The sequence below is a fragment of the Hordeum vulgare genome, chromosome 6H (genome assembly GCF_904849725.1).
Source record: "Hordeum vulgare subsp. vulgare chromosome 6H, MorexV3_pseudomolecules_assembly, whole genome shotgun sequence".
In the NCBI taxonomy this organism is placed as follows: Eukaryota; Viridiplantae; Streptophyta; class Magnoliopsida; order Poales; family Poaceae; genus Hordeum; species Hordeum vulgare.
The window spans coordinates 307,803,933-308,092,290 of record NC_058523.1 but is presented as its reverse complement, the minus strand read 5'-3'; positions in this window follow the sequence as shown (position 1 = coordinate 308,092,290).

Genomic DNA, 288,358 nt, shown 5'->3' with positions numbered 1-288,358 from the left:
CTATAAAAATGGCTTCCCAAAACCACAATATTATTATATTAAAATTTACTTTACTATTTTATTTAAATGCCTTCATGTGAGGCCAGAAATGGTCTCTTATGAAGGAAAGTTATTTTTATTGCTTTCAAAATATTTGAGAAAATTTAGAGAAACCCAGTGGACATATATATTCCATATATAGGAGTTTCAACACATGGTCATGTTCAAAATATTGGGCAAAACCCTTTAAAACCCTTCCTGCCTATTTCAAGCTTTTGGAATATTTCTATAACAAATATTCTCCATAAATTCCTGTAAATTTTTAGCATGTCACATATTATATATGTGATGATCTTGCCAACTTTCATCTCAAACCAAGTTAATTTGTATCACTTAATTATTCTAAAACCATATGTGTCCAGATCCAAATTTAGGAGCTCTACATTGCCAAGTGTCTCCAATTGTGCTCAAATTTTGTGGACATGTTATGATACTCCAATAATGCATCCACACAAAGTGGTGCATCAAAGAGAATAGAAGAACTTGTCCCAAGCCCCTCAAAACCTTCTTTGTTGATTTCTGACTTTGGGAAACTTTACATTATATAGATTCTCCAATTGATCCCAAACTTTTTGGGCATGCTTTAATGCTCAAATATTGCCCCATACCAAATATTGGATTTGTGGGAATTGATGTGAATAGTTTTGTAAGAAGAAGGCAATTTCTGCCCATTTCATGGATTTTTCCAAGTCTACATTGGAAACCATCTCCACCATATCACAAATTTTGTGTCCAAGCTTATATCATCCATTATGTGATCCCGTTAAGTTTCATATCAATTGGAATCCATATTGTAGCTCTAACACCCATCAAACACCTTGTGTGCATTCACAAATTGTGCTGCTTTGGCCCCTTCGACTATCACCCTTGAGCTTAAATTTTTACCACAGCTCTCTATAGTTACCTTTTACCTCCGGTAGCTTTGCCATGGCCTCTGGTCTGGAGGGAGACTCCATGTAGCTACCTTTCATTTTCACCATGGCAACACCATTTTTATCACTCTTCCTATACTTCTGCTTAAGCCAAAGCCCCCACATTCTTCCAGGGCATATCTAGCATGCTAATGCATCATTTCAAACCAAGATATGGCATGCTCATGTGGGAAAAATGAGAAACACATTTGAAACTTGATTTCTGGCTGAATTGTATCTTTGTACAGCAATACTAGCTACCCTCCTGTGCTAGAGATCAAACTTTGCAGAACTGTAGTCCTTCCATGCCTAAGTCTTCTAGACATGGTTTCAACCCATCATCTCTCAATTAAGTACCCTCATTTCCCACCTTAAGTTTGTTGCTGCAAACTTAATTGCAGTCAAACCCCAGTCTAAACTGATCCAATTGAGTCCAAATTCTACCACTGTCGCATGACACACATGCCTTCCATGCTTGACACCTTGACCTAGCCAAGGGGTGTCCCAAGACACTAAGTGGGGTGGTGACCACCACCCTCGCATGCAAAACTGGTGTTGTGCACCTTAATCATGCCCTATAGCTTGAATCAAGCGGCCACAACTTGTCTCAGCATGCCATAGCTCCTGCTTTTGACCATTCCAACCATTTCCCAACACTGCCTAGACTCCAAACACCCTAGGGACGCGTGTACTCCCCCATGCAAGAGAGCACCTAGAGTTACCGAGATTCCCTCGGCTGCCCCCTCCGTTTTATCTTCTCCCTCAAATCCCCTCTTAGCCTCCCTGGCTCTCTCCCCCTCTGGTAGACCCCTAGGGACTTCACCTTGAGCTCCCCAGGCCCTCAAATCTCCCCTGGCCGAAGCCTTCCTCCGGCTCTCTCTCAGCTTCACAGCACCTAGGCCTCTCTCTCCTCCCTAGGCACTCCGGGGCCTTCCCTCATCTCCTTCAAGCCTTAGCGGCCCCATTCTCTCCCTGCAGTGTGGCGCGCTCACAGCCATGGCGACCCGACATGGTTCCCCCATGGCCACCCCAAGCCACGGCGGCCCGAGCTCCTCCCCATGGGGGCAAGAACCGGGCAGGGTGCTGCTGGAGCTGCTGGAACGAGGCACCGGCGCGAGCTTCTCCAGCCTCCGTGCCGCCCGTGCGTGCGAGCAGGAGGTTATGGAAGGACCCGACTAGCGGGTCCCCCTCTCAATGAAATGGCGTCCGGGCCTAGCCCCATAAGTGGAGGCGGCTTCCTCTAGGTGCGGCTCCCCGTAGAGGAAGCATACTCTATGGAGTACGTTTTTGGCGAGGTTGTTCCTTGGCTAGCCCGAGCCAATGGGCCGGCACAAGCTCTATCCAGCACCCAGGGCGACTATAGCCCTTTGGTGTAGTCTTATCCTTTTTATTTATCAGAAACTTCACAAATCCCTAAACAATTTATGCTAGCTCCAAATAAGATGATTCAAGTTTCTGTAGAATTCTAAAATCCAGATCTATCCAAATAGGTGCACTACACATTTTTTCAAATAATCTTTAAGTAGTCTTAATATTCAAATGCAGATTTGAATGATTCTAGCCCCCTTACAAAAATCCTAGAGGATTCAAATAAACTCCAATTGGAGTGATTATAGTTTCCAGAGACTTCTAATACCATGCTCTATTTTTGAAGAATTGGTCAACGTTTTTATCTGGCATATTTCTGTTGTATTAAAAAAATATCTTCCTTTTGCTATTTATCCAATATTAAAAAATCACTAGAATATTCATATCAACACCAAATCCAGTGAAACAACTTCCTAAATGTTTCTAAAATCATGGTATGTTCATTGAGTTCCTCCGCTCATTTTTAACAGAATGTTTTCTGTAGGCTTCTTAAAGGATCACCTATTCCTCCTTTCATTCATTCAAAAATCCCTAATGGTCCAAATCTCCTATAGAAAGCTTCAGGTATTTTTCTTATGACCAAAGAGGTCCAAGAAAAATAAAAATCATATTTATATAGTACTTTGTTTTTGCTTGTTGTTGGCTTACTGTGTTGTTTTCGACGATAGTTGATGGGTAGACGGAGTACTCGGAGTTGGACCGGAAGACCCCGAACGCCCCGGATACCTGGCTGATCAAGGCAAGCAGCCCTTTGACCATGTTTGAGCAAAATATTTATTGCATGCCAAGTAGAGCAATTATTCCCGTTGCATATGAGCATGAGTATTCGGTAAACCGTCGATATGGTGTTACCGATGGCTCCTCTGGAGCACTTGCATTGAGCATGACCTTACCATCTATGAAGCTCACGCTGATAATATGTTGACAAGTAGGCAGTAGTGTTACACATAGAAAGAGCATGTGCATGATGATGGTAACACAGAGTTCATATCAACGGTTTTACGAAAAGGCCGTCGGGTACCACTAATGCCAGAGGGTGATGATTAGTTAGCTAGCCACTTGTGAAGAAGTGGTGCACCGGGTAAACTTTTGTGTGAGTGGTTTCGGAAATGGGAATAGATTTATGATGTGTGAACCGTCCCAACCTTACATGTGCGACCACGTTACCCCTTGATGGGACGGGCCTTTCTTGATTACTTTGGTCGGTGTTAGCAAAGAGGCTACATTACTAGTGCCGGGAGTGATATGTGGTCACTCTCGTGACGGGGTTGTACGAGGTATGTCGACTATGCCGTTTTTACTTGTTCCGGTCGCACCATTGGTCCCCGTGTGGATGATATGGTCGAGAGTTGGTGCTCGTAAGACGTACATCATGTGGGATGGGTACCAATCGAGTGGAACTCTTTGTCTAGTATCGTCAGGAGAAAGCCAATGATCGGGTACTTACCTCAAGGATGTTATATACCGCGAGTAGTGGATGACACGGAAGTTTCCCGGATCTCGTGGGTACATCGTACAACCTCTACAGAGCGTCAAACTATTCGAATAGTCGTGTCCACGATCAAGGACAGTTGGGGTGGTGCTGCTTAAACTACGTCAGTCGTTTCCGCATAAACCAAGTGTGTGTGTATGTGTGTGTGTTCAAAGTATTATCTGAAAGAGTTGATATGACCAAGTTTGGTGACTTGGCATATCGTGTGAACCTGAAGTGTTTAGCCCTCAGCAGATATGTTGATATCTGTAACCTGTTCTTCCGAATACCATCTAGCATATGATGCATGTTCATTCAATGCAATTGATCATGTTTATTTACAATCAAAACTTGATTGCCGCAAAGGCTGCATATTACACATTATCGTACCAACTACATTATCCACATCATGGGATGTTTACGAGTACATTCAAAGTACTCATTGGCTTGCCACTAGTTATTTCATCAACCAGGTATGAGAGAACAGGAAATTGTGAAGAGCACCTTGGTGACGTTCCTGCGAGCTAGGACATGTCCCGGTCAGAATGCTTGTAGGTTAAGGCTGATGGCATGGGTTCACGCTTTCGACCAATATTCCCGCTATGGGTCAAGTTTGGTGTGCTAACCTTCAAGCACCTATATATGTAAGACTTGACCACAATGGTCAGTTATTGTATCAAACGGTTTGTATGGATGTAAGACTCTTTTTATTCAGTTTCTGTGTGTTCGGTGAGCATTGATCTCTAGGATCACTGAGCATGTTAATTCGGCGATCTCGACTTGTAAGTCGGGGTCCCCACAGGTGACACAAAGGGGTTGATTGGAAAACGAGAGGGTACATACCCAGGTCCGGCCCCTCCGATGGAGATAAAAGCCTACGTACTGCTTTATATCAGTATTCTTGGAAATCTCGATTACAAGGGTGTGGAATTGCTAACCTAGCTCTCGAGGGTTTTCTTACTTTACCTTTCTGACTTGAGGCCTCTCCTTTATATAGGTAGAGGCCCCAAGTTTACAATGGAGTTCGGGTCGAATAAACACCCATGACTTACTACAAATCTACCTTATATTTCTTCCCAAGTCAGTTAGGCTTCTGGAGTCTCTTGCCTTGTACATCTTTGAGCCGCCGCCTTGTGGTGATGGGCCGCTTGGTGGCTTGTCGACTAAGTCCTCCGACTCATGTTCTCATGTTGTCCTTGCAGCTTGACCGGCCCCCATAGGATGGGTTAAATCCTAGGGTTATATCCGTGACACAAGTCATAAGTGAAAACTTGCCAGAATTGGCAACGGCCAAATCTAGCCATGTCCAGATTTGGACATCTTCCTAAAATGGAAAGGAACCTAGATGACATAAAATTCAACAAAAAACATCACTAAGAAATACACAAAGGGGGGGTCCCACTGGCATTGACACTAGGGTCCCCCCTGGGACGACAAGTGGGGCCAGGACCCACCGTTAGTGGCCCAGCAAGGTGCAAACAACTGAAAGCATAATTGCTCTCTAGGGTGGTTTTGATAATTGATCACACCATATGTATCATTGGACTAATATGTTTCCAAGTATATTTCAGAAAAAGTTCAAAAGATGCTATGGCTTAAGGTTTATGTGGAGATGCCCCTGGATGCAAGAAAGGAATAATATTGGCTCAAATTTCAATCTAGAAGACACTTCTTATATTTGTGAGAAATCACTTTTGAGTCCATAGGAAAGACAATACTATTAAAAGGTGGTGAGGTAGTACAATGAACTGATTGCTCAAATGCTCAAAGTTAGCCACCAAAACACTCAGTCATATCTCCCACGTATCCGCTCTGTCAAGATCCACATACACAAATTCGTTGCCACCAACATTTCCATATAGGATCCACCGAGTTTCACCTCAGACAGAAACCCTAGCCATTTCCACCAAATCGGTGCAACCGAAACCAAGTCGGTGCTACCAAGTTCAGTGTGACCAGCATTCTGTTGCCAAGATACACATAATCGGAATTTTCGAGTTTGAGTGTCGGTGCTACCAAGTTCAGTGTGACCAGCATTCTGTTGCCAAGATACACATAATTGGAATTTTCGAGTTTGAGTATCGGTGCCACCGAGTTTGTCCATCTGACTATTAGTCACCTTTTCGGTGCCACCGAGATTCAAAAGTTCCCACCTTTGTGCTAATCGATACCACCGAGTTTTCAACTTCGGTGTCACCGAGTTTGCCCTTTTGTGTGTAACGGTTAGATTTTCACTGCTGCGTATATATACGCTTTCACCCACCTCTCATTCGTGAGAGAAGCACACGGAACACACACTTCATCGCCAGATCCATTTTCTAGAAGAGAACCACCTACTCATGTGTTGAGACCAGGATATTCCGATCCTATCATTTGAAACTTGAACTCTAGTCTCGCCAAACTCCTTTCCACCAAATCAAGCTCTCCAACCCATGCATATTATGTGAGAGAGTGATTTGTATTGAGGAGACTATATTTAGAAGCACAAGAGAAAGGAGTTCATTGATCTACCACATCTATTACCTTTTGGAGTGTGGTGCCTCCTAGATTGGTTACGTATCGCTTGGGAGCCTCCTACTTCGTGTTGTGGAGTTGAACCAAGATGTTTGTAAGGGAAAGGAGATCGCCGACTTTGTGAAGATCTACTGCTAGTAACACTACAGGAATCAGCTTCTTTGCCGTCTGCCATTACAGATGGGAAAGACAAAATCCCGGACGGCAAAGAAAAAATCACAGACGGCAAAGATTCTCACGGCCGGCAAAATTTCTGCGTCAGCCTACGACGACATAGGACCTTCTTTGCCGTCTGCCCCAACCCAAAGCGGACGGCAAAGCTCTTTGCCGTTAGCTTTCCTTAGGAGCAGTCGGCAAAGTGCTCAAGACGGCAGCCGACAGGCGTTGCCTCCGTTAGGGTTTAACGGAGGCTTTGCCGTCTGCCACCCCCTCCATCTTTGCCGTCTGCCTCCCACTACATGTTTGCCGTCTGCCTACTCCTCCCCCCCTCCATCTTTTCCGTCCGCCTCCCCCCCTCCATCTTTGCCGTCTGCCTCCCCCTCCATCTTTGTCGTCTGCCTACTCCTCCCTTCCCCCCTCCACTATTGGCCGTCTGCCTCTCCCCCCTCCACTCTTTGCGGTTTGCCCACCCTGGAGGCTGACGGCAAAGAGACTATATAGACACCCCAGGATGCACAGCTGGCTGCCATGTGGCACCTTTGCCATCTGCCACCTGATGGCACAAGTCTTTGCCATCAGCTGGCAGACGGCAAAGAGCCCATATAGTACCTGTTTTTTTTGTTTTATATTATTTCACATCACATATATATATATATATATATTTGACAGCACATTTATATAATTCACCACACATATATGATATATAGTTCACCACACATATACTTGCCAACACATATATATAATTCACCACACATATATGATATACATATAAATCAATGTACATCCCCATATATCCAAAGAACCAACATACAAATTATTGCACTGTTTATCCATATATACATATACATATAGTTCGACATTGTTCATCAACTCAAATGAAAACTAGATGATATACACATAAAGTTCATCCATCGACATTGTTCAACTCCATAAATTCAGCTTCCATGCATGTAGTATATCCAATCTGCAAAAATGTGAATAAGAAAGTCAGAAGAAGAACAAAATATGATGTTTTTCAGCTAATTATGTCATTTTTAGCGGAAAACAATGTAAGAATATAATATTCATGAGCTAACCAAGGTTCTTATGCCATTTTTAGCTTATTATGGTATTTTGGAGCTAAATGGGCTAATTATGTCATTGTTGGGGAAATTAAAGCAAGGATAATATGAAAGAGGAGGAGAAAGAGGAGGAGGAGGAGAAGCAGAAGAAATCAAGAAGAAGGTGGAGAAGGAGGAGAAGGAGGAGGAGGAGAAGGACTAGAGGGTCCGTAGCCTTCTCCTTCTCCTCCTCCTCCTCCTTCTCCTTCTTCTCTTCTTCTTCTTCTTCTTCTTCTTCTTTCTTTCATTTTGCCTATTTCTTCTCCTCTTGTTGGAGCTAAATTACCTAATTATGTATTTTTTGAGCTAAATGGCCTAATTATCCCATTTTAGAGGAAAACAAGCTAAGTATATAATATTCATGAGCTAAACAAGGTTCTTATACCATTGTGCGCTTATTATGGTATTTTGGATCCAAATGGGCTAATTATGTCATTGTTGGGTTAATTAAAGCAAGGATAATATGTAAGAGGAGAAGAAAGAGGAGGAGGAGGAGAAGAATAAGAAATCAAGAAGAAGGAGGATAAGGAGGAGAAGGACTAGAAGGTCCTTGGCCTTCTCCTCCTCCTCCTGCTCCTCCTCCTCCTTCTCCTTCTTCTCTTCTTCTTCTCCTTCTTCTTCTTTCTTTTCATTTTGCCTATTTCTTCTCCTCTTCTCCTCTTGTTGGAGCTAAATTACCTAATTATGTCTTTTTGAGCTAAATGGGCTAATTATCCCATTTTAGAGGAAAACAAGCTAAGTATATAATATTCATGAGCTAACCAAGGTTCTTATGCCATTTTGAGCTTATTATGTTATTTTGGAGCTAAATGGGCTAATTATGTCATTGTTGGGTTAATTAAACCAAGGATAATATGAAAGAGGAGAATAAAGAGGAGGAGGAGGAGAAGAAGAAGAAATCAAGAAGAAGGAGGTGAAGGAGGAGGAGGAGGAGGACTAGAAGGTCCTTGGCCTTCTTCTCCTCCGCCTCCTCCTTCTCCTTCTTCTCTTCTTCTTTTTCTTCTTCTTTCTTTTCATTTTGCCTATTTCTTCTCCTCTTCTCCTCTTGTTGGAGCTAAATTACCTAATTATGTCTTCTTGGAGCTAAATGGGTTAATTATCCCAATTTAGAGGAAAACAAGCAAAGTATATAATATTCATGAGCTAACCAAGGTTCTTATGCCATTTTGAGCTTATTATGGTATTTTGGAGCTAAATGGGCTAATTATGTCATTGTTGAGGAAATTAAAGCAAGGATAATATGAAAGAGGAGGAGAAAGAGGAGGAGGAGGAGAAGCAGAAGAAATCAAGTAGAAGGTGGAGAAGGAGGAGAAGGAGGAGGTGGAGAAGGACTAGAGGGTCCTTAGCCTTCTCCTTCTCCTCCTCCTCCTCCTCCTTCTCCTTCTTCTCTTCTTCTTCTTCTTATTCTTCTTCTTTCTTTATTTTGCCTATTTCTTCTCCTCTTGTTGGAGCTAAATTACCTAATTATGTCTTTTTTGAGCTAAATGGGCTAATTATCCCATTTTAGAGGAAAACAAGCTAAGTACATAATATTCATGAGCTAACCAAGGTTCTTATGCCATTTCGAGCTTATTATGGTATTTTGGTGCTAAATGGGCTAATTATGTCATTGTTGGTTTAATTAAAGAAAGGATTACATGGAAGAGGAGAAGAAAGATGAGAAGGAGCAGAAGAAGAAGAAATCAAGAAGAAGGAGGATAAGCAGGAGAAGGAGGAGGAGGAGAAGGACTAGAATGTCCTTGGCCTTCTCCTCCTCCTCCTGCTCCTGCTCCTCCTTCTCCTTCTTCTCTTCTTCTTCTCCTTCTTCTTCTTTCTTTTCATTTTGCCTATTTCTTCTCCTCTTCTCCTCTTGTTGGAGCAAAATTACATAATTATGTCTTTTTTGAGCTAAGTGGGCTAATTGTCCCATTTTAGTGAAAAACAAGCTAAGTATATAATATTCATGAGCTAACCAAGGTTCTTATGCCATTTTGAGCTTATTATGTTATTTTGGAGCTAAATGGGCTAATTATGTCATTGTTGCGTTAATTAAAGCAAGGATAATATGACACGGGAGAATAAAGAGGATGAGGAGGAGAAGAAAAAGAAATCAAGAAGAAGGAGGAGAAGGAGGAGAAGGAGGAGGAGGAGAAGGACTAGAAGGTCCTTGGCCTTCTCCTCCTCCTCCTCCTCCTCCTCCTTCTCCTCCTTCTCTTCTTCTTCTTCTTCTTCTTCTTTCTTTTCATTTTGCCTATTTCTTCTCCTCTTCTCCTCTTGTTGGAGCTAAATTACCAAATTATATGTTTTTTGAGCTAAATGGGCTAATTATCCAATTTTAGAGGAAAACAAGCTAAGTATATAATATTCATGAGCTAACCAAGGTTCTTATGCCATTTTGAGCTTATTATGTTATTTTGGAGCTAAATGGGCTAATTATGTCATTGTTGGGGAAATTAAAGCAAGGATAATATGAAAGAGGAGAAGAAAGAGGAGGAGGAGGAGAAGAAGAAGAAATCAAGAAGGAGGAGAAGGAGGAGACGGAGGAGGAGGAGAAGGACTAGATGGTCCTTGGCCTTCTCCTCCTCCTCCTTCTCTTCTTCTTCGTCTTCTTCTTCTTCTTTCTTTTCATTTTGCCTATTTCCTCTCCTCTTCTCCTCTTGTTGGAGCTAAATTACCTAATTATGTCTTTTTTGAGCTAAATGGGCTAATTATCCCATTTTAGAGTAAAAGAAGCTAAGTATATAATATTCATGAGCTAACCAAGGTTCTTATGCCATTCTGAGCTTAATATGGCATTTTGGAGCTAAATGGACTAATTATGTCATTGTTGGGTTAACTAAAGCAAGGATAATATGGAAGAGGAGAAGAAAGAGGAGGAGGAGGAGAAGAAGAAGAAATCAAGAAGAAGGAGGATAAGGAGGAGAAGGAGCAGGAGGAGGAGGAGAAGGTCTTGGGCTTCTCCTCCTCCTCGTGCTCCTCCTCCTCCTTCTCCTTCTTCTCTTCTTTTTCTCCTTCTTCTTCTTTCTTTTCATTTTGCCTATTTCTTCTCCTCTTCTCCTCTTGTTGGAGCTAAATTACCTAATTATGTCTTTTTTGAGCTAAATGGGCTAATTATCCCATTTTAGAGGAAAACAAGCTAAGTATATAATATTCATGAGCTAACCAAGGTTCTTATGCCATTTTGAGCTTATTATGTTATTTTGGAGCTAAATGGGCTAATTATGTCATTTTTGGGGAAATTAAAGCAAGGATAATATGAAAGAGGAGGAGGAGGAGAAGCAGAAGAAATCAAGAAGAAGGAGGAGAAGGAGGAGAAGGAGGAGGAGGAGAAGGACTAGAAGGTCCTTAGCCTTCTCCTTCTTCTCCTCCTCCTCCTCCTTCTCCTTCTTCTCTTCTTCTTCTTCTTCTTCTTCTTCTTCTTCTTCTTCTTTCTTTTCATTTTGCCTATTTATTCTCCTCTTCTCCTCTCATTGGAGCTAAATTTCCTAATTATGTCGTTTTTGAGCTAAATGGGCTAATTATCCGATTTTAGAGGAAAACAAGCTAAGTATATAATATTCATGAGCTAACCAAGGTTCTTATGCCATTTTGAGCTTATTATGGTATTTTGGAGCTAAATGGACTAATTATGTCATTGTTGGGTTAACTACAGCAAGGATAATATGGAAGAGGAGAAGAAAGAGGAGGAGGAGGAGAAGAAGAAGAAATCAAGAAGAAGGAGGATAAGGAGGAGAAGGAACAGGAGGAGGAGGAGAAGGTCTTGGCCTTCTCCTCCTCCTCGTGCTCCTCCTCCTCCTTCTCCTTCTTCTCTTCTTTTTCTCCTTCTTCTTCTTTCTTTTCATTTTGCCTATTTATTCTCCTCTTCTCCTCTTGTTGGAGCTAAATTACCTAATTATGTCTTTTTTGAGCTAAATGGGCTAATTATCCCATTTTAGAGGAAAACAAGCTAAGTATATAATATTCATGAGCTAACCAAGGGTCTTATGCCATTTTGAGCTTATTATGTTATTTTGGACCTAAATGGGCTAATTATGTCATTGTTGCGTTAATTAAAGCAAGGATAATATGAAAGACGAGAATGAAGAGGAGGAGCAGCAGAAGAAGAAGAAATCAAGAAGAAGGAGGAGAAGGAGGAGAAGGAGGAGGAGGAGAAGGACTAGAAGGTCCTTGGCCTTCTCCTCCTCCTTGTTTCTCCTTCTCTTCTTCTTCTTCTTCTTCTTCTTCTTTCTTTTCATTTTGCCTATTTCTTCTCGTCTTCTCCTCTTGTTGGAGCTAAATTACCTAATTATGTCTTTTTGGAGCTAAATGGGTTAATTATCCCAATTTAGAGGAAAACAAGCAAAGTATATAATATTCATGAGCTCACCAAGGTTCTTATGCCATTTTGAGCTTATTATGGTATTTTGGAGCTAAATGGGCTAATTATGTCATTGTTGGGGAAATTAAAGCAAGGATAATAGGAAAGAGGAGGAGAAAGAGGAGGAGGAGGAGAAGCAGAAGAAATCAACAAGAAGCAGGAGAAGGAGGAGAAGGAGGAGGACGAGAAGGACTAGAAGGTCCTTAGCCTTCTCCTTCTCCTCCTAATCCTCCTCCTTCTCCTTCTTCTCTTCTTCTTCTTCTTCTTCTTTCTTTTCATTTTGCCAATTTATTCTCCTCTTCTCCTCCCGTTGGAGCTAAATTACCTAATTATGTCTTTTTTGAGCTAAATGGGCTAATTATCCCATTTTAGAGGAAAACAAGCTAAGTACATAATATTCATGAGCTAACCAAGGTTCTTATGCCATTTCGAGCTTATTATGGTATTTTGGTGCTAAATGGGCTAATTATGTCATTGTTGGGTTAATTAAAGAAAGGATTATATGGAAGAGGAGAAGAAAGAGGAGAAGGAGCAGAAGAAGAAGAAATCAAGAAGAAGGAGGATAAGGAGGAGAAGGAGGAGGAGGAGAAGGACTAGAATGTCCTTGGCCTTCTCCTCCTCCTCCTGCTCCTGCTCCTCCTTCTCCTTCTTCTCTTCTTCTTCTCCTTCTTCTTCTTTCTTTTCATTTTGCCTATTTCTTATCCTCTTCTCCTCTTGTTGGAGCAAAATTACATAATTATGTCTTTTTTGAGCTAAGTGGGCTAATTGTCCCATTTTAGTGAAAAACAAGCTAAGTATATAATATTCATGAGCTAACCAAGGTTCTTATGCCATTTTGAGCTTATTATGTTATTTTGGAGCTAAATGGGCTAATTATGTCATTGTTGCGTTAATTAAAGCAAGGATAATATGACACGGGAGAATAAAGAGGAGGAGGAGGAGAAGAAAAAGAAATCAAGAAGAAGGAGGAGAAGGAGGAGAAGGAGGAGGAGGAGAAGGACTAGAAGGTCCTTGGCCTTCTCCTCCTCCTCCTCCTCCTCCTCCTCCTTCTCCTCCTTCTCTTCTTCTTCTTCTTCTTCTTCTTTCTTTTCATTTTGCCTATTTCTTCTCCTCTTCTCCTCTTGTTGGAGCTAAATTACCAAATTATATGTTTTTTGAGCTAAATGGGCTAATTATCCAATTTTAGAGGAAAACAAGCTAAGTATATAATATTCATGAGCTAACCAAGGTTCTTATGCCATTTTGAGCTTATTATGTTATTTTGGAGCTAAATGGGCTAATTATGTCATTGTTGGGGAAATTAAAGCAAGGATAATATGAAAGAGGAGAAGAAAGAGGAGGAGGAGGAGAAGAAGAAGAAATCAAGAAGGAGGAGAAGGAGGAGACGGAGGAGGAGGAGAAGGACTAGATGGTCCTTGGCCTTCTCCTCCTCCTCCTTCTCTTCTTCTTCTTCTTCTTCTTCTTCTTTCTTTTCATTTTGCCTATTTATTCTCCTCTTCTCCTCTCATTGGAGCTAAATTTCCTAATTATGTCTTTTTTGAGCTAAATGGGCTAATTATCCGATTTTAGAGGAAAACAAGCTAAGTATATAATATTCATGAGCTAACCAAGGTTCTTATGCCATTTTGAGCTTATTATGGTATTTTGGAGCTAAATGGACTAATTATGTCATTGTTGGGTTAACTAAAGCAAGGATAATATGGAAGAGGAGAAGAAAGAGGAGGAGGAGGAGAAGAAGAAGAAATCAAGAAGAAGGAGGATAAGGAGGAGAAGGAGCAGGAGGAGGAGGAGAAGGTCTTGGCCTTCTCCTCCTCCTCATGCTCCTCCTCCTCCTTCTCCTTCTTCTCTTCTTTTTCTCCTTCTTCTTCTTTCTTTTCATTTTGCCTATTTCTTCTCCTCTTCTCCTCTTGTTGGAGCTAAATTACCTAATTATGTCTTTTTTGAACTAAATGGGCTAATTATCCCATTTTAGAGGAAAACAAGCTAAGTATATAATATTCATGAGCTAACCAAGGTTCTTATGCCATTTTGAGCTTATTATGTTATTTTGGACCTAAATGGGCTAATTATGTCATTGTTGCGTTAATTAAAGCAAGGATAATATGAAAGACGATAATGAAGAATAGGAGGAGCGGAAGAAGAAGAAATCAAGAAGAAGGAAGAGAAGGAGGAGAAGGAGGAGGAGGAGAATGACTAGAAGGTCCTTGGCCTTCTCCTCCTTCTTGTCCTCCTTCTCTTCTTCTTCTTCTTTCTTTTCATTTTGCCTATTTCTTCTCCTCTTCTCCTCTTGTTGGAGCTAAATTACCTAATTATGTCTTTTTAGAGCTAAATGGGTTAATTATCCCAATTTAGAGGCAAACAAGCAAAGTATATAATATTCATGAGCTCACCAAGGTTCTTATGCCATTTTGAGCTTATTATGGTATTTTGGAGCTAAATGGGCTAATTATGTCATTGTTGGGGAAATTAAAGCAAGGATAATATGAAAGAGGAGGAGAAAGAGGAGGAGGAGGAGAAGCAGAAGAAATCAACAAGAAGCAGGAGAAGGAGGAGAAGGAGGAGGAGGAGAAGGACTAGAAGGTCCTTAGCCTTCTCCTTCTCCTCCTAATCCTCCTCCTTCTCCTTCTTCTCTTCTTCTTCTTCTTCTCCTTCTTTCTTTTCATTTTGTCTATTTCTTCTCCTCTTCTCCTCTCGTTGGAGCTAAATTACCTAATTATGTCTTTTTTTTGCTAAATGGGCTAATTATCCCATTTTAGAGGAAAACAAGCTAAATACATAATATTCATGAGCTAACCAAGGTTCTTATGCCATTTCGAGCTTATTATGGTATTTTGGAGCTAAATGGGCTAATTATGTCATTGTTGGGTTAATTAAAGAAAGGATAATATGGAAGAGGAGAAGAAAGAGGAGAACGAGCAGAAGAAGAAGAAATCAAGAAGAAGGAGGATAAGGAGGAGAAGGAGGAGGAGGAGAAGGACTAGAAGGTCCTTGGCCTTCTCCTTCTCCTCCTGCTCCTGCTCCTCCTTCTCCTTCTTCTCTTCTTCTTCTCCTTCTTCTTCTTTCTTTTCATTTTGCCTATTTCTTCTCCTCTTCTCCTCTTGTTGGAGCAAAATTACATAATTATGTCTTTTTTGAGCTAAGTGGGCTAATTGTCCCATTTTAGTGAAAAACAAGCTAAGTATATAATATTCATGAGCTAACCAAGGTTCTTATGCCATTTTGAGCATATTATGTTATTTTGGAGCTAAATGGGCTAATTATGTCATTGTTGGGGAAATTAAAGCAAGGATAATATGAAAGAGGAGAAGAAAGAGGAGGAGGAGGAGAAGAAGAAGAAATCAAGAAGGAGGAGAAGGAGGAGACGGAGGAGGAGGAGAAGGACTAGATGGTCCTTGGCCTTCTCCTCCTCCTCCTTCTCCTCCTCCTTCTCTTCTTCTTCGTCTTCTTCTTCTTCTTTCTTTTCATTTTGCCTATTTTCTATCCTCTTCTCCTCTTGTTGGAGCTAAATTACCTAATTATGTCTTTTTTGAGCTAAATGGGCTAATTATCCCATTTTAGAGGAAAACAAGCTAAGTATATAATATTCATGAGCTAACCAAGGTTCTTATGCCATTCTGAGCTTATTATGGTATTTTGGAGCTAAATGGGCTAATTATGTCATTGTTGGGGAAATTAAAGCAAGGATTATATGAAAGAGGAGGAGAAAGAGGAGGAGGAGGAGAAGCAGAAGAAATCAAGAAGAAGGAGGAGAAGGAGGAGAAGGAGGAGGAGGAGAAGGACTAGAAGGTCCTTAGCCTTCTCCTTCTTCTCCTCCTCCTCCTCCTTCTCCTTCTTCTCTTCTTCTTCTTCTTCTTCTTCTTCTTCTTCTTCTTTCTTTTCATTTTGCCTATTTATTCTCCTCTTCTCCTCTCATTGGAGCTAAATTTCCTAATTATGTCTTTTTTGAGCTAAATGGGCTAATTATCCGATTTTAGAGGAAAACAAGCTAAGTATATAATATTCATGAGCTAACCAAGGTTCTTATGCCATTTTGAGCTTATTATGGTATTTTGGAGCTAAATGGACTAATTATGTCATTGTTGGGTTAACTAAAGCAAGGATAATATGGAAGAGGAGAAGAAAGAGGAGGAGGAGGAGAAGAAGAAGAAATCAAGAAGAAGGAGGATAAGGAGGAGAAGGAGCAGGAGGAGGAGGAGAAGGTCTTGGCCTTCTCCTCCTCCTCGTGCTCCTCCTCCTCCTTCTCCTTCTTCTCTTCTTTTTCTCCTTCTTCTTCTTTCTTTTCATTTTGCCTATTTCTTCTCCTCTTCTCCTCTTGTTGGAGCTAAATTACCTAATTATGTCTTTTTTGAGCTAAATGGGCTAATTATCCCATTTTAGAGGAAAACAAGCTAAGTATACAATATTCATGAGCTAACCAAGGTTCTTATGCCATTTTGAGCTTATTATATTATTTTGGACCTAAATGGGCTAATTATGTCATTGTTGCATTAATTAAAGCAAGGATAATATGAAAGACGAGAATGAAGAGGAGGAGGAGCAGAAGAAGAAGAAATCAAGAAGAAGGAGGAGAAGGACGAGAAGGAGGAGGAGGAGAAGGACTAGAAGGTCCTTGGCCTTCTCCTCCTCCTTGTCCTCCTTCTCTTCTTCTTCTTCTTCTTCTTCTTTCTTTTCATTTTGCCTATTTCTTCTCCTCTTCTCCTCTTGTTGGAGCTAAATTACCTAATTATGTCTTTTTGGAGCTAAATGGGTTAATTATCCCAATTTAGAGGAAAACAAGCAAAGTATATAATATTCATGAGCTCACCAAGGTTCTTATGCCATTTTGAGCTTATTATGGTATTTTGGAGCTAAATGGGCTAATTATGTCATTGTTGGGGAAATTAAAGCAAGGATAATATGAAAGAGGAGGAGAAAGAGGAGGAGGAGGAGAAGCAGAAGAAATCAACAAGAAGCAGGAGAAGGAGGAGAAGGAGGAGGAGGAGAAGGACTAGAAGGTCCTTAGCCTTCTCCTTCTCCTCCTAATCCTCCTCCTTCTCCTTCTTCTCTTCTTCTTCTTCTTCTTCTTTCTTTTCATTTTGCCTATTTCTTCTCCTCTTCTCCTCTCGTTGGCGCTAAATTATCTAATTATGTCTTTTTTGAGCTAAATGGGCTAATTATCCCATTTTAGAGGAAAACAAGCTAAGTACATAATATTCATGAGCTAACCAAGGTTCTTATGCCATTTCGAGCTTATTATGGTATTTTGGAGCTAAATGGGCTAATTATGTCATTGTTGGGTTAAGTAAAGAAAGGATAATACGGAAGAGGAGAAGAAAGAGGAGAAGGAGCAGAAGAAGAAGAAATCAAGAAGAAGGAGGATAAGGAGGAGAAGGAGGAGGAGGAGAAGGACTAGAAGGTCCTTGGCCTTCTCCTCCTCCTCCTGCTCCTGTTCCTCCTTCTCCTTCTTCTCTTCTTCTTCTCCTTCTTCTTCTTTCTTTTCATTTTGCCTATTTCTTCTCCACTTCTCGTCTTGTTGGAGCAAAATTACATAATTATGTCTTTTTTGAGCTAAGTGGGCTAATTGTCCCATTTTAGTGGAAAACAAGCTAAGTATATAATATTCATGAGCTAACCAAGGTTCTTATGCCATTCTGAGCTTATTATGGCATTTTGGAGCTAAATGGACTAATTATGTCATTGTTGGGTTAACTAAAGCAAGGATAATATGGAAGAGGAGAAGAAAGAGGAGAACGAGCAGAAGAAGAAGAAATCAAGAAGAAGGAGGAGAAGGAGGAGAAGGAGGAGGAGGAGAAGGACTAGAAGGTCCTTGGCCTTCTCCTTCTCCTCCTGCTCCTGCTCCTCCTTCTCCTTCTTCTCTTCTTCTTCTCCTTCTTCTTCTTTCTTTTCATTTTGCCTATTTCTTCTCCTCTTCTCCTCTTGTTGGAGCAAAATTACATAATTATGTCTTTTTTGAGCTAATTGGGCTAATTGTCCCATTTTAGTGAAAAACAAGCTAAGTATATAATATTCATGAGCTAACCAAGGTTCTTATGCCATTTTGAGCATATTATGTTATTTTGGAGCTAAATGGGCTAATTATGTCATTGTTGGGGAAATCAAAGCAAGGATAATATGAAAGAGGAGAAGAAAGAGGAGGAGGAGGAGAAGAAGAAGAAATCAAGAAGGAGGAGAAGGAGGAGACGGAGGAGGAGGAGAAGGACTAGATGGTCCTTGGCCTTCTCCTCCTCCTCCTTCTCCTCCTCCTTCTCTTCTTCTTCGTCTTCTTCTTCTTCTTTCTTTTCATTTTGCCTATTTCCTATCCTCTTCTCCTCTTGTTGGAGCTAAATTACCTAATTATGTCTTTTTTGAGATAAATGGGCTAATTATCCCATTTTAGAGGAAAACAAGCTAAGTATATAATATTCATGAGCTAACCAAGGTTCTTATGCCATTTTGAGCTTATTATGGTATTTTGGAGCTAAATGGGCTAATTATGTCATTGTTGGGGAAATTAAAGCAAGGATAATATGAAAGAGGAGGAGAAAGAGGAGGAGGAGGAGAAGCAGAAGAAATCAAGAAGAAGGAGGAGAAGGACGAGAAGGACGAGGAGGAGAAGGACTAGAAGGTCCTTAGCCTTCTCCTTCTTCTCCTCCTCCTCCTCCTTCTCCTTCTTCTCTTCTTCTTCTTCTTCTTCTTCTTCTTCTTCTTCTTTCTTTTCATTTTGCCTATTTATTCTCCTCTTCTCCTCTCATTGGAGCTAAATTTCCTAATTATGTCTTTTTTGAGCTAAATGGGCTAATTATCCCATTTTAGAGGAAAACAAGCTAAATACATAATATTCATGAGCTAACCAAGGTTCTTATGCCATTTCGAGCTTATTATGGTATTTTGGAGCTAAATGGGCTAATTATGTCATTGTTGGGTTAATTAAATAAAGGATAATATGGAAGAGGAGAAGAAAGAGGAGAACGAGCAGAAGAAGAAGAAATCAAGAAGAAGGAGGATAAGGAGGAGAAGGAGGAGGAGGAGAAGGACTAGAAGGTCCTTGGTCTTCTCCTTCTCCTCCTGCTCCTGCTCCTCCTTCTCCTTCTTCTCTTCTTCTTCTCCTTCTTCTTCTTTCTTTTCATTTTGCCTATTTCTTCTCCTCTTCTCCTCTTGTTGTAGCAAAATTACATAATTATGTCTTTTTTGAGCTAAGTGGGCTAATTGTCCCATTTTAGTGAAAAACAAGCTAAGTATATAATATTCATGAGCTAACCAAGGTTCTTATGCCATTTTGAGCTTATTATGGTATTTTGGAGCTAAATGGACTAATTATGTCATTGTTGGGTTAACTAAAGCAAGGATAATATGGAAGAGGAGAACAAAGAGGAGGAGGAGGAGAAGAAGAAGAAATTAAGAAGAAGGAGGATAAGGAGGAGAAGGAGCAGGAGGAGGAGGAGAAGGTCTTGGCCTTCTCCTCCTCCTCGTGCTCCTCCTCCTCCTTCTCCTTCTTCTCTTCTTTTTCTCCTTCTTCTTCTTTCTTTTCATTTTGCCTATTTCTTCTCCTCTTCTCCTCTTGTTGGAGCTAAATTACCTAATTATGTCTTTTTTGAGCTAAATGGGCTAATTATCCCATTTTAGAGGAAAACAAGCTAAGTATACAATATTCATGAGCTAACCAAGGTTCTTATGCCATTTTGAGCTTATTATATTATTTTGGACCTAAATGGGCTAATTATGTCATTGTTGCATTAATTAAAGCAAGGATAATATGAAAGACGAGAATGAAGAGGAGGAGGAGCAGAAGAAGAAGAAATCAAGAAGAAGGAGGAGAAGGAGGAGAAGGAGGAGGAGGAGAAGGACTAGAAGGTCCTTGGCCTTCTCCTCCTCCTTGTCCTCCTTCTCTTCTTCTTCTTCTTCTTCTTCTTTCTTTTCATTTTGCCTATTTCTTCTCCTCTTCTCCTCTTGTTGGAGCTAAATTACCTAATTATGTCTTTTTGGAGCTAAATGGGTTAATTATCCCAATTTAGAGGAAAACAAGCAAAGTATATAATATTCATGAGCTCACCAAGGTTCTTATGCCATTTTGAGCTTATTATGGTATTTTGGAGCTAAATGGGCTAATTATGTCATTGTTGGGGAAATTAAAGCAAGGATAATATGAAAGAGGAGGAGAAAGAGGAGGAGGAGGAGAAGCAGAAGAAATCAACAAGAAGCAGGAGAAGGAGGAGAAGGAGGAGGAGGAGAAGGACTAGAAGGTCCTTAGCCTTCTCCTTCTCCTCCTAATCCTCCTCCTTCTCCTTCTTCTCTTCTTCTTCTTCTTCTTCTTTCTTTTCATTTTGCCTATTTCTTCTCCTCTTCTCCTCTCGTTGGCGCTAAATTATCTAATTATGTCTTTTTTGAGCTAAATGGGCTAATTATCCCATTTTAGAGGAAAACAAGCTAAGTACATAATATTCATGAGCTAACCAAGGTTCTTATGCCATTTCGAGCTTATTATGGTATTTTGGAGCTAAATGGGCTAATTATGTCATTGTTGGGTTAAGTAAAGAAAGGATAATATGGAAGAGGAGAAGAAAGAGGAGAAGGAGCAGAAGAAGAAGAAATCAAGAAGAAGGAGGATAAGGAGGAGAAGGAGGAGGAGGAGAAGGACTAGAAGGTCCTTGGCCTTCTCCTCCTCCTCCTGCTCCTGTTCCTCCTTCTCCTTCTTCTCTTCTTCTTCTCCTTCTTCTTCTTTCTTTTCATTTTGCCTATTTCTTCTCCACTTCTCGTCTTGTTGGAGCAAAATTACATAATTATGTCTTTTTTGAGCTAAGTGGGCTAATTGTCCCATTTTAGTGGAAAACAAGCTAAGTATATAATATTCATGAGCTAACCAAGGTTCTTATGCCATTCTGAGCTTATTATGGCATTTTGGAGCTAAATGGACTAATTATGTCATTGTTGGGTTAACTAAAGCAAGGATAATATGGAAGAGGAGAAGAAAGAGGAGAACGAGCAGAAGAAGAAGAAATCAAGAAGAAGGAGCAGAAGGAGGAGAAGGAGGAGGAGGAGAAGGACTAGAAGGTCCTTGGCCTTCTCCTTCTCCTCCTGCTCCTGCTCCTCCTTCTCCTTCTTCTCTTCTTCTTCTCCTTCTTCTTCTTTCTTTTCATTTTGCCTATTTCTTCTCCTCTTCTCCTCTTGTTGGAGCAAAATTACATAATTATGTCTTTTTTGAGCTAAGTGGGCTAATTGTCCCATTTTAGTGAAAAACAAGCTAAGTATATAATATTCATGAGCTAATCAAGGTTCTTATGCCATTTTGAGCATATTATGTTATTTTGGAGCTAAATGGGCTAATTATGTCATTGTTGGGGAAATTAAAGCAAGGATAATATGAAAGAGGAGAAGAAAGAGGAGGAGGAGGAGAAGAAGAAGAAATCAAGAAGGAGGAGAAGGAGGAGACGGAGGAGGAGGAGAAGGACTAGATGGTCCTTGGCCTTCTCCTCCTCCTCCTTCTCCTCCTCCTTCTCTTCTTCTTCGTCTTCTTCTTCTTCTTTCTTTTCATTTTGCCTATTTCCTATCCTCTTCTCCTCTTGTTGGAGCTAAATTACCTAATTATGTCTTTTTTGAGCTAAATGGGCTAATTATCCCATTTTAGAGGAAAACAAGCTAAGTATATAATATTCATGAGCTAACCAAGGTTCTTATGCCATTCTGAGCTTATTATGGTATTTTGGAGCTAAATGGGCTAATTATGTCATTGTTGGGGAAATTAAAGCAAGGATAATATGAAAGAGGAGGAGAAAGAGGAGGAGGAGGAGAAGCAGAAGAAATCAAGAAGAAGGAAGAGAAGGAGGAGAAGGAGGAGGAGGAGAAGGACTAGAAGGTCCTTAGCCTTCTCCTTCTTCTCCTCCTCCTCCTCCTTCTCCTTCTTCTCTTCTTCTTCTTCTTCTTCTTCTTCTTCTTCTTTCTTTTCATTTTGCCTATTTATTCTCCTCTTCTCCTCTCATTGGAGCTAAATTTCCTAATTATGTCTTTTTTGAGCTAAATGGGCTAATTATCCCATTTTAGAGGAAAACAAGCTAAGTATATAATATTCATGAGCTAACCAAGGTTCTTATGCCATTTTGAGCTTATTATGGTATTTTGGAGCTAAATGGACTAATTATGTCATTGTTGGGTTAACTAAAGCAAGGATAATATGGAAGAGGAGAAGAAAGAGGAGGAGGAGGAGAAGAAGAAGAAATCAAGAAGAAGGAGGATAAGGAGGAGAAGGAGCAGGAGGAGAAGGACTAGAAGGTCCTTGGCCTTCTCCTCCTTCTTGTGCTCCTTCTCTTCTTCTTTTTCTTCTTCTTCTTTCTTTTCATTTTGCCTGTTTCTTCTCCTCTTCTCCTCTTGTTGGAGCTAAATTACCTAATTATGTCTTTTTAGAGCTAAATGGGTTAATTATCCCAATTTAGAGGAAAACAAGCAAAGTATATAATATTCATGAGCTCACCAAGGTTCTTATGCCATTTTGAGCTTATTATGGTATTTTGGAGCTAAATGGGCTAATTATGTCATTGTTGGGGAAATTAAAGCAAGGATAATATGAAAGAGGAGCAGAAAGAGGAGGAGGAGGAGAAGCAGAAGAAATCAACAAGAAGCAGGAGAAGGAGGAGAAGGAGGAGGAGGAGAAGGACTAGAAGGTCCTTAGCCTTCTCCTTCTCCTCCTAATCCTCCTCCTTCTCCTTCTTCTCTTCTTCTTCTTCTTCTTCTTCTTTCTTTTCATTTTGCCTATTTCTTCTCCTCTTCTCCTCTCGTTGGAGCTAAATTACCTAATTATGTCTTTTTTGAGCTAAATGGGCTAATTATCCCATTTTAGAGGAAAACAAGCTAAATACATAATATTCATGAGCTAACCAAGGTTCTTATGCCATTTCGAGCTTATTATGGTATTTTGGAGCTAAATGGGCTAATTATGTCATTGTTGGGTTAATTAAAGAAAGGATAATATGGAAGAGGAGAAGAAAGAGGAGAACGAGCAGAAGAAGAAGAAATCAAGAAGAAGGAGGATAAGGAGAAGGAGGAGGAGGAGAAGGACTAGAAGGTCCTTGGCCTTCTCCTTCTCCTCCTGCTCCTGCTCCTCCTTCTCCTTCTTCTCTTCTTCTTCTCCTTCTTCTTCTTTCTTTTCATTTTGCCTATTTCTTCTCCTCTTCTCCTCTTGTTGGAGCAAAATTACATAATTATGTCTTTTTTGAGCTAAGTGGGCTAATTGTCCCATTTTAGTGAAAAACAAGCTAAGTATATAATATTCATGAGCTAACCAAGGTTCTTATGCCATTCTGAGCTTATTATCGTATTTTGGAGCTAAATGGGCTAATTATGTCATTGTTGGGGAAATTAAAGCAAGGATAATATGAAAGAGGAGAAGAAAGAGGAGGAGGAGTAGAAGAAGAAGAAATCAAGAAGGAGGAGAAGGAGGAGAAGGAGGAGGAGGAGAAGGACTAGATGGTCCTTGGCCTTCTCCTCCTCCTCCTTCTCTTCTTCTTCGTCTTCTTCTTCTTCTTTCTTTTCATTTTGCCTATTTCCTATCCTCTTCTCCTCTTTTTGGAGCTAAATTACCTAATTATGTCTTTTTTGAGCTAAATGGGCTAATTATCCCATTTTAGAGGAAAACAAGCTAAGTATATAATATTCATGAGCTAACCAAGGTTCTTATGCCATTCTGAGCTTATTATGGTATTTTGGAGCTAAATGGGCTAATTATGTCATTGTTGGGGAAATTAAAGCAAGGATAATATGAAAAAGGAGGAGAAAGAGGAGGAGGAGGAGAAGCAGAAGAAATCAAGAAGAAGGAGGAGAAGGAGGAGAAGGAGGAGGAGGAGAAGGACTAGAAGGTCCTTAGCCTTCTCCTTCTTCTCCTCCTCCTCCTCCTTCTCCTTCTTCTCTTCTTCTTCTTCTTCTTCTTCTTCTTTCTTTTCATTTTGCCTATTTATTCTCCTCTTCTCCTCTCATTGGAGCTAAATTTCCTAATTATGTCTTTTTTGAGCTAAATGGGCTAATTATCCGATTTTAGAGGAAAACAAGCTAAGTATATAATATTCATGAGCTAACCAAGGTTCTTATGCCATTTTGAGCTTATTATGGTATTTTGGAGCTAAATGGACTAATTATGTCATTGTTGGGTTAACTAAAGAAAGGATAATATGGAAGAGGAGAAGAAAGAGGAGGAGGAGGAGAAGAAGAAGAAATCAAGAAGAAGGAGGATAAGGAGGAGAAGGAGCAGGAGGAGAAGGAGAAGGTCTTGGCCTTCTCCTCCTCCTCATGCTCCTCCTCCTCCTTCTCCTTCTTCTCTTCTTTTTCTCCTTCTTCTTCTTTCTTTTCATTTTGCCTATTTCTTCTCCTCTTCTCCTCTTGTTGGAGCTAAATTACCTAATTATGTCTTTTTTGAGCTAAATGGGCTAATTATCCCATTTTAGAGGAAAACAAGCTAAGTATATAATATTCATGAGCTAACCAAGGTTCTTATGCAATTTTGAGCTTATTATATTATTTTGGACCTAAATGGGCTAATTATGTCATTGTTGCATTAATTAAAGCAAGGATAATATGAAAGACGAGAATGAAGAGGAGGAGGAGCAGAAGAAGAAGAAATCAAGAAGAAGGAGGAGAAGGAGGAGAAGGAGGAGGAGGAGAAGGACTAGAAGGTCCTTGGCCTTCTCCTCCTCCTTGTCCTCCTTCTCTTCTTCTTCTTCTTCTTCTTCTTTCTTTTCATTTTGCCTATTTCTTCTCCTCTTCTCCTCTTGTTGGAGCTAAATTACCTAATTATGTCTTTTTGGAGCTAAATGGGTTAATTATCCCAATTTAGAGGAAAACAAGCAAAGTATATAATATTCATGAGCTCACCAAGGTTCTTATGCCATTTTGAGCTTATTATGGTATTTTGGAGCTAAATGGGCCAATTATGTCATTGTTGGGGAAATTAAAGCAAGGATAATATGAAAGAGGAGGAGAAAGAGGAGGAGGAGGAGAAGCAGAAGAAATCAACAAGAAGCAGGAGAAGGAGGAGAAGGAGGAGGAGGAGAAGGACTAGAAGGTCCTTAGCCTTCTCCTTCTCCTCCTAATCCTCCTCCTTCTCCTTCTTCTCTTCTTCTTCTTCTTCTTCTTTCTTTTCATTTTGCCTATTTCTTCTCCTCTTCTCCTCTCGTTGGCGCTAAATTATCTAATTATGTCTTTTTTGAGCTAAATGGGCAAATTATCCCATTTTAGAGGAAAACAAGCTAAGTACATAATATTCATGAGCTAACCAAGCTTCTTATGCCATTTCGAGCTTATTATGGTATTTTGGAGCTAAATGGGCTAATTATGTCATTGTTGGGTTAAGTAAAGAAAGGATAATATGGAAGAGGAGAAGAAAGAGGAGAAGGAGCAGAAGAAGAAGAAATCAAGAAGAAGGAGGATAAGGAGGAGAAGGAGGAGGAGGAGAAGGACTAGAAGGTCCTTGGCCTTCTCCTCCTCCTCCTGCTCCTGCTCCTCCTTCTCCTTCTTCTCTTCTTCTTCTCCTTCTTCTTCTTTCTTTTCATTTTGCCTATTTCTTCTCCACTTCTCGTCTTGTTGGAGCAAAATTACATAATTATGTCTTTTTTGAGCTAAGTGGGCTAATTGTCCCATTTTAGTGGAAAACAAGCTAAGTATATAATATTCATGAGCTAACCAAGGTTCTTATGCCATTTTGAGCTTATTATGTTATTTTGGAGCTAAATGGGCTAATTATGTCATTGTTGCGTTAATTAAAGCAAGGATAATATGACACGGGAGAATAAAGAGGAGGAGGAGGACAAGAAAAAGAAATCAAGAATAAGGAGGAGAAGGAGGAGAAGGAGGAGGAGGAGAAGGACTAGAAGGTCCTTGGCCTTCTCCTCCTCCTCCTCCTCCTCCTCCTCCTCCTCCTTCTCCTCCTTCTCTTCTTCTTCTTCTTCTTCTTCTTTCTTTTCATTTTGCCTATTTCTTCTCTTCTTCTCCTCTTGTTGGAGCTAAATTACCAAATTATTTGTCTTTTGAGCTAAATGGGCTAATTATCCAATTTTAGAGGAAAACAAGCTAAGTATATAATATTCATGAGCTAACCAAGGTTCTTATGCCATTTTGAGCTTATTATCTTATTTTGGAGCTAAATGGGCTAATTATGTCATTGTTGGGGAAATTAAAGCAAGGATAATATGAAACAGGAGAAGAAAGAGGAGGAGGAGGAGAAGAAGAAGAAATCAAGAAGGAGGAGAAGGAGGAGGAGGAGAAGGACTAGATGGTCCTTGGCCTTCTCCTCCTCCTCCTTCTCTTCTTCTTCGTCTTCTTCTTCTTCTTTCTTTTCATTTTGCCTATTTCCTCTCCTCTTCTCCTCTTGTTGTAGCTAAATTACCTAATTATGTCTTTTTTGAGCTAAATGGGCTAATTATCCCATTTTAGAGGAAAACAAGCTAAGTATATAATATTCATGAGCTAACCAAGGTTCTTATGCCATTCTGAGCTTATTATAGTATTTTGGAGCTAAATAGGCTAATTATGTCATTCTTGGGGAAATTAAAGCAAGGATAATATGAAAGAGGAGGAGAAATAGGAGGAGGAGGAGAAGCAGAAGAAATCAAGAAGAAGGACGAGAAGGAGGAGAAGGAGGAGGAGGAGAAGGACTAGAAGGTCCTTAGCCTTCTCCTTCTCCTCCTCCTCCTCCTCCTTCTCCTTCTTCTCTTCTTCTTCTTCTTCCTCTTCTTCTTCTTTGTTTTCATTTTGCCTATTTATTCTCCTCTTCTCCTCTCGTTGGAGCTAAATTAACTAATTATGTCCTTTTCGAGCTAAATGGGCTAATTATCCGATTTTAGAGGAAAACAAGCTAAGTATATAATATTCATGAGCTAACCAAGGTTCTTATGCCATTTTGAGCTTATTATGGTATTTTGGAGCTAAATGGACTAATTATGTCATTGTTGGGTTAACTAAAGCAAGGATAATATGGAAGAGGAGAAGAAAGAGGAGGAGGAGGAGAAGAAGAAGAAATCAAGAAGAAGGAGGATAAGGAGGAGAAGGAGCAGGAGGAGGAGGAGAAGGTCTTGGCCTTCTCGTCCTCCTCCTGCTCCTCCTCCTCCTTCTCCTTCTTCTCTTCTTCTTCTCCTTCTTCTTCTTTCTTTTCATTTTGCCTATTTCTTCTCCTCTTCTCCTCTTGTTGGAGATAAATTACCTAATTATGTCTTTTTTGAGCTAAATGGGCTAATTATCCAATTTTAGAGGAAAACAAGCTAAGTATATAATATTCATGAGCTAACCAAGGTTCTTATGCCATTTTGAGCTTATGATGTTATTTTGGAGCTAAATGGGCTAATTATGTCATTGTTGGGGAAATTAAAGCAAGGATAATATGAAAGAGGAGAAGAAAGAGGAGGAGGAGGAGAAGAAAAAGAAATCAAGAAGGAGGAGAAGGAGGAGACAGAGGAGGAGGATAAGGACTAGAAGGTCCTTGGCCTTCTCCTCCTCCTCCTCCTTCTCCTCCTTCTTTTCTTCTTCGTCTTCTTCTTCTTCTTTCTTTTCATTTTGCCTATTTCTTCTCCTCTTCTCCTCTTGTTGGAGCTAAATTACCTAATTATGTCTTTTTTGCGCTAAATGGGCTAATTATTCCATTTTAGAGGAAAACAAGCTAAGTATATATTATTCATGAGCTAACCAAGGTTCTTATGCCAATTTCAGCTTATTATGGTATTTTTGAGCTAAATGGGATAATTATGTCATTGTTGGGGAAATTAAAGAAAGGATAATATTAAAGAGGAGAAGAAAGAGGAGGAGGAGGAGAAGAAGAAGAAATCAAGAAGAAGGAGGAGAAGGAGGAGGAGGAGGAGGAGGAGAAGGACTAGAAAGTCCTCGGCCTTCTCCTCCTCCTCCTGCTCCTCCTCCTTCTCCTCCTTCTCTTCTTCTTCTTCTTCTTCTTCTTTCTTTTCATTTTGCCTATTTATTCTCCTCTTCTCCTCTTGTTGTAGATAAATTACCTAATAATGTGTTTTTTGCGCTAAATGGGCTAATTATCCCATTTTAGAGGAAAATAAGCTAAGTATAAAATATTCATGAGCTAACCAAGGTTCTTATGCCATTTTGAGGTTATTATGGTATTTTGGAGCTAAATGGGCTGATTATGTCATTGTTGGGGAAATTAAAGCAAGTATAATATGAAAGAGGAGAAGAAAGAGGAGGAGGAGAAGAATAAGAAATCAAGAAGAAGGAGGAGAAGGAGGAGAAGGAGGAGGAGAAGGACCAGAAGGTCCTTGGCCTTCTCCTCCTCCTCCTCCTCCTCCTTCTCCTCCTTCTCTTCTTCTTCTTCTTCTTCATTCTTTTCATTTTGCCTATTTCTTCTCCTCTTCTCCTCTTGTTGGAGCTAAATTACCTAATTATGTCTTTTTTGAGCTAAATGGGCTAATTATCCCATTTTAGAGGAAAACAAGCTAAGTATATAATATTCATGAGCTAACCAAGGTTCCTATGCCATTTTGAGATTATTATGGTATTTTGGAGCTAAATGGGCAAATTATGTCATTGTTGGGGAAATTAAAGCAAGGATAGTATGAAAGAGGAGAAGAAAGAGGAGGAGGAGGAGAAGAATAAGAAATCAAGAAGGAGGAGGAGAAGGAGGAGGAGAAGGACTAGAGGTCTTTGGCCTTCTCCTCCTCCTCCCCTCCTCCTCCTCCTCCTTCTCTTCTTCTTCTTCTTCTTCTTATTTCTTTTCATTTTGCCTATTTATTCTCCTCTTCTCCTCTTGTTGGAGCTAAATTACCTAATTATGTCTTTTTTGAGATAAATGGGCTAATTATCCCATTTTAGAGGAAAACAAGCTAAGTATATAATATTCATGATCTAACCAAGGTTCTCATGCCATTTTGAGCTTATTATGGTATTTTGGAGCTAAATGGGCTAATTATGTCATTGTTGGGGAAATTAAAGTAAGGATAATATCAAAGAGGAGAAGAAAGAGGAGGAGGAGGAGAAGAAGAAGGAGGAGAAGGAGGAGGAGGAGAAGGACTAGAAGGTCCTTGGCCTTCTCCTCCTCCTCCTCCTCCTCCTCCTCCTTCTCCTTCTTCTCTTCTTCTTCTTCTTCTTCTTTCTTTTCATTTTGCCTATTTCTTCTCCTCTTCTCCTCTTGTTAGAGCTAAATTACCTAATTATGTCTTTTTTGAGCTAAATGGGCTAATTATCCCATTTTAGAGATAAACAAGTTAAGTATATAATATTCATGAGCTAACCAAGGTTCTTATGCCATTTTGAGCTTATTATGGTATTTTGGAGCTAAATGGGCTAATTATGTCATTGTTGGGGAAATTAAAGCAAGGATAATACGAAAGAGGAGAAGAAAGAGGAGGAGGAGGAGAAGAATAAGAAATCAAGAAGAAGGAGGAGAAGGAGGAGAAGGAGGAGGAGAAGGACTAGAAGGTCCTTGGCCTTCTCCTCCTCATCCTCCTCCTCCTCCTCCTTCTCCTCCTTCTCTTCTTCTTCTTCTTCCTCGTCTTCTTTCTTTTCATTTTGCCTATTTCTTCTCCTCTTCTCCTCTAGTTGGAGCTAAATTACCTAATTATGTCTTTTTGAGCTAAATGGGCTAATTATCCCATTTTAGATCAAAACAAGCTAAGTATATAATATTAATGAGCTAACCAAGGTTCTTATGCCATTTTGAGCTTATTATGGTATTTTGGAGCTAAATGGGCTAATTATGTCATTATTGGGGAAATTAAAGCAAGGATAATATGAAAGAGGAGAAGAAAGAGGAGGAGGAGGAGAAGAAGAAGAAATCAAGAAGAAGGAGGAGAAGGAGGAGGAGGAGAAGGACAAGAAGGTCCTTGGCCTTCTCCTCCTCCTCCTCCTCCTTCTCCTTCTTCTCTTCTTCTTCTTCTTCTTATTTCTTTTCATTTTGCCTATTTCTTCTCCTCTTCTCCTCTTGTTGGAGCTAAATTACCTAATTATGTCTTCTTTGAGCTAAAAGGGCTAATTATCCCATTTTAGAGGAAAACAAGCTAAGTATATAATATTCATGAGCTAACCAAGGTTCTTATGCAATTTTGAGATTATTATGGTATTGTGGAGCTAAATGGGCAAATTATGTCATTGTTGGGGAAATTAAAGCAAGGATAATATGAAAGAGGAGAAGAAAGAGGAGGAGGAGCAGAAGAATAAGAAATCAAGAAGGAGGAGGAGAAGGAGGAGGAGATGGACTAGAGGTCCTTGGCCTTCTCCTCCTGCTCCTCCTCCTCCTCCTCCTTCTCCTTCTTCTCTTCTTCTTCTTCTTCTTCTTTCTTTTCATTTTGCCTATTTCTTCTCCTCTTCTCCTCTTGTTAGAGCTAAATTACCTAATTATGTCTTTTTTGAGCTAAATGGGCTAATTATCCCATTTTAGAGGAAAACAAGTTAAGTATATAATATTCATGAGCTAACCAAGGTTCTTATGCCATTTTGAGCTTATTATGGTATTTTGGAGCTAAATGGGCTAATTATGTCATTGTTGGGGAAATTAAAGCAAGGATAATACGAAAGAGGAGAAGAAAGAGGAGGAGGAGGAGAAGAATAAGAAATCAAGAAGAAGGAGGAGAAGGAGGATAAGGAGGAGGAGAAGGACTAGAAGGTCCTTGGCCTTCTCCTCCTCATCCTCCTCCTCCTCCTCCTTCTCCTCCTTCTCTTCTTCTTCTTCTTCTTCGTCTTCTTTCTTTTCATTTTGCCTATTTCTTCTCCTCTTCTCCTCTAGTTGGAGCTAAATTACCTAATTATGTCTTTTTGAGCTAAATGGGCTAATTATCCCATTTTAGATGAAAACAAGCTAAGTATATAATATTAATGAGCTAACCAAGGTTCTTATGCCATTTTGAGCTTATTATGGTATTTTGGAGCTAAATGGGCTAATTATGTCATTATTGGGTAAATTAAAGCAAGGATAATACGAAAGAGGAGAAGAAATAGGAGGAGGAGGAGAAGAAGAAGAAATCAAGAAGAAGGAGGAGAAGGAGGAGGAGGAGAAGGACAAGAAGGTCCTTGGCCTTCTCCTCCTCCTCCTCCTCCTTCTCCTTCTTCTCTTCTTCTTCTTCTTCTTCTTTCTTTTCATTTTGCCTATTTCTTCTCCTCTTCTCCTCTTGTTGGAGCTAAATTACCTAATTATGTCTTCTTTGAGCTAAAAGGGCTAATTATCCCATATTAGAGGAAAACAAGCTAAGTATATAATATTCATGAGCTAACCAAGGTTCTTATGCAATTTTGAGATTATTATGGTATTTTGGAGCTAAATGGGCAAATTATGTCATTGTTGGGGAAATTAAAGCAAGGATAATATGAAAGAGGAGAAGAAAGAGGAGGAGGAGCAGAAGAATAAGAAATCAAGAAGGAGGAGGAGAAGGAGGAGAAGGAGGAGGTGAAGGACTAGAGGTCCTTGGCCTTCTCCTCCTGCTCCTCCTCCTCCTCCTCCTTCTCTTCTTCTTCTTGTTCTTCTTCTTTCTTTTCATTTTGCCAATTTATTCTCCTCTTCTCCTCTTGTTGGAGCTAAATTACCTAATTATGTCTTTTTTCAGATAAATGGGCTAATTATCCCATTTTAGAGGAAAACAAGCTAAGTATATAATATTAATGAGCTAACCAAGGTTCTGATGCCATTTTGAGCTTATTATGATATTTTGGAGCTAAATGGGCTAATTATGTTATTGTTGGGGAAATTAAAGGAAAGATAATATGAAAGAGGAGAAGAAAGAGGAGGAGGAGGAGAAGAAGAAGAAATCAAGAAGAAGGAGGAGAAGGAGGAGGAGGAGAAGGACTAGAAGGTGCTTGGCCTTCTCCTCCTCCTCCTCCTCCTCCTCCTTCTCCTTATTCTCTTATTCTTCTTCTTCTTCTTTATTTTCATTTTGCCTATTTCTTCTCCTCTTCTCCTATTGTTGGAGCTAAATTACCTAATTATGTCTTTTTCGAGCTAAATGGGCTAATTATCCCATTTTAGAGGAAAACAAGCTAAGTATTTAATATTAATGAGCTAACCAAGGTTCTTATGCCATTTTGAGGTTAGTATGGTATTTTGGAGCTAAATGGGATAATTATGTCATTGTTAGTTAAATTGAAGCAAGGATAATATGAAAGAGGAGAAGAAAGAGGAGGACGAGGATAACAAGAAGAAGTCAAGAAGGAGGAGAAGGAGGAGGATAAGGACTAGAAGGTCCTTGGCCTTCTCCTCCTCCTCCTCGTCCTCCTCCTCCTTCTCCTTCTCCTTCTCCTTCTTCTCTTCTTCTTCTTCTTCTTTCTTTCTTTTCATTTTGCCTATTTATTCTCCTCTTGTTGGAGCAAAATTACCTAATTATGTCTTTTTTGAGCTAAATGGGCTAATTATCCCATTTTAGAGGAAAACAAGCTAAGTATATAATATTAATGAGCTAACCAAGGTTCTTATGCCATTTTGAGCTTATTATGGTATTTTGGAGCTAAATGGGATAATTATGTCATTGTTGGGGAAATTAAAGCAAGGATAATATGAAAGAGGAGAAGAAAGAGGAGGAGGAGGAGAAGAATAAGAAATCAAGAAGGAGGAGAAGGAGGAGAAGGAGGAGGAGGAGAAGGACTAGAAGGTCCTTGGCCTTCTCCTCCTTCTCCTCCTCCTCCTCCTCCTCGTCCTTCTCCTCCTTCTCCTTCTTCTCATCTTCTTCTTCTTCTTCTTTCTTTTCATTTTGCCTATTTATTCTCCTCTTGTTGGAGCTAAATTACCTAATTATGTCTTCTTGGAACTAAATGGGCTAATTATCTCATTTTAGAGGAAAACAAGCTAAGTTTGGAGGAGAAACTTACCGTAGTGGTCATCAAGAAGGAGAAACACCACGGTTGCTCGCGCCGGCTTCGTTTGGAGACGGTTGCCCTGGAGAAGGGTCGTGCGATGCCGCTCGGGAGTTATTCTGCAGAAAAGATATTTTGCAATGTCTCAGTTAGCATGATGAAACTCAATTATTAATACTAGTTTATAATGAAACTCACCGTCCCAATCGAAGAGAAGACGGGCATCGGCGGAGGGTCTTGACCACTCTTCTCGCACAGATCCTGAAGAGTGGGTCGTATTAGTTAGTATTGAAACAGACATTACACACATGATTTGGCTAATGTGAAAAAAAACATACCACAAAAAGCTCGTACAGGCCCCGTTGACTCGCCTCATTCCGGGCCCTCTCCTCCTCAAGCAATCGTGCCGTGGTCTGGTCCCTCTCATCAAGAGCAGCCTGAAGAGCAGCCTGGCTTGCCAATCTCTCTTTCTCAAGAGCAGCCTAGTTTGCCGCTCTCTCTTTCTGAAGAGCAGCCTGAAACACCCTTCCTCGTTACCACATTAATGATCTATGGTGACACACATAATGAAATCGATGAAAGTGTTCTAAGTCCGTACAACTAACCTCGATGGCAAGTTCGACTGGCCGTGGACGATGCATTATCTCAAGACAGTTGCTCGACTAGCGCGCCTTGATCTCCGGAAGAGTGAGTGGACAATGAATTATGCCAACTCCAATGGCTATCGAGCCATGGGGCCTCCCGCCACCAGATATCATCAGCAGCTCTGGATCCAAAGGTTCCTGGCTAGGGTTAAAGTCATCCCCTTTCGTAGCCCTCCCCGCGTCCCTGTATGCCACGAGATTCTGGTGGGATGATATGCTGGTGAAGTTATTGGGATCAACCAGGTCAGACTCAGAGAATGCCTTCGCCTTCTTGTACAAGGCAGTATGGGCCATGCCATAAAGGTCGTACAAGTGTGGCATCTGAGTGTTATTGTGATGCGCCTAAAAGAGAGGAACAAAATATTAGCATCAAGAATGAATTGCATGAATCATGAAGCAAATCACATACCCAGTTTCGTCCAAACTGAATTAAGTTGGCGCTGCCTTGATGGTGTGGCACACCAACCATTTGGCTACGCCGATCCTTCGCATTCTCGTGGACGGCTCGCCAGCTGCCTGTGCACCACTCATCAACCAACGCCTCCCAACAATCCATCTTATCCGCACACCATCTCGGGGGCACCTGTAAGTTATTAGAAAGAATTTTCAGCGCTACGCCTATGAATGAAATCAAGAAAACTATGTAGAAGGACTTAAGAATAGGTAATTACCTTCATGTATTGCTCGTTCTTCAGAAACTTTCCACGGCGATCCTTCTTCTGCTTCTTAATACCACGCGTGGCGTAGTAATCTCGAATAGCCTGCGGCCGAGCCTCGTGGCACAAGTTCTGTAGTAACCGCCTACACTCGGCCTCGAGAACCCTGGCCGCCTCCTCCTCATATCCATCCTCACACCTATAGAAGGTGTGCAATCAAACGTGAAAACACCGACTAGTACAATAATTAGCTATATTATTAATTTTAGATTCTGTAGAAGGATAATTTACCCAAAAGCTCTTGATCACCATCTCGTCCCTCGTGTGGCACAAGACACCATCTATTATCTCCTCCGGTGGAGCCTGCGCAGCCTGGTAGTGCTCCCAGGTAAATCCTAGTGTAGGAACCTGACCCTCACCAGGCAACGTGACAAACCCCGGGAAATTTGTCCGGCAAAGCACACCAAGGACGGAGTTCGGCCTGCGGACTCCAAGAGGGTGAGCCCATCCCCTGCAGTATGATAAGGTCAACGCATTAGATATTTGAACAAACTTGAAGGCAAAAGCTAAAAAAAGGGTAAATGTACTTACCTATCTCCTTCAGGTTTAATGACCGGCCTCTGCTCGCGGGTAGCCGGGGCGACCGGGAGAAGTGTACTACCAAGCTTGTACACGGTGGCCCCGTCCACCTGCACATCGCCCTCACTATCCGTAAGCTCATCCCCGCCATCCCCGCCCCCTGAGCCACCCGGACCATCGGTCCAATCCAGCAACTCGGTACGATCCGGCCAGGTCTCATATCCGGGCCTCTCCATGTTGGGTGAAGCCTCCGGAACCGTAGTCTCCTCCGGCTGCTCCTGGGCCGAATGCACCTCGACCCGAGGCTGCTCCTCAACCGGAGTCTCATGGGACGAATCCCCGTTAACACGAGACTCCTGGACCGGAGTCCCCGTAGCCTCCTCCGCAAACGGGTCGACCATACTAGTCCTATGCTCGGGTGAATGAGCTGGTGGTGGTGGCGAGCATGGCTCAACAGTCCTCCTGGATCTTCCGCGGCCTCCACCTCTCCCTGTACCCTTCGCCTTCTTCCCTATCCGACCAGCACCTCTCCGAGTGGGCAATGCCGCCGACGAAGAAGAACCCACGGGTGGTGTCGATAGACTATCTGCCAAGGCTCTATGGAGGGAAAGGGGTGGAAGGGAGTTACCACCCCTCGTGGGGGGCGCCTGGGAAGAACCCGTCGAGCGTTGTGGACCAGCGCTGACAATCTTTCCACACCTGGTGACCTGCCATGATAAAGATTAAAATAAATTAGTACAACATAAAAAGAATTGAATAACTGACATGAATAATAATATGTACATGAATAATAAAGATTAAAATATATATAATTTAAGTTGTGAATCTTACAAACTAATAATCATCGTCAATAAATGCATCATCATCATCACTATCACGCATGTCTTCATGAATGACGTGCTCGTCGGGTTCAACGACGTGAAGTTGTGAAAGGCCTTCCTTTAATCGTTGAAGCATTGACAGGTCATCCGCATTAGTAACCTCTACGAGTTCCAGGTCTTCTGGTTCCGGCTCAGGGCTGGAGTCGGATTCATTGTCGCTGTCTACTTCCATGTTCTTGGGTGAAGCACGGCGGTTCTTGAAACATTTCTTGGAAAGACGTGTTTCTTGAAAGAATTCTCCATCATATGTGTCTGGTTTAATGTGAAGTTCATAATCCTGTTCATCTGGGAGAGGTGGTCTAACATGTGGCGGCACTTCATAAACAACATACCAACCTTCCAGATTCTTATCCGTTTGGCAGTCCCACGGTAGATAGAAAACTTGGGTCGCCTGTTGAGCCGTAATATAGACATCGGGAACATATATATGGGTGTTTGGATTGATTTCGACTAGTCCTATATGTTCATGAGTCCTTCTAGTCTTTTTCGGCTGGAACCAGTAACATTTGAAGACTACGATGTTCGGTGGGTTTTCACCATAGAATTGAAGTTCATAAATTGCTTCAACTCTTCCATAATACTCGATAACACCTTCGCTGATAGCAGAGACACCACAATTTGTAGATTTCCGGTCGGGCATAGATAGCTCTTTGCCAAAGGTACGAAAGAGATACCCGTCGATGTTGTATTTCTCAAATGAACGGACCTTATAGTCAAAACCATTAGCGACCTTTCTCAATTCGGCGTCCATAGACTCTGAATTAGCCTAAAAGTTTAATACGAAACGGTTGTTTCATTAGCCGCAAGTTAGACCAAGAATGAAATGGTCCATTATTGATAATTACCGTTTATTTGAACCAAGAGATGAAATCGGGATAGCCGCCTCCTGTCTTTGATATAAGCTCATACTCTTCGACGGAATCATTTTCGATCAGCGCTCCATCCGAGAATTTGACGACGTAACGGCTGTTTGAAATATACGGGAATAAGAGCAGTTCAAATGCATTAGAAGTTACGGGAAAATGTGCCGAGAACTCACACGATGTACGGCCGCACTTCTGTTAGGTTGTTGAAGACATACAACGAAATGTTCCGCCATTCTTCGACATCCAACGTTATTGGTTTCGAAGCACCGGCTGGTGCGAGCTTCCCTTTGAATAGGTTGAGGTTGGACCCACCTTTTTTAGGGTCTGCATCATTGTGCCGCAGCTTCGGATTATGAAAATGATGATTTTTGGCTTCGTAGTGTGCTGTCACAAAGTTTGCCACCCCCTCAGTAATGAATGCCTCAACCATCGATGCTTCAAATCTACGCTTATTTTTACATTTAGCTCGAAGGGTCTTCTGCATCCTCTCAGTTGCATAGCACCAACGATCTTGCACGGGCCCACCCAATCTTGCCTCGGTTGGTAGATGTAAAATCAAATTCTGCATTGGATTAAAGAAGCCCGGTGGAAAGATCTTCTCTAACTTGCACAACAACTCCGGTGCAAACTCCTCCATATCTTCTACCATGCCAGGCGACAATTCTTTCGCACAAAGAACACGGAAGGAATAGCTCAGCTCCGCCAGTACTAGCCATTCATCCTCAGGAATAAAGCCACGTAACATCATCGGCATTACCCGCTCTAGCCATATGTGCCAATCATGACTCTTGAGACCAAAGAGTTTTAGTTTTTCAAGACTCGCTCCCCTCTTTAGATTCGCTGCACACCCATCGGGGAACATCAAGTGCATTTTGACCCACAATATAATTTCTCTCATAGCTGGCCTTGCAAGATTGAACCAGGCCTTTGGCTTCGACCACTTCTGCTTTCCTTTGCCTTCTCGCATGTTTTGTAACGGTCTATGACATAGTGTCTCTTGATCGACTCTAGTCTTAATATTATCCTTTGTCTTCCCATCTATGTCGAACAATGTACCAAAAATAGTCTCCCCGATATTCTTTTCAATGTGCATCATGTCGATATTGTGTGGAAGAAGGAGGTCTTTGAAGTAAGGCAGATCCCAGAAGCATGGCTTGACAGTCCAGGCGTGTTTTGAATTATACCCCTTGAAATACCCTGGACACTCTCGATCAGGCTCGAGGGCGTTTAACTGATCCAGGAACTGTTGGCCTGCGAACGCTGGTGGTGCCAAGTTTTTGACAACTTTACCTTTGGTAAAGTTCTTCTTGTCTTGTCTGAACTGATGGTCAGGATCCAGGAAATGTCTATGCAAGTCAAAGCAAGAATACTTCCGACCCTCCTGCAACTAATGAAACTAAAGAGCTGCCTTGCATTGGGGGCACGGGAACCTTCCATGCACACACCATCCAGAGAATAGCGCATACGCTGGCAAGTCATGCATAGAGTACATGTACCACACATGCATTTTGTAGTTTTCTTCTAGCGGCATCGTATGTCTTGACCCCATTTTCCCAAGCTTCTTCCAATTCATCCTTAAGCGGGTGCAGGTACACATTCATATTCTTCCCCGAATAATTAGGCCCTGGAATTATCAACGTTAGAAATATGTTCTTTCTTTGCATAATCTGCCCGGGGGGAGATTGAGTGGAATGACAAATACATGCCAACAACTGTATTGGGTTGCCGTCATGCCGAAGGGATTAAAACCATCCGTGGCGGTGCAGACTCGAGGATTCCTTAGATCTGCCGCTTTATCCGGATGCAATCCATCGAAATGTTTCCACGCTTCCCCATCCGATGTGTGTACCATCATCTTATTCCCATCCACATCTACTTCGGTTCTTTTGCCCAATTTGTGCCATGTCATCTGTCTGGCTGACTCTTCGACCATGAAAAGACGTTGAAGTCTTGGTACGATTGGCATATACCGAAGAACACTAACTGTGATTTTGGTCTGCCTCTTCTCACCCATACCGTTGTCTACCACAAGATACCTGCAAGACTCGCAATTGGGACAATAGTCCAAGTGTGCATACTCCTTCCTAAATAAGACACATCCTTTCTCACATGCATCTATCTTATCATAGGGCATCTTAAGTACACGAAGTATTTTTTCCGACTAGTACAGGTTTGCAGGCATGACATGGCCTTTGGGTAGGAAACGTCCAAATAGTGTCATCATCGCGTCGTAGCATTCTCTTCCCAAGTTGAACTGAGCCTTCAGAGCAATTATTTGTGCAATTGCATCCAGCTGACACAGCTCAGTGTGCTCATGGAGAGGACGTTTTGAAGACTCCAACATTTCATAAAAGGCCTTTGCAGATTCCTCCATCTCATCTTCCGAATCTCGAGCATCATCAAAGTCTTGCACCATGTCTTCGATCCCGGTACCATGCTCGTTCGTGCGACGACGGACCACCTCAGCTCTTGTGTGTTGTATAGACTCTCCATGAAATGTCCACACCTTATAATTAGGCTTAAAACCCCTCCTCTGCAGGTGTTTAATCATTACAGCCTCTGTCGTCTTTTTATAGTTATCGCATCCAGGACAGGGGCAATAGTTTCTTTCTTGGCCATTTGCGAATGCGTCTTTCACAAATTCCTTTGTTTTTACAAACCATTCTTTCGTCATCTCTTTCTGACTAGGGTGACCGATACACATCCACGCACGATCACTCATCTTGCGTAGCTACTAAAGACAGAAGAAATATATTTATATATAATTTAGCATTTATATTCATCGGTTAATCAGGTTCGCCATTTTTATTACGTCCAGGCAACCTACACGCTAATAGGTAAAGATAGGTCCTAATCCCACCCGAGTATGTGTAGATTGGGTTCGTTTCCCATGCTCTGCTCCGGATCCAGCACAAAATTTCGGCAGCACCTCCCCGCAGTTCTCCTGATACACATCTCCACAATAAACAAAGAGGAAGTGCATCCGGAGAACAACAGGGAGGCACTGACGAAATTCCGCATCGGATCCAGAGCAGAGCATACGGGAAAACGAACCCAATCTACACATACTCGGGTTGTCCATGGATAATGTTGGACAATTCGAAAGGATGACGGTTATAAATATGGAAAGACATGCATATTTATAGATGTCGCCCTTTCGAACGGGAGACGCATACTGGTCACACATACTGATAAATTAATTGAATTACCTAAATCTAGAAAGTTTGATCCGAAAACTGAGCCACAGTAAATGAAGGGGCGGGGAGGAGATGAAATTTGTATTGACCCATGAATGCAGGGGCGGAGCTCGTACAACGCAAAGGCAGGTCTTCGCACAGCAGACCTCACAGCGACGAGACAACTATCACATGTAAATCCACCCGATCAACACAAATATTCCAATTATGTCATTTTAGAGGAAAACAAGCTAAGTATATAATATTCATGAGCTAACCAAGGTTCTTATGCCATTTTGAGGTTATAATGGCATTTTGGAGCTAAATGGGCTAATTATGTCATTGTTGGGGTAATTAAAGCAAGGATAATATGAAAGAGGAGAAGAAAGAGGAGGAGGAGGAGCAGAAGAAGAAATCAAGAAGAAGGAGGAGAAGGAGGAGAAGGAGGAGGAGGAGAAGGACTAGAAAGTCCTTGGCCTTCTCCTCCTCCTCCTCCTTCTCCTTCTTCTCTTCTTCTTCTTCTTCATCTTTCTTTTCATTTTGCCTATTTCTTCTCCTCTTCTCCTATTGTTCGAGCTAAATTACCTAATTATGTCTTTTTGGAGCTAAATGGGTTAATTATCCCATTTTAGAGGAAAACAAGCTAAGTATATAATATTCATGAGCTAACCAAGGTTCTTATGCCATTTTGAGCTTATTATGGTATTTTGGAGCTAAATGGGCTAATTATGTCATTGTTGGGTTAATTAAAGCAAGGATAATATGAAAGAGGAGAAGAAAGAGGAGGAGGAGGAGAAGAAGAAGAAATCAAGGAGGAGAAGGAGGAGGAGGAGAAGGACTCGAAGGTCCTTGGCCTTCTCCTCCTCCTCCTCCTTCTCCTTCTTCTCTTCTTTTCCTTCTTCTTCTTATTTTTTTTCTTCTCCTTTCTCCTTCTTCTTCTTCTTCTTTCTCCTTCTTCTTTCTTCTCCTTCCCTTCCTTTTCCTTCTTATTCTTCTTCTTCTTCTTCTTCTTCTCCTTCCCTTCCTTTTCCTTCTTCTTCTTCTTCTTCTTCTTTCTTCTCCTTCCCTTCCTTTTCCGTTTAACCCCCCTTATTCGTTCGCCACCACAACATAAGCCCCCCTGTTTGCCTGGCTCCCTTTTAACCCCCAGTTGTGCTAACGATGTTGCTAATGGCCCCCTTTGAGTTGATTAGCTCTACATTAAGCAAATAATAGCACCGACTAGTCTAATTATTTTCTGAAATGACAAAACTGCCCTCCCTCATCTAGTATAAGTCACACGAGCTGGGCAGAAGCTGCTCCCGTTCTCTGCTCGTTCCCCTCCCTGGCCTAGCCGCCCCAAGCGCTGCTGCGCCTCGCCTCCGCCGCAGCTGCCCCAGCTGCCGCATCTGCCCCAGCCGCCCCATCTCCATTGCTGCTCCAAGGTAAGGCAAGCATCTTCCCTTCCCTAGCCGCCCCATTTTTGCTACACCAACAAAGTCTCCAGCAAAAGGAATGAAGAAGAAGATGACTCCAAAGAAGAAGAAATTAAGTGAACTGTGAACTCATTTGTGTTGCCATGAACTACTTTTGCTGCTGCTACACCAACAAAGTCTCCAGCAAAAGGGAAGAATAAGAATATGACTCCAAAGAAGAAGAAATTAAGTGAACTGTGAACTAGTTTTGTCTATTGATGTACCCATTTGTTATTTATCCATTGACAAATCTGTTAAACATTGCAAAGGGGGGCATCAGCTACAACATGGTGAAAACTGGGGGGTTAAAAGGGAGCCAGGCAAACAGGGGGGCTTATGTTGTGGTGGCGCACGAACAGGGGGGGTGATAATCAATTCTCCCCTTCTTCTTTTCCTTCTTCTTCTTATTTTTTCTTCTCCTTTCTCCTTCTTCTTCTTCTCCTTTCTCCTTCTTCTTCTTCTCCTTTCTCCTTCTTCTTCTTCTCCTTTTCTTTTTTCCTCTTATTCTTCTCTTCCCCTCCTATTTTTCTTCTTATTATTCTTGTTTCTTGTCCTTCCCTTCCTTTTCCTTCTTCTTCTTTTCCTTCTTCTTCTTATTTTTTTCTTCTCCTTTCTCCTTCTTCTTCTTCTTCTTTCTCCTTCTTCTTCTTCTTCTTCATCTTTCTTCTCCTTCCCTTCCTTTTCCTTCTTCTTCTTCTTCTTCTTCTTCTTCTTCTTCTTCTTATCCTTCCCTTCCTTTTCCTTCTTCTTCTTCTTCTTCTTCTTTCTTCTCCTTCCCTTCCTTTTCCTTCTTCTTCTTTTCCTTCTTCTTCTTATTTTTCTTGTTCTCGTTTCTCCTTCTTCTTCTTCTTCTCCTTTCTCCTTCTTCTTCTTCTCCTTTCTCCTTCTTCTTCTTCTCCTTTCTCCTTCTTCCTCTTCTCCTTTCTCCTTCTTCTTCTTCTCCTTTTCCCCTTTACTAAACAGAAAACTAACCTAACTAAACCTAAACTAAAACTGAACCTAAACTAAACTAATTTAACAACCTAACTAACTAGCCTAACTATCCTAATAAACTAAAAAACTAACCTAACTAATTTAACATAAATAAAAATAAGGAAAAACAAAAAAATGGCGGGACTCACCGGCGGGGGCGGCTGGGGCGTCGGGGCAGCGAGGAGGACGGGTGCGACAGGGCAGTGGGGCGTCCCCGGGGGCAGTGCGGCGGCGGGGGACAGTGGTGGCGGCGGGGGGCAGTGGTGGCGGCGGTATGGTGTTGTGCGGCGGCGGGGGCAGTGGTGGCGGCGGTGGGGGCAGTGGTGGAGGCGGTGGGGGGCAGGTGAGGGGGTGGCGCAGGGGTCGGCGTAGGGGGCGGCACAGGGGTGGCCGGCCGCCGGTGGTGCAGGAGGGAGGCGCACACGACGGTTTGAAGGAGAGATGGAAGTGGAGTGGGGCGGGGGGTAGAGGATAACAGCCGTCAGCTTTGCCGTCTGCCCCCGGACGGCAAAGGGCCCAACGGCAGATGGCAAAGGCCAGGCTGACGGCAAAGAGCCCGTCCGTTGGACCTGGCTAGGCCCAAGGTCTAGTGGGACCCATCTGCTCTCTTTGTCGTGTGCCCTAGGTCTCTTTGCCGTCCGCAGGCAGATGGCAAAGCAGTGGCAGATGGCAAATATTCTTTTTACCAGTAGTGAGCCCTTTACCGTCCGCTTTAGGTCAGCTCACGACAAAGAGGGTCTTTGCCATCAGCCAGCAGACGGCAAAGAACTGGCTGATGGAAAATTACTGTTTTCCAGTAGTGTAAGCCTACTCCTCCATGGAACCAGCAGACGGCAAAGAACTGGCTGATGGCAAATCCGTGGTGGAATAGCAAGGCCGCTTCTTTGTGTACCCTCCGTGGGTGGAGCCCTCCATGGACTCCCGCAACCGTTACCCTCCGTGGGCTGAAGTCTCCACTAATATGAACGTACGATAGCGCCACCTATTGGAACCATGCCAAAAATCGCATGTCAACCTCATGTGTTTGATCTCCTTACCTGACTCCTCTACTTTACACTTGCATGTTTAACTTTCCGCAGCTATTCTATTAGAATTTCATGTGTAGGGTGTACTTGGCTTGTTCTAACTGTCGTAGCTTCCTCTCCAGTAAAATTGGGAAAAGGCAAAAATTATTTTGTCAATTAGTCTAATCAGCCCCTCTAGACATACTTTCGATCCTACTAGTGTTATCAGAGCTTTGATCTCCATTTCATTGGTTTAACAACGTAGGAGAGTATGGCATCTAGTGAGGGAAATTATCATCGTAGAGGTCCATATTTCAATGTCACTGTTTTTGCTAGTTGGAAGCATAAAATAAAAATGCATATTCTTGGATTTAGTCCTCATGTTTGGGATGTTATTTGTGTTGGTGTGCAAGGTAACTTCTTTGGAGAAGGGCAAGAGCTAGATCATGATGCGACAACTAGTGAACTGAAGATGTTGCAACTTAATGCTCAAGCCTGCGACATCATCTTCATCTGCCTATGCCCCGAAGAATTCGACAAAATCAGTCGTCCTGAGAATGCAAAAGAAATTTGGGATACTTTGGTTGATATGCACGAAGGTATTGATTCTGTTAGAGAATCTAAGTTGGATATGCTTCAAAGTTAGCTTTACAAGTTCAAGATGAAGGATGGTGAAGGTATCGCTGAAATGTACTCTAGGCTAGCTCTCATCACCAATGAGATTCCCGGCTTAGGAAGCGACGAGATGACCGACAAATTCATCATCAAGAAGAAACTTAGAGCTCTCGATGACAAAAATGACACAGTGTGCACTTTGATCCAAATGACAAAGATCTCAAGCGAACTGAAGTCATTGGTAGGATTGTTGCTCATGAGATGTCACTCAAGGACAAAGATGAGCTGCACAACAAGTCAAGAAATTCTTATAAAGCTTCATGTGATGCTCCCGCTACTTCAAAGGGCAATCTTGTCAGTGATGAAGAGATAAGCCTCATGGTCAGAAAATTTAACAAGTTCTATAAGAGTAGAGGCAAACAGAGAAGCTCAAGCTCGATACATGAAGATAAGTGTTCGTCCAGTCATGACCGAAACTGCTACAATTGTGGGACGCTCGAACACTACGCAAATGAGTGTTCGGCTGCCTACAAAAGAAGGGAAGAGTAACCTCAAAGACAAAGCTCAAGAGATGAGTCACGTCGCAGAGAGAGAAGGAGTATAGAAGATAACTATGAATGAAGACACTAACGAAGAGGCAAGGTATCGGAGAAGAAGGAAAAATACACCAAGAGCATTTCAAGAAGAAGACATCAAGCTCATGTTGGTGAATGGGTGTGTGGCTCCGAGTCTGATCACAACTCTGAGAGAAGCTATCACTCCAACTATAGTCAAGATGAAGGTGTTGTTGGGATTGCACTTGTTTCCACCAACTCCTACGACTTACTTGATTCACAATATGAGGGAGTTGGAAACTGCTTCATGGCTAAAGGCCCCAAGGTATCATATCCCGAGTATCTTGATTTTAGTAGTGATGAGGATGACTTGTTAGGAGAAGATGACTTGCTTCTTGATAAAGCTAGTGATTGCACTGAAAATGAACTTGCTAATTATCATGCTAGTCAAGAGAAATTGAATGATGACAATAAGAAAGAAATTGAACGACTAGCTCAAGAATTAAAAACTCTTAAGTTAGCTCATGAGACTACCCTAGAGAATTTTGGAGAGCTTGCAAGAACCCATGAGAAGCTACGCTTCGATAAGCTCAACTTGGAGAAAGACCATGAGTTCTTAAAATCGATCAATGAAGATCTTTGAAAGAAGAGTTCTTCTTATCTAGCCAAACGATTACTCTTGTCCAACTTTGGTGCACAAGTTAAACATAGGAATACTAGTAACAAAGGCAAGAAGGTTTCTTCATCTACTAACAACTTTGCTAAATCTAAAACCAATATTGTTGTTGCTAGTAGCCCTATTGATTCGACTAATGATTCTCTTAGCCAAGTTGCACTTGAGCAAGAAAATGATCTATTGAAAGGGATTGTAGAGAAAGGTGTCTTCAAGAGCCTTGACAGAAGTAAACAATTCGAGGAAATTGTGCGCAAGCAAGGAGGACATCGGAAGAAACAAGGTGTTGGCTACTTCAACGCCAACGGCGATGATAGCAAAGAAGGTCCATATCCCACTCCTAAGTTTGTTCCCCAAGAGGAGAAGTGTGATCCCACCCGTCCCAAAGGAACAAGCTAACAAGATGGCCTTCTACCACAAGACCACAAAGGCAAGGGAAAGTTTCAAGATGACATTGACCTATTTGACGAACAACCCAAGCCAAGGTCAAGTGTGTTCCCAAGTACACTACTAGCACTACCTCAACAAGTGCTACCCTACTAGGAAAAGGGCTATAGATGATATACACACTAATGGCGCACCAGACAAGTAGTGCGCCACTACTATATAGTAGTGGCGCACCATGTGTAGGTGTGCCATTAGTGTGATGGACACTAATGGCGCACCACACACTCGGTGCGCCACTACTATATATATATATATATATATTTTTTTTTTTTTGCAAAACTACTAATGGCGTACCACCAGCTGGTGCGCCATTAGTAACCAGGGTTACTAATGGCGCATTTGTAGGTGGTGCGCCACTACTATAATTTTTTTTGTAAAACTACTAATGGCGCACCACTAGCTGGTGCGCCATTACTAACAAGGGTTACTAATGGCGCATATGTAGGTGGTGCACCACTACTATATTTTCTTTTTGCCAAACTACTAATGGCGCACCACACATAGTGCGCCATTAGTAACCAGGGTTACTAATGGCGCGTATGTAGGTGGTGCGCCATTAGTAACCTGGGACCAGCTAGATATTTTGGACAGCCACCTACCACACTCACTTTCCCCACTTTCATTCTCTCCACCTCCTCCTCCCAGCTTGTCTCGAGTGCCTCCTCCTCCTCACCTCATTTGCATCATAGATTCACCCAAATTAAGTGGTTAAATTACCTTTTTTGATAGGTAAGTAAGGGGAAAGCTTATATGTTGTAGATCTACTTTTTTCTCCCTCCAACAACGTGCACATGCACTTTTTATGGCCTAGCTAGATCTACGTATGTTTGTGGTGTTGCATATGTTTGTGGTGTTGCATATGTTTGTGGTGTTGCATATATGTTTGTGTTTGCAGGTACCAGTATTTGAAATGTGATAGTTGCCAATATTTTGCCGGAATGTTGATTCATTTCCGTTTCGGCGAGAATTTGAAACTATGCATTCCTTTTTGTCCTATTTTTAGGAAAAGTCTTGCCAAATTTTTGTTTGCTTCTAAAATATCGTTTTGCTCTACCCCGCAGGCGACCATGGTCCGCACGATGACTGAAGGCATCATGAATAGGTTTTTGAGCTCCGCGAAGGCCAAAATGCTTCAAAAGAACGAGACGAAGATAAGATGTCCGAGTCGAAGATGCAAGCTGAAGAGCCTTATGGACTCGGATTCCGTAAAGGTGCGGGACCACCTGCTCTTGCGTGGTTTCATGGATGGCTATCGGTGGCAAGGTGATGAAGATGATTATGAACTCGTCCATGGGGGCCATGCAAGAAATGAGGAAGGGCATGAGCAAGACAACCGCGGTGAGGGCGGGCGAGAAGACGAAGAATCTCCAGGACACAATCGTCATGTAGAAGATGCCAGACATGATGATTAGGAAGATGCCAGAGCAGATGAAGGGCATGATCATGAAGATGAAGATGCCAGAGCAGACGACAATGGACCATCGATGGCCTGGGTGCAGGACCCTCATATTCAAGAGCTGCTTCTCAAGCAGACGGATAACGCATGAGCTGCCGCCCGAGAGAAAGCCAAGCTGGATCAACTGGAGATAGACGCGGTTACTCCATCGTATGAAGGATGCAGGCCCAAGGATATCCTCCTGAAAGTAACGCTCATGGCTCTGGAGATGAAGGTAAAACACAAAATGACCGACGCATGCTTCAATGAGAACATGTCATTCTGGCATGAACGTCTTCCCAAGGGGAACAAGTGCCCGACCAGTTTCGAGGAGGCGAAGAAAATCGTGTGTCCTTTGGATTTACCGCACGTGAAATACCATGTGTGCATGAACAATTGCATCATTTATTGGGACGAGCACGCGGAGTCTACCATATGTCCGGTGTGCGGCATCAGTCGATACAAGGAGAGGAAGAAAGCTCCTCGAAAAGTGGTGTGGTACTTTCCGATCACTGCTCGTCTGCAGCGGTATTTCGCGGACCCTAAGGTATTAAAGCTCCTTCATTGGCACGCGGATAGGGAGGAGAAAAAGCGAGAAGATGACGGAAATGATCTGGAGATAAATAAAAAAGACAAGATGCTGAGTCACCCTAAGGATGCGAGCCAGTGGCAAGCGTTGAACTTCGAATACCCAAAATTTGGGGACGATCCAAGGAACATCGTGCTGGGCGCGAGCACCAATGGAGTCAATCCGTTTGGGAGCCAGAGAAGCACAAATAGCACCTGGCCTGTGTTTGTGTGGATGTACAACCTTCCCCCCTGGTTGTGCATGAAGAGGAAGTACATTCACATGAGTATGCTAATTGAAGGGCCGAAACAACCAGGGAATGACATCAATCTGTATCTGGGGCTGCTGAAAGAGGAGCTAGACATGCTGTGGAAAACGCCAGCCAATACGTGGGACACCACAGAGGAAGAATGTTTCCCTATGAGAGCCGCACTACTCACGACGGTGCACGACTATCTTCGTTACGGATATGTCGCGGGGCAGGTGGTCCACGGATTTTCTGGATGCGTCAAGTGCATGGATGACACAATGTATCGCCAGCTAGATAGAGATCCCGGGTCTTCGAAAACCTTGTTCATGGGACATCAAAGGTGGCTTCGCGACGATGACTCATGGAGAAAACGCAAGGATCTGTTCGATGGTGAAACCGAACCCCGAAGACGCCCCCTTGTGAGGAGCAGCAAGGAAATATACGAGCTATTGAAATATTGGAAAGAGTGCCCACCACCGGGAAAGGTGCCAGAGCCGGGAAAGAAGAGAAAGGTGCCAGAGCCGCTGCTGAAGGTATGGAAAACGAGGTTTGTTTTCTGGGACTTGCCGTACTGGAAGATCCTCCATGTGCCTCACAGCCTTGATGTCATGCATATCACGAAGAACGTGTGCGAGAGTCTGCTTGGTACCCTTCTCAACATGCCATAGAGGACCAAAGATGGGCTGAAAGCAAGGGCAGACTTGAAATCAATGGGCATCAGGGAGGAGCTTCACGCTAATAATGATGATGATGATGAGGCAAAGTAGGACACGGAAAGTCGTCGCAAAGGCAAAAAGGCCAAGAAGACCGGAAATTACTTCCCTCCCGCGTGCTTCACTCTAAGTCAGGAGGAGATCGATCAGTTTTTCACCTGCCTTGTAGGAGGAAAACTTCCTTGCGGTTACGGGGGGAAGATAAGCAGATACCTAGACTCAGCGAAGCAGAAGTTCTGCGGGATGAAGTCTGACGACTGTCACGTGCTGATGACGCAGATACTTCCAGTTGCAATCCATGGGATCATGGACGCGCACGACCGTGAAATGCTATTTGGCCTATGCAACTTTTTCGACATCATCGCTCGGAAGTCGGTTGGCATGAGGCAACTCAGAAGGCTACAGCAAGAGATCGTGGTGATACTATGCGAGCTTGAGATGTACTTCCCGCCCGCATTCTTCGACGTTATGGTGCATGTGCTGGTCCATATCATGGAGGATATCATCCAACTCGGGCCGACGTTCCTCCAAAGCATGATGCCGTTCGAAAGGATGAATGGTGTCATCAAGGGATATGTTTGCAACATGTCACATCCAGAGGGAAGCATAGCCAGGGGCTTTCTGACCGAAGAGTGCATCTCCTACTGCGCGAATTATCTAGGCATCAAGAACCCCGTTGGTCTGCCCATCAACAGGCACCTCGACAGGCTCGCTGGATGGGGTCACCGTGAGGGTCGCCGCGAAATGCATGTCGACTTCGAGGGTCGACTCGCCGACTTTGAAAGAGCAAACCTAGTCGCGCTACAACACATAGATGTGGTCGATCCTTGGGTGGTAGAGCACAAAACCTTTATTGAGAAGACGTACCATCACCGAGGCCAACAGACGACGGACGGAGATATAATCAAAGAGCACAACTCATGTTTCATGCGTTGGTTCAAGCAGAAGCTTTTGTCGTACCCTTTACATGAGGGTTCTTCCGCGGAAGAACAACTCATATTCGCCTTGTCGCAGGGCGCCGAGGACAACCTGATGACGTACGAGGCGTAAAATATCAACGGCTACACATTCTACATCAAGGGAAAGGACATGAAGAGCGATGGTTATCAGAACTCTGGGGTAACGATGGAATCCTACACCGGTAACGACAAGGACATATACTACGGAAGGATCGAGGAGATCTGGGAGCTGAGCTACGCTGGAGAGAAGGTCCCGATGTTCCGTGTCAGATGGGCCAAGAGCGTCATAAAAGAAGACCGGTGTTTCACCACCATGGTTATACCCGAAGCCAAATCCAAGACCGCGGGTGCAAATGTCACCGCGAAAAATGAGCCATGGGTACTTGCTTCCCAAGTGGACCAATGCTTCTTCATTACCGACCCGCCAAAGCCGAGTCGTGTTGTCGTGAGGAGAGGCAAAAGGAAGATCATTAGAATGGATGGAGTCGCCAATGAGCAAGACTTCGACAAGTACGGCGACCCGAAGATGGAACATGACGACGATGATGAAGTACCAGCATACACCACAAGAAGAGGCAGGACCACCCTACCTAAAGGACGTCCGTTCAAGGAAAGAACTCCATTTACGAAAAATAAGGGCAAGAAGATTGTGAACAGATAGCTAGCTTAGATCGATTGTATTTGAATTGTAGCCTTCATTTCTCGATTGTATTTCGACATTTTCAAATTTGATGCTATTTTTTCATATTCAATGTGAAAAAATATTGAATATTTATGAGGAAACTCGATCTCGATCCCCCTCCATCTCGATCGCTATCCCCCCTCGCAAGATCCCCCTCGCCGGCGAGCACGCCCCGCACCCTCCCCCGCTCCACCGCCGCCGACGACCCCCCGCACCCTCCCCAGCTCACCCCCTATTATTCAATATCTGATTCACATGATCTTGAGCGAGCAGTGGCCGTACGTACGTGACACATGCATCAACACTGGACGTACGTCACACTGGGTGGATAAGCGCCGTTGGTTTTAGAGTTGACCATGCTTATCTATCTCTACACATGTGCTTTCAACCAAATTAAGCGGCAAAGATGTAATCGCATCTCTCACCAAATTAAGCGGTAACTACTTTCACTTCTATACAGGCTCAAATATAGATATGCATGGGTGTGTCATGCCTAAATAGGCAAATTTATTTCCTTTTTTCTGACATGGACTGGCAAATGTTATGATCTACAATATATAATAGCTAGCTAGTATCATTGTTTACGTACAAAATGAATAAAATGCCTTCCACTTCACTAAAAATTGATGGCGTATATTTGGGGCATCTCGTGTGCTCCGGTGAAAAGTATCACCTTTTCTGTTATGATTTATGAACATGTCAAACAATTATGGTATGATACTACATACAAGTAAGGATTAACTTCATGACTTAGTAGAGAATATGACGAAAATCACAACAACCTATCAACTAATTACATCCATCCAAATGCCTACAAAAATGTTCATTTGTAAGAAAAGGCAGAACAGTACAATAAAACCAGCCAGATTGAGGAGATACCAACAATGCCACCTCTTGTTTTTCGAGAAAATACTTTGCCACTTTGCTAACAGAATTTGCCACTTTACTAATGGTGCACTTCATGGGCATGCGCCATTACTATAAAAAAACATTCTAATGGCGCACTTCATGGGCATGCGCCATTACTATAAAAAAACATTCTAATGGCGCACCGCTTGGGGTGCGCAATTCCTAACCCGTCTACCCTCGCACGCCTCTACTCCTCTGCCCTCGCGCGCCCTCGTCCAGGAGACCCCGCCCACCCCTCCCCCACCCTCGTCCATGGAGACGCCGCCCACGGAGACGCCGCCGCCCCCACCCTCCCCCTCCCCACCCTCGTCCACGGAGACGCCACCCACAGAGACGCCGCCGCCGCCCTCCCCCTCCCCCACCCTCGTCCATGCAGCCATTTTCCCCTCTCGACGCAACCATGCCCAAGCTCTGGCGGCGCTAGGGTTTGCTCCGCAGCTCCCTGTCCGCTCATCTCCGGCGCCGGCATCCATAGTACGGCCGCCGCGGTCCTCATACCCCTTACCACGCATCTCCGTGCAGTGTCCACCGCCGCCACCTGCGCCTCTCGCCGCCTCCTCCTCTAGGCCACGCTTGGGCCACCCCATCAGTCCGTCTTCGTCGCTGGTGGCCTGATTCTGGCCGCCGTCGTCCTCTCCTCCCGGTGCGGAGCACCACCACCAGCTGCATCTGCTCCGGTCTACCACTACTCCACAGAGCAAGGTAACCTCCTGTCCTCTCCATTTTCTCTTTTCTTTTGTATGTAACTAGTAAAAATCCTCGGTTTATAATGAGGACTCTATGTTGCTACAAAACATATACTGAATTATAAATATTATCTTGCATTGACCTACTTGCAATGCAAATGTTAATGTATAACAAGCCATTATAAATAATATCTTTGGGCTAATAAAGCTGATGAAGCGATGGAGATACCTGGTCTTTCATGAAACTCTGTGTATACACCATATTGCCCTCTATTAAGTTGCAGTGTAGTATAGGTCCAAGTGGCAATGTGTTGTACATAAGACACATCAGGCATCCCCCGTTATTTATGCTCTGGGCTGCAATGTTGTTGTAATCATGTAATAACATGTTCTGGGCATTATTGCCACTGACAGATTCCAAGAAGGCATTGCCAAATTAGTTCTGCTCTTAGCAGGTAGACAAGCATCATCATCATTATAAATAGGCATTAGAAATAAACGGAGGCTGCACATCGCTCATCTTCAGCTTCTCAGCCCACATAGTTTTTGAATTTGTTTAATCTTTCATTCTGTCAGGTTGCTTCTGGAAACCACTGAACTAGAACCCCAAGGTATCAGCAACCTGTGCAACCCTTCGGCGCTAGTTTTGTTGCTATCCCGGTTGAGCTTAGGATCAGGCATATAGAAGCAGTACCATTTTCTTCTTCTTGAATTGCGATGGGGAAATCCTTATCTTACTGCTTACCAATTTTTTTTTCATGTTACCTTATCATATTCTTGACCTTGTAAGGCATGCCTTGGACACTGCTTGAATAACATTTGGCTGAGTGCATTTTACCTTATGCAAATTGCAGTAAGATGATTCTCGTATCCATGAATTGTGTGTCTTTGCCGAGCCTTGCTCTGATCTGCTATATTTTCTCAAGATGTAGATGAGCCTTGTCCATTAATCCTAGCTAGATCCCCACATCTAGGTTAATCATCTGCTTACATAGTGTGTTGGTTATTAGTGGTTCCGATTATATTCCAGCTGGTAAATGACAGCATGGTAAACCTGCAAGGTGCCAACTAGCATGTGTACTTTTTTCTGAATCTTGCATGCCATGCAAGACATTAACATTAGCTTCATCATCTAGTATAAACATTTGCATTGCCTGCAGGTCAAGTATACTGAATTAGTAATCTGTTGTAATGATTAGATCCATTTGTGATGCCAAAATTAGGATCCAATCTTGCTATTATCTAATCATCTTGCGACATTGTCTAGTTTACGTGCATTGAATTTTACTTGATACTAGCATTTTAGCATGGCGTGTTATGCTTGTTTCTATAAGGTACTGAATGAACATCTACTTACTAGGCATTGGGCAATGTTTTGCTGATCGCTTTTCCTCAATGGACATGATCTGGTAGTTAGCCATGCATCTATTTTTACCCTTCCATTCATATTCCTGTCAAGTTGGAGATGTGTTGAATGTTTCTATTGTTTTGGCATCAACACTTGCCTTTACTTTAAGTAGTTGCATTGGTAATCAATCGTAATGATTAACTTCATTTGTGATGTTAAAATTACGATCCAATCTTGCATCAAATTCATGTAAAACTCTGGTCAGATATATTTCGGCTTTCTTTCAGAGTGAACGTTTACTACCAGTCAAGTGTAGATTATGATCTGCTCAATCCGTTCAGTAATAAGTGGTGTGGTTTTTTGTTTGGCGTTTACTGCCAGTCATGCTAACGCGTGTAACAACACTCACTAACCTGATCTCTGGACTCGCATTATTGACTAGGTCTATCTGATCTGGGGCTCCATTGTAAAGGGAAGCCTGAAATATTCTGTCTGCCACCAAATTCTTTCTGGCTTTGTGTACTAACATAGGACCGTAAAATGTTGTGATGTTATTGGTGTGAGAATTCAGAAGGAAGCAATAAAACATGTTGTCCTACGTACATTTCACGACCCGTCTAACATTTTTTTATTAGCTGATCATCTTATTAATGTGACCAAACTTACTCTTGTTGTTGACTTTGCAGATGTTCGGTAGGACCGGCCATCTTTTGGGTATTTTTTTGGTGCAGCTTTCTTATGGATTAGGCTATTGATGTATATAGAAAGTTATAAATATGCTTTGTTTTTTTGCTCATTTGCTCTTTCCCTTTAGATTTACCCAGGTTCAGTCATTTATTCTTTGCTTCCTGTTTCATGTATGTAGTTTGTGTGTTGTGCTAGCTTGATGCTTTCTGTCTATGCTTTTTATGGCCGATGATTTACTGCAGGTTAGCACTGTCAAAAGGTCATACTTAATGCATGCCTAATTTGAACACTAAATCAACTTCATTAATTTTCAGGTACAGTACTCTGACGGAGTTACCTTCTTCAGAGTGCAGAGGAGCAAAATTGTTCTAATCAGCAGCAGCACAGCACAATCACTTGGATCAGCGGAAGAGGAGCATCAGCAGCACGGGCAGAGGAGCAGCAGCAGCTAGTTCTTCAGGTACAATGGAAAACAAGCAAGCTTATATCTGAAAATGAGTTAGCTAGGCTCAGAATTTTGAGTTGGCCCCTTTACATATGCTATCTGAAAAATGAGTTAGCTAGTCATCTAAGTTGAGCTGATTTTGATTTCCGTATGTCATGGGGGGACAACAAATATTGTTGTATGTTCATTCTTGAGGGTACAGACTTGCTAAACTATTGATGATTTTCTGTTGGGTGACCTATTTTTGTCCATATGAAAGCAGAGGACCATATGGTCTGTGTCCTTTTCATCCATATGAAAGTAGAGGCACATTGTGGTGCTAGTTTTCTGGGTTTTGTCTCCGACCATCGTGTCGTGATAATTTTGCAGGTACCCCGAGAGGCCTTTGAGTTTGCCGGAATGTCGATTAACTTCCGTTCCGGCAAATTCGGGTACTCCATATGTCCTATTGTCAGCAAAGGTCATGCTGAAATTTTCCGTGAATTGTAGCATGACTTTGCTAAAAATAGGACATATGGGGTACTTGCGACTAATGCATGGCCCGGGGTATCTTAGTACTTAATTAAGTAGGATCAACTGCCCCTTTATTCTTGCTGCATTCAACCATAGGTGGCAATAGAGCCAAGTGATTAGGCCCAACTTAGAATTCCCCTTCCTTTTCATGATAGGGTATATTATTAGAAGATACCCATATATATCAGTCAACCTAGGGTGCCTCGGCATCGATAAACCCTAAATGATGAAAACTTAACTTAGCATTTAGGGTGCCTTAGCGTCGACAAACCCTAAATTATAAAGCCTTGGATTATAGGGTGCCTCGGTGTCCATAAAAACCGAAATGATGAAAGCTTAGGCTTTTAGGGTGCCTCGGCGTCGACAAACCCTAAATGATAAAAGCTTAGCTTTTAGGATGCCTCGGTGTCGACAAACCCTAAATGATGAGACCATGATCTTGTTCCTTCACAATAACCAACTTTTTGACCAAACTTTTTTCCTATTTAGAGCGAAACATGGCCCACAACGATGAGGCCGGCGGTTCGGTCAAGGCATTCTGGGAGCTGTCCCAGGAGATGGAGGAAGAACCTCACCGCTATGAGGACGCCGAGGAAGACACCGATCCCGAGTACACAACCCCTAGTGGCATCGGGGATGACACCACTGATGGTGCCGCCGAGGATGCCACCACTGATGATGGCAGCGCACGCACAGATGGCAGCCAATCGAAGAGGCAACGGAAGGACCGGCGCCCGAACGTGCTCAGCACCGTAAAGGAGGAATTTACTGAAGTGTACTCCGACGGGTATCCAACGGCGCCCAAAGAAATAGTCAAGGGGTACGCGGTTCAGCTCGGGTGCATTCTCCGGAGCACCGTCTTGATCAACACCGAGAACCTAAGGCATAAGGACCGAGAGAATTTGCGCAACCTCCTCTTCATGAAGCTGCATGAATGATACAAGTTCCCCGGTGACGTCGCAAACACACGCCTCTCAAGGAATAAAGTGAACAGTGCCACCCTCATGAAGATGAGCAAGGCCCTGTCTACTTGGAGAAGCGCGGTGAAGAGAATGATTGACAAAGGTGATAGTTATGAGAAGATCAAGGCGAAAAATCCTTCAACCAGCGAAGATGACTACATGGAGTTCAACATCAAGTGCGAGAGCAAGGAAACCGCGGAATCAAGTCAGTGGGGGAAAGAAATGTGGGAGTTGAACTTAGGGGTCCACCAACTCGGTCCAGGCGATTACAGAGTGGCGGAACCTATATGGGACAAGGAGGACGCGGACCGTGCCAGGCAAGGCCTACCACCCCACTTTGAGAAATACGGTGACAAGCAGACCAGGAACTATGTCAGGGCCCAGTACAAGGTGGACCCGGTAACAAAGGAGCTTACCACGGATGCGAAGACTAGGGCACTTGAGCTTGTTCTGCTAAGGTTGAATTCTAATTAATGACGCCAAATTTCTAAATGGTTCACATTCCTTCCGCAGGACACTGAAACCAGTAGCGTGGGGTCGTCTCAGAGCTCCCATTGGGAAACCAATTTAAATAGGGCGTTTAACGTAATGAAAAACAAGTATAAGTCTAGTAAGCCGTCGTCAGCTGGTCGTGTGGCCGGCAATGGCTTGTCCACGAAATGGTCGTCATACTATAACGCTGGTGGGCGAAAGGAGAGAAATACCAACTTGGAAAGCCAGTCGCGTGAGGTTCAAGAACTCAAGGCATAAGTGGCGCGGATTCTGGAGATGGTCCAAGAGCTAGTGCAACACCAAGTGGGAGGGGTGATCACCGCCATTGTGCCTACCTTGATTGAGGGGCTGCAGGCGTGGATTGCGGGCGGCCCACAGGGGCCGCCCCCGATTCCCAACTTCACGGCCAGCAACTCACACAACGCGCATGTGGCGCCATTGGTGTCTCCGGCGCCGGCGCCATTGGTGTCTCCGGCGCCAGCACGGGCATTGAATCTTATTAATACACCTGGGTGTGCGAAGAATACGCCGGCCGGCACCTCGGCAGCAAGCGGCCCCTCTGTCACTTGCACGCCCGCCATTGGCGGTGCCTCGACATTAGCCGAGCTCGACACCATCACTGTAACTAAGCCTCTCTTGGCCGATGACTTCATCTCCTTGCCTTTGACTGGGCATCCCCTGAAGCCCTACATGTTTTCGCAGGGCGCCGGCGCCGACGTTCCATGCACTCTCCTGCACTTCGTGGGCGGTGAGTTGATCGATGTCGCCAAGGGCAGAATCGTTCAACCGGGCAACCCCATGTTCCACGATAAACCGATGCCACCCACCATGTATAGGGTTCAACTGGTTCGAGTGCTGCCAGGCTGCGACGACTTGTTACCTCCGTTCCACCCCGCTGGGGCCGACAAAGATGATGTGATGACCCTCAGCGCCTGCTTAAGTTGGCCCTTTCTTTGGCCAAAGAGCCATATTCGTTTGGGGGCGGGGGACACCACCCCACAGAATACATCGCCAGTCGTGCCGGCGCCAAGCCATGGCAAGACCGCCGCAACGCTACCGGACATGCATATGGCACAGGGTCTGGACATGCATATGGCACAGGATCCGGACGACGACGGTACATTTACCAAGGTCGATAAGTACTTTGTCGAACATGGGTACGGTGAGGAATTCTTGGGGCCTCCTTCTCAAGAACCAACCCTGCAAAAGACGACCGCGATCTAGCTGGTACCGCGGAGAAACCCAATTGCAACAGGCGTTGTCTGGCGTTCAGTTTTGAGGAGACGCCTCCATCTTCCGCCTTCACCGAGCCTCAGATAGCCGAGGTGCGAAATATGATCAGCCCCAACACACTCAGGAAGGTGGTCTCTGAGCAGAACTCGATCCCATTACATCAGCAGAAGAACCGACGGAAAAGAAAGACTAACAAGGGTGCAAGCCAGCCAACACCGAGTACGACCCGTGCTCTGGACGGGCCACCTTCACCTAAGGATATCTCGAGGGTGCATGTGGCGGGTAGGCTGATGCTACCGACTAATCTGCTCAATGCTGCAACCGATGCTATGTGGAGTGTGCATGCTAGTGTTCTTTGTTTGGAGAAGCGGCGTCTCTCCGAGAATAATGTGGCATACCCGGTTTTCGTGGCCAAGGTGCCAGAGGGCAAGGGCTTTGTCGATAGCGCCATCGGGGTTATGATCGTCCTGTGGTTTGCTGACATCTTCGCTATGTTTAACCTTCATTCACTGCACTACACCTTCGTTCGGCTATTTTCGCTGAGTATGGAGATGCGGATCACTAGAGACAAGACCCCGGACCTAGTGATAGCCGACCCCTTCTATATGCATGCCAAGATCTTGGGCAGCACTGGGGACCGGCAAGTCGCGAGTTCATACCTCGAAGGCGTCATTCTGGCAAAGCCAGATAAGGATAACTTCCTTGTGCCTTACTTTCCCGGGTAAGTTATCCCCTCATCGCCCCGTAACATATGATTTCTTAGATTTTGATCGTTCTGTTTTTTCTAATATTCCGTGTTTCGTGCAGTGACACACGTTGCACACTCATCCTCTTAAGCCCGAAATATTCCACAGCCACGTATTTCGACCCGGACTGTCAGTCGAAAAAGGACTGCACAAATATCCAGAAAGTTCTTGATGAAGCTCTTCCCGGCTACGCCAGATCTGGAGGCACCTTCAGCAGGACAAGTCTTAGGTACGGTACGGCCTGGCAGTCAGAAGGATGCCTACTACGCCCTCCATCAAATCCGGGCGATCATACGGGATAGTAATCACCTTCGGCTACCAAATAATCTCAAAGATTGGGCCGCACGCTTGTCGGCAATCCAGGATGGTGACATCAGACAAGAATTCTTTCGCATCCAGTCGGAGTTTGCGGAAATCATCCATCAAGATGTCCTTCGTACCTCCGGGCAGTTCTACCTCAGATCTCAACTGTCCAATAGTGAGATAGATACAATGCTACAAATGCACGGTGACAACGACCGCGATTTTATGACCATCACGAAAGACGGCGGCTTCATCCATGTTCCCATGAATTGCTACTAATTCATGTTATATATTAAACTTTATTGAACTTGTATGTCTCTTTGGTTTGGACAATCGTTCAACTTATACGTAATCGATGCTATTTATTAGTAGGACCATGAATCGTGTTGTTATAGTTGTAATATTAAACTTTAATGAACTTGTATGTCTCCGTGAATTGCTACTAACGTTTTGTTTGGCTAGTGCATATAGATGCCGTCGTATGTCGTGTACAAGGGTAAGGTTCCCGAAGTCTACGACGACTGGGAGGAGTGTCGGAGACAGGTTCACCGATTCAGCGGTAACAGTTACAAAGGGTACACCACAAGGGCGGAGGGAAGTTAGATACGCGCGCTATTTAGCGGGAGAGAGGAGGGAGCGTTGGAGGAACCGGATGAAGACCAGTTTCATCGTGATTATGCTCATCATGATGACCGCAACTCCCTTCTATGTGATAGTAGTTTAGATGATCGATATCGACTTGTAATGTGAAGACAAACTCGCTACTCGCGGCCTCGAGACTTGTAATGTTCTAACTTTGTTCTGTATTTTAAATTCGGAGACTAATATGATGAATTGTATTCGGAGACTAATCTTCTATTGTATTCGATAAATATGCTGTTTATATGTTGTGCTCTCTATATTCTGTGCAATAATATGTTTTGTAGTGTGTGCAAATATCAGAAAAAAAATACCTAATATTCATACTAGTGGCGCACCACTCTACACTTTAGTGGCTCACTGCAAAAGCACACTAGTGGCGCATCGTCAACTAGTGCGCCATTAGTAAGCCAGAGCACATGGGTAAATATGGCCCTGGGAGGCATACTAATGCGCACCATGAGCTATACTAATGGAGCACTTCCGGGTGCGCCATTAGTATACCAGATACTAATGGCGCACCATGAGCTATACTAATGGCGCACTGCTTGTTGCGCCATTAGTATACCAGATACTAATGGCGCACCATGAGCTATACTAATGGCGCACTGCCTGGTGCGCCATTAGTAAAAAACTATAATGGCGTGATGCTAGTGGCGCACCTGTAGTGCGCCATTAGTAGCCAAAACAGGTGCGCCACTAGCAGGCCTTTTCCTAGTAGTGCTACCACAACTCCAAGGATTCCCATCAATTTGATGTGGATCCCCAAGAGGAAGAACTAGGGAAGTTCTTGAGGGATGACTCCGTCTATGAAATTCACTCTTATTCATTTTTGCAAGAACTATTTGGAATCAACCTCAACCATATGCATTAGTTCAAGGATTGACACATTCCCTCAAAGGTAATCAAGGAACAAGGTAAATAATGTATCTTTGGACATCATCCCATTTGTGTTTCACTCCATGTCCATAGATATTCTTTCATATGTTCCCCGTGCTTTGGGACTAACCCATGTAGGTGATAAGAGTATGAAAACAACAAGGATTGCTCCCAACTCAATATGATCTTCATCAACATTGAGCATCCACCACTACTTCACCTACTTGAAGTCTTGTACGGCAAAACCCAAGGTTAGTTGATCCCTATTAGTGGGGACGTCAAATTAAGGGGGAGCTTTACTCTAAGACTCGAGTATAAGCATCTCCTAAGGATATGAACACATTAATGCTTATATAAAAGTGGTACCCCCACTTGTGCTTAACGATGAGTATGACCTACGATCAAGTATTCTTACTTGGCTCCTATGTCAATATACTCATATATAGATGACTTTGGCATTGCCCAAGTGCTTGATAGCTGCTAGGATGTTTGTGCATGTCCACCATGTTTTTCTCTATCATTCTTATTGTGTGAGCATGTTGGTCTGCATGTGTTTGATCATTCAAGGACATCCAATTGTTGTTATCTGGCTCTTGATTTATCATTTGCCAATTGGATGGACAAGAATGCCTAGGACCCTTCTCTAGCTATTTGTGCTATCACATCTCAAGTTCTATTCATGCTTCATCACAAAACATGAACAAGCACTTGTCGATCCCTCTGTATGAAGGTGTACTCAGAGTTCCGTATCATCAATGGGTGACGTCCAAAACATGTGTGTGAATGAGCTCGGTGAAGCCAACTTCCCAAACTCGGTTTCACTGAATCCCAGAGTTGATCTAGGTTTTCCATCTCGGTACCACCGGAATCACAATGTCGGTTCCATCGAGTTTCCGTGTCAGCTGACAGTAGAGGAACTCAGTGACACTAATTTTGTAATCTCGGTGACACCGAGACCGAATGGGTATATGTTCATGTGTACTGAATCTTTTATTTCACTTCATCAAAGTCATTTCATCCGAAAACCCTATGGTGCCTCTAGACCCCTGGTCATCACCCTTGAATCCCAGTGCATCTCCGCGGCAAGGAATCACCGTCGCCGATGGATTCCTCACCGTCGTCACCGCCGTAGTCGGACCACCGCTGAGTTAGGCTATGGTTCGGATCCCCTCTGCTTCCTCCATCTAATTCTTACCCAATGGGAAGATTTATCCACAAGCCATCGTGTGCATCCTCTCCATCCACCTGATGAATCCAAATTAGAGAACTAGGAAATTATTAGGGTTAACCGTCTACAAACCCCATCTCAGTGCCTCCGAGTTGCAAAACTCGGTGCTACCGATTTTGGACCTAGAGTTACTGAGAATGAACTAAGTGAGACTAAGTTGTCATTTTCGGTTCCACAAAATGATTACCAAGTTTTTGTAAAGGAGTTCATGTGTCTTGGTGACTCCGAAACTTCAAACTCGGTTCAACAGATATATGATCTTCAAAAACTTAAAACTAAGAATTTCTTTGTTCAAATTTTCAAAAACATCTCAATTCTGTGATGCTCATCGTTTCGGTCTTTCCTATATCCACTTCACAGGTTTTTCTGTTTGTTGATGAGTTCTGCTTGCGTGTCAGATACGTTTGGTTCACAAGATAGTTAAAATGACTTCACAAAGCAGAGCGTAGAGATGGACTCAGACATTACTCCAGAGAAGTTTGCCTCTGACCCAAGTTCTCCCAACTCCCATGGTTTGCCCAAGGCAGCCAACATGCAAAGGAAGAAGCTGGATTCTCATGAACAGTACTCAGACTTTATGCTAGAGGAAACTTCACCTCCTTCGAAGTCTCCAAGCAAGGCTGTCAGGAAAGTAACTACTACCCCTGCCGATCTGAGAGCACCTGAATATGCGAGGAAGATCACAACACTTACGAGTGATGTACCTTCCAAGACGGCTGGTATGAAGAGGCCCGGGAAGAGAAATGTTCATCTTGTTGGAAGAAAGACTTCAATGTATGAAGACCCATAAGCTACTGAGGAAAAAGCTCCTGAGGAGATCCCAGTTCCTCCCAAGAAGAAGAACCTGATGGCTGATGCTATGAAATCTACTCCTAAGCCTCCTACCAAAGCAAAGAAGGTGTAGCTCTGAGAAGGACTACCAAGGACATACCTGTAGCTGCCAAAAGCAAAGGCTCTGCATCTAGTGCCGACGGTGGAGAGGATGTAGAAGATGAGAATGTGCCAATCCTCAGGAAGCTTAGACCAACCCTGCCTATTCACAATGCTGCTCATCCAAAAGCAGAAGATATGAAGAAGTGGAAGGATGTCGGACTAAGAAAGTGGGGAGCTAATGATCCATATGCTGTCGGGAGAAGAACTATTGTTGATGCAAGGTTTCACACCAAGGAATAACAAGATTTTTATGAGACTGTCCTGTTTGAACAGAATCCTACTGTCAATGATGTGAGGTATGTCGACTGGGCATATATCAAGGAAATTGAGAATTTCTTACCCCGTGTCCAAGAAAAATTCCTGCTAGTGGATATTGAAAAGTTTGTTGGCAAAGAGATGACCCCATGGAATGATGAGTTGATCATGGAATTCTATGAAACTTTTCATTTCTACGATGATTCTTTAGTCTGGATGACTGATGGTCACAAGTATGAAGCCACAATTGATGAATGGGATACTGTAATTGGTGCCCCCAAGCAGGAAGATCGAGATGTAGATGTGTACTCAGAAGCAAAGCAGAGTCACAACTCAATGGCCAACATGTACGAGACAATTCCACACAAGTACTTGGCTAGTCACAAGATGGGTTATGTGTACTTTCTACAAGCAGGCATTCCTACTACAAACACTATTCTTAGACACACCCTGATGCCTAAATTAGGCGATGAAAAGATGATCAGAGAACATTCCATCAACCTGCTGCACTTGATACACACCCATACCAGATTTAGAGTGATTGATTCGATAGTAGAGACTATCAGGAGGACTGCTACGGATCAGAAGAGATCATGTGGATATGCTCCTTACATTCAAATGTTGATCAATGCCAAGCTAGGCAAGCATGCATATCTACTTGATTGTCCCCATCTAACTCTTCACCCAGAGTTTGAAGACAATGAAGTGGTAATGGACGACAATGATCCGAACTCAGCTGCAGCAAGAATGGAAGAAGAGGCAGCAGAAGATGAGGTTGCTAGAAATAGGCCACCACCAGTTCCACAACTCAGGACTCAATCTGAGCAAATGGCATTTCTAGTTAGCTCTGTCCAAGGCATGGAGAAGAACATCCCGGAGATACTACAAAGTAAGAAAAGCCTTGAGAGAGTCGTGGAAACCAAGTTTCATGGCATGGATGTGAAGGTTTCTAAGTTGACAACTATAGTGAAACAACTTCAACATGAAGTTGACTCAGTGGAGATCCCGCGCTCAGGTGAGGAAGATGAAGATGATGATGATGATGAGGAACAGACTCCTCCTCCCACTACTACTCAGTTTAGCACCAGTCGTAGGTCAGTTGCTGTAACTGCTCAGGAGACAAGACAAACATCTTCAGCACAAGCTTCAACACCTTCAGCACCAACTCCAACTCAAGCACCTTCAGTATCAACTCCTCCAGCTCCAGGACATTCAGCAGAAGCCATCGCGGATGCTCTTCTGTTGACTCCGTCGTCAACTGCCGAGAGAGACAAGTAGTTCTATGCTTTCGAACTTTTTGGTAATTTTTTGCCAAAGGGGGAGAAATGTATAGATCATAAACTTAGGGAGAGATACAGAGAGAGCTTTTGACCTTATTTTCTCTAATTTGGTTTTAAAATCTTTGGTATTTTGTATGACTTTATCCTATCTGTGTGATTGATCATACTCTTTGCTTGTTTGATTCTACACTATTATCTCTTAGCTATCTTTGTGATGGTCATTCACTTATCTTGTTGGTGGCACGTGCATTGCTATTCATTCCTATTTTTTTATGCGCACCACCAAGATGTATGTGACATGGAAGAGTTACCCATGATCCTAATCGATTGTGCATTGATGACCCAGAAGTATAGGGGATCAATCGTAGTCCTTTCGATAACTAAGAGTGTCGAACCCAACGAGGAGCAGAAGGCTCTGATAAATGGTTTTCAGGAAGGTAATAACTTCAAGCACTGAAAGTAGCGGTAACAAGTGATGGTGTAGTGAGGTGAAACGTAGCAAGCGAAAAGTAACAAGTAAAAAGTAGTAGCAATGGTGCAGTAAGTGGCCCAATCCCTTTTGTAGCAAGGGACAAGCCTGAACAAAGTCTTATAGGAGGAAAAACGCTCCCGAGGACACACGGGAATTTCTGTCATGCTAGTTTCATCATGTTCAAGTGATTCACGTTCGTACTTTGATAGTTTGATATGTGGGTTGACCGGCGCTTGGGTACTGACCTTACTTGGACAAGCATCCCACTTATGATTAACCTCTCTCGCAAGCATGCGCAACTACGAATGAAGAATTAAGACAACGTCTAACCTTAGCATTAAACTAGTGGATCCAAATCAGCCCCTTACAAAGCAACTCATAGACTGGGGTTTAAGCTTCTATCACTCCAACAACCCATTATCTACTTACTACTCCCCAATGCCTTCCTCTAGGACCAAATATGGTGTAGTGTTATGTAGTCGACATTCGCATAACACCACTAGAGGAAAAGACAACATACAACATATCAAAATACCGAACGAATATCAAATTCACATGACTATTATCAGCAAGACTTATCCCATGTCCTCAGGAACAAAATTAACTACTCACAAAGAATAATCATAATCATGATCCGAGGTGTAATGAATAGCATCAAGGATCTGAACATAAACTCTTCCACCAAGTAATCCAACTAGCATCAACTAGAAAGAGTAATCAACACTACTAGTAACCTTACAAGTACCAATCGGAGTCGTGAGACGGAGATTGGTTACAAGAGATGAACTAGGAATTGGAGAGGAGATGGTGTTGCTTAACATGCCTCCCCTCCGACGAGAGGAGTGTTGGCGATGACGATGGCGACGGTTTCCCCCTCCGGGAGGGAAGTTTCCCCGGCAGGATCGTCCTGCCGGAGCTCTAGATTGGATCTGCTCAAGTTCCGCCTCCTGGCGGCGGTGAAACCACGAAAAAGCTCCCGATTCATTTTTTTGGAACGAAACCCTTCATATAGCAAAAGAGGGGGCCAGTGGGCCGTCAGGGAGCCCACAAGCTAGCTAGCCGCCGCCAGCGGGTGGAGGCTACCAGGCTTGTGGCACCCTAGTAGGTCCCCTCTGGTATTTCTTGCGCCCAGTATTTTTTATATAATCCCAAAAAAAGCCACGTAAATTTCACGGCATTTGAAGATCTGCAGAATACTAGACTAAGATTTGCTCCTTTTCCAGTCCAGAATTCCAGCTGCCTAAATTCTCCCTCTTCAAATAAACCTTACAAAATAAGAGAGAAAAGCAATAAATATGGTACCACAAAGTAATATAATAGCCCATAAAGCAATAAATATCAACATGAAAGCATGATGCAAAATGGACGTATCAACTCCCCCAAGCTTAGACCTCGCTTGTCCTCAATCGAAAACCAAGGTCCATAAACATGTCCACATGTTTAGGGACGAAGGTGTCGATAAAACATAATACGGACATGAGGGCATCATGATCACACATAGAACTTCAATACATCATAAAGATTCTTATAGGAAAGTGACAATTCCTTCACAAAGCAAAGTATGAAGCAAAAACCTTACCAAGAAGTAACCAACAACAGTCCAAAGTCATGGAAATCATTGCAATTTATCGTAACATCAGAAAGAGTCAAATAAGAACTTGTAAGGCAAACCCAGATACTCAATCATCTCTTTTGTTTTCCACAATTGTTACAACTCACGTGGTACTCATGGTGTCAAAGTTTCAGCTGGACACAGAGGAAGATAGGGGCTTATAGTTTTGCCTCCCAACAATTTACCTCAAGGGTAAAGTCAACAATAATAAAGCATAAGTACTCAACTCCAAGTTGATATATGAATATAGATCTTTCCCAAGCATGTGACGGCAGCCAAGACAAAGGCAAAAATAGGGAATTGGTGAAGATCACCATGACTCTTACAAGGGCAAAAAGTAAAGGTACAAGATAGGCCCTTCGCAGAGGGAAGCAGAGGTTGTCATCCGCTTTTGAGGTTTGAATGTATGTCCTCTTAGTGCGGAGGAACGTCACTTTATATTGCCTCCTTGATAAAAAAACTTTATTATGCAGTCTGTCGCTTTTATGTCTTCCTCATCATAGGTTCGTACAAAGCTTATTTTCCACACACTAATAGATCATACATATTAGAGAGCAATTTTTATTGCTTGCATCGATGACAACTTACTTGAAGGATCTTATTCAATCCATAGCTAGGTAGGTATGGTGGACTCTCATGGCAAAACTGGGTTGAAGGTTTATGGATGCACAAGTAGTATCTCTACTTGGTGCGGGAGTTTTGGCTAATATGAGGTGGAAGCAATCGTCACATGCTAAGGGATCTCTAATCATATAACATTGTTTGGAACCAAGCAAACACAATTCATTATGTTGTCTTCCTTTTCCAACATCTACTCCTAAGCATGTAATAGTTTGGTGAGTGCTCACAATTGTAAAAAGTCTCTAAGATGATATATTTATATGCGAACCTCTCTTTCCTTATTACTTATTATTAATTGCAACAATGACTGAGGTCTATGTTGATTTATTCTCAACAAGTTTCAATCATCATACGTGTCATATGTGAAGCTATCACTTCCCATAAGATTATCTCATGATCTTTAATGCTATTGTTCTTTTCATACTTTTGATCATGGCACAAAGCAAAGCCCTCGACTAAGATACTATTTATTATATAGCTCATGAGCTCGAATACATCGGGGGAGAGACAAAAGCAAAAGACTCAAACTGAACACTAAAGACTTATTCCTCTGAGAGAAGAAATAAAAATTGAAAAGGAAAGAACTAAAAGAAAGGTAAAAGCAAAAGATATAAAGGTGATACGATACGAGGGCAACTCCCCCAAGCTTGGCAAAAGCCAAGGGGATTGCCCATACCAATGCTTAGTTGTCCTCCTTTGGTGGTGATGGTGGTGGAGTTGTTGAAGTACTCTGATCCTCCGTCTTCCAAGGCATAGGTGCTCCATCATGGCAGGATGAACGAGTCGCCGGAATCCTCAAATTTGCAGCCAACCTTATTGATCTAAATTTGTACTCATACTCACAGTTTTGGTTCAACAGGTCATAGATCTGGCCCTGAAGTTGATCAACCCTGTCATAGAGCCTAGAGAGGTGTTTCCCAATGTCAATGGCATCCATCTTGTGTTTGCTGGTGAACTCCATGATCATCATGTGGTTGGCATTGAGTCCACGCTCCACCATCCCTTGGCACTTGAAGACTTGTTGCTCCATTCCTTCGAGCCTCGTCTCCATGCTTCCGGTCTTCTTAGGCCCCTCAACATCACGGATGTGCAACATTCCCTCGCTCATCTTTATATATTGAGGGTGTTTCAGCACTTCCGTGAGGTAGGGATTGATGACCTTCTTGAAGGTCTTGTCTTTAGGAGCGTTTGGGGAAGTCATGATGATCTAGATCTGGCACAGAAACAGGCTCGAAACGAAAACAGAGGAAGACTGCACGATACGGAGATCAAAACCTTCGGGCGAATATATATTCATTTTTCATGGACCATAAGGAGTGCTCCGCAAGAAAACAGAGTCCGGGAGGCACACGAGGTGCCCACAAGCCCCCTAGCCACCACCAGGGGGGTGGCGGCTTCCAAGCTTGTGGCCGCCTCGTGCGCTCTTCGGACTGCTTTTTATTTTTCTAATTTTCGCAAAATTCCAAAACAGAGGAAATTTCCTATTGGAAAAGCATCGGAGTCCAATTTCTTACAGATACAGATACCTCTTCATTTTCAGGGTCTGAAACAGGCTGATAAACATCCCTTATGTACTCCTCTGGAGTTATGACATTGATGATATTGGTCTCAACATTTAATGGAGTACCAGAGATGTCATGCTTGATTCTTTGCCCATTTACCACTCTAGGAAAATGTCCTTCCGTGTTGTTGATTTTGATGGCACCGGAACAATATACTTCCTCGATAACGTAAGGATCTTCCCATTTAGAGAGAAGCTTGCCTGCAAAGAATCTTAAACGATAATTGTATAGCAGGACATAATCACCTACATTGAACTCTCGTTTCTGTATTCATTTGTGGTGCCATCTCTTAACCTTTTCCTTGAACAACTTGGCATTCTCATATGCCTGGGCCCTACATTCATCTAATGAGCTGATATCAAACAACCGCTTCTCACCGGCAAGTTTGGAATCAAAGTTGAGCTCTTTGATTGCCCAATAAGCATTGTGTTCCAGCTCAAGAGGTAAATGACAGGCCTTACCATAAACCATTTTATACGGCGACATGCCCATGGGATTATTAGAAGAAGTTCTATAAGCCCATAGTGCATCGTCAAGTTTGCTAGACCAATTCTTTGGAGATCTATTGACGGTCTTTTGTAGGATCAATTTGATCTCCCAATTACTCAACTCCACTTGACCACTAAACTGAGGATGATAAGGAGATGCAACTCTATGGTTGACATCAGACTTAGTGAGCATCTTGCGGAAAACACCATGAATGAAGTGTGAACCTCCATCAGTCATCAAATATCTAGGGACTCCAAATCTTGGGAAAACGATTTCTTTAAGCATCTTAATAGAGGTGTGGTGATCAACATTTTTAGTGGGGATAGCCTCTACCCACTTAGTGACGTAATCCACAACAACTAAGATGTGAGTGTACCCATTGGAACTCGGGAAGGGTCCCATATAATCAAAGCCCCGGACATCAAATGGTTCAATGACAAGTGAATAGTTCATAGGCATTTCCTGACACTTATTGATGTTCCCTATTCTTTGGCCTTCGTCACAAGACAAGAAAAACTTATGGGCATCCTTGAAGAGAGTGGGCCAATAGAAACCTGATTGCAATACCTTATGGGCAGTTATATCTCCAGCGTGGTGTCCTCCGTAGGCTTCGGAATGACACTTCTGCAAGATCTGTCCCTGTTCATGTTCAGGCACACAACGTCTAATAACACCATCTACTCCTTCCTTATAAAGGTGAGGCTCATCCCAAAAGTAGTGTCTCAAATCAAAGAACTTCTTCTATTGCTGATAGGTGAAACTGGGTGGTATGTATTTGGCTATGATATAGTTTGCGTAATCGGCGTACCACAGTGCATTATCTAAAGTGCGGATGACATTTAGTTGCTCATCAGGAAAGTTGTCATCAATAAGTCGTGGGTCATCAAGTACATTCTCTAGCCTAGACAAGTTATCTGCCACACGGTTATCAGCACCCTTTTGGTCAACGACGTGCAAATCAAATTCCTGTAGTAGGAGAACCCATTTGATCAGCCTAGGCTTAGCGTCCTTATTCTCCATAAGGTACTTAATAGCAGCATGATCAGAGTGAATAGCGACTCTGGAGTCAACTATGTAAGATCTGAACTTTTCACATGCAAACACGATTGCTAAAAACTCCTTTTCCATAGTGGCATAGTTTCTTTGGGCACTGTCTAGAGTTTTACTAGCGTAGTGAATAACATTCAACTTCTTGTCAAATCTTTGTCCTAGAACAACACCAACAACATAATCACTAGAGTCGCACATGATTTCAAAGGCAAGTTCTAGTTAGGTGGTTGAACAATAGGTGCGGTTATCAAAGCCTTCTTAAGTATTTCGAAGGCTTCCTCACAATCCTCATCAAAAACAAAAGGAACATCCTTCTGCAAGAGTTTGGTAAGAGGCCTAGAAATCTTGGAGAAGTCTTTAATGAACCTTCTATAGAAACTAGCATGACCTAGGAAACTTTGTATACCTATGATATCTGTGGGGCAAGGCATTTTTTCAATTGCATCAACCTTAACCTTATCAACTTCAATGCCTCTTTCAGATATTTTGTGTCCTAAGACGATGCCTTCATTAACCATAAAGTGGCACTTTTCCCAATTCAAGACGAGGTTGGTATCTTCGCATCTCTATAAGACTCGATCAAGGTTGCTGAGGCAATCATCAAAGGAAGACCCGTAAACGGAGAAGTCATCCATGAAAACCTCGACAATCTTTTCACAAAAGTCAGAGAATATAGCCATCATACATATTTGAAAGGTGACAGGTGCATTGCATAAGACAAAAGGCATACGTCTATAAGCAAAGGTACCGAAGGGGCAGGTGAAAGTGGTTTTCTCCTGATCAGATTGTGCAACAGGTATTTGTGAGAAACCTGAATAACCGTCTAGAAATCAAAAGTGTGTGTGTTTGGATAGCCTTTCTAGCATTTGGTCGATAAACGGCAAAGGATAATGATCTTTCCTGGTTGCCTTGTTCAGTTTCCGGAAGTCAATCACCATCCTATAGCCAGTGGTAATCCTTTGTGGGATTAGTTCAGCCTTATCATTAGGAACAATGGTGATACCTCCCTTCTTAGGTACGCAATGTACTGGACTTACCCAATCACTATGAGCAACAGGATAAATGATTCCTGCTTCCAGAAGCTTTAATATTTCTTTTCTAACGACCTCTTTCATCTTAGGATTTAATCTCCTTTGATGATCAGCAACTGGTTTAAAGTCAGGATCGGTTTTAATCTTGTGCTGACATAGAGTGGGACTAATACCCTTAAGATCATCAAGAGTATATCCAATAGCAACACGGTGCTTCCTCAGAGGATTTAGTAACTTCTTCTCTTCGTGCTCTGAGAGGAGAGCACTAATAATAACAGGATATATCTCCTTCTCATCAAGATAGGCATACATAAGAGTATCACACAACTATTTAAGCTCGAACACAGGATCACCCTTTGGTGGGGGAGGATCCCCAAGTAGTTCAACACGCAGATTATTCTTGAGAATAGGATATTGTTCTAAGACAATTTTATCTATCTCATCTCTCTCCTCCATATGCATATAATTTTCATGCTCAAGCAGACATTGCTCTAAAGGATCCATAGGACGTACGGCAATAGAGTCAAGAGCAATGATTTCATCCCTACCGGACGACTCTTTTTCATGGGGTTGTCTTCCAAACTTGGAGAAGTTAAATTCATGAGACACACCCTCGAAACTAACAGTGACAGTCTGCTTAATGCAATCAATGTGAGCATTGACAGTGTTGAGAAAGGGTCTACGAAATATGATGGGACAAAAGCTATCTTCTGTAGTACCAAGGACAAGGAAATTAGTTGGAAACTTCGTCTTACCACACAGGACTTCTACGTCTCTCACAATTCCCGGAGGGCACATAGTGTCTCTATTAGCTAGCGTAATAGTGACGTCAATGGGTTCTAACTCAGCAGGTGCAATCTCATCTTTGATTTCGTCATATAGGGAACGGGGTATTGCACTAACACTAGCACCCATATCACATAAACCATGGTAACAGTGATCTCCTATCTTGATAGAAACAAAGGGCAGGCCAACTACAGGTCCGTATTTGTCTTTCGCATGAGGTTTAGCAATTCTAGCAGAGTCCTCACAGAATTTGATAACATGTCCGTCTACGTCTTCGGCTAAGAGATCTTTGATAATAGCAATAGCAGGTTCAACTTTAATCTCCTCAGGGGGTGCAAGTGGTCTAATGTAACCCCTACGTATCACAGTTGGAGCTTTAGAATAATCCTTTATCCTAGCAGGGTATGGTGGTTTCTCAGTGTAAGCACAAGGAACAACAGGATCACTAAAAGCAATGACTTTCTCCTCAACTAGATTGGTTTTGACTATGTTGCTTTCTACAGAAGGATGATAGTTAAACCACTTCTCTTTGGGAAGATCAACATGAGCAGCAAAAGATTCACATAGAGAAGCTACTATCTCAGAGTCAAGTCCATATTTAGCGCTAAAATCTCTAGAAGTGTTTGTCTCAACAAAAGATTTAACGCAATCAAACTGGGAATTCATACCTGACTCCTTACCTTCCTCTAGCTCCCAATCTTCAGAGTTACGTTTGATTCTTTCCAATAAATTCCACTTGTGGTCAATATCCTTCTTCATAAAAGAACCGGTACAAGAAGTGTCAAGCATGGTACGATCTTCATGAGAAAGCCGAGCATAAAAGTTTTGAGTGATAATTTCTCTCGAGAGCTCATGATTAGGGCATGAATATAGCATTGATTTAAGCCTCCCCCAAGCTTGAGATATGCTTTTCCTATCACGAGGCCAAAAGTTATAAATAAAGTTCCGATCACGATGTACTAAATGCATAGGATAAAACTTTTGATGAAATTACAGTTTCAACCGATTGTAGTCCCATGATCCAGTATCATCACATAGCCTATACCATGTCAACTCCTTATCCTTGAAAGATAAAGGAAAGACTTTCTTATTTACCTCATCCCCGAGCAAACCTGCAAGGTTAAATAAACCACAAACTACATCTACATAGATCAGATGCAAGTCTGGATGTGAAGATCCATCTCCTGTGAAAGGATTAGCCAGCAGTTTCTCAAGCATACCCGAAGGAATTTCATAAAAGATATTTTCAGTAGGTACCTCAGGTTGAGGAACAACTGCTCGTGCTTCCGTTCGTGGTGAAGATACCCGGAACAAACTCCTCAAAGGAATAGTTTCCATAGTGACAAGTGACAATAAATTTCAGCACAGTATATAGATGTTTCCTTACCAATTTCCACTTACCAAAGGCGCTTCACTCCCCGGCAACGGCGCCAGAAACTATTCCACAAGTATAGGGGATCAATCATAGTACTTTAGATAATTAAGAGTGTCGAACCCAACGAGGATCAGAAGGCTCTGATAAACAGTTTTTAGCAAGGTAATAACTGCAAGCACTGAAAGTAGCGGTAACAAGTGATGGTGTAGTGAGGTGAAACGTAGCAAGTGAAAAGTAACAGGTAACAAGTAGTAGAAATGGTGCAGCAAGTGGCCCAATCCCTTTTGTAGCAAGGGACAACCCTGAACAAAGTCTTATAGGAGGAAAAACGCTCCTGAGGACACATGGGAATTTCTGTCATGCTAGTTTCATCATGTTCATGTGATCCGCGTTCGTTACTTTGATAGTTTGATATGTGGGTGGACCGGCGCTTGGGTACTGCCGTTACTTGGACAAGCATCCCACTTATGATTAACCCGTGTCGCAAGAATCCGCAACTACGAAAGAAGAATTAAGACAACATCTAACCATATCATTAAACTAGTGGATCCAAATCAGCCCCTTACGAAGCAACGCATAGACTGGAGTTTAAGCTTCTGTCACTCCAGCAACCCATTATCTACTTACTACTCCCCAATTCCTTCCTCTAGGCTCAAATACGGTGAAGTGTTATGTAGTGGACGTTCGCATAACACCACTAGAGGAAAAGACAACATACATCATATCAAAATACCGAACGAATATCAAATTCACATGACTATTATCAGCATGACTTATCCCATGTCCTCAGGAACAAAAGTAACAACTCACAAAGCATAATCATAATCATGATCAAAGGTCTAATGAATAGCATAAAGGAGCTGAACATAAACTCTTCCACCAAGTAATCTAACTAGCATCAACTACAAAGAGTAATCAACACTACTAGTAACCTTACAAGTACCAATCGGAGTCCTGAGACGGAGATTGGTTACAAGAGATGAACTAGGGATTGGAGAGGAGATGGTGCTGATGAAGATGCCTCACCTCCGACGATGGAGTGTTGGTGATAACGATGGCGACGATTTCCCCCTCCGGGAGGGAAGTTTCCCCGGTAGGATCGTCCTGCTGGAGCTCTAGATTGGATCAGCTCAAGTTCCGCCTCTTGGCGGCGGCAAAACCACGAAAAATATCCCGATTCATTTTTTCTGGAACGAAACCCTTCATATAGAAAAAGAGGGGGGCAGTGGGCTGTCAGGGAGCCCACAAGCTTGCTGGCGGCTACCAGGCTTGTGGCACCCTGGTAGCTCCCCTCTGGTACTTAATTCGCCCAATACTTTTTGTATAATCCCAAAAAAGTCCACGTAACTTTTCAGGGCATTTGGAGATGTGCAGAATAGTGGACTAAGATTGGCTCCTTCTCAAGTCCAGAATTCCAGCTGCCTGAATTCTCCCTCTTCAAATAAACCTTGCAAAATAAGAGAGAAGAGGCATAAATATGGTACCACAAAGTAATATAACAGCCCATAAAGCAATAAATATCAACATGAAAGCATGATGCAAAATGGACGTATCATGCATTTGCATTCAAATGCAAATTTTAAATAATGCACGAATTTAGGGGGAGCTCTTGCTTTTCACATACTACTCACAGCGTTGACGCTAATCATTGATTATATTTGTTGTCGCATCTTTGATCTATATGTTGTCATCAATTACCAAAAAGGGGGATATTGAAAGCACAATTGCTCCCTAGGGTGGTTTTGATCATTGATCACAACATATGCATCATTGGATTAATATGTTTTCCAAGTACATTCCAGAAAAAGTTCAAAATATGCTATGGGTTAAGGTTTATGTGGAGATGCCCCTAGATGCAATAAAGGAATAATATTGGCTGAAGCTTCAAGCTAGAAGACTCTTCATCTTATATTTGTGAGAAATCAATTTTTAGTCCATAGGAAAGCCAATACTATTAAAAGGGGGTGAGGTAGTAAAATGAACTAATTGCTCAAATGCTCATAGTTAGCCTCCAAAACACTCAGTCATTTTTGTGACATATACACTCTGTCAAGATCCACATACACAAATTCGGTGTCACCAACATTTCCATATCGTACCCACCGAGTTTGACCTTATATAGAAACACTAGAAATTCCCACCAAATCGGTGCAACCAAAACCAAGCCGGAGCTACCGAGTTTAGCGTGACCAACATTCTGTTGCCAAGATACACAAAATCGGAATTTCCTTGTTTGAGTATTGGTGCCACTGAGTTTGGCCATCTCACAGTTAGTCACTTTTTCGGTGCCACCGAGTTTCATATATTGGTCTCATCGAGATTCAAAAGTTCACACCTTTAAGCCAATCGGTACCAACGAGCTTTCAACTTTGGTGTCACCGAGTTTGCCCTTTTGTGTGTAACGGTTGGATTTTCTCTGCTGCCTATATATACCCTTTCACCCACCTCTTATTCGTGGGAGAAGAACTCAGAACACACACTTCATTGCCAGACCCATTTTCTAAGAGAGAACCACCTACTTGTGTGTTGAGACCAAGATATTCCAATCCTATCATTTCAAACTTGATCTCTAGCCTCCCCAAACTGCTTTCCACAAAATCAACCTCTCCTATCCGTGCGTATTCTGCGAGAGAGTTATTTATGTTGAGGAGACTATCTTTAGAAGCACAAGAGCAAGGAATTCATTGATCTACCACATCTATTACGTTTTGAGGGTGGTCCCTCGTAGATTGGTTAGGTGTCGCTTGGGAGCCTCCTACTTCGTGTTGTGGACTTGAAGCAAGATGTTTGTAAGGGCAAGGAGATCGCCTACTTCGTGAATATCTATCGTGAGTTAGCCTAGTCCTCCGTGCACGAAAGACGTGGTGGAACCCTCTGTGGGTGGAGCCCTCCGTGGATCCTCTGTGGGTGGAGCCCTCCGTGGACTCTCACAGCCGTTACCCTCTGTGGTTTGAAGTCTCCACAAACATGGACGTATGATAGAGCCACCTATCGGAACCATGCCAAAAATTACCGTGTCAACCTCATGCTTTTGATCTCCCTACCTTACTCCTTTAGTTTACACTTGCATGTTTTACTTTCTGCTGCTATACTATTAGAATTGCATGTGTAGGGTGTACTTGACTTGTTATAACTATCGTAGCTGCCTCTCAAGTAAAATTGAGAAAGTGCAAAAAAATTATCTTGTCAAGTAGACCCGCGACCTCCTGGATTGTGGGCGAGGCGTTGACCTCTGGGCTATCGATGCCGCTTGTGCCAGAGAGGGGGCACTAGCGTTCAACTACACTCATCGGAGCCCATCCCTGTGACAGAATATCGGCGACATCAGAGTGACGATGTGGCGAATGTCGGTGCACACAACACAGGTGGGGCTATGGGTTTCTAACACGACGCTACCTACACGCGGCATAGCTCATCAGGGCGGGGGGCAACACACGGACACACACGCTGCTGCTGGCGGCTTCCCGAGGAGGGAGCAACTTCTCGACGTGCTCCGACGGCTCACGATTGGAGCCGCTGGCTGGAATCGGTCCTACATCGTTACGCAAGATTGCTAGACATGCGCAAGATACGCCCATGAGGCCTACGCACTCGCTCACGACAAGGTACAACGGGGAAGCTTTCGGGCATAACGGGAACATTGGCCTTAGGCATAATAGAGAGGGAGAAGGCGATAATGAGGCATGGTAGCTCACCTAGGGGGTCCTGAGGATGTCAATCGAGCTCGGAGATGAACGACGAGGACGAATTTTGCAGGCGACGAGTTTTTCCCGAGGAAGAAGATCGACGTGAATCGGCTGCGTCTTGGAGTCCCGCGAGGCAGTAGTGGATGTTGAGGATGTAGCAGACCTTGGCACAGCCTCTGGGCAAGGCCGCCTCGTTGTACCTCACCGAAGAGCATTCCGGTGAGGATCTCCGAGCTCCGATGCTCTCGGCTATGACGGTGAAATGGATCTGGAGGGCACCAGCTTACCTCGCTGCAGTGATGGGAAGGAAGAGGGAACCCTAGTGGTGTCTCGGACGCCGAGGGGGGTTTTATAGGGGCTGGTACTGTCGTGACACCTTTCTACCTGGCCTGTGAGATGGAGGTGGAAAGGAGGTCGAGGACGATGTAACTATGGGAGGATGGCAGGTGGGTCTTGTAGCGTCCACACTAGCAAGGGGTGCGGCACGCGCGCAACTGCTGGGCTGGGAGGTTAACTGGGTCACGCTGGGCATTGCTGTTGCTAGCTGCTACTTGGGCCGTGCAAGGTCTCTAGGCTGCCTCACCAAACTCTATCTCTTAGAAAAAATAAGGTGTTCACCTTCTAAAACAAACAACAACAAGAGAATAAAACCCAGGGAGTTCGAAAGAGAGTTTTGAGAAGAGAAAATAGTTTGGCACTCACCCAATAAGCTCCATTTAATAAAATGGTTTGGGCATTTATAGAGCAAGTAAGATAATCACATAACTTTAATATATGAATCTGTTTTGCAAGATTCAAAAGTCAAATATCACACAACATGGTTGAGAGCTACTTTTGATATATTTGTCATATTATTTGGAATAAGTGCAACATTTTTCTGAGTGGAAAAGGGCAAGCAAAATCACCATATATCTAGAATTGGAATTAAAATGGTTTTTAGGCCTAGTTTTGTAAAGGGGTTTTGGGATAGGATCCACACACACAAACTAACCTGCAAGCACACCTCCACACATACACTCACACCACAACAAGCACACAAGATTATTCTGCAACAAATAATTAAAGTGATGATGCCATGATGCCATGATGAATGATGAATGTCATGATGCAATTTCTTACTCCAACCACATGGGGCAAATTTAGGAGGTCATACATGGAATATATTACAAAGGGGGCAAGGGAATGCACTTGGGATGTTATAACTCTCCCACACTAAAAGAGGATCTCGACCCGAGATCTAGGATTGAAAGAACTCAGGATATTTGGAGCGGGAGAGGTCCTCGCGTTCCCATGTGTCTTATTTATCGGAGTTGTGTGACCATTTCACTTAGTGGAATTTGATAGACTTGTTGCGGGTCTTGCACTCGGTTTCTTCAACAACTGCAACTGGATGCTCATGATAGGAAAGGTTTGGCGTAAGATCAATGTCTTGGAAGTCAATTGTGCACTCGGGAGTCTTGAAACGCCTCTAGAGCTAAGAGACGTGGAACACATCATGCACATTGGAGAAATTGGGTGGAAGCTCTAGCTGATAAGCAAGGTCACGTCTTTTGCCAACATCTTTGAAAGGACCCACAAAGCATGGAGCAAGATATCCTTTGATGCTAAAGCGCTGAGTGCCCTTCTTGAGAGACACGATGAGATAGACAAAATCATCGATCATACAAGTCATGTCATGATGTTTGCTATCATAATAGCTCTTCTAATGGGATTGAGCACCTTTGGGATTACCTGAAGTACATGACACATTTCTTCTGCTTCACTGATCATGCCATTCCCAAGAATTTGACGCTCACCATTTTCAGACCAATTGAGCATGGTACGGCACTTCCTGCCATAAAGAATCTCGAATTGGGCCTTGCCTGAAGTTGCTTGATAACTGTTGTTGTATGAGAGCTTGGCAAACGACAGAAAGTCTTCCCACTTTATGCCAAAAGAAATAAAACAAGCTCCAAGCATATATTTAAGTATTTGATTTACTCTCTCCACTTGACCACTAGTCTGAGGATGGAAGGCAGTAATGAAATAGACCTTGGTGCCCATCGCAGTCTCAAAAGGAATCCCAGAACTTGGAAGTAAAGATGCTTCCACAATATGAAGAAATGAGCGTAGGAACACCATGCAAAGAAACTACCCTTGAATTGAATAGCTCTGCCAGCTGAGCTGCCGATATAGATTCTTTTACCAGAAGGAAATGGGCAACTTTAGTCAACTTGTCGATGACCACAAAGATGGCATCGTTGCTCCTCTTGGACTTAGGAAACCCGGTTACAAAATCCATCTCCAAATGATCAAATCTCAACTAGAGTATAGGCAAGGGATCAGGAAGACCTGCTGGACGTCGATGCTCCGCCTTCACTCTATGACACATATCACACTTGTTCACAAACTGAGCAATCTCACGTTTCATGTGAGTCCATCATAAGGTTTATTTAAGATACTGATATATCTTAGAGCTGCCTCGATGTATCAAGAGAAGGGAATTGTGGGCTTCATCCGTGATAACTTTTTTGAGATATCCAATTGGAACCACAAGGCGATCCTCGACGAACAAACTATCTTTTTCATCAACGCGGAAGCACTTATACTTTGGAATGCTCTTTGCCAAGCCTATCTTCACTTTCTTCACCATAGTATCAAGAAGTTGAGCTTGGCGCACTTGGCCATCCAAGGTAAGAGAAATCTGGAGGTTAGTAAGAAATCCATGAGTAACTACTTGAAGGTTGAGCTTCCTGAAATATACACAAAGATCAAGCTGAGTAGCTTGAGGATGAGACTATTGCAGTAAGTCTTTCTGCTCAAAGCATCTTTAATCACATTTGCTTTGCTTGGAGTATAATCAATGCTTGGATTGTAGTCTTGGATCATCTCCACCGAACATGTTTGATGAAGATTGAGATTTGGTTGAATGAAGATGTATTTCAAACTCGTATTATCGGCATAGACTTCGACCTGTCTTCCCAACAAGAGGTATCTCCAAGTCACCAAAGCATGGACGACTACCGCCAACTCAAGATCTTGAGTGGGGTAGTTTTTCTCACATGGATTCAACTGCCTAGAGGTATAAGCTACCACTTTATTCTCTTGCATCAGAACACCACCAAGACCTTGCAGAGAGGCATCACAGAAAACTTGGAATGGCTTGGAATCATCAGGAGGAGTCAGAACTGGAGCTGAGGTGAGCTTCTCCTTGAATGTATTGAAGGCCAAATCACAATCTAGAGTCCAGACATATTTTACACTCTTTTGAAGAAGGTTGGACTGAGGCTTAGCAATGTTGGAGAAGTTCTCAATGAACCTTTATCAATAGCTTGCGAGCCCGACAATGCTTTGAATCTGCTTCACATTCTGAGCAGGCCCCCACTGAACAATTGCTTCGACCTTTTCAGGATCCACTTTGATGCCCTCGGCAGAGATGATGTGTCCAAGGTGCACAACTTCATTAAGCCAAAACCCACACTTTGAGAACTTAGCATAGAACTTACCCTCTCTTAGCTTATCAAGCACAAGTCGGAGATGTTTTGCATGTTCTTACTCAGTCTTCGAGAAGACTAGAATGTCATCAAGATACACCAAGAAGAACTCATTCATGAAGGGAGAGAAGGCACAATTCATCACCCGAGAGAAAGTCGGGGGAGCATTGGCGAGAGACTAAAAGATATCACTGTCTAGTCATAAGAGCCAAAGCTAGTCCTGAAGGCAGTCTCGGGAATATCCTCTTCAAAAATGCAGATTTGATGATAGCCCATCCGAAGATCAAGCTTAGAGAAAATCTTGGACCCTTTTAATTGATTAAAAAATTCATTGATGTTGGGAGTGGATACTTGTTTCTGATTGTCTTGTTATACAATGGGCGGTAATCGATGCAATGTCTGTCCATGCCATCTTTCTTGTTGACAAAAAGAACAGCAGAACGCCAATGATAAGAACTTGGTCTAATTAGACCCAGACGTTCTTGCTCATCTAGTTGTTTCTTCAATTCTTTCAGCTCTTCGGGACCAAGCTTATAAGGACTCCCACAAACCAGTTCAGCTCCAAGCTCGAGTTCAATCACAAACTGTACTGGCCAGTGAGGAGGCATTATTGGCAATTCTTCTGGAAAGACATCTTTACTCACACACAACAGGAACTTGATAATAGCTGAGATTTCACCCTTCTCAGTTAGGAGAATAGACGAATTGTATCATCGCGAGCCGCGAAAATGAACACGTCTTCAGAAGGATGAGTCAACTTGACTTCTTTGGCTTCACAATCAATGAACGCCTTGTACATTGCCAGAAAATATGTGCCAATAATAAGATCAATAACTGAATTGTCAAGAACATAAGGGAAGCGATAAAGGAGTAACTACGCATGTTGAAAGAGACCTCTGGAACCACCGAATTGGTTCTCATAGTCGAACACAGAGAAACAACACCAAATGGTCCATCCAATTATGCAGAAGGAAAATCATTCTTGATGAACAATGGCTTTGACATAAAGCAATGCGATGCATCAAAATCAAACAAAACTTATGAGTAAAAAATTAAATAAGTGATTACACATGCTCAGATCTGAAGAGTCTTCTGCTTCAGTTGCATTGACCATGTTCAACCTTACTGCCTTGGGATTATGGTTCACCATTGCATTGCCTAGGGGCCTGATTGGAGGACGAGGTGGAAGACACTGCTGGCTGATACACTTGTTGGAGTAGTAGCCCTTCTGACAAAAATTATGACAAGTCACCTCTGACAGCGGGCGGAAATGAGCTAGAGGAGCTCATGTCTTAGGCAGCTAAGACTTTCGTTGGATAGCTGGTTTGGGTGGGTGGGAAGATCCACGACCACCAGACTGCATGAAGTGCTGAGGCTGATGAGGCAGAGGAGGAACCTAGAACTTCTACTGCTTTGGGACAATCTAAGGTGAGAATGAAGAGGGATGAGAGTCCGTGAAGCGCTTCCTTGAATTTTCAACCATGAGCAAGGCTGACTCATCTCTAAGAGCTAAGTTATAGAACTGATCGAACTCAGGAGGGTCGTGCAGGTCAAGAGAAAGCTGTAGATCTTCTTTGTGGACACCTGGAAACTGATATATCTTTGTCTTCTCATCTGTAGCACCCTACTTGGCATAGATACGAGGTTCTGGAAGTCAATGTTGTAATTATAAACAGATCAGCTTCCTTGCTTCAGACTCCTGAACTTCTCACACATGCCCTAAACAAAGCTTGTCGGAATGTGATCCGCTCTAAAATCACGGCAGAAGTCATCCCAACTGATTAGACGGTCACCTCTAGAATCGTTTAGCTGCTACCACCACTCGGCTGACAAAGTCCTAAGGCCTGACATTGCTGCACTCAAAATGCTTATTCATGTCACGTAGCCAATCATCCGCATCAAATGGTTGTTCACAATAAGTGAAGGACTTGGGTTGATTTGTGAGAAATTGGTTGAGAGAAGCAAACTGTTGTTGGTTGTTGAAATTCCCTTGCTGACCCTGGTTCCTCTCTTGCATAATTTGAAGTAGCATCTGAGTGTTTGCATTGGTCGCAGCCATTAAAGCTTGCCACACCTGTTGAGGAGGAGGAGGGGGTGGTGAACGGTCAGCCTGCTCTCCAACACGGTTCAGATTATGGTGAGTTGTTGCAGCCATCCTGGAGACGAACAACAACATTAGACCACAGATGAAAGATGAAGCTGATAAGCTGAATCAAAGGCTTGAAATATTGCAACATAAAGTCATAGCAATGGCATTCGAAGTAAATCAGTAAGAATTCTTCCACAAAATTAGCGACAACATCATAAGATTCGAAAGCCACTTGCAATTGTCAAGTTTGAGCTAGAATTGCTTGGAGCAAATGTATATCCAAACATATATTCGAAGAAAGAATTTCGTAGATGAGTACATGAATTCCCACCTAAGAGCTCCCGAAACTTCGAGTTATGCAATCAGGTCCATGGATACAAGGAGCAAACTCCACACAACTCCTAACATGATACTACGATCCAACATAACACATCCGTCAACACATCACTAGAGTCTCGGAAATTCATATATCTCGAACCCCCGTAATCACAATGATACCAAGTATGCCAGTTCATCTAGACACTCTCCACCAGTACTGGGGAGGCCAGACTCCTCTAGCCACTACTTGTATTGAAGCAATTTCGAACATCCTCCATCATGAGATACTAAGAAATCTTAATGATAACAATGTGCTTCAGAATCCACTGGATCTCAACTCCCCGGAAGAAATCAAGTCAGACAGGAGGCACAAAGTCAAAACTGTGTCACATCAGTATCATATATATTCCAAAATATCTGCATGATCCTAAAAAATTGAGTTAGAAGAGGAGAAGAATTGAAATTCCTAAGTCATGAACCACACCAAAGCAGGGAATAGGAGTAACAAGAATCCTACTCTATGATATAACTAAGACTAAAAAAAGTTTTTCACTAGACTCTACTTGGCCAAGTTCGATCAATCGAAGGCTCCTATTGTCGTATGGCTCTTCTTATGAACTTCTAACGACCAAGATGCGGCACTATCCGTATTTGGGGACGAGGCCTGAATATGGATAGAGGTGCATCTTAGCGTTTCGCAAGTACAGAAATCATCAGAATACATACATGAAGAGATGAGTATATGGAATGCCTTACACTCGCCACAAGTTAAGTTTCAAGTCACACAACATTATCTCAATGATCCATAAGACTAGGTCCAACTATAGCCTAGATAAACGATGAAATGCGATGAATCTCCCTCGCTAGCCCAGGACATAACAAAGGTCATCTAATTGTTGGGGTACGCCACATACATGCGGCCACTTCCTTCATCAAACTCCCACTAAAGCTGCATAGCATCAAATGCTTCTGGATCTGCGGTACCTAGACCTATGATGTTGTAGTAATATGTGAGCCACAAGGACTCATCAATCTTGCCACCATGACACCGGAACTAATCAAGTTATTTGGTATGGAAAGGTTAAGCGTTGAGGTTGCAAGAGCACTAAGAAAATATGGTGGCTAACTTACAAGAACATAATGTGAAGTTAGTGTTCTATGCATGACGGTCGCGAGCTACATAATGATCACTAATTGATCCTGCACACCTACTTTCGGCAGTCATAACCCCACCGTGTTCTCAATCGATAAAGGACCTCACGGAAGAGATAGTCACAGTTATGCACACAGTTGGCATATTTCAATTAAAACTACTTCAAGTTATCTAGAACCGTATGTTAAACAAAGTTTCCAAGACACCATATAACCGCGGGCACGGCTAACCCGAAAGATATAAACCCTGTAGTGTTTCTCCTACTAGTCCATCACAAAATACCAGAAGTTGCATAGGAATCCTCGACCACAGAAAACCCGTGATCTCCTCGGAATCCTTAGTGGAAAATCTCAACGTTGTGATAGTCCAAAGTATCCTCGGGATCCCAATGCATATGACATCTTGGAAAGGTAAAGGCAAATCTAGCAAGACCGCACGACGTGGCTACGATGCTGGTAAGAGCCGCATATCTCAATCTCAAGGCACATCGGATAAGCGGAGCGTACAGTGGCTAGATAGAAATCTCTTGAGTTACCGCAGGTTGGTGTCGCACGGTGCTCTAGGTTGGAACAACACTCATGAGGAGCACTGGCCCGGGGGGTTGATGAATAGTCCTCGGGGTAGCTATTACCTATGATCTTTATTATTAAGTTGTTTAGCGAATGGATTACCAAAGTTGGGTCTTTCCACCCAAGGCTTAAACCAAAACAAGCTATCAAGGGGGTCCCCATAACAAACCCAAGCATGTTAGGAGCGTGCAATATGGAACATAATACTGATAGCTGAAACTAAGGCGGCAAAAGCGGAACAAAACACCTAGCAAAAGGCCAAGGCTTACAACTTTTACCAATTATATAGGTGCATTAAATTAAATAGCAGTAGTAAGATGATATAAAAAATACCATGTGAATACATGGGTCAGCCTGCATCTTCAACTGGCTATGCTATAAGATGGTTGAGCAAGTGCTACTTGGCCAATCAATGTTTGCTAGGATTTGGGGCTTAGAGGTTTCTCATGGCAATGTTTGGAGCCTTGATATTCAGGTGGTAGGCATCGATAAATAGCGAAGGAAACGAGTCATCTAAGCACAACAAAATTAGAAAGAGTATCAAGGTCACGGTCATCTTATCTGATGCTTTTTATGACGGGTACAACTCTTGCTCTTCAGGAACGTACTGAATGGGCTACTCGCACTCTTTCTCAGCTCCCGATGCTACTCAAAGAAAATACACATCCAATGAACACATGGCGAGGTGCAATGCTTCAAATAACATGGTGTATGAGTGTGGGTATGAAAGGAGCATGACAATGCTAACTAGTCATCTGTCTCATCCTTTTATTAAGTTGTTTAGTATTCTGTACAGAACCTCAAGTTTATTTATTTGGACATGCATGAACATGGTAGAAATGGATGCATCAAGAGAAAACAGTGCAAAACATATAAGGAACGTCGCAAACCAAGCTACGGATCTCTCTGAATTTACAAAACAATGACTAAACAACATTCGCGAGAGAGTTATGAGCAGTTTCTTGCCATTCCAAGTATGTCATTGGATTGGGCACGAAATTCTAGGTTAAATAAACCTAAATATCATGTAAAGCAAAGGATCACAACTCACACAAAGCACAAAAGAATTTAGCAACCATTTTGTCGACAAACAACAACATACCACTTTGATCAAGTCAAAACTAGTAGCTACGGCCACTCAACAAGTTCAACCGAGACATGAATATGAGGCTATCAAAGTGCACAATAATACCTAATTAACAACAACATGGAGATACCAAAATTGTTCCTACCAACAAAATTCACGTCCAAACTAGCGTTACTACTCTCAATCAAAGAAGATAGTGGCATGTCATTAGGATCTACGGTAGCGTTCCTACTAGCAACCAAATTCATCAACTCGTCCATCTTAGCACTAAGCGAGTTAATCTCTTCTATAGCGTGCACCTTTTTGCTAGCAGGCGACCTTTCAGTGTGCCACTCAGAGTAGTTGGTCATGATATTGTCTAGGAGTTTTGTAGCGTCTCCTAACATGATTTCCATGAACGTTCCACCTGAGGCGGAGTCCAAGATATTGCGAGAAGTGAAATTCAAGCCAGCGTAAAAGATTTGTATAATCATCCATAAACTCAAGCCATGAGCGGGTCAATTTCTAATCATAAGCTTCATCCTCTGCCAAGATTGTGCAACGTGTTCATGATCAAGTTGCTTGAAATTCATGATATCGTTACGTAAGGAGATGATCTTAGCCGGCGGAAAATACTTGGATGTGTAAGCATCTTTGCATCTATCACAAGAATCGATACTATTTTTAGGCAAATAAGAAAACCAGGTTTTTGCGCGATCTCGCAACAGGAAAGGAAAAAGTTTCAACTTAATCACGTCATTGTCCACATCTCTTTTCTTTTGCATATCACAAAGCTCAATGAAGGTCTTGAGATGGGATGCGACATCTTCACTAGGAAGGCCAGAGAATTGCTCTTTCGTAACAAGATTCAGCAAAGCTGCGTTGATTTCATACGATTCCGCACTAGTGGCGGGAGCAATCGGAGTACTAATAAAATCATTATTATTAGTGCTCGGGAAGTCGCAAAGTTTGGTGTTTTCAGACATGATGTCTTCAACAAACAAACAAGCACACAAGCAAGCAAGAAACCGACAAAGGAAAACGGCAAGGGCAAAAGAAAACGGAGAAGGAGAAAGGCGAATGAAAACGTAAAATGTGAAGTGGGGGAGAGGAAAACGAGAGGCAACTCGCAACAAAAGTAAATGCAAGAGAACAGTTCTTGAGACCTACTTGGAAAGATCTTGATTTCTCCTCCCCGTCAACGGCGCCAGAAATACTTCTACTACTGCAACAAAAGACCTTCCAACGGCGCCAAAATTAGGAGTGTTGCTTGATACTCCCCAGCAACAGCACCAGGAATCCTTCAGCTGCGGCTACGCCTTAAGGGAGTTCCTAGGCAAGTATGCAAAGGATTTCCCCCGTGGCCTTGGAGCCTTGCCTTGGTGTTCCCTCGAAGCGTAAAGGGTGATGCAGCGTAGCGGTGGTAAGTACTTCCCTCAGTTTGAGAACCAAGGTATCAATCAAGTGGAGGAGTATCTTAAGATCCTGCACAAACACAAAAACTTGCTCCCAACGCTATGAAGGGGTTGTCAATCCCTTATAGATTGTTTGCCAAGTGAGAACTGAAAGCAACAAAGAAACAAAGCAAAGTAAAAGCAGAGGTGTAAACGATGGATGTGAATAGACCCGGGGGCCGTAGTGTTTACTAGTGGCTTCTCTCATGAAAGCAAGTAGACGGTGGGTGAACAAATTACTGTCGAGCAATTGATAGAACCGCGCAAAGTCGTGACGATATCTATGCAATGATTGTTTCTATAGGCATCACGTCCGAAACAAGTAGACCGATACTTTCTACATCTACTAATATTACTCCACACGTCGACCACTATCCAACATTCATCTAGTGTATTAAGTCCACAAGAACAGAGTAACGCCTTAAGCAAGATGACATGATGTAGAGGGATAATCTCAAAACAATGATAAAAACCCCATCTTTTTACCCTTGATGGGAACTACTTGATGTGTGCCTTGCTGCCCCTACTGTCACTAGGAAAGGTCACCACATGGTAGAACTCAAAACCAAGCACTTCTCCCATTGCAAGAATCATAGATCTAGTTGGCCAAACAAAACCCAAGACTCGGAGAGACTTACAAGGATATCAAATCATGCATGTAAGAAATCAGCAAAGACTCAAATATATATGATAGATAATCTGATCACAAATCCATAATTCATCGGATCTCGACAAACACACCGCCAAAGAAGATTACATCGGATAGATCTCCATGAAGATCATGGAGAACTTTGTATTGAAGATCCAAGAGAGAGAATAAGCCATCTAGCTACTAACTACGGACCCGTAGGTCTAAAGTGAACTACTCACGAGTCATTGGAGGGGCGATGATGATGATGAAGAAGCCCTCCAACTCCAAAGTCTCCTCCGGCAGGGTGCCGGGAAGGGTCTCCAGATGAGATCTTGCGAAAACGGAAGCTTGCGGCGGCGGAAAAGTATTTTCGAGGCTCCCCAGATTTTTTGTGGAATATTTGGGAATTTATAGGCCAAAGACCTAGGTTAGGGGGCGGCCAGGGAGGCCACAAGCCCGCCTACCGCCGCCTCCCCCGTGGTGGCGCAGTGGGGGCTTGTGGGCTCCGTGGAGCCCACCTGGCTTGGCCCAAAAGCCCCTGGTCTTCTTCCGTTCGGGAAAAAATCATTTCGAGGTTTTTTTTCCGTTTGGACTCCGTTCCAAAATCAGATCCGAAAAGAGTCAAAAACACGGAAAAAACAGGAACTGGCACTTGGCACAGAATTAATAAGTTAGTCCCAAAAAAGATATAAAAGGTCATAATACATCCAAAGAAGACAAGATAACAGCGTGAAACCATCAAAAATTATAGATACGTTTGAGACGTATCACATCCCACGAGCCTATAGTGGACGTCGAGGATGTAGTTGACCTTGGCACAGCTCCTAGACATGACCGCCTCACGTTACCTCCCTGGATAGTGCGCCGGTGAGGCTAGCCGCAATCCGACGCTCTCAGCTACGATGGGGAAACGGATCTAGAGGGGACTAGCTCACTTAGCGGCAGTGAGGGGGAGGAAGAGGGAACCCTAGTAGTCACTCGGACGCCGGGGGGTTATAGGGGCTGGTCCCGACAGCTACCACCATGGTACCTTTCTACCTCGCACATGAGAGGGAGGTGGAAAGGAGGTTGAGGATGACACGACAATGGGAGGCTGGCAGGTGGGTCTTGCAGCTTCCCTGCTGGCAAGGGGCACGGCGCGCGCGCGACTCCTGGGATGTGAGGTTAACTGGGTTGCACTGGGCGTTGCTGCTGCTAGCTACTACCTCGGTCGTGCAGGGGGTGTGGGCTCCCTCATCCCAGGTCTCTCTATCTCTTAGAAAACAATTTGGTTTTCAACTTTAAAAACAAACAACAACAAAACAATAAAAGTCATGGAGTTTGAAAGATGGTTTTCCTCAAGGAGCACGGCTTTCCTCAAGGAGCACGGTGTCGTATTAGCTTTGTTGGTCTTGCTCGAGGTTATCATGAGCGAGCACCCGAGGCGATCCATAAATGAGTTCTGTGGGATGAACTGCCTCCGCCCTGTAGACCAGGGAGAAGGCTGTCTGGCCGGTGGCTCGATTTGGCGTCATTCTGATCGACCAAAGAACCGTCGGCAGCTCGTCAATCCAGTTCCATCCATGTTTGCGCAGTCTGTCAAAAGTTCTTGTTTTCATCCCTCGCAACACTTCAACATTTTCCCTTTCCGCTTGCCCGTTGCTCCTTGGGTGGGCAACAGGAGCAAAGCATATTCGGCTTCCGAGATCTTGGGCATACTGCATGAAGGCACGGCTCGTGAACTGGGTGTTGTTGTCCGTGATGATTCTGTTTGGGACACCAAAACGGCAGACTATTCCCTCGAAGAACTTAATGGCTAACTGTGCAGTCACCTTCCTCGCTAGCTCCACTTCCGGTCAATTTTTGAACTTGTCGATTGCCACGTACAAGTATTCAAAGCCCCTAGCAGCGCGGGGAAAGGGACCGAGTATATTGAGCCCCAAGACCAAAAATGGCCAGGAGAGAGGGATTGTGTGGAGTGCTTGAGCTGGTTGATGAGCTTCCTTCGAATGGAGCTGACATGCTTCACACTTATTTACTAGTGTCATTGCATCCTGGAGAGCTGTTGGCCAAAAGAAACCTTGCCGGAATGCTTTGCCGGCAAGCGCTCTTGACCCTATGTGGGAGCCACATATGCCTCCATGTATCTCGACCAATAGCTCTACACATTCGTCTTGGGGGATGTATTTAAATTTCACTCCGTTCAGTCGCCTTCCGTATAGAGTGTCGTCGATGAACTGATACATGTTGGACTGATGGGCTACTCTTTCTGTTTCTTCCTGCTCTTCGGGCAGGTCCCCAGTCTAAAGGTACTGGACGATTTGATGTGCCCATGCTGGAGCACCTAGTTCGACGGCAAGGGCAAAAGGTATGTCTTCCGCCGGGGTGGTATTCCCCCCGGCAGGCTGGAGGTCTTCCCTGGCAACCTACCCCCGGCAGGACCCTTGCCAGAATTTCATGACAGGTCTGGTGGGAATTACTTGCTGGAGTCCAACTTCTTTCTCTTTTCTTGCCGGGTTGATGTCGTCACGGATGGTTGGTTGAGCCATAGCACGAAAGTCCCTGGTTCCACAGGTAACTTAAGAGCTGCATGCTCTGACAGGTCGTCAGCGATAGTGATTTCGGCACGGGGGATGTGCTCTGCTTGTAGACCGTCGAAGCGCTCTTCCAACTTCCTCACATCTTCGACGTATGCCTCCATCAGCCTTGTTGACATGCCAGACGACCAACTGTGAGTCGCCTCTGATCACCAAATTTCTGATTCTGAGGTCTGTCGCGATCCGGAGACCTGCGAGGAGCCCCTCGTACTCGGCAGTATTGTTGGTCGACGGCTCCCGAGGAAAATACATTTGTACCACGTACTTCAGGTGTTCTCCGGTGGGGGCGACAAGTAGCACGTCGGCCCCTGCCCCTTGGAGCGAGAACGCACCATCAAAGTACATGGTCCACTCTTGGCTTGCTTCCTTGCCCGAGAGGGCTGATTCTTGAATCTCGTCCTCGGGTGTTGGAGTCCACTCAGCAATAAACTCTGCTAGGGCTCTGATTTGGATGGTTGATGTGCTCTCGAACTTTAGGCCAAAGCTTGTTAACTCCAATGCCCATTCCACTACCCTTCCAGTGGTATCAGAGTTTCGTAGAACCCTTTGTACTGGAAACGGGTGACGACGGTGACCTCATGTGCTTGGAAGTAATGGCGCAGCTTCCTCGAGGCCATGAGGAGGCCTGATACGTCCATTTTGCATCATGCTTTCATGTTGATATTTATCGCTTTATGGACTGTTATATTACTTTGTGGTACCATACTTATGCCTTTTCTCTCTTATTTTGCAAGGTTTATTTGAAGAGGGAGAATACCGGTAGCTGGAATTTTGGACTTGAAAAGGAGCAAGTCCGAGTCCTCTATTCTGCGCAACTCCAAATGCTCTCAAAATCAACGTGGAATTTTTTGGGAATATATAAAAATTACTGGGCGAAAGAAGTGCCAGAGGGGAGCTGCCACGGGCCCACAAGCCTGGTAGCCGCCACCCCCCTGGCGGCGGCTACGGGTCTTGTGGGCACCCTGGTGGCCCACTAGCCCCCCTCTTTTGCTATATGAAGGGTTTCGTCCAGGAAAAAATCAGGGTGGAGCTTTTTCGTGGATTCTCCGCCGCCACGAGGCAGAACTTGAGCAGAACCAATCTAGAGCTGAGGCAGGATGATCCTGCCGGGGAAACTTCCCTCCCGAAGGGGGAAATTGTCGCCATCATCATCACCAACACTCCTCTCGCCGGAGGGGAGTCATCTCCATCAACATCTTCATCAGCACCATCTCCTCTCCAAACCCTTGTTCATCTCTTGTAACCAATCTCCGTCCCGCGACTCTGATTGGTAATTGTAAGGTTGCTAGTAGTGTTGATTACTCTTTGTAGTTGATGCTAGTTGGATTACTTGGTGGAAGAGTTTATGTTCAGATCGTTGATGCTACTCATTACACCTCTGATCATGATTATGATTATGCTTTTTGAGTAGTTACTTTTGTTCCTGATGACATGGGATAAGTCTTGCTAATAATAGTCATGTGAATTTGGTATTCGTTCGGTATTTTGATATGTTGTATGTTGTCTTTTCCTCTAGTGGTGTTATGTGAACGTCGACTACATAACACTTCACCATATTTGGGCCTAGAGGAAGGCATTGGGGAGTTGTAAGTAGATGATGGGTTGCTAGAGTGACAGAAGCTTAAACCTCAGTCTATGCGTTCCTTCGTAAGGGGCTGATTTGGATCCACTAGTTTAATGCTATGGTTAGCCGTTGTCTTAATTCTTCTTTCGTAGTTGAGGATGCTTGCGAGAGGGGTTAATCATAAGTGGGATACTTGTCCATGTAAGGGCAGTACCCAAGCGCCGGTCCACCCACATATCAAACTATCGAAGTAACGAACGCGAATCATATGAACATGATGAAACTGCCATGACAGAAATTCCCGTGTGTCCTTCGGAGCGCTTTTCCTCCTACGAGACTTTGTTCAGGCTTGTCCCTTGCTACAAAAGGGATTCGGCCACTTTGCTGCACCATTTCTACTACTTGTTACTTGTTACTTTTTACTTTCTACGTTTCACCTCACTACACCATCACTTGTTACCGCTACTTTTAGTGCTTGCAGTTATTACCTTGCTGAAAACTGTTTATCGGATCCTTCTGCTCCTCGTTGGGTTCGACACTCTTACTTATCGAAAGGACTATGATTGATCCCCTATACTTGTGGGTCATCAAGATACTTTTCTGGCGCCGTTGCCGGGGAGCGAAGCGCCTTTGGTAAGTGGAATTTGGTAAGGAAACATTTATATACTGTGCTGAAATTTATTGTCACTTGTCACTATGGAAACTGTTCCTTTGAGGAATTTGTTCGGGGTATCTTCACCACGAATGGAAGCACGAGGAGTTGCTCCTCAACCTGAGGTACCTACTGAAAATATCTTTTATGAAATTCCTTCCAGTATGCTTGAGAAACTGCTGGCTAATCCTTTTACACGAGATGGATCATCACATCCAGACTTGCATCTAATCTATGTAGATGAAGTTTGTGGTTTATTTAAGCTTGCAGGTTTGCCCGAGGATGAGGTAAAGAAGAAAGTATTTCCTTTATCTTTGAACTATAAGGCGTTGACATGGTATAGGCTATGGGATGATACTGGATCATGGGAGTACAATCGGTTGAAATTGGAATTTCATCAAAAGTTTTATCCAATGCATTTAGTACATCGTGATTGGAATTATATTTATAACTTTTGGCCTCGTGACAGGTAAAGCATAGCTCAAGCTTGGGGGAGGCTTAAATCAATGCTATATTCATGCCCCAATCATGAGCTCTCGAGAGAAATTATCACTCAAAACTTTTATGCTCGGCTTTCTCATGAAGATCGTACCATGCTTGACACGTCTTGTACCAGTTCTTTTATGAAGAAGGATATTGACCACAAGTGGAATTTATTGGAAAGAATCAAACGTAACTCTGAGGATTGGGAGCTTGAAGAAGGTAAGGAGTCAGGTATGAATTTCTAGTTTGATTGCGTTAAATCTTTTGTTGAAACAAACACTTCTAGAGATTTTAGCGCTAAGTATGGACTTGACTCTGAGATAGTAGCTTCTCTATGTGAATCTTTTTCTGCTCATGTTGATCTTCCCAAAGAGAAGTGGTTTAAGTATCATCCTCCTGTAGAAGTCAACATAGTTAAACCCAATCTAGTTGAAGAGAAAGTCATTGCCTTTATGATCCTATTGTTCCTTGTGCCTACGGTGAGAAACCACCTTACCCTGCTAGGAAAAAGGATTATTCTATAGCTCCAACTGTGATACGTAGGGGTTACATCAGACCACTAGCACCCCCTAAGGAAATTAGAGTTGAACCTAGTGTTCCTATTATCAAAGATCTCTTAGCCGAAGATATAGATGGGCACCTCATATTGATCGCATTAAATAGACTGTCACTGTTAGTTTCGAGGGTGTGTCTCATGAATTTAACTTCACCAAGTTTGGAAACAACCCCATGAAAAAGAGTCGTCTAGTACGGATGAAATCATTCCTCTTTCCTCTATTGCCGTACCTCCTACGGATCCTTTAGAGCAATATCTGCTTGAGCATGAAAATAATATGCATATGGATGAAAGAGATGAGATAGATAAAATTATTTTAGAACAATATCCTATTCTCAAGAATAATCTGCGTGTTGAACTGCTTGGGGATCCTCCCCCACCAAAGGGTGATCCTGTGTTTGAGCTAAAACAGTTACCAGATACTCTCAAGTATGTCTACCTTGATGAGAAGGAGATATATCCTGTTATTATCAGTGCTCACCTCTCGAATCACGAAGAGAAGAAGTTATTAAAAACTTTGAGGAAGCACCGTGTGGCTATTGGATATACTCTTGATGATCTTAAGAGTATTAGTCCCACTCTATGTCAGCACAAGATTAAAACCAATCCTAATTCTAAACCAGTTGTTGATCATCAAAGGAGATTAAATCCTAGGATGAAAGAGGTCATGAGAAAAGAAATATTAAAGCTTCTGGAAGCAGGAATCATTTATCATGTTTCTCATAGTGATTGGGTAAGTCCAGTACATCGCGTACCTAAGAAGGGAGGTATCAGCGTCGTTCCTAATGATAAGAATGAACTAGTCCCACAGAGGATTATTACTGGCTATAGGATGGTGATAGACTTTTGGAAACTAAACAAGGCAACAAGGAAAGACCATTATCCTTTGCCGTTTATCGACCAAATTCTAGAAAGGCTATCTAAACACACACACTTCTGCTTTCTAGACGGTTATTCATGTTCCTCACAAATACCTGTTGCACAATCTGATCACGAGAAAACCAGTTTCACCTGCCCCTTCGATACCTTTGCTTATAGACGTATGCCTTTTGGCTTATGCAATGCACCTGCCACCTTTCAAAGATGTATGATGGCTATATTCTCTGACTTTTGTGAAAAGATTGTTGAGGTTTTCATGGATGATTTCTCCTTTTACGGTTCCTCCTTTGACGATTCCCTCAGCAACCTTGATCGAGTCTTACAGAGATGCAAAGATACCAACCTCGTCTTGAACTGGGAGAAGTGGCACTTCATGGTTAATGAAGGCATCATCTTAGGACACAAAATCTGTGAGAAAGGCATTGAAGTTGATAAGGTTAAGGTTGATGCAATTGCGAAAATGACTTGCCCCACAGATATCAGAGGTACACAAAGTTTCCCAGGTCATGCTGGTTTCTATAGAAGGTTCATTAAAGACTTCTCTATGATTTCTAGGCCTCTTACCAACCTCTTGCAGAAGGATGTTCCTTTTGTTTTTGATGAGGATTGTGAGGAAGCTTTCGAAATACTTAAGAAGGCCTTCATAACCGCACCTATTGTTCAACCACCTGATTGGAACTTGCCCTTTGAAATCATGTGCGATGCTAGTGATTATGTTGTTGGTGCTATTCTAGGACAAAGAGTTGACAAGAAGTTGAATGTTATTCACTACGCTAGTAAAACTCTAGACAGTGCCCAAAGAAACTATGCCACTACAGAAAAGGAGTTTTTAGGAGTCGTGTTTGCATGTCAAAAGTTCAGATCTTATATAGTTGACTCCAAAGTCAGTATTCACTCTGATCATGCTGCTATTAAGTACCTTATGGAGAAGAAGGACGCTAAGCCTAAGCTAATCAGATGGGTTCTCCTGCTACAAGATTTTGATTTGCACGTTGTTCACCGAAAGGGTGCTGATAACCCTGTAGTAGATAACTTGTCCAGGCTAGAGAATATCCTTGATGACCCATGACCTATGGATGACAGCTTTCCTAATGAGCAACTAAATGTCATCCGCACTTCACATAGTGCATCATGGTATGCTGATTACGCAAACTATATCGTAGCCAAATACATACCACCCAGTTTCACCTACCAGCAAAAGAAGAAATTCTTCTTTGATATGAGACACTACTTTTGGGATGATACTCACCTTTATAAGGAAGGATTAGATGGTGTTATTAGATGTTGTGTGCCTGAACATGAACAGGGACAGATCCTGCAGAAGTGTCATTCCAAAGCCTACGAATGACACCATGCTGGAGATAGAACTGCTCATAAGGTATTGCAATCAGGTTTCTATTGGCCCACTCTATTCAAGGATGCCCGTAAGTTTGTCTTGTCTTGTGGCGAATGCCAAAGAATAGGGAACATTAGTAAGCGTCAGGAAATGCCTATGAACTATTCACTTGTCATTGAACCGTTTGATGTCTGGGGCTTTGATTATATGGGACCCTTTCCGAGTTCCAATGGGTATACCCACATCTTAGTCACTATTGATTATGTCACTAAGTGGGTAGAAGCTATCCTCACTAGAAATGTTGATCATCACACCTCTATTAAGATGCTTAAAGAAGTCATTTTTCCAAGATTTGGAGTCCCTAGATATTTGATGACTGATGGCGGTTCACACTTCATTCATGGTGTTTTCCGCAAGATGCTTTCTAAGTATGATGTCAACCATAGAGTTGTATCTCCTTATCATCCTCAGTCTAGTGGTCAAGTGGAGTTGAGTAATAGGGAGATCAAATTGATCTTACAAAAGACTGTAAATAGATCTCGAAAGAATTGGTCTAGCAAACTTGACGATGCACTATGGGCTTATATGACTGCTTATAAGAATCCCATGGGCATGTCGCCGTATAAAATGGTTTACGGTAAGGCCTGTCATTTACCTCTTGAGCTGAAACACAAAGCTTATTGGGCAATCAAAGAGCTCAACTTCGATTTCAAACTTGCCGGTGAGAAGCGGTTGTTTGATATCAGCTCATTAGATGAATGGAGGTCCCATGCATATGAGAATGCCAAGTTGTTAAAGGAAAAGGTTAAGAGATGGCACGATAGAACAATACAAAAACGAGAGTTCAATGTAGGTGATTATGTCCTCCTATACAATTCTCGCTTAAGATTCTTCGCAGGCAAGCTTCTCTCTAAATGGGAAGGTCCTTACGTTGTCGAGGAAGTATATCGTTCCGGTGCCATCAAAATCAATAACACGGAAGGTAATTTTCCTAGAGTGGTAAATGGGCAAAGAATCAAGAATTATATCTCTGGTACTCCCATAAATGTTGAGACCAATATCATCAATATCATAACTCCAAGGGAGTACCTAAGGGATGTTTATCAGCCTGTTTCAGACCTTGAAAACGAAGAGGTATGTGTTTCGGTAAGTAATTGGACTCCGAATCTTTTCCAGTAGGAAATTTTCTCCGTTTTGGAATTTTTGGAAAAATAGAAAAATAAAAAGTAGACCGGAGAGCGCACGAGGCGGCCACCAGCTTGGTAGCCGCCACCTGCCCCCTGGCGGCGGCTACAGGGCTTGTGGGCACCTCGTGTGCCTCCCGGACTCCGTTTTCTTGCAGAGCACTCCCTCTGGTCCACAAAAATCGTTATATATACGCCCGAGGGTTTTGATCTCCGTATCATGCAGTTTTCCTCTGTTTTCGTTTCAAGCCTGTTTCTGTCGCAGATCTAGATCATCATGACTTCCCCAAAAGCTCCTAAGGACAAGATCTTCGAGAAGGTCATCAATCCTTACCTCACGGAAGTGCTGAAACACCCTCAATCTATCAAGATGAGTGAGGGGATGTTGCACATCCGTTATGTTGAGGGGCTAAGAAGACCGGAAGCATGGAGACGAGGCTCGAAGCAATGGAGCAACAAGTCTTGAAGTGCCAAGGGATGGTGGAGCGTGGACTCAACGCCAACCACATGATGATCACGGAGTTCACCAACAATCACAAGATGGATGCCACTGACATTGGGAAGCACCTCTCCAGGCTCTATGACAGGATTGATCAACTTCAGGGCCAGATCTATGACCTGCAGAACCAAAACTGTGAGTATGAGTATAGATTTAAATCAATACGGTTGGCTACAGATTTGAGGATTCCGGCGACTCGTTCATCCTGCCATGATGGAGCACCTATTCCTTGGAAGATGAAGGATCACAGTACTTCAACAACACCACCACCATCACCACCAAAGGAAGACAACTACGCATTGGTATGGGCAATCCCCTTGGCTTTTGTCAAGCTTGGGGGAGTTGCCCTGGTATCGTATCACCTTTATATCTTTTGCTTTTACCTTTTTTAAGTTCTTTCCTTTTAAGTTTTTATTTCTTCTCTTAGTGGAATAAGTTTTTAGTGTTTAGTTTGAGTGTTTTGCTTTGTGTCTCCCCCGATGTATTCGAGCTTGCGAGCTATATAATAAAGAGTATCTCAGTCAAGGGCTTTGTTTTGTGCCGTGATCAAAAGTATTAAAAGAACAATAGCATGAAAGATCATGAGATGATCTTATGGGAAGTGATAGCTTCACATATAACAAGTTTTATGACTGGAACTTGTTGAGAATAGACCAACATAGACCCCAGTCATTGTTGCAATTAATAAGAAGTAATAAGGAAAGAGAGGTTCACATATAAATATATCATCTTAGACACTTTCTATAATTGTGAGAACTCACCAAACTATTACATGCTTAGAAGTAGATGTTGGACAAGCAAGACAAAATAATGAATTGTGTTTGCTTGGTTCCAAACAATGTTATATGTCTAGAGATCCCTTAGCATGTGACAATTGCTTCCACCTCATATTAGCCAAAACTCCCGCACCATACCTAGCTATGGATTGAATAAGATCCCTCAAGTAAGTTGTCATCGGTGCAAGCAACAAAAATTGCTCTCTAATATGTATGATCTATTAGTGTGTGGAAAATAAGCTTTGTACGAACCTGTGAAGAGGAAGACATAAAAGTGACATACTTCATAATAAAGTTCTTTATCACACGAGGCAATACAAAGTGACGTTCCTCCGCACTAAGAGGACACACATCCAAACCTCAAAAGCGCATGACAACCTCTGCTGCCCTCTGTGAAGGGCCTATCTTGTACCTTTACTTTTTGCCCTTGAAAGAGTCATGGTGATCTTCACCAATTCCCTCTTTTGCCTTTGTCTTGGCTACCATCACAAGCGAGGGAAAGATCTATATTCGTATATCAACTTGGAGATGAGTACTTATGCTTTATTATTGTTGACTTTATTATTGTTATCTTTCTCTGTGTCCAGCTGAAACTTTGATACCATGAGTACCACGTGAGTTGTAACAATTGTGGAAAACAAAAGAGATGATTGAGCATGTGGGTTTTCTTTACAAGCTCTTATTTGACTCTTTCTGATGTTATGATAAATTACAACTACTTCAATGACTATGGACTGTTGTTGGCTACTTCTCGGTAAGGTTTTTGCTTCATAATTTGCTTTGTGAAGGAATTGTTACTTTCCGATAAGAATCTTTATGATGTATTGCTGTTCCATGTGTGATCATGATGCCCTCATGTCCGTATTATGTTTTATCGATACCTTCATCCCTAAACATGTGGGCATGTTTATGGATCTTGGTTTTTGCTTGAAGACAAGCGAGGTCTAAGCTTGGGTGATTTGATACGTCCATTTTGCATCATGCTTTCATGTTGATATTTATCGCTTTGTGGACTGTTATATTACTTTGTGGTACCATACTTATGCCTTTTCTCTCTTATTTTCCAAGGTTTATTCGAAGAGGGAGAATACCGGCAGCTGGAATTCTGGACTGGAAAAGGAGCAAGTATGAGTCCTCTATTCTGCGCAACTCCAAATGCCCTGAAAATCAACGTGGAATTTTTGGGAATATATAAAAAATACTGGGCGAAAGAAGTGGCACAGGGGAGCTGCCAGGGGCCCACAAGCCTGGTAGCCGCCACCCCCCCTGGCGGCAGCTACAGGCTTGTGGGCACCCTGGTGGCCCACTGGCCCGCCTCTTTCGCTATATGAAGGGTTTCGTCCAGGAAAAAATCAGGGTGGAGCTTTTTCGTGGATTCTCCGCCGCCACAAGGCGAAACTTGAGCAGAACCAATCTAGAGCTCCCGCAGGACGATCCTGCCGGGGAAACTTCCCTCCTGGAGGGGGAAATCGTCGCCATCGTCATCACCAACACTCCTCTCATCGGAGGGGAGTCATCTCCATCAACATCTTGATCAGCACCATCTCCTCTCCAAACCGTAGTACATCTCTTGTAACCAATCTCCGTCTCGCGACTCCGATGGTACCTTTAAGCTTGCTACTAGTGTTGATCACTCTTTGTAGTTGATGCTAGTTGGATTACTTGGTGGAAGATTTTATGTTCAGATCCTTGATGCTACTCATTACACCTCTGATCATGATTATGGTTATGCTTTGTGAGTAGTTACTTTTGTTCCTGAGGACATGGGATAAGTCTTGCTAATAATAGTCATGTGAATTTGGTATTCGTTCGGTATTTTGATATGATGTATGTTGTCTTTTCCTCTAGTGGTGTTATGTGAACGTCGACTACATAACACTTCACCATATTTGGGCCTAGTGGAAGGCATTTAGGAGTAGTAAGTAGATGATGGGTTGCTAGAGTGACAGAAGCTTAAACCCCAGTCTATGCGTTGCTTCGTAAGGGGCTGATTTGGTTCCACTAGTTTAATGCTAAGGTTAGATGTTGTCTTAATTCTTCTTTCGTATTTGTGGATGTTTGCGAGAGGGGTTAATCATAAGTGGGATGCTTGTCCAGGTAAGGGTAGTACCCAAGTGCCGATCCACCAACATATCAAACTATCAAAGTAACGAACGCGAATCATATGAACATGATGAAACTAGCATGACAGAAATTCCCGTGTGTCCTTGGGAGCACTTTTCCTCCTTTAAGACTTTGTTCAGGCTTGTCCCTTGCTACAAAAGAGACTGGGCCACTTTGTTGCACTGTTGCTACTACTAGTTACTTGTTACTTTTCACTTGCTACATTTCACCTCACTACACCATCACTTGTTACCGCTACTTTCAGTGCTTGCAGTTATTACCTTGCTGAAAACTGTTTATCAGAGCCTTCTGCTCCTCGTTGGGTTGGACACTCTTACTTATCGGAAGGATTATGATTGATCCCCTATACTTGTGGGTCATCAAGGCCCAAAAGCAATTTTTGCACCCCCTGAATATCTCGACCGCGCTCCCTGTAGGAGGGAGCTGACGAAATAGACGCGGCACTGCACCACTTTCTTCTTCCACGTCAGCTCGTCGGATGGCGGCGGTCTGGCATCACCGGTCCCCTCCTCTGTTGGGGATCTTTGCTCGCGGGTCGACCCTGCTTCACGCGATGGTGCAGCTTCTACCGACGTAGCTTCAACCTCTTCCCTCTGCGCCACCAAAGCGGCGCTAACCACTTGGTTGGTCGCGGCCAGGTATAGGAGCAGCGGCTCCTATGGCCTAGGCGCGACCAGGGTTGGCGCAGTGGAAAGATACTTCTTCAGGTCTTGCAACACCGCTTCTGCCTCTGGGGTCAACTGCATGAACCCTGCCTTTTCAAGATTTTGAAAAAGGGCAAGGCACGTTCAGAGGACTTGGAGATGAATCTGCTCAAAGCGGCAACACTGCCGGCTAGGCGCCGTACATCCTTGATGCGCCTCGGTGCCTCAATCTATTGAATGGCCTTGATCTTGCTGGGATTAGCTCCAATTCCACGCTGGGACATGAAGAAACCGATAAGCTTGCCGGATGGGACACCAAAGACGCACTTTTCAGGATTGAGCTTGAGGTTGATCATGCGTAGGTCGGCCAACGTCTCCTCTGAATATTATATGAGCGTCGCCTTGTCCTTGGTTTTGACCAGCATGTCATCCATATAAGCTTCCAAGTTTCTGTGGAGCTAGGGCTCAAAACTAATCTGGATCACCCTCGTGAACGTTGATCCGGCATTCTTCAACCGGAAAGGCATATGCACGAATCAGTACGTGTCGCACGGGGTAATGAATGCGGTCTTCTCTTCATCTTCCTCGGCCATGAAAATCCGGTGATATCCCGAATAGGCGTCGGGGAAGGACAGCAGATCACAGCCAGTAGTGGAGTCCATGATCTGGTCGATGCGCGGCAAGGGGAAAGGCTCTTTTGGGCAAGCTTTATTGACATCTGTGAAATCGATACACAGCCGCCACTTCCCATTCGCCTTGTGTACCATGACCGGATTGGCCAACCATGTAGGATGGATGACTCCCCTAACTAAGCTTGTTGCTTCTAGCTTCTTGATCTCCTGGGTAATGAACTCTTGCCGCTCCAGAGCTTGTTTCTTCACCTTCTATTTGACCGGCCGCGCATGAGGGCAAAAAACTAGATGGTGCTCAATCACCTTCCTGGGAATGTCGGGGATACTGATGGTTGCCAGGCAAACACATCGAGATTCGCCCACAGGAAGGCAATGAGCGACCTTTCCTATTTGTTGTCCAGGGTGGAACTTATGGTGAAAGTTCCACCCGTACCATCCTCCTTGGCGGGCACCTTCTTGGTCTCAGGGGAGGCATCTTTTGACTTCTTGTCCTTGCCGGCGGAGCCATCTGGCGTCTCTGTTCGGGCAGCGCAGCATTCTGAGGAGGTGCGCTTGCCGGGGCTAGCTTGACGGGCCTCATTGCCAGTCTTCCTCTTCCGAAACGGGAGCTGAGGTGGAGGGAGTGGGTGCCTTGTCGGTGAACACTGCGAAGGCTTCCCGGTAGAGGCGGTTGGTGCAAACAAACGCGTCCTTCTTGTCGGCGTTAACATTAATGACGGCGATAGGACTGGACATCTTCAACGTATTGTAGGCGTAGAGTGATGCCTCCATGAACTTGGCCAATGTGGGGCACTCGAGGATCCCATTGTAAGCGAATGGGTTGTCGGCGATGTTGAAAACGACCTTCTCGGTCCTGTAGTTCTGGTCGCTGCCGAAGGTTACCAGTAGCGTGATCTTCCCCTTTAGGTGAATCTTCCTACGGTTGATCCCTTGAAACGCTCTCGTTTCCTCGAGATCCCCGGCCGTGATTTGCAGCTTCCGGATGATGTCAGGGGAAATGAGGTTCAGGCCGGATCCACCTTCCACCAACATCTTCGTCACCTTGAGGTTGCGGATCGTTGGCATAACCAACAATGGCAGACACCCGACCGTAGTAATTCGGTCAGGATGATCCTCAGAGTCAAAGATGATGGGCGTGCTCGACCATTTCAGGGGCTTATAGATCCTGATAGAGGGCTCGGCCGTGCTCACTTCTCTCGCGCACTTTTTCAGTTGGCGGTGGGAAGAGAGTAGCGACGCGCCTTCGTCGAGGCACATCATATCAGTGGCCCTCTGAAATTCATGGTCGCTAGAGTCGTCCTCCGGGCCGCCTTCGTCTCGCCGTCGCGCAAGCGACTCCCGCTTGTATCGGGCCTTGTCGGGGTATCCTCCGCGACCACCCTTTTTCCTGCCGGACCCCTCCGCATCATCTTGGGCCTTCTGCTTGTCGCGCCTCTCGTACTTGGCCTTTTGCTTTTCGGCAAGTTCCTGGACTTGGCGGCAATCCTGGAGGTCGTGGCCCTTGTAGTACTGATTTCCGGAGCCATCCGACTTGTCAGCGCCTGCCAAGGCATGGCAGGAGTCGCACCCGACATCGCCTTTACCCGGGGTTTCCGCCTTAGCCTTCTTGGCGGCGTTGTCTTTGCCGGAACTCTCGACAACAAAAAGGGCCTTGCTCTTTGTCTTCTTGTTATGCTTCTTCCCCTTCCTCGATGGAGGGTCGGCGTCATCGTCTTTGGAGTCGGCTTCTGCACTGACACCTTCGCTAGGACGCCTCCTCCCTTCGGCTGCCCGCACGCACTTGTTAGCGAGAGCGTAGAGCCAGGCGACATCGCGGACCTTATTCATTGCCAGTTCCTCCCGCATCTTCCGGTTGCGCACGTTCTGATGGAATGCGCTGATGACGGTGGCTGGGTGGACATCCGGGATGTTGTGCTGAATGCGGCTAAATCTCTGGATGTACTTGCACAGATTTTCTCTCTCCTTCTGGGGGGATGATGTGCAAGTCACTCTCCTGGCCAGGGGCTGGATGGCCGCCAGTGAAGGCGCCGACGAAATCCTGGCACAGGTCCTTCCAAGAGGATATGAAGTTCTTGGGCAGGTGCATCAGCCAAGACCTCATGTTGGGCTTAAGCACCAATGGGAAGTAGTTGGCGAGTATATTGTCTTCCCGGCCACCGGCAGGCTGCACCCCGATGGTGTAGATGCTGAGCAACTCGGACGGGTGTGTCTTGGCGTCGTAGTTCTCACGTATCTCCCGCTTGAAGGTATAGGAGCTGGGACACTGGACTCGCCGGAGCTCGGGGGTAAAGGCCGAGCAACCCACCTCGTAGGGTAGAGCATCAGGGTACCCCAAGGATGGCGCGTCCGCGAGAGTCTTAGCTCGCTTGTGTGACTCGCGGCGCGTCTCCCGCCGCCGCTCGATGAGAGTCCTAGCATCTTCCTTGCGTCTCTCTCTCAGGACGTGGGGCTGGTCGCGGTGGGTGCGCGGGTCAGAGGATCCAGTGGAGTCATCGGAGACGACGACCTATTGACCCTGCCTCGGCGGAGAATACACCGTGGCGGCAGCATCCTCGCCCTCCTCCGCGCGGTCGCGGGCAGGCCTGTTGGAGATTAGTTTTGACGTCTCCGGCTGCTCTGGCCCGTCTCCGTTGGCGAAGGCGATGAGGCTCTGAATGGTGGCCCTCCATTCCTTGAGGTTGTCCGCGGTCAAAGGACAATCTAGGAGCAATTGCGTGCATTTCAGCGCTTCCGCCCATGAGGGGGAGGCGACACGTGGGTGGAACATGACGAGCTCTTGCTCCTGGCAGTGCCAGAAGGGGCCCCTCCTTGGCCACGCGAGCGTGCGCTGCCATTCCCCGCTGCGGTGCGCGTCTGCCTCCCATGAGTGTCCTGGGTTAGAGGACCAGGGGTTCGTCGTCGCAGTGGCGAAGGATCGCCATCCCCGGGATGTCCGTCATGCGTGGCCTGGGAAGGCCGCAGCGTAGGCGTCGCAGCGGGCCTTCTGGTGTCCTTAGAAGTAGCCACGCCGCCTGTTGGCTACACAGCTCCGTCCTTGGACGTTCCGATGCGCGCGAGGTCGTCAGGGCCGCGGATGATCCCGCTCGCCCACGTCTGATTTCCGGAATGTTGTGGGAGTTCCAGGGCTCCACCTCCCTCTGCCGCGACTGTGCCCCCTCCTACCTGCTCCGTGGCGGTGCACCGGGCGCGGGTGTCTCAGCCACCGTCCTGCTACTCCTCTTAGGAGCCATGGCGATATTGTGGATGAAGAAATCCGGCTGCTGACCCCTAGACGAGGTCGACGTGACCCTCTACCCCTACCTGGCGCCAAAGATGTCGGTGAAGGTTCGACACTTATGGGGGCCTCAACGGTTCCCTTTTTGCTAGTTTAGCGGGGAGAGGGGTCGCGGCAAGACCAGAACCAACAGTCAGGATCCGGAAAGATCTTTTTACCCAGGTTCGGGCCGCGTGGTTCATAAAACCCTACTCCTTCATGCGTTTAGTTATTCGTTTTCGGTTACTGTAGATCTGTCCCTTTTTACAACCATTCGATTGGTCAAAAAGCCAAAAGTCCATACTACTGAGCCTCGGGGCTCCTTTTATAGGCGAAGGGGTCACCAAAGTGGCTCAGTGGGTGAATGGTGGGTTCACGAGTGAAACAACGCCGACCGACAGTTATAGTGTTACTACGGTGCATTAAATGCTTCGACAGACTTCCGTGACCTGGTCACGGGGGGTTGGGCACGTACCCACACGTGACAACTCCGGGGTGTTGTGCTGGCAGGCGGGCGGATGCGTGTTTCATGCATCGGCGGTGGCGTGTTTGTCGGTGTAGGCGTTCACACGTCGCGAGGGCGCCCTAGGCCCGCGCCTCTCCTCGGGCCTACTCTTCCTTCCCAGCGGGGTTACCTTGCTGGGGCTCTTCTTGTTCCTCTCGGCACGGAGGTGATGGCCTGCCGAGGCCTTGTCAATCTTCCCGGAAAGGGTGGCTTGTCGGGGCTCAGTCCTTCTCGCTCAGTGGGAGGGTCTCGCCGTGGCATTGTCTATCCCCCTGGGAGGGAGCTCCTGTCGGGGTCTCTTCTTCTTTCCTAGCAAGCGAGTGCTTGCCGGGGCTTGCAATCAGCACTTGGTGGCTTCTGAGTCTTGATTCCGCCCTAAGCTCCGGCAACGCGCCTTGCCGCTGCGGAGGGGCTGCCAGTGTCCGCGCACTAGTCCGGGGAACTAAAGACCCAAGTCTTTAGTGCACCAACATAGTTGAATCTCTCGATTTATCCATCTACCTATGAATGAAAAGATGTACTGAACTCCATCCTCGTACCCAAAGTTTCGTGTAACTAATGCCAACAAATTTAGGTAAATTGTGTCCCTCTATCTGATACGTACTCCTTGGAACTCCATGCAGGCATACGATCCTGGTCATATATATCTTGGCTAACTTAGCACTGGTATAGGTGGTCTTCATAGGAATGAAGTGACCTAGCATGGTCAAGCGATCAACCACTACCCAGCTGGAATCATCACCTGAACGAGGCCTGGGTAATCTTGTGATAAAATCCTTCCCAAGTTTTTTCCCATTTCCACTTGGATATCGACAAGGGTTGAAGTAAGCTAGTTGGCTTCTGATGTTCTTCCTTTACTCGCTGACATACATCGCATAGTGCTACATACTCAGCAATATCCTTCTTCATGCTAGTCCACCAGAAACTTTCCTTCAAGTCCAGATACGTCTTGGTGTTTCCTCAGTGTATCGAGTATGGTGAATCATTGGCCTCCTAAAGTATTAAGTTCCCGAGCACTGGGTCATTGGGAACATATATATGATCCTCAAATCATAGAGTTTCATGTTCATCCTGATGAAAACCCTTGGCTTTTTTGTTATTCATCGTTTCCTTTATATCAGCAATTTCCTTGTTCAACTTTGGTCTTCACGGATCTTTTCGGTCAAGGTGGACTGATTCTCCAGTGTGGTAACATATCCTCTTGGAACTATCTCCACTTTGAGATCTTTGGGATCATTGGCTAACTCCTGTGGTAATCCTCCTTCTATGAGCGTGTTAACATAGATCTTATGCCTCAAAGCATCTACTACAACATTTACTTTTCCTGGGTGATAATGCAATCCCATGTCTTAATCCTTGATCAACTCTAGCCATGTCATCTATCTTAGGTTCAATTCCTTCTGCATGAAGATATACTTCAAGCTCCTATGATCCATGTAAATATCACAACTATTTCTGATGAGGAAATGTCTCTAGGTCTTCAGTGTGTGCACTACAGCTGTTAACTCCAAATCATGCATGGAATAGTTCAACTCTTGAGGTTGTAGCTCTGTTGAGGCATAGGATACAACTTTTCCCTCTTGCATGAGGAAAGTCCTTGACGTGAAGCGTCACAATATACATGAAAGTCCTTTCGTATGTTCGGAAAAATACGTACTCGGGTTGTAACCAAACGTTTCTTCAACTCCTGAAACTGGCTTCAAAATCCTTAGTCCAAATGTACTTGGTCTCTTTCTTCAACAGCTTTGTCATGGGCTTTGCAATCTTCAAAATGTTCTCGATAAACCTCCGATAATATCCTGCAAGTTCGAGAAAACTACGGATCTCCTTGACTGAGGTGGGTGCTTTCCATTCTATGGCGGCTGCAACTTTGGAAGGATCCACTGTTATTCATTCTCTAGAAATAATGTGTCCTAGAAATCCGTCTTCCTTCAACCAAAATTCACATTTTCTGAACTTGGCATATAGCTTATGTTCTCGGAGATTCTCCAGAACTAAACGCAAGTGTTTCTTGTGTTCTTCCTTCCTGTTGGACAATATCAATATTTCATCGATGAACGCCACAACAAACTTTTCCAGATATTCCATCAATACGTTGTTCATCATACTCATAAAATATGCAGGAGCATTTGTCAAACTAAATGACATGACGGTATACTCATATAGACCATAGCTTGTCGTGAAAGCCGTTTTGGGCATATCCCATTCATGAATTTTCAACTGATGATACGCTCATCGAAGATCAATCTTGGAGAATACTTTGGCTCCCACTAGCTAGCCAAACAAATCGTTTATCGTCGGTAGAAGGTACTTGTTCTTGGTAGTTACCTCATTCAGCAAACGATAATCAACTACCATCTTCAAGGTTTTATCCTTCTTCTCTACCAAGAGAACTACGGCTCCCCAAGTTGACGAACTTGAACGAATATACCTTTATCTAATAACTCCTTGATATGCTTCTTGATCTCCTCCAGATCATTAGCGGGCATCCGATAGGATCTCCTGGATATTGGAGTTGTCCGTGGCAATAACTCAATGAGGAACTCAATTTCTCAATCCGGTGGCATGCTTGACAATTCCTCCAGAAATACATCGGGGAAGTCTTGCACAATCGGCACTTCCTCCTAAACAACTCCCGTGAGGGAATTTACCTGAGTACTCTTTGGTGTGTGCCTGCATAGATACATAATCCTCTTCTGCACCGGGTTGGTCAGAAAAACTAACCTACGGGCACACTCGATGTTTTCTACATACTTGGTCGGCAAGTCCGTGCCTAGGATTACATCCAATCCCTGGGACTCTAATACGATGTGGTCAGTGTGGAATTCATGGCTTCCAGTGTTTAGGTTTATCGTGTGACATCCTAGTACTGCTGTCATCTCACCTCTTGGGGAACTAACCTGAAGGGATGTACTAATGGTTCTAATGGGCAAACCATAATTTTCCACAACTACTCTTGATATGAATGAATGTGTTGCACCAGAATCAAAAAGTACCAGTACCGGTCTGGAATTTAACAAAAACATACCAACCATAGTCTCTTGTTGATCATAAATCTCCTCCACATCAATGTGGTTCACCTAAGAGCGGGGAAATGGATTGGTCTTCTTGATTCCATAGTTTCCGTTACCATTACTGAAGGGAACATTGCTTGGGAAACAAAAAAAATTCCTACACTCAACAAACTCAATCTAGAAGATGAACATCTATGAGAGGAGAGATTGCATCTACATATCCTTGTAGATCGCCAAGCGGAAGCGTTAAGCAACATAGTTGATGTAGTCGAATGTCTTCGCGATCCAATCACGATCTTTCCTGCGAACTCCAAATCAAGCGCCGAATGGATGGCACCTATGCGTTCATCACACATACAGCTTGATGACACATTCACCTCCTTGATCCAGCGAGTGATGGTGAAGCAGTAACCCGAGTCCTTCAGCAGCACGGCGGCGTGATGAGGTGGTGGTGGTAATAGATCAGCAGGGCTTCGCCGTGTGCTATGAAGTGAAGAAGAACTACGAGGGATAGGAGGAGCAGCACCGTACCATGTTATGGTGCAGTGAGGACCCACAAGTGTAGGGGATCTATCGTAGTCCTTTTGATAATTAAGAGTGTCGAACCAAACGAGGAGCAGAAGGAAATGACAAGCGGTTTTCAACAAGGTATTCTCTGCCAGCACTGAAATTATAGGTAACAAATAGTTTGGTAATAAGGTAATTTGTAACGAGTAAAAAGGAACAATTGTAACTAAGGTGCTGCAAAGTGGCCCAATCCTTTTTGTAGCAAAGGAGAAGCCTGGACAAACTCTTATATAAATCAAAGCGCTCCCGAGGACACATGTGAATTTATGTCAAGCTAGTTTTCATCATGCTCATTTGATTCGCGTTCGTTACTTTGATAATTTGATATGTGGATGGACCGGCGCTTGGGTTCTGCCCTTACTTGGACAAACATCCCACTTAGGATTAACCTCTCTCGCAAGCATCCGCAACTAAGAAATAGGAATTAAGATAAATCTAACCATAGCATTAAACATATGGATCCAAACAAACGCCTTACGAAGCAACACATAAACTAGGGTTTAAGCTTTTATCACTCTGGGAACCCATCATCTACTTATTACTTCACAATGCCTTCCCCTAGACCCAAATAATGGTGATGTGTCATGCAGTCTACGTTCACATGACAGCACTAGAGGAGAGACAACCTATAACTTATCAAAATATCGAACGAATACCAAATTCACATGATTACTCATAACAAGACTTATCCCATGTCCTCAAAAACAAACGTAACTATTCACAAAGCATATTCATATTCATGATCAGAGGAGTATTAATAATCATTAAGGATCTGAACATATGATATTTCTCCAAATAAACCAACTAGCATCAACTACAAGGAGTAATCAACACTACTAGAAACCCACAAGTACCAATCTGAGGTTTTGAGACAAAGATCGGATACGAGAGATGAACTAGGGTTTGGAGAGGAGATGGTGCTGATGAAGATGTTCACCACGTCTCGATGAGAGGATCGTTGGTGATGACGATGGCTTCGATTTCACCCTCCGGGAGGGAAGTTTCCCCAATGGAATTGCTCCACGAGAGCTCTAGATTGGTTAAGTCGAAGTTCCGCCTCGAGACGGCGGCGTCGCATCCCGAAAGGTCTGATATGATTTTTTCCAGTTCAAAACCCTTCATATAGGAGAAGATGGGCACCAGAGGCCTTCCAGGGGGCCCACAAGCCTGTAGGGCACGACCATGGGGTAGGCCGCTCTCCCTGGCTTGTGGCCACCTGGTGGGTCTCCTCCGGTACTTCTTTCACCCATTATTTCTTATATATTCCAAGAAAATCTCCATAACTTTTCAGGACTTTTGGAGCTGTACATAATAGGTCTCTCAGAATTTCTCCTTTTCCATTCCATAATTACGGCTTCCGACATTCTCCCTCTTCATGTAAGTCTTGTAAAATATGAGAGAAAAGACATAAGTATTGTACCATAATGTGTAATAACAGCCCATAATGCAATAAAAATGATATAAAAGCATGATGCAAAATGGACGTACCAACTCCCCCATGCTTAGACCTCAAGTGAAAGCCGAGATCAATAAATATGCCCACATGTTTAGAAATAGAGGTTTCGATAAAATAAAATACATACATCAGGGTATCATGATTATATTTAGAACAACAATACATATTGACATAGAATATCTTATAATGAAGTAACAATTCATTAATAAGGTAAAGTATGAATCAAGAACTCTATTGAGAACTAATAAACTATGATTTTAGTCACTGAAGCAATTCCGATTTATCGCAACATAGGAACGAGTCAATATAAGAGCTTGTAAAGCAAATCCACGCACTCAATCATCTTATAGTCTTCCATAATTGCTAACCCTCACGCGGTACCTATGAGGTCAAATCTTCAATCGGACACAGAGAAAGATAGGGGCTTTTAGTTTTGCCTCCCAACTATTTACCTCAAGGGTAATGTCAACAATAATAACTCACGATCACCCACATCTGAGTGGATATATTTGTGTAGATCATTCCCCCAACACATGACACTTGCCAAAAGATAAAGACGAAATAAAGGAAATGGTGAAGATCACCACGACTCTTACACAAAGGTAAGTACTAAAAAGTAAAATTAAAAGATAAGCCCTTCGCAGAGGGAAGCAGAGGTTGTCATGCACTTTTATACTTGGAAGCACAATCTCTTAATGCAAAAGAACGTCACTTTATATTGCCCCTTGTGATAAAGAACTTGATTATTCAGACCGTTGCTTTTATTTCTTCAATATCATAGTTTCGTATAAAGTTTATTTTGCTTGCACTAATAAACCACACATATTTAAGGTGCAATTTTTATTGCTTGCACCGATGGCAACTTCCTTGAAGGATCTTATTCAATCCACAGGTAGGTATGGTGGACTCTCATGGCAAAAACTGGGTTAAAGGTTTTTGGATGCACAAGTAGTATCTCTACCTTGTGCAGTAGTTTATCTTGGCTAATATGAGGAGGAAGCAAGCGACAAATGTTGAAGGATCAACAACCATATAACTTCTATTCAGAAAAAATCAAACATAACTCATTATATTTTCTTCCTTGTCCAACATCAACCTTTTGGCAAATGGTATTTTAATGAGTGCTCACAATCACAAAAGATGTCTAAGATAATGTATTTATATGTGAACCTCTATTTCTTTATTAATTCCTTTTAGTTGCAACAATGACTAATAGCTTTGTTTGTCAACTAACAACAAATTTCAGTAAACATACTTTTTATATGTGAAGTCATCACTCCCATAAGGTCATTATGTATGCTCTATTGCTTTTATTCTATACTTCTTTCTATTTAGTTTTCTGATGATCATAGCAAGAAAGAAAAGCCCTCAACTCAAAACTACTCTTTATTATACAACTCTCGGTCTTGCTTACATAGGGGGGACAAAAAAAACTGAAAACTAGATAACACTAAAACTTTATTCTACTAGATCAATATATAACTCAAAGGATCGAAAAGAAAGAGAAAATAAAAGAAAAAACTAAAAAGGTGTGATGGTGATATGATACCAGGGCACCTCCCTCAAGCTTGGCACAAGCCAAGGGGGCGGAGTGTGCATACCCATGTGTTTAGCTGTCTTCCTTCGGAGGCGATGATGTTGGAGTTGTTGGTGAGGTTGAAGGTTTGTCCTCCATCTTCCGAGGCATGGGTGCACAGTCGTGAAAAGAGGAACTAGTCTCCGGGATCCTCAAGCCTACAGCCAAACTCAGTTTCTTAAATCTGTATTCATACTCACGGTTTTGGTTTTGCAGGTTATAGATCTGGGCTTGGAGGTGCTCGATTTTCTCGTAAATCTTGAAGATGTGACCCTAGAGGTCCTTGGCGTCCAACTTGTGATTATGGGTAAACTCCATGATCATCAGATGATTGGCATTAAGTCCTCGTTCCACCATTTCTTTGCACTTGAAGACTTGTTACTCCATCGCTTCGAGCCTTGTCTCCACGCTTCCGGTCTTCTTTGGCCCCTTGACATCACGGATGTGCAGCACCCCCTCATGCATCTCAATGGTTTGAGGGTGTTGCAGCACCTCCAAAAGGTAGGGGTCGATGACCCTCTCTGAGAACTTGTCCTTCAGGGAACATGAAGACGTCATGTTGGTCAGAATCTGTTACCGAAACAGCTCAAAACAAAAATCAGAGATATTGTCGAGATACAGAGGTCAAAACCTTCGAGATATTATATAATGATTTTTTGTCGACCCGAAGGGGTATTCCACAAGAAAACGGAGTCCGGAGGATCCACGGTGTGGCCACAAGGCTACAGGGCGCGGCCAGGGTGTAGGATGCGCCCCCCGGGCTTGTCACCTCCTTGTGCATGCTTCAGACTGCTTCAAATTTTCCTAATTTTTTAAATATTCCAAAACTGGTAAAAGTTGCCATTGAAAACATTTAGGAGTCGGTTTGCTTACCATAACACATACCAATTCCTTTTCGGTGTCCGAGACATTTTGATACATCTCCCTAATGTACTCTTCCGGAGTTATGGTATTGGTAATATTAGTTTGAACATTTATGGGAGTACTTGAGATATAATGTCTGATCCTTTACCCATTGAACACCTCCGGGTTTGTGCCTCGGCATTGTAGATCTTGATGGCACCGGAATGTAAGGCCATTCCCATTTAGAGAGAAGTTTTCGTGCAAAAAATCTTAAACGAGAGTTGTATAGGAAGACATGATCGCTACATTGAATTCACGTTTTTCTATCCTTCTATCATGCCATCTCTTAACCTTGTCTTTAAACAACTTAGCATTCTCATAGGCCTTGGTTCTCCATTCATTAACTAAGCTAATGTCAAATAACCTCTTTTCACCAGCAAGTTTGAAATCATGGTTAAGCTCTTTAATTGCCTAATAGGCTTTATCTTCTAGCTCTAGAGGTAAGTGGCATGCTTTACCATAAACCATTTTATAAGGAGACATACGCATAGGTGTTGGAAATATGCCCAAGACGCAATGATAAATAGTTATTATTATATTTCCTGTTTAATCATTTATTATCCATGCTATAATTGTATTCAATGAAAACATAGGTACATGTGTGGATACATAGACAAAACAATGTCCCTAGCAAGCCTCTAATTGGCTAGCCAGTTGATCAATCATAGTCAAGGTTTTCTGGCTATATGCAAGTGTTGTCACTTGATAAGTGGATCACATCATTAGGAGAATCATGTGATGGACTAGACCCAAACTATGAACGTAGCATATTGATCGTGTCGTTCTATTTCTATTGTTTTCTGCGCATCAAGTATTTGTTCCTATGAGCATGAGATCATATAACTCACTGGCACCGGAGGAATACCTTTTGTGCATCAAACATCGCAACGTAACTGTCTGACTATAAAGGTGCTCTACAAGTATCTTCTAAGGTGTCCGTTGAGTTAGTATGGATCAAGACTGGGATTTGTCACTCCATGTGAGTGAGAGGTATCTCGGGGCCCAATCAGTAATACAACATCACACACAAGCCTTGCAAGCAATGTAACTAAGTGTAAGTATCTCTTGTATTACAAACGAGTAAAGAGACTTGTTGGCAACGATACTGAAATAGGTATGAGTATACCGACGATCGAATCTCGGGGAACTAACATACCGAAAGACAAAGGGAATGTTATACGGGGTTATATGAATCCTTGGCACTAAGGTTCAATTGATAAGATCTTCGAAGAATATGCAGGATCCAATATGGGCATCCAGGTCCCGCTATTGGATATTGACCGAGGAGTGCCTCGGGGCATGTCTACATAGTTCTCGAACCCGCAGGGTCTACACACTTAAGGTTCAATGATGTTTTAGTATAGTGGAGTTATATGTGTGGTTACCAAATGTTGTTCGGAGACCCGGATAAGATCACGGACATCACGAGGGTTTCCAAAATGGTCCGGAAAGAAAGATTGATATATAGTATGGTTTCATTTGGTTACTGAAAAGTTTCAGGCAATTCCGGCAATGTACCGGGAGTGACGAACGGGTTCCGGGAGTTCACCGGGATGGGCCCACCCACCCGGGAGAGAGCCCAAAGCCATAGGGTGGCTCCACAAGTCCCTAGTGGGCTGGTGGAGTCAGCCCAAGGGGCCCATGGCGCCACTTAGAGAGATCCCAAAAGAAAAGAAAACAAAAAGGGAAATTGGGAGGTGGGAAGGAAGAGGAGGACTCCTCCTTCCCAAACCGAATTGGAGGAGGAGTCCTCCTCCTTGGCCAGCGCACCCCTTGAGGGCTTGGTGTTGGAAATATGACCTAGAGGCAATAATAAATTAGTTATTATTATATTTGTTTGTTCATGATAATCGTTTATTATCCATGCTATAATAGTATTGATTGGAAACACACTTCATGTGTGGATACATACACAAAACACTGTCCCTGGTAAGCCTCTAGTTGACTAGCTCGTTGATCAAAGATGGTCAAGGTTTCCTGACCATAGGCAAGTGTTTTCACTTGATAACAGGATCACATCATTAGGAGAATCAAGTGATGGACTAGACCCAAACTAATAGACGTAGCATGTTGATCGTGTCATTTTGTTGCTACTGTTTTCTGCGTGTCAAGTATTTGTTCCTATGACCATGAGATAATATAACTCACTGACACCGTAGGAATGCTTTATGTGTATCAAACGTCGCAACGTAACTGGGTGACTATAAAGATGATCTACAGGTATCTCCGAAGGTGTTCGTTGAGTTAGTATGGATCGAGACTGGTATTTGTCACTCCGTGTGACGGAGAGGTATCTCGGGGCCCACTCGGTAATACAACATCACACACAAGCCTTGCAAGCAATGTGACTTAGTGTAAGTTGCAGGATCTTGTATTACGGAACGAGTAAAGAGACTTGCCGGTAAAAGAGATTGAAATAGGTATGCGGATACTGACGATCGAATCTCGGGCAAGTAACATACCGAAGGACAAAGGGAATGACATACGGGATTATATGAATCCCTGGCACTGAGGTTCAAACGATAAGATCTTCGTAGAATATGTGGGACCCAATATGGGCATCCAGGTCCCGCTATTGGATATTGACCGAGGAGTCACTCGGGTCATGTCTACATAGTTCTCGAACCCGCAGGGTCTGCACCCTTAAGGTTCGACGTTGTTTTAAGCGTATTTGAGTTATATGGTTGGTTACCGAATGTTGTTCGGAGTCCCGGATGAGATGCAGGACGAAACAAGGAGCTCCGGAATGGTCCGGAGGTTAAGATTGATATATAGGAAGTCCTGTTTTGGTCACCGGAAAAGTTTTGGGCTCATCGGTAGTGTACCAGGAGTGTCGGGAGGGGTGCCGGGGACCATCGGGAGGGGTGTCACGCCCCATGGAGTCTCATGGGCTATGGGAAGAGATAAACCAGCCCCTAGTGGGCTGGAATAAGTTCCCACTAAGGCCCATAAGGTTTGAGAAGGAAAAATCACAAAGTGGAAAGAGTTTCCAAGTGGGAAGGTGGAATCCTACTCCAAGTAGGATTGGAGTAGGACTCCTCCACCTCCAATTTCGGCCAAACCTTGAGGGTTTGAAGCTGCCTCTTCCCTCCCCCTCCCTCCTATATATACTGAGGTATTAGGGCTAATTTCAGACAACTTTTGCCATGGCAGCCCGACCACATACCTCCACAATTTTTCCTCTAGATCGCGTCTCTGCGGAGCTCGGGCGGAGCCCTGCCGAGATTAGATCATCACCAACGTCCGAAGCGCCGTCACGCCATCGGAGAACTCATCTACCTCTCCATCTCTCTTGCTGGATCAAGAAGGTCGAGATCATCGTCGAGCTGTACGTGTGCAGAACGCGGAGGTACCGTCCGTTCGGCACTAGATCGTGGGACGGATCGCGGGACGGTTCGTGGGACGGTTCGCGGGGCGGATCGAGGGTCGTGAGGACGTTCCACTACATCAACCGCGTTCACTAACGCTTCTGTTGTGCGATCTACAAGGGTACGTAGATTGGAAATCCCCTCTCGTAGATGGACATCACCATGATAGGTCTTCGTGCGCGTAGGAAATTTTTTGTTTCCCACGCGATGTTCTCCAACAGTGTTATCAGAGCTAGGTTCATGCGTAGATGTAATCTCAAGTAGAACACAAAAGTTTTTGTGGGCGGTGATGTGCATCTTGCTGTCCTCCTTAGTATTTTCTTGATTCCGCGGTATTGTTGGATCGAAGCGGCTCGGACCGACATTACTCGTACGCTTATGAGAAACTGGTTTCATCGCTACGAGTAACTCCGTTGCTCAAAGATGACTCGCGGGTGTCAGTTTCTCCAACTTTAGTTGAATCAGAATTGACCGAGGAGGTCCTTGGATGAGGTTAAATAGCAATTCATATATCTCCGTTGTTGTGTTTGCGTAAGTAAGATGCGATCCTACTAGATACCCATGGTCACCACGTAAAACATGCAACAACAATTAGAGGACATCTAACTTCTTTTTGCAGGGTATGCTTGTGATGTGATATGGCCAATGATGTGATGTGATATATTGGATGTATGAGATGATCATGTTGTAATAGTTAATATCGACTTGCACGTCGATGGTACGGCAACCGGCAGGAGCCATAGGGTTGTCTTTAAACTAACGTTTGTGCTTGCGGATGCGTTTACTATATTGCTAGGACGTAGATTTAGTAGTAATAGCATGAGTAGCACGACAACCCCGATGGCGACACGTTGATGGAGATCATGATGATGGAGATCATGGTGTGACGCCGGTGACAAGGAGATCGTGCCGGTGCTTTGTTGATGGAGATCAAGAAGCACATGATGATGGCCATATCATGTCACTTATGAATTGCATGTGATGTTAATCCTTTATGCACCTTATCTTGCTTAGAACGACGGTGGCATTATGAGGTGATCTCTCACTAAAATTTCAAGACGAAATTGTGTTCTCCCCGACTGTGCACCGTTGCAACAGTTCTTCGTTTCGAGACACCAAGTGATGATCGGGTGTGATAGACTCAACGTTCACATACAACGGGTGCAAAAGAGTTGCACACGCGGAACACTCGGGTTAAGCTTGACGAGCCTAGCATGTGTAGACATGGCCTCAGAACACATGAGACCGAAAGGTCGAGCATGAATCGTATAGTTGATATGATTAGCATAGAGATGATTACCACTGAAACTATTCTCGACTCACGTGATGATCGGACTTGAGATAGTGGATTTGGATCATGTACCACTCAAATGACTAGAGAGATGTACTTTTTGAGTGGGAGTTCTTAAGTAATATGATTAATTGAACTAATTGTCATGAACATAGTCTAATGGTCTTTGCGAATTACGATGTAGCTTGCGCTATAGCTCTACTATTTTTATATGTTCCTAGAGAAAATTTAGTTCAAAGTTGATAGTAGCAAACTTTGCAGAGGATTGTCCTCGTTGCTGCGCAGAAGGCTTATGTCCTTAAGGCACCACTCGGTGTGCTGCACCTCGAGCGTCGTCTGTGGATGATGTGAACATCCGACATACACGTTTCTGATGACTACACGATAGTTCAGTACAAAATACTTAATGGCTTAGAAGCAAGGCGCCGAAGATGTTTTTGAAACGTCGCTGAACATAAGAGATATTCTAAAGAGAGGAAATTGTGATTTCATGCTTGTGCCCTTGTTAAGAGGTATGAGACCTCCGACAAGATTCGTTGTCCACGAAGTAAAGGAGAAAAGCTCAATCGTTGAGCGTGTGCTCAGATTATCTGAGTACGACAATCGCTTGAATCAAGTGGGAGTTGATCTTCCAGATAAGATAGTGATGGTTCTCCAAAATCACTCCCACCAAGCTGTGAGAGATTCGTGATGAACTATAACATATCAAGGATAGATACAATGATCCTTGAGCGATTCGCGATGTTTGACACTACGAAAGTAGAAATCAAGAAGGAGCATCAATAGTTGATGGTTAGTAAAACCACTAAGTTTCGAGAAAGGCAAGGGCTAGAAGGGATACTTCGTGAAACGGAAAAGCAGTTGCTGCACTAATGAAGAGACCCTAGATTAAACCCAAGCTCGGGACTAAGTGCTTCTATTATGAGGGGAACGGTCACTGAGGCGGAGCAACTCTAGACACTTGGTAGACAAGAAGGCTGGCAAAAGTTGAAAGAAGTATATTTGATATACATGATGTTGATGTGTACTTTACTAGTACTCCTAGTAGCACGAGGGTATTGGATACCGGTTCGGTTGCTAAGTGATTAGTAACACGAAATGAAAGCTACGGCATAAACGGAGACTAGCTAAAGGCGAGGTGACGATACGTGTTGGAAGTGTTTCCAAGGTTGATATGATCAAACGTCGCACGCTCCCTCTACCATCGAGATTGGTGTTAAACCTAAATAATTGTTATTTGGTGCTTGCGTTAAGCATGAACATGATTGGATCGTGTTTATTGCAATACGATTATTCATTTAAAGAGAATAATGGTTACTCTATTAGCTTGAATAATCACCTTCAATGGTTTATTGAATCTCGATTGTAGTGTTACACATGTTCATTATATTGGTGCCAAAAGATATGAGGTAATGATGATAGTAGCACTTACTTGTGCCACTGCCGCTTGAGTCATGTTGGTATAAATTGCATGAAGAGGCTCCATGCTGATGGATCTTTATACTCACTTGATTTTGAATCACTAGTGACATGCAAATCATACCACATGAGCAAGGCCTTGTTTTCATTGAGATGAAATTAGATAGTAACTTGTTGGAAGTGATACATTTTGATGTATGCAGTCCAATGGGTGTTGAGGCACGTAGTGGATGTCATTATGTTCTTACTTCAATGACGATTTGAGTAGATACAAGAGTATTGACTTAATGAATCACAAGTATGAAATATTGAAAAGTTAAATTCTGTTTCAGGAGTGAAGTTCGTCGTAAAAAGAGGATAAACTGTCTACGATATGATCATAGAAATGAATATCTGAGTTACGAGTTTTGGTACGCAGTTAAGACAATGTGGAAATTGTTTCGCAGTTCATGCCACCTGGAACATCATAGTGTGATGATGTGTCTGAACGTCATAGCCACGCACTATTTGGTATGGTGCATGCTATGATGTCTCTTATCGAATTACCACTATCGTTAATGGGTTATGCATTAGAGACAACCTCATTCACTTTAAATAGGGCACCGCGTATTTCCGTTGAGATGACACAGTATAGACTGAGGTTTAGAGAAATCTAAACTGTCGTTTCTTGAAATTTTGGGGCTTCGACACTTATGTGAAAAAGTTTCAGTCTGATAAGCTCGAACCCAAAGCGGATATATGCATCTTCATAGGATATCCAAAACAGTTGGGTACATCTCCTATCTCACATCCGAAAGCAAAGTGTTTGTTTCTAGAAACGGATCCTTTCTCGAGGAAAGGTTTCTCTCGAAAGAATTGAGTGGGATGGTTGTGGAACTTGATGAGGTTATTGAACCATCACTTCAACCAGTGTGTAGCAGGGCGCAGGAAGTTGTTCATGTGGTGCCTACACCAATTGAAGTGAAAGCTGATGATGGTGATCATCGAGCATCGGATCAAGTTACTACAAACCTCGTAGGTTGACAAGGTCACGTCCTACTGCAGAGTGGTACGGTAACCCTGTCTTGGAGGTCATGTTGTTGAGCAACAGTGAACCTACGAGTTATGGAGAAAGCAATGGTGGGCCCGGATTCCGACAAATGGCTGGAGGCCATGAAATCCGAGAGAGGATCCATGTATGAAAACAAAGTGTAGACTTTGGAAGAACTACTTGATGGTCATAGGACTACTGAGTAAAGATGGATCTTTACAAGGAAGATGGACGATGATGGTGATAAGTCACTATTAAGAAAAGCTCGACTTGTCGCAAAGATGTTTCCAACAAGATCAAACAGTTGACTATGATGAGACTTTCTTACTCATAGCGATGCTAAAAGTCTGTTAGAATTATGTTAGTAGTTGCTGCATTATTTATGAAATATTGCACATAGGATGTCAAAACATTGTTTCCTCGACGGTTTCCTTGAGCAAACATTGTATGTGATACAACCAGGAGGTTTTGTCGATCTTAAACATACTAGCAAGTATGCAAGCTCCAGGGATCCTTCAATGGACTGGTGCAAGCATCTCGGAGTTGGAATATACATTTTGATGAGATGATCAAAGATTTTGGGTTTGTACAAGGTTTATGAGAAACTTGTGTTTCCAAAGAAGTGAGTGGGAGCACTATAGAATTTCTGATAAGTATATGTGGTTGACATATTGTGGATCAGTAGTAATGTAGAATTTCTGTAAAGCATACAAGGTTGTTTGAAAGGAGTTTTCAAAGGAATACCTGGATGGTGCTACTCTGTAAAGCATACAAGGTTGTTTGAAAGGAGTTTTCAAAGGAATACCTGGATTGCGCTACTTGAACGTTGAGCATCAAAGATCTATGAAGATAGATCGAAAGCGCTTAATAGAAGTTTCAACAAGATGCATGCCTTGACAAGTTTTTGAAGGAGTTCAAAATAGATTAGCAAAGAAGGAGTTCTTGGTTGCGTAGTGAGGTGTGAATTTGAGTAAGACTCAAAACCCGACCCTGGCAGAATAAAGAGAATAGACGAAGGTCGGCTTCTATGCCTTGGCCGTAGAATCTGAAGTATGCCATGCTGGGTACCGCACCTGATGAGTGCCTTGACTCAAAGTATGTTGAGAGGTACAGAGAGTGATCCATGATTGAATCACTAGCAGCGGACAAAATTTATCCTTAGTAACTGATAGACTAAGTAATTTTTCTCGATTATGGAGGTGGTTAAAGATTTCGTCGTAAAGGGTTACGTCGATGCAAGCTTTGACACTAACCCGAATAACTATGAGTAGTGAAACGGATTCGTATAGTAGAGTAGATATTTGGAGTATTTCCGAATAGTACATAGTAGAGGCATCTATAAGATCACATAAAGATTTGTAAAGAACACACGGATCTGAAAGTTTGAGAACCGTTGACTAAAACCTCTCTCACGAGCAAGACGTGATCAAACCCCATAACTATATGGGTGTTGGATTCGTTGGAATCACATGGTGATGTGAACTAGATTATTGACTCTAGCGCAAGTGGGAGGCTGTCGGAAATATGCCCTCGAGGCAATAATAAATTAGTTATTATTATATTTCTTTGTTCATGATAATCGTTTATTATCCATGCTATAATTTTATTGATTGGAAACACAGTGCATGTGTGGATGCATAGACAAAACACTGTCCCTAGTAAGCCTCTAGTTGACTAGCTCGTTGATCAAAGATGGTCAAGGTTTCCTTACCATAGGCAAGTGTTGTCACTTGATAACGGGATCACATCATTAGGAGAATCATGTGATGGACTAGACCCAAACTAATAGACGTAGCATGTTGATCGTGTCATTTTGTTGCTACTGTTTTTTGCGTGTCAAGTATTTGTTCCTATGACCATGAGATCATATAACTCACTGACACCGGAGGAATGCTTTATGTGTATCAAACGTCGCAACGTAACTGGGTGACTATAAAGATGCTCTACAGGTATCTCCGAAGGTGTTCGTTGAGTTAGTATGGATCGAGACTGGAATTTGTCACTCCGTGTGACGGAGAGGTATCTCGGGGCCCACTCGGTAATACAACATCACACACAAGCCTTGCAAGCAATGTGACTTAGTGTAAGTTGCGGGATCTTGTATTACGGAACGAGTAAAGAGACTTGCCGGTAAACGAGATTGAAATAGGTATGCCGATACTGACGATCGAATCTCGGGCAAGTAACATACCGAAGGACAAACGGAATGACATACGGGATTATATGAATCCCTGGCACTGAGGTTCAAACGATAAGATCTTCGTAGAATATGTGGGATCCAATATGGGCATCCAGGTCCCGCTATTGGATATTGACCGAGGAGTCACTCGGGTCATGTCTACATAGTTCTCGAACCCGCAGGGTCTGCACACTTAAGGTTCGACGTTGTTTTATGTGTATTTGAGTTATATGGTTGGTTACCGAATGTTGTTCGGAGTCCCGGATGAGATCCAGGACGTCACGAGGAGCTCCGGAATGGTCCGCAGGTAAAGATTGATATATTGGAAGTCCTGTTTTGATCACCGGAAAAGTTTCGGGCTCATCGGTAGTTTACCGGGAGTGCCGGGAGGGGTGCCGGGGACCATCGGGAGGGGTGTCACGCCACAATGGGTCTCATGGGATATGGGAAGAGATAAACCAGCCCCTAGTGGGCTGGAATAAGTTCCCACTAAGGCCCATAAGTTTGAGAAGGAAAAAACACAAAGTGGAAAGAGTTTCCAAGTGGGAAGGTGGAATCCTACTCCAAGTAGGATTGGAGTAGGACTCCTCGACCTCCAATTTCGGCCAAACCTTGAGGGTTTGAGGCTGCCTCTTCCCTCCCCTTCCCTCCTGTATATACTGAGGTATTAGGGCTGATTTGAGACAACTTTTGTCACGGCAGCCCGACCACATACCTCCACGGTTTTTCCTCTAGATCGCGTCTCTGCGGAGCTCGGGCGGAGCCCTGCCGAGATTAGATCATCACCAACCTCCGGAGCGCTGTCACGCTGCCGGAGAACTCATCTACCCCTCCGTCTCTCTTGCTGGATCAAGAAGGCCGAGATCATCATCGAGCTGTACGTGTGCTGAACGCGGAGGTGCCGTCCGTTCGGCAAGATCGTGGGACGGATCGCGGGACGGTTCGTGGGACGGTTCGCGGGGCGGATCGAGGGACGTGAGGACTTTCCACTACATCAACCGCGTTCACTAACGCTTCTGCTGTGCAATCTACAAGGGTACGTAGATCGGAAATCCCCTCTCGTAGATGGACATCATCATGATAGGTCTTCGTGCGCGTAGGAAATTTTTTGTTTCCCATGCGGTGTTCCCCAACACTTGGCCCTCAAGGAAAGCCTCCTCCCCCTCCCTCCTATATATAGTGGTGTTTAAGGGCTGATTTGAGACAACTTTTGCCACATGCAACTCAACCCTAGACCACATAGTTTTACCTCTAGATCGGATTTCTGCGGAGCTCGGGCAGAGCCCTGCAGGAGTAGATCGTCACCACCACCAGCGCACCATCACGCTGCTGGAGAACTCATCTACTTCTCCGTCTTGCTTGCTGGATCAAGAAGGCCGAGATCATCGTCGAGCTGTACGTGTGCTGAACGCGGAGGTGCCGTCTATTCGGCGCTAGATCGGAACGGATCGTGGGACCGATCGCTGGACGGTTCGTGGGACGGTTCGTGGGGCGGTTCAAGGGACGTGAAGACGCTCCACTACATCAACCACATTTCTTAACGCTTCCTGTTGTGCGATCTACAGGGGTACGTAGATCCAAATCTCCTCTCGTAGATGGACATCACCATGATAGGTCTTCGTGTGCGTAGGAAATTTTTTGTTTTCCATGCAACGTTCCCCCAACAGTGGAATCATGAGCTAGGTTCATGCGTAGATGTTATCTCGAGTAAAACACAAAAGGTTTTGTGGACGGTGATGTTCGATTTGCTGCCCTCCTTAGTCTTTTCTCGATTCAGCGGTATTGTTGGATTGAAGCGGCCCGGACCACATTACTCGTACACTTACGAGAGACTGGTTTCATCGACTAACATGCAACCTCGTTGCATAAAGATGACTGGCGGGTGTCGGTTTTTTCAACCTTAGTTGAATTGATTTTGACCGAGGCGGTCCTTGGAGAGGTTAAATAGCAATTTGCACATCTCCGTTCTGGTTTTTGCGTAAGCTGTGATCATATTAGATACCCATAGGAGCCATGTAAAACATGCAACAACAAATTAGAGGACGTCTAACTTGTTTTTGCAGGGTATGCTTGTGATATGATATGGCCAATGACGTGATGTGATATATTGGATGTATGAGATGATCATGTTGTAATAGTTAATATCGACTTGCACATCGATGCTACGGCAACCGGCAGGAGCCATAGGGTTTTGTTTTAAACTAACGTTTGTGTTCGCAGATGCGTTTACTATATTGCTAGGACGTAGCTTTAGTAGTAATAGCATAAGTAGCACGACAACCTCGATGGTGACACGTTGATGGAGATAATGATGATTGAGATCATGGTGTGGCGCTGGTGACACAAAGATCGTACCGGTGCTCTGGTGATGGAGATCAAGAAGCACAAGATGATGACCATATCATGTCACTTATGAATTGCATGTGATGTTAATCCTTTTATGCACCTTATTTTGCTTAGAACGACGGTAGCATTATGAGGTGATCTCTCACAAAAATTTCAAGACGAAATTGTGTTCTCGCCGACTGTCCACCGTTCCTACAGTTCGTTGTTTCAAGACACCACGTGATGATCGGGTGTGATAGACTCAACGTTCACATACAACGGGTGCAAAACAGTTGCACACACGGAACACTCAGGTTAAGCTTGACGAGCCTAGCATGTGCAGACATGGCCTCGGAACACATGAGACCGAAAGGTCATGCATGAATCGTATAGTTGATATGATTAGCATAGAAATGTTTACAACTGAAACTATTCTCAACTCACGTGATGATCGGACTTGAGTTAGTGAATTTGGATCATGAACCACTCAAATGACTAGAGAGATGTACTTTTTGAGTGGGAGTTGAGCAAGTAATTTGATTGGCTAAACTCTAATTATCTTGAATATAGTCTAAGTCCACTTTGAAATATTTGTGTTGTAGATCAATGGCTCTCGCGACAGTCACCCTGAATTTTAATACGTTCCTAGAGAAATTTAAGTTGAAAGATGATGTAAGCAACTTTGTAGACTGGGCTCGTAATCTTAAGTTGCTCCTGCAAGCTGGGAAGAAGGATTATGTCCTTAGTGTTGCGCTAGGAGATGAACCACCCTCCGCGGCTGACCAAGATGTTAAGAACGCTTGGTTGACACGCAAGTAGGACTACTAAGTAGTTCAATGTGCAGTTTTGTATGGGTTAGAGCCGGGACTTCAACGTTGCTCTGAGTGTCATGGAGCATTTGAGATGTTCCAGGAGTTGAAGTTTATCTTTCAGAAGAACACCTGGATCGAGAGGTATGAGACCTCCGATAAATTCTATGCTTGCAAGATGGAGGAGAACTCGTATGTCAATGAACATGTGCTCAAAATGTCTGGGTACTAAAACCGTCTAGCTGAGCTCGGGATTGAACTCCCGCAAGAGGCTATCACTGACAGAATTCTTCAATCACTTCCACCAAGCTACAAGAGATTTGTGTTGAACTATAACATGCAAGCGATGAACAAGTCACCCGGCGAGTTATTCGCGATGCTGAAAGTCGTAGAGTCAGAACTCCGTAAAGAGCATCAAGTGTTGATGGTGAATAACACCACTAGTTTCAAGAGAAACGGCAAAGGAAAGAAGGGTAATTCCAAGAAGAGCGACAAGACCGTTGCCAATCTGATGAAGAAACCCAAGGCTGGACCTAAGCCTGAAACGGAGTGCTGTTATTGCAAGGGACTGGGTCACTCGAAGCGCAACTGCCCCAAGTATCTGGCTGATAAGAAGGCGGCCAAGGAAAATAAGGTATATTTGATATACCTGTTAATGATGTGTACTTAACCAACTCTCATAGTAGTGCCTGGGTATTCGATACGGGTTCTATTGCTCATATTTGCAACTCGAAACAGGAACTACAGAATAAGCGAAGGCTGGCGAAAGATGAAGTGACGATGTGCGTGGGAAATGGTTCCAAGGTTGATGCAATCGCCGTCGACACAGTTTCACTTCAATTACCATCAGGATTAGTTATGAACTTAAATAATTGTTATTTAGTGCATGCGTTAAGCATGAACATTATATCTGTATCTTGTTTATTGCGAGACGGTTACTCGTTTAAGTCAGAGAATAATGGTTGTTCTATTTCTATGAGTAATATCTTTTATGGTCATGCACCCAATGTGAGAGGATTGTTCATATTGAATCTTGATAGCGATGATACACATATACATAACATTGGGACCAAAATAGTTAGAGTTAACAATGATAGCGCCATGTTTTTGTGCCACTGCCACTTAGGTCTTATTGTTGTAAAGCGCATGAAGAAACTCCATTCCGATGGACTTTTGGAGTCACTTGACTTTGATTCACTTGACACGTGTGAACCAAGCCTCATGGGCAAGATGACTAAGACTCCGTTCTTCGGAACAATGGAGCGTGCAAGTGACTTGTTGGAAATCATACATACCGATGTATGCGGCCGATGAGTGTGGTGGCGCGCGACGGATATTGTTATTTTTTTTACCTTCACTAAGGATTTGAGTAGATATGGTTATGTCGACTTGATGAAGCACAAGTCTGAAATGTTTGAGAAGTTCAAGCAATTTCCGAGTGAAGTTGAAAATCATCATAACAAGAAGATCAAGTTCCTACGGTCTGATCGTGGGGTGAAGATCTGAATTTCGAGTTTGGTGCTCACTTAAGAAAATGTGGAATTGTGTCATAGTTGACACCGCCTGGAACACCACAGCATAATGGTGTGTCCGAACGTCGTAATCATACTTTATTAGAGAAGGTGCGATCTATGTTGTCTCTTACCGATTTGCCGTTATCGTTTTCGGGTTATGCATTAGAGACACCTGCATTCACTTTAAATAGGGCACCATCAAAATCCATTGAGACGACACCATACGAATTGTGGTATGGCAAAAGACCAAAGTTGTCGTTTCTCAAAGTTTGAGGATGTGATGCTTATGTCAAAAATCTTCAGCCTGAAAAGCTGGAACCCAAAGCGGAAGAGTGTGTCTTCATAGGTTACCCAAAAGAGACAGTTGGGTATACCTTCTATCTCGAATCCGAGGGTAAAGTGTTTGTTGCTAAAAATGGAGCTTTTCTTGAGAAGGAGTTTCTCTCAAAAGAATTGAATGGGAGGAAGATAGAACTTAATGAGATTGTCGAACCTCTAGTCCCTCTAGATGGTGGCGCAGGGCAAGGGGAAACCCATGTTGCTGTGGCGCTGGTTGAGGAGGAAGTTGATGATGATGATCATGAAACTTCGGATCAAGTTTCTATCGCACCTCGCAGGTCGACAAGATGACGTACTGCTCCTGAGTGGTACGGTAATCATGTCTTATCAATTATGTTGTTAGACAAAAATGAACCTGTGAATTATGAAGAAGCAATGGTGGGCCCGGATTCCAACAAATGGCTGGAGGCCATGAAGTCCGAGATAGGATCTATGTACGAGAACAAAGTATGGACTTTGGAGGTACTACCTGAAGGCCGCAAGGCTATTCAAAACAAATGGATCTTTAAGAAGAAGACGGATGCATACGGTAATGTGACCATTTATAAAGCTCGGCTTGTGGCAAAGGGTTTTTCACAAGTTCAAGGAGTTGACTACGATGAGACGTTCCCAACGGTAGCGATGCTTAAGTCTGTCCGAATCATGTTAGCAATAGCTGCATTTTTCGATTATGAAATCTGGCAGATGGATGTCAAAACGGCGTTCCTTAACGGTTTTCTTGAGGAAGAGTTGTATATGATGCAACCCGAAGGTTTTGTCGATCCAAACAATGCTGACAATGTATGCAAGCTCCAGCGATCCATTTAGTGACTGGTGCAAGCATCTCGGAGTTGGAATAAGCGCTTTGATGAGGTGATCAAAGCATTTGGGTTTATACAAGTGGTTGGAGAATCTTGTATTTACAAGAAAGAGAGTGGGATCTCTGTGGCTTTTCTAATATTATATTTGGATGACATATTGCTGATTGGAAACAACGTGGAGCTTTTGGAGAGCATAAAGGATTACTTGAATAGAAGTTTCTCTATGAAGGACCTAGGAGAAGCTGCTTACATTCTAGGCATTAAGATCTATAGGGATAGATCGAAACGCCTAATAGGACTTTCAAAAATCACATACCTTGATAAAGTTTTGAAGAAGTTCAAAATGGATCAGTGCAAGAAAGGGTTCTTGCCAGTGTTACAAGGTATAAAATTGAGTAAGACTCAGTACCCAACAACTACGGAAGATAGAGAACTAATGAGTTCCGTCCCCTACGCTTCAGCCGTAGGTTCTATCATGTATGCAATGTTGTGCACTAGACCAGACATCAGCTTGGCCATAAGTATGGCAGGCAGGTTTCAGAGTAATCCAGGAGTAGATCACTGGACGACAGTCAAGAATATTCTGAAGTACCTAAAAAGGACTAAGGAAATGTTTCTTGTTTATGGAGGTGACAAAGAGCTCGTCGTAAAAGGTTACGTCGACGCAAGTTTTGACACCGATCCGGATGACTCTAAGTCGCAAACCGGATACATAATTATTCTTAATGGGGGTGCGGGAAGCTGGTGCAGTTCCAAGCAAAGCGTCGTAACAGATTCTACATGTGAAGTGGAGTACATGGCTGCCTCGGAGGCAGCAAAGGAGGGTGTCTGGATGAAGAAGTTCATGACAAATCTTGGAGGTGTGCCAAGCGCACTAAATCCAATAACTTTTTTATGTGACAACACTGGTGCCATTGCCTTAGCAAAGAACCAAGGTTTCACAAGAAGACCAGACACATCAAACGACGCTTCAACCTCATATGCGACTATGTTGAAGGAGAGGATGTGAATATTTCCAAAGTGCACATGGATCTGAATCTAGCAGACCCGCTGACAAAACTTCTTCCACGGGCAAAACATGATCAACACCATAATTGTATGGGTGTTCAATTATTACAATGTAAATTGCATGGCGATGTGAGGACTAGATTATTGACTCTAGTGCAAGTGGGAAACTGTTGGAAATATGCCCTAGAGGCAATGATAAATAGTTATTATTATATTTACTATTTAAAGATAATCGTTTATTATCCATTCTATAATTGTATTGAATGAAAACATAGATACATGTGTGGATACATAGACAAAACAATATCCCTAGCAAGCCTCTAGTTGGCTAGCCAGTTGATCAATGATAGTCAAGGTTTTCTGGCTATATGCAAGTGTTATCACTTGATAACTGGATCACATCATTAGGAGAATCATGTGATGGACTAGACCCAAACTATGAACGTAGCATATTGATCGTGTCGTTTTATTGCTACTGTTTTCTGCATGTCAAGTATTTGTTCCTATGACCATGAGATCATCTAACTCACTGGCACCGGAGGAATACCTTGTGTGCATCAAACGTCACAAAGTAACTGGGTGACTATAAAGGTGCTCTACAGGTATCTCCGAAGGTGTCTGTTGAGTTAGTATGGATCAAGACTGGGATTTGTCACTCCGTGTGACGGATAGGTATCTCGGGGCCCACTCGGTAATACAACATCCCACACAAGCCTTACAAGCAATGTAACTAAGTGTAAGTCACAACATCTTGTATTACGGAATGAGTAAAGATACTTGTTGGTAACGAGCTTGAAATAGGTATGCAGATAGCGACGATCGAATCTTGGGCAAGTAACATACCGAAGGACAATGGGAATGATATACGGGATTATATGAATCCTTGGCACTGAGGTTCAACCGATAAGATCTTCGGAGAATATGTAGGATCCAATATGGGCATCCAGGTCCCGCTATTGGATATTGACCGAGGAGTGCCTCAGGGCATGTCTACATAGTTCTCGAACCCGCAGGGTCTGCACACTTAAGGTTCGATGATGTTTTAGTATAGTTGAGTTATATGTGTGGTTACTGAATCTTGTTCGGATTCCTGGATGAGATCACGGACATCACGAGGGTTTCTGAAATGGTCCGGAAAGAAAGATTGATATATAGGATGGTTTCATGTGGTTACCGGAAAGTTTCGGGCAATTCCGGCAGTGTACCGGGAGTGACGAATGGGTTCCGGGAGTTCACCGGGAGGGGCCACCCACCCGGGAGTGATCCCAAGGCCATAGGGTGGTGCCACAAGTCCCTAGTGGGCTGGTGGAGTCATCCCAAGGGGCCCATGGCGCCATATAAAGAAATTCCAATAGAAAAGAAAAAGAAAAAGGGAAATTGGGAGGTGGGAAGGAAGAGGAGGACTCCTCCTTCCCAAACCGAATTGGAGGAGGAGTCCTCCTCTTCCTTGGCCGGCGCACCCCCTGAGGTCTTGGCCCTCAAGGCAAGCCTCCTCCCCTATCTCCTATAAATAGTGGTGTTTTAGGGTTGATTTGAGACAACTTTTGCCACGTGCAACTCAACCCTAGACCACATAGTTTTACCCTGTAGGCGTGGATCGTCACCACCACCGAAGCACGGTCAGTCTGCCGGAGAACTCATCTACCTCTCCGCCTTGCTTGCTGGATTAAGAAGGCCGAGATCATCGTCGAGCTATACGTGTGCTGAACGCGGAGGTGCCGTCCGTTCGGCGGTAGATCGGAACGGATCATGGGACGGATCGTGGGACGGTTCATGGGGCGGTTCGAGGGACGTGAAGACGTTCCACTACATCAACCGTGTTTCTTAACGCTTCCTGCTGTGCAATCTACAAGGGTACGTAGATCCAAATCTCCTCTGGTAGATGGACATCACCATGATAGGTCTTCGTGTGTGTAGGAAAGTTTTTGTTTCCCATGCAACGTTCCCCAATAATTGGATCTTTGTAAGCGTTTCTATAAGCCCATAATGCATCGTCAAGTTTCTTAGACCAATTCTTTCTAGATCTATTAACGCTCTTTTGCAAGATCAACTTAATTTCTCTATTGCTCAATTCTACTTTCCCACTAGACTGAGGATGATAAGGAGATGCAACTCTATGATTAACATCATACCTAGCAAGCAATTTACGGAAAGCACCATGAATAAAGTGCTAACCAGCATCTATCATTAAATATCTAGGGACTCCAAATCTAGGGAAAATAACTTCTTGCAGCATTTTAATAGAATTTTTATGATCAGAAGTACTAGATGGAATAGCTTCTACCCACTTAGTAACATAATCAACAACAACTAGAATATTAGTATACCCGTTAGACTTTGGGAAAGGTCCCATATAATCAAAACCCCAAACATCAAATGGTTCAATAACTAGAGAGTAATTCATAGGCATTTCCTGACGTCAACTAATATTACCTATTCTATGACATTCATCACAAGACAAGACAAACTTACGAGGATCCTTGAACAGAGTAGGCCAATAAAAACCAGATTATAGTACCTTGTGTGCAGTTCTATCTCCACCGTGATGTCCTCCGTACGCCTCGGAGTACCACTTGTATAAGATTTGTCCCTGTTCATGCTCAGGTACACAACATATAATAATACCATCTACTCCTTATTTATAAAGGTGTGGATCGTCCCAAAAGTAATGTCTTAAATCATAGAAGAACTTTTTCTTTTGTTGGTATGTGAAGCTAGGTGGTATAAATTTAGCAAAAATCTAATTAGCATAATCAGCATAACAAGGAGCATTAAGTAAAGCATTTATATCAGCTAGTTGTTCATCATGAAAGCTATCATCAATAGGTAGTGGGTCATCAAGAACATTTTCTAATATTGACAAGTTATCTGCTACTGGGTTCTCAATGAGTTTCTATCAATAATATGCAAATCAAATTCTTGTAGCAGAAGAACCCATCTAATAAGTCTAGGATTAGCATCTTCCTTTTCCATAAGGTACTTAATAGCAGTGTGATCATTGTGAACAGTTACTTTGGAATCAACAATATAAGGTCTAAACTTATCATAGGCAAACACGACTGCTAAAAATTCATTTTCAGTGGTAGCGTAGTTTCTTTGAGCATTTTCTAGAGTTTTACTAGCACAATGGATAACATTTAATTTCTTATCAACTCTTTTTCCTAGAACATCACCAACAACATAATCACTAGCATCACACATAATTTCGAAGGGTAGGTTTCAGTCTGGTGGTTGAACAACAGGTGCAGTTATCAAGGCTTTCTTAAGAATTTCAAATACTTCTACACAATCATCGCCAAAAACAAATGGAACATACTTTTGCAATTATTAGTGAGAGGCTTAGAAATTTCAGAGAAGTCTTTAATAAATCTCCTATAAAAACCAGCATGACCAAGGAAACTTCTTATACCTCTCTTGGACACGTCATTTTTTCAGTAGCATCAACTTTAGCTTTATCAACTTCAATACCTCTTTCGGAGATTTTATGTCCCAAGACGATGCCTTCATTAACCATAAAGTGGCACTTCTCCCAATTCAAGACAACATTAGTTTGTTCACATGTCTGCATAACTCGATCAAGGTTGCTCAAGAAATCATCAAAAGAAGTTCCGTAAATAGAAAAATCATCCATGAAAACCTCAACAATCTTTTCACAATAGTCAGAGAATATAGCCATCATACATCTTTGAATGGAAGCACGTGCATTGCATAAACTAAAAGGCATTCGTTTATAAGCAAAGGTACCAAAAGGGCAAGTAAAAGTGGTTTTCTCTTGATCCTCTTTTGATACAGGTATTTGAGAGAAGCCATAATAACCATCTAGAAAGCAAAAATGTGTATGTTTGGATAATCTGTCTAGCATTTGATCAATAAAAGTTTGCGGATAATGATCTTTCCTAGTTGTCTTATTTAATTTCCTGAAATCAATTACTATTATATACCATGTAACAATTCTTTGTGGGATTAATTCATCTTTGTCATTAGGAACAACGGTAATACCTCCCTTTTTAGGGACACAATGAACAGGACTAATCCATCTACTATCATTAATAGGATAAATTATACGTGCCTCAAGAAGCTTTAGTATTTCATTTCTTACCACTTCTTTCATTTTAGAATTTAATCGTCGTTGGTAATCAACAACAGGTTTAGCATCTGGTTCCATATTGATTTTTTGTTGACATGGAGTGGGACTAATGCCCTTAAGATCATCAAGAGCATATCTAATAGCAGCACGGTGCTTCCTCAGAGTTTTCAATAATCTCTTTTCTTCATGCTCTGCAAGGTTAGCACTAATAATAACAGGATATATCTCTTTTTCATCAAGATGACCATACTTTAGCGTATCACCTAATTATTTAAGCTCAAACATGGGATGACCCTTGGGTGGAGGAGGATCCCCAAGTATTTCAACGGGTAGGTTGTGTTTGAGAATAGGCCAATGATCAAATAAAATATTATCTATTTTATTCCTTTCAATCATATACATATCATTTTCATGGTCTAGCAAATATTGTTCTAAGGGATTGGTAGGAGGCACAGCCATAGAAGCGAGACTTAGAGAAATTGAACTCATGAGATTGTCTACGAAATTCTTTGTCATCTTTACTAGGCAATTCTTTGTCATTCCTTTCATTCACATACATATCATTTTCATGGTCTAGCAAATAATTTCATCTTTACTAGGAAATTCTTTGTCATGGGGTTGTCTACGAAATTTAGAGAAATTGAACTCATGAGATGCATCGCCAAAACTTACTGTAACCGTTTCTTTTTCACAATCAATCTTAGCATTAACAACATTCAAGAAGGGTCTACCTAATATATTGGGACAAAAATCATCTTGTGGCGAACCAACAACAAGAAAATCAGTAGGATACTTTATTTTCCCACACAAGACTTCAACATCTCTAACAATACCAATTGGTGAAATAGTATATCTATTGGCAAGCTTGATGGTAACATAAATTTCCTCTAATTCGGCTGGTGTGATGTCATTCATAATTTCTCGGTATAAGCTAACAGGAATAGCACTCACACTAGCACCCACATCACATAAGCCAAGATAAAAATGATCTCCTATGTTAACAGAAACAACCGGCAAGCCATGAACATCTCTATGTTTACCCTTAGTATCAGGTCTAGCAATTCTAGCGGCTTCATCAGAGAAGTGAATGACATGCCCATCAATATTATCAACCAAGATATCTTTAAGCATAGCAATATTAGGTTCAACTTTAATTTGTTCAGGAGGTATAGGTGTTCTAGTACAACTCTTACGAACCAGAGTTGAAGCTTTAGCATATTGCTTTATCCTAACAAGAAAGGGTGGCTTCTCAATATAAGAAGTAGGAATAACAGAATCATGATTATAAATAGTAGTTTCTTCTTCAACTTTAATAGGTTCTACCACTTCAACTTCAATGGGAGGATGATATTTAAACCGCTTCTCCTTTGGGAGATCAACATGAGTAGAAAAAGATTCACAAAAGGAAGCTACTACTTCAGAGTCAAGTCCATATTTGTTGCTAAAATCACGAAAAGCATCGGTATCTATAAAGGATTTAACAAAATCAAACTTAAGGCTTATACCTAACTCATTACCTTCTCGAGTTCCAAATCTTCAGAGTTGCGTTTAATTCTTTCCAATAAGTCCCATTCGAATTCAATATCTTTTTTCATAAAAGAACGAGCACAAGAAGTGTCGAGCATGGATTGATCATTATGAGAGAGCCGAGCATAAAATTCTGAATAATAATTTCTATCGAGATATCATGATTGGGGCATGAATATAACATTGACTTAAACCTCCCCCAAGATTGAGCGATTCTCTCTCCTTCACGAGGCCAAAAATTATAGATATAATTCCGATCATGATGAACCAGATGCATAGGATAAAACTTCTGATGAAATTCCAATTTCAATTGGTTGTAGTTCCATGATCCAATATCATCACATACCCTATACCATGTCAAAGACTTTTACTTCAAAGATAAAGGAAAGACCTTCTTCTTGACATCTTCCTCAGGCAGACCTGGAAGCTTAAATAATCCACAAACTTCATCCACATAGATTAGGTGCAAATCAGGATATTGTGTTCCATCTCCTCCATAAGGATTAGTTAGGAGTTTTTCTATCATTCCCAAAGGAATTTCATAATAAATATTTTCAGTAGGTGTAGGAGGTTGAGCAGCATCTCTTTTTTCTTCCGGTCGGGCTGAAGATACCCCGAACAAGCTCCTCAAAGGATTATTTTCCTTAGTGACAAGTGACACTAAATTTCAGAATAGTATATAATTTTTACTTACCAAGTTCCACTTACCAAAGGCGCTTCACTACCCGGCAACGGTGCCAGAAAAGAGTCTTGATGACAAACAAGTGTAGGGGATTTATCGTAGTCCTCTCCATAAGTAAGAGTGTCGAACCCAACCAGGAGCAGAAGGAAATGGCAAGCGGTTTTTAGTAAGGTATTCTGTGCAAGCACTAAAATTATCAGTAACATATAGTTTGGTGATAAGGTAATATGTAACGAGTAACAAGTATAACTAAGGTGCAGCAAAGTAGCCCAATCCTTTTTGTAGCAAAGGACAATCCTGGACAAACTCTTATATAAAGAAAAGCGCTCCCGAGGACACATGTAAATTTATGTCAAGCTAGTTTTCATCATACTCATATGATTCGCATTCATTACTTTGATAATTTCATATGTGGGTTGATCGGTGCTTGGGTGCTGACCTTACTTGGAAAAGGTCCCACTTATGATTAACCTCTCTCGCAAGCATCCGCAACTACAAAATAGGAACTAATATAAATCTAACCATAGTATTAAACATATGGATCCAAATCAGCCCCTTACGAAGCAACACATAAACTAGGGTTTAAGCTTTTGTAACTCTAGAACCCCATCATCTGATTATTACTTTCCAATGCCTTCCTCTAGGCCCAAATAATGGTGATGTGTCATGTAGTCGACTTTCACATGAGACCACTACATATAACTTATCAAAATATCGAACGAATACCAAATTCACATGATTACTTATAACAAGACTTATCCCATGTCCTCGGGAACAAATGTACCTACTCACAAAGCATATTCATATTCATGATCACAGGAGTATTAATAATCACTAAGGATCTGAACATATGATCTTGCACCAAATAAACCAACTAGCATCAACTACAAGGAGTAACCAAGACTACTAGCAACCCACACGTACCAATCTGAGATTTTGAGACAAAGATTGGATACAAGAGATGAACTAGGGTTTGGAGAGGAGATGGTGCTGATAAAGATTTTATGGAGATTGACCCCCTGTCGATGAGAGGATCTTTAGTGATGATGATGGCTTCAATTTCCCCCTCTCGGAGGGAAGTTTCCTGGCGGAATTGCTCCGCCGGCGCTCTAGATTGGTTTCACCAAAGTTCCGCCTTGAGATGGCGGCGTCGCGTCCCGAAAGGTATGATATGATTTTTCCCACGTCAAAACCCTTCATGTAGGAGAAGATGGGCACCGGAGGCCTGCCAGGGGGGCCACAAGCCTGCAGGGCGCGACCAGTGGGGTAGGCCTTGCCCCCTGGCTTGTGGCCACCTGGTGGGTCCGCTCCAGTACTTAGTTCCCCCTTAATTTTTTGTATATTACAAAACAATTCTTCGTAGCTTTTAGGGAATTTTGGAGCTGTGCAGAATAGGTCTCTCATATTTGCTCCTTTTCCATTCCAGAATTGTAGTTGTCGGCATTCTCCCTCTTCATGTAAGTCTTGTAAAATAAGAGAGAAGAGGCATAAGTATTGTACCATAATGTGTAATAACAGACCATAATGCCATAAATAATGATATAAAATCATGATGCAAAATTACATATCATGCAACTTCCCTATCTCTCTCTCTATATATATATAGGGGTAAGGGAGGAGGGAAGGGCGCCCTAGGGTTTGCCTAGGGGTCGACAGCCAAGGGGTGCGGATAGGGATTGGGGTGGCCCCTCCCAAGGCACCCTATATCCCAAGTTAGGGTGGCCGGCGGCCCTAGGGAGTGTGGCCAGCTCCTAGCCATGGGGGGCTTAGGTTGGTGTGCCCCCTCTTCTTAGCCAATGAGGCCCTTCAACACTAGCCAGGGCCCGAGGAAACCCCTTTCAGTACTCCGCCGATTCCCCGGCATGCCTCGGAGAAATTTCGGACTCCGATGCCCTTCATCCTATATATCAATCTCCATCTCCGGATCATTCTAGAGTTCCCTGTCACGTCCGGGATCTCATCCGGAACTTCCAAAAACCTTCGGTCACCAACATAATAACTCGAATATGCTTATATCATCACCAAATGTTAAGTGGTTAGACTCTGCGGATTCGAGAACTATATAGACATGACCGAGACACCTCTAAGGCCAATAACCAATACCGTGACCTGGATTTCCATATTGGTTCCCACAAATTCTACGAAGAACTTTATCGGTCGAACCTCGATGTCAAGGATTCAATCAATCATGTATGTGGTTCCCTTTGTTCATCGGTATGTTAGTTTCCCGAGATTCGATCATCGGTATCTCCATACCTAGTTCAATCTTGTTACCGACAAGTTTGTTTACTCGCTCCGTAATACAAGATCTCGTGGCTAACTCTTTAGTCACATTGCTTGCAGGCTCGTTGTCATGTTGTATTACCGTGTGGACCCTGAAATACCTCTCCATCACATGGAGTAAGAAATCCCAGTCTTCATCCATGCCAACTCAAGATACACCCTCAAACATTCCTGTAGAGCATCTTTATAGTCACCCAGTTACGTTGTGACGTTTGATGCACACAAGGTACTCCTACGGTGTTAGTGAGTTGCATGATCTCATGGTAATAGGAACAGATACTTGACATGCATAAAACAATAGCAATAAACTGACACTATAACATGCTATGTTCATAGTTTGGGTCTTCTCCATGACATCATTCTCATAATGATGTGATCCCATTATCAAATGACAACTCATGTCTTTGCCCAGGAAACCTTGACCATCTTTGATCAACGAGCTAGTCCATTAGAGGATCACTAGGGACACCGTTTTGTCTATGTACCCACACATGTATTTGAGTTTCCAATCAATACAATTCCAGTATGGATAATAAACGATTATCATGAACAAGAAAATATAATAACATCCACTTTATTATTGCCTCTAAGGCATATTTCCAACAGTCTCCCACTTGCGCTAGAGTCAATACTCTAGCTCACACCACTATATCTAATACCCGTACAGTTCTGGTTTTAATCATGTTTCGCTCGTGGAAGAGGCTTAGTCAATGGGTCTGCGACATTCAAATCCATATGCACTTTGCAAATATTTATGTCCTCCTCGTTGATGTAATCACGGATGGAATTGAAGCGTCGCTTTATGTGTCTGGTCTTCTTGTGAAACCTTGGTCCTTGGACAGAGCAATGGCACGAGTGTGATCACAGAACACACTCACTGGGTCTAGTGCACTGGGGACAACTCCAAGATCTGTCATGAACTGCTTTAACCATACACCTTCCTTTGCTGCCTTCGAGGCATCTATGTACTCCACTTCGCATGAAGAGCTACCACGCTTTTCTTGGAAGTGTACCAACAACTGCTCCCCCATTGAGAATATATATGTACGCGGTTTGGGACTTAGAATCATCTGGATCAGTGTGAAAACTTGCATCACCTAACCCTTTACGACAAGTTCTTGATCACCACCATAAATGAGAAACATTTACTTAGACCTTTTCAGGTACTTAAGGATATTCTTCACCGCCGTCTAGTGTTCCATTCCTGGATCACTTTGAAACCATTCGGCCATAGTAATGGCAAGGCTGACATCTGGTCTTGTGCACAACATTGCAAACATGATAGAGCCTATGAAAGAAGCATAGGGGACGACACTCATCTTTTCTCAATCTTCCGCAGTCACTGGCAATGAGTCATACTCAACTTCTCCCCTTGTGATACAGGCAAGAACCCTTTCTTGGAGTGATCCATCTTGAAATTCTTCAAAACTTTGTCAAGGTATGTGCTTTGTGAAAGTCCTATTAAGCATCTCGATATATCTCTATAGATCTTGATGCCTAATATGAAAGAAAATTCTCATAGGTCCTTCATTGAAAAACTCTTGTTCAAATATTCCTTTACGCTTCCCAAAAATCCTATATTGTTTCCAATCAGCAATATGTCATCCACATATAATATTAGGAACGATAAAGAGCACCCACTCACTTTCTTGTAAATACAAGCTTATCCATAAACTTGGATAAACCCAAACGCTTTGATAACGTGATCAAAGCGTTGACTCCAACTCTGAGATTCTTGCACTAGTCCATAAATGGATCGCTGGAGCTTGCATACCTTTTCATCATTCTCTGGATCAACAAAACCATTTCATTGCATCATATAAAACACTTCCTCAAGGAAAACGTTAAGGAATACTATTTTGACATCCATCTACCAAATTTAATAATAAAAAATGCAACTATTGCTAACATGATTTTGATGGACTTAAGCATCAATACAAGTGAGAAAGTCTCATCATAGTCAACTCCATAAACTTGTGAAAAACCTTTCGCTAACAGTTGAGCTTTATAGGAAGTGACATTACCGTCTGCGTCTGTCTTCTTCTTAAAGATCCATTTATTCTGAATGGCCTTTTGTCCGTCAGGTAATACTTCCAAAGTCCATAATTAATTTTCATACATGGATCTTATCTTAGATTTAATGGGCTCTAACCATTTGTTGGAATCTGGGCCCATCATCGCTTCCCCATAGCTCGTAGATTCATCATCGTCCAACAACATAACCTCTAAGACAGGGTAACCGTACCACTCAAGAGTAGTGCATGTCTATGTCGACCTACGAGGTTCGATTGTAACTTGATCCGAAGCTCCATGATCATCATCATTAGCACCCTCTTAAACTGATGTAGGCTCCACAAAAACATATTTTTTTTCGTTGCACCACTCTGTGGTCGAAGTAAAGGTTCAACAACCTCATCAAGTCCTATCTTCCTCCCACTCAATTCTTTCGATAGAAACTTTTTCTCGAGAAATGATATGTTTTTAGCGACAAACAATTTGCCTTCGGATCTGAAATAGAAGGTATACCACACTATCTCTGTTGGGTATCCTATGAAGACGCATTTCTATGCTTTGGGTTCGAGCTTTTCTGGCTGAAGCTTTTTGACATAAGCATCGCATCCCCAAACTTAAGAAATGAAAACCTTGGTTTGTTGCCAAACCATAGTTCATACGACATCATCTCAATGGATTTAGATGGTTCCTTATTTAAAGTGAATGCATTTGTGTCTAACGCATAACCCCAAAACGATAGCGGAAAATCGGCAAGAGACATCATAGAACACACCATATCCAATAAGGTTCGATTACAATGTTCGAACACACCATTACGATGTGGTGTTCGAGGTTATGTAAACTATGAAACAATTCAACATTGCCTTAGGTGATTGCCAAACTTATAACTCGGATATTCTCCTCCTCGATCAGATCATTCGAATTTAATCTCCTTGTTATGATGATTCTCAACTTCATTCTGAAATTGCCTGAACTTTTCAAATGTTTCCGACTTATGTTTCATTAAGTAAATAGACCTATATCTACTTAAGTCATCGGTGAAGGTGAGAAAGTAATGATATCCACTACGTGCCTCAATGCTCATCGGACCGCACACATCAGTATGTATGATTTCAAAAAATCACTTGCCCGTTCCATTGTTCCGGAGAACGGGGTCTTGGTCATCTTGCCCATGAGGCATGGTCATATGTATCAAGTGATTCAAAATCAAGTGACTCCAAAAGTCTAGCAGCATGGAGTTTCTTCATGCGTTTTACACCAATATAACCTAGGTGGCAGTCCCATAAGAAAGGGGTACTATCATTATCAACTCTACATATTTTCGCATCAATGTTATGAACATGTGTATCATCACTATCGAGATTCAATAAGAATAAACCCCTCACATTGGGTGCATGACCATAAAAGATATTAATCATATAAATAGAAAAACAATTATTCTCTGATTTAAATGAATAACCGTCTCACATCAAACAAGATCCAGACATAATGTTCATGCTGAACGCAGGCACTAAATAAGAATTATTCAGGGTCATCACTAATCCCGATGGTAATCGAAGAGTGAGCGTGCCGACGATGATCACATCAACCTTGGAACCATTTCCCATGTGGAACGTCACTTTGTCCTTCGCTAGCCTCCTTCTATTCTGTAGTTCCTCCTTTGAGTTGCAAATGTGAGCAATCGAACCAGTATGAAATACCCACACAATGCAACGAGAGTTGGTTAGGTACACAATAATAACATGCATATCGTATATACCTTGTTTGGTGTTGGCTGGCTTCTTGCCGACCAGATACTTGGGGTAGTTCCGTTTCGAGCGGCCAGTTCCCTTGCAATGAAACCACTTAGTTTTTGGCTTCCGTCCAACCTTGGATTTCTTCACGGGAGGAGCGACTGCTTTGCCACTCTTCTTGGAGTTACCCTTCTTGCCCTTTCCATTCTTCTTAAAACTTGTGGTTTTATTGACCATCAACAATTGATGCTCCTTCTGGATTTCTGACTCAGCAACTTTCACCATCGCAAACATCTCGTCGACTAATTTGTTTCATCCCTTGCATGTTAAAATTCATCACAGAGATTTTGTAGCTAGGTGACAGTGATTGAGAACTCTGTCAATGATCGCCTCTGGCGAGAGAGTAATTCCCAACTCACCCACACGGTTGGAATACATAGACATTCTGAGTATGTGCTCACTGACACACCCGTTCTCCTCCATCTTGCAAGGATAGAACTTATCGGAGGTCTCATACCTCTTGATCCGGGCATTCTTTTAAAAACTAAACTTCAACTCCTATAACATCTCATATGCTCCATGCCGTTCAAAATGTCTTTGTACTCCCGGTTCTAAGCCATACAACACATCACACTAAACTATTGAGTAGTCATCAGAACGCGCCTGCTAGACATTAATAACGTGTGCAGACGACTCTGGAGGGGGTGCCGCACCGAGCAGTGCATCAAGGACATAAGCCTTTTGGGAAACCCTGAGGACAATCCTCGGATTACGGGCCCAGTCTACAAGGTTACTTCCATCATCTTTCATCTTGGCTTTCTCTAGGAACGCATTGAAATTGAGGGGTGCTACTACGCAACTCTTTGATCTACGCAAGAATACTGACACTATTGTTCAAGATAATGAGTATAGTTAATCATATTACTTAAAAATCCCACTCAAATTGACATCCCTCCTATCATTCGAGTGCTACATGATCCAAACTCACCAACCAAAGTCCGATCATCACCGGAGATGAGGTGGTTTCAATGGTGAACATCTCCATGTTGATCATATCTAATATATAACTCATGTTCGACCTTTCGGTCTCTTGTGTTCGGATACTCCATTTTGCATCATGCTTTTATATCAATATTTATTGCATTATGGGCTGTTAATACACATTATGGTACAATACTTATGCCTTTTCTCTCTTATTTTACAAGGTTTACATGAAGAGGGAGAATGCCAGCAACTGGAATTCTGGACTGGAAAAGGAGCAAATCTAAGAGACCTATTCTGCACAACTCCAAAAGTCCTGAAAATTTACGGAGAATTATTTTGGATTATATAAAAAAATATTGGGCGAAAGAAATACATCAGGGGACCCACCAGGTGGCCACAAGACAGGGGCGCGACCTATCCCCCTAGCCTCGCCCTGCAGGGTTGTGGGGCCCTGTAAGGCCTCCGGTGCCCATCTTCTGCTACATGAAGGGTTTTGACCTGGAAAAATTCATATCAGAACTTTCGGAGCGAAGCACCGCCGTCTCGATGCAGAACTTCGGCAGAACCAATCTATAGCTCCGACGGAGCTATTCTCCCGGGCAAACTTCCCTCGCGGAGGGGGAAATCGAAACCATTGTCATCACCAACAATCATCTCATCGATAGGGGGTCAATCTCCATCAACATCTTCATCACCACCATCTCATATCCAAACCCTAGTTCATCTCTTGTGTCCGATCTTTGTCTCAAACCTGAGATTGGTACCTATGGGTTGCTAGTAGTGTTGATTACTCCGTGTAGTTCATGCTAGTTGGTTTACTTGGTGGAAGATTATATGTTCAGAATGTTAATGATAATTAATAATCCTCTGATTATGAACATGAATATGCTTTGTGAGTAATTCCATTTGTTCCTGAGGACATGGGATAAGTCTTGCTATAAGTAATCATGTGAATTTGGTATTCAATCGATTTTTTGATGAGATGTATGTTGTCTCTCCTCTAATGGTGTCATGTGAACATCGACTACATGACACTTCATCATTAATTGGGCCTAGAGGAAGGCATTGCAAAGTAATAAGTAGATGATGGGTTGCTAGAGTAACAGAAGCTCAAACCCTAGTTTAAGTGTTGCTTCGTAAGGGGCTGATTTGGATCCATATGTTTCATGCTATGGTTATATTTATCTTAATTCTTCTTTCATAGTTGCGGATGCTTGCGAGAGAGGTTACTCATAAGTGGGAGGTTTCTCCAAGTAAGGGAAGCACCCAAGCACCGGTCCACCCACATATCAAATTATCAAAGTAATAAATGCGAATCATATGAGCATGATGAAAACTAGCTTGACAGAAATTTCCATATGTCCTCGGGAGCGCTTTGATTTATATAAGAGTTTGTCCAGGCTTGTACTTTGCTATAATAAGGATTGGGCCACCTTGCTGCACCTTTGTTACATTTGTTATTTGCTACCCATTACGACTTACATTATCACAAAACTATCTGTTACCGATAATTTCAGTGCTTGGAGAGAATATATTACTGAGAACCGCTTGTCATTTCCTTCTGCTTCTCGTTGGGTTCGACACTCTAACTTATTGAATGGACTACGATAGATCCCCTATACTTGTGGGTCATCAAGACTCTTTTCTGACGCCATTGCCGTGGAGCGAAGCGCCTTTGGTGAGTGGAACATGGTAAGGAAAAATTTATATATTGTGCTGAAATTTACTATCACTTGTCAGTATGGAAAATAATCCTTTGAGGGGCTTGTTTGGGGTATCTTCACCCTGACTGGAAGCACAAAGAGATGTTTCTGAACCTTTTGCACCTACTGAAAAAATTTATTATGAAATTCCTTCAGGTATCATAGAAAAACTTCTAGCTAATCCTTATGCAGGAGATGGAACACTACATCCTTATTTGCATCTAATCTATGTGGATGAAGTTTGTGGATTATTTAATCTTGCACGTCTGCCTAAGGATGATGTCAAGAAGAAGATCTTTCCTTTATCTTTGAAGTATAAGGAATTGACGTGGTATAGTCTATGTGATGATATTGGATCATGGAACTACACCAATTGAAATTGGAATTTCATGAGAAGTTTTATCCTATGCATCTGGTTCATCGTGATCGGAATTATATTTTTAATTTTTGGCCTCGTGAAGGAGAAAGAATTGCTCAAGCTTGGGGGAGGCTTAAGTCAATATTATATTCATGCCCAAATCATGAGCTCCTAAGAGAAATTATTATTTAGAATTTTTATGCTCGGCTCTCTCGTATTGATCAATCCATGCTCGACACTTCTTGTGTTGGTTCCTTTATGAACAAAGATATTGAACTCAAATGGGACTTATTGGAAAGATTTAAACGCAACTCTTAAGATTGGGAACTCAAGAAGGTAATGACTCAGGTATAAGCCTTAAGTTTTATTGTGTTAAATCCTTTATAGACACTGATGCTTTTCATGATTTTAGCACTAAGTATGGACCTGACTCTGAGATAGTAGCATCATTATGTGAATATTTTGCTACCCATGTTGATCTCCCCAAGGAGAACTGGTTTAAATATCATCCTCCCATTGAATTTAATGTGATTGAACCTATTAAAGTTGAAGAAGAAACTATTATTTATAATGTTGATCTTGTTATTCCTATTGCTTATATTAAGAAACCACCCTTCCCTGTTAGGATAAAGGAACATGCTAAAGCTTCAACGTTGGTTCATAAGAGTTGTACTAGAACACCTATACCTCCTAAACAAATTAAAGTTGAACTTAATATTGCTATGGTTAAAGATCTGTTGTATGATAATATTGATGGGCAGGTCATTCATTTATGTGCTTAAGCTACTAGAATTGCTAGACCTGATACTAAAGGTAAATGTAGACCTATTGTTGGCGTGCATGTTGTTTGTGTTATCATGGCTTATGTGATGTGGGTGCTAGTGTGAGTGCAATTCCCTTTATCTTATACCAAGAAATTATGAATGATATTGCACCAGCTGAATTAGAAGATATTGATGTTACCATCACACATGCTAAAAGAGATACTATTGCACCAATTGGGCTTGTTAGAGATGTTGAAGTCTTGTGTGGAAAAAGAAAGTATTCTACTGATTTTCTTGTTCTTAGTTCCCCACAAGATGATTTTTGTCCCATTATGTTCGGTAGACCCTCCTTGAATACTGTTAATAATAAGATTGATTGTCAGAAAGAAACTGTTACTCTAAGTTTTGGGGACGTGTCTCATGAGTTCAATTTCTCTAAATTTTGTAGACAACCCCATGAAAAAGAATTGCCTAGTAAAGGTGAAATTATTAGTCTCGCTTCTATTGTTGTGCCTCCTACATATCCCTTAGAACAATATCTCCTAGACCACGAAAATGAAATGCATATGAATGAAAGGAATGAAATACGTAAGATTTTCTTTGATCAGCAGCCTATTTTGAAACACAACCTGCCTGTTGAAATACTTGGGGATCCTCCTCCACCCAAGGGTGATCCTGTATTTGAGCTTAAACAATTACCTGATACTCTGAAGTATGCTTATCTTGGTGAAAAAGAGATATATCGTGTTATTATTAGTGCCAACCTTTCACAGCATTAAGAAAAGAGATTACTGAAAACTTTGAGGAAGCACCGTGCTGCTATTTGATATACTCTTTACGATCTTAAGGGCATTAGTCCCACTCTATGTCAGCACAAAATCAATATGGAGCCTGATGTTAAACCAGTTGTTGATCACCAATGACGATTATATCCTAAAATGAAGGAAGTTGTAAGAAATGAAATACTAAAGCTTGTGGGGGCACGTATAATTTATCCTATTATTGATAGTAGATGGGTTAGTCCGTTCATTGTGTCCCTAAAAACGGAGGTATTATCATTGTTCCTAATTATAAAAATGAATTGATCCCGCAAAGAATTGTTACCGGATATATAGAATTGTAATTTATTTTAGGAAATTAAATAAAGCTACTAGGAAAGATCATTACCCGCTATGTTTTATTGATATAATTCTAGAACGACTATCCAAAACATACTCATTCTTTCTTTCTAGACGGTTAATCTAGTTTCTCTCAAATACCCATGTCAAAAGAGGATCAAGAGAATACCACTTTTACTTGCCCTTTCGGTACCTTTTCTTATAGACGTATGCCTTTTGGTTTATGCAATGCACCTTCTACCTTTCAAAGATGTACGATGGCTATATTCTCCGACTTTTGTGAAAAGATTGTGCAGGTTTTCATGGATGATTTTTCCGTTTACGGAACTTATTTTGATGATTGCTTGAGCAACCTTGATCGAGTTTTGCAGAGATGTGAAGAAACTAATCTTATCTTGGATTGGTAGAAGTGCCACTTTATGGTTAATGAAGGCGTTGTATTGGGACACAAAATCTCCGAAGGAGGTATTGAACTTGATAAAGCTAAAGTTGATGCTATTGAGAAAATGTCATGTCCAACAGATATCAAAGGTATAAGAAGTTTCCTTGGTCATGTTGGTTTCTATAGGAGGTTTTTTAAAGTCTTCTCTAAGATTTCTATGCCTCTCACTAAACTTTTGTAAAAGGATGTTCCATTCGTTTTTTATGATGATTGTGTAGAAGCATTTGAAATTCTTAAGAGATCCTTCATCACTCCACGTGTTGTTCAACCACCTGATTGGAACCTACCCTTTGAAATTATGTGTGATGCCACTGATTATGCTGTTGGTGCTATTCTAGGGAAAGGAGTTGATAAGAAATTAAATACCATCCATTACGCTAGTGAAACTCTAGACATGCTCAAAGAAACTACACTACCACTGAAACGAATTTTTAGCAGTTGTGTTTGCTTGTGATAAGTTTAGATCTTATATTGTTGATTCCAAAGTAACTGTTCATACTGATCATGTTCCTATTAACTACCTTATGGAAAAGAAAGATGCTAAACCTATACTTATTAAATAGGTTTTTCTGCTACAAGAATTTGATCTGCATATTATTGATAGAAAGGGTGTTGATAACCCCGTAGCAGATAACTTATCTAGAATAGAGAATGTTCTTGATGACCCACTACCTATAGATGATTGCTTTTCTAATGAACAATTAGCTGTCATAAATGCTTCGCGCAGTGCTCCTTGGTATGCTAATTATGCTAACTACATTTTTGCTAAATTTATGCCGCCTAGTTTCACATACCAACAAAAGAAGAAGTTATTCTATGATTTAAGACATTACTTTTGGGACGATCCACACCTTTATAAAGAAGGAGTAGATGGTATTATTAGACGTTGTGTACTTGAGCATGAACAGGGATAGATCCTATACTAGTGTCAACCCGAGGCCTACGGAGGACATCACGCTGGAGATAGAACTGCACACAAGGTATTACAATCTGGTTTTTATTGGTCTACTCTCTTCAAGCATGCTCGTAAGTTTGTCTTGTCTTGTGATGAATGTCAAAGATTTGGTAATATTAGTAGACGTCGAGAAATGCCTATTAATTACTATCTTGTTATAGAACCATTTGATGTTTGAGGTTTTGATTATATGGGACCTTTTCCAAAGTCCAATGGGTATACTCATATTCTAGTTCATGTTGATTATGTTACTAAGTGGGTACAAGCTATTCCAACTAGTAGTGTTGATCACAACACTTCTACTTAAATGCTAAAAGAAGTTATTTTCCATACAGTTGGAGTCCCTAGATATTTAGTAACTGATGGTGGTTCACACTTTATTCATGGTGCTTTCCGTAAATTGCTTTGTAGGTATGATGTTAATCATAGAATTGCATCTCCTTATCATCCTCCGTCTAGTGGCCAAGTAGAATTGAACAATAGCAAAATAAAATTGATCTTGCAAAGGGCCGTTAATAGATCTAGAAAGAATTGGTCTAAGAAATTGAATGATGCATTATGGGCTTATAGAACCGCTTACAAAAACCCTATGGGTATATATCCGTATAAAGTGGTGTATGGTAAAGCATGTCACTTACCTCGAGAGATAGAACATAAAGCTTATTGGGTAATTAAAGAGATTAACATGATTTCAAACTTCCTGGTGAGAATAGGTTATTTGAAATTTGCTCACTTGATGAATTGAGAACCCAACACTATGAGAATGCTAAGTTGTTTAAAGAAAAGGTTAAGAGATGGCATGATAGAAGGATATAAAAGCGTGAATTGAATATAGGTGATCATGTCTGGCTATACAACCCTTGTTTAAGATTTTTTGCAGGAAAACTTCTCTCTAAATGGGAAGGGCCTTACATTATCGAGGAAGTATATCGTTCTGGTGCCATTAAGATCAACAACGTCAAAGGCACAAATCCGAAGGTGGTAAATTGGCAAAGAATCAAACATTGTATCTTAGTACTCCCATAAATGTCGAAACCAATATTATCAATACCATAGCTCTCGAGGAGTACATTAGAGAGACCTATGAGAATGTTTCAGACTCCGAAAAGAAATAGGTATGTGTTACGGTAAGCAAACCAACTCCAAAACATTTCCAATGGAAATTTTTATCCGTTTCGGAATATTTAAAAAATTTGGAAAAATTAAAGCAGTCCGAAAAGTGCACGAGGAGGCGACAAGCCAGGAGGGCACGACCTACCCCCCTGGGAGCGCCCTGCAGGCTTGTGGCCACCCTGTGTACCCTCCGGACTCCGTTTTCTCGTATTATACTCTTTCGGGTCGGCAAATATTAATTATATAATCTCCCAAAGGTTTTGACCTTGGTATCATGAAAATATTTCGTGTTTTCGTTTTGAGCTGTTTCTGCAGCAGATTTAGATCAACATGACGTCTTCGAGTGCTTTGAAGGACAAGTTCTTCGATAGGGTCATCAAACCTTACCTTGTGGAGGTGTTGTAACACCCTCAAACCATTGAGATTCATTAGGGGGTGCTTCACATCCGTGATGTTGAGGGGCCAAAGAAGACCGGAGGCGTGGGGACAAGGCTCGAAGCAATGGAGCAACAAGTCTTCAAGTGGCAAGGGATGGTGGAACGAGGACTCAATGCCAATCACATGGTGATCGAGGAGTTTACCTATAAGCACAAGTTGGATACCAAGGACATCTCGGATCAAGTCTTCAAGATTTACATGAAAATCGAGCATCTCCAAGCCCAGATATGTGACCTGCATAACCAAAACTGTGAGTATGAATACAGATTTTAAAAAATGAGTTTGGCTGCAAACTTGAGGATCCTGGAGACTCGTTCTTCTTTTTACGATGGTGAGCCCATGCCTTGGAAGACGGAGGACAAGCCTTCAACCTCACCAACAACTCCAACATCACCACCTCTGAAGAAAGACAACTAAACACATGGGTATGGGCACTCCCCTTGGCTTATGCGAAGCTTGGGGGAGGTGCCCCGATATCGTATCACCATCACACCTTTTACTTTCTTCGTTTTTCCTCTTTTGATCCTTTTGGTTATATCTTGATATAGCAGAATAAGGTTTTAGTATGATCTAGTTTTGAGTTTCGCTTTATCTTGCCCCCTATGTAAGCAAGTCCGAGAGTTATATAATAAAGAGTAGTTATGAGTTGAGGGCTTTGCTTGCTTGCTACGATCTTGAGAAATAGAAATATATAGAAGTTTAGAATAAAAGCAACAGAGTATACATCAAGATCTTATGGTGAGTCATGACTTCACATATATATATGTCGATTGAAATTTTTGTGAGTTGACAAACAAAGCTATTGGTCATTGTTGCAATTAAAAGGAAGTAATAATGAAAGATAGGTTCACATATAAACATGTTATCTTAGACATATTTTTTGATTGTGAGCACTCATTAAAATATTATATGTTAAGAAGTTGATGTTGGACAAGGAAGACAAAATAATGAGTTATGTTTGCTTATTTCTGAATAGAAGTTATATGGTTATAGATCCTTAAACATGTGTCGCTTGCTTCCACCCCATATCAGCCAAAAACTTCCGCACCAAGTAGAGATACTACTTGTGCATCCAAACACCTTTAACCCAGTTTTGCCTTGAGAGTCCACCAAACCTACCTATGGATTGAGTAAGATCCTTCAAGTAAGTTGTCATCGGTGTAAGAAATGAAAATTGCTCTCTAAATTTGTGTGATCTATTAGTGTGAGGAAAATAAACTTTATACGAACTTGTGATATAGAAGAAATAAAAGCGACGTACTGAATAATAAAGTTCTTTATCACAAGGGGCAATATAAATTGACATTCTTTTGCATTAAGGGATTGCGCATCCAACTACAGAAGCGCATGACAACCTCTGCTTCCCTCTGCGAAGGGCCTATCTCTTACCTTTACTTTCTAGCACTTACCTTTATGTAAGAGTCGTGGTGATCTTCACCATTTCCTTTATTTCACATTTATCTTTTGGCAACCGTCATGTGTTGGGGAATGAGCTAGACAAATATATCCACTCGGATGTGGGTGATCATGAGTTATTATTGTTGACATTACCCTTGAGGTAAATAGTTGGGCGGCAAAACTATAAGCCGCTATATTTTTGTGTGTCTGATTGAAGCTTTGACCTCATAGGTACCGCATGAGTGTTAGCAATTATGAAAGACCATAAGATGATTGAGTATGTGGATTTTCTATAAAAGCTCTTATATTGAGTCTTTCCTATGTTGCGATAAATTGGAATTGCTTGAATGACTGAAATCATAGTTTGTTAGTTTTGAGTACAGTTCTTAATTCATATTTTACCTTGTGAATGAATTGTTACTCTAGAGTAATAAATTATATGTAAATATGTGTTGTTGTTCTAAAGATAACAATGATGCCTTCATGTCTGTATTTTATTTTATCGACACATCTATCTCTAAACATGTGGCCATATTTATCGATCTCAGCTTTCGCTTGAGGACAAGCGAGGTCTAAACTTGGGGGAGTTGGTACGTACATATTGCATCATGCTTTTATATTAATATTTATTTCATTATGGGCTGTTAATACACATTATGGTACAATACTTATGCCTTTTCTCTCTTATTTTACAAGGTTTACATGAAGAGGGAGAATGCTGGCACCTGGAATTCTGGACTGGAAAAGGTGCAAATCTAAGAGACCTATTCCACACAACTCCAAAAGTCCTGAAAACATTTGGAGAAATATTTTGGATTATATAAAAAATATTGGTCAAAAGAAACACATCAGGGGACCCACCAGGTGGCCACACGCGAGGAGGCACGGCCTACCCCCTGGGTGCGCTCTGCAGGCATGTGGGCCCCTGATAGGCCTCTGGTGCCCATCTTCTGCTATATGAAGGGTTTTGACCTGGAAAAAATCATATCAGGACTTTTGGGGCAAAGTGCAGCCGTCTCAAGGTGGAACTTTGACAGAACCAATCTAGAGCTCCCACAGAGCTATTCTGTCGGGGAAACTTCCCTCCAGGAGGGGGAAATCGAAGCCATCGTCATCACCAACGATCCTCTCATCAAGAGGGGGTCAATCTCCATCAACATCTTCATCAGCACCATCTCCTCTCCAAACCCTAGTTCATCTCTTGTATCCGATATTTGTCTCAAACCTTAGATTGGTACCTTTGGGTTGCTAGTAGTATTAATTACTCCTTGTAGTTGACGCTAGTTGGTTTACTTGGTGGAAGATTTTATGTTCAGATCCTTAAAGATTATTAATACTCCTCTGATTATGAACATGAATATGCTTTGTGAGTAATTACGTTTTTCCTAAGGACATGGGATATGTCTTGCTATAAGTAATCACGTGAATTTGGTATTCGTTTGATATTTTGATGAGATATATGTTGTCTCTCCTCTAGTGGTGTCATGTAAACACCGACTACATGACACTTCACCATTAATTGGGCCTATGGGAAGGCATTGGGAAGTAATAGGTAGATGATGGGTTGCTAGAGTGATAGAAGCTTAAACCCTAGCTTATGTGTTGCTTCGTAAGGGGCTGATTTGGATCCATATGTTTCATGCTATGGTTAGATTTATATTAATTCTTCTTTCATTGTTGTGGATGCTTGCGAGATAGGTTAATCATATGTGGGAGGTTTTTCCAAGTAAGGGAAGCACCCAAGCACCGGTGCACACACCTATCAAATTATCAAAGTAACGAACATGAATCATATAAGCATGATGAAAACTAGCTTGACAGAAATTCCCATGTGTCCTCGGGAGCACTTTACTTTATATTAGAGTTTGTCCAGGCTTGTCCTTTTCTATAAAAAGGATTGGGCCACCTTGCTGCACCTCTGTTACATTTGTTATGTCCTACCCGTTACGAATTACCTTATCACAAAACTATTTGTTACCGATAATTTCAGTGCTTGTAGAGAATACCTTACTGAGAACCGCTTATCATTTCCTTCTGCTCCTCGTTGGGTTCGACAATCTTACTTATCGAAAGGACTATGATAGATCCCCTATACTTGTGGGTCATCATGTTCCGAGGCCATTTTTATACATGATAGCCTCGTCAAGTTTAACTTGAGTGTTCAACATGTGCAAAACAGGCTTGCACCCGTTGTATGCGAACGTAGAGTCTATCACACCCGATCATCACGTGGCGCTTCAAAACGACGAACTTTCGCAATGGTGCACACTCGGCGAAAACACAATTTTATCTTGAAATTGTATTGAGCGATCACCTTATAATTATACCGTCGTCCTAAGCAAAATAAGATGCATAAAAGGATTAACATCACATGCAAATGATAAGTGAAATTATATGGCCATAAACTTGTGCTTTTGATCTCCATCTCTATCATCACCGGCATAACACCATGATCTCCATCGTCGTGTTGCCTTCACGGTTGTCGCGCCAACCATCCTTCTAGTACTATTTCTACCTTTTAGTGATAAAGTAAAGCATTACATAGTACTTAATGATTGACACGCGGGTCATACAATAATTGAAGACAACCCATTGCTCTTGTCGGTTATCATATGCATCGACATGCAAGTCTATGAAAACTACTGCAAAACATGATCATCGCATACATCAAATATATTTCATCATGTCTTTGGCCATATCATATCACAACATACCATGCAAAACAAGTTAGACATCCTCTAATTTGTTGGTGCATATTTTACGTGGCTGCAATGGGTATCTAGCAAGAACGATTCTTACCTACGCAAAACCACAATGATGATATAGAAGTAGCTATTTAACCTTATACAAGGAGTGCCTTTGTCGAATCCAATTCAATTAAAGTGGAAGAAACCGACACCAGCCAGTCATCTTATGCAACAAAGTCACATGTTACTCAATGGAACCGGTCTCTCGTACGTGGACGAGTAAAGTTGGTCTGGGCCACTTCATCCCACAATACCGCTGAATCAAGAAACGACTAAGGACGGAAGCAGTCTGAATATTAACGCCCACAAACTCATTTTTGTCCTACTCATGATGTCATCTATGCAAAGACCTAGCTCATGATGCCACTAAAGGGAACGTGGCATGTGAACAAAAAAACTCCTACGCTCACAAAGATCAATCTAGGATATGAACATTGATGAGAGGAGATATTGCATCTACATACCCTTGTATATAGTTAAGCGGAACATTAAGGAACACGGTTGACGTAGTTGAAGGTCTTTGCGATACAATCACGATCTATCCCGCAAACTCCCGATTAAGCGCCAAATGGACGACATCTATGCATTCAACACATGTACAACTTGATGACACCTTCACCTCCTCGACCCAGCGAGTGATGGTGAAGCACCAACCCGAGTCGTGGTGAGGCGGTGGTGGTGACAGCTCAGGAGGGCTTAGTCACACGCTATGGAGAGGAAAAGAACTTCGAGGGAGAGGAGGATCAGCGTCGTAGCACGTTCTGGTGTGGCTGTCCTCTCTCTCTCCCTCTCTATATATATGGGGAAGGAAGGAGGGGAGGGTACTCTAGGGTTTCCCCTAGGGGCCGACGACTAAGGGGTGTGGCTAGGGCTTAGGATGGCCCCACCCCAAGATGCCTTGCCTCCCAAGTTAGGGTGGCTGATGTTCGTAAGGGGTGTGGCCACCTCCTAGCCGTGGTGGGCTGAGATTGGGGCGCCGCCCAGCCCCTTGTGGGCTCGTGTCGCCTCTCTCCTTGGCCCATGAGGCCGCCCAACACTTGCCGAGGCCCCCGAAACCCCTTTGGGTGCTTCGTCGATTCCCTTGCATGCCCCGGAACAATTCTGGACTCTGATGCCCTTCATCGTATATATCAATCTTCACCTCCGGACCATTTCCGTAGTTCCTCATCACATCTGGGATCTCATTTGGGACTCTGAACAACCTTCGGTCACCAACATAATAACTTGACTATGCTTATATCATCATGAAGAGTTAAATGTCTAGACCGTGTGGGTGCAAGAACTATCTAGACATGACCGAGACACCTTTACAGCCAATAACCAATAGCGGGAACTAGATTTCCATATTGGTTCCTACATATTCTATGAAGATCTTTATTGATCGAACCTCGCTGTCAAGGATTCAGTTAATCACGTAAGTGGTTCCCTTTTTTCATCGGTATGTTACTTGCCCGAGATTCGATCGTCGGTATCTCCATACCTAGTTGAATCTCGTTACCGACAAGCCTCTTTACTAGTTTCATAATACAAGATCTCGTGGCTAATTCTTTACTCACATCGCTTGCAAGCTCATTGTGATGTTGTATTACCGAGTGGGCCCTGAAATACTTATCCCTCACACAGAGTAACAAATCCCAGTCTTCATCCATCCCAACTTAACACACCCTCGGAGATACCAATAAAGCATCTTTATAGTCACCCAGTTATGTTGTGACGTTTGATACACACAAGGTACTCCTCCGGTCTCAGTGAGTTGCATGATCTCATGGTGATAGGAATAGAGACTTGACATGCAGAAAACAATAGCAATAAGCTGACTCTATGATATGCTACGTTCATACTTTGGGCCATCTCCATGACATCATTCTCCTAATGATGGAATCCCGTTACCAAATGACAACTCAAGTCTATGGCTAGGAAACCTTGACCATCTTTGATCAACAAGCAAGTGCATTAGAGGCTCACTAGGGACACCGTGTTGTCTATGTACCCACACAAGCATTTGAGTTTCCAATCAATACAATTCCAACATGGATAATAAACGATTACCATGAATAGGAAAATATAATAATAACCACTTTACTATTTACTCTAGGGCATATTTCCAAACATTACCACCTCCATTTCCATTGCCATTGCTTTGCTTAGCATCAGGACAGTTATTGGCAGAGTGTCCAGTCTGCTTGCACTTAAAATAGGTGACGGGATGTTGAGATGGTTGTTTCCATTTACTCCATTTTCGTTACTCGAATGAAACGTTATGGAATACCATTTACTCCATTTTCGTTCTTATGGTTGTTGGTGTTGGGATGCTTGTTTCCATTTCCTTCATGAGTATGGCCTTCATGGTTGTGCTGATTGTGTCCTCCTTATCTGGTATTCCCTGTGTAAGGAATGTAATGGGGCTTCTACCGAGCTCCTGAGTCATACATTCCATGTCCATATTTCTGCTTGCGGCTCTCTATTTGTTGTTGTTTTCCGTCGAGAATAAGTGCCTTGTCTACCATCTTGTGGTAGTTGTTGAATGCAGCCACCGTCAATTGAATGCCCAATTCATGATTGAGTCCCTCCAAGAACTTCTCATGCTTGGCTACATCATAAGCCACATATCCGGGAGCATATCTGGCCAACATGCTAAATTCATCCACGTACTGATCCACTCAACGGTTTCCCTGGCATAAGTTGAGAAACTCACGCTTCTTCAAGCTCATGGCTCCAGCTCAGAACGCCTTCTTGAACTGATGCCAAGTCACTACGGCAATTGGTTACATGGTGGTGTAGTTCTCCCACCAAGAAGATGATGGTCCTTCCAATTGATGTGCGGCAAATTTCACCTTCTCCGCTTCAGGTCAGCCAACGGTTATCAGCTCCATTTCCATCTTGCGGAGCCAATCATCTGCCAAAATGGGCTCAATGTTGCTGGAAAAAGTTTGTGGAATCAGCCTCAAGAAACGGGTGAGGTTGTCAGTCTGGAGTGGAGGGTTGTTGATGTTGTTGGCTTGGTTCTGGATCAACAATTGCGTTAGTGCATTCTACTGTTAAATTAGTTGAGTATGCCCCGATGGGACGTTGGCTCCCGGGTCACGTCTTAGAGGCATATGATGTTTTAGAGTGATGACAATTAGAATAGAGAAAGGGTCTAAGAGAAATATAACTACCCATATGCATGCAACAATCATTAACACACCCAACATTCAATCAACTTTCACGCATCGATCGTGATAAACTAATCGAGAATCCAATTGACTATCGAATTTCTAATGTTTATATGGTGGTCTGAATCTAGTTCTCATCGATGGAACACTTCATCAGATCAACATCAGCTCTAGCTTCTTCTTCGTCAGTGTCTTCTTCACGAGGCATGGTCTCGTCAGGTTGAGCAGACTCGGTGATGGGGTCAACAATTATTTCATTGGAGTAGGGAAGAGATATAAATGAATGGAGGAGAGTATAGACCATCGAATAAATAGGAAATTTGCAAAAATAAGTTTTTTGTTCCTATGGCTTTTCCAATCCTAGTGGTTACGTTCTACGGTTAGGGTGTGCTCTGATACCATATTTTAGTGACCCGGCCCGAAACGGTCAAGTCTCTATGTATCTGTACCATCCCAAGATCACGATGGCACACACAGTACATCAATGTATATATCAAAGTTCAATCATAATTGCTTTATTATAATGAAATATCATATAGAGACTTTATTATCATAAATTTGGTTGAAGGTCAACTCATGAGATAAACTACTGTGAAAGACGTAGACGATAGCGAGTCCATCCGACTCCAATTGCATATCTCCGAGCATAGAACGTGTCCTCACTCCTAGTCAGAATAATACTCTGCAACAAGAGACGTTGGAGCCATGTAGGTAAGCATTTTTAATATGCCAACGGGTCGCAAGAGAGTACTAGTAAAATCATCCTCTATACAAAATGCATATATGGCAGGTGGGGCTGTAAGTTAAATTTTCAACGAAAAGCAGATTTTTCTGTACAAAAAAGGAGGCAAAAGCAAATATTACTACAAAGTTGTTGTTAAATGAGATGGTTCCGTCAACCAATTCTCATGTCCCAAAATTAATCAATAAACCCACTCCTTATAATTATTTGTGTTGAGATTGGCTTATAGTACCATTTCTGGTGCTCATGATGTCCGTAAACAGGGACACGACCAATTGATTAGATTTTTTTACTCTGCAGAGTAATGTAGACTTTACCCGCAAGACTCGATCCCTCCCGTTATGTCCTTGCACTACGTGTTGTTTGAGAACGGGACGGTCAAAACTGGTCTTCCAAAGCGATCCTCCGGTAGAAAGACAGTTCCCATCCAATCCTACCATTCTTCTACATCTCTTAGCAATCTGACCTACCACAGTCATGACTAAGGTAAACCAAGCTAGAGCCCATAATGACTTGCATTTGCACACGTAAGCTTTCCATCCTTGAAGTCATCTATCTCTTTGTGCCCGGGTGGCATTACATCGGGATGATCACACGTAGATACTTGGATTTCCAGGCACAACCATGATAGATATGAGGCTGCCAGATGCAAACCAATCCACCCAGAGGTATATTGAGTCTTGAAGTCTTGAAGTCTTGATCATCAAACATGTCTTGAATTACTTAACCTCACACCACTCCTGATCTCACAACCAATCCCGATCTACTAAAGCATAGCAAATATGATGTAATGTCCCTTCTCGGGCAATCGTAACAGTGTGTTGGGTTTCTCCAACCTCATCATACTACCACAAGTTCAATCTCAATATCCTACTGATCATGGTGGGAAGACTTACTCATGCAATAAAAACATAGGTAAATAAAATACATGATCAAATGACTTGCCTTGCTGACGGTCTTGAAAATCAAGCCACTCTAAATAGCAAACTGCACACTCCGGATGATCTAACGAAACAAAGAATTCACATAATAAGAAAACATATTCACAAACAATATATAACAGAAAGTAAAACCATTAATACAACAATCAAAGGAAGCATAACGAAAAAACCCAAAGATATTACCAAAACTCCAATAAAAAGTTTTACTAGAGTAAATCATCTAGAAATAGTTTTCTCCAACTATTTTTTTTGAACAGCAATAAGATAGAAGTTTTATTATAATAACACAAATAAAATTGCCTACAAATTCTATGTAAAAAAGAATCAATTAAAAAGGTTTTGTAAATGAAAAGTTATGGCCTATTAAAAATAGATCTTAAATCTAATCAGATCGAAAAGTTGTAGAAACAAAATATATTTTTAATTGTCCTCTAGATAGGTATAACATATATAAATCAGTAGAAAAAATGATTACTCAAAAACCATTTTTCAATAAAAGTTATACCTAAAATAGTTTTTGATACAAATCTGTTTGAACTTGTAACTTAGAAACTTCGAAAATATTTTTTGTTGGTTTATGTGGAAAGATGGGATTTTTTGAATCCTTGGGACAAAGAATCGCTAAAATTGGAGTTGTAGATTTCAAGATACAAAAAACAAAATTCCATCTAAAACTGAAAAACTTGAATTTTCTGAAAATTTTATATTGTGGCCGAGTGCCGCCTCGTGATCTCCTGTTCACTCTGGATTTTTGCTGGTTGGGATAATATATGGATGACCGCTAAATAATTGTTTTGGTGCAAGTGGCTTAAATAAAAAAGTTGAGTGGTCCGTTGGATCTAAACTATAGTAAAATGAACAAAACCGATCTAATAAATAATATAAAATAAAACCTAATGTTTCGATCTACGTTACATCGAACGAACGGAGGGGTGGTGGCGCTTACAGAGAGGTTCAGGGCGCCAACACAAATGAGAGCTCCGGCCGTTGGCGGGAGTGATGGAGGTGTGCTGCGGATGCGGTGTAGCGAGGGCGTCTAATTTTTAGTGAAGTTGGGCGAGCGGGTTGTCCAGGGGAGTGGGGTGAGATTGCTGAGGTTCGGTGCTCTGCAGTGCTCCGATGATTCGGGCGAGGCTCTCACGCGCTTTATGCAATAAGAAGATGTCAAAAGGATTCTCGATGGCTAGGAAAAGTAGATGGAGAAAGGAGGAGCTTTGAAGTTGCTCACTGGTGTCGAAAACAACGACGAACTACCTCGGCCACAACGAGATGCGAACAACGGCTATGGGCTACGCGGGTTGTTTTGGGCGTTAGGCTTTGGGCGAATTGGATGAGAGAGTCCTGGGCTATTTATATAACACCTTCTTGGGGGTAGGGTGAACTTCGAGGATCGAATCTTGAGAATTAAGGGCACGGAGTGAAATGGGTTAGTTTTCTGCTAGGAACTTGTTTGTGTGTGGAAGGAGCAAGAAGATGGTTGGACCAGCGGTCACAGTGCGAGAGAGAGAGAGTTCGAGAGAGAGATCAAGATGGCGGCAAAGCTAGGAGCTGTGGCTGATCCTGGCTCGTGCGTGTGTGCGCCCATGTGCCCTAGTCGCACGTGGCTGGGGTGGGCTGGCTTGGGCGGCATGTTGGCCCTTTCGTTTGTTATTTCGGGTGAGGCCATTGATTTGCTATCAACACTAGCTGGGATGGTTGCTATCTGAACCGTTTGTTTGCATCGAGATTCCCACTTTCTTGTAGATAAGGTTCTCTCTCTCACATGCACACAAACATGCGCGTATCCCAACATATAACGTGCGACACAGATTGCACTCCCTCCAGCGTAACTTTATGTCTTTGCTTTTCGCTCTCTCTCTTTCTCTATTTGTAGTAGAAATAAAATAGGGCATTATATACCAAAACGATCAGAAAACTTAATCCTAAACCATGGGCAATTTTTTAGAGGCAAAATATTATTTCATAACAAAACATTTTTTGATAATTCCAAGAAGACCCAAATTTGACATTCATATATTTTTGGCGTTATTTCTTTTGACTTTTCGAGGGTCATGTTACCTACTCTCATACCTTTTTATCAAATTACTTATGTCAAGGATGTTTGAATATAATTCAAATACCAATTGAATTGAAGTCAAATTCAAAAAGAAAATTCAAATGCCTCTCAAATTTCAAATGTCACCACAATTTCAATCAGGTGCAATAGATGCTTGGGTAAAATTGTAAAACATTCCAAATTGCAATGGATGTTACCGTCCTAGATTCTTCCATAGGTTGTACGTTCATAGAAATTACATTGGAAGATGCTACGAGACTTCTAGATAATATCATGACAAATTAATATCAATGGCATACGGAGCTAGCTCCAACTAGTAAGAAAACAAACTCTGTCAAAGAAATCACTACCTTGAGAGATAAAATGGATGATCTTATTAATATGTTTGCCAATAAGAATGTTCATGTTGATACCAATGATGTGTCACTATCTACCTTGATTGAGCAAAATAATGTTGTTATTGATGTGAATTTTGTCTCTAGAAATAAGTTCAACAACAATGCTTATTGAGGGAATTTCAATCCTAGACTGTATCCCACTAATTCCTATAATAATTATGGTAATTCTTATGGTAATTAATCTAATAATAATAGCATATTCTATGACCTTGGGAACACCCTTAAATAATTTATTATTTCTCAAAATAACTTCAACACTATGTGTCGGGACCCCGATCCTGAGTCATAAGAACCTAGCCTGTAACTCATCACATCACTTTGCGGCATCACGCACGGTAAAATCCAGGGCTGCCACCTTACCTTAGCCGGGACTGTTTGCGTCTTTTGGCTCACGTATATGAATATGTTGCTAGCGTTCAAACGACAAAGAACCCGGGTCGACATGACTAGTTATAAACCCAAGCGGTACATCCATACAGGGACAGGCATACATAACCCAGCAAGGCAGGTGTCGATCAACAACGTGTGTAGACGAGTCGTAGCAAGCTACAAGGACTCCATTACTCTGCGTGACATTTCCCCGAGGGGACAGACATAGCAGCAAAGAAGGATACACGCCGGTCAATCAATCTGTCTAGAGCAATAGCAAGCTACCAAGGCTCGATAGAAGCACAAAGAGGCATTTCCCTATAAAGAGTACAACTAAAGGCACACAACGAGGTGTCGAATCCCACACATATAATGCATTTCATAACATACACACAATATGCACGATATGTGTAGATACAACATGGCATCACAACATAACTCTATGACTCAAGCTTTTATTAAGGACTCATAAGAATCAACATAGTGTGTTAGTACAAACAGGGGTCCCGTGACCCGACACTCAAATCATACAAACAACAAGCGGAAGCAAATCATGTCTAGGTACAGACATCTACTAAAAGTGGCTGGAAGAGCCTGAAAAGCTACGACGACCCTACCAAAGGAGCCAGACCTCTGTCTGGGATTCCCAAGCTATTCCGGTCAACATCGAACACATCGCGTAGAACCTTTTAATGAGTCTAAGTCTTCTCTGCAAAAACATAAATAAAGCAACCGTGAGTACAAAGGTACTCAGTAAGTCTTACATCAGAACTATCTATATATGCATCATGTTTCAATGAAAGGATTGTGGGGTTTGATTGCAGCAAGCCAGCTTTGACTCTTGGCTAACCTGTACTATGACTACAAGTTCTTTCTTTGAGGTGGGATAGCGCACACGAGTCCACATATTCACCAATTCAATACACCACTATAGATCCACTCTCGTCTCCCTACAAGAAGGCCTTCCATAGCACTCACACTTATCTTGCATGTTTTAGAGTATCCATTTAACTTGTCTATGTACCACATAATGCTTCCAAGTAGTCCATATACGAGGACGCGTCTATTCGAATAGATTAAAACACCCTGCAGGGGTATACTTCTTCACACACGCTCCCACCACTTATCACCATGTGCACGTCATGCATCTCAGCAACCTTCAAGCGGAAGCACTGCCGTGGGTGTCGGCCACGACCGTTAACCACACAAGACCCTAGTCCAGGTTTATCGCCTATTTGAGACTGAACCCGCAAGGAAGTCCGACCGAGGTTTCTTCTACGGCCCCAAACGATGTGCGCAGGGTTCCCAAGCCCACCATCCGGGTGCCACTTGGTACACCGTGCCACTGTGTATCTACCGCAGAAAAGCCTACCCCGTCGGGCAGAGCTAAACACGGCCGCCAACACTTTTCCTACAAACACCAGAAACTAGTTGCAACTCCTGGACAGAGATCTAGGCGATTAATAAGCCAAGATGGTCAATTAAGTATCCCAATGTGTGGTAGTATCTCGTCTTGGATAACATACACAGAACTCAGTTCTTAGGGACGGTCCCAATGAGACAACCCACCATGTACTCCTACATGGCCTCTCATCGCTACCTTTATCAAATCGGATTCACACTTTTACTCTCACACTGGAGGACATGATCACAACCATTCCGATTCATCATCTAGATGGTCAGACCCGTCACCACTCTAAGCATAGCAGGCATTGTAAACAAACATGGATGAGTAAGCACAACAAGGCTCAACCAGTTGCTACTCATGCTAAGTGGTTTCAACTATTTACTATGACAAAATCAGGTCATGCAGAGGAATGGGTTCAACTACCGATAACATGTACAGTTGAATCGTGTTTGTCCTAATGAAGTAAAAGAGAGCAGGAGCGAGAGAGTGGGTTTATATCAACATGCTCAAGGGGGGGGGGGTTGCTTGCCTGACACATCTGAAGATAGCAATGAGTCTTCATCAATGTCAACGATCGCATCGTCGGAACCATCGTCTACTGAGAGGGAACAACACCGGCAAACAAGAAAGGAACAACAATTACTTCACGGAAATGCAACACTATCATGCATGATCAAGAAATGGAGACGAAATGTGACAGGGAAAATATAGCTACCATTTCTTAGGTTGAAGCTGGATTTGAATCAGGATTCGAACATCACTTCAACAAGGTATACCCTTTTAATTGATTCGACCTGATGCTCAGGTATAACTTGTTTTTAACATGCATAAGGATGTCATTTTGGGGTGCTGAGTTTCCTAGATCATTGTTTGGTCATAGTAATTGAAGCGGAATTCAAATAGGAATCAAATTCCAACTTCAAACTATTTATTAAATTTACCCTATTCATCATTTTGCCTATTTGGTGTTGTTAACTTTCTCAAACCAGCATGTAAATTCCATAATTTGATTCTTTGGATTTTTCTGATACTTTTTCATATATAAATTATTTTCATTTGACTTACATATTATTTTCTATGATTTTTAGAAGTTTTAGGTATTTTCTAGAATTATTTTATAATAGAAAATCAATTACTGCGTCAGCACTGCGTCAACATTGCGTCAGCAGTCAACTGGCCTGGGTCAGGTAAATCGTGACGTGTGGGGTCCACACGTCAGTGATAGAGTTAAATTAACAGAGTTAGGTTAATCTTAATTCTTATGTTAGAGCCGTAGGGCCCAGTGTGAGTGAGTCATTGTTTAACTAAATAGTTATTAGGCGCTAATTAAACACCTGCCGGCTGGGCCCACATGGCAGTGGCTCAGGCCGGCGACCAACAGAGTAACGGGGGCTCGTCGGAATTCCTTGATTTTGCGCTATAGGCTTCGGATTTGCACGCAGTTGAGTTCTACGGATAGCTGATGAAGCGCAGCATCCAGTCCAACCCAGCCACGGGCCAGGAGGTCGCCGGAATGAGGCCGGCGACGACCTTGGGCGGTGGCCGGAGTCGGCCATGGTAGGGCTTGTGCTAGAGGGCAGGAACGGAGGGGGAGAACATAGGAGGAGGAGCAGGAGCTCACGGCGGTTCCAAAGGAGGCAAGAGCGACGGAGGAGGAGCTCGGGGCAGGGCGAATCTGCCTCGAGGTTGCCGGCGGCCAGAGATGGGGAGGGCGCTCGCGCTCGTCGTCTCTAGGCCCTGCGGTCCGATTCCTTCGGCGGTGAGGTTGAGGGCGATGCGGCAGAGCTACCGGGGAGCTTTGGAGGACTTCGGGTGGTCGGAGGTGTCGGTGAGCTCGAGCCGAGCTCGGCCATGGCAAGAGGAAAAAGAGCAGAGGGGAGATATAAGGGAGAGAGAGGGAGGGGCTCGGGGGAGGTAGAAAAGAGAGGCACGGGGGGGGGGGGGGGGGGTTGCTGGCGCGGAGGAGGCGAGGAGAGGCTGCCACGACGAGGAGGAGGTGGCGCGGCCAGCCCCGTGCTCATCTTCTCCTCTGCCTACTAGCAGGAGGAGGAAGGTGACACGGGAGCCCCTGGTGGGCTGGGCCTGCAGGGGGCGACAGGTAAGCTTCTTTTTTTTCTATTCTATTTCTTTCTGGCATTTAGATTTAGGTTTAAAAATAAATTTTTTGACCAAAAATAAAACCCTAAAATGTTATTATGTGACAAAGATAATAATATCCAATGCCACATAAAAGTTTCAACATTTTTGAAACTTTAAAATAGAAGGAATCAAAATAATTCCATTCCAAATAGCTATTTGGTCAACTCAAAATCCTTTTTCAAAAGTTCCTGTGACCTAGAATTTTGGTTTCACAAATTTATTTTATGTCACTATTTTACCAAGTATTTGGAACATTTTCTTGGTCCCTTTTAAGGTATTAATTTTTATTGCCTTGTTGTCAAAAAAAATTCAATCATTGGGGTTTTGATCGCTTCCTATTTCAACATCAGAGTTCTTATAATGCATGCATGAATTCTTGGCAAACAAATGAAAGCTAGGGCTGTGACACTATGTTAGAAGAAAAACTACATAAAGTCGATGATATGGCTAGAAACATGGATAGGATTGCTCATGATGTGGATACTCTTAAAATTAATTTTTTGCCACCTAAGCATGATATTAATGAGTCTGGTCAATCTATTCAAGTCTCTATTAATGAAAGTAAGGAGGGGAACAATAGATTGAGATCTAAGCAAGAATTCCTAGAAAAGACTATTCCACACGATTTTTATCGTAATCATGATGAAGATATTAAAATGAGCGGTGTTTCTCCTATTGAATCTTTGTTAACTAATCCAAAAATATATGAAAAAAGTACTGGAGATGAGTCAACTTTAGCTAGAATTGTTCCTGTTTGTTTGGAGGGTGATGATCCTAATGGTAAAAATGAAAAAAGTGGGTTTGTAGAGGTCAAGATTTTACATAGTGATGCACCCACTACTTTGGATTACAAGGTCTTTAATTGTGAAAGTTGTTCTTTGGTTCAATGTATTTACTTGTTGCAATCCATGATTATCTCACCTACTTCATATGAACAAAACAAAGCTTTTACTAAACATATCGTAGAAGCTACGATAAAAGCTCATGAGGAGAAACTTGAATTGGAGGTTTCAATACCTAGAAAATTGCATGATGAATGGAAACCTACTATACAAATTAATCTTAAATATTATGAATGCAATTATCTGTGTGATCTTGGTGCTAGCATTTCTATTATACATAGATCTTTATGTGATTTTCTAGGTCTCACCGATATAAATGAATGTTCGCTTAACTTGCATTAAGCAGATTCCACTATTAAGAAACCATTGGGTAGAATAAATCATGTTCTTATTATTGTTAATAGAAATTATGTGGTTGTGGTTTTTATTGTGTTTTATATTAAATGCAATCCATCTTGTCCTATAATACTTGGTAGACCATTCCTACGAACTATGGTGCTATTATTGATATGAAGGAAGGAAATATAAGATTCCAATACTTATTAAAGAAGGGATGGAACACTTACCTAGAAAGAGAATTAAACCACCTTATGAGTCTATCATGAGGGCCACTTATGGACTGACCATGAAGGATGATAGTACTTCATACTATGTAGTATGCCTAGCTAGGGGTATAAACAAAGCACTTGGTGGGTCCTATAGTTATTTTGTTTTATTTGATTTTATTTGTTGGTGTGATGACATGATTACTTCTACTGTAATTATTATGTTTTTAAGTTTTTGTGCCGATTAAAGCCTGTGGGATGATTTGGAAGACAGTCGAATTGATCATGTGCAAAAAGAGAAACTTTTATGTCGAGTGCAGAATTTCTCTGATTTTACCATAACGTCTTTTCGAGCTAAATATTTTTAGAAGTTTTGATATAAACATGTCCTAGGATGTCCTAATTAATCAGAATTTTGAATTTTAAAAAGTATGGCTTTGGTTATGATCATTACAGACTGTTTTATTTTAGACAAAATATGTTTTTCCTTGGATAGTTTGCTTGTTTTTGGTTCCGGTTTTTGTTCTGATCATTAAGTATGGTTTTGGTTCTGATCATTACAAACTGTTTTGTTTTAGATAGGTTCTGTTTTTGCTTGCATAGTTTTCTTATTTTTATGATGCTATTGATTATATTGGGGGTATAATTCATGGATAAGTTAGAATAATGTTCCTTATGCAATAATTAAATCTGAATAAATTTAGAACCGTACCTATAGTTTACAATTTGCCTATTATGCTAACGGATCTCACGGGGTTTTTTCTTGAGTTTTCTATGCTAAAGTTTTCAAGTTTTGGGTGAGACAACGATGGATGAAGAAATAAAGAGTGGCAAGACCCTAAGCTTGGGAATTCCCAAGGCACGCCCAACGTAATATTCAAGGAAGACCCAAGCATCTAAGCTTGGGCATGCCCCGGATGGCATCCCCTATTTTGTCTTCATTCTATCGGTGTGTCACTTAGAGCAATATTTTGAGCATTGATATGAGTTTTGCATGGAGTGTCGTGCATTATAGTTTGATTTCCTTTTAGTTTTCCACAGTCATTCTTTTTTGGACACACATTTTTTAGAGAGGCACATGTTCATCAGAATTTATTATAATATCCTATGTGCTTTAATTATATTTTTTGAGCTAGGTACTTTCTCTAGTGCTTCACTTATATGTTTTGAGAGCACGACGCGTCATATTTTAGTGAAACGATTGTACTTTCATGCTTCACTGAAATATTTTTGATAGTTTAAAGAATAGGAATGGTAACTTGCACATGTTATAAGACTAGTCCAAAAAGGATAGGTATTCAACGAGGATATAACAAAAACTGTCATGTAGCCCACCTAAGAAGAGACGTGCGGGGTAATTATATTGATATAGTAATATAAAACGACATGGGTTCATGATCATTGTTTAGTAATAATATTGGTATTAAATCATGTTATTTACTTCTCATCTAAATACTGGTCATTACATGGTGATGAAGTGTGAGCATTAATATGTCTTAGTGAAATCCTGTATGTTGTTATAATTTGTTGCATGCGGTGCTTAACTCCTACCAACCTCCTCCCTAGGGGCATGTGGTAGTACTTTGCTTCGAGAGAGAGAATGATGATTTACAATAAGTATATTATTTATTTATGACTAATGTGAATCCATCAATACACGCACTCCCACCTTTTAGCACTTTGGTAGCCTCTTCAATACCGTGCATTGCCCATTCTCACCTCGAGAGTTGGTACAATCTTCGGCGGTGGACCCAAACCTCGTGATATGATATGCTCTATCACACATAAGCCTCCTATATCTTCCTCAAAACAGCGACCATACCTACCTATCATGGCATTACCATAGCCATTCTGAGCTGCATTACCATGCAACTTCCCCCATTCTGTCACATGACTTGTGTGTTCGTCATCATATTGCTTTGCACGATCATATAGTTGACATAGTATTTGTGGCAAAGCCACTGTACATCATTATTTACATGTTATGCTAGATCATTGCACATCCTGGTACACTGCGAGAGGCATTAATATAGAGTCATCTTGTATATATTTATCGAGTTGTAAGTAAATAAAAGTGTGATGATTATCGTTATTAGAGTATGGTCCTTGTGAAGACAGGATGATGGCGGATATAATACCACCACAAGTCAGGATGAGACTCCCGACGAAAAAATAAAAAAGAGAAATATTGGAGAGAATAAAAGAGAAATCCCACCACGAAAAAAATATAAAGAAAAAAAAGAGGGGAAAGAGAGAAGGGGCAATGTTACTATCTTTTTACCACATTTGTGCTGAGTGGCACCATGTTCTTCATATAGCGACTTTCCTGAGTTGTTATTTTCATATGCTAGACGGGTTTCCTCAGATGCCTAAGGTCTTCATGAGCAAGGAATTTGGATCCACACCCACTTAGTTTAATTTCAGCTTTCATACACTTATAGATCTAGTGCATTTGTTGCATGGCAATCCCTACTCCTTGCATTTATATCGATTGAGGGGCATATACATAGCCGACTAGTCCGCCTATTCGGTGCGGGACTTTCTTCCCTTTTTGACTCCTTTAATATGTACCACCATACCCTATTCCAACTATATGCTATATCCATGGTTCACGCCCATGTATTGCGTGGAGTTGAAAATGTTGAAGCGCGTTAGAAGTATGATCCAATTGCTTGGGTTGGCACCGAGGTGCTCATGATTTATACTTATCCGGTGAAGACGGAGTCATGCCATACTAATATGATAAAATGAGTAGGGAATAATATTATTTAGGTATCATATATTTAGAATATTAATGATTATTCTTTAAGGAGTTGTGCATTGTAGTGGGTTGAATCTTGGAGTGCTCTATATCCCAGTGGCAAAAGGGGACAAGACGTGTATTGTATAATTGCTAATATGGATAAAACGCGGGATCTAAACATATTGTTTGTACTATTTTGTCCACATCATGTCATCTTGCTCCAAGCATTACTCTTTTTGCGGGGTCTAAACATATTGTTTGTATTACTTGTCTACATCATGTCATCTTGCTCCAAGCATTACTCTATTTGTCATGAACTTAATACCTAGAGAAGTAAGCATAGAAGCACTCTCGAAGAGGAGTAATAGTAGTAGACGCAGGATCATTTTGGTCTACTTGTTTACTGATGTGATGCCTATATACACATACTCATTACTATGAATAACATGGCATAACTATGCGCTATTCTGTGAATTGCCCAATAGTAATTTGTTTACCCACTATATGCTATGTTCGAGAGAGAAGCCTCTACATAAAACAATGGCCCACAGGTCTACTTAATCATATTCCTAAAACGAAAAGTACATTCCTAAAGTATTATTATTATTTATTTACCTTCTCTTTTAAATCTATATCTATCAGAATTAATGCTTGCAAGTAACGAGTTCAAGTGGCTTGACAACCCTCTTGCCCGTGTTGGTGGCAAGTGTTTGATTTTGTGTCTGTAGGTGGTGACGATGAGAGTTTACTTGATTCTAGTACTGGTTCGATAACCTTGGTTCTCACTAAGGGAAATAATTATCGCTACTATGTTGCTTCACCCTTCCACTTCGGGGAAACCCCAACACAGCTCACAAGTAGCAACTGTTGCACAACATGGTCATCTCATAGATCAACATATATCAAATCACATCTTGGTTGTATCATATCACAACATGTCGTGCAAAAACAAGTCAAATGTCCCATACTTAATTGCTGCAAATTTTATGTGGCTAGTCGGGTAACTAGAAAGAATCATTCTTATGTACGCAAAGCCACAATAGTGATATTCAAGTTGCCTTTTAACCTTCTACAAGGACCGCTATTGTCAAATCAAATTCAACAAAAGTTAGAGAGACAAACACCCGTCATCCACTTTATGCAATACAATTTGCATGTGTGTCAGTGGATCCGGTGTCTTGTACGAGGACAAGTAAAGTTGGTCCAGGTTGCTCCATCCCATAATACCGCTAATTCCAAAATACAAAATAGAGGTAAGCAATCTGAACATCAACACCCACAACTTCTTTGTGCTTCTACTCGTGCATATCATCTATGCATAAACCTAGATCATGATGTCATTATTGGGAAACGAAACATGAAAAAAATCCTACAAACACCCAAGATCTTTTACGAAGATGCATAGAAACTAGAGAGTGAGTGTGTCTACTTACCATCGTAAACCGTTAAGCGAAGCATCTATTATGCGGTTGATGTAATCGTACACTTCATGATCCAATTGTGATCCAATCTAATATAGCGCTAAATGGCTGACACCTCCGCGTTCAGCACATGTACGGCTCGGAGGCTCTCCTATTCCTTGATCCAGAAAGAGAGGGCGGAGAAGTAGATGCGATTGTAACCAGCATGACTATGGTATCAAGAAGTTGCATCTAGAGGGGAGGGGTGAATAGACACTTAACAATTCATATGAGCAGTTTTTAGTTTGCTTGAGTTTTAGGCAGATTTTTGCACAAGTTAAGTTGTATACTATGATTCCTACACATGCATATCTAGAGAATGAGCAGCGAAAAATAAATACCATGCAAGTGCAAGAAGGTAAATGATGGTCGAGATAGGAATATCAAACACAATGAAGACACAAAGATTTTTCGTCTGGTTGCGATAGGTGGTGTTATCATCGTCCACATTGATGGAGACTTGAACCCACGGAGGGTAACAGTTACACGAGTCCACGGAGGGCTCCACCCACGAAGGGTCCACGACGTTGCCTTTCCTATTCCACCATGGCTAACGTCCACGAAGGACTAGCCTCATTCGAGGTAGATCTTCACGAACTAGGCGATCTCCTCGCCCTTACAAACTTGTTGGTTCAAATACACATGATTTGGAGGCTTCCAAGAGACACCTAACCAATCTAGGAAACATCACACTCCAAAAGGTAATAGATGTTGCACGATGATGAACTCCTTGCTCTTGTGCTTCAAAATATAGTCTCCTCAACAATCAATGACTCTTTCACAAAATTTGTCTTGTAGAAGAGAACAATTGGGTGGAAAGCAACTTGGGGAGGCTAGAAATCAAGGATCTATTGGTTGGAGTGGAATCTCTTGATTTCAACACATGAGTAAGTGGTTCTCTCTCAAGAAATGAATGGTGGAAATATTTGCTCGTTCTGAGTTCTCTCTGCATGAGTGAGAGGGAGGTGGAGGGGCATATATAGCCTTCATAAAAAATCCAATCATTATAACATTATTGGCCCACTCGATGACACCGAAGAGAAATCTCAGTGCTTACAACTAGTGCAAAAAGTCCCAACTTTTGTATTTTTGGTGAGACCGAACGGTACTTCTCGGTGAGACCGATTCGTCCTAACCTAGAGAGTTCCGTCACTTTGTTGGCCCCGAAAATGAAAACTTCAAAATTCCGAAACTCAAAATCTCGACCCCCGATCCTTGGTCACTACTTTTCGGTTCCACCGAATGCAGTCTTGGTTGCACGCAGAAATTAGGTTCGGCTTAGATTTCTGTCTGGTCTAACTCGATGAGATCAAAATGGAAAACTTGGATTACCTCGATTTGGCAGTTCAGGGTTTTGGACAGAATACTTCGTGAGCAAGTGTTTGAGGCATTTGGTGGCATATCTCTCAATACTTGAGCAATCAGATCGTCATTAGTACCTCATCCCCTCTTAGTAGTATTGGCTTTCCTATGGACTCAATGTGATAAAATCACTTAAAGTAAAATGTAGAATCTTTGAACTTTTGCCAATATGATTCTTTTGCATACAAGGGGTTGTTCAACATGTCCTAGCTATTTTTGTCATTGAACTTCTCCTGAAACATACTTGATAAAACTGTTAGTCCAAGATTTAATGTATGTCGTCATTAAACATCAAAACAACCAGTGGAGCATTTGTGCTTTCAGCGATGGCATGGCGGCGAATGTTGTGGTGCAATGCCAGCAGGGCCTCGTTGAGCGGAGTCAGGATGACAAACAAGATAAGAATGGGAGAGATGGGAGGGCGTTGCACCAAGAGGCAAGGGGTGATCCTCTCCCCTATCCCTCCACCTTTAATGTTGGGGAGTGGAGGGACCGGCCAGCCCTAGCCCCTCCTCCAAGGGAGGGGTGCTACTTGTAAAATGTGTTGGGATTTTCCCCGAAGAGGAAGGGTGATGCAACACGGTAGAGATAAGTATTTACCTTACTGAGAACCAATGTTATCAAAACCAATAGGAAAATCACGCAAACCTCCTTCAGCAGCACCTACTCACATAGAACCAAACACGTGCACCCAGTGCGGGCAAGAGGGTTGTCTAACCCTTGAACTCATTGCTTGCAAGGATTAAATACTAGTAGATAGATAATAGAAACAAACAAAAGTAAATAATAGTAAACAAACTACAGCAGTATTTTTGGAGCATTTGTTATTATGATTAAGTAGACCCAGGGGCAATATTTTTCCCTAGAGGCTTCTCTCTTGACATAGCAATGATGGGTAAACAAATTATTGTTGTGCAATCGACAAAATAGCGCATAGTTATGACATCCATTCAAGGCAATGATCATGTATATATGCATCATGTCTATAAACAAGTAGACTGACTCCTGTCTACATCTAGTACTACTACTCCACTCGTCGACCTCTATCCAAAATGCATTTGGATTATTAATTATCAAACAGACACAAGATTGTCCCCATCATATTATCCTTAATGGAATCAATACAATACGTGTCATGTCCCTTTACGTCATTGGGATTGAGCAATTCAAGATTGAACCCGTCACAACGCACCACTCCCACTCAAGATAAATCAATCTAATTGGCCAAACCAAACCGATTGATCGGATAGAAATATGAATCTATAACAATTATGCATAAAATAATTCATAGAAGACTGAATTAACATTAATGAATAACCTGATCATAAACCCACAATTCATCGATCCCAATAAACACACCACGAAACAGGATTTCATCGAATAGATCAAACAGAGAGAAGAAGCCATCTAGGTACTAGCTATAGACCTCCATGTCCATGGTGGACTAGTCACACATCATCAAGGAGGGATCAAGGTTGATGTAGATGACATCCGTGATCGATTCTCACTTCGTCGGGGTAGAGAAAAGGTCTCTAGATGGCCTCCGATGGAACAGAAGCTTGCGGCCGCAAAAAAAGTGTTCCGGGTGCATGTCTGTTGCTTTCACGATTTTAGAGAACTTATGGAGGTGGAATTAGGCCAGATCGAGCGACATGGGTCCCACAATGCATCAGGGTGTGCCATGTTGCCTTGTCGTCTCCTCGTGTGTCGTTTGGTTTCCCTCTGAAGCTTCCAGGTCCTATTTTGGTCCAGAAAAATTCATCAAAAAGCTTTGTATCATTTGGAGTTGGTTTGGTACTGGTTTCCTTAAAAGCCAAAAACATGCAGAAAACAATATAATCATTCATATTTAAAATATATGGTCCTTCAAGAATGTTATTCCCTACTCATTTTATCATATTAGCATGGCATGACTGCGTCCTCACTTCATATGTATAAACCGTGAGCACCTCAGTGTCAAGTCACGCAATTGGATCATACTTCAAACCCGCTTCAACATTTCTAACCTCACTCAATACATGAGAGTGAACCATGGATATGGCATATGGGTGGAATAAAATATGGTGGTAGAGATCAAAAGCAGACAAAGTGGAAACAAAGTCTCACATCAACAAGGCGGATCAACGGGCTTTGGACATGCACACACATATATATCAATGTGAGGAGTAGGGATTTTCCATGCAACGGAAGCACTAGGGATATAAGTGTATGAAATCTCAACGAAATCTAAGTGGGTGTGCAACCAACTTGCTTTCTTATGAAGACCTCGAGCATTTGAGGAACCCATCATCGGAATATACAAGCCAAGTTCTATGATAAATAATTCCCACTAGCATATGAAAAAACTACAACTCGGGAGATTCTCTATATGAAGAATATGGTGCTCCCTCTAAGCACAAGTGTGGAAAAATATAGTAGCACTGCCCCTTCTCTATTTTCTCTCATTTTATTATTTTTTGTTTTTGCCTTTTTCTCTCCTTTTTCCTTTCTTTATTTTTTCTTTTGTTTTTGTCTGGAGTCTGATCCCGACTTGTGGGGAATAATAGTCACCATCATCCTTTCCTCACTAAGACAGTGCCCTAATAATGAACATCATCACCCTTTTATTTACTTACAACTCGGTATGAAAAACTACTATACAAGATGAATGTATATGAATGCCTATGTAAGTGTACCATGATGTGCAACAATCTAGTGTAACATGTAGGTGATGATGAACGGTGTCTTTTCCACAAATATTCTGTGAGGTATATGATCCTGCAAAGCAATATGATGATGAAAACACAAGACATGTGATGTAACGGTGGAAGTTGCATGTAAATATATGTCAAAATGGCTATGGAAATTCCATGCTAGGTTGGTATGGTGTATGTTTTAACGAAGATATAGGGTGCTTTAGCTGTGATTGACCCTATCATATCACGGGGTTTTGATGCATTGGGAAGGTTGCACCGATCCACGAGGTGAGAATGGGCAATGCATGGTACCGAAGAGGCTAGCAATTATGGATAGGTGAGAGTGCGCATATCCATGGCTTCAAATTAGCCCTAAAGAACTCATATACTTATTGTAAATCATATTAGCTCTCTTGAATCAAAGTACTACCACATACCCCTAGGGAGAAGGTTGGTAGGAGTTAACCATCGCGTGCCTTTGACCCGAACATAACATAGGATTTCAATCAGACATAAGAATGCTCACACATCATCATCATGCCATAAGGAATATTTAGACGAGTAATGAAAAACATAATTTAATACTGATATTTATACTAACAAATAATCATGTATTCATGTCTTTGCATATTACTACTTCAATATAACTAACCCACGATTCTCCTTTAGTGAGCCAAATGAAAGTTTTTTATTATATCCCCTTGGATAACTATCCTTTTTGGACTAGTCTTGTAACCCGTGCATGTTTCCATTACTATTTATTAGAATATCCAAATTATATAATTTAAACATGAGAGTATAATTGTTTCCATAAAATATGAACGCCACGGTGCTCTAAAAGATATAAGTAAAGCACTAGAGCAACTACCTAGCAAAAAAGATATAAGTGAAGCATATAGAGAATTCTTACAAATTGTGATGAACATGTGTCTCTCTCATAATTGTGTGTCCAGAAAACAAATATTATGGGGAACTAGAATAAAAGCAAACTATAATACACGACACTCCAAGAAAAATATATATCATGTGATGATTAAAAATATAGCTCCAAGTGACATACCGATAGAATGGAGACAAAAGAGGGGATGCCTTGCTGGGCATCCCGAAGCATAGACGGTTGGGTCTTCCTTGAATAATACCTTTGGGTCCCTTGGGCATCCCCAATCTTACGTTCTTGCTACTCCTTATTCGTTTATCCATCATTTTCTCACGCAAAACATGAAAACTTTAGCACACAAAACTCAACATAAACCTCATGAGATCGGTTAGTATAATATGCAAATCATAAACTTTAGGTATTATTATGAATTGATTAATTTTTATATATTGCATAATATAATGCTCTCTAAATTATCCATCATTTATAACCCTCAATATAATCCATAGCATCATCAAAACAAGCAAATGTTGCAAGCAGAAAAAGAAATTGTCTAAAATAGAACAGATTGTAGTGATCAGCACTAAAACCATACTCCTCTAACTCCGAAAATTATGAAACATTAGTAAAACCTGGGGAATTTTTATACCAATACAATGTAAAAAAATTCAGATCAAATAGACGTTCCAGTAAAATTGGAGAAATTATGAAATGGATGTATAAGTTTTTGTTTTTGCACAGCATAAATTCTATTATCACTCATATCATCCCTAAGGCTTTAATTGGCACAAACACAAATTAAAACATAAAAACACAATCATTAAAGTATCAATAATCATGTCAACACATCAAAACTGAAGTTAAAACCAAAAAAATTAAGATAACTATTGGGTTGCCTCCCAACAAGAGATATTATTTTATCTGGGTCAAAAAACAAGAAATATTGTTTTATGCCGCAAGCTAGGCATAATGCATAGTATCAAGTGTGATTGTCATGGGAAAAATCCATTTTACTAAAATCATACTCCCTTCTTCGAGCAGCAATTTTCCTCAACGGTAAGCAAAAATAATTAAATGTTATATTTTACCACATAAGGGTCCGTGAGATCAATTTCACGACGAGAAGGTTCCTCCTTAGGCTTTTCGTAAGCAATAGAAAACTCTTCATTACATAAGTTTTGATAAAGGTACTTCCTTAATTCTTTATAAAGTACAAGATCCAAACCAAGATTTTCTATCACAAATTTATCATTGCGTTCTTGAATATTTTCGACCAAAACATTAGGTGGAACCTTTTTTCTAAGATTCTCATCATAAGCAACATAATCTGTTGATCTCAATTTTCTTATTTCCTCAAAGTCACACAGAATACCTTCTATAGGTGGGTACTCACCATTGATTATATAATGAGCAAATAACTCCCTAGCTTATTGTATAATATGACTGAACTCATGAATGAGAAATATCACGGTTAAGCGCTTAGTAGAAGCATCGGGAATATTATAGAATTCTAGAAACAACCATTGTATACGAGGATGCATGTCCACAAATTGTCTCTCCAATTCAACTATAAGCAAAGTAATAACATACTCATAACTAGTAGTTCTAGCAAGAAAGGGTCATCCTATCAATGTTAATGAGCTACCACAAGTGAAAAAATCTTGAATTACACTTTTCCCAATAATATTACCGCTACCGATTTGAAATGTCTTCGTTTGCATAATTGTAGGTTCTTGTTTAGAAGAATGCTCATATGAAATGTTATCAAGTTTTTCCTTAACAACTTCATTAAAGCTTCTTTTCGTACTCTCATTATCTGGGGAAGCTTGATGACCAAAGTGTTCCGCACTTGTGGTGGGAATGCCACTAACCTTATCAAATTCATTCATGATGGTAACTAACAAGCAAAACAAGTAAACTAGAAAAGATAAATATTTTTGTCTTTCTGACATTTTTAAGAAAGAAAATATAAAAGAAAATAAAAAGTAGAACAAGTGAATCATAATTTGTGTCAAGGAACCTCGTGAGAATTTAATGATGTCTTGCCCGCAACGGTGGTACAAATTTTAACTTCAACATGTAAACTGTGTTGTGAATTTACTCGAAGAGGAGGGGACGTGCAAGAAAGTAGAGATAAGTATTACTCTCAGTAAGAACCAAGGTTATAGAGAAAATAAGACAACGATGCAAACCTCCTTTAGCAGCACCCAATGTGGGCAAGAGGGATGTCTAGCCCATTGAACTAGTTACTTACAAGGATTAAAGAGTGGTAGATAGATAACAGAAACAAACAAAAGTAAATAGTAGTTAATAAATTTAAGAAAAGTATTTTGGAGTTTTGTTATTATGTTTATGTAGACCCGGGGGTCATAGTTTTCAGGAAAAGTTTCTCTCTTGAACATAGCATATGGTGGGAAAACAAATTACTCCTGGACAATTGATAGAATAGCGCATAGTTATGATATCTTGTTCAAGGCAATGATCATGTATATAGGCATCTTGTCCATAAACAAGAATACCGACTCCTGCCTGCATCTACTACTATTACTCCACTCATCGACTGCTATCCAACATGCATCTAGAATATTAAGTATGAAACAAAGTAATGCTTGGAGCAAGATGACATGACGCAGACAAAGTAAGACAAGCAATATGTTCAGGACCCGTAGTTTTATCCTTAATGGCAGCAATACATACATGTCCCTTCCCTTTCTATCATTGGGGTTGAGCAACACAAGATTGAATGCATCAAAATGCACCAATGCCACTGAAGATAAATCAATCTAGTTGGCCAAACCAAATTGATAGACAGAGAGAAATAGGAAGATATAACAATAATGTATAAAACTATTCGGAGAAGACTCAATTAATACTCATGAATAATATGATCATAAACCTATAATTCATCGGATCGCAACAAACACACCGCAACAGAGGATTACATCGAATAGATCACCATGGTAGTCGCAATGAACTTTGTATTGAAGATTAAAGAGAGGGAAGGATCCATCTAAATAATAGCTATCGACATGTAGGTTTGCGGTGGACTACTCACACATCATCATGGAGGCAGCAAGGTTGTTATTGAAGGCCTCCATGATCGATTCACCCTCTGGCACGACACCGGAAAAGGTCTCCAGATGGCCTCCCATCGGAACAGAAATTTCTGGCGGTGGAAAAAGTGTTGCGGGTGGCTCTCTGTTGTTTTCATGTTTGCACAGAATTCATGGACGTGGAATTAGGTCATATGGAGCCACCTGGGTCCCACAAGTCATCAGGGCGCGCATAACACCCTCAGTGCGCCCTGTTGCATTGTCATCTCCTCATGTATTGTCTAGTCTCCATCCGAAGCTTCCAGGTCCTTGTTTAGTCGAGAAAAATCATGAAAAGGTTACATAGCATTTGGACTCTGTTTGGTACTAGTTTCTTGAAAAGGCAAAAACACATAGAAAACAACAAGTGTCACTTGGGAGTCGGTTAATAGGTTAGTTCCCAAAAATTATATAAAATAGCTTATAATTGCATATAAAGTATCCAAGATTGATAATATAATAGCATGGAACAATAAACATTTTTTATTTATTTTGGAGACGTATCACGGGGATGCGAACAAAGGGGGAGGAGTGCCCTCCAAGCCAAGTGGAGGGCCCTCCCCCTTAGGGTTCCCCTCCCCTGGGCGCATCAGTCTTAAGGGTCCGGTGTGCGTGGCCACATAAGGCCATAGAGTCCTAGACTAAGGAGTCCCAGTCGAGATGTTTTAGTCCATGGGTAGGACTTAGGGGCCATCAAGGATAAGGACTTCGGAGGCCTTACGAGGAAACGTGGATATTCTGGATTCTATCAAAGGTATGGCATCCACTCTAGGGAAAGGATGATTCGTTCGATATGTAATGCATAGATGGTAACCGACATTCATGTAACCCTATATACCCACGGTGCCTATACAAATCGTGGGGTTTAGCTTGTAGATACACATATACACAATATCATAACCCTTATTATTTTAGCTCACAATCTCACGATCTTGAGGTAGACCAACTCTGTAATTGCTGCAATGTCAATACAACAAGAGCAAGACATAGTCTTTTACCTCCATCGAGAGGGCCCAAACCTAGGTAAAAATGTAGTGTCCTTTGTCTCTTGTTACCTTCGATCCAATCTCACAGCTTAGGCCCCCTACCCGAGATATGTCGCTTTTGACACTAACATTGGTGCTTTCATTGAAAGGCCATCGTGTGATCCTTGGGATTGATGGCTTCTCCAATCGGTGATTTTAATCCATTTGAGGCTTTTGTCGTCCCCATATCCTTTTTCGACGGATCACCTGAAGAAACAATTAACCCAGAGGACACTCCCACGTAGAGGTGGCAGGACACGATCTGGAGACCAGCCCAGAGCATCTTGGTTCTTCGAACTATTCGGCCACCGGTTCTCCCTTCGAGGAAAACCTGGATCTGAACTCTCCTTCAAGGAACAAATGTCGTACCAATCTGTCTAGGAAGATGGATATTTTGGACGTTGAGCCAAACCCCATACAACCTCCCTACAACAAACATGGGAGAACGATGGAGTCCCCCACGATTGGATTGAAAAATTTGATCACATCCACCGCCCACATCGGGTATTCCTAGAAAATTTGGGACCTACCAATATCTGGGACCTCATCTACATAAAACAACAAGTTGGAGAGACCGTCCGGCAATTCTTATCTACTAGAAATAAAATATCCAACTATTAGGATGTCGAACTGCTTACTACCTTCGGCCATAACCATGGAGACGTAGGGGTATTAATTGCCCTTGCTCGATGGTGAGTCCAAACATTCGTCGAACTCTCCGACTTGGTAGAAAAATTTTGCATCATGGAAGATACTTGGCTGGCCGAACAACCTACCAGACCCGAGCAGCCTACATACAAAGCCCCATGCAACACTACTTCCAAGAGCTATACCCTAATTGCACCATCTCCAAAGAGGAAGAAAACAGGGACACGACCACCCTAGACACGTTGCTAAGCAGACCATGTCATATGCATTTAACACTGCTCAACCACAACCCAAACCATATCCTTCGAGCTTGCTGGATCGTAAAGCATATAACCAAGTACGGAAAACCTCTCCTCCCTTCTGATGACACTGACAGCCATTGGATGAACATGTCGGATGAAGCCGAAGTGATGACGATATATCAAACATACACATCGGGCAACCATGGACAACATACTCCACGGGGCCTCGGCCCTCGAAAGATTGAAGCACCATCGGCCGCATGGCTAGACATGCTAATCACATTTTAGCAAACTCACTTACTAACGGAGGATCTTAGCCGACTCCCAACCGCCTTGGTTCTCAACCCAATAATTGACGAATGCTGCCTACATTTATACGGGCACGCTCGAAAAAATGGAGTTGGATACAACTCATATTCAACGAATGTAACACCCTGTGTTTAGCTTTCCTGACTAATTAATTTATTTCAAACATTAGGACCAATTAAAAAAAATTGTGATGTTTGAAGTGAGTATTGTTTGCTTGCTTGCTCGTATGCTTGTGTTGATTCTCAATAATTTTTGCTACACTCCACACTCACCTCCTTAGCCGAAAACTCCTGCCTAATGACCATGCCATGTGTTTAGGACCAGAAATCATTTTTTACCAAATATTATTTTCACCAAAAAGCATTTCTTTGAATTAAGCTTTCAAAACCCTTGGGATGAGATTTGTGCTACAAGTCCTCAAATTAGGGAAATTATTTTGCACCAGTTATTTTACTTGAAACCCATTATCAAAATGACTTCCCAAAACCACCATATTATTATTTTCAAATTTATTTTACTAATTTATTTAAATGCCTTCCTGTGAGGCCAGAAATGGTCTTTATGAAGGAAACTTATTTTTATTGCTTTCAAAAAATTTACGAAAATTTAGGGAAACTCAGTGGATATATTTATTCCATATATATGAGTTTCAACACATGGTCATGTTCAAAATATTGGGCAAACCCCTCCAAAACCAGACCTGCCTATTTCAATCTTTTGGAATATTGAAATATTCTCAATAAATTCCAGTAAAATTCCAGCATGTCACCTATGATATGTTTGATGATCTTGCCAAGTTTCATCTCAATCCATGTTGATTTGTCTCCCCTAATTATTCTAAAACCCTATTTGTTCAAATCCAAATTTGAGCAACTCTTCATGGTCAAGTATCTCCAATTGTGCTCAAATTTGATGGACATGATCTGATACTCCAATAATGCATCCACACCAAGTGGTGCATCAAGGAGAATAGAATAACTTGTCCCAAGCCCCTCAAAACCCTCTTTGTTGATTTGTGACTTCGCGAAACTTTACATTATAGTTTCTCCAATTGACCCCAAACTTTTTGTGCATGCCTTGATGCTCAAATAATGCCTGCACACCAATTATTGGTTTTGTGGGAATTGATTTGCATAGTTTTGTAAGTAGAAAGCCATTTCTGCCCATTTCATGGGTTTTCCAAGTCTACATTGGAAACCTTGTCTACCAAATCCCAAATTTGGTGTCCAAGCTTATTTTTATCTATTATTTGATCATGTTAAGTTTCATATCCATTGAAGTTCATCTGGTTGCTCTTCCACTCATCAAACACCTTGTGTGCATTTACTTTATTGGCTACTTTGGCCCCTTCCACTTTAACCCTTGAGCTCAACTTTCTACCACAGCTTCATATAGTTACATTTTACCTCCAGCAACATTTCTATGGCCACTGGTCAATTATTGGAGAGAGGCTCCATGTAACTATTCCTCATTTCACCCTTGGAATCACTATTTTTACCCCTCTTGCCCCACTTATGTTTAAGCCAAAGCCCCCACCTCTTGCCAGAGAGTTCCTAGCATCCCAAGGCATTGGTTCAAGCTAAGAGATGGCATTCTCATGTGGAGAAAATGAGTAGCACATCCTCAAGTTGATTTCTGGCTGAAAACTAGCTTTGTACGGCAAGTGCTAGCTACACTTCCTTGCTTGAGCTGAAACTTTGCAAAAATGTAGTCCTTCCATGCATAAGGCTGCTAGACATGTCTTTTCCCCATTATTTCTCCTGTGAGTGCCCTCATTAGTAGCCCTAAGTTTGCTGCTGCAAACTTAACAACAGTCAAAACCTATTCAAACCAGCTCCACTTGGGGCCAAACTTCACGAGTGCCTTGTGGCCTGCATGCCGTGCATGTTTGACACCTTGGCCTGGCCAAAGGGTGGCCCAGGTGTGACGCCCTCGGCTTAATCGTACGCTAATCATACACGCAATTGCGTACGATCAAACCCAAGGACTCACGGGGAGATATCACAACACAACTCTAGACACAAATAAAATAACATCAGCTTCGTTTACAAGCCAGGGGCCTCGAGGGCTAGAATACGAAAGCTCGATAGACACACGAGTCAGCGGAAGCAACAAATCTCTGAGTACAGACATAAAACATGGGGTGCCTTAGAGAAGGCTAGCACACAGATACAACGATCGAACGAGGCGAGGCCTCCTGCCTGGGAACCTCCTAACTACTCCTGATCATCAGCGGCCTCCACGTAGTAGTAGGCACCATCGAGGTAGCAGTCATCGGTGGCGGGGACCTCCATCTCCGGGGCTCCATCATCTGGTCGCAGCAAACGGATCAAGGGGACAAGGGGGGAGCAAAGAAGCGGTGAGTACTCATCCAAAGTACTCGCAAGTCTTACATCAGAACTATTCTAATTATGAATCAGTATCAAAGAAGGGGGTTTATATGTGGACTGACTGTAGCAGTGCGAGAATAGAGAGAGAAGGCCTAGTCCTATCGAAGACTAGCATCTTCAGGGTCTTGCAGCAAAAGACGAGAGTAGAACATGGGAAACACATAAATAGTCATATTGTTGCAGCAATATTAAAGTGAGGTCACGCCTAAAGATCCTCCCTCGACTCCCTGCGAGGAAGCAATCCCGAGGCAAACTAAATCCAGTTAAGTAACAATTGCAGTTGTAAAAGATCGGGGCACAACTCCAAGTCGTCCTGTAACCGTGGACACGGCTACCCGAATAGTTAATTTTCATCCCTGCAGGGGTGCACCACATGTCCCGTCACGCTCGATAACACTCTGGCTGGACATACTTTTCTGGGTCCTGCCCGGCCTCGGAATATCGACACGTCGCAGCCCCACCTAAGACTAATCAGAGAGGCCAGCCCGCCGGTCTAAACCCTAAGCACAAAGGGTTCGTGGGCCCAGTTCCCCTTCACGCTCCTGCACGTGGCGTGGGCGGCCGACGTCAGTCCTAGCATCCCTTAATCACAAGCGCGATGCATCTCGGGACCACTCGGGCGCGCGCCGCTACATTGCTGGCATCTGAAAAGCTTCGGCTGATACCGCGACGCCGAGTACCCATAATTCTTCCCGCGTAGCCGGTTAGTGCGAAAAGGTCTCCGACCAACCCAGATCAAATACCGAAATCCATTAGCATTTTTAATTAGGCCAGCAACACAGTCTCACGGGAATCCACCCGTCTTACAACTAATCACCAATGATCCCAGTAACATGGTCGAGTAACTGTGTGGTTGTAACATCGGGGGGAATCCGAGGTATCACCCTCGTTGGATTCCGAACGATGTGCCCGTCAAGGTGGGCTTAGAGGAATCACCCTCGGGGGTCCCACACTCGTGGGGTTGCACGACAGAGGCGTCATCGGGAATGGTGAAAAAGGAATCACCCTCGATAACCACGACCGACTAGCTATACTACAGATATATCATCAGGAGTACTTAGCGAGGTGTCACCCTCGGTACCCGATAGTATCCCTGTAGCGTCGTACAATGAAGGGGGGTGAACGTGCTGTGTCGGGTCTGGCTCGTCGATCAGAGATCGAGATTTGAAAACAAGCGGGGCAACTGATCTACGGGGTCAGAGGGGATGACTGCTCCACCTATACTAAGCATATTTGAAGTACATGACTGAAAGTAGCAGTTCATCAAAAACAGGCTATGCATCAGATATAGGAGCTAACTACAACAGTAGCAAAATACTAATGCAAACAGTAGAAAGAAAGACATAGGCGATATAGGAATGATCAAGGGGGGTTTGCTTGCCTTGCTGCTCTGCGGCAAAGGACTGATCGGCAGGGTCGTAGATGTACCCGGCAGCAGCGTCAGTCTTGGGGTCTACCGGTAAGAAGAGGGGGAAGAAACAATAAATAATAGCACCGATGCAACACAAAGCATGACATGGCAAGATGCAGGCTAGACATGAGCTAACGCAGCAACATCCGTCATAGACGGGTCGGAAGAATATCTGACGATATTTTCCGGGTCTCGGGCTACTACCGGTTATACTGGAAACGATGGAAAAGTTCCATGTTTGCTATGCTAGGGACGCGTGACAGATGAACGGGCCGTGTATCCGGGTTCGTCTCGTTTTGCTGATCAACTTTCATGTTGAAATTAATTTGATATGACTTACGGATTATTTAATATTAATTTTCAAAGTTTTATTAATTATTTAAGAATTAAAAACAGATTTAAATATTTTAATAAAATCCCATTATGACATCATCGCGATGTCATGCTGACATCAATGTTTGACTGGTCAACTGACCTGCGGGTCCCGAACGTCATAGGCACAAGTTTTATTTAAGATTAAATATTATTTAATCAGATTAATTTAGTGGGGGACCCGCGTGTCATACTCTAATTATTCTAATTAATTAATTGAACTAATATATCTATTTATTTATTTAATAAAACATTAATTTTTTATTATTTATTTTAACTATCGCGTGGGGCCTCCCTGTCATAGACAGCGGGTGCATTGGCCCCACCGGTAAGTGACCCTAGGCCATTTACTCGATTTTTTCCATAGATATAAACATGCAAATATCGTATTCCTCCAATATTTATATACGCAATACATACATAAACACGGGTATCAAATACATACATACATACATACGGAATACAACATTTGTTTTTATTTAACTTTCTCTCTCAACACTCATCTCTCTCTGTGTGTTAACAGACAAAGAACAACTCTGTGCTAACTCCACCTAGAAGAACCAAAAGTTCAATCCTTCCTACCGGAGTCTACCGTCGACGGATCGAGGTCCCGTTTGCCGGAACGGAACCGGGGCGGTGAGGAGATCGACATGGTGGGAGGAGCCCGAGGAGGGGCTCACCGACGGTGACGAGACGGCCCGATGAAGCCGGAGTTCGCACGAAGGTGAAGGTGACGACGGTGACGCGGCTCCGGTGAAGACGGGCGTGATTGTGGTGACGCGCCGGCGAGGGGGAACCGGCCGGATCCGGCGAGGAAGAGGCGTAGGGGAGGCCCGGTGGGGGAGGGGCTCGCCGGCGTGGTGTAGGGGCCGAGGGAGGCCGGTCTCCCTGCCCGGTCCCTCCTGGACCGAGCAGGAGGAAGGGGGGGGTCCTCGGTGAGGAGGCAGGGGGGCCGCCGGCGGGAAGGAGGAGGCCGTGGGGCAGGGGCTCGCCGGCGGGAAGGAGGAGGCCGAAGGTGGTGGCCGTGAGGATGGAGGGAGGGGCCAGCGAGGGGTGGTGGCCGGTGGAGAGGATGGAGGGAGGGGCCCCGCGGTGGCTCGCCGGTGGGAGGGCTGCTCGCCGGCGGGGGGGGAAGGAAGGCCGCCGGCGGGAGGATCTAGGAGGGGGGAAGGCAACGGGAGCAGAGAGGGTCGTGGGGAGGGGGCGAGATGGGGTTGCCGAGGGAGTTACGGGAGGTGGGGTGGGGGCTCTCGTGGGGGATGGGGGGACCGAGAGGGGTCACGAGAGGGAGATGGAGGCGCTGTCGGTGGGGGGGTGGGGCCCCCCCACGAGGGGGAGGCTGGGGGCGCTGGCGGCGCCCAGGGGGGGAGGGAGTAGCGAGGTGGCGGCTAGGGTTTGGGTGGTTGGGCCGGTGGGTGGCCCAGCTGGGCCGGGGGGGTTGCTTTTTGCCTTTATTATTATTTCTTTCTTTCATTATTTATTTTTCTAACTGATTTTTCTTTTTAAACACTTTCTTTTATTATACTTTCTTTTACAATTTATTATACATACTTTTAATTTTCTCTTTCGTATACATATTCCTTTAAATATTTATAATGAACTTATAAAATACTTTTCTTTTGTATTCAAATTTGGAATCCGTGCAAACTCGAATCAACGCGGGTCTGAGATGGGAATTCGATGACGTGGCATCATTAGCGGTTGATCACTGTAGCTTAATTACAATAATTACTGTTGCAAAAGTCGAGGATGTCACAATTCTCCCCTACTAACAAGAATTCTCGTCCCGAGAATTAAGAGGTAGAGGGAAAGAGCCCGGGGTATTCATCACGAAGATGATCCTCGCGTTCCCAAGTGGCTTCATCTTCAGAGTGATTTGACCACTGTACCTTAAGGAACTTGGTGACCTTGCGACGAGTCTTACGTTCAGCTTGGTCGAGAATGCGGACCGGATGCTCTTTATAAGAGAGGTCTTGTTGTAGTTCAAGCATATCGTGATCCACTGCTCGAATAGGGTCCTTGAAGCAGCGACGGAGCTGAGAAACATGGAAGACATCGTGAACCTGAGAAAGGTTCGCCGGCAGTTCCAATTGATAAGCCACTCTTCCACGCCTTTCGAGAACAGTGAAAGGACCAATATAACGAGGAGCTAACTTGCCCTTGATTCCGAAACGGTGTGCACCTCTCATTGGTGTGACACGAAGATAAGCCTTTTCGCCAGGTTGATAGACCATATCTTGATGATGACGGTCATACTGACTCTTCTGACGAGACTGAGCAGCCTTCAGATTCTCATGAATAATGCGGACTTGATCTTCAGCATGTTGAATAATATCCGGACCGAAGAGTGATCGTTCCCCAGTTTCCGACCAATTCAGAGGAGTTCGACACCTTCGCCCATACAATACTTCGAAAGGGGCCATCTTCAGACTAGCTTGATAGCTATTGTTGTAAGAGAACTCGACATACGGGAGAGATTCCTCCCATTTCTTACCGAAAGAAATGACACAAGCTCAAAGCATGTCCTCGAGAATTTGGTTGACTCGTTCAACTTGTCCCTGGGATTGAGGATGAAATGCAGTGCTGAAGGACAGATGAGTCCCCATAGCCTTCTGAAAACTTTCCCAGAATTTTGAAGTGAACAAGCTGCCACGGTCCGAACTGATTACCAACGGAATACCATGAAGTGAAACAACTCTTGACATATAAAGATCTGCCAGCTGACTAGCATTAATCGTTTCTTTGACGGCCAGGAAATGTGCAACTTTGGACAGTCGATCAATGACGACAAGAATAGCATCATTACCTTTCTGAGATCTGGGAAACCCAGTGACGAAGTCCATCTCAACGTGGTCCCATTTCCACTTGGGAATAGAGATAGGTTGCAGAGTTCCAGCAGGCTTTTGGTGTTCTGCTTTGATACGCCGGCATATATCACATTCTGCCACATAGCGTGCAATGTCTTGTTTCATATTGGGCCACCAGAATCTTTGCCGGATGTCTTGGTACATCTTGGTACTACCCGGATGAATAGACAATGGTGTGTCATGAGCTTCTTCCATCACCTTCCCAGTCATCCTGAGATTTTCCTTCTTATTTGCGACGAATAGGCGACCCTTGAAATACAAGGCGCCACCTTCATCAATAGTGAAAAAGGAGGGTTTACCCTTCGCAATATAGCTCTTAATCCTGTCGACATCATCGTCAAAGTCTTGTATATTATTTATGGAGCTCACAAGATCTGGTTCAACCACTAGGTTACTGAGGGAATCCTGATTAACAACACGAAGGTTCATCTTTTGAAACTCTTCAGGAGGGGGAACAAGGTAACCCTGAGGAACAATGTGGAGGTTCAGCTTACGGAATTCCTCTTGCAGACGATCATGAACCTGATGAACCTGGAGGTGGTTGCAGTATGACTTGCGACTTAAGGCATCAGCCATTACATTAGCCTTGCCAGGGGTATATGATATACTACAGTCAAAATCTGCTATACGCTCCATCCATCTTTGTTGACGCAGGTTCAGCTCCGGTTGAGTGAACAAGTACTTCAGACTTTGATGGTCGATGTAGATTTCACAGCGATTACCAACAAGGTATTGTCGCCATTCCTTCAATGCATGAATGACTGCGCCAAGCTCGAGATCATGAACTCGGTAGTTCTCTTCATGAGCACGCAGTTGACGTGAAGCATAAGCGATCACCTTGCGATCCTGCATTAGGACACAACCTATTCCTTGACGAGAAGCATCACAGTATATGAAGAAATCCCTTTTCGTATCTGGAGGAGAAAGTACTGGAGCGGACGTCAGTTTGTCCTTGAGTGCCTGGAAACTTTCCTGGCATTTATCAGTCCATTCATACTTAACACCTTTGTGAAGTAGGTTGGTTAAAGGGCTTCGCAATCTTGGAGAAGTTCTCGACGAATCGACGGCAATAGCTGGCGAGTCCGAGAAAACTTCTAACTTGCTTGACATTCTTCGGGGGAGTCCAGTCAAGAATAGCTTGAATTCGTTCGGGGTTGACCGCAATACCATCCTTGGAAATCACATGACCAAGGTAAGTCACTTCGTCTAGCCAGAACTCACATTTGGAATACTTCGCATAGAGTTTATGCTCCCGAAGCTTATCCAGTACAAGACGAAGATGTTCAACATGCTCTTCTTTGTTCTTCGAAAATACCAGAATATCATCTAGATATAGCACGACAAATTTGTCGAGGTAGTCCATGAATATATAATTCATCAGTCGAGAGAAGGTTGCCGATGCATTGGTTAAGCCGAAGGACATGACGGTGTACTCGTATGATCCATATCGAGTAACAAAGGCGGTCTTTGGAATATCCTCCTTGCGAACACGGATCTAGTGGTATCCGAATCTCAAGTCGAGCTTAGAGAAAACGGTGGAACCAGCAAGTTGATCATACAAATCATTTATCCGAGGGAGAGGATATTTGTTTTGAATAGTGGCCTGGTTGATAGGACGATAGTCTTGGACCAATCGATTTGTCCCATCCTTCTTCTTAACAAAGAGAGAAGGTGCTCCCCAAGCAGAGGAACTCGGACGGATGAAACCCAGACGGAGCGAGTTGTCAATTTCTTGCTTAAGTTCAACGAGTTCACGTGGTGGCATTTTATAAGGACGCTTGGCAATAGGAGTGGTACCAGGTACCAAGTCAATGACAAACTCGACAGCTCGAGCAGGGGGAATCCCCGGAAGTTCTTCTGGAAAGACATCTTGAAATTCTCAGACCACTGGAATGTTTTCAATCCCTTCAAGAGGCGACGCATTTAATGCATTCAAAGCATATAGTCGTGCCTCAGCATTACGGACGAGATGAGCATGGTAGCTTATTACTTCATCTGAAGGGTGTAGGAGGTGGACGGTCTTGGTGGCACAAACGATCGATGCCGTATGAGCTTTCAACCAGTCCATCCCCAATATGAGATCAATGTTGGATGACTTTAGTAGGATGGGGTTGGCAAGGAATTCTAATCCTTCAATTTCAACTGGAACATGGGGGCAAACCACAGAGGTTCGGCATTCGCCCCCAGGGGTGTTTACCACTATCGGGATGTTCATCTCTTCGCTCCTAATGTCATGCATGTATGCAAAATTTTCCGACATAAAGGAATGCGATGCTCCTGTATCAAACAATAGAGAAGCAGGTACTGAGTTAACGAGAAGTGTACCCATCACGGTAGCAGGCTGGTCTTGAGCTTGACCCATATCAATGTTGTTGGCCTGACCACGAACATAAGCAGGCTTAGCGTTGAAGTTGCGGTTCCGGTTGTTGCCACTGCCAGTTGCGGGAAGTGCCAGCTGATTCGGATTCTGCCTGCAGTCTCTAGCACGGTGACCTGGACGGCCACACTTGAAGCACAGCCCATCCTTAGGACGGGAAGGAGGAACTCGAGGTGGTGGAGCTGGGAGCCTCGGCTACCTAGGCGGTGGAGGAGGCAGGCGAGGTGCAGCATAGGACGGTCGCGGAGTAGGAGCAGGTGCATGGTACATGTTGTTGGGAATCCAGATCTTCCGCTTCTGTGCAGATGAGCCCGAAGATGAGCCCATGTCACGGTTGCGCTTGCTGCTGACTTTGTATTCCTGCACACCAGTCTCAACCTGAATAGCCTTGTTCACCAGGGTGGCGAAGTCAGCATAGTCCTGAACGAGGAGTGTCAGCTTGATATCAGGGTGGAGGCCTTCACGGAACTTCTCCTGCCTGCGTGCATCAGTCGCAATGTCTTCTTCAACATAGCGAGATAATTCCAGAAATTCCCGCTGATAAGCATCCACAGTCTTGTTGCCCTGGACCAAGTTGCGGAACTCACGCTTCTTCCGGTCCATGATTCCCTGGGGAATGTATCGAGCACGGAAAGCAGCCTTGAACTCTGCCCAAGTGATGATAGTCCCATCGGGCTGAGAGCGCCTGTGGCTGTCCCACCATTGAGCAGCGGGACCCTTCAGAAAGTAGGCGGCAAAGTTGACATAGCTCGCCAGGGGCACATTGGCAGACTCCAGCTCATAGGAAATGTCACGGAGCCAGTCATCAGCATCTAGAGGCTGAGTTGAGCTGCGGTAGATCGCAGGGTTGAGACGGCAGAAGTCTTGCAGTGTCACGCCTTGTGGTTGGTTCATGTTCGGCCTTTGGAACTGATCCATGAGCCCTTGTATAAACTGGCGGTTCAGCTCAAACTGTTGGATCATCCCCGCCATATACTCAGGAGGCGGGGGTGGTGCAGCGTTGGTAGGGGCACGCGGGCGGCCAGCTGGTCTAACCATCCTGTTAAATATTTAGCAGGGGTAGTTTAGCTTAAAGTAATTGAAAGGCATCCCACGCATTCATGTAGTAATCAAGCATAATGAAAGGGGAATGCGATAGATACTCCATAGTAGTTGAGTTCGACATACAGACCCATACATAAGTTCGATTACAGACTAACGATTAAAAATTCGAAATTTGGCGATAGCCCGGACGCATTTGACGATACCCTGGACTCACTAGGCGGCGTGCAGGCACGCGGTGGAAGAGTACCACAACGAGATGTAGCGATAAGGCTACATCAACGTCGGAGAGGACGATCGAATCCTGGTAGCTGGCAGTGATAGAAGGTAGGGACAGGACCCTGTGTCCCATTGTGACTCTGGTGAGGGTACCGCATCCAGTCGAGCAGCTGAGGTCCAAGTGCAGGGGTTCTACCCCCAACATCAGTCCACTCAAGAGCTGATGGTAGCTCTGTCCGGCTCGGCTCGCGGATGCGCATAGGTGGAACCCTCGGACAGTGTGATGGCTGCAGCTCTGTCAACGCGTCGTAAAGACGAGCGCGCGTAGCATACAGCTCCACAGTCAGAGCTCGGAAAGCACGATCCATTGCCTCAGTATACTGCACCAGAATCCGCGCGTCGTAGCGACGCGTCACGTAGGGGGCGGAGACAGCGACGTAGGAACGGTCGCTGCGCTCCCGAACGTCAGAAGCGTAGGCAGTGAGATCAGACCCAGTCTCATCCCCAGCAGGAGCATGCGGGATGTATCTGAAAGGGCTCTCCTCCAGGTGAGGGTACGCTCCACGGAGGCGGGTGATGGCGATGTAGGCCGCATCATGGACGACCATCTCGACCGACACTCCAATACCACAGAACACGTGGCGCTCGAGGGTCTCGCCGCCCCTCTAGTCGAAGATGTGAACCTCAGCCTGGTACTGGTACTGGTTCTACTCGCGGAAATCCTCGAACACAGTGTACTCGGGGTACCAGCGATATCCCAGCCTGGTTAGGAGATCGAGCAAAATGGCCGGGAACCCAGTCGTCTTAGTGGCCTGTGTCAGGCGCACGTGCTGTCTTGCGGGACGCATCTGAAAATAAGATTGACGGATGTCAATGACAGTGTGTGTAATACATATTCAGGAGAAAAAGAGTAGATAGTCCAGCGCTCCGGATCGATGTCATTCGAGAACCTAATGTTAGAGTTAGTAAAATCTTTGACCCGAAAGAGAAGAGAAAGTAGAGCCCAGAGTATAGAAAAGGAGTAAAAGATACTAGTACCACCCAATTGAGATGTGGGCCCGTAAGCCACAACATCAGTGTTAGTAAAGTTTTTCAAACACTAGACTCAACTTCGGCCAAGGAGTTGGAAAGGGGGCTACCTATAGGCAGTTGGCTCTGATACCAACTTGTGACGCCCTCGGCTTAATCGTACGCTAATCATACACGCAATTGCGTATGATCAAACCCAAGGACTCACGGGGAGATATCACAACACAACTCTAGACACAAATAAAATAACATCAGCTTCATATTACAAGCCAGGGGCCTCGAGGGCTAGAATACGAAAGCTCGATAAACACACGAGTCAGCGGAAGCAACAAATATCTGAGTACAGACATAAAACATGGGGTGCCTTAGAGAAGGCTAGCACAAAGATACAACGATCGAACGAGGCGAGGCCTCTTGCCTGGGAACCTCCTAACTACTCCTGATCATCAGCGGCCTCCACGTAGTAGTAGGCACCGTCGGGGTAGCAGTCGTCGGCGGCGGGGACCTCCATCTCCTGGGCTCCATCATCTGGTCGCAGCAAACGGATCAAGGGGACAAGGGGGGAGCAAAGCAGCGGTGAGTACTCATCCAAAGTACTCGCAAGTTTTACATCAGAACTATTCTAATTATGCATCAGTATCAAAGAAGGCGGTTTATATGTGGACTGACTGCAGCAATGCGAGAATAGAGAGAGAAGGCCTAGTCCTATCGAAGACTAGCATCTTCAGGGTCTTGCAGCAAAAGACGAGAGTAGAACAGGGGAAACACATAAATAGTCATATTGTTGCAGCAATATTAAAGTGAGGTCACGCCTAAAGATCCTCCCTCGACTCCCTGCGAGGAAGCAATCCCGAGGCAAACTAAATCCAGTTAAGTAACAATTGCAGTTGTAAAAGATCGGGGCACAACTCCAAGTCGTCCTGTAACCGTGGACACGGCTACCCGAATAGTTAATTTTCATCCCTGCAGGGGTGCACCACATGTCCCGTCCCGCTCGATAACACTCTGGCCGGACATACTTTTCTGGGTCCTACCCGGCCTCGGAATATCGACACGTCGCAGCCCCACCTAAGACTAATCAGAGAGGCCAGCCCGCCGGTCTAAATCCTAAGCACAAAGGGTTCGTGGGCCCAGTTCCCCTTCACGCTCCTGCAGGTGGCGTGGGCGGCCGACGTCAGTCCTAGCATCCCTTAATCACAAGCGCGATGCATCTCGGGACCACTCGGGCGCGCGCCGCTACATTGCTGGCATCTGAAAAGCTTCGGCTGATACCTCGACGCCGAGTACCCATAATTCTTCCCGCGTAGCCGGTTAGTGCGAAAAGGTCTCCGACCAACCCAGATCAAATACCCAAATCCATTAGCATTTTTAATTAGGCCAGTAACACAGTCTCACGGGAATCCACCCGTCTTACAACTAATCACCAATGATCCCAATAACATGGTCGAGTAACCGTGTGGTTGTAACATCGGGGGGAATCCGAGGTATCGCCCTCGTTGGATTCCGAACGATGTACCCGTCAAGGTGGGCTTAGAGGAATCACCCTCGGGGGTCCCACACTCGCGGGGTTGCACGACAGAGGCGTCATCGGGAATGGTGAAAAAGGAATCATCCTCGATAACCACGACCGACTAGCTATACTACAGAGATATCATCAGGAGTACTTAGCGAGGTGTCACCCTCGGTACCCGATAGTATCCCTGTAGCGTCGTACAAAAAAGGGGGGTGAACGTGCTGTGTCGGGTCTGGCTCGTCGATCAGAGATCGAGATTTGAAAACAAGCGGGGCAACTGATCTACGGGGTCAGAGGGGATGACTGCTCCACCTATACTAAGCATATTTAAAGTATAGGACTGAAAGTAGCAGTTCATCAAAAACAGGCTATGCATCAGATATAGGAGCTAACTACAACAGTAGCAAAATACTAATGCAAGCAGTAGAAAGAAAGACATAGGCGATATAGGAATTATCAAGGGGGTTTGCTTGCCTTGCTGCTCTGCGGCAAAGGACTGATCGGCAGGGTCGTAGATGTACCCGGCAGCAGCGTCAGTCTCGGGGTCTACCGGTAAGAAGAGGGGGAAGAAACAATAATTAATGGCACCGATGCAACACAAAGCATGACATGGCAAGATGCGGGCTAGACATGAGCTAACGCAGCAACATCCGTCATAGACGGGTCGGAAGAATATCTGACGATATTTTCCGGGTCTCGGGCTACTACCGGTTATACTGGAAACGATGGAAAAGTTCCACGTTTGCTATGCTAGGGACGCGTGACAGACGAATGGGCCGTGTATCCGGGTTCGTCTCGTTTTGCTAATCAACTTTCATGTTGAAATTAATTTGATCTGACTTACGGATTATTTAATATTAATTTTCAAAGTTTTATTAATCATTTAAGAATTAAAAACAGATTTAAATATTTTAATAAAATCCCATTATGACATCATCGCGATGTCATGCTGACATCAACGTTTGACTGGTCAACTGACCTGCGGGTCCTGAACGTCATAGGCACAAGTTTTATTTAAGATTAAATATTATTTAATCAGATTAATTTAGTGGGGGACCCGCGTGTCATACTCTAATTATTCTAATTAATTAATTTAACTAATATATCTATTTATTTATTTAATAAAACATTAATTTTTTATTATTTATTTTAACTATCGCGTGGGGCCTCCCTGTCATAGACAGCGGGTGCATTGGCCCCACCGGTAAGTGACCCTAGGCCATTTACTCGATTTTTTCCATAGATATAAACATGCAAATATCGTCCTCCAATATTTATATACGCAATACATACATAAACACGGGTACCAAATACATACATACATCCATACGGAATACAACATTTGTTTTTATTTACTTTTCTCTCTCAACACTCATCTCTCTCTCTCTGTTAACAGACAAAGAACAACTCTCTGCTAACTCCACCTAGAAGAACCAAAATTTCAATCCTTCCTACCGGAGTCTACCGTCGACGGATCAAGGTCCCGTTTGCCGGAACGGAACCGGGGCGGTGAGGAGATCGACATGGTGGGAGGAGCCCGAGGAGGGGCTCACCGACGGTGACGAGACGGCCCGATGAAGCCGGAGTTCGCACGAAGGTGAAGGTGACGACGGTGACGCGGCTCCGGTGAAGATGGGCGTGATGGTGGTGACGCGCCGGCGAGGGGGAACCGGCCGGATCCGGCGAGGAAGAGGCGTAGGGGAGGCCCGGTGGGGGAGGGGCTCGCCGGCGTGGTGAAGGGGTCGAGGGAGGCCGGTCTCCCTGCCCGGTCCCTCTTGGACCGAGCGGGAGGAAGGGAGGGGTCCTCGGTGAGGAGGCAGGGGGGCCGCCGGCGGGAAGGAGGAGGCCGAAGGTGGTGGCCGTGAGGATGGAGGGAGGGGCCAGCGAGGGGTGGTGGCCGGTGGAGAGGATGGAGGGAGGGGCCCCGGGGTGGCTCGCCGGTGGGAGGGCTGCTCGCCGGTGGGGGGGGGAGGAAGGCCGCCGGCGGGAGGATCTGGGAGGGGGAAGGCGACGGGAGCAGAGAGGGTCGTGGGGAGGGGGCGAGATGGGGTGGCCGAGGGAGTTACGGGAGGTGGGGTGGGGGCTCTCGTGGGGGATGGGGGGGGCCGAGAGGGGTCACGAGAGGAGGCGCTGTCGGTGGGGGGGTGGGGCCCCCCCACGAGGGGGAGGCTGGGGGCGCTGGCGGCGCCCAGGGGGGGAGGGTGTAGCGAGGTGGCAGCTAGGGTTTGGGTGGTTGGGCCGGTGGGTGGCCCAGCTGGGCCGGGGGGGTTGCTTTTTCTTTCTTTTTTTTGTTTCATTCTGTTTTATTTTGCCTTTTGCCTTTTTTATTATTTCTTTATTTCATTATTTATTTTTTTAACTGATTTTTCTTTTTAAACACTTTCTTTTATTATACTTTCTTTTACAATTTATTATACATACTTTTAATTTTCTCTTTCATATACATATTCCTTTAAATATCTATAAAGAACTTATAAAATACTTTTCTTTTGTTTTCAAATTTGGAATCCGGACAGACTCGAATCAACGCGGGTCTGAGATGGGAATTCAATGACGTGGCATCATTAGCGGTTGATCACTGTAGCTTAATTACAATAATTACTGTTGCAAAAGTCGAGGATGTCACACCAGGACACCAAGTGGGGTGGTGACCACCTCCCAGGAGTGCAGAAATGGTGCTCTGCATCTTGTTTCTTCCCTCCAGTCCATTTCTAGCTGGTCCAAGATGTCTCAGTATGTCTCAGAGCCTTCTTTTGACCGCTCAACTGGTTTCCATCCATCAGCTAGCCTCCAAGATCCGTGTGGGGTGCGTGGCATCCATGCACAGAGAACTCCAGAGAGCTCATGAGCTCTCTCTCTCCCTTCCCTCTCATATCTCCTCTCTCCCCGAGCCTCCCCTGCTGCCTCACTTCATTTGCAGTTCCCCTTGATCCCTAGACCATCCTAGTGCAGCTCTTGAGGTCTCTCCCTTCTCCAATGGCTGAAGCCCCATTGGCGGCCTCCACTCAGGCTCGTGCACCAGGGGCTTGCCGTCGCCCCCAGCCTGCCCTAGGCTCTCTCCTAGCCGGTGCGAGCCCCTCCCCTTTTCCCCCTCTTCCTCCCATCACCGAAGCTCCTAGCCCACGGCAACCCCCGACTGCCCATCGCGGCCAAGGCCCCACTCACCCCGGTGGTTTCCCGGCAGGAATGGAGCCCCAGGAGGGTGAGGCTCGCCTCCCTCGGCGCGCTGGTGGCTACGGCCCCTGCCGGAGGAGGTCGGTGCCGTCGAAGGCCGGCGTCGGCGCGCGCTCAGCAAGCCCCTACCTCTGCCCTGTCCAGGTGGGAGGTCGAAGAAGGCCGTGCAGGCGGGCCCCCTTGGTCAGCCACACCAGCCGACCCCGGTGAGTTAAGTGGCCGCGCCCCGGCTGGCGGGCGTTTCCCTCGCACGGAGGCGCAGGGAGTGGAATGCACCTTCGGCGTAGTTAGTGCTCGTGGCTGGAGCCGTTGGGCCGGCCCATTTGCCTATCAAGCGCCTGCGCGTGCAATATAGCCTTAAAACTTTTTTCCATTATTCTTTTATCAGAAGGTCATAAATCCATATAAAATTCATTTTACCCCAAATTATTTGATTCAAACTCCTGCAGGTTCCTAAAATTCAGGGCTATCCAAATATGTGTTTTGGACATTTTTCCAAGCAAACTTTATCTGGTGTTTTTATTTAAATCCAAATCTGGATAATTTAAACCCCACTTTGTGAAAATCCTAGCGGATTCAAATCACCTCCAAATGGAGTGATTCCAATTTCCAGATACTTATTATCTAATGCCTCATTTTTGAAGCCTTGGTCAACATTTTTATCAGCCTTTATTCTGTTGTACTAAATAAATAGTTCCCTATTTCTATTTATTCCATATTACAAAATTCCTAGAATATTCATTTCAACTCCAAATCAAGTGAAACAACTTCCTAAATATTTCTAAAGTTGTTCTCTGTTAAATGAGTGCCTCCACTCATTTTTATCATAATATTTCTGTGGGCTTCATAAAGAATCCCCTACTCCTCCTTTCCTCCATTCAGAAATACCTGATGATCTAAACCTCCTATGGCGGGCTTCAGGTATTTTCTCATGACCGGAGAGGTCCAAGAAAAATATAACTTCTACTTATGTAGTACTTTTATTTCTGCCTGATGTGTGGCTTACCGTGGTTGTTCCCGACGATAGTTGACGGGTAGAAGGAGTACTCGGAGTTGGAGCGGAAGACCTTGAAGACCCCGATGACTTACGTGAGCAAAGGCAAGCAGCCCTTTGACCATGACTGAGCATATGTTACATGACATGTTAAGATAGCAAGTATTTTCGTTGCATGTGATCATAAGTGCCGGTAAATCACTAAGGTGATGTTACCGATGGCTCCTCCGGTGCACATGCATTGAGCTTGATCCTACCCATTTTGAGGATCATGCTATTATCATGTTGACAAGTAATGCTAGAGTAAATAGCATGAGTATGTTGTTGGTATAATCAAAGATTTATGAAAACCACGTCGGGTGCCACTAATGCCCGAGGGTGATGATGAGTTAGGTGGCCACTTTTGGTGAAGTGGTGCACCGGGTATTTGTGTGAGTATGGTTTCGTAGATGGGAATATATTTATGATGTTTCGACCATCCCAACCTTACATGTACGACCACGTTACCCCTTATGGGACGGGGCTATGTTGATTACTCTGGTCGGTGCTAGCAAAGAGCCACATTACTAGTGGCGGGAGTGATGTGAGGTCACTCTCGTGATGGGGTCGTGCTAGGTAGGGAAACTATGCCATTTTTATGAGTTTCAGGCACACCGTTGGTCCCCGCATGGTTGATACTGTCCAGAGTCGGTGCTCGTAAGACGTGCAACATGTGAGCTGGGTACCAATCGACTAGACCTCTTTGTCTAGTATCGTCAGGGAAAAGGCATTGATCGGGTACTTACCTCGGGTATGTTATATACCATGAGTCGTGGATGACACGGAAGTTTCCCGGATCTCGTGGGTCCAGCGTACTACCTCTACAGAGTGTAAAACTATTCGGATAGCTGTGTCCACGGTCAAGGATAGTTGGGTAATCCTGCTTAAACTACGTCCAGTTGTTTCTGCATAAACCAAGTGTGTGTGTGTGTATGTGTTACATGGAAATTATCATGGAAGTAGTGATATGACCAAGTTCGGTGACTTGGCATATAGGGTGAACCCGGATGGTTCGGCCCTTGAGAGAGATATTGATATTTGTAACCTGTTCTTCAAAACTAATTATTTAACTCGATGCACATTCATGATCATTCCACCAAGAGATATCCATCAAAGATGCATGTTATTGTTATCCGTCACTTGCTTTGTTCATATCATGGGTTGTTTGCGAGTACAATCAAAAGTACTCATTGTCTTGCCACTGCTTAGTTCATTGACCAGGTGTGAGAACAGGATATGGCGAAGAGTAACTCGGTGACGTTCTTGCGAGCTAGGACGCTTCCCAGTCAGAATGCGTGTAGGTTAAGCCTGATGGCATGGTTCATGCTTTCGACCAATGTTTCCGCTATTTGTCCAGTGTGGAGTGTTGGCCCGCAAGGCCGTATATATGTAAGACTTAACCACAATGGTCATTTGTTGTATCAAACGGTATGTATGGATGTAAGACTCTTAATATTTAGTATCTGTGTGTTCGGTGGGCATTGATCTCTCGGATCACTCAGCACGTTCATTCGGCGATCTCGACTCATAAGTCGGGGTCCCCACAACAAAGCTCCAATATATTATGTGGGATTGTCCCCTGTAAATAAGCATCATGCATGGGAGAAGCCACCCTTGATGTGGTCTTCGGTACTCCTGATAACTGTGGTTCCGAGGAATAGAATTCCATGTTGTGCCTTTTCGAAGTGACTATCATGCCGTCCTTGGATGGTACACATTTGTGAATTTCCATGCCATCCTCGCTATGGTTGAATGAAGCTTAAGGTGTCATGTCATACTCGAGTAATCACCATCTCAAGCAACCCGGACATAGCACTCAGGGCTGAAAAAAATCCTCCCTGGAGCTAGAGTCATTGGTCGATGACTACGCAGTCGAAGAACTAACAGAACTTCGGGCCACATTCGACAGGGATGATGTCATCCTGGAAAAATGCTCTAAATCAAACTTGTTTAAACCAGGAAACGAAATCATCAAGTTCTAGGTACACACGACCGATCTAAATAGGGTAATAACCATTGGCGCAAAGGTTGATCCGGAAATTGACAAGGCACTCCGGAACTTCCTTCGGGAAAACTGGGATATTTTTGCATGGCACCCTTCGGATATGCCACGAATCCCAACCGACCTTGCTGAGCACAACCTGAACTTAATAAAGGGTTTGAAACAAGTCAAATAGGCCCTACAATGATTCTTCAAGCCCAAGTAACAAGCGATGGGCGAAGAACTGGCCAAATTATTGGAGGCCGGATTCCTCTTGGATGTGAAACACCCCGACTTGGTGGCTAATATCGTGATGGTACCGAAAAAGGACAAATCCTGGCGGCCATGCATCATTTTTAAAGATGTTAATAAAGCCTGCCCCAAGGACCCTTTTCCACTGCCATGCATAGACTAGATTATCAACGCAATGGAAAAACATGATTCCCTTTACTTCCGGTATACATACTCGGGGTATCATGAGATAAAGATGAAATAATATGATCAAGAGGCAGCCACATTCGTCATGCCCTATAGGCTGTTTTGTTTCAACACAATGCCATTTGTGCTAAAAAAGGCAGGCGCCACATATCACCACATGATTCAAACATGCGTGAAAGATGACACTAGAAATCAGTCAAAGCTTACATAGACGATGTGGTTGTCAAAACCAAAGACGTCCGCCAACTGGTAAAGGACCTCAGTGATATATTTGCCTATCTTTGGGTCTACCATATTCAGCTCAACCTACAGAAGTGTGTCTTTGTTGTACCAATAGGAAAATTGCTCATATTCATTGTTCCCCATAGAAGAATCGAGGCCAATCCAACAAAAAATCGAGCTCTGTCTGCACTACCAATACCCATCCAACTCAAGCACATCCAGAAATTGGCTAGTTGCGTAGCCACCTTAGCCGATTCATACCTCAGCTAGGAGAAAAGGCCCTGCCACTATATAAACTTTTAAAGCAACCAAAGAATTGCACATGGATGAGCAAGGCAGGCGATGCCCTGGAGGAGATCAATAAACTCCTCGCTACCAACTCAATTCTCGCAGCACCTCGACTAGGCGAGTCGATGTTCTATACATATCACCAACAAATCTGGTAGTGAGGGGGGTCCTAGTGGTCTAGCGTGACTATGACGGTCATAAGTTTTAGGTGCAAAACTGGTGTACTCCGTCTTGGAGGTATTAACCACGTGCAAAACTAGGTACCCTCATTACCAAAAGATTGCCAATGCAGTCTTTATGGCATCTCAGAACATGCAATGCTACTTTCAAGAGTGCTCCATCACCGTGCGATCCAAAGTACCCTTAAGGGACATAATCAACAAAAGAGACACCACCTGGCGCATCACCAAATGGGCGATAGAGCTCCTCCCCTTCGAAATTGTCTTGTCCCAGGTATTCGCATATTTGTTAGCTGAATGGACGGAAGCCGAACACCCTCGGGACTAACAGATACTCACATTGGATAATGTATTTCGAAGACTCCAAAATGCTAACAGGTCTGGGAGCCGGGGTCCTTCTGACCCTTGCCAGAGGCGATAATACAGAGTATGTCCTGAAATCATGTATACCGACTCCAACAACGTAGCTGAATAATGTCCTTGCCGCACGGGATTCAGATAGTAGTATCCATGGGCGTTCATTGCCTCGAGGTCTGTGATGATTCTAATCTCACCATCTCCCAAGTAAATGGCAAGTTAGACGCGTAGGTCCCGAAGATGACTACATACCGCAATGTCGTCTTAGTAGTATCAACATGCTTCGATGGGTTGGAGTTCCATCACATCAACGGGATAGCAATCAGGTCACTGTCACACTTGCAAAACTAGGCGCAAAACGCGACCCAGTTCCAGAACATACATTCCTTGAACCTCTTTCATGGTATGGCAAGACGAAACAAACGTCGCAAGCACCCAAGACACAGAATAGGTTAACCCACCGTGGGCGGAGGATGTTAGAGGAATAATAAGGGGGTCATCTCTCGAAGAAACAACCTCAACTCACGAGATCATGGAAATCATTGCGCCATGGACTGATCCCTCTCGCAAATATTTGCTCCATAATGAGTTGCTTGATGGTCTGGCCAAAGCGCGTAGGATAATACGCCAATCTAAAGCATATCGGGTTCATGAGAGTGAGTTGTGTAAACGCAACATTACAGGTGTCCTCCACAGGTGTATATCCAAGGAGGGTAGACGTATGCTTCTTGCCGAAGTCCACTTTGGCATGGTAGGTCACCATGCAGCAGCCCAGTCCATTGTCAGCAAGCCTTGCCATGTTGGATTTTATTGTCCTACCGCCAAGGAGGACGCCAAAACTTTGGATGAACACTGCCAGGGATGTCAGGTTTTCACAAACCAAAGTCATATGCTAGCAATAGTGCTCCAAACAATCCCGATTACCTCGTCTTTCATGGTCTAGGGACTTCAGATCCTCGGTCCCTTAAGGGAGGCTCTCACCAAAAGAAATACTTGTCAAGGTAGACAAGTTCACCAAGTGGATCATGGCTAAACTTGTCCCAACCGCCAAAGTTGCGTACGTCATAGACTTTATCTATGGCGTGGTCCACCTATATGGAATCCCCCACAGCATAATCATGAACAACGACTGCAATTTCACGGACAAATAAGTACAAGCATGGTCTAAGAAGTTGTGCATTAACCTCGCTTATGCATCTGTTTATCACCCCCAAATGAAAGGGCATGTTGAATGCGCCAACTGCCTTGCCTTAAGCGGCATGAAGCCGCGCCTAGTGCGTTCCTTCAAGGAATCCAATTGCAAGTGGGTGGAGGAGCTCGACTCTGTAGTATGGATCATGCCTTCCACGCCTAATCGATCCACATATTATACATCTTTTTTATGGTGTATGGTGCCTAGGTCGTCTTACCTTGTGACATCATTGGCGATGCGCCAAGGGTATGTGTGTAAAAATAAAAGGAGTACGAGTTGGATCGGCAGGACAACCTCGATGTCCTAGAGGAAGAACAGAGTGTGGCTCCAGCACATTCCACCATTTGTCAATAGCAGACGCGGCGCTACCAGAGCAGGGAAGTTCGGACAAAGGTATTCAAAAAAGGTGACTTGCTCATGTGATTCAACCTTGAGGTCGAAACACAAACTTCATCCGCAATGGGACAGACCATTCATCATTCACCAAGTACTCATCGGTGGGGCGTATTGTATCCGAGATCCTGCACACACCAGGTTGGCGTTGAACCCATGGAATGTTGAGCTGTTGTTGCATTTTTAAGGTTAGACACAACTATCCTACCTTAGGCTATCTTCATGCTAGTTCTTCTCAATAAATATGGTCGGTCAACCCAAGTGTCCTAAGTACTTTGGACATATGCTACATGTATGACACATACTCGGCTTTCATCTCTTACTAACCATTTATGTTTAGGGTATTACAAATTCCCATGTCATCTTCCCATTTTTACTTTTTTCCTTACATATGCACCAACTTGACTTAAGTTTTGGCCAAGTTGGGTTGCCCAACTCCTCTGTTTACCCCCTAGAATCCTGATTGTTCAGCTTGGGGGTAAATGAAGCACCTTTGTGATTGTTGACAGCAGGTTAACCGAAGAAGCACCTCATACGGGTAAATCCGAAAGCTAGCGTTGTTGAGAAAATAGTTGGCCGGCAAAGACGGATGAGTTACCATAAAATAAACAGGGGCTTACCACCCACCTTGGCATTATACGTGGCGGTTTCGTGCCTACTTCAGATGCATAATTTCCGCCATGATTAGGCCGATCATTACGATCATATAAGATCACCCAGGAAAGTAACCGTCAGTGGAACTATTTTCCATGCAAGATGATTCTTACACCTAGACAAGATATAACATAAGCTCCATGTCACCTTGTTATTCAAGCCACATAACTGTATTGACTCGCTTTTTGAAACATATGGTCCACTTGCTCAAACCAAAGCAAGAAGCACTCCTCGGTCACTGACTTGGGAATCTGTAGCCGAAGAATGGCCAACATAGTTTGAATCTAGGGATGCATTACTAAACAACAAAGTGCACTAGATACACGACGCTATCTAATATTTGTACGCCATCTATCAACGACTTCAGTTTACAATATCGCTCGGGAAAACGGCTCGTAGGCATCACATTTTCATACAATTAGGAAGTTGGGATCTCCTTCTCATCCGGACCGGCTGGGCCAACTTCGCCCAGTCTTGTTGTATTTATCTTGGTATAATGGGTCCTGACCATAGACCAAGATGTCCTAGCCCATTCCCCGTAGGCATACATTTCTCACGCCTTTATGCGGTGCCGGGAACCCTTTAGGAGCTCAGTGGGCTCGGATAACCCATCAGGCACATTATTCTCCTCGGGCCATAACACCTTGAAAACAATCTTCACAGCCTTCTGGTATTTTTCATGCTCTTAGGTTAACGGCAAGCGGATATCCTCGGACAAGGTACGTGCAGCTTCTTCGGGGTGGCCTGCACATCATTAGCACATACGTTGGCATATCACATGGGTTCCGGAATCAACTTTTGTTTCGTACAAACAACCTGCTTACCACTTGAAGCCTTGCCAAGTTGTTGGTCCTTCCTCTGCGCCGCAGCCAACTGAGCTCGCAGTGGCTCAATTTCTTTTGCCTGACGGGCGTTTCTCACCTGCAGCGTTTTTACCATGTCTTTCCATTCGGCTAGCACTTGTTGGTCGGCCTGTCTCTGAGGTTCGATGAATAAATTGTCCTCGAGATCCCGACTCAAGTTTGTTTTCAGCTGACCAATGACCTTCGTTTCTAAGAAATACGACGAAAGTAATAACAAGCAAACAGGTCCAGCAGCAGCACAAACATACCATATGGGATTACCGTGTGCTTCCCTGGTAAATTCTTTTACATGCTTCACCTCCGTATACGAAGCACTTAGAAGCTTCTTGGTTTCAGCCGACTCCGCATACAGCATCTCGTTCGTCCCGGGGTGGACTGCAAACACAACAATGCTATTATTTAAAAGCCTTACTATGCATATGTACATCCACACATCGGCTTGGTGGGTGCTACTTGTAAAGTGCGTTGGAATTTTCCAGAAGAGGGAAGATGCAACACAATAGAGATAAGTATTTCCTTTAGCGAGAACAAAGGTTATTGAACCAATAACATAACCATGCAAATTTCCGTCTTCAACGCCTACACACAAAAGAACACACACTTGTACCCAACGCGGGCAAGAATGGTGTCAATCCCCTTTAGCTCGTTACTTGTAAATGATAAATAGTGATAGATAGATAACATAAAATTAAAATAAATTAATAAAAACTAAAAGGAAACAATAATTTTGATGTTTTTTCGTAATATGATTTATGAAGACCCGAGGGAAATAGTTTTCGCTAGGGACTTCTCTCTTGAACAAATCATACGGTGGGTAAAAATATTACTGTTGGGCACTTGATAGAAAAGCGCATATTTTTGTAACATTTATTCATGGCAATGATCATATATATAGGCATCACATCTGTAAGAAAGTAGACCGACTCCTGCCTGCATGTACTACTATTACTCTACCCATCCACCGCTATACGGCATGCATATGGAGTATTAAGTAAAAACAAAGTAATGCTTGAAGCAAGATCACATGTTGTAGACAAAGTAAACTCAAATAATATTAATAAACCTCATATTTTTATCTGTAGTGGCAGCAATACAAATTGTCGTGGGTATAAGTCTGACAGTAGATATGTAGGGTACGAAAGGATGGGCAGAGCCTTAGCTACGGCGAGGTTGTATGAGTTCAGGCCCCTCTGCGGTGGAGGTAAAAGCCCTACGTATCAGTGCTCTTGGGAGCTTAGTGTCGAGTGGAATATAGGATTACAGTAAATGCCAACCCCTGCACCAGTGGGGAAGGGCGGCTTATATAGAGTGCGCTGACCTTCACATCGGCCCGGTGGACAGGGGTGGAGTAGTGGCGAATAAATGCCTGCGTTACAGGTATCGTATGCCTTAAATGCTAATAATGGTGTATGAAAACGTATGACCATTGCCCTCCTGGGAGGTTACGATGTACAGAGTGGAATTCAGTCGGTACGATAAATATGCTCCGAATGCTCGTCACCGACTGGATGATGGGGGGTCCTTAGTTCAGTCGGAACTGTCTAAGGGCATTGCCCTCTATGAAGGGTAGTCAATGGGTAGGACCTATAGGGCAGGCCTATGACCCTACCCTGGGACTATAACCCCATCATTAGTCCCCGAATGGATCGGGGTTGGAACGACGAAGTGGTGCGTGGAGTACGGATCCGACTGGTATGGATGTGACTTTGGTGTTGTTTACCTCGATCCATTTTATCCTTTCGACCAGTGATCCGAGTGAATATACCAGTGAAACGAACCGTCAGGGACCGAGTGCTTCCGTGGAATCTTTCGATGTGACCGGTCAAACTGACAGCGGCGGATTTTCTGGGATCTTCAAATTTCGGTTGCCACGCGCTCAGCGAGGATGTCGACATCGTCATCGAGTAGTTTCTGCCGCCTCGATTACCGCGCCTTTATCTTCTCCACTAATATCGCAGCAGCCGGTCGGGGGATAAGATTTCGGGGCCACCTGTTAGTGACCCAGTCGGAACCTTATTTAAGCCTCTCCGGCGGGGGTTTCTTATTGCGCTGCCCTTGTTACTCGCACTCGCCTTGCTTCTCCCGTGGCGCCGAGTGCTCCGCCAGCTCCTCCCGTGGCTCCGAGTGCTCGGAGCTTGAAGAGGACCAGGGACGCTGCTGCCGAGCCCACGGACCAACCGTCCAAGGTGGCCAAACCGAGTGGGTCCTAGCCTCGGAAAGCTTTGTCTCGGATGAGGATCGCTGTTCTAGTTGCCTCAGCGTAAGTGTCTTGTTCTCCCATCTTCTTTCAGTATTTGATTGAACTCATGCTTATCGGTCGAGTGGATTTTACTCGACAGAGCTGCTACCGCCGCCACCTCTCTGCCGCGCCAGGACGATGATCCCATGGATATTGGATAACGCTGCCACATCCCAGCAAGGTACGTTGTGACGACTCTGAGAGTTTGCATTATTGTTTCGCGAGTGCTGCCTTTAATCTTGCCCTTTTTCTTTAACCTCATGTTGTTCAGTCGGGCTTCCTTCGGAGGTGATTCATCTAGAGGAGGACGACCAAAGGGGATTAGGGCCAACTTTGGCGCCTGTCCTTGAGGTTGTTCCATCTGCTGCTGCTCCCACCACAGACGCGTCGCCGACCGAGACGATGTCATCGACTGAGGCGGTGCCCCTCGCGGCGGAACCGACTAGAGCGGGACTTGGGATGCCCGAGGAGTCTTCTGTCGTGCCAGGTCCGTCGACCGTCCAGTACGACGCCCGACACCTCCCGGAAGACCAAGTGGGAGCCGCCAAGGAGGCCATGGTGCAAGTGGAGTTGATGGTGGGTGACGCCAAGGGAGCGTACGACTCCATCGTGTCTTTGTACAAGAGAAGCTTGGAGCTCCGGGACGATATCCGAGTAAGTGCGCTAGTAAGTGTTTACTTTCCTCTTGTAACCCACTGGGGGTTTAAGTGATATACTTGGATACAGTAGGATACGGAGTGAACCCAGTGGGTGTAGTCCCTGAGACTTCTGTCGAGTGCTTGCACCGGTAGTTGTCTTTATCTGCATTTTCAGTTATCTGAGCAGATCAGAGCTGGCCTGCCCGAATATTACCAGTGGGGGCACTCGGAGTGCATCCAGTGGATGTAGTCCCCGAGAGTAGTGTTACTCAGGTCGGGTAATAGCATTCTCATAGATTTGTCTGTTTGTCATGTAGCTCAATAGGGCCTGCCTGTTCGAGCTTCATGCCACTGGGATCACTCTTAGTGAACCCACTAGGTGTAGTCCCCGAGACCGCTGTTGTCAGGACCCCGATCCTGAGTCATAAGAACCTAGCCTGTAACACATCACATCACTTTGCGGCCTCACACACGGTAAACTCTACGGCTGCCACCTTACCTTGGCCGGGACCGTTTGCGTCTTTTGGCTCACGTATATGAATATGTTGCTAGCGTTCAAACGACAAAGAACCCGGGTCGACATGACTAGTTATAAACCCCAGCGGTACAACCGTACAGGGACAGGCATACATAACCCAGCAAAGCAGGTGTCGGCCATCAGCGTGTGTAGACGAGTCGTAGCAAGCTACAAGGACTCCATTACACCGCGTGACATTTCCCCGAGGGGACAGACACAACAACAAAGAAGGATACATGCCGGTCAATCAATGTGTTCCGAGCAGTAGCAAACTACCAGGGCTCGATGGAATCACAAAGAGGCATTTCCCTGTAAAGAGTACTACTAAAGGCAAACAACTAGGTGTCGAATCCCACACATATAATGCATTTCAAACATACACACATTATGCACGATATGTGTAGATACAACATGGCATCACAACATAACTCTATGACTCAAGCATTTATTAAAGACTCATAAGAATCAACATAGTATGATATTACAAACAGGGGTCTCGTGACCCGACACTCAAGTCATACAAACAACAAGCGGAAGCAATTCATGTGTGGGTACAGACATCTACTAAAAGTGGCTGGAAGAGCCTGAAAAGCTACTACGACCCTACCAAAGGAGCCAGACCTCTGTCTGGGATTCCCAAGCTATTTCGGTCAACATCGAACACATCACGTAGAACCTTTTAATGAGTCTAAGTATTCTCTGCAAAAACATAAGTAAAGCAACCGTGAGTACAAGGGTACTCAGCAAGTCTTACATCAGAACTATCTACATATGCATCATGTTTCAATGAAAGGATTGTGGGGTTTGATTGCAGCAAGCCAGCTTTGACTCTTGGCTAACATGTACTACGACTACAAGTTCTTTCTTTGAGGTGGGATAACGCACACGAGTCCACATATTCACCAATTCAATACACCACTATGGATCCACTCTTGTCTCCCTACGAGAAGGCCTTCCATAGCACTCACACTTATCTTGCATGTTTTAGAGTATCCATTTAAATTGTCTATGTACCACGTAATTTTTCCAAGTAGTCCATATACGAGGACGCGGCTATTCGAACAGATTGAATCACCCTGCAGGGGTATACTTCTTCACACATGCTCTCACCACTTAGCACCATATGCACGTCATGCATCTCGGCAACCTTCAAGCGGAAGCACTGGCGTGGGTGTCGGCCACGACCGTTAACCACACAAGACCCTAGTCCAGGTTTATCGCCTATTTGAGACTGAACCCGCAAGGAAGTCCGGCCGAGGTTTCCTCTACGGCCCCAAACGATGCGCGCAGGGTTCCAAAGCCCACCATCCGGGTGCCACTTGGTACACCGTGCCACTGTGTATCTACTGTAGTGAAGCCTACCCCCTCGGGCAGAGCTAAACACGGCCGCCAACACTTTTCCTACAAACACCAGAAACTAATTGCAACTCCTGGACAGAGATCTAGGAGATTAATAAGACAAGAGGGTCAATTAAGTATCCCAATGTGTGGTAGTATCTTGTCTTGGATAAGACACACAGAACTCAGTTCTTAAGGACGGTCCCAATGAGACAACCCACCATGTACTCCTACATGGCCTCTCATCGCTACCTTTACCAAATCAGATTCACACCATTACTCTCACACTGTAGGATATGAACACAACCATTCCGATTCATCATTCAGACGGATCAGACCCGACACGACTCTAAGCATAGCAGGCATTGTAAATAAGCATGGATGAGTAAGCACAACAACGCTCAAGCAGTTGCTACTCATGCTAAGTGGTTTCAACTATTTACTGTGACAAAATCAGGTCATGCGGAGGAATGGGTTCAACTACCGATAACATGTACAGTTGAATCGTGTTTGTCCTAATGCAGTAAAAGAGAGCAGGAGCGAGAGAGTGGGTTTATTTCAATATGCTCATGGGGGTTTGCTTGCGTGACACGTCTGAAGATAGCAATGAGTCTTCATCAATGTCAACGATCACATCGTCGGAAACATCGTTTACCGAGGGGGAACAACACCGACAAACAAGAAAGACCAACAATTACTTAACGGAAATGCAACACTATGATGCATGCTCAAGACATGAAATGAAAGGTGGCAGGGCTAATGTGGCTATCATTTCTTAAGTCGAAGTTGGTTTGAATTAGGATCCAAACATCACTTCAAGCCGGGTATCTTTCCAGGTACCCATATAATTGATTCGACTTGATGCTCATAACAAATTGTTCCAACATGCATGGGGTTAGTATTTTGAGGTACTGATTTGCATTGACCAATGTTAGGTCATAACAATTGAAGTGGAATTCAAATAAATATCAAATTCCATCTCCAAACTAATTATAAAATTTATCCTATTCACCATTTTGCCTATTTGGTGATGTTAACTTTTTCAAACATGCATGAAAATGCCATAATCAGATTGCTTGGATTTTTTGATACTTTTTCATATATAAATTATTTTCATCCGAGCTATATTTTAATTTCTATGATTTTTACAAGTTTTAGGCATTTTCTGGAATTAATTAAAATCAGAAAAGCTTTATTGCATCACTGCGACGTCAGACTAGCGTCATCAGTCAACAGTAGCCGTCCGAGGTCAAACCTGACCAGTGGGGTCCACTGGTGAGTGACCCAGGGCTTAATCCCGCGCTGACCCACCCTAATGGTGGTTTGACTCACCCGTGGGGCCCTATGTCAGCGTCTCTTGGGAGGGGGGGGTTAGTGGCTAATAGCTGGCCACGTCGGCCCCCACTGAAGGGTGGTCACCGGCGACCAAGCCCGCGGCGGAGGGCTCGCCGGAGTTGCACTAAAACGCGCTACAGAGCACCAAATCGAGCGGGGTTTGCTGCTATAGGTTGCTGGCGAAGCGCCTGATCGACCAAGGCCATCAGAAGGAGCTAGGGTCGTCGGAGAGAGTGCCGGCGACGAGCATGCGTAGCGGCCGGAAGTGGAGCTCATTGGGGAGATGCTCTGGAGGGTGATTTCGAGCAGGAAAAAGAGGGAAAAGCATCGGAGGCTCACAGAGGTTCCATTCCTCACATCGGCGAGGTTGGAGGAGCTCTCTTGCAGCGGATCGACGGCGGCGGATCTCGGTGACCGGAGATGGGGAAGACGGCGGTGGCGACGCTTCAGGAGGCTTCAACTTGATTCCTTCGGCGTGGAGAAGCTACTCATCGTGGCGGAGAGGATGGACTGCTCGGGGAGGCTTCGCTGCGGCCGGAAATGCGCCGGTGAGCTCAAGCAGAGCTCGGCCATGGCGGGAGGAAGAGGAGAGGGAAGCAGGAGGAGGAAACGGTGCTAGGTGAGGGGGAAAAGATCTAGGGGCTCATCCACATCGTGTGCATACGCGGATAGGGACGGAGGAGGTGCCTCCAGCACGAAGCAGGAGGTGGAGCCGGCGCACGCGCTGCTGCCACGCAGCTGCTCGGGGAAGACGACGAGCAGGGGGAGGCCCTGGTGGGCTGGGCCTGCAGGGGCGACAGGTAAGCGTTTCTTTTTTTTCTTCTATTCTTTTCTTTTTTGTTATTTCTAACATTTGTTTTATTTGTTTTGGCTCCAACTAATTCAAAGAAAAATAGGTAAACAACTCTGGGGTGTTATTTGGAATATTTCCAACCCCATGTGAAGTTTTCAACATTTTATAAAGCTAGGAAGTATTTGAAATCAATTAATTAATTGATTTCAGTGGCTTTTGAGTTTAAAATAAAATGCCAAAAGTATTTTGAAAATATATATCACCCCTGATATTTTCTTTCCAACATTTATCAAAAATGATGGACTTTTATGAAAACCATTTTGGTTCATTGATTTGTCATCACTTTTGAATAGTTTTGCATATAGAGTTCCTAGGGTTTTGTTTTGAATATAGAGTACCTAGGACTTTTCTCTTGTTGAACCTATTTGGATGTTGTTTGGTGTTAGAGTTTAGTCATCCCCATTTGTAGAACATCCAAATTTCAATTAAATTGATTTGAATGCATTCATTAATGCTTACTGATGCAACTAACTACAATCTATATTCTAGGGCGGTGACAACTCACCCCCACAGAACAAGAATCTCGTCCCGAGATTCAAGCGTAGTCGGGAAGAGGAGGAAGGGCACTAAACTATCACAATCTTCACAATCCATTTTCTCCTCTCGAGGATATTGATTCATCGCATCATGTTGATCTTGACATATTTGTCTTTGAGGTCTTCATCTAGCTTGACGACAAAAGAACAGAGAGACGACATAAGATTCGATCTCCCCGAAGATCGAGCAACTCAGGATTAACTCATAGAATGAGACATAGGAATGTCCCTTGAGCTGAGACACAAAACACATAACACAGATGAGAAAATGAGGCATATGACGAAGGTTCAATTGGTAGGAAACAATCCCACGCTTAAAATAGATGGGGACGAGGTTTCAAAGTAGCGAGGAGTAAGTTACCCTTCATACCACAACAGGGCACCTTAGGAAGGTGACTCTTAGAGTTATTCCCTCAAGTGGCAAAAAGAATTACTTTTGATCCTAAGATCATTGAAACTCTTCATACCAGAGTAAGGCAATTCACAAATGATTGTTTGAAGGATTTTGAAAGAATGGCATACTCAGGTGGAAAGAAACTAGAGTTATAGAACAACTCGGCGAACGGAAAGCACATTCCAAGTATTACCGAGGATATAACCTAGTGTCTGAGCGTGCTCTCAAGAACTTGAGCATTTCCATATTCATCAAGGTTTACCAACATGCGTGCCAAGGATCCTGGTGACACAACATACTACCATGATGAACAGTGATGGAGGATACAGATGCAAAGGAAGACAAAACTTCCTCAGATTTCACCTTAGCTGTGCCAAGGGAACGAAATCTGGTTGATCGACCGAGAGACATTTAGCACTCCGCTTCTAATGTTCTCCTTGAAGTACTAGCACAAGCCAATTATAAGTCTTGCTTTATATCTAGCAGATCAAATATAGGTCGGAATTCGGGCATCAAAGGAAGTCCATGAGGAACAACTTCCAAAATAAGTCATACAAAACCTCATGGGGAGATGGCTAAGATTGCTGATACAAGATATTGTAATATCAGGTCTTCCGGCTAGATGTGTTAGCCATTACATCACTTTACCGGGTTACATAGAGATCAATATTATAATTCTTGGGGAAAATTCCAACCATTATAACTGCCTGAGATTCAGCTCCGGTTAATGACATGATGCTTCACACTCAGCATGTCTGAAAAGAAAGTTTGCAACACAAATCAACGAGATAACGTTGCATGATTCTCAGGAAATGAACTACGGAAGACAACTCCAAAACATGAGCTGGATCGCAAGACCCACGTGAACACACTGCCCATGACAATGATGACCACAAGAAAAGTCTTACAACAAAACACTACCGCGTTCTAGTTTGGGAACCATCATTGGGGATAACGAAGCCATGTGCAAGTCCGTCCGGTACCTTGAGGAATGGCACTTACCTTCTTTTCCTTGAACAAATCAATTAGTGGCTTGGTGTGCTAGGGAATACATATGGAGAGAGAGGTTGCAAAGCTATCAAACCACAGCATACTTCGCACATGCATGACAGATTTGGGATGATTCTGGAGATAACAAAACGACCTTCCCAAATTCGTGGCAGCAACTTGCACCAATGCACATGAATTAGAGGAACTCACTTCTTACACCTAACATATACTTCATGAATTGACATGAAGACAATGTCTTAAAAGTTTCCAACACTAACTTAATGTTCAACATAGATCATGGAACAAATTAGAATGTTGCCGATGGACTCAACAACAATTCATCAAGATACCCATATAAATGGATTTCCACAACTATGTGAGCAAGATAATAGCATTGGTCAGATCAAAGAATATAATGGTGTAGGCTCAAGGAAAACCCTGAGTAAGACACCGCTACGAAATTTTTTTGGTTCTGATTTTGATTTGACAATAGCCCATGCTCAAATCAAAATTGAACAAGATAATATATGCAACAATTGATCAGACGAATCAACCGATGAAAATATCATCTTTCTTCAGACTCACACAAGAGGAAAAATATCCTTTTTAAATGGGCTAAGTTTAGTCAAAGCTTTTATCTTCCAACTCTCCAAGTTGTTGTTTAGCTTAACCAACTAGCTCGGGGTCCAACACGGATTCTTGGAGAAGGGGTTGGTTTATAGAAAAGCCAACTTGATCACGAGCTCTATCATAACAGTCAGGAAACAACCTGGTAATACTTCCGAGAAGATATTCGGAAAATCACGAACCATCGATATATTATTAAGCTCGGGAACAATCTCGCTTCTCAGGGCAAGAAGATGTGATCAATAGAGCGAGGGATTGACACAATCCTAACCCATCGATCGAAAAGGTGCACCATGAAACATGGACTAGGTAGCACTCTCAATCTTAGGATGACGATTCAATCACCGTCACCATAAGAGTGAAATTATTGTCCATTAGCTACCAAGCAATAGCATTGCTAGGAGTATTGATTTCACACATCATGGTTCACTTGTCGATATTCCGGTTACAACCAACACGAAAACCGAGGAATGAACAATGATAGAGAAAAGTATCGCTACATCAAGAGCTCATAAGAGATGGTGCAATTCTCATAACACTCTTGACAAAAAGAGGGTAATACTCCAAGATAGAACAGAACAAAAGATGGGTTAGCATTTCGATCTGCGGAATGCAACTACTTTGACCCAATCCAAGAAATGGATGTGGTACTGGAGTTTGCTTCTCCCAGTCATTAGAGAATAGAACTACTTGGCAGACCACAGGAGTAAAAGACATTGATAATGCACAACTACTCTTGACTATCCTTTCAATGATGAAGGTCAAAATACAACTAGATAGGACCAACTCAAGAGCACATGATTTGTTGAGTTATGGATGCATGGATTAACACGTCGAACGAGTTCAACATAATTCTTCCAGATAATCCGTGCAGAAGGGCGGAGTGGGCAGAATCACAATATGAAGTAGAGAACTCATCACGAGCACTCCTGTTATGATCTTTAATTCACGGAGAACTTATGCCAAAGATGATTCATGGTGTTGGAAGAATGATATACCATGAACCTTGGGAGCTACAACAAGGTTACTAATCATTATATAGGAACTAGCAACACTACCAACAGAGATGAGCAGAATGATCATTCGATTCAGGAACCCAGAAATAGAGTACCTACAAGCTATTTAACATCACGAGATGTTTTCGAAAATGATGGCCAGAACTATCGCACTGGAAGACATACCACACATCTGGACTATTGGGTAGTTTTCGGAGTAACATGTTTTCCTAATACTTCAACAAAACATCGAGGTAATAAAGTACCTCAACACAATTATTAGTGTGCTTTGTCCGGCCAAAAGACATTGGGAAAAGAGGAAGGAATTTGCAATCGCATCAGACTATTTGGGATCTTTGGAAAACTCGGACAACATAACGGTTGTACGGGCATGAATTATGAGGCAACCTGCAAGAAAACTAACAACATAACAATTGAATTCTTATGGAGACACTGATCCAGAAAGACAACAATCTTTCTATAAGTCTCCAACATAGTAACTCGTCATCCTAATGAATAGATGAGAAGCCTAATTCTTAAACCCCATAGAATAAAGAAGAGGGTAACTCAGAATAAGAATGACACAAGGAAAGGAGTAAAAAGAGCCTTACGTTCCCTTACACAAACAATTCCCTTATATAACTAAAGAGTTGCTAGACACAACATCGACCAGTTTGGCTTGGTTATTCTACAGGCAGTCAAGCTCTGATACCAAAGCTGTCGGGACCCCGATCCTGAGTCATAAGAACCTAGCCTTTAACACATCACATCACTTTGCGGCCTCACGCACGGTAAACTCCACGGCTGCCACCTTACCTTGGCCGGGACCATTTGCGTCTTTTGGCTCACGTATATGAATATGTTGCTAGCGTTCAAATGACAAAGAACCCGGGTCGACATGACTAGTTATAAACCCCAGCGGTACAACCGTACAGGGATAGGCATACATAACCCAGCAAAGCAGGTGTCGGCCATCAGCGTGTGTAGACGAGTCGTAGCAAGCTACAAGCACTCCATTACACCGCGTGACATTTTCCCGAGGGGACAGAAACAGCAGCAAAGAAGGATACATGCCGGTCAATCAATGTGTTCCGAGTAGTAGCAAACTCCCAGGGCTCGATGGAATCACAAAGAGGCATTTCCCTGTAAAGAGTACTACTAAAGGCAAACAACTAGGTGTCGAATCCCACACATATAATGCATTTCAAACATACACACATAAGGCACGATATGTGTAGATACAACATGGCATCACAACATAACTCTATGACTCAAGCATTTATTAAAGACTCATAAGAATCAACATAGTATGATATTACAAAGAGGAGTCTCGTGACCCGACACTCAAGTCATACAAACAACAAGCGGAAGCAATTCATGTCTGGGTACAGACATCTACTAAAAGTGGCTGGAAGAGCTTGAAAGGCTACTACGACCCTACCAAAGGAGCGAGACCTCTTTCTGGGATTCCCAAGCTATTCCGCTCAACATCGAACACATCGCGTAGAACCTTTTAATGAGTCTAAGTCTTCTCTGCAAAAACATAAATAAAGCAACCGTGAGTACAAGGGTACTCACCAAGTCTTACATTAGAACTATCTACATATGCATCATGTTTCAATGAAAGGATTGTGGGGTTTGATTGCAGCAAGCCAGCTTTGACTCTTGGCTAACCTATACTACGACTACAAGTTCTTTCTTTGAGGTGGGATAACGCACACGAGTCCACATATTCACCAATTCAATACACCACTATGGATCCACTCTCATCTCCCTACGAGAAGGCCTTCCATAGAACTCACACTTATCTTGCATGTTTTAGAGTATCCATTTAAATTGTCTATGTACCACGTAATGTTTCCAAGTAGTCCATATCCGAGGACGCGGCTATTCGAGCAGATTGAATCACCCTGCAGGGGTATACTTCTTCACACATGCTCTCACCACTTAGCACCATATGCACGTCATGCATCTCGGCAACCTTCAAGCGGAAGCACTGGCGTGGGTGTCGGCCACGACCGTTAACCACACAAGACCCTAGTCCAGGTTTATCGCCTATTTGAGACTGAACCCGCAAGGAAGTCCGGCCGAGGTTTCCTCTACGGCCCCAAACGATGCGCGCAGGGTTCCCAAGCCCACCATCCGGGTGCCACTTGGTACACCGTGCCACTGTGTATCTACCTTAGTGAAGCCTACCCCGTCGGGCAGAACTAAACACGGCCGCCAACACTTTTCCTACAAACACCAGAAACTAATTGCAACTCCTGGACAGAGATCTAGGCGATTAATAAGACGAGAGGGTCAATTAAGTATCCCAATGTGTGGTAGTATCTTGTCTTGGATAACACACACAGAACTCAGTTCTTAAGGACGGTCCCAATGAGACAACCCACCATGTACTCCTACATGGCCTCTCATCGCTACCTTTACCAAATCAGATTCACACCTTTACTCTCACACTGTAGGGTATGAACACAACCATTCCGATTCATCATTCAGACGGATCAGACCCGACACGACTCTAAGCATAGCAGGCATTGTAAATAAGCATGGATGAGTAAGCACAACAACGCTCAAGCAGTTGCTACTCATGCTAAGTGGTTTCAACTATTTACTGTGACAAAATCAGGTCATGCGGAGGAATGGGTTCAACTACCGATAACATGTACAGTTGAATCGTGTTTGTCCTAATGCAGTAAAAGAGAGCAGGAGCGAGAGAGTGGGTTTATTTCAATATGCTCATGGGGGTTTGCTTGCGTGACACGTCTGAAGATAGCAATGAGTCTTCATCAATGTCAACGATCACATCGTCGGAAACATCGTTTACCGAGGGGGAACAACACCGACAAACAAGAAAGACCAACAATTACTTAACGGAAATGCAACACTATGATGCATGCTCAAGACATGAAATGAAAGGTGGCAGGGCTAATGTGGCTATCATTTCTTAAGTCGAAGTTGGTTTGAATTAGGATCCAAACATCACTTCAAGCCGGGTATCTTTCCAGGTACCCATATAATTGATTCGACTTGATGCTCATAACAAATTGTTCCAACATGCATGGGGTTAGTATTTTGAGGTACTGATTTGCATTGACCAATGTTAGGTCATAACAATTGAAGTGGAATTCAAATAAATATCAAATTCCATCTCCAAACTAATTATAAAATTTATCCTATTCACCATTTTGCCTATTTGGTGATGTTAACTTTTTCAAACATGCATGAAAATGCCATAATCAGATTCCTTGGATTTTTTGATACTTTTTCATATATAAATTATTTTCATACGAGTTATATTTTCATTTCTATGATTTTTACAAGTTTTAGGCATTTTCTCGAATTAATTAAAATCAGAAAAGCTTTATTGCGTCACTGCGACGTCAGACTAGCGTCATCAGTCAACAGTAGCCGTCCGAGGTCAAACCTGACCAGTGGGGTCCACTGGTGAGTGACCCAGGGCTTAATCCCGCGTTGACCCACCCTAATGGTGGTTTGACTCACCCGTGGGGCCCTATGTCAGAGTCTGTGGGGAGGGGGGTTAGTGGCTAATAGCTGGCCACGTCGGGCCCCACCGGAGGGTGGTCGCCGACGACCAAGCCCGCGGGAGAGGGCTCACCGGAGTTGCGCTAAAACGCACTACAGAGCACCAAATCGAGCGGGGTTTGCTGCTATAGGTTGCTGGCGAAGCGCCTGATCGACCAGGGCCATCAGAAGGAGCTAGGGTCGCCGAGAGAGTGCCGGCGACGAGCATGCGCGGCAGCCGGAAATGGAGCTCATCAGGGAGATGCTCTGGAGGGCGATTTCGAGCGGGAGAAAGAGGGAAAAGCATCGGAGGCTCACAGAGGTTCCATTCCTCGCATCGGCGAGGTTGGAGGAGCTCTCTTGCAGCGGATCGACGGCGGCGGATCTCGGTGACCGGAGGTGGGGAAGACGGCGGTGGCGACGCTTCAGGAGGCTGCAACTTGATTTTTTCGGCGTGGAGAAGCTACTCGTCATGCTGGAGAGGATAGACTGCTCGGGAAGGCTTCGCTGCGGCCAGAAATGCGCCGGTCAGCTCAAGCAGAGCTCGGCCATGGCGGGAGGAAGAGGAGAGGGAAGCAGGAGGAGGAAACGGTGCTAGGTGAGGAGGAAATGATCTAGGGGCTCATCCACATCGTCTGCATACGCGGATAGGGACGGAGGAGGTGCGTCAAGCGCGAAGCAGGAGGTGGAGCCGGCGCACGCGCTGCTGATACGCAGCTGCTCGGGGAAGACGACGAGCAGGGGAGGCCCTGGTGGGCTGGGCCTACAGGAGCGACACGTAAGCGTTTCTTTTTTTTTTCTTCTATTCTTTTCTGTTTTGTTATTTCTAACATTTGTTTTATTTGTTTTGGCTCCAACTAATTCTAAGAAAAATAGGTAAACAACTCTGGGGTGTTATTTGGAATATTTCCAACCCCATGTGAAGTTTTCAACATTTTATAAAACTAGGAAGTATTTGAAATCAATTAATTAATTGATTTCAGTAGGTTTTGAGTTTAAAATAAAATGCCAAAAGTACTTTTAAAATATATATCACCCTTGATATTTTCTTTCCAACATTTATCAAAAATGATGGACTTTTATGAAAACCATTTTGGTTCATTGATTTGTCATCACTTTTGAATTGTTTTGCATATAGAGTTGCTAGGGTTTTGTTTTGAATATAGAGTACCTAGGACTTTTCTCTTGTTGAACCTATTTGGATGTTGTTTGGTGTTAGAGTTTAGTCATCCCCATTTGTAGAACATCCAAATTTCAATTAAATTGATTTGAATGCATTCATTAATGCTTACTGATGCAACTAACTACAATCTATATTCTAGGGCTCTGACAGCTGTCGAGTGCTTGAATCGGCAGGGGTCTGAAGAACTTTGAGCTTTGTTTGTTTTCCTTGTTGAATGTGTCTGAGCGTCCCTTTGCGCTGATCTCGCAGAAGACTTGAGAAATGGGATCCGCGTACAATACTCTGAAGGCTGAAAAGGTTCAGCTTGCTGCAGAATTGGAGGCGGCTGTGAATGACTTGGCTGGTGTGAAGGGGGCTCTTGTTGACCGAGAGAAGTCTTTGGATGAGTCCCGGGAGACCAACAAGGCATTGGTGGCCGAAATTGAGAAAATGGGCAAGCAAAGAACTGAACTAATGGGTCAGATGAAGGTGATGAACCATCGATGCAATTCGCAGAAGAAGTATGTCAACGACTGGGCAAGGAAGATGATTGCACTTCTCGGTGGTAAGCTTTTTGCCGAGTGCTTCTTGACTTTGTAATTCATTCCGCGCTTATTTTCTGCTCTTCTTTTCTTTGCAGATTTTTTCTGGACGCTGAGGCTGAAGCAGCCGACATTCAACGGTCGGTTGTTTCGAACATTCCACTCGATGACGAAGCCAATCGGGACATGCTCTGAGCACATATTTTCCTTGGCAGAGTGGGATCTTACATCCGCCGTCTGAGAGAAGTCATCGGCCGGATCGACAAGGAGCTGTGGCCCGAAGACGATTCCCGGCAGGAAATAGATGGGTTGATGACTCGGCTGGAGGACGTCCCGAACAGAGTGCAGGCATGGAAGAAGTCTGTCGCTCGTTGTGGTGCGGACGTGGCACTATCGCTGGTCCGAGTGCACTACAAGGAATCTCGCGAAGAAAAGCTGAAGGCGTTGCAGGTCGCCAACACCAAGAAGCTTTGATTCGAAGATTTCATGGAGACCTTCCTCGAGACAGCCACTCATATCGCGGACGGGATCGACCTTGAGACCTTTGTGGAGCCTGCCAGTCCTGGAGCCAGTCCTGATGACGCTTGAAACACTTTACCTCGGTATGCCGAGTGGTATCTGTATCAAACTTGGGCCACTGCTGTTGGCCGTCACATTCGTGGTTCGTTGTGGATAAGCTTGATCCACACCGAGCCGACTATCCTAGATCCAACTTTGAATTCGAATCGAATATTTTGCTCTTCTTTCGCAAAGTTTATTTTCTAACACGATTTTGGCTCGTGGTTTTTGTTTGGCGTTTCTTGGTGAAGCCAATGGCAAACATGCGGAGCATGTAATTGTCAGTTGTCTTCACATCCACATGAGCCTCAATGAGGGTCCGCTAAGCCTCCGAGTGGATCTCGAGGATACACTCGAAGGAAGCTTTTTACTTAGGCGATTCTGGATCGCACATAGTACCCGAGTGCGGCATCTCATGCGCACTCGGAGTGAGTGGATACTCATGTAGTTGTCAGTTGTCTTCACATCCACATGAGCCTCAATGAGGGCCTGCTAAGCCTCCGAGTGGATCTCGAGGATACACTCGAAGGAAGCTTTTTACTTAGGCGATTCTGGATCGCAGCTAAGTCTCCGAGTGCGAATTATAGTGCACACTCGGAGCGAGTTTTGTACTTAGGTGATTCTGAATCGCAGCTAAGTCCCCGAGTGCGGCTTTTGGTGCGCACTCGGAGCGAGTTTTGTACTTAGGCGATTCTGAATCGCAGCTAAGTCCCCGAGTGCGACTTTTAGTGCACACTCGGACAGAGTTTTTTACTTAGGCGACTCTGGGTCGCAGCTAAGTCCCCGAGTGCGGCTGTTAGCGCACACTCGGAGAGTGTTTTTTACTTAGGCGACTCTGGGTTGCAGCTAAGTCCCCGAGTGTGGCTCTTAGCGCACACTCGGAGAGAGTTTTTTACTTAGGCGACTGTGGGTCGCAGCTAAGTCCCCGAGTGCGGCTGTTAGTGCACACTCGGAGAGAATTTTTTACTTAGGCGACTCTGGGTCGCAGCTAAGTCCCCGAGTGCGGCTGTTAGCGCACACTCGGAGAGAGTTTTTTACTTAGGCGACTCTGGGTCGCAGCTAAGTCCCCGAGTGCGACTTTTAGTGCACACTCGGAGAGAGTTTGTACTTAGGCGATTCTGGATCGCAGCTAAGTCCCCGAGTGCGGGTGTTAGCGCACACTCGAAGAGAGTTTTTTACTTAGGCGACTCTAGGTCACAGCTAAGTCCCCGAGTGCGGCTGTTAGCGCACACTCGGAGAGAATTTTTTACTTAGGCGACTCTCGGTCGCAGCTAAGTCCTCGAGTGCGGCTGTTAGCGCACACTCGGAGAGAGTTTTTTACTTAGGCGACTCTGGGTCGCAGCTAAGTCCCCGAGTGCGACTTTTAGTGCACACTCGGAGAGAGTTTGTACTTAGGCGATTCTGGATCGCAGCTAAGTCCCCGAGTGCGACTTGTAGTGCACACTCGGAGAGAGTTTTTTACTTAGGCGACTCTAGGTCGCAGCTAAGTCCCCGAGTGCGGCTGTTAGCGCACACTCGGACAGAGTTTTTTTACTTAGGCGACCCTGGGTCGTAGCTAAGTCCCCGAGTGCGGCTGTTAGCGCACACTCGGAGAGAGTTTTTTAGACCGGAGTCTGCAAACGCGGAAGAATTTTGGACCTGCAAAAAATCAGTCTGCTTTGTATTACTTCAATGATACTTGTTCTTTACATTGCCTCCGTCGGCGGTCACGTGTAGAAGCGCTTCAGGAGATCTCCGTTCCATGCTCACGGCTCGTCCATTTCCCTGTCGAGGTTGTAGAGTCGATATGCTCCGTTGTTCAGCACCTTAGAGATGATGAAGGGTCCTTCCCAGGCGGGAGCCAACTTGTGAGGTCTCTGCTGGTCCACTCGGAGCACCAGGTCACCTGCTTGGAATGTGCGACTCCTGACGTGCCGCGCGTTAAAATGCCGCAGATCTTGTTGATAAATTATTGAGCGAGTCAGTGCCATCTCGCGCTCTTCTTCTAGTAGATCCACTCCGTCTTGCTTGGCCTGCTCCGCTTCGGCTTTGGAGAAGAGTTCGACTCGTGGAGAGTTGTGAAGCAAGTCACTCGGAAGGACTGCCTCTGCTCCATAAACGAGGAAGAACGGGGATCACCCTGTAGATCTATTCGGAGTTGTGCGGAGGCCCCACAACACCAAAGGCAGCTCGGTGACCCATGCGCCGGCGGCAAGTCCAACTTCTCGCAGGAGTCGAGGCTTCAACCCTTGAAGAATAAGTCCGTTCGCCCGCTCTGCTTGCCCGTTGGTTTGAGGGTGCGCCACAGATGCAAAATCCACTCGGATACCTTGGCCTGTGCAAAAACCTTTGAATCTGTCCGAGTCAAAGTTTGTGCCATTGTCAGTGATTATGCTGTGCGGGACTGCGAATCTGGAGATGATGTCTCTGACAAATTTGATGGCCGTAAGGGCGTCGAGCTTCTTGATGGGCTTGTCTTCAATCCACTTGGTGAACTTGTCGACTGCCACCAACAGATGAGTGAATCCCCCTTGGCCAGTTCTGAATGGACCGACTGTATCTAATCCCCACACTGCGAACGGCCAAACAAGAGGGATTGTCTTCAGCGCAGACGTTGGCTTGTGGGACTTGTTCGAATAGAACTGACAGCCTTCGCATCGGTCGACCATATCCTTTGCCATTTCATTTTCCTGCAACCAGAAGAAGCCAGCTCTGAATGCTTTGGCGACGATTGCTCTTGAGGAGGCATGATGGCCGCAAGTTCCCGAGTGAATTTCTTCCAGGATTAACTGTCCCTCCTGAGGGGAGATGCATCGCTGAAGGACTCCTGAAACACTTTCCTTGTACAACTGGCCATCAATGACGGTGAAGGACTTTGACCTGCGGACGATCTGCCTTGCTTGGACTTCGTGCTCTGGTAATTCTAGCCTCAGGATATATGCAATGAACGGCACAGTCCAATCAGGGATGATAGCAAGAATCTCCATGATCAAATCAACCACAGTGAGGACCTCGACTTCAGTCGGATCTGTTGAACTCTTCGGTTGTACCGGTTCCTCTGTAAAAGGATCTTCTTTCAACGAAGGGAGATGTAGGTGCTCGAGGCAGATATCACTCGGGACTGGTCTTCGAGTGGATCCGAGTTTTGCCAACTCATCAGCTGCTTGCTTATTCAGTCGCGGAAGATGGTGAAGTTCGAGACCTTCAAACTTCTTCTCGAGCTTCCTTACTGCGTTGCTGTATGCAGTCATGGTGGGGTTCCTGACATCCCACTCCTTCATCACTTGATTAACCACCAAATCTGAATCGCCATAGACCATCAAGCGACGGACGCCGAGTGTGATGGCCATGCGCAATCCGTAAAGGAGAGCTTCATACTCTGCCTCATTGTTGGAAGAATCCAAATGTACCTGCAACACATACTTAAGCTTATCACCTTTTGGCGATATGATCACTACGCCAGCGCCAGAGCCATTCAGCATCTTGGACCCATCGAAGAACATAGTCCAATGAGTCGAGTAGATGTGAGTCGGTTGCTGTTGTTCTACCCATTCTGCTATGAAGTCAGCTAGAGCTTGAGACTTTATAGCCTTTTTGGCTTCAAACTTGATGTTGCAGTATAACATCTCCATAGCCCACTTCGCCACTCGGCCTGATGCGTCTCGATTGTGGAGGATTTCCGACAACGGAGCATCAGAAACGACAGACACCGAGTGGTCTTGGAAATAGTGAGCCACCTGCTTTGCAGTCATGTAGATCCCATAAATAAGCTTTTGATAATGGGGATACCTCTGCTTGAAAGGAGTCAGGACTTCGAAGACATAATATACTGGCCGTTGAACCTTGTACGCTTTCCCTTCTTCTGCACGTTCGACTATGAGAACAGTGCTGACGACTTGATTTGTAGCCGCAATGTACAGAAGAAGGGGTTCTTTACTGAGCGGGGCAGTAAGAACAGGCTGGGTGGAAAGCTGGGCTTTGAGGTCGTCGAATGCAATCTGGGCTTCGTCTGTCCACTTGAAAGTATCTGATTTCTTCATGAGTCGGTACAGAGGTAACGCCTTCTCGCCGAGTCGAGCGATAAACCTGCTCAAAGCTGCTAGGCAACCTGTGAGCCTTTGAACATCATGTATTCTGACCGGCCTCTCCATTCGGACGATGGTCCCGATCTTTTCGGGGTTGACATCGATTCCTCATTCGGAAACGAAGAAACCGAGTAACTTTCCGCTGGGAACACCGAATGAACACTTGGCAGGGTTGAGCTTGATATCGTACCTACGAAGGTTGGCGAATGTTTCTGCCAAATCAGTCAGCAGGTCGGAACCTTTGCGTGACTTGACTATGATATCGTCCATATATGCCTCCACATTTTGACTGATCTGGTCAAGGAGGCATTTCTGGATCATGCGCATAAAAGTTGCTCCTGCATTCTTCAAACCGAATGGCATAGTGATGTAGCAGAAACACCCGAATGGGGTGATGAAGGCTGTTTTTAATTCATCCGGACCATACAGACGGATCTGATGATAGCCCGAATAGGCACAAGGAATGATAAACGCTAGCAACCCGCAGTCGAATCGACAATTTGATCAATGCGGGGGAGCGGGAAATGATCTTTCGGGCAGACCTTATTGAGATGCTTGAAGTCGATGCACATACGGAGGGACTTGTCCTTCTTGGGCACCATGACAACATTGGCGAGCCACTCGGAGTGGTGTACCTCGCGAATGAAGTTGGCTGCCAAAAGTTTAGCCACCTCCTCTCCGATTGCCTTCCTTTTGTGCGCGGCGGACCGACGCAGGCATTCTCGGATGGGCCGAGCGGTAGGATCCACATGCAGTCGGTGCTTAGCCAACTACCTGGGTACACCTGGCATGTCAGCGGGCTTCCATGCGAAAATGTCCTAGTTCTCACGGAGGAATTGGATGAAGGGTGGTGGAGATGTTCGTCGGGGCGGCGGTGTCGTCCGTCGGGTGGATGCTGACTTTCTTCGTGTCGCCCGCCGACTGGAATGCGGACTCCGAAGCTGGCTTCTTCGAACGTATGAAGTCAGCGGGGTCAGCCGTCTTCTTGTACTCATCCAGCTCGAGGATAGCCATGTGCTGATCGGCAATCCGCGACCTCTGATGCAGACACTCTTCGGCCCGCTGCCGATTGCCTATGATGGTGATCACACCTTTGGGACCCGGCATCTTCACCTTCAAATACACGTAACATGGACGGGCCATGAAACGTGCATACGCCGGACGGCCCAGAATTACATGGTATGCACCCTGGAAGTCCACCACCTCGAATGTCAGCTTTTCCTTGCGGAAGTTCTTGTCGGAGCCGAAAAGGACGTCCAACGCGATCTAGCCGAGTGACTTGGCCTTTCGTCCTGGGACGACTCCGTGGAACTGCATGCTGCTCTCGCTAAGTTTGGACATCGGAATGCCCATCCCCTTGAGAGTGTCAGCGTACATGATGTTCAAGCCGCTGCCGCCATCCATGAGGACTTTGTGCAGTCGGACTCCGTCCACCACTGGGTCGACTACCAGAGCCTGCCTCCCCGGGGTGGGCACGTGTGCTGGATGACCCGACTGATCAAAGGTGACGCAGTCTGAGACCATTTGAGGAACGTGGGGTTGGTCGGGGTGGCCATGTTCACCTCCCTGTTCACCAGCTTCAGTCGACTCTTGCTTTCCACGTCAGCAAAAATCATCAATGTTGCATGGACTTGGGGGAACGGATCCCCCTTGTCCTCATCATCCTGCTCGTTGTCCTTTTCACTCGGCTGCCCTTCGCCGAACCCTTGGATCAGGAGGCGACATTGACGAGTGGTGTGCTTCGGGAATATGGCGTTGCCTTCTTCATCCATCTTCGTGTGTATTGGACATGGCTGATCCACGATGGAGTTCCCGAACTGCTTCTTCTTGGGGGTGTACTGAGCTTTCCCCTTGCCCTTGAACTTGGCATTTGTAACGGCAGCTGCCTCTGCCTGCGGAGTGGACGGAGCTTTCTGCTTTTGCTTCCGATTGCTATTCCCATCTCCGTCGGCGACTGCCTTGTGCTCGCCGCTACGTATGCGGTCCTCTTCTTCGCCATTTGAATAGCGTGCGGCTATCTCCATCATCTTGCTCATGGAGATGTCGCCTGTCCGACCGAACTTCCGGTACAGATCTCTGTACCGCACGCCTGCCTTGAATGCGCAGACTGCTTGATGCTCTGTGACGTTCTCCACCGTGTGGTAGAGGGTCGTCCAGCGCTGGATGAAATCGCGCAGGGGCTCATTCTGCGTCTGGACGCAGTGCTGGAGCTCCACGAGACCAGCAGGGCGTTTGCACGTGCCCTTGAAGGTGCTGATGAACACTCGGGACAGAGCTGCCCAGCTGTAGATGCTTGATGGAGCCAACTGATTCAGCCACGCTCGTGCCGAGCCGTTGAGCATCAGGGGGAGATGTTTCATGGCGACCTGGTCATCTCCACCACCGATCTGGACCGCCACTCGGTAGTCGTCCAGCCACGTTTCTGGCTTGGATTCTCCTATGAACTTGTTGATCCCCGTCGCCAATCGGAAGTTGGGAGGGATGTCAGCTGAACGGATGGCCCGACTGAAGCACTCGGGGCCAGAGACGATGGTCCTGCTTCCACTCGGACGGTCTCTATCGTGACCATCACGGTGGGCTCGACTACCGTCGACCTTCCTCTGGGTGATGTACCCTCTTGCGTCGGGCCTTGGATCATACGTGTCACCGACTGAACGCCGATCATCATTATGTCGGGGCCCATAAGGCCCACCCCGCGGAGGGGTGCGTGAAAGGCGACGATCTTCGGGATTCGTGGAACGGCTGCCCCCTCTCCGTCGCTGATGAGAGTGGGGGCTGTAAACCGACCGATGTGTGTTCGCGTGAACAAAACTATTGTGGATCGTGTTGTGCGACTGGGAGACCGCCAAATTCTGCTGCTGCGCCGTGTGCAACAGGGCATGGATCTGCTCGATCCCTCTACCAGCCTCCGAATCAGTCGGTTGGAGGGAATCGGCTATCTTGGCAGCGGCAGCCAGGTTGAGGACGGGTGTACGGAACACCTCGACGTTGCTCTGACGAGCGCGTCGACTGGCAGAACGGTGGTGTTGACGGCGAGCGCCGGACGATTCGCCGACCTCGCGCTCGTTCCGGTGGGGACTTTCATGGGAATTTGCCATGAGAACTTCGGCTGCAGGCCTGCAACCCAAGTACTCGGAAGGTAACTCAGTTGGAACTGAGTCCAAGCACTGGGACGGCAGCGCGACCACAACCGACTCGAGGACCGTCACTTGAGAGGACGCGTTCTGGCGCGCCTGGGCGTGTCGCACCCAACGCTGGAGCCGCGGACGGCGGGACCGCTTGTTGCGGCGCATGACGGGGGCGAAGGTCGACACCGGGGCCGACTGCTGGAGAAGAAGGACGCCGTGGGCACCGGCATGGAAGTGCGTAGCCCCGCGACTGGGGAGCGCCTCGACATCGAGAGACGCATCCCGAAGCCATGCCGAATCGTCGACGATGAAGGAGAGTGCACCGAAGAGGATCTCCCGACCCATGCATAAATCTCCGCCGGACGACATGATGAAAAGATGAAACTGCAAACTCGCCGGAAGTCGCTTAGATGCCTGCCCCACGGTGGGCGCCAACTGTCGTGGGTATAAGTCTGACAGTAGATGTGTAGGGTACGAAAGGATGGGCAGAGCCTTAGCTACGGTGAGGTTGTATGAGTTCAGGCCCCTCTGCGGTGGAGGTAAAATCCCTACATCTCAGTGCTCTTGGGAGCTTAGTGTCGAGGGGAATATAGGATTACAGTAAATGCCAACCCCTGCACTAGTGGGGAAGGGCGGCTTATATAGAGTGCGCTGCCCTTCACAACGGCCCGGTGGACAGGGGTGGAGTAGTGGCGAATAAATGCCTACGTTACAGGTAACGTATGCCTTAAATGCTAATAATGGTGTATGCAAACGTATGACCGTTGCCCTCCTGGGAGGTTACGATGTACAGAGTGGAATTCAGTCGGTACGATAAATATGCTCCGAATGCTCGTCACCGACTGGATGATGGGGGGTCCTTAGTTCAGTCGGAACTGTCTAAGGGCCTTGCCCTCTATGAAGGGTAGTCCTTTGGTAGGACCTATAGGGCAGGCCTATGACCCTACCCTGGGACTATAACCCCATCACAAATACATCTCATCCTCCCATGTATCATTGGGATTGAGCACCGCAAGATTGAACCCATTACAATGCACTGCTCCCGTTGAAGATAAATCAATCTAGTTGGCCAAAGCAAACCGGTAGCCCGGAGAGAAATACGAAGCTATCGTAATCATGCATCTATATAACCAAAAAGACTCAATATATTTTCATGAATAACCTACACATAAACCCATAGATCATTGGATCCCAACAAACAAACCGCAAAGATCATTACATGGGATAAATTCTCGCGGGAATTGCGGTGATCTTTGCATTGCAGAAGACAGACACAGAGATAGAGAGAGAGAGATAGATAGCCATCTAGGTACTAACTACGTACCCAAAGGTGTATGGTAAACTACTCACACATCACCATGGATCAGCAAGGTTTATGTAGACGCCCTCCGTCATTAACCCCCCCCACTCCGGCAGGGCACCGGAACAGGGCTCCAAATGGGATCATGGCGAAACACAGACTTGATGTGGCAGAAAAAGATTTTGGGTGGATATCTGGTGTTTCCATAATATATTAGGATTCATAGGAGTGGAGATAGGTTAAGAGGCGTCGACTGGCGGTCCCAAGCCATCAGGGCGTAGCCCCACCCTCCCCCTAGGCGCGCCCTGTTCGCTGGGTGCCACCCCTGCGTTGCTTAGGGTCTCCCTCCAAAGCTTCAATGTCCTATTTTTATACAGGAGAAAATTGTCAAAAAGTTCCATTGCAATTGGACCTCGTTTGGTACAGTTTTCCTAAAGCCAAAACACGCAAAAAGCAACAACTCGCACTGGGCACTAGGGTAATAGGTTAGTTCCTGAAAATGGTATAAGACAACATATAAATGAATATGAAGTATCCAAGATTTATAACATAATAGCATTGAACAATGAAAAATTATACATATGTTGGAGACACATCAGCATCCCCAAGCTTAATTCATGCTTGTCCTCCAGTAGGTAAATGCTAAAAACAGAATTTTGATGTGACATGCTACCTAACATGTAATCTTATTCACGTGTGATCATTGTGAAACGACGAACTAATAAACATCAACATAGTAATATCCATAAACGTAAGTAACACAATCATCAGCATTCAAAAATAATATACGATCCCTAAAGATTGTTAGTCCCCATTCATTTTATCATATTAGCATGGCATGGTCTGCTTCCACCACATGAATGCAAATGTTGAGCACCACAATTTAAATTGGGTAACTAGATTGTACTTCTTAACGTGCTTCAACATTTTCAACCTCACTCAATACTTGGGCATGAACCATGGACATAACATATGGGTGGAATAGAATATGGTGGTAGGTATCAAAGGACTAAAAGTGGAGAAGAAAGTCTCGCGTCAATTGGGCACACCAACTCGCTATGGCGATGCCCATAGCTCAATGCAAGGAGCAGGGATTGACATGGAACATATGCACTAGAGCTATAAGTGTATGAAAGCACAATAGAAGCTAAGTGGGTGTGCATCCAACTTGCTTGGCCATGAAGACCTCGGGCATTCGAGGAAGTCCGTCATCAAAACATGCAAGCGAAGTTCTATACTGAAAAGTTCCCACTAGCATATGAAAATGAAAACTTATGAGACTCTCTATATGAAAAACATGGTGCTTTCTCTAAGCACGAGTGTGGAAAAAGAAGTAGTAACATTGTCCCTTCTCTCTTTTCTCTCATTTATTTCGATCTTTCTTTTCTTCCTTTTTACTCATTTTTGCATTTTCTTTTTCTTTATGTTTCCTTTCTCTTTATTTATTTTTTTGTTTTTAATTTTATTTTTCAACTAGAGTATCATCTCGGCTTGTGGGTGTATCATAGTATCCATGATACTTTCCTCACTGATAGGTTGCTCTAATGATAATGAACATCACACTTCTATTTCCAGACAACTCGATATAACAACTCAATGATGGTGGAAGAAATGAATCTATATGGACGCATCTAGCAGTGTACCAGGATGTGAAATGATATAGCATAACATTTAAAAAATGATGGATGGTGGCTTTTCCATGAATACTATGTCATTTAGATGATCATGCGAAGCAATATGAAGATGAACACACAAGTCATATGATGTAAAAATGGAAGTTGCATGGTAATATATCTCAGAATAGCTATGTAAATGCCATGATAGGTAGGTATGGTGGCTGTTTTGAGGAGGATATGAGGTGGCTTATGTACAGCAGAGTGTATCATGCCGCAGGGTTTGGATGCACCGGTGAAGATTGCACCATTCCTCGAGGTACCGAAGAGGCTAGAAATTATTGAAAGGTGAGTGTGCGTATATCCATGGATTCACGTTAGTCATAAAGAACTCATACACTTATTGCAAATCCTTATTAGCATTCTTGAAGAAAAATACTAACGGGGATATAGCCCTAGGGTAGGGTCATAGGTCTGACCAATACGTCCTACCCAAGGGCACCTCATTATTAGTTTAAGGACTACAAGGGAAATTCCTACTGGATCGTGACAACATCTAATCCACTCGGTACGGATCCACTCAGACAAGTACATTCCATCCACTCGGATGACAGTCAACCACTCGTCCGTATGACTCACTCGGTCATGCAAATACCAACAGTCAGCAAGACATCTGTAGTGGGCTGACATTATGGCATCAATGCCCCATCTTGTAACATAAGAGGTGAGGAGGTGGCGCACTCTATATAAGCCACCCCCCTCCACATAGCTAGGGACATCTTCTTCTTGTCCTCCTTCGGGCTCATTCTTTCCCTGGAGCTCCGTCTCTCTCTCTATACCATGTAACTCATGTCCATGACAGATAAAACGAAGCCTCTCCGGAGCACGAGACGTAGGGTTGTTATCTCCACTGCGAGAGGCCTGAACTTGCTAAAACCACCGTGTCACCCATGTGCATCTTGATAGATCATGCTCCGTTATCCTACCCTCTTTCTATTGTCGGAATCATTACCACGACAGTTGGTGCCCACCGTGGGGCATGGCGTCTATCGAGCCATGATGCATATGGTTATTCCTTCAACCACCGGCGTCGTCCGCCTCATGGTTGTCATGTGCGGCCACCGGCGTCCTTCGCCTTATGGTCGTCGTGCACAGCCACCGACGTCCGCTGCCTCATTGCTGTCATGCGTGGCCACCGGCGTCCTCCGCCTCGGTCATCGTGTGCGGCCACCGGCATCGTCCCAATCATGGTCGTCACGCGCAGCCTCCAGCGTTGCCTGCTTCATCATCGCCAAGCGCGGCCTCCGGCGCAGGCTTCTTCATCGTTGCCACGCAAACGGCCACCGACGCGTCGATGCATCATACTCATTTGCGACATAATCGTCGAGCCCCTACAAACGGCCATGACGTGATCCATCCCATCATTTTCGGCCTCTAGGACACCACCGTCGAGCTTCCACACATGGCAGCCCCGTTTCGTGGCATCGGCTCTTCCTGCAACCCATGGAGTGGCATCTCAGTGATCAGGTCCGTGCATTCGACACAATATTTTCTGCCTTGTATGCATACAGTAATTATCTATGCCAGACTTCATGCATGGACTGAATGCGATCAATTTCGCATGCATGGATTAAATGTTTTTAGTTTCGCATGCATAGAGTAACTAGCTTTACCTCAGTCATGCATGGAGTAAATATCTTCAGTTTCACATGCATGGACTAAATAACATTACCTCACGTCATGCATGCTGGATAAAACGTCACGTTCAGAGTAACTAGTCGGTCGTTCAATGCCGATGGTAAGTGCATGCGTTACATGACCACTTGGTCGATCAATTAACTACATGCAGGAAAAACGAAAACGGAAGGACGTGGTGGCCTTCAACGCTGGGTTAATTGGCTGGAGGATCAACTCCACGCAGTAAACGTGGGCTAACCATTTTGTCTGAGATGAATTTTGCATACACATGACCAACATGTAGTGACTCGGTCGCCCTACATGCTGTCGCTCGGTCGGACGCGTCGTCATCACTCGGCCGCTCTGCGCAATGTCGCTCAGTCGGACACGCATCGTCCACACTCGGCCGCCCCACGCGTCGTCACTCCGTCGGACGCGTCATCATCACTCGGCCGCCCTGCATGCCGTCACGCAGTCGGACGCGTCGTGAGCACTCGGTCGCCCCGCGCGCCGCCCCTTAGTCGGATGTCTCATCATCACTCGACCGCCCTGCATGTTGTCACTCAGTCGGACGCGTCGTCAGCGCTCAGCCGCCCTGCGCGCCGTCCCTCACTCGGATCCGTCGTCAGCACTCGGTAGCTTTGCGCATCGCCAGTCAGCAAGACAAGCCATCCTCACTCGGCTGGAGACTCCTTCGTTGCTCGGCAGCTCCGCGTGCCGCCACTCGATTGGACGCTCTTTCGTCACTCGGCAGCTTCGCGTGTCGTCACTCAGCTGGAGGCTCCTTCGTCACCTGGTTGCTCTGTGCGTCGTCACTCGGCCGCCCCGCGTGTCTCCACTCAGCTAGACGCGTCTTCATCGCTTGATCGCCCAACACGTCGCCACTCAGCCGGACGTGTCTACTTCGCTCGACCGCCCCGCGCGTCGTCAGGCAGCTAAGTCATTTTTTCACAGACTACATTCTATTAAATAAATCATTACAGAGTGTCGAGGAAGTCACACATGATGTTCACTCGGAGGCCACGCCACTGAGTGTACCTCTGCACTCGGTTGTTTATTTTTATGTGGGAACACTTCACTTCCGCTTCGTTTGGGTCCAGTACTCAAACGAGTTCTGCCGGATCCTTCACTCTTTTACACTCTTGCTGGTTCCGAACCAGCAATCACGTGGCACATCCAGCGGGTGTCTATGGGTGCAGTTTACACGAACTATTTCAGAAAAGATCATATTACTTTTATAATTTTTTATGTTGGCTTGTGCTATTTTTCATACACAGGTCACTCGACGCATCCGTGCGCCATCCTCGTCGCTGCTCAGGCTCAGTCGCAGCAACGATCATTCATGTTTTTCACGTGTTCAGAAGCCCCTTCAATGACGTGGTGGACACGGCCACCCCGCGAGCCGTCAGTGGGTCGGACGCCTCCTCGACATACATCACTTGGCCACCCCGCGCGTTGCCACTCAGCCAGAATCGTCTACCTCACTCGGATGCCATGCGCATCGCCACTCCTTGTAGCACATCTTCATCATTCGGCTGCCCTACGCGCCACCGCTCAACTTAGCTGTGATTCTGTATCGCCTAAGTTAAAACAACTCTGGGTACGGACATGCTCCACACTCGGGAACTTAGCTGCGACTCTGTATCGCCTAAGTTAAAAACAACTCTGAGTGCGGACATGCTCCACACTCGGGGGCTTAGATGCGACTCCGTATCGCCTAAGTTAAAAACAACTCTGAGTGCGGACATGCTCCACACAAGGGGTCTTAGCTGCGACTCCATATCGCCTAAGTTAAAAACAACTCCGAGTGCGGACATGCTCCACACACGGGGACTTAGCTGTGACTCCGTATCGCCTAAGTTAAAAAGAACTCTGAGTGCGGACATGCTCCACACTCGGGGGCTTAGTTGCGACTCCGTATCTCCTAAGTTAAAAACAACTCCGAGTGCGGACATGCTCCACACTCGGGGACTTAGCTGCGACTCCGTATCGCCTAAGTTAAAAACAACTCCGAGTGTGGACATGCTCCACACTCGGGGACTTAGTTGCGACTCTGTATCGCCTAAGTTAAAAACAACTCTAAGTGCAGACATGCTCCACACTCGGGGGCTTAGCTGTGACTCCGTATCACCTAAGTTAAAAACAACTCCGAGTGCGGACATGCTCCACGCTCGGGGACTTAGCTGCGACTCTGTATCGCCTAAGTTAAAAACAACTCTGAGTGCGGACATGCTCCACACTCGGAGGCTTAGCTGGGACTCTGTATCGCCTAAGTTCAAAACAACTCCGAGTGCGTAAATGCTCCACTCTCGGGGACTTAGCTCAGACTCCGTATCGCCTAAGTTAAAAAACAACTCCGAGTGCGGACATGCTCCACACTCGGGGACTTAGCTGCGACTCCGTATCGCCTAAGTTAAAAACAACTCCGAGTGCGGACATGCTCCACACTTGAGGACTTAGTTGCGACTCCGTATCGCCTAAGTTAAGAACAACTCTGAGTGCGGACATGCTCCGCACTCGGAGGCTTTGCTGCGACTCTGTATCGCCTAAGTTAAAACAACTCCGAGTACGGACACGCTCCACACTCGGGGGCTCAGTTGCGGCTCCATATCGTCTAAGTTAAAAACTACTCCGAGTACAGACATGCTCGACACTCGGGAAGTTAGCTGCGACCCCATATCGCCTAAGTTAAAAACAACTCTTAGAGACTTGACTTTGATGTAGAAATCATATAATGCAGATACAACAAACATTCAACATGACGAGCATTGGATGACTTAAACCCTCTGCCGGACTCATCTAGTCCGACAGAGGCTCGAGGACTACACCCAGTGGGTGCACTTAGCGTGCCCCCACTAGAAGAGAAAAACAAAAAAGAAACATTCTGCTTGGTCAGGTCCACCAACAACATCCAAGTCCAACAGATTGAACAGATTCCAACAGACTACCAGCAGTCAGTCAGAGTCTCAAGATCCTGTTGGTCACTTGGATCTACTTCAATTCTTAAGTTCACTCGGATGTACCACTCAGCGGAATCGATCAGGGCGAATGATGAAGACTTCAATCAACACATAATTTCGCAAGGCCCTGAAGCACGTTCAAGTTCGGTCTGCTACTACAAGATTTACATCGACACCTTCACCACTCGGACCCTGATCCATTCGGGGGCTAATGACGGGGATATAGCCCTAGGATAGGGTCATAGGTCTGACCAATACGTCCTACCCAAGGGCACCTCATTATTAGTTTAAGGACTACAAGGGAAATTCCTACTGGATCGTGACAACATCTAATCCACTCGGTACGGATCCACTCAGACAAGTACATTCCATCCACTCGGATGACAGTCAACCACTCGTCCGTATGACTCACTCGGTCATGCAAATACCAACAGTCGGCAAGACATCTGTAGTGGGCTGACATTATGGCATCAATGCCCCATCTTGTAACATAAGAGGTCAGGAGGTGGCGCACTCTATATAAGCCACCCCCCTCCACATAGCTAGGGACATCTTCTTCTTCTCCTCCTTCGGGCTCATTCTTTCCCTGGAGCTCTGTCTCTCTCTCTATACCATGTAACTCAGGTCCATGACAGATAAAACGAAGCCTCTCCGGAGCATGAGACGTAGGGTTGTTATCTCCACTGCGAGAGGCCTGAACTTGCTAAAACCACCGTGTCACCCATGTGCATCTTGATAGATCATGCTCCGTTATCCTACCCTCTTTCTATTGTCGGAATCGTTACCACGACAAATACTACTCACATGCTCTTAGGGCGGAGGTTGGTAGGATTTAACCATCGCGCGCCCCTCATGTGAACAACTCTAGGATTTCAACGAGGAATAAGAATGCTCACACATCATCACCATGCCATAAGAAATATTTAAATTAAAAGCAAGTTAACACCCTTTAACTATCGGTATTTGTATTAACCAATAACCATGCACTCATGCCCTTTTATATTACCACATTAATATCATTAACCCATAATTTCTCTTTCATTTGCTAGATGTAAGTTTTTATTATATCATATCATTTTTGAACTAGTTTTATAACCCATGCAGATTACTATTTCCCCTATTATATTGTCAAACAAATATATGTGAAAAACGAGAGTGCAATTATTTCTATAAAATCTACATTCAACCATGCTCTATAAGATATAACTGACGTACTAGAGCAACTTCTTAGATCAAAATATATAAGTGAATCACATAGAGTATTCTAACAAATCATGGTGACCATGTGTCTCTCTCAAATAGGTGCGTCCAAAAAACAATGATTGTGGAAAACTAAGAAAAAGCAAAGTATAATACACTACGGTCCAAGCAAAAAACATATAATGTGATGAATTAAAATATAGCTCCAAGTGGCATTCCAATGGAATGGGGACGAAAGAGGGGATGTCTTCTAAGGCAGCGTCAAGCTTAGATGGTTGAGTCTTCCTAGGATATTACCTTCGATTCCTTTGCATCCCCAAGCTTAGGGTCTTGCCGCTCCTTATTCCTTCATCCATCATGATCACACTCAAAACTTGAAAACTTTAGCACACAAAACTCAACCGAAACCTTGTGAGATCCGTTAGTACAATAGGCAAATAACAATATTTAGTTAATGTTATAAATTGATTCATATTAAATTATTACAGAAGATACTGTATTCTAACTTCTCCATGGCTTATACCCCACAATACAATCCATATCATCACCAAAACAAAAAAAACTATGCAAGCAAAAACAAAATCTCTCTAAAACAGAACAGTCTGTAATGCTCAACAATAAAACCATACTTATTTAACTTTGAAAATTTATGAAAATTACAAATCCTCGTTAATTTGTATGTCAATGTTGTGTAAAAAGTTCAGATCAAAAATACGTTCCAGCAAAATCACAGAAATTCTACACTAGACATAAAAGTTTGTTATTTTTTCACAGGATCGAATCTACTTATCATCCAAATCATCCCAAAGGATTTACATGGCACAAACACTAACTAAAACATAAAAACACAATCATTACAGTAGTAATGATCATTCAAACACAAAAAGTATTGTGTTGTCTCCCAACAAGCTTTTTCTTTATAGCCATTAAGATTGGCTTGGGATAATAATGATGCTCATATAAAATACATGACTTGAAGAAAAAAGAGAGCATCATAAAACATGTGACAAGAACATTTAAGTCTAACATACTTGCTATGCCAAGGAATTTTTAAGAAAAGAATTTATCAAGACAAGAAGTGTCTAGCATACGCAAGTAGGTAGAATGAAGCACTAACAATTTGAACATCAATAGAGGTAAATAAGTAACATGAAAATTTGTATAGACACATTTCCCTCTATCATAATAGTTACAAATAGGAAAATAATCAAACTCAATAGTATAAATATGATGCAAAACATTCCCTTTATGGTCCATATGCATACAAATCTTATAATCTTCCAAGATGGTGGAATTAACATCAACTAAAGTCATGACCTTTCCACACCCACTTTTATCACAAATTGCAAAAGATTGATCATTCTTCAAAGTAGAGGGATCAATATTACCTAAAGTTCACACTCTTCCAAACCCACTTTTAGTAGTACTTCAAATATCATTATCAATAATATATTCATCACGAAGCTCAAATGGGTTTTCAAGATCATAAGAAACATCATGATTATCACCCCAATCATGATCATTAGCATAACTTATATTCATAGAATTTATACTAGCAACATTGAAATCATGTGTTTCATTCAAGGAACAATTATATTCACTTTGTAAAGTTATTTTCACAGTTCATCACAATTTTTAGATTCAAGATTTTCAAGCTAGACCTCATTAAGATAATCTAGTGCACTCAACTCAGTATCAATTGGTTCAACATAATCCGGTATTTTGAAAATATTAGCAAGTGAATAAGGATCCATTTATCTCAGACTTTTTCTTTTTCTTTCTGTGTTTGTGTGACAAAGATAAAGATAGCACGTCTAAGAAAGTTGATAATAGAACAAGTGAATTATAATGTGTGTGTAGGTACGTGATAAGAATTTGATGAAGTCTCCCTGGCAACGGAGCCAAAAATCCTTCCTGCTACTTGCAAACTATGATGGAATTTTCTCGAAAGAGGAGGTGACGGAATCTGGGACTAAGGGGTCCTTGGGCTGCCAGCCTATATCCACGGAGCGGACTCATGGGCCGCTCTATGACTATCATCGAGGGGCGAGACTACATGACGATGTTGTATTAAGGATGGAAACTTCTGAAGCCCTCGTGTGTGCTTCAAATCAAGGTAATAATATCGGCATGCTTATTCCCTGATGCAACCAACCAAATGTAACCCTAGGTACACCTGGTGTCTATAGAAACCAGAGGGTTTTAGTTCGTAGAAGACATCGATCAAACCATCATTGTTGGGCATATACCCTACGGGTTAACCCGACATGGGGATAACCAGCGTGGCCAACACTTTGGGCAGGAGGCCCAGGATGCAGAGGCCCAAGAGGCGACTCGCTAAGAGGCCGGCTCAAACCCATCACTTGAAGGCCGGCTCATTTAGAAAAACGTGGAGATTCTCCCTCTCTCAAGTTAGTAATAAGTAGAAGAGAACACGGGTTGCAATGCGACCTGGAATCTATTGTAATCTCAAGGCCTCCACCTACATATATAAAGGGGATCCCTTGAGGTAGAAAGGACAGGTAAAAAAGACTCGAGAGCTAGGTTATCGATTCCGCACCCTTGTAATCGAGACCATCATTATCAATAGACACAAAAGTAGGACGTATGCTTTTACCTCCATCGGAGGGGCCGAACCTTGGTAAACTTGCGTCTCTCGTCTCCCGACTAACCCCTTTAGGTCGCCACCTAAGTGCGATGGCTCCTAGACTTAGTCCTTTAACGAGGATATCTTCCGTGCCAAAATACAACAGTTGGCACCCACTATGGGGTCAGCTCACAGTGGAGTTGAGTTCTTGAAGGGAGCTCTTCCAGGGATCAAGGGATATGCGATCGGCGAGATGACCAAGATTCACCATGTCAAGCTCTACATCAGCGACTCAGACTGGGGTCCCGAGGCTGGCTCAATCCAGTATGGGTACCGGGTCCCCTTCGGCAAGATCAACATGTTCGTCGGCAAGATCGGTGTGTCAGGACCCGAGCTACACATCTGCACCGACAGAGCCGGCTTGATGCAAGCAACCGGCCACATTCCACTCGATCGGAAGCACGTCTTCATTGGTTTTACTCAAGGGGTTGAACTTTTGGACAACTATGTGACCAACGGGGATACTTTCATCCACTCTGAACACGGCAAGTCATCAACCGGTGACACTCAGTCGATTAACCCACTTTTCGATGACCGGGTTGGGAGCTACACAGATGATTTGGAGTTTATCGAACCATTGCGCCAAGACGCCATCTACATGGCATGGACCGTTGCCGCTCAAAATTCCACCATCACGGGAACAGCCAACGACACTGGCGGGTTAGCATCAGCTTTAGGAGCCATCAGAGTGGGCAAGATGCGAGCTCAAGCATTGGGGCACTTTATTGTAGAGATATCAAACCTTGTGGCATCATCGGATACATCATAAAATCAGGAGGAGCGTAACACAGAGCTGACTAGGCTCCCTGTTCTACGGAGATATCGATGCTGAGAGCATTCACATGGCGGAGCTACACGATCACATCCATAGTGAAATTGAGTGCTTAAAGGCAGAAACATGCCAGATGGGACTCCGTCAAAATGCCTCGGAAGTTGTTCACCAGAGGATACATGAGAGCCACGGGTCTCTTAACAATTAGACTTCTCGATTTTAAGATGCTCTGCAGTGCACATTAGGGACTGGGCAACCTCAGGCGGAGTAGCCCCATTAGTCGGCTCAGCAACCCCCAGCAGCTCAAACACCACGGGTTGAGCCATCACCATGCCGTTTCCATACATCGGTGGGCACTTCCCTAACCCGGTGGATAACACGCTCGCTGTGCTTCGCCACCTTGAGGCTCTTCCGATTACTGGAAACACCCCAATTCAAGTTGAAGCTACGGACACCGTTAACATGCTGAAAACAACAGTCACCCAACAGGCGTAGTATTCCTAAAGTGGAGACCGGGTTGACTCTACACCTTACGCAAGCCGTAGCAAGACTCGCCGTGATTCACTATTGGTGTCCAGTAGTGGACGCAGACAACAGCAGTAGAATTCCCCAAACCATAATGTGGTTTCGGATGCCCTAGCAATAGTAGACACTACTCGAGCATTACGAGAAGGACAATCAGCAGCGGTGACGGCGGATCAAGAGCCACGCTCCGTGACCCAGCCTAATTCTTCAATGGAGGATTGAAATAGTAGGACGATTGGAGTTTCATGCTTATCTCCAGCTCTACGCAACAAGCATATGCCAAGGACTTCAAAAGTCCTCGCAAGGTTCCCAATTATACGGCTAACCTCGAGCTGTGGCATGGATTGGAAGTTATGAGCTAGCTATGGACATGCTTGATGTTAGCGATGGTGTGTGTACTAAGTACTTGACTTTGATGTTGGCAGGTCCGCTCTTACATGGTTAAAAACTTTCCCCCCAATTCCATTAATTCTTGGTCAGAGTTGAAGGAACGCTTCGTCAAGAATTGTAAATGTACGTGCAAGAGGAAGATGACGATTGTCGACTGACAGCATTGTGTGCAATGTACAGATGAGTTGGCTCACCATTGAACTTGATGAGACGCGGAGATCATCCACTCGTCTGACAGTATCACAACTGCCCAAGCCATTTTGATTGTGGAGAAAATGGCCATTTTCAACCTCTTGTCCAAAAGCTTGTGTGCCTCAAGCGGAAGGTCTAGGATATGTGGGACCTGATGAATGTCCTTACCAGGTATGCTGAGCCCAATAGCACCAAAGATCCTGGTTCAGATGAGGATAAATCTGGCAAAGGGAAGAAGCACGACAATGGAAAAGGTCATCAACAGCACAATTTTTGGCATCAGGGAAATCGTAATAACTAGGGCAATGGTGGAAAATGCAAGAATTCAGAAGGCGGGTTAGAATTTGTTGTTAACACCAAAACTGGTTTCAAAAATTAGCAACGAAACAACAACCCTGGTAGGGAATATACAGGGAAACCACACAATTTTGAAGAACCACTCAAGGCCCCTTGTCCAAAACATAGTTTCCCCAATAAACCATCCACTCATTTGTGGGGAAAATGCCACTTCATGCGGGTGTACCATGATCAAGTTTTCCAGCACTTTCAAGGAGTCATTCTGGCGGGTTTAGTGGCGGCTTGTGTAGGGGCTTTGTAGATCCAAGCTCTGATGAGCCGGGTAGCTCAGCTGTAGGTTATTAACACTCTGGCGATAATAACAATAGTCAGCAATGCACAAGACACGGAAGTCAATAGAATGATAATCAACATGGTTTCAAAGTAATCCCAGGCAAATGAGCAGCGAACAGTATCATGTGTTCACCACTAGTACGTGCAGGTGGGAAAGTAAGGTCAAAAAGAGGGCCATCAATATGGTTGAGCCGACAACCCCCAGGTATTTTAATTGGTCTGAATACCTAATCACATGGAGCTGAGACGATAATAAATCCCAGGTTGATAGTCCGGTTGTCTTGGCTATGGTGGTGGCGCCTCAAGTGGGACGTTATGTTCTCAACTGTTAGGAAAGCAACTTGTATTCCCATGAGGCCATAGGCCGATATATATACATGTACAGGTGATGGACTATATGCAGGAAAACCCCTTATATATTGAGATAAATACAAAAGGGTACATGACTTGTATTATAACTCTAACACCCCCCCCCTCAAACTCATGGTGGATGAACAACACTGAGTTTGGAGAGATAAAAGCCATGTTGTGCTCTAGTCCGGGCCTTCGTGAGGAAATCCGCCAACTGTAACTCGGAAGGCACATACTGAAGAGCAACAACCTGATCCTGCACAGCAGCGCCCACATAGAAAGCATCAACACCAACATGCTTGGTGAGCTCATGCTTCACAGGATCGTGCGCAATGCTAATAGCACATGTACTCCTAGATAAGAGCAGAGTCGGTGTAGTGACAAACACCAAAATCCTGAAGTAACCACCGTAACCAAGTCACCTCTGCCGTCAAAAGAGCCATCGCTCGCAACTCAGCCTCTGCACTCGAACGGGAAACTACAATATGTTTCTTCGTCTTCCAGGCAATGAGAGAACCACCAAGAAAAACACAGTAAGCAGAAAGTGAACGGCGATCTGAAGGATCACTAGCCCACGTAGCATCCGAATAGGCATGAAGCTGTAAAGAACTGGAGCGAGGAAAGAATAAACGGTGAGAGATTGTGCCCCGAAGATATCGGAGAACACGTAGGAGATGACTATAGTGAACCGATGTGGGAGTAGAGACAAACTGACTCAGAATATGAACCGGATAAGAAATATCCGGACGAGTGACAGCTAGATAAACAAGACTGCCAACAAGATGACGATAGCGCGTCGGGTCAGGCAGGGGATCACCATCAGTAGCAGAGAGGTGAACATTGAGCTCCATAGGAGTCTCAACAATGCGCTCATCAGTAAGAGCAGCACGAGCAAGAAGATCCTGGATACACTTTTCCTGGGATATAAAAAAGCCATCAGAGGTAGAAGAGACTTCAATCCCAAGAAAGTAGCGAAGAGGTCCAAGATCAGACATCAGGAACTGCTCACTAAGACGAGCCTTGACAAAGGCAATATACTCAGGGTCATCCCCAGTGATGACCATGTCATCAACATAAAGAAGAAGAAGAGTCGGACCACGAGGAGAAAGGTCAATAAACAATGCTGGATCATGAACACTGGGTGAAAAACCAGCGGCAGTCACCACAGACACAAAACGCTCAAACCAGGCTCGGGGGGCTTGCTTAAGGCCATAGAGAGAGCGACGAAGACGGCATACCATGCCATCAGGAACAGAATACCCAGGTGGAGGCTGCATGTACACCTCCTCACGTAGCTCACCATTAAGAAAATCATTCTTAACTTCAAGCTGAGAGATAGACCAGTGGTGCGTAGAGGCCACGGCAAGAAGTGTACGAACAGTGGTCATATGAGCCACAGGAGCAAAAGTCTCGTCATAATCACGACCATGCTCCTGCTGAAAACCACGAGCCACAAGACGAGCTTTGTGATGCTCAAGAGAACCATCGGAGCGAGTCTTTACCTTGTAGACCCACTTACAAGTGATGGGACGGACTCCAGGAGGAAGGGAAACAAGATCCCACGTACCTATGCATTCAAGAGCAGCAATCTCCTCAGCCATCGCAAACTTCCATTCAGGATGAACAACAGCCTGATGATAAGTAGTCGGCTCAAGAACAGCAGCTCCAGCGGTGGAAAATCCTAAGCGATCAACACGCGGACGAGGACGAGAACGCAAGCCATAAGTAGGCTGAGACGAGGATGACGGCACAACCAGAGAGGCATCCACAGAACGTGAACGACAAGTGTAACACTGAGGAAAAGATGGAACAATGGAAGGAGGAATCGCTAAAATAGAATCGGAGAGTGGCGACGAAGAAGTCACCGGAGATGAAGGTGTAGAATCCGGTGACATGCTAGACGAGGAGACCGTGGAAGATGGTGGCGACAAATCGACTGGAGGTGGAGAAGCAGAGGGAGCGGAATGAGTAGGCAAAGGCTCGACAAGTGTGATAGGCGTGTCAGGAAAAGTGAGAAAAGAGATATCCTCCACTAAAAAAGTCGAGGAAGATGAGCGTGGGTAGAAGGGACGAGACTCATCAAAAGTCACATCCCGAGAGATACGTATCCGACGACCGATAGGATCCCAACAACGATAGCCCTTATGCTCATCACTATAGCCTAATAAGACACACTTAACAGACTGAGCGGTCAGTTTGGTGCGTTCGCGGGGGGCAAGAAGAACATAACAAACACAACCAAACAAGCGAAGCGTCGAATAATCGGGAGACCGATCAAAAAGACGCTCGAAAGGAACACCACCCTGTAGAGCAGCGGAAGGATGGAAATTGATGAGATAGGTGGAGGTGGAGACGGCCTCAGCCCAAAAATGAGGTGGGAGAGAGGCAGCAATCATCAATGCACGAGCCGTCTCAAGAAGATGACGATGCTTGCGCTCGGCCACGCCATGCTGAGCGTGAGCACCAGGACAAGAGAATTGAGAGAGAGTCCCTTGCTCAGTAAGAACACAACGCAACATCTTAGAGATATACTCGCCAGCGGAGTCAGCACGGAACACACGAATGGGAGAAGAGAACTGAGTATGAACCATGGCAGCAAAACGCTTATAAATGGACAACACCTCACTACAGAAGTCAAGAAATAAAGACATGTGTAACGAGAGAAGTCATCTATGAAAATAATATAGTATTTGTGACCCCCTTTCGAAGCGAAGGGAGCCGGACCCCATACATCGGAATGAACTAAATCAAAAGGACGCTTAGACACTGACTCACTATGTGGATATGGTAACTGAATCTGCTTGCCAAGACGACAACCCTGACACTCTAAAGAGGCATCTCCTGAGACAGACCCCAGAAGACCTCGACGAACTAACGACGACAAACGAGAACCACATAGATGACCAAGTGGATGATGCCACTGCTAGAAGGAACCAGTAGCCGAGGCGACAAAAGCGGAAGAACTGGCGATAGAGTGGGCAGCGGAAGGAACATGAAGCCAGTCCAACTCCCAAAGACCCTCAGAATCACGGCGGCGAGGACCAGCCCCAACCAAAGTGTGTGTGCGACGGTCCTGAACAGAACAAGAGTCAAGGTCAAGGATGACACGACAACCACAATCAGCAAGTTGACCAGCGGAAAACAAATTCATGGTAAGTCGAGGAATATGAGCAAAATTAGGAACAGAATAAGAAGGAGTGGTAAGAGTGCCTCTACTAACGACAGGAAGGGGAGTACCATCAGCGGTTAGGACATGAAGAGGAGAATCAAGTGATTGAAGAGAGGACAGAGTGGAATAATTAGAAGTCATATGGAAGGAAGCTCCAGAGTCCAGAACCCATGGGGATGTACCTGACTGTGTAGAAGGTGGTTGCTCAGTGCGGGAAGCCTCAGTCACAGAACCAGCAGTACCCGTCGAGGAAGAACCCAAAGGAGCGAGCAGACGCTTAAGTCTCAGAATATCCTGCTCAGTCAAAGCGATGGCTGAAGCTGTCAAGGTAGATGACGAGGTCTCTGTAGATGATGAGCGCGCCTTGCGCAAGTGTTTCTTCTTCGTGTAGCACTTGGACTCAATGTGACCATCATGTTGCAGTAGCCACAATGTGGACGGGGCCGACCTGAGCCTCTAGAAGGTTTGGGCAAGAGCGGTGGAGCACTCGAGCGAGAAGGGGTCGGTGCAGCAGATGGCTTAGAAGTAGCCCGAGAAGCGAGTAGCGAGGGAACCTCCAGCAAACCAGCACCACGTAAGCGAGTCTCCTCAGCACGAATCTCACAAAGCGCCTCCATGAGAGAGATATGGCCACGAGCAAACAACTGAGCACGCCGGGGCTCGAACTCCTTACGGAGCCGAGACAGGAACTCGTAGACGCGATGAAACTCCAAATCGGCCTGGACAGCCTGGCAACAGGGGCAAGTACGACAACCAGCACTGCGGAGAGAATCAAGCTGGCGCCAGATAGCAGAACACTGTGCATAGAAGTCATCAACACTGGAGTCACCCTGCTGAAGAGCATGCTCCTGACGGACCATAGAGAGGTATAAGGCATCACCCGAGGGCTCATAGCACTGACGAAGGCGAGTCCACATCTCAAACACAATAGGGAGGCCCAGAAACTCAGAGGCAAACTGAGGCAGAACGCTAGCAGTGAGAATAGCTGCAACACGAGCATCATCGGCAAGCCATTGGGTGTAAGCAGACAGAGCACCATGATACATCTGAAGGGCCTCCTCATAAGCCAAAGCCTTCTCATCATAAGTACGGATAGCGGCCTCATCAGCAAGCTTAGTCGTATCCTTTGCAGCCTAAGAAGCATCCGCAGGAAGAGCCGGTGGGGTCGGCGGAGTGGGAGCCACGGGAGGAACCGGGCATGGCGGACAATAGACCTCGCGAGAAAGAAAACCCCATAGGCGGATGCCACGCATGTGAATGCGCATGAAGCCAATGAACTCGGTGTAATTAGTGCCATCAAAGATCACCAGACAACGAGGAACAGCAACGTAGCCGGATGAAGCAGACATTTTTTTCTCTCTTTTTTTTACTCAGTCAACGAACCGCGTCACACAGCAGGACTCGATCTGGGACAACCTCGGATGTGATCTGGTGATGATGTGTCAGGACCCCGATCCTAAGCCATAGGAATCCGGCCTGTAACACATCGCATCCCTTTGCGGTCTCATGCACGGTTAACTCCACGGCAGCAGCCTTACCTTAGCCGGGACCGTTTGCGTCTTTTGACTCACGTATGCAATAGTGTTGCTAGCATTCCAATGTCAAAGAACCCGGATCAACATGTCTAGTCATAAACCAAAGTGGCAGTACCGCACATGGACAGGCATACATGACCCAACAAAGCAGGTGTCGGTCATCAGCGAAGGTAGACGAGTCGTAGCATGCTACAAGGACTCCATTACATCGCGTGACATTTCCCCAAAGGGTACAGACACAGCAGCTAAGAAGGACACATGCCGGTCAACCAATGTGTCCGGAGCAGTAGCGAACTACCAAGGCTCATTGGATCACAAAGGGGCATTTCCTTGTAAGGAGTGCTACTAAAGTTCACGACTAAGTAATCGAACCCCATACATATCAAGTATGACACACGTACGCATGGCATACCAATATGTATAGATACATCGATGGCATCACAACATAACCATAAACATACCAGCTTTATTTAAAAGGCTCGGAAGAGCCACACATATAATATTACACATTAAGGGTCTCACGACCCATAATAGTAGTCATTCAGTTACAAGCCAGCGGAAGAGTTTAAACTGTCTGAGTACAGACAGGGCAACTAGAAGGCACATGGCCTGTCTATACTACAGATCCAACGTAGGGCCAGATCGTAGCTGGGACACCAGCTACTCGTCGTCGTCGATGTCTACGAAGAACCCTCCATTACGGTCATTAGCAGCCTCTGCAACATTTATTAAACAAACATGAATACGAAGGTACTCAGCAAGACTTTAGGATAACTAACTACTCATGCAAGGTATCAAAAGGTATTGTGGGGTTTCATGCGGAAAGCCAGCATTTGACTCGTGGCTAGACAGCTTGCATTTTTAAATAATTTTGACAACTTGATTTCTCGCACACGAGTCCACTAACACCACAACAATACACTATCGTGGAATCATTCCATCTTCGTACGAAAATGCCGTCCACGACACTCACGCTTATCTTGACAATTTTATGAGTAGCCATTTAAGTTATCTATGAACAACAGATGTCTCCAAGTAGTACATATCCGCGGACGCGGCTATTCGAATAGATCATAACCCTGCAGGGGTGTACTTCGTCACACACGCTCTCGCCACTTATCGCCATGTGCACGTCATGCACCTAGGCAACCTTCAAGCGGAAGCCCAGCGAGGGAGTCGGCCACGATCGTTAACCACACTAGTACCTAGTCCAGGTTTATCGCCTATCTAAGAGTAACCCGTACGAAAGTCCGGCCGGGGTTTCCGCCACGGCCTCAAACGATGTGCGCGGGGTTCCCAAGCCCACCATCCGGGTGCCACTTGGTACACCGTGCCACTGCCTACCGCATCACAGCCCACCTCTCAGGTCAGCACCATGCACGGCCTCCAGCATTACTATAAACACCAGAAACTACTTGCAACTCCTGGACTGAGTACTACGCGGTTAATAGGCCGAGCGGGGTCATATTTCAGGGCCCAGCATGTGGTAGTATCTAGTCTTGGATTACATACACGGAACTCAGTTCCTAAGGACGGTTCCAATGAAACAACCCGCCATGTACTCCTACACAGCCTTTCACCGGTACCTTTACCAAATCAGGTTCAACACACAACCTTTACTTACCAAACACATTCTCACAATTCTGTTCATCTCCCAGATGACAGACCATACACAACTCTAAGGATAGCATGCATAGCAGGATAAGGCACATCATAGCTCAGGCAACTACCAGGTATGCTAGGTTGCAAGGTTCGGCTATTTACTGTGACAAGGTTAGGTCATGCAAAGGAAGTGGGTTCAACTAACGTGGCAAAAGCAGTTGTAGCATTTGATCCTAATGCAATAAATAAGTGCAGGAGCAAGAACATGGGAATTATCGGGATGATCAAAAGGGTTGCTTGCCTTGTTGCTCAGAGGAGGGACAATATCCGTCAGACGGATATTCGGTGGAATCCGGGGGTGCAGAGCCTACCGAAATGAATGGCAACATTCAATAACAATCATATGCAATCAAAATGATGCATGAGCATGGCATGAGAATGCAAGGTGATAAGTTATTATAATCAATATGTATTAGGTTTAGAGTTGATTTGAATCACATTCGAATATCAATTCAAATGAGGAAGTCTCGGATACCGGTTTAATTGATTCGACCTGATGCTCAGATCAACTTGATGTTGGCATGCATGAGATGTCATGTTAAGGTACTGATTTGTAATTAGGACAGTGTGTGATCATGGCATTCATAATGAAATTTGAATATTTTCCAAATTCCATTTATAAAGTAATTATAAGAGTTGAATTATTCATTATTCTACATGTTAGGGTTCTCTAACTTTTTCAAACATGGTTGAAAATAGCATATTCAGATTCCTTGAATTTTTCTGATACTTTTTCATATATAAATTATTTTCATTGGAGTTACAGATTAATTTCTATGAATTTTTGAAGTTTTAAACATTTCTGGAATTATTTTTATACTGGAAAATACTTTTATTGCATCAGCATGACATCAGCAGGTCCATCTGGCCGTTGAAAGTCAAACCTGACCAGTGGGACCCACTGGTCAGTCTCTCTGGTCAAATTTAGATTAAGTTTAAACTTAATTAACTGATTAACCTTACTGGACCCACATGTCAGTGACTGATTAATTTATTTGATTTATTTTTATTAACTTTAAACGTGCCAGAGGCTGGCCCCACCGGTCAGTGGCTCAGGCCAGCCGAGATCCACCGGCGGCGAGGTCGTCCTCGCCAGCGGGGAGCCTCCGGCGAGCACCAGAACCTCGGGGGGGCTCGGAAATGGCGCACAGGGGGCCAAACACACGGCTGAGACCATGGAAGGAACGGCCACTCGATGGCGTGCACGATGGGACAAGCCCCAGGGACTGGGGTGGCCGGAATCAACGCCGGCGACGAGCTTGGCGGCGACCAAGTTCGGTCATCGTCGAGGCCATCGGATACGGGGTCAAAACGCTCGGGGTTGGGCACCTATCGCATCTACACGACGCCCTGAGGCTGTTGGTAGCCTCAGACGGACCAACACTTGACCGGAGGGTTACCAGCGACGAGCTGCAGCAGCGGTCCTCGTCGGGCTCCGGTGAAACTAGGGCTAGAGGAGGGGATCGACGGGGAAAACTTAGGGGAAATGATCGCATGCTCACAGGGAGGGCAGAGCAGGGCTTAGACGGCTCGGGGAAGGCCTCGGGGCGACGAATCGAGCAGAGCTCGCCGGCGGCCGAAGGTTGAAGACGACGGTGCCGTGGGCGTTGCAGGGCTCGGGGAAGCTTCGTCTTCTGTAGGGAGGACCAGACCGACGAGGCGGAGCTAACGGCGTGCTCTGAGAGGGGATCCTATGGCTAGGGGCACGGGTAGCTCGAGCTTTGCTCGGCTCCAATGGCGGCAGAAGGGGGAGGAGAGATCCGAGAAGAGGGGGAAGAACTGACGCTGGGAATGGATAGCGGTGGCCTCGGGGAGCTTATCCCCGGCCTTGCCAGCGCGAGGCGGCGGCCAGGCAGGCACACAGGTGCGTGGCCGCGCCGGAGAAGGCGGCGGCCACCTCCTGCTCCTACTGGCGCGAGGGAGGAGACGACTCAGGGAGATGGGCCGGGCCAGGCTAGGCAACAGGTAACCTCTTTTCCATTTCCTTCTGTTTTATTTCTGTTTTAATTTCTGACATTGATTTGCTATTTATTTCAGCTCCAAAACAAATTGCAAAAACTATGTTAAGCACCCTAGAATATTTGTTGGAATATTTCCAACCATTCCTAAAGTTTTCAGCATTTTTTAAAATTTATAGTTTCTGATTTCAAATTTAAAATTTGAAACCAGTGGCTTTTTGCATTAATTTAAAATGCTTAAAGTGTCAAGAAAATAGTTTTCTCCAATGCTCATTTACTTTCATGATTTATCAGAAAGTTTGAACATTTCTTCAGGCCATTTTGGGTTCATTGATTTTAACTAATTTGAGATTTCCTTTGTTTAAAGAAGTGGCTATGGTTTGAGTTTTTCCCTTTGCCATTTTCTTGTTCTTGTTGACAAATTCTTAGATGCAATGCAAAGAAGACATGAGCACAAGACTAACTTGCTTAAGGGGTCAGGGATGTGACAACTCACCCCCACTCAAAAGAATCTCGTCCCGAGATTTAGAAGTCGTCGGGAATAACGCAGGATATTCAAGTCGGAGACGATCCTCTCTTTCCCAAGTTGCCTCCTTTTCGGAATGATTTGACCATTGAACTTTAAGAAACTTGAGGTTTCGACGTCGAGTGGTACGCTCAGCTTGATCAAGAATACGCACGGGGTATTCTCGGTATGAAAGGTTATCTTGGAGATCAAGCGTTTCGTGGTCCACTTCGCGGATAGGATCCGAAAAGCAACGCCTGAGTTGCGAGACGTGGAAAACATCATGAACCTTGGAAAGATGCGGAGGAAGTTCCAACTGGTAGGCAACTTCTCCTCGTTTGGCAAGAATGCGAAAAGGACCAATGTGACGAGGAGCCAATTTGCCCTTGATACCGAATCGATGGGTACCCTTCAAAGGTGTAACCTGAAGGTAAGCCTTCTCGTCAACTTCAAAGGTCACAGCCTTATGATGACGATCATATTGGCTCTTTTGACGAGACTGGGCTGTTTTCAACTTTTCACGAATAATGCGAACCTGCTCTTCTGCATCCTGGATCATATCCGGGCCAAAGAGTTGCCTCTCTCCGGTTTCTGACCAATTTAGAGGTGTTCGACATCTTCGTCCATAGAGAACTTCAAAAGGGGCTTTGTCCAAGCTTGATTGGTAACTATTACTATAAGCGAATTCGGCGAATGCAAGACACTTCTCCCAATTCATCCCGAACGATATAACACAAGCTCGGAGCATATCTTCTAGAATTTGATTCACTCTTTCTACTTGACCACTTGATTGGGGATGGAAAGCAGTGCTAAAAGATAGGTGAGTCCCCATGGCATTCTGAAAACTTTCCCAGAAGCGAGAAGTAAAGATACTTCCACGTTCCGAGTTAATCTCCAGGGGAACACCATGAAGAGACACTATTCGAGAGATATATAACTCTGCGAGCTGGCTAGCTTTTATACTCTCACGAACATTAAGAAAATGAGCCACTTTGGAAAGACGGTCAATGACCACAAAGATAGCATTATTCCCTTTCTTGGTCTTGGGAAATCCGGTAATGAAATCCATGCTAACTTTATCCCATTTCCATTCAGGAATAGCTAGAGGTTGAAGGGTGCCAGCAGGCCTTTGATGTTCTGCCTTAACTCAACGACAAACGTCGCAGTTAGCAACGAACTCAGCAATTTCTCTCTTCATCCTAGTCCACCAGAACCTTTGGCTTCGGTCCTGATACATCTTAGTACTACCGGGATGAATGGTGAGAGGAGAATCATGAGCCTCCTTAAGGATTAACTGCCTTAGATGTGGGTTCTTAGGAACCACTAAACGATTTTGGAAGAACACAACACCTTGATCGTTCATGGAAAATTCTTTAGCGTTTCCGCAAAAAATATTCTCCTTGATCCGTGATATACCCTTGTCACGCTTTTGGCCAGCTATAATTTGATCCTTAAGAGTAGGCTTCGCCACTATGGTAGAAAGGAATCCTTGAGGAACAATATGAAGATTCAACTTTCGAAAGTCCTCATGGAGATGTGGTTGACCTTGTTGTAGCATCAAATTGTTACAATAAGATTTACGACTTAGCGCATCGGCCACAACATTGGCCTTCCCCGGGGTGTAAGTTATCCCTAAGTCGTAATCCGAGATCAACTCAACCCACCGTCTTTGCCTGAGATTCAAATCCGGCTGGGTGAAGATATATTTCAGAATTTGGTGATCAGTGAATATTTCGCAACGATTACCCAGAAGGTAATGTCGCCAGGTTTTTAGTGCATGAACCACAGCTGCAAGCTCAAGGTCATGTGTGGGATAATTATCCTCATGTGGACGCAACTGTCGAGATGCGTATGCGATCACATGACGATCTTGCATGAGAATGCAACCTAATCCTTGTCGCGAGGCGTCGCAATAGATAACAAAGTCCTTAGAAAAATCTGGTGGTAGCAACACGGGTGCGGAAGTAAGGCGTCTTTTCAGTTCCTGAAAGCTATGCTCACACTGTGGTGTCCACTCGAACTTTTTATCTTTCTTGAGGAGTTCAGTTAGAGGCTTTTCAACCTTGGAGAAATTCTCGACAAAGCGGCGACAATAGCTCGCTAGACCAAGAAAACTCCTAACTTGCTTAACCGATTCAGGTTGAGTCCAATCAAGGACAGCTTGAACTCTCTCGGGATTGACAGCAATACCCTTACCAGAGATTACGTGTCCTAGATAGGTCACTTCTGGTAACCAAAATTCACATTTTGAAAATTTGGCATAAAGGCGATGCTCTCGAAGTTTCATCAATACCATCCTTAGATGCTCGGCATGTTCTTGTTCATTCTTCGAGTAGATGAGAATATCATCGAGGTATACCACGACGAATTTATCCAAATACTCCATGAAGATTGAGTTCATGAGTCGAGAGAAGGTGGCTGGGGCATTGGTTAAACCGAAGGACATAACGGTGTACTCATATTGGCCATAACGAGTAACAAAGGCCGTTTTTGGAATGTCCCCGTTCTTAATCTTGATTTGATGGTATCCCAACCTCAAATCCATTTTGGAGAAGACTGAGGATCCAGCGAGCTGATCGTACAGATCGTTGATCCTGGGGAGCGGATACTTGTTCTTTATGGTGACCATATTAACTGGTAGGTAATCTACAACCATCCGATCCGTTCTGTCTTTCTTCTTGACGAAGAGGATGGGACAAGCCCAAGGAGAAGAGCTAGGACGAATGAAACCCTTGTTCAAGGCCTCATCTAATTGCTTCTTAAGTTCGGCTAGCTCCAGGGGTGCCATCTTATATGGTCTTATGGCTATTGGGACAGTTCCATGAACAAGATCTATTACAAACTCTACATCTCTGTCAGGTGGAATTCCTGGCAGTTCCTCTGGAAAAACATCCGGGAAATCACGGACTATCGGAATGTCTTCAAGTTCCGGAAGAGGGTTGGCATTTAGGGAATAGAGTTGGCATTTGGCAACTCGAGTGGAGACATTTACTATCTCACCCGAGGAATGGGTAAGCTGGACATTTCTAGAATGAGTATCAATCTTGGCATAGTGAGCTGTCATCCAGTCCATGCCCAAGATGATATTAATATCCGAAGATTTCAAAGCTATCAATGAGGCTAGAAAAACTAGCCTGTCTACTAGAATTTCATTGTCATAGGTTATCCTAGAGGTTTGCCATTTACTACCAGGGGTTTGGACAACCAATGGGATTGGCATATCACAAAAAGACATGTTATGCAACTGTGCATAACTTTCTGAAATGAAGGAATGAGAAGACCCAGTGTCAAAGAGAACGGACGCTGGGTGATGATTAACAAGAAGCGTACCCAGCATGACGTAGGGATCCTGTGCAGCTTCTTCTGTTGACACATAGTTCACACGGCCACGTGCAGGAGTTGGCTTCACATAGTACGCTTTGCCCGACTTGGCCTGCCCGACGGACTTTCCGGGTTGCTTGGCACCCACATTCTGAGGACACTCACGGGAATAGTGCCCTGGTTCACCACACTTGTAGCATATCACCTGGTTGGCACGTGGTGCAGCATTGCTAGCTGGACCACCATAAGCTTTTGCTGGAGGGTTGGCCTGATTCGTCTGAGGCGCCACGTAGGATGGCCTCGGAGTATATCTTGGCGGCAGAGAACTGTTTGGAACCCACAGCCTGCGTTTTGGAAACGCGGAACTAGAAGACGAGCCAAAGTCACGGGAGTGCTTCCTTGTGGCTTCGAAGTCAGTATGACCAGTCTCGGCACTGATCGCTTTGTTGACCAGGGCTTGAAAGATTGCACACTCATGGAGGCGCAGATCACGACGCAACTCAGGGCTCAGACCCTTACGGAATCTTGCTTGCTTCTTGGCGTCAGTAGACACCTCCTCTGTTGCATAGCGGGCGAGGTTACCGAACTCGAGGCTATAGGCATCCACAGACAACTTGCCCTGAGTGAAGGCACATAACTCCTCTCTCTTTCTGTCCATCAGGCCCTCTGTAATATGGTGCAAACGAAAAGCTGCACTGAAGTCTACCCATGTGGCCACTGGTTCAGCGGGACGCATAGCTTCAAAGTTCTCCCACCATAGATTGGCGGGTCCTTCCAGGAAATACGCCGCAAAGCTCACCTTGTCGGCCTTAGACACATTCGCAGAGCGAATCTTGCGTGAGATGTTGCATAGCCAGTCATCAGCGTCGAGGGGATCGACGGAATGATGAAACTTTGGAGGATTCAACTTCACAAAGTCATTAAGGGACACTGCAGCATTCCTAGGCTGACGAGCCGTATTCTGCTCAATACGCTCTAACAGTCGATTGGTCTCCCTTTTGTTTCTTTCTGCCTCAAGCATCACTTCCACCAGAGAAGGCGGGTGAGGCAGGTCTTCCTGCGACGCTTGACTACCCTCGCCTTGCTCATGAGCAGGGGCACGGTTCAACCTGGTGAACACCATCCTGAAAATCAAACTCATAGCTTAGACCAACATCATATCAATACTAGCTATGGATTAAGAATGTACTGAACACACGGAATGCGGAAATGAATATCCGTACAGCATGGTAACAAGCAACTGCTATATATACACCATGGTTCATACACACCCTTACATGGTTCAGTACAAACTTACTCGAAGAGCAAACTACTGAAATTGTGAAACTACTCATCAGAGGCTTACAAGCTGCCTATACATTATTTATCTAGGCCTCCGGAGTTCATTTCACATTACATACATACTTCACAAGTCACGCAGGACTGTGGACGTACGGCTACTACCATGCTATCCTTCCGCTCACAGCTCAGGCATCCGCATAGAACATCTCATAGAGATTACCTCCATGACCTGGAAGCTCAACCTGCGGATCAGGAAACACTCTAGCCTGAGATCCCTGGGATCCATAAGGACACGGATGTGGCCTTGGTCCCCTGACTGGTGGTAAGAGGGGTCCCCGAAGAGGTGTGACTCCTCCTATAGCTGGCCAGTCAACGTGGGTCGGAAGATGGGTCCTAACAGGGTTCAGCATCTCCATCTCTCCATACCCTGTCTAGACTACCAGTGCCAGCTGCATCAAAGCTGTCCACAGACGGGCACGGGTAGCATAAAGCTCCATGCGGAGAGCACGAGCATCCCTGTCTTTGTTCTCTAGCATCTCAACAATGGACAGCAGTAGTGGATCCTCCATAGAAGAATCAAAATAGACTCCACTGAGGTATCCCTCTTCACCAGGCTGAGAGGCCGAAACATAGCAGAACTCTGAATTCTGCAGCAGTGCATGTCTCGCTCTCATAATGGTCAGCATTGAATAGGCAGCATCTTGTACTACCATGTCAAAAGTGACTCCCAACCCATAGGACCAATGGATTGGCTCCTCAGCTCCAGGGTAGTCTGGAAATACCCTAACAGTGCAGATGTACTGGCTCTGGTTGAAGTCTCGGTACTGTTCCTCCACTGTGTACTCGGGGTACCAGCGGTAACCGCACACCGACATCACCCTGACCAGCATGGCCGTATGACCCGGCACATCAATGCACCTGGTCAAACGTACCACCTGACGAGAAGGACGGCCAGGCATCTGTAATTAGAGAGTAATGCAAAAGCATTAGAGCTCCGAATGAAAAATTGGGCAGCATAACGGCTGTAAATGCTCAAAAACAAATTTTGAGACAACCCAAAAATGGAATAGCGTAACCACTCAACTATTAAGTTCAACTCTCTGATCATCAAACTTACTTCCTGCTTCCTAGGAATAAAAGAAACTCAATATCACTTGACCCGTAGTCCTATAAGCTACCGATCAGAAACACGAGCCTAGGAGAAGATGAGTAACCTAGTCCTTAATTCCCGCAGAAAAGACGAGGATGACCAGAATAGAATAACTTGAGAAGAGAACAAGAGTCTTACGTTCCCTTCCACAAACAATTCCCTTATATATAACTAAAGCAATTCTAGACTCAACTTCGACCAGTTTGGCTTAGTAATCCTACAGTAAGTCAGGCTCTGATACCAACGCTGTCGGGACCCCGATCCTAAGCCATAGGAATCCAGCCTGTAACACATCGCATCCCTTTGCGGTCTCACGCACGGTTAACTCCACGGCTGCAGCCTTACCTTAGCCGGGACCGTTTGCGTCTTTTGACTCACGTATGCAATAGTGTTGCTAGCATTCCAATGTCAAAGAACCCGGATCGACATGTCTAGTCATAAACCAAAGTGGCAGTACCGCAGAAGGACAGGCATACATGACCCAACAAAGCAGGTGTCGGTCATCAGCGAATGTAGACGAGTCGTAGCATGCTACAAGGACTCCATTACATCGCGTGACATTTCCCCAAAGGGGACAGACACAGCAGCTAAGAAGGACACATGCCGGTCAACCAATGTATCCGGAGCAGTAGCGAACTACCAAGGCTTATTGGATCACAAAGGGGCATTTCCTTGTAAGGAGTGCTACTAAAGTTCACGACTAAGTAATCGAACCCCATACATATCAAGTATGACACACGTACGCATGGCATACCGATATGTATAGATACATCGATGGCATCACAACATAACCATAAACATACAAGCTTTATTTAAAAGGCTCGGAAGAGCCACACATATAATATTACACATTAAGGGTCTCACGACCCATAATAGCAGTCATTCAGTTACAAGCCAGCGGAAGAGTTTAAACTGTCTGAGTACAGACAGGGCAACTAGAAGGCACATGGCCTGTCTATACTACAGATCCAACGTAGGGCCAGATTGTAGCTCGGACACCAGCTACTCGTCGTCATCAATGTCTACGAAGAACCCTCCATTAGGGTCATTAGCAACTTCTGCAACATTTATTAAACAAACATGAATACGAAGGTACTCAGCAAGACTTTAGGATAACTAACTACTCATGCAAGGTATCAAAAGGTATTGTGGGGTTTCATGCGAAAAGCCAGCATTTGACTCGTAGCTAGACAGCTTGCATTTTTAAATAATTTTGACAACTTGATTTCTCGCACACGAGTCCACTAACACCACAACAATACACTATCGTGGAATCATTCCGTCTTCGTACGGAAATGCCGTCCACGACACTCACACTTATCTTGCCAATTTTATGAGTAGCCATTTAAGTTATCTATGAACAACAGATGTCTCCAAGTAGTCCATATCCGCGGACGCGGCTATTCGAATAGATCATAACCCTGCAGGGGTGTACTTCGTCACACACGCTCTCGCCACTTATCGCCATGTGCACGTCATGCACCTAGGCAACCTTCAAGCGGAAGCCCAGCGAGGGAGTCGGCCACGACCGTTAACCACACTAGTACCTAGTCGAGGTTTATCGCCTATCTGAGAGTAACCCATACGAAAGTCCGGCCGGGGTTTCCGCCACGGCCTCAAACGATGTGCGCAGGGTTCCCAAGCCCACCATCCGGGTGCCACTTGGTACACCGTGCCACTGCCTACCACATCACAGCCCACCTCTCAGGTCAGCACCATGCACGGCCTCCAGCATTACTATAAACACCAGAAACTACTTGCAACTCCTGGACTGAGTACTACGCGGTTAATAGGCCGAGCGGGGTCATATTTCAGGGCCCAGCATGTGGTAGTATCTAGTCTTGGATTACATACATGGAACTCAGTTCCTAAGGACGGTTCCAATGAAACAACCCGCCATGTACTCCTACACAGCCTTTCACCGGTACCTTTACCAAATCAGGTTCAACACACAACCTTTACTTACCAAACACATTCTCACAATTCTGTTCATCTCCCAGATGACAGACCATACACAACTCTAAGGATAGCATGCATAGAAGGATAAGGCACATCATAGCTCAGGCAACTACCAGGTATGCTAGGTTGCAAGGTTCGGCTATTTACTGTGACAAGGTTAGGTCATGCAAAGGAAGTGGGTTCAACTAACGTGGCAAAAGCAGTTGTAGCATTTGATCCTAATGCAATAAATAAGTGCAGGAGCAAGAACATGGGAATTATCGGGATGATCAAAAGGGTTGCTTGCCTTGTTGCTCAGAGGAGGGACAATATCCGTCAGACGGATATTCGGTGGAATCCGGGGGTGCAGAGCCTACCGAAATGAATGGCAACATTCAATAACAATCATATGCAATCAAAATGATGCATGAGCATGGCATGAGAATGCAAGGTGATAAGTTATTATAATCAATATGTATTAGGTTTAGAGTTGATTTGAATCACATTCGAATATCAATTCAAATGAGGAAGTCTCGGATACCGGTTTAATTGATTCGACCTGATGCTCAGATCAACTTGATGTTGGCATGCATGAGATGTCATGTTAAGGTACTGATTTGTAATTAGGACAGTGTGTGATCATGGCATTCATAATGAAATTTGAATATTCTCCAAATTCCATTTATAAAGTAATTATAAGAGTTGAATTATTCCTTATTCTACATGTTAGGGTTCTCTAACTTTTTCAAACATGGTTGAAAATAGCATATTCAGATTCCTTGAATTTTTCTGATACTTTTTCATATATAAATTATTTTTCATTGGAGTTACAGATTAATTTCTATGAATTTTTGAAGTTTTAAACATTTCTGGAATTATTTTTATACAGGAAAATACTTTTATTGCATCAACATGACATCAGCAGGTCCATCTGGCCGTTGAAAGTCAAACCTGACCAGTGGGACCCACTGGTCAGTCTCTCTGGTCAAATTTAGATTAAGTTTAAACTTAATTAACTCATTAACCTTACTGGACCCACATGTCAGTGACTGATTAATTTATTTGATTTATTTTTATTAACTTTAAACGTGCCAGAGGCTGGCCCCACCGGTCAGTGGCTCAGGCCAGCCGAGATCCACCGGCGGCGAGGTCGTCCTCGCCAGCGGGGAGCCTCCCGCGAGCACCAGAACCTCGGGGGGGCTCAGAAATGGCGCACAGGGGGCCAAACACACGGCTGAGACCCTGGAAGGAACGGCCACTCGATGGCGCGCACGATGGGACAAGCCCAGGGACTGGGGTGGCCGGAATCAACGCCGGCGACGAGCTTTGCGGCGACCAAGTTCGGTCATCGTCGAGGCCATCGGATACGGGGTCAAAACGCTCGGGGTTGGGCACCTATCGCATCTACACGACGCCCTGAGGCTGTTGGTAGCCTCAGACGGACCAACACTTCACCAGAGGGTTACCGGCGACGAGCTGCAGCGGCGGTCCTTGTCGGGCTCCGGTGAAACTAGGGCTAGAGGAGGGGATCGACGGGGAAAACTTAGGGGAAATGACCGCATGCTCATAGGGAGGGCAGAGCAGGGCTTAGACGGCTCAGGGAAGGCCTGGGGGCGACGAATCGAGCAGAGCTCGCCGACGGCCGAAGGTTGAAGACGACGGTGCCGTGGGCGTTGCAGGGCTCGGGGAAGCTTCGTCTTCTGCAGGGAGGACCAGACCGACGAGGCGGAGCTAACGGCGTGCTCTGAGAGGGGATCCTATGGCTAGGGGCACGGGCAGCTCGAGCTTTGCTCGGCTCCAATGGCGGCAGAAGGGGGAGGAGAGATCCGAGAGGAGGGGAAGAACTAACGCTGGGAATGGATAGCGGTGGCCTCGGGGAGCTTATCCCCGGCCTTGCCAGCGCGAGGTGGCGGCCAGGCAGGCGCACAGGTGCGTGGCCGCGCCGGTGAAGGCGGCGGCCACCTCCTGCTCCTACTGGCACGAGGGAGGAGACGACTCAGGGTGATGGGCCGGGCCAGGCTAGGCGACAGGTAACCTCTTTTCCATTTCCTTCTGTTTTATTTCCGTTTTAATTTCTGACATTGATTTTCTATTTATTTCAGCTCCAAAACAAATTGCAAAAACTATGTTAAGCACCCTAGAATATTTGTTGGAATATTTCCAACCATTCCTAATGTTTTCAGCATTTGTGAAAATTTATATTTTCTGATTTCAAATTTAAAATTTGAAACAAGTGGCTTTTTGCATTAATTTAGAATGCTTAAAGTGTCAAGAAAATAGTTTTCTCTAATGCTCATTTACTTTCATGATTTATCAGAAAGTTTGAACATTTCTTCAGGCCATTTTGGGTTCATTGATTTTAACTAATTTGAGATTTCCTTTGTTTAAAGAAGTGGCTATGGTTTGAGTTTTTCCCTTTGCCATTTTCTTGTTCTTGTTGAAAAATTCTTAGATGCAATGCAAAGAAGACATGAGCACAAGACTAACTTGGTTAAGGGGTCAGGGATGTGACATGATGGAGTCGAGGGCCTCTGTTGATGGGAACTGCGTCCGCGATCTCGCTGGATGGTGGGAACAACTGTCATGGGCTGGTGCGATCTGGCTCTGCTGCTGGGACACGGGCTGGTGGGAACCTCCTGATGGGAGCAGAATCCGCGTCAGCTGCAGGAGAGGCAGCCACCAGCAACAAAGGATTCCGCCACGAGTGGAAGCAGCAGCAACTGCACGGCTGCGGGTGTAGAACTGACGGTGCGGTGTGCGATCGGTGGCTTCTGCTGCGGGCGACTAGACGCGAGCGGGCGGCGGCGGCGCGGATGCAAGCGGGAGCCGGCGCGAGATCAATCCGGTACCCCAGCCCGAGTTCCAGCGGCAGCTAGATGTAGCCGGCCGAGACCAAATTCGATCTGGATCTGAGTTCGATCTGGAAACCAAACTCGGGCAGCGGGATGGAGAGGGATCCGGCGGTGACGGGGGTTGGAGACATCCTGGACGAGCTGGAGACACGGCTGCAGCACGAGCACGACGTGGGAAGGGGCGTCGGTGAGAGAGGCTGCAGTGAGAGCATCGAGAAGGAGGAAAAGCACGAGTTGCGCGTGCGAAAAAAGAACCTAGGGCTCTAATACCATGTTAGGAAAGCAACTTGTATTCCCATGAGGCCATAGGCCGATATATATACATGTACAGGTGATGGACTATATGCAGGAAAACCCCTTATATATTGAGATAAATACAAAAGGGTACATGACTTGTATTATAACTCTAACATCAACAAAGTTCTCATGGACGTGGGAAGCAATATCAACCTCTTATATTACGATACCTTCCGACGCATGAAGGTTTCCAAGGACAATTGCACCCATATTCCATGGTTTTCCATGGAATCATCCTTGGGAAATCTGGATATCCAATTGGCCGGATCAAACTAGATGTTGCATTCGGCTTAGAGTTCAGCTACAGATGTGAATCTATGATGTTTCACGTGGTCAAAATTAAGAGTCTATATCATGCCCTTTTTGGACGGCTGGCATATGCTTATTTCATGGCTCGGCCTTGTTATATCTATCTCAAGCTTAAAATGCCTAGGAAATATGGTTCCATATAGTCGACGGGAGTCAAAAACTCGCCCAGGAGTGCGAGGAACAGGACGCAGCTTATGCGGAGACAACTTGTGCTGGGGAGGAATTAAAGTACTACAAGGCTAAGGTTGTCCCGGCCATCATGAATTCTCTTAAGAAGCCCACCACATAATCTGAACCCGTCGTAAAGTTCATGCCAGCTGAAGATACCAAGCAAGTGGATTTCACTCCTGGGGATTCTTCTCAACAGTTCACTATTGGGACAGGGTTGGATCCCAAATAGGAAAGCACGCTCATCGAGTTCATCCGTGAGAATGGGACATCTTTGCGTGGAAGCCTTCTGACATACCTGGTATACCGAGGGAACTCGCGGAGCATCACCTTAATGTTGATCCTAAGATGAAACATGTTCGTCAATTCCTATGTTCTTTTAACAAGGAGAGGTGGAAAGCTATCAGTGAGGAAGTAGCCCGGCTCCTACTTGTCGGGTTCATCGTTGAAGTTTTTCACAAAGAGTGGTTGGCAAATCCAATGCTTGTTTTCAAAAATAACGAAACTTGGTGTATGTGTGTTGATTATGAAGGTCTCAACAAAGCTTGCCCCAATGATTTGTTTGCTCTTTCTCGCGTTGATCAGATCATTGACTCCACAGACGGATGTGAGCACGTGTGTTTTCTGGATGCTTATTCTAGTTATCATCAGATCAAGATGGTTCTTTAGTACCAAGAGAAGACGGCCTTCATCACCCCCTTTGGCACTTTTTGCTAGGTTTCTTTGCCTTTTGGGCTTAAAAGCATGGGGGCTACTTACCAGTGTTGCGTTCAGAGTTGTTTACACAACCAAATTGGGTGCAACGTTCATGCCTATGTCGATGATAGTATGGTAAAGTCCCAGAAGAAAGACACTCTGCTGGACGACCTCAAGGAACTATTTGACAACCTTCGTAGCTACAAGATGAAGCTTAATCTAGCGAAATGCGTCTTTTGCGTACCTACAGGCAAGTTACTAGGATTCTTGGTTTCACAGCATGGCATCGAAGCCAACCCGGAGAAGCCAGCAAACATCAATGATATCCAGCACATGGCGGGTCATATAGGAGCCCTGAGCCGGATCATAAGCCTCCTTGGTAAGAAGGTGATCCCTCTTTATCAACTGCTCAAAAAGACTGATAATTTTGTTTGGACAGATGCCGCCAATGACGCATATGAAGCATTGAATAACCAACTGGTTGAGCCGCGTGTGGTAGAGGCCCCTGTCACGACCGGTTTCCAAATAAAATAATTTATTGGAAATCAGCCATGTGCAACACGAGTGTAGAAAAATATCTCCCACTCTACTTGATACAGAAGACCAGCAGTACTTAATATTAAACAGAGTAGAGTAGAGGTTTCTCTCCAATTTAGTACAACATGTCCAAGTCTCACACAGACGGATATGTTACAGTGGTAATGGGATAACACTACTGCTCATAATAAAAGGGCCACGTCACATCATAGCAATGTGACATGATAAGTACTACTACGCGCCAAGCGTCGGACTGAGGCTTGACCATTTATTTATGGTGGCGTAAGCGATGAAATAATACAGTGGCACACTCCAGGATCGCAAGACTGACTGGGACTCCTCTAGACACCAGAATCGCTATCGAAATCTTCATCCATGAGGTCTGCTTCATCCATATCTGGCCACGTCAACAAGCCAATGAGTACATCGAAAAGTACACGCAAATAGTTTGCACAAAAGATGAGATGCATGTAGTTAACTATTTATATGCATGGATTAGATCATAATTCATCAAACAGAGGTGTTAGAAATAAATTAAGTTAGTGGATAAATGAGGCGGTAATCCTCATGAGATATCCTAACCGAAAAATAAAAATGCACCGATCGGGTGTCTAGAACGACACATCGAAAGGTTAACAAGAATTAATTTACCACCATCGGGCGTCTAAGAGACACCTTATACAGGGCATAAAAATGAATAACAAGCCACAGTCAGGTGTCTTAGCGACACCACCGAAAGGGCATAAAAATAAATAACAAGCCGCAGTCGGGCGTCTTAGCGACACCATAGAAAGGGCACAAAAATAAATAACAAGCCGCAGTCGGACGTCTTAGCGACACCACAGAAGGGGCATAAAAATGAATAACAAGTCGTAGTCGGGCATCTTAGCGACACCATAGAAAGGGCATAAAAATAAAAAGAATCATCCGGGTGGTACAACCAACCTTCAAGATAATTGTAGAACCAAGACGTTAGTAACAAAATTTTCCACAATACCGATAGATATCCACAACTATTATTGTTCAACCAACTTGTACTCCAAGGACTGACTCTAAGAATGAAACTTAACCTGCCAAATGACCGTTCTTAACCGTGGACACGGCTACTCGAATAGTTTTGAATCTCCAGAGGGTGTACTCTTTACCCATAGCCCTCGGGTTCCGATAGTCTATACGACTAATCCCGCGTACGGTATTTTATAAGCAGACACTCAAAATCAGCATACACCCATTTTACCCCTGCGAAGCCCTGCTTCACCCAGACTATGCTGCCAAGGCAAAGTCATAACACGGGGAGGCTCTGACCTCGACTAGCATGGGATCCAATTTATACCGCGCGCTACAAGGGAGTGCCCTCCCTCTCGGTCCCAGTCAGGAAACACCCATGCCCCGTGACCGGATAACTGGATTTAGTCCAGGGCCATGGATACCTTCATCCCAGCACCTCTACTTGGTATGCGACTGATAATAGGCCTACAACCGACTATACCGAATCCTAATTCATGAAACTATGGTAGCACGATAATGAGTCGATCTAGGTCGATACTGGAGTAATCATTGTCTTCCCATCACAATTATGCACTTCTCATGACCATGCCATAACCTATCACATTCCGTGTCACTAGGTTATCCATGACCTCTCATAACCATAACTTTTCATAGGCATGTTTTAATATTGTTTATGAGATATGCAATATGCTTGGATAATGTAATGGATGGATGTTAAATTTTTGTTAGTGAGCAAACAACACATCAAAAGTTCAAACATGGTTGCCTAGTTCCACATAGTCGAGATCAAGCTCGGTGAAGTTAACGTCGATGTTTCCCCCATCATAGTCTATGTCATATAACACATATTGTCATCAGAGTTGAGGCCTTGCTACTATCTCCAAATAATTTTCAAATAAATCTGAAAATAAACTAGACCCTCAGAGCAAGATTTTGCAAAAAGAGTCAATTCAAAAGAGATTATATATTAATAGTTATAAGAAAAACAAATTTAGGGATATTCTGTAATAAAACAGAATCTGTCCAGGGGATAGTTTGAGAAATTCAAAACGCCCGAAAGAAAAAATACGTTAACCTGCCTCGAAGACGGTTCTGGCGAAAACGCCTTCGGGAAAAATGTTTCAAAAAGAAAGAACCCTGACAAGGGGTCCCACCCTGTCAGGTTTGAACTCATCGGAGGCGACAAACAAAAGGGGGAGCCAACCGAGGGCACCTACGCACTAACCATCTTCCCGCGCATCGGTGAGAGGTGGATTAGGTCGAGGGGGAGGCTCTACTTCGACGGCAACCTTGCTTCGGTGGATGGTAGCTTCAGACACCACCGGATCTCACCGAGGGGCTCGTGTGCAATCAAATTGGAGGGGGGCTTAGGAGTATGGGGTCACTCGGAAGCCACCAAACATTTCAAGGACTCACAACTCCGGTCACCTTGCTCGAATGCTCTCGAGATTAGTGGCCGATCGGAGTGGCTGGAGTCGGAGAAGAAGGCCTCTCTGAGGCCCTTCTCAGGCTTGGGCAAGGTTTCGGAGTGGGATGGAGTACGTTGGAGGGGTTGATGGGTTCGGCAGCTCGGAGGGGGCTCTATTTATATAGGCTCGAGTGAAGTGTCGCGCGGGTCTTAACTCCAGCGAGTGATTCCGGTGATCTTGGAGCTTACTCAAGCGGTTAGGTGGTCGGGTCGGTACCTACTCAGTACGGGTCGGTACCTACTCAGTACGACCAACCATCGACGCAAGACGCGGCTCAGTGATGCGGGTCTCGTTGTGCACGGCAGCAGCAGAGTTCATGCTCTGCGCTCCCCGCGGCGTGGCGATGGAAAACGCGGCGTGCACTGGGGACGGGGACACGCGGAGCCTTCTGGTGCAAGGGGCAATGCCGGACGAGGCGGGGCTGCAGCAAGGGAGGTGATGGTAGCCGCGGCAGCCGCTGCAGGTGCTCCTACCGGAGCTGACTGGCTCAGCCAACTCACCACTCACGCTAGCAACCGTCCAAGGTGATGCGCGGCGCATGGATAAGCTCGCGCACACGATCTAGCAGCTCTTGTCGATACTGTGGTGATTGACGCTGCACAAAGACTGAAACACTAAACTCTGAATGTTTGACTGAATCAATTTCAAAGACAAAGGTTCCGGTGCATGCTAGGTGTTCGACCAATTGAAAGTGGCATGTGGCCAAAATACTTTGAGCTGGAAATTTCTGTGGTGATATCTCATTGAGTGCAGAGACTTCCTACAAGTTTTTCGAATTTTAGAAAATGGTTTAGTCATGTCTTTATTGAAAATAGAGTCTTTTGGGTCAAAGTTGAGTCAAATGAAATTTTTAAATTTCAAACCCGTGACTCCAAGGTTTTTAGTGAAATGGGTTGAGGGTACTAAGCCCTTCTAAGAATAGGAGTTTGGGTCTCAAATTCCAAAGGAATCACTGAGTTCCTTTGAAATTTGCAAAACTGATTACAGAAAATACTTTTATTTGAAATAAAATATGAGAGGTGGTTAAACCCTTCTAAAACTTTTGAAAATCAATGAAAATGAAGACCTCGATGTTAGAGAAGTGCCAAAGGGTCTAAATAAAAATGGAGGAAAAGAAATCTTGAAGCAAATTGGCAATTGAACCTCTAGAAATTAATTCTAAGGTTTTGCAAAGGAATAAAAGATTCTACCAAATGATTTCATTTTGAGAAGAGGATAAAGGAATCCTTTTCAAACCAGGTAGGTTGAGAAAAGAAAGTTCCAAAGGTTTTCTTAAAGAGGTTTTCAAAGAACTTCAAAGCTTTTTATTAAAGCCAAATTTTAAAAATCCATTCTTAAAACAATTCAAAAGCCAAGTAATCCAAATTAAAAATTTGGGTGTTACAACACCTACCCCCTTAGGCCTCGTTTGGTTAAGGGGGATTGGGGAGGGTTTGAAAGGAAAATTTCCGGGGGGGGCAGAAACCCCACAGATCCTCGGGCGCCCATTTGGTAGGAGGGGTTTGCTTAGCCCAATCCCCTCCGTTCCCCTTCAATCCCTTCCTATCCATGTGTTTCAAAACCCTCCTCGGGGGACTAGTGGAAGCAAAACCCCGGGGATTCGAGAGGAATGGGTGAAACAAAGGGATTCACCCATTCCACTGAAAGCCCTCCCTCTCACAACCTACCTAATCCCCCTTAACCAAACAAGGCCTTAAGAAAAATCTCGTCCCCGAGATTTTAGCCAGTCCTCAAGAAGTTGTGATGGTTCTTTCTGCAGGAAATCCTCCCTTTCCCAAGTGGCATCATCCTCTCAATGGTTACTCCAATGTACCCTTAATAGCTTGGTGACCTTATGTCGTGTCCTCCTTTCTACCTCCTCTAATATTCTCATGGGTGTTCCTGATAAGATAGGTCTGGTTGCACTACTATACTGTCATGGTCTACCTATTGATCGGGGTTCCTTATGCACTTCCTTAGTTGAGAAATATGGAATACGTTGTGCACATCTGACAGTTCTGCTGGTAGGCTGAGTTGACAGGCAACTTGGCCCCTTCGAGCAATTACACGAAATGGTCCGATGAAGTGGGGCGCAAGCTTGCCCTTGAACTTGAGCCTTTGTAGTCCTCTCGTAGGTGATACCTTTAGATATACATAATTAGTTGGATCGAAGCCGACGTCATGGTCTTTTGATCCTAATAGATCTTCCGATGGCTTTGGGTTGTCTTGAGTGTGTCCCTTATGAGTTTTCCCTTGTCCTTTGCCTCTTGAAGTAGTTGCGGGCCGAAGATACGGCTATCTCCGGTTCCTGACCAATTTAGGGGCGTACATCATCTTATTCCATATAAGGCTTCAAAAGGTTACATTTGTAAGCTTGCTTGATAACTATTATTATACGAAAATTTGGCGTAAGGCAAACTGTCCTCCCAATTGTTTCCATATGTGAGTACACAAGCCCTTAGCATGTCTTCGAGAATCTGATTTACATGTTCGGTGTGTCCTCTAGTTTGAGGGTGATATGCTGTGCTGAACACTAACTTGGTTACCAATGCTTCTTGCAAATAATCCCAAAACCTGGATGTAAACTGGGTGCCTCTATCGGATACAATAGTTTTAGGTATCCCATGTAAGCAGACAATACGGGTGAGGTATAAATTTTCTAGCTTCTGAGTGGAGTATGTAGTCTTTACTGTAATGAAGTGAGCCACTGACACGTCTCCATCGTATCTACTTTTCCAAACTCTTTTGCCCTTGTTTTGGACTCTAATTTGCATGATTTGAATGGAACTAACCCGAACTAACGCTGTTTTCAGCAGAATTGCCATGGTATTTTTTTTGCGTAGAAATAAAAGTTCTCGGAATGACCTGGAAATTTAGGAGGATTTTTTGTGGAATATATAAAAAATACTGGCGCAAGAATCAACCGGAGGAGTGGAGCGAGGAGCCGACAAACCCACCAGGGGCGGGGCCCCCTGGCCGCGCCTAGCAGGCTTGTGGGGCCCTCGGGGCTCCGCCGCCTCCAACTCCAGCTCTATTTAGTCCCTTTCATTCGGAAAAAAATCAAGGAGAAGAGTTCATCACGTTTTACGATACAGAGGCGCCGCCACCACATGTTCTTCCTCTAGAGGGCAGATCTGGAGTCCGTTCTGGGCTACGGAGAGGGGAGATCGGCGCCATCGTCATCACCAACCTTCCTTCATCGCCAATCCATGATGCTCTTCATCGTTCGTGAGTAATCTCATCGTAGGCTTGCTGGACGGTGATGGGTTGGATGAGATCTATCATGTAATCGAGTTAGTTTTGATGGGGATTGATCCCTAGTATCCACTATGGTCTGAGATTGATGTTGCTACTACTTTGCCATGCTTAATGCTTGTCACTAGGGCCCGAGTGCCATGATTTCAGATCTGAAACTATTATGTTCTCGTCAATATATGTGTGTTCTTGATCCCATCTTGCAAGTTGTAGTCACCTACTATGTGTTATGACCCGGCAATCCCGGAGTGATAATAGCCGGAACCACTCCCGGAGATGACCATAGTATGAGGAGTTCATGTATTCACTAAGTGCTAATGCGTTGTTCCAGTTCTCTATTAAAAGGAGAACCTTAATATCCCGTAGTTTCCATTAGGACCCCACTGCCACGGGAGGGATGGACAATAGATGTCATGCAAGTTCTTTTCCCTAAGCACGTATGACTACATACGGAATACATGCCTACATTACATTGACGAACTGGAGCTAGTTACATATCTCCCCATGTTATAACTTTTGCATGATGAATGTCATCCGGCATAATTATCCATCACCGATCCAATGCCTACGAGCTTTTCCTACTGGTCCTTGCTACGTTACTTTGCCACTATTGATGTCACTACTATCACTGCTGCTACTGTTACCGCTACTTCTATCACTACTGCTATTGTTACCGCTACTGTTGTCATTGCTACTGTTTCTATCACACTACTCTGCTACTGAAAATTTGCTGTAGATACTAGGTCTTTCAGGTGTGGTTGAATTGACAACTCAACTGCTAATACTCAAGAATAATCTTTGGCTTCCCCTTGTGTCGAATCAACAAATTTGGGTTGAATACTCTACCCTCGAAAACTGTTGCGATCCCCTATACTTGTGGGTTATCAGCCACCTTGGTGAGTCGATCTGTGATAACTCATATAGGACCGTGTCCGTGTCATGACTGGGATAGTCCTATAATGAAGTCCATGCCTACCTCATCCTACTTCACTCGGGGTACTTTCATTGGTTGCAACAATCCCGCTGGCTTGAGGTGTTCTGCCTTGATTCGTTGGCATGAATCACGGCGGGCAATGAAAGAAGCAGTATCCCTTTTCATCCCGTGCCACCAATATTTTCCTTGTAGATCGTTGAACATTTTGTACCTCCCGAATGGATTGAGTATTGCACCTTGTGAGGTTCTTCCAAAATTTGAGCTTTGAGGTCCTCTTGGTTTGGGACACATACTCGGTCTCGGTATCATAGTATCCCTTGTTCATACATAATAAATTCGGGGGCCTTTCTAAGATTCCTCTTTTTCTTTATGCCTTCATTGTTGGGGTTCTCCTTTTGAGATTTTGTGATATTCTCGTCCAGAGTGGGTTGTACCTCTAGTTGTGCCACGGTGCCTTCTAGAACTTGAAGCAGGTTTAGCAGAGCGAACTCTCTGGCAATTTCATGTCTTAGTTTTGGTACATGGCCTTCGCCTGAGGTGGGGTTCCGGGTGAGAGCATCGGCTACCATGTTAGCCTTACCAGGATGGTAATGAATGCCCACAACATAATATTTAATGGAAGCTATTCTCACAGGCTTCAGTCCATTCAAACTTCTTGTCCTTTTTGAGTAGATGGGTCGTGGGCTTGGCAATGGTGGAAAAAGTTTCAATAAATCTACGGTAGTATCCCGCCATTCCGAGGAAACTTCGTATATCTGTCACGTTTGTTGGTTGCGGCCATTCACTTACAGCCTTGACCTTCTCAGGATCCATGGCTATGCCTTCCTGGGTCATTACGTGTCCCAAAAATCCGACTTGCTTCAGCCAAAACTCACATTTGCTGAATTTTGCATACAACTGATGCTTACGCAGTTCTCCCAACACAATCCTTAGGTGTTCTGCATGTTCTTCGGGGTTCTTGGAGTAGAGAAGTATGTCGTCGATGAAGACTACGACAAACTTATCCATGTACTTCATGAATACCTTATTCAATAAATGCACGAAGTAAGCCAGCGCATTTGTTAGTCCGAAAGGCATTACGGTAAACTCATATAATTCGTATCGTGACATAAATGATGTCTTCGGAATGTCTTTGGAACGTATCTTAAGATGGTGATACCCTAACCGCAAATCAATTTTTGAGAATACTTTTGCTTGAGCTAACTGGTCAAACAAATCATTTATCCTAGGTAGTGGATACTTGTTCTTGATGGTGGCCATGTTGAGGGCTCGGTAGTCGATGCAATGTCTTAGCGTCCCATCTCTCTTTTTGGCGAATAATAGTGGCGATCCCAAAGGCGAAGAGTTGGGCCTGATGTATCCTTTGTCCAACAGCTCTTTTATTTCCTTCTTGAGTTCGACTAACTCGGTAGGTGCCATGCGGTTTGGTTTCTTGTATATTGGGGTGGTACCAGGTGCAAGCTCAATAACGAATTATATTTCTCGGTCTGGTGGCATAGATGGTAGCTCGTCAGGAAATACATCCGGAAATTCATAGACCACTGGGACGTCCTTCAGCTCAATAGCTTCCATTTTATTCAATCATGCTTGAGCTGACTTCTTCTTTTCTAAGGCTGCAACTTTTACTCTTTTACGCCGATGGTGGGCGATTGTGACCGTTCGGTTGAAGCAGTCAATAAATCCCTTGTTGGTATTTTGCCAATCCTTTCCAAGAATAATATCCAAATTGTTGCTTTTGATCACAATGAGATTTGCCCAAAACGTCAAGTCTTCGATCTCAATGGTAACATCCATGCAATATTTTTGTGTAATTTGTTGTACTCCCGAGGACTTGATGGTCATCGAATTTTCCAAGGGGAGGGTTGAAAAACTGTGTTTCAAGGCATTTATTTCTGAAATGAACGAATGGGATGCTCTAGAATCAAACAAAACCATGGCAGGAGTTTTGTTGATAGGAAACTTACCGAGTACTATCTCTGGCGCGTTCATAGCATCTGCTTTGGCGACAAGATTCACGTGAGCCTTCGTGTGATTGTTGTTGGGGTTGAAGTTCTTGCGCTTTGGTGCTGGGTCAAAGCTGGGAGGGTTGGTCTTAGTTGCACCATTTCCGGCCTTTGGGCACTGTCTGGCGAAGTGTCCAGCCTCTCCGCACGCGAAACATGTGATTCCGGGGCGGGAGTAAAATCGTTGTTCCTTGCATAAAAGTGGGTGTAGACTTTATTGGTTGAAGTTAGGGCTCGAGGAGTTGATTCTTTGTGTCCACAGTCTTGTGCTTTGTGTTGCGAGTTGGTGACGAGTTATTATGACGGTGCTTATGAATGTCGTCTAGGCTGCGACGTTCGGCCTCAAGCATGTTGGCCTTGTCCACAAGTGTTTTGAAGTCTGGAAAGGTGTGAACGACCAGCTAGGATTTCAATGCCGGAGCGAGTCCATCGATGAATTTCTCCATTCTTTTCTCTTCTATGTTATAGTCTTCACTTGCATAACAGGATAATTGATTATACAGGTCCAAGTATTCCATTATAGTGGAACTCCTTTGTTTGAGGTCTTCAAATTTATGCTTCTTTATTTTCATAACGCTATTAGGAATATGTGCCCCATGGAAACTCTCCTTGAATCCGGCCCATGTGATGTTGTTCTCGTTAGGGTGCACGCGGAGGATATTTTCCCACCACGAGGCTACGGCTCCAGTCAGATAGTGAGGTGTGTAGAGTACCTTCTCATGGTCGGAACATTGCACAATAATAAGCTTCCTTTCAATATTACGTAGCCAATCCGCTGCTTCCATTGGTTTTTTGGTGTGTGAAAAAGTTCGCGGACGTGTCTTCTGTAATTCAGCTAATCTGGAGTGTTGTGGGTGTGTCCCACGCTGATTTCCCATACTCATCAGTTGGCTCATCATCTCGTGATGCCATTGCTGGCTCTGCTCATAAAGATGACAATCTTCCGAAGATGTTGGGTCACTCTCATGTCGGCTTGACTATCCTTGAGTGAAATCATTTCCTGTCTTAGCAGATTGATTTTCTCCCTGCATTCTTGGCATGGAGCGTGGCCACGGACGCCTTATTTCCCAAAGCTGGGTTAATGTCACAAAAACCAAATGAGAAATCCAAGTTCAAGGAAAAATAAAATTAAAATTTTATCCAAGGAAACACTACAAAATGTCTTTTTCATAAAAAAATCGTCGCGATTGGAGAAGGATTAAGGTACATCTTACATCGCGCATATACATATCCCTCGGGTCGTACTCTCGTGTGCCTCACATGTTATTTAAGCTAGTGCACTTCTCCTGGTCCTACATGACGAAACACGACTACTTCCCTTTAGTCTAGGAGGACACCATCATACATATCATACAAGCGCACGGACGTTCTGCTGCACCATCTCTAGGAGGAGTCAGAAGGGACCTGGATCGGCTGGCCTAGGGAAAGTCTTAGATGAGGAGCTGGGGAGTCCACTTCCTCTAGCATGGGCTCTAGGCGGATTGCACGAGACGATGAAGTACGAACTGGACTAGCAGGCATAGCAGCTCTAATGGGGGCAGGAGCAATGACTTGATTGAACTCTTCAATCGAAGGCAGCTGGCGGTGAAGCTGAGCTGGCGGAGTGCATGAAGCAGAGGAAGATGGGCATGACCGAGGTGGTGTGGGGCGAACGAGCTCGGTCCTGTTGTGAGGACAAGTAAGGGTCTCCATGCGAGCAGCCACCAAGTCATCCACTAAGCCATCAAAAGTTGACTCCAAGGCTATGAGGTACTGCACGAGCATCCCAATAGCATCGTCTTCCTCTCCTTTGGGGTAGGCAAAATCATAGTGACTCGTGTACGACACGTGGCATGGCAGGTAGTGATAAGGACGAGTCTTCATCATTGGGAGGGTGTCCCTAAGATGGGGAATCGCCTCCCTGGCTGCCATCTGAATAGCCTGCCTCTCCATAGGCATGTCTTTCCAGACGAAACAAAGACGACGGGCCTCCGGTCGCCCACCAATAAAATGCACCGACGCCTGATGCATAGTCATAGAGTCGCTAGTCTTGTGGCGGTAGAACGTGTACTCGATGCGAGTCGTCGTTACAATCGCGATCTCGGTAATGACGGCAAGAAGTCGTGAAGATCCCACTGGCTCATTGGCGAACACCTGAGACGGGAAAACGCTGCCAGCCATCTACACACTAGACAAAAATTTCATATAGTCATAACATAAATATATGTTGACTAATAGGAAATATGTACAACATGCAGAATAATAAAATTGCTAATACAGTTAGCGATCGTGCCTAGGGGTTTCCTATAGTCAGCCTGGCTTTGATACAAAGGTTGTCACGACCAGTTTCCAAATAAAATAATTTATTGGAAATTAGCCATGTGCGTAACTCGTGTAGAAAAATATTTCCCACTAATAGACTCATCTTGATACAGAAAACCAGTAGTACTTAATACTAAACAGAGTAGAGCAAAGGTTGCTCCACAATTTATTACAACATGTCCAAAGTCACACAGACGGATATGTTACAGTGGTAACAGGATAACTCTACTTCTCGTAATAAAAGGGGCACGTCACAGAGTAATATGACATGATAAGTACTACTGCGAGCCAAGCGTTAGAGTGAGGCTTGACGATTTATTCATGGTGGCAGAAGCGATGATATAATACAGCGGCAGATTCCAGGAGCGCAAGACTGACTGGGACTCCTCTAGACATCGGACTCGCTATCGAAATCTTCATCCATGAGGTCTCCTTCATCCATATCTGGCTACATCAACAAGCTAGTGAGTACTTCGAAAAGTACTCGCAAACAGTTTGCACAAAAGATGGTATGCATGCAGTTAAATATTTATATGCATGGTTCAGATCATAATTCATCATATAGAGGTGTTAGAAATAAATTAAGTTAGTGGATAAATCGGGCGGTAATCCTCCTGAGATATCCTAACCGGAAAAAAATGCACCGATCGGGTGTCTGGAGCGATGCCTCGAAAGGTTAACAAGTATTAATTTACCACCGTCAAGCATCTAAGCGGCACCTCATACAGGGCATAAAAATGAATAACAAGACACAGTCGAGCGTCTTAGCGACACCACAGAAAGGGCGTAAAATAAAATAACAAGACGCAGTCGGGCATCTTAGCAACACCACAGAAAGGGCATCAAAATAATAAGAATTATCCAGGTGGTACAACCAACCTTCAGGATAATTTTAGAACCAAGAGGTTAGTAATAAATTTTCCCACAATACTGATAGATATCCACAACCCTTATTGCTCAACCAACTTCTACACCAAGTACCGACTCTAAGACCGACACTTGACCTGTTAAACGACCGTCCTTAACCGTGGACACGGCTACTCGAATAGTTTTGACTCTACATAGGGTGTACTCTTTACACATAGCTCACGGGTTCCGATAGTCTATATGACTAATCCCGTGTATGGTATTTTAGAAGCAGAAACTCAAAAATCAGCACACACCCATTTTACCCCCACGAAGCCCAGCTTCACCCGGACTACACTGCCAGGGCAAAACCATAAGACGGAGAGGCTTTGAATGACTAGCATGGGATCAAATTTATACCGCGCGCTACAAGGTAGTGCCCTCCCTCTGGGTCCCTGACCGAAAACACCAATGCCCCCTGATCGGATGACTGGATTTACTCCAAAGCCATGGATACCTTCATCCCGACCCCTCTACTTGGTGTGCGACTGATAATAGGCCTACGACCGACTATACTAAATCCTCATTCAGGAAACTGTGGTAGCACGATAATGAGAGTAAGATAATGACAAGACTCAATCTAGGTCGATACTGGAGTTATCATTTTCTTCCCATCACAATTATGCACTTGTCATGTCCAGGCCATAACCTATCACGTTCCACGTGACTAGCTTATCCACGACCTCTCATAACCATCACTTGTCATAGCCATGTTTTAATATTGTTTATGAGATATGCAATATGCTTGGATAATGCAATGGATGGATGTGAATTTTTTTAGTGAGAAAACAACACATCAAAAGTTCAAACATGCTTGTGTGGTTCCACATAGTCGGGATCAAGCTCGGCGAAGTTATAGTTGGTGTCTCCCCCGTCGGAATCTACATCACATAACACATAACGTCGTAACAGTTGAGGCCTAGATACTTTCTCCAAATAATTTTCAAATAAATCCGAAAATAAACTAGACCCTGATTGGAAGATTTTGCAAAAAGAATCAAATCAAAATCTATTATAGATTAGTAGTTATAATCAAAACAAAATTAGGGACCATTCTGTAAAAACAATAGAATTTGTCCACGGGCTAGTTTGAGAAACTCAGAAGGCCCGAAAGAAAAATACGTTAACCTTCGTCGAAGACGTCTTCTGGACAAAACACCATTGGGAAAAACGTTTCAAAAAGAAACAACCCTAACGAGGGTGCCGGCGATGCGAGGTCGACACCTATGGGAATCAACGTGAAACCCTTGTGATCGTAGGGCGGGGAGAGGTTACATGAAGAGGAGAGCTAACAATCAGCACCCGGCAAGCATTTTTACCTAGGTTCGGGCCGCTTACGCGTAAAACCCTACGTCCTGCTTGTCTAGTTGTATTAAGTGTTTTGTTGTTGATTGTTATAGTGACCGTTGATAACCGTCTTATGGGTCGATGTCCAAAGAGTCTAACCCCTTTGAAATGAGCTAAGGGCCTCCTTTTATAGGCGAAGGGGTCACCTACAGTGCTCGGTGGTAGGTTCACGAGGAGTTACAGAGAACCTAGGGCGGTGCTTATCCATCTACCGCTGTCAGGTGCATTTAATGCACGTCTTGTCCTTGTCAGTGATGTGCTGGTGAAGACACGTATCCAGGTGTTTCGACACCTGGACGCTGCGCGGGCGCATGCAGAATGCGCTCACACTTGGGGGTGGTGACATTGTGGCAAGGGTGGTTGCCCACCAGTGGCCAGGCCCGTCATCCCGACAAGGAGCTTGCCGGGGCCCTGAGTCCTCGTCCCCGCAAGGAAGCTTGTCGGGGGCTTAAGTTGTCATCCCGGCAAGGGAGCTTGCCTGGGTCTTGTACTTGGTGAGTTCATCACACCCACCGAATGGGCACGGCCTTGGTCATCTTGCCGGCAAGGCAGGCTTGCCGGGGCCTTGATAATCTTCGGCGTACCATCTTGACTGGGTCCTGCCATGCCCTGCCGGCAGTGGCTCTTCGCGCCCGTGCACAAGTCTGGGGCACTAGGGACCCTAGTCTTTAGTGCACCGACATGGGCCCCCGGGCCTGGGCCACACACGCATGCGAAGCGTTATTGGGCCACGCCCAAAGAGGTGCACGGGCTTCGTGGCTGGATCCGCTGGCGGTTGCTTTTCCCCACGTCGCGCCTTGGACGCGCGAAGTGGAGGGTCGTACGCGAAGTGGCCTTTCCACTCCTGAAATGGCTCTGTCACGTGCGTGGCATGCACAGTTATGCATGGATAGGTGGAAGACGTGGCCTTGAAATGCGCAGTAGTGGCTGGGCCCGCCCGTGCATGCATTGGTCCAGCAGGGTAGTTCCCTGTTCGCCCGTGAGCTCGGGCGATTTGGCGAGAGGGGTGGTGGCTTCTGGAGCAGGGGAGGCTAACCCCCGCGCCCCGTCCTATAAATTTGGAGGGTTTGCGAGGGATTTTGCTCACCCAACTCCTCCTGAATCCACCAACTCCTCAGCCTTGGTCTTCAGAGTCTTCTTCTGTCTGCTGGTGGCGCTCACCCCTAACCATGTTTAGGGGACGGGGTCGGCCATCGTCGGCCGCTAGGGCAGCGAGAGGATCCCGTTCGGATCATGCCACAACTTCCGGGGGCGCTGCAGCGGAAGACGGCCCGAGCGCCCGTGGCGGAGGAAGGGCGAGGGGCCGCGGTAGTCGTGGAGGTCGAGGCCGGGGGAGGCAGAGCGCTACTCCATCACCTCCGCCTTCCCCGAGGTTCGCTTCTGTGGCGGTACTCCATGCTGCTCGAGCGCGGCCGGAAGGCCTTCGCCCGCGCCCATCTCCTCGAGGACTGGCACGCCCTCCGCCCCAAGCTAGCGGAGGCGGACATGTTGTCCGTCGAACTTTAGGGGCGCCCACGTGTGCTTCTCGGCTGCTACGAAGAGGGCTCGAGCGGCATTGAGTGCTCCGCTTCGAGCGACGATGACAAGGGGAACGGCGGCGGTGACGGTGTCGGGTCTAGCCCCAAGCCCGGGGGAATTGAACCGGATGGTGATTCCCCCGGCTGAGACTGTGTGCTTCCTGCACTGGAGCGGCCCAGTCACGCCCCTCCCTCTACTTGGAAGGGGGATCTCAACTGGATCTGTCGCCCCCTTCCTGCGGCTTGACGGGCCGAGTCCGCTTCCGTCGGTATAGCATTGGGGTAGCCGGCATGGATGTACCGCGGGCCTTGCCGCGCCTCGTTTTCATGAACGAGGTCGATCCTCCGCGTAGGTCGATCCTCGTGAAAAGACAGAGTCTTTAGGTTAGGATTACAACGCTTTGTAAGTGGAGTCACATGTATCCACTTAAATGAATGAAAAGACCGTTTTCCCTTTTCCTGATTCTATTCTGTGTATGATTCGTCTTTGCATTATCTGGGAGCTTGCCGGCAAGGCTCCTTGCCGTGTTCAGTGCAACCATAGAAATCGCCAAGTGCAGCTTGAGACGAAATCATGCGCTACGTAGCCGCTTTCTCTAGTAAGCAGGTTCGAAACAGTTTGAAGGTGCTCTGTGGACGTTCAGGTCATTTGAACGAGTTCGAAACAAAGACAATGTGCACTGATCTTTGGAAAGGTCCCAGTATGCGCAGACTCCACACACAAAAGTTGGAAACTTTTAAAGGGAAAAACAGAGAATCTAACTACTTCAGATCTGAATCTTAAACTTAAAACTTATCTCCTCACACCGTGGTTGCATGGCGCTTGAATATTTTGCTGGGGCATCGGAGTACCCGGCAAGCAGAAAATTACCACTCCCGTCATATTTTTCTTCGGCAAAGACTTCTTGCCCACAGTCCGCGACCAGCGTTTGGAGAAAAATCTTGCCAGGGTGTAACCCCTTTGCTTTTCTCTTGCTAGTCTGTGCTGGCGGAGGCCCCGAGCGCATCTTGGGCAACGATACGACGCTCTTAGGGCACAATCTTACGCCAGAGTGCACGTCGGGGCTTCGGGACCGTTTGGCGCATCCTCAATGACTATGCATCACTCTGCAGAGGTGCTTCCGCGGAGATGCACCGAGGCCTCTGGGACGCTCCCACGCATGCCCTCGACAGCTGTGCGTTGGCCCCGAGCGACGCATCAGCCTGACGGCGCCGCCTTTGGAGCCTCCGCCTCCCTGCCTCACGCTCGCACAGTAACATGCTCGCGTAGGCCTTGGGAAGCCATAGATGAACAGAGCGGCCGCCGTGGTACCCCGTTTCCGTGGGGACCGTGACGCAGCGCCCAAACTTCCAAGAATCTGGTGCTGAGTTTTCTCATATTCGTGCAAGACTCACATCCCCCTACCTGGCACGCTGAAGATGTCGACGATGCGAGGTCGACACTTATGGGAATCAACGTGAAACCCTTGTGATCATAGGGCGGGGAGAGGTGACATGAAGAGCAGAGCTAACAATCACCACCTGGAAAGCCTTTTTACCCAGGTTCGGGCCGCTTACGTATAAAACCCTACGTCCTGGTTGTCTGGTTGTATTAAGTGTTTCGTTGGTGATTGTTACAGTGACCGTTGATAACTGTCTTATGGGTCGATGTCCAAATAGTCTAACCCCTTCGAAATGAGCTAAGGGCCTCCTTTTATAGGCAAAGGGATCACCTACAGTGCTTGGTGGTAGGTTCACGAGGAGTTACAGTGAACCTAAGGCGGTGTTTATCCATCTACCGCTGTTAGGTGCATTTAATGCACGTCTTGTCCTTGTCAGCGATGTGTTGGTGAACACACGTATCCAGGTGTTTCGACACCTGGACGCTACACTGGCGCATGTGGAATGCGCTGGCACTTGGGGGCGGTGGCACTATGGCAAGGGCGGTTGCCCACCCGAGGCCAGGCCCGTATCCCGACAAGGAGCTTCCCGGGGCCTTGAGTCCTCGTCCCGGCAAGGAAGCTTGTCGGGGGCTTCAGTTGTCCTCCCGGCAAGGGAGCTTGCCAGGGTCTTGTACTTGGTGAGTTCATCATGCCCATCGAATGGGCACGGCCTTGGTCATATTCCCGGCAAGGCAGTCTTGCCGGGGCCTTGATAATCTTGGGGGTTGCATCTTGACTGGGTCCTGCCATGCCCTACCGGCAGGGGCTCTTCGCGCCCGTGCACAAGTCTAGGGCACTAGGGACCCTAATCTTTAATGCACCGACAGAGGGGTCCCACCCTGTCAACTTCGAACTCACAAGCGCCACAGGCGTGCGGTGGTCGCCAGTGGCGACACACGAAGGGGGAGAGCCAACCGAGGGCACCTACGCACTCGACGTGTTCCCGCGCATCGGCGAGAGGTGGATTGGGTCGAGGGGGAGGATCTACGTTGGCCGTTACCTTGCTCCTGCGGACCGTAGCTTCGGACACCACGGGGTCTCACCGAGGGGCTCACCCGCGATCAAATTGGAGGGGGCTTAGGAGTAGGGGGTCACTAGGAAGCCACAAAACGTCTCACGGACTCAGAACTCCGTTCACCTTGCTCCATTCCTGTCGAGATCAGTGGCGGATCGGAGTGGCCGGAGTCGGAGAAGAAGGCCTCTCTGAGGCCCTTCGTAGTCTTGGGCAAGGTTTTGGAGTGGGGATGGAGTGTGGTGGAGGGGTTGATGGGTTCAGCAGCTCGGAGGGGGATCTATTTACACGGGGCCGAGAGAGGTGACGCGGGTCTTAACTCCGGCGAGTGATTCTGGTGATCTAGGAGCTTAGTCAGGCGGTTAGGTGGTCGGGTCAGTACTTACTCAGTACGGGGGCTCCATTTTTGGTGAAATATCGACAAGCCATCGACGCAAAACATGGCTCTATGATGCGGGTCATGTTGTGCACGGCGTCAGCACAGTTCATGCTCTATGCTGCCCGGGGCGTGGCGATGGAAAATGTGGCGTGCATGAGAAGCCTTCAGGTGCAAGGGGTGGTGCCGGACGTAGCGGGGCTGCAGCAGGGGAGGCGCTGGTGGCCCTGGCAGCCGCTGGAGGTGCTGCTCCCGAAGCTGACTAGCTCGGCCAGCTCACCACCGACGCCAGCAAGCGTCCAAGGTTATGCGCGGCGCATGGATAAGCTCGGGCATAGGATGAAGCAGCTCTTGTCGATAATGTCGTGATTGACATTGCACAAAGACTGAAACACTGAACTCTGAATGGTTGACTCAATCAAGTTCACAGACAGGGGCTGCAGTGCATGTTAGGTGTTTGGCCAAATGAAAGCGGCACGTGGTTAAAATATTTTGAGCTGAAATTTTTGGGGTGATCTCTCATTGAGTGCAGAGACTGCCTACAAGTTTATAGAATTTTTGAAAAAAAATTAGTTAGGTTTTTATTGAAAACAAAGTCCTTTTTGTCAAACTTGAGTCAAATGAAATTTCAAATTTTCAAACCTGTGACTCCAAGGTTTTTGGTGAAATGGATTGAGGGTACTAAGGCCTTCTAAGGGTAGGAGTTTGGGTCTCAAATTCCAAAGGAATCACTGTGTTCCTTTGTAAATTTGATGGGGTCAAAACTGATTACAGAAAATACTTTATTTGAAATAACATATGAAAGGTGGTTAAACCCTTCTAAAACTTTGGAAAATCAATGAAAACGAAGACCTAGATGTTAGATAAGGGCCAAAGGGTTTGAATCAGAATGGAGGAAAAATAAATCTTGAAGGAAATTGGCAATTGAACCTCTAGAAATTAATTCTAAGATTTTGCAAAGGAATAAAAGATTCTCCCAAACCAATTCATTTTGAGAAGAGGCTAAAAGAATCTATTTCAAACCAGGTAGGTTGAGAAAAGAAAGTTCCAAAGGTTTTCTTAAAGAGGTTTTCAAAGAAGTTTAAAGCTTTTTATTAAATTCAAATTTTAAAAATCCAGTCTGAAAACAATTCAAAAGCCAAGAAATCCAAATTAAAAAGTTGGCGTTACAGCCCCCATTAATGAACAGTCTATGCTCTTGTAAATTGTTGCAAATAATAAAGAAGTGAGTGTTGAAGTTGTCATTGAGTGTAAGGATGCTGGGAAGGTATATCCAGTGCATAGACTTGTCTATTATGTCAAGTTTTGACCTTATCAAAATAGCGATACCCACATTGGCAGAAGCTGATGTTTGGTGTCTTCATGGCTAGTAGTAACCTCAATCATTATTTCGAGGAACATCCAATCACAGTGGTCAATTCGGCTCCCCTAGGTGCTATCATCCGAAACAGCGAGGCCATAGGTCAGATTGCTAAATGGGCGATCGAGCTTGGACCACATTAGGTGAAGTATGTGCCTTGGACAACCATTAAGTCTCAACCTCTCGTGGACTTCATCAATGATTGGACTAATTACAAATTCCTAAGGAAAAGCCAGATAACACATACTAGACAATACACTTTGATTGGTCAAGGCAGTTGGAAGGCTGTGGGGCTAGAGTTATCTTATCTTCCTCTCGAGGTGACTAATTCTTTTATGCCTTACAGCTTCTTTTTCCTTGCACTAACTATCTGGCTCATTATGAAGCTCCCCTTCATGGTCCACTTATGGCCAAGGAGATGAACCTTAGCCGGATCAGATGTTTGGGCAACTCGGATTTGGTGGCTCAACAAGTATCATGGACTTGGGGTTCCAAGGTACCTATCATGGCGGCTTATCGACCAGTAGTCACAATTATTGCAGGTCAATTTCAAGGTTATCAAGTTGATCACATTGAAAGTCGGCTCAATGAAGTTGCAAACGCCTTGTATAGACTTGGCGCTCCATGTAAGCCGGTGCCCCCTAATGTTTTCCTTGATGTAATTTAGAATCCTTGAGTCAAATTGTCATCACGGGAGGATATTGCTATTCCATATCTTGAGGGACAACTCGTGGTGGCTCTTCAGCAATTCCTGATTGGACCATACCATATTTGGCATACTTGATATTAGGCGAGCTTCTTGATGAGGCAATCATCGCCCGGCAAATTGTCAGACGTTGCAAGTCCATGACCGTAGTCAATGGTGAGTTACACCGTCGAATCGTCACTGGAATATTTCAACTTTATGTTTCTCCTGCTGAAGGCCAAGAAATTCTTAATGAAATACATGCTGGAGATTGTGGCCATCATGCCGGCTCCAAGTCGTTGATGGCAAAGTCTTATCGCCATGGTTTTTACTAGCTTACCGCTCATGCTGATGTAGAGGACATCGTATAAAATTGTCATGGCTGTGAGAAGTTTGCAAGATAGGCTCATGTTCCAGCTCAAAAATTATGAATGATTCCAATAACTTGATTGTTTTCAGTCTGCGGGCTTGATGTGGTGGTACCGTTCAAAGTGCCGTCAGATAAAAAGGCACATCTTCTGGTTGGAATGGACAAATTCACCAAGTTGGTTGAAGCAGAGTTGATCAGTAAGTGTGATGCTGAGACTGCGGTGCAGTTCGTTAAAAAGTTGATTTATCGCTACGGTTACCTACATAGCATCATCACAAATAACGGCACAAACCTGTCTAAACATTCTATGGAGGAGTTTTTCGAGCGAGCACATATCGGTTCGATCTTGCATGAGTGGCACATCCGCAATCAAATAGACAGGTCGAGCAGGCCAACCAAGAAATCTTGGGTGGAATCAAACTCCGGCTCATAGTCCCTATGGAGCAAACACTGGATTGCTAGGTTGAAGAACTTCCCTCGGTACTCTCGAGCATATGCACTACTCCCAATTGATCCACAGGCTATATGCCATTTTTCCTGGTTTATGGAGCAGAAGTCATGTTACCAAGTGATATCAAACATGACTCCCCTAGAGTTGCAGCCTATGTTGAAGCAAACAATGAACAAGCTCGCCAAGACGCCTTTCATGCATGGAAAGAAGAACGTGACCTCTCCGCTTCACGGTCCACCCATATCAACAAGATCAATGTCGCTATGACAACCGTAGAATTCAGCCTTTAGCCTCGCCGCTTCATTGTCCAACCATATGCAACCAAACTTTCTAGGAAGGCGACTTAGTGTTCCGCTTGATTCAAGATCAAACAGACAAGCACAAGCTATCACCAGCATGGGAAGGGCCCTTTTTCATCATCAAAAACCTCAACAATGGGTCATATTATCTTATTGAAATACGTGATCACAAGAATTCATGTACCTGAGAGGAGGAAATAGATAGGCCTTGGAACATTGCTCATCTTCGGCCTTACTACACTTAGAGCCATTGGCTACTCAACATTGTACATATCCTTGTATCAATCTTTGTGTTCAATATAATAAAGCCGGCACCCCCAAAACTCAGGATCTCTGTCTTTTCAGCTACAAAAGTAGCCTGAGTCTTTATTCTTTGAAACACGGGTCACTTGGGGGCTCGTGGCTCAAGCAGTTAGCGAGTGATAATTTCCCTCTTGACCAGGCTATAAGATAAATACAACAAAAAGTTATGGTTAAACCTGCCTATTTGCAAGATGCTTCTACGAATAAGGCGACCCCGTGTACTCTCGATAAGTCAATCTTTAGGGACCCTGAACAAACACGCTTGTGTCACGTGAGATCCGGCAAATCAGAAAGTTAGGATACTCCATGGCATCACGAGTTGCCTTCTTTGAAACTTGGTTTGACCTGCCTGTTCCTAACAGGCTACTCCGACATCGTGTACTGTAGGATAAGTTGCATCCAAACTTATCCAGGTTAAAACATCGATTGGGTCATGTGAGAGCCGGCTTAAAGAGAACGAGGATAAACCAATGGCTATCATGGTAGTTTCATTGAAGTAATATTCTAGTCTCACAAATTGATTTACATCACCGATCTTATAAAGTCGACTCATACATATACATTATTTGAAATTCTTATTGCAGGAATAATATAATTTTAGTCATAAATTGACAACCAAGCTATTACACTGTTTCACAAAGATGATCAATTGTTTTCTTGGACAAAATTATTGTCGGGTTATTCACAGATTACCGGGTTATTCTACTGGGTCCAAAGAAGACACTTATTTTCCTAATCAAAATATCATAGGAATATTGATTTTTGTAGCTTATCGCATACAAATATAAAAAAAGGGGCAACTTATGATAGAATCAAGCAAAGCAAAGGCAGATTGACAAGTATGATCAAACAGACTTAAAAGCCTAAGTTTTCTCGTGCACGATGGCATAACAGGTAGGTCAAAGTTACTCCTCGTCGGCGCCTTCTGCGGTTACTCCCTAAATCAGCTTGTCTTGATAATCTGCGCAAGGGTCTGCAGCAGCCATCTCACCGACATCAACTTGTTGGTCCTTGTCAATCCATCCAAGTGCGCAAAGAGATGGAAATTCCTAAGTGCTAGGAACGATTACGCAGGAATCAACATCAGGGAAAAGATGTTTCTTAGGACAAGGTGGAATAATTTCATATGCCTGGTTCTGTGGTGCACTTCTGCTATGATTATCCATATCATAAGACAAATGGTACTTCTTGATATTCATATCGTTCGCATGTAGGGTTGCGAGAAAGCGAGTCTGCTTCACACACTTAACAAAATCCTCTTATGTAAACTAGCCTCAGAAGCTGTGGGCTGCAGCATCAATATCAAACTCCGGGATATAGGCCTTGGCACGAGCAAGAGTCAAGTTTGCTCCTCTCGGAGCCGTCGATCTTTTATATTCATCGATTCATTGAGGAATTGTTGACAGTTTCTTAAGCATGTAGTTTATGTTCAAAGGCGGGCCAAGCAAATGTTTGGTCGCCTTGATGGCAGAAAGCCACCTGGTTAACAGGTTGCTCGATGTAAGTGAAGATAGCCTTCAAATTCACAATAGGTGGCTGGACCTGATTTCCATCCTTTCATCTTGCAAAACAATGAACAAGAAGATAAGTTGGACAATCTTTCGATCCAGAATTTAAGAGAAAAGTTCATGCATCATACCAAAGATTGCAGTGATCATGTCATTAAGTTGCTTCGTCACAGTCAGCAAATCTTGTATAACAGGCTCCAGCCAGTTTTCCTCATCCAAGGCACGTTGCAGCAAGGCAGCTTTTTCTTATCAAAATCAACCTTGCCATGCTTAAGGATATCTACCACCTGCTTCTTCTTAGCTTCAAGGCGGGTTACAATTTCATGTTCAATGGTTTTTAGTTCATTTTCGTCTACAAGTTGCCTTTGAAGATCGATAGAAGTGGGCTCAGAATGCTGCAATGATTCCTACAAAATATCATAAAAGCTATAAGTACAAGTTTTGAGCCCCCAAAAAGAAAGGCGACTCAATACTTGGGGGCTACATGATTTTGAAAACCTGATCATATTTTGTAAGGTCCCATGAAGTTGCAAGAAATCCACATGACACTTGGGAGCTAATGCACCACTTTCTTTGTCCTACAATTACAAGACCCGGCCATCTCAAAGAGAAAAGCCAACTCTTGGGGCCTTGGTACGTCTCAAACGTATCTGTAATTTTTGATGGTTTCATGCTGTTATCTTGTTAACTTTGGATGTTTTATGTACCTTTTATATCTTTTTTGGGACTAACTTATTAATTCAGTGACAAGTGTCAGTTCCTGTTTTTTCTGTGTTTTTGACTCTTTTCAGATCTGATTTTGGAACGGATTCCAAACGGAATAAAATCCCCGAAATAATTTTTTCCAGAACAGAAGAAGATCGGGGGACTTGAGGGCCAAGGCAGGAGAGCTACAGGGGGGCCACAAGCCATGTAGCCGCCACCAGGGGGGCCAGCGGCTACCAGGCTTGTGGCCTCCCTGGCGCTCTCTTGCCCTAGCTCTTTCGCCTATATATTCCCTAAAATCCAGAAAAAAAATCAGGGCATCCACGAAAACACTTTTACGCCGCCGCAAGCTTCCGTTTCCGCGAGATCTCATCTGGAGACCCTTCCCGGTGCCCTGTCAGAGGGTACTTTGGAGTTGGGGGGCTTCTACATCAACATCATCGCCCACTTCAGACCTATGGGTCCGTAGTTAGTAGCTAGATGGCTTCTTCTCTCTCTTGAATCTTCAATACAAAGTTCTCCATGATCTTCATGGAGATCTATCCGATGTAATCCTCTTTGGTGGTGTGTTTGTCGAGATCCGATGAATTGTGGATTTGTGATTAGATTATCTATGATTTATATTTGAGTCTTTGCTGATTTCTTATATGCACGATTGATATCCTTGTAAGTCTCTCCGAGGCTTGGGTTTTGTTTGGCCAACTAGATCTATGATTCTTGCAATGGGAGAAGTGCTTGGTTTTGGGTTCATACCATGTGGTGACCTTTCCCAGTGACAGAAGGGGCAGCAAGGCACGCATCATGTTGTTGCCATCAAGGGTAACAAGGTGGGCTTTTATCGTAGATATGAGATTGTCCATCTATATCATGTCATCTTGCTTAAGCCGTTAATAAGTTCTTATGAACTTAATACACTAGATGCATGCTAGATAGCGGTCGACCGGTGGAGTAATAGTAGTAGATGCAGAAAGTATCGGTCTACTTGCTTTGGACGTGATGCCTATAGATACAATCATTGCCATAGATGACGTCACGACTTTGCGCGGTTCTATCAATTGCTCGACAATAATTCATTCACCCACCGTCTACTTGCTTTCATGAGAGAAGCCACTAGTGAACACTACGGCCCCCGGGTCTATTCACAACTATCGTCTCCACTTTCGCTTTTACTTTGCTTTGTTTACTTTTTGCGTTTAGTTCTCACTTTGCAAACAATCTATAAGGGATTGACAACCCCTTCATAGCGGTGGGTGCAAGCTCTTTGTGTTTGTGCAGGTACTTGTGACTCGACGAGCGCCTCCCACTGGATCGATACCTTGGTTCTCAAACCGAGGGAAATACTTACCGCTGCTGTGCTACATCACCCTTTCCTCTTCAAGGGAACACCAATGCAAGGATCCAAGGCCGCGGGGAAATCCTTTGCATATTTGCCAAGGAAGTCCCTATAGGAGTAGCCCATGATAGAAGGATTCCTGGCGCCGTTGCCAGGGAAGGTCTGTTGTCGCAGTAGCAAAAGGATTTCTGGCGCCGTTGCCGGGGAAGAAGAGATCAAGTCAAGATCTATCCAAGTAAGTGTCACAAACTCATCTCTTGCATTTACCTTTTTTGCGAGTTGCCTCTCGTTTTCCTCTCCCCCACTTCTCCTATTTTCTTTTTTCGTTTGCCTTTTTCCGTTCGCCTTTTTGTTCGCCCTTTTTCTCGCTTGCCTTCTGTTCGCTTGTGTGCCATGTGCCTTCAATATGCTTTCATCTTCGTTTGCTGAAAATCTAGTGATATGGATCCTCACCCACTTGCTAATCTCTTTAAGAGATCCAATTATGTTGATCCAATTTCTAGTGAGTTGAGTGTACTTGCCTTTCTTTATGGAGCTTTGCTTGAGATGCGTGAATCTAAAAATCGTGATGAAGAAATTCATGAAGTGATTCACGAGGGCTCCTTGAATGAAAAGCATGATTGCAATGGTTTCACTATAAATTCTATTAGTGACAATCATGCTAAAAATATGCAAAACCCTAAGCTTGGGGATGCTAGTTTTTCTATGTCCACTACTTGTTGCAATGATCATGAATGGGGTGATAATTTTTCTTATGATCTTGAAAAGCCTCATCATGAATATGATATTTGCAATAATATTGAAAGTGGGATTGGAGAAGTCATGACTTTAGTTGATGATAATCCCACTATTTTAGAAGAGCGTCAACTTTGCATGCATGTGGATCATGATAAGAATATCCTTTGTGATAGCTATTTTGTTGAATTTCATTATGATCCCACATGTAATTGCTATGAGAGGGGAAAATATTGTTGTAGAAACTTTCATGTTACCAAATTACCTCTCGTTATGTGGAGATTGCTATTGTCTCTTTCTTCTTCCTTGCATTTGGTAACTATTGGTTGTCTTGATAATCTGTTTTCCTATAAAATGCCTATGCATAGGAATTATGTTAGACTTAGATGTGATTTTCACATTCTTTATGATGCTTTCGTTGTGCTTCAATTCTTGTCTTTTGTGTCAGCATCATTGAATTATCAATGCCTAGCTAAGGGCGTTAAACAATAGCGCTTGTTGGGAGGCAACCCAACCAATCTATCCTTTTTCTTTCTGTTTTGTGTTTTCCACACTTTTAAAATTCTGTTATGATTGTGTTTCTTGTGTTTCTTTTTGCGTTTGTGCCAAGTAAAACCGTTATGATTAGTCTTGGG